This window comes from Xenopus laevis, chromosome 5S (assembly GCF_017654675.1).
Source record: "Xenopus laevis strain J_2021 chromosome 5S, Xenopus_laevis_v10.1, whole genome shotgun sequence".
Classification (NCBI taxonomy): Eukaryota; Metazoa; Chordata; class Amphibia; order Anura; family Pipidae; genus Xenopus; species Xenopus laevis.
The window spans coordinates 40,806,898-41,037,219 of record NC_054380.1 but is presented as its reverse complement, the minus strand read 5'-3'; the positions used below and the strand labels follow the sequence as shown (position 1 = coordinate 41,037,219).

Below are 230,322 nucleotides of genomic sequence, written 5' to 3'. Positions count from 1 at the left end.
CCTCTTTTGGACCTGTGAATCTGGACAGTCCCATCTGTTAGGGCAGTACTGTGTATTTATTTTTTTAAGAAACAATGTTAGTTTAGGGACCTATAGGGTTCACCTACCGGTTTGGTTATTCCCCAAACTAGTTTGGAAATCCCTTATTTGTTAAGGAAGTCCTGGTCCATGTAATCTATGTGCTGGGTGGGATAGTATTGCCTTTTGGCCCCAGGAGTGTAGGGGCTAATTTTCTGTTCATGTTTAATATAGTACTTACTTATTGGAATGGGTACTGTACAATTTGGATGCTGCTGGGTAGCTTAGGACATAAGGCCCCAGTAAAGAAGAGTACCCTATGAATCATCCCTTTAGTAAAAGTCAACGAGCAGGGACTTTGTGGACAAATTATAAAAAGTGTCAGATTTGTTTTAAAAACAATAGGCAAAATGTATGTTCGGCATAAGCCTCATTTGAGCTCATGTTGAGCTGTCTATTTAACCTCACCTGATACACTTTACTACGTGAGCAGTACTCCTTTGATGTGTTAAACAAAATCTGTGTGTATGGTTAAGAATCTCTGACGTAGTCGAGCAACACCACTCCCTTTTTCATGTTAGAAATAAATCCTAAACTTGATATTGTTTAACACAGACTAGTGTATCCGTGAGGTTTATTGCCTTTCATGCTGATGATCAGCATACAGCTGGAGCACATTTCTCCATCTGAACTGTGTGGTTAGCTGCTGAAAATTCCCATTGCTATCAGCATGAATACTGTTTAGTGGTGAAGATGGATCTTTATGCCTTGCAGTGTAGTCTAATCAAATATGCACCCTCCCACTGGGTTACATACATTGTTTTGTTAAAATCCTTAAATGTAATACTGTATGTTTACCACTATATAATTCTGCAAGTCTAGGTATATCCTAGGATTCTGTGTTTCTTCCAAAAATGTCTTGGCATTGCTGCATTATACAGTTCCACATTATGCCAGACCTTTAATTAACCACTGCTTTAGCATACAAGCCGATCAGTGTGTTGATTGATAATAAAAAGGTACAATTCAACCTTTTCTTAAATAAACCTCATGTAAATTCGTACTGACAGCAAAAGTCGAATTAAGGCCCAGGGATTAATATAGTGTGGGGAAAAAGACTGACACTTTTATACTGTAGAATTAAGTGACTATTCCGTTGACATAATGTTAACTGGATTTTCATTATTTATATGAATATTTTCATGTTTGTTGCCATGGAGATGCTTGTGAATTTTAGCAGTCCATTCTCATTTAGCATGTTTAACCCTTTTACGGTTATTATTTTTTCAGTGGCAGTAATGCACTAATTAAACTATTTTGGGCCCTATGAACAGAACAAACCTGCTGTCATTTTCAATACTTCTTAAATTTGGTGGATGTGCATTTTGATATTTACCACTGGATCAAGCTAAGAGCTGGCCCTGTTTTGCAGTTGGGAGAAGCCATTTCCAAAGTTTTTCCCTGGCAGGTCTATAATTTGCCAGGGTGCCAGGTTTCTCTAGTCCTTAAAAAAGTAAGCCACCACATGTGCTTGGTCTCTTTGGACCCCACTTGCTGAAGGAAGTGTTTGGGGCCTTCTGGACCTAAGGTGCAGGTAGGCCTCAGTTGGAGGATCAGTGTCAGGAAATATTTGAAATAGCAGTGAGAGATAGGATCAGGGTCATTAGTAGAGCAGCCATAGGCTCCATTGAAGTAGCCCAAAGGATTAGTACCCCATTGTGGAGGGTCGGACTGGCGGGGCCTGGGTCCCACCGGGGCTGCTGTCCCAGGGCCCCCCTCTGGCCCCCCTGCTGCGCATGCACACTAAGGATCTGGGTGCGGATCTGGGCTGGAGGCAGGGTTGGATTCGCTCCCTACGTCTCTGCCTTTCATCCTGCTGATGAAAGTGAGTGCTCTCACATGCGCACACGAGCGGCGGGTGGGGCGATCGCAGCAAAAAAGCAGAGTGCATACCCTGAGGCAGCAGCCCCAGTTTGACCCTGGCCAGAGGGGCCCACAAGAGCTGGGGACTCACCGGGATTTCTCCGGTGTCCCACTGGCCAAGTCTGACCCGTCCATTGTGTCACCCACCAGTATTCGGAGTCAAGTGATTAGTCTCAGAAACTGGAGATTCTAATAATTCACCACTGTGAGCATTAGCTAGCACTAGTTACTAGTTCACCTAATGAATTAGTACTACCTCTGGGTTGTGTGTCTAGGATTTACCTAGGATTAAAAAACCAATTGGAGGGCACACTTAATTTACCCCAGCTCATATCTATAGACATAGAAGTCAATGGGAAGTACAGAATTCTGCCATTTGAATAATCAAATCTTCAAATGGCTTAAAAGTGCATTAAAATTAATAAATTGTTATGAACCCAATTGTGTTTCTTTCGCAAATATGCTCAAAATCTAGCTGCTTGGAAATTAGTGGCAATTATGTGTGACATATTTACCATGACTACATGATGTTTTGATAAACTTTGCCCTAAATGGGCAAAAGTACAGTATGTGGAGCCTTGCCTGTCCAATATCATCCAAATAAATGCATAACCGTATTACTATGCTGCAGATACATAGTTAATATTATATTCAGTTATATTCATCATCTGGCACTGTAACAATTGGTTTATTATTCAATATATATATATGAATTTATGGGCAGTATTTATGAAAACTCGAATATTTTGCATTATTTTAAAAATAAAAATTCAACCTAACCACATTTGGCTTAATTTGCTAAAAAATTTAATGAAAATTGTAAAAGTCTCAACAAAAATTGTGCGACATTTCGAATCGTACAACTTTTTTTGAATTGTATGTTGAAAACCTCAAATTTTTCAGGTTTACAAACGATAACCAGCATCAAACAGCTCGAAACCCTCAAAGATCATGAAAGCAAAAAAATGTTTCAATTGTAAAGGGGACATCTGCCGTTGACTTTTACATGACTTCAACAGGTTTTAGCTGGAGTATTTTTGGATTCGCTATTTTTAGTAGCTTTGGAGCAATGGAGCATAATAAATCTTGAAAATTGTTCTTTTTGAAATAATTTTTCATGTGTTTTCTAACAGCACAATTCATAGTTTAGTATCCAAAGAAATGTATTTTGAACTATGTTGTATTGGACATACATATCAAGAAAAAAATAGTTTTCCTGAAGTTTATGTAATGTCATTGTTCTTGTTAAATCTGATTATATAATGGTTACCGTTTACTAGGCTTTCCATTACTTGAACATCTGTGAACATTTCTGTCTTATTTTTAACGGAAAATTCTTGAAAGTAAATATTATTGCAGCAAAATAAAATGAAAAAAAAAATCCCTTTGAAGGGATTATTACTTTCTATTCTAGCAAATTAAACTCCCTCATTATTAATATGTACCCTAACTATATTGGGTTTTTTTTCATCTTCCATAGGGGCTGATCCTTTTCATGTATATAAAATGAGGTAGGTTTTAACAAATGAAAAATTCTACTTAAGGTTATTTAGGCTTTATGTTTATTTTTTTAAATAATCTCATCTTTTATATTTAGCTTCAAACCATCTCTAACGCTTCAGGTTTCACCAATAACAACAGACTGGTCATCAAGCACCGTTAACTTAACCTCCCCTTTGTTTACTCTTCTCCCATATGGAATAGTAGTTTCTGAAAATGCTAATACTTTAACCGTATGTTTTAACTTCTATTTAAGTTGTGTTTAAGTTGTTTATTCCATCAACACACCTATACTTTTCTTCTTCTTTATAAGTAAATCCTTTGTCCCCCCCCATCTTGAGTGCCACACTCTTGAAAAAAAATTATATTTTCTCCTTAAAATTATTGAAGGTTTCCTTTTATGCACACTTTTTTTAACCTACTCAATCTTTTGACACTATAGACTATATCACAAAAAAAATAATCTTAATTCAGCTGTTGAAAGAGACTTTTTAAATCAAAATCACCAAATACTTCTGCAGGTAATAGCAGTCCATGAAAAATAACAATCAATCCCTTCAATTATATTTGTTCGTGTGACATTTCTAGGCATTTTAAACAGGCCTTTTAGTTTTATATTACTACAGGTATGTAGTAATATATATTACTTTTATATTACTATAGGTATGTGATCTGTTATCCGGAAATCCGTTATCCAAAAAGTTCAGAATTATGGAAAGGCCGTCTCCCATAGACTCCATTATCAAATAATCCAAATTTTTAAAAATGATTTACTTTTTTTCTGTAATAATAAAACAGTACTTTGTACTTGATCGAAACTAAGATATAATTAATCCTTATTGAAAGCAAAACCATCTTACTGAGTTTATTTAATGTTTATATGATTTTTTTGTAGTTTTAAGGTGTGAAGATCCAAATTATGGAAACAACTGTTATCTGGAAAACCTCAGGTCCTGAGCATTCTGGATAATACACATATCTGTGTATGAATTTTAAAGGAAGCTTTGGGTCTTTTCAGCCCAATATAGTTATGCCATTGGTGATAAGATGGGGATTATGTTTTGTATTATTTTGATTAGGATAAGATTACAATAATTACTTGCTGTGTAGCAGTTATATCACATTATAGGACAGAATGGCCAATGGCGGTTAAAGGAGGAATACTGTGAAAAAATTAAAACATATGTACTGTATATATTCTTTATAAAATAAGCCTTTTTACAATATTACCTTGATTAAAAATGTTGAACTAGATGTATGCAAATGTTCATTTTAGACAGAGTGCACCATCTTTTCCTCAGTTCAAGTCAAATTACCAGCAGCACACCAAGTCCGTTGTAGTGATGCAAAAAAGTGATTTATTTAGCCTAAAAACACATATCAAACGGGCAACGTTTCGGGCCCTCAGGACCCTTTATTAAGCATCTTTTCCGTAGGACTTGAAAAGAATGAGAACACTGCCCCTTTTAACTCTCCAGGAGGACTGAAATTACATGATAGAGGACAGTTCATATTTCTCCTAGTAAACCACCTATTGGAAGGTTTCCTTGAGCATTACATCCCTATGGGTGAAGAAGTCCCACAGACTAGATAAATTAATGACTCTCCGCCTGGACATTCCTAAGACAGCTTGGGTATGCTAGTGTTTTCCTCTATGATTAATCTTTCCTTAACACATTATTTGTAAGAGTTATGGTGTCTGGTTTGTCTGGTTTGACATTGATACCGCTGAAGTCTGAAGGTGTATTATGTTGCATCAGATGTTTTCACTTTGGTGATCTCAGGAATAGCTGTTGATCAAAGCAATATTCTTGCAGACGAATGGGAAATTTGAGTTCCAGAATATTTGGCTTAACAGTTTTCCAAGGGTTTTGGCCGAGAATTAAGGAATTTATTACATGGTCTCAGTGTCACGATCGCCGCCCGGAGCAGGGTAGCTACGTGGGTAGCGGCGCCGGCGCAGAGACGCCTGCGCGCAAGTGCGCAGGCGCGAAGACATCACAACGGCGCGACGGACGCAGGCGCAGCGCGTCGGTCGCAGACGTGCTGACGCCGACGCAAGGGCGCCAAAAATCCCCTTTAAAAGGACGCCTGAGGCGCCAAGATGGCGCCCGAAAATAGGATCTCGTTCCTGTATTGATTCCTGGGTTCCCTGTTGCCTTTTCCTGTTATCCCTGAGGATATTCCTGTTTAATCTCTTGTTGTTGACCCCCTGCCTGGACTTTGGACTTTGATTATATTCTGCCTGCCCTGTGACCTGTTGCCTGAACTCGATTACCCTTTCTGCTTAATCCCTGGATACCACGATCCTGATCCCTCCTGAGGGGCTTCCTCCTAAATCCGGACTACTCCCCAGAGGGAACTCCCGGTTCCCTGACATTATTTTCGGGCCATGGATTCCACTGAGGAAGCTCAGCCAGATTTCGGCAGGGCCTTTCGGGGCCTGCATTCCCGCATGGAGGCGTATGAAGCCCGGCAGAGTTACGTGGGACACACGCTGGAGGCGATTCTGGAAAAGCTCTCCTTGTTGACACCAGCGACCCCCCTGCCGGCACCTCCTCCGCAAGCGGCTGCTGCCATGGCTACCCAGCCCTCCACTTCTGGTCCACATATTCCTGCTCCGCCTCTCTACGATGGCGATCCTCAAGCCTGTCGAGGATTCGTGAATCAGTGCCAGATTCGATTTGCCCTACACCCCACTGAATTTGACTCTGAACGTGCCAAGGTGGGGTTCGTGATTACTCGTCTGGCAGGGAAAGCTCTCGAGTGGGCATCTCCACACTGGGAGAAGCAGTCCCCACTGATGGATGACGCAGAAGCATTTCTCAAAGAATTCCGGATTGTCTTCGATGCTCCCGGCCGGGTGACATCCGCTGCTTCCCGTCTGTTCCAAATCCGCCAAGGGAGTCGCAGTGTAGCGGAGTATGCTATTGAATTCCGTACACTTGCTGCTGAGACTCGTTGGAACAACGACGCATACCATACTGCATTTTATAATGGTCTCTCCCTTCGCATCAAAGATGACCTGGTCTCCCGTGAATTACCCACGCAAGTTGAAGACCTCATCGCCTTGGCTGTCAAGGTGGACACTCTTCTGAGAGAGCATCAAACCCTGAGAGATCGTGTCAGGAAGTTTCAACCCATGTTGGCACCCCGCTTCCAGAGGCCTCTCCTGCAGGCTCCTGTCACCCCGCCTGCCCAAGCATCCATTTCTCTCCAGGAGGAACCCATGCAAGTAGGACGAACTCGCCTCACTGAACAAGAGAGACTCCGCAGATGGATGTCAGGCCTGTGTCTGTTTTGTGGCGGACATTCCCACTTCGCCAATGCCTGTCCTGCAAAGGCTAAGAGTTTTGTACCCCGAGGTATGTCTATGGTAACTCATGTAGGGGGCACTACTCAAAAGTCTCAAGATTGGTCTCAGGGGAAGACCCAAGGAAACTCACACAGGTTTCTCCTTCCCTTCCAGATTCGTCTGACTGAAAAGACCATCTTCGGGAATGCTTTCATCGATTCCGGAGCTGGGGGTAACTTCATGGACGCTCTCTTTGCTAAGTACATGGGAATTCCCTTATTTCCTTTGCCTTCTCCCATGAGGATCGTCGCTATAGATGATAAACCCCTGGAGTCTGTAATCACGATGACCACTGGCGAACTACTTGTGCAGCTTGGGACCCTGCATAAAGAGAGACTTTCGTTTCTTATTATCCCTTGTCCCGCTGTTCCAGTTGTTTTGGGTCTCCCCTGGCTGCGCCTGCACAATCCCACCATAGACTGGTCCACAGGGCAGGTTTCTCGTTGGAGCCCATTCTGCTTACAGCATTGCCTTCCTGCTAAACCCCTCAAGAAGGTAACTATCTCCTCAACCGAGTTAAAGTCTCTTCCCTCCTGTTATAAGGAATTCTCCGATGTGTTCTGTAAGAAGTCTGCGGAATTCCTTCCTCCACATCGCTCCTACGACTGTCCTGTCGAACTCCTGCCAGGAGCCATGCCCCCCAGAGGCCGCACTTACCCTCTCTCTCCTGCTGAGACTACCGCAATGAAGGAATACATCCAAGAAAATCTCCAGCGGGGGTTTATCCGCCCTTCTACCTCTCCTGCAGGGGCTGGGTTCTTCTTCGTGGAGAAGAAGGACGGAGGTCTTCGGCCATGTATAGATTACCGGGGCCTGAATAAAATCACTGTAAAAAACAGGTACCCTCTGCCCTTGATCGTAGAGCTCTTCGACCAGCTGAAGGGGGCGAAGATATTCTCTAAGTTGGATCTCCGGGGGGCGTACAACCTCATTCGCATCCGTGAGGGTGATGAATGGAAGACGGCTTTCAACACTTGTGACGGGCACTATGAATATCTCGTTATGCCCTTCGGCCTTTGCAATGCCCCTGCCGTCTTCCAGGAGTTTGTTAACGATGTGTTCCGGGATCTCCTAGGAAGGTTCGTAGTCGTGTACCTGGACGACATCCTGATCTTTTCTAAAGACCTAGAAAGCCATCGCTCCCAGGTGAAGGAGGTACTCTCTCGTCTGAGGAAGAACTCTCTCTTCGCCAAGTTGGAGAAATGTGTCTTCGAGGTGTCCAAGATCCCCTTCCTAGGATACATTATCTCTCCTGAGGGATTTGATATGGACCCTGTGAAAGTGTCTGCCATCCAGGAGTGGCCTATCCCGCTGAGTACCAAGGCTATCCAGAGATTTATCGGATTTGCTAACTACTATCGGCAGTTCATCCGGGGGTTCTCTTCCCGCATTGCACCTATCCTGGCCCTCATCCGGAAAGGGGGTAAACCCAGCCTGTGGCCTCCATCTGCCATTGAAGCTTTTCAGTCCTTGAAAGAGGCCTTTACGTCCGCTTCTGTCCTCCGACACCCCAATCCTGAACTACCCTTCTGCATCGAAGTAGATGCTTCTGAAGTCGGAGCCGGAGCCATCCTGTCTCAGAGACACCCCGCTGATGGGAAGTTACATCCCTGTGCTTATTTCTCCAAGAAGTTCTCATCCGCAGAGCAGAATTACGATGTCGGGAACCGAGAACTCTTGGCTGTTAAACTTGCCCTTGAAGAGTGGCGTCACCTCCTGGAGGGTTCTCTGATTCCTGTTCAGATTTACACCGATCATAAGAATCTCGAGTTCATCCAGTCCCTCAAGAGGCTAAACCCCAGACAAGCAAGGTGGGCCCTCTTCTTCTCTCGATTTAATTTTATCTTGACTTATCGCCCAGGTTCCAAGAATCAGAAGGCCGATGCCTTGTCTCGTAGCTTCACTCCGGTGGACCGCTCTCCTGAGAGACAAGAGCCAATCATCCCTCCAGTCAAGATTATTGCCTCCCTGTATCCACAGTTTGCCGACCAAATCCTGGCTGGTCAGTCTTCTGCTCCTTCAGACACTCCCATTGGAATGGCATTTGTTCCTCCTGAGCTGCGTCTGCCTATCCTGCAACAGACCCATTGCTCCAGGCAAGCCGGACACCCTGGTCCAGCTAAGACTCTTGAACTCTTACGACGCCTGCTCTGGTGGCCTGATATCCGCAAAGATGTGAAGGACTTTGTTGCTGCTTGTAATGTTTGTGCCACATCTAAGTCAAGCCATTCCCGCCCCAGTGGGTTACTACAGCCTTTGCCGGTTCCTTCCCGTCCCTGGACCCACCTGTCCATGGACTTCATTGTCGAACTGCCTCCCTCCTGTGGGAACACTGTGATCTGGGTTGTCATTGATTGATTCTCCAAAATGGCCCATTTCATTCCTTTGAAGAAGTTGCCCTCTGCGGTGGAGTTGTCCCAGTTATTTATCCAGTACATCTTTCGCCTGCATGGTTTCCCGGTGGAGATCGTCTCCGATAGAGGCACCCAGTTTACTGCCAAATTCTGGCGTTCCCTATGCAAAGACCTGGGAATTGTTCTTCAGTTTTCATCTGCATACCATCCGCAGACGAATGGGGCAGCTGAACGTGTCAACCAAGCCCTGGAACAGTTCCTGAGGAACCACGTTTTCCTTTGCCAGGATGACAGGTCTGATCTCCTCCCATGGGCGGAATTCGCTCATAATAATGCTTGTCATTCCTCTACAGGAAGATCTCCATTCATGTCGGTGTATGGGCAGCATCCTCAAGCTTTTCCCCAAGACTTTGTACTATCTGACGTCCCGGCTGCTGACGATTCCGCAGCCCATATGTCTGCTATTTGGGCTGCTACAAAGTTGAACCTAGAGAAGAGCGCTCTTGTTCATAAGACTTTCGCGGATCGTCGTCGAAGATCCTCTCCTCCCTACAAGGTGGGTGATAGTGTCTGGCTCTCTTCCAGGAATATCCGGTTGAAGATACCATCTCCCAAGTTGGGTCCAAAATTCGTGGGTCCATTTCCCATCTTGGAGATAATCAACCCTGTGGCTGTCAGACTCCAGCTTCCACCAGAGATGAGAATCCCCAACGTGTTCCACGTGTCTCTGGTGAAACCCGCCATCACCAACCGGTTCTCTGGCGGTCAATCTCCTCCTCCTGCCATCTCTGTGGAGGGTCAACTCGAGTACGAGGTGGAGAAAATCTTAGACTCCAGGATCTCCAGAGGGTCCCTTCAGTACCTCATTCAGTGGAGGGGCTTTGGCCCTGAAGAATGCTCCTGGGAAGGACACCGTGATGTTCACGCTCCTCGTCTGGTGAGGGATTTTCACGCCAAGTTTCCTCAGAAGCCTTGTCCCGGTGGTCCTGAGGCCCCCCGTGAGGGGGGGGGTACTGTCACGATCGCCGCCCGGAGCAGGACCAGGAGCTCCGGGCGGCGCAGCTATTCCTTCCGACGCCGCTCCCAAAATGGCGGCGCCCATGGCCGCCACGTGGGTAGCGGCGCCGGCGCAGAGACGCCTGCGCGCAAGTGCGCAGGCGCGAAGACGTCACAACGGCGCGACGGACGCAGGCGCAGCGCGTCGGTTGCAGACGTGCTGACGCCGACGCAAGGGCGCCAAAAATCCCCTTTAAAAGGACGCCTGAGGCGCCAAGATGGCGCCCGAAAATAGGATCTCGTTCCTGTATTGATTCCTGGGTTCCCTGTTGCCTTTTCCTGTTATCCCTGAGGATATTCCTGTTTGATCTCTTGTTGTTGACCCCCTGCCTGGACTTTGGACTTTGATTATATTCTGCCTGCCCTGTGACCTGTTGCCTGAACTCGATTACCCTTTCTGCTTAATCCCTGGATACCACGATCCTGATCCCTCCTGAGGGGCTTCCTCCTAAATCCGGACTACTCCCCAGAGGGAACTCCCGGTTCCCTGACACTCAGATATCAGTAAACACATGTACCAATAATGTAGCCACAATACACTCTATGCTAGCCACTAATAAAGGAAAGGGCTGCAAGGATCCCTGTGGTTCTGGGGGTAGAGTGAAACCAGCAGAGAAAGAGACATTGGTAAAATATTGGAATTATTAATCTGTTTTGCTATTATAACTAAAATAGACTAGCTAGATCTAGATAGGTGCCACATAAAATATTTTCTCTTTTCACTTTGTATTTGGCATCATATTTCTGTAGTTCAGGAAAGGCTTCAATTTGTCAAGTAAAGGATACACACATCATCAGTGGCATAACTACCAGGGGAGCAGGGAGTGCAATTGCACCAGGGTCTGCTGGCCCTCGGGCCCAACTGAGATCGCGCTGCAGCGATGCGGTAAGGAAACCACGTGTCTAGGGGGCGGGGTGCACATCCTGTGCCCTGGCCCAGAAGAGATTAGTTACATTACTGCACATCATATTTCAAATATTTTTCTTTCTCTGATTTCGGGCCAGTGCTCTATAGTTCCCACAGTCAGTGTAGCAATCAAGAGAAAATTTAAGGTACGGCATAGCCCAGAAACATTGTGCATTGCTCCAACTTACACTCTTCATGTCTGTGTAGCTTACTGTTCCTTTCATCTTCTTGAATGATTTAATCCTATAAAGACTACTGAATGGCTTGGTGAAAATTTGCATCTATTCATTCAAACTTATTAGTGATGCACCAAATCCACAATTTTGGATTCAGCCGAACCCCAAATCCTTAGCGAAAGATCCGGCTGAATACTGAACCGAATCCGAATCCTAATTTGCAAATGCAAATTAGGGGAGGGAAGGGGAAAACATTTTTTACTTCCTTGTAAAAAAGTCACACGATTTCCCTCCCCGCCTCTAATTTGCATATGTAAATTAGGATTCAGAATCGGTTGAATCCTGACCTAATTTCAAACTGAATCCTGGATTTGGTGAATCCCTAAAACTTATACTGACATACAGTAAGGGATCATTCACACTTGTACTTTTCTATCTGGACATTTGTTTGGATGAAACCAAGGTAAGAGAGAACAGTTGTTATCCTTGGCAAACTATCTGAACAAACATAGCATGTGGCATTTCTGTGCACTCAGCATTTTAATAGCCCTCTAGGGAGAGGAGAAAGTAGTTCAGTATAAAACAGAACTTAAAAATGTAATTAAAAAATTCAACTGAATGTGTTACAGCCCTTACAGCAGAGATATATGGAACTGGATCAGACTGATTATAGCTCTTGAGCCCTGTTTAAAATGTTTGCCTATTCCATTTTGGGCATTCACTGACAGAAAAAGTTGAGTTAAGGTGTTTTTTTAATTGAAAACATTGTTTCTGTGTGGATCCACACATGGCTTTAGCAAACACACATCTGCATTCTTTACATTAAGGAAAAACATGCTCAGAAGGAATACACAGTTCTGACGTTTTTTCTGCCCAGGAAATACATTACAAATGTAATCTGAGGTTTCTGATCTTGTTTCTGAGCAGAACAACATCAGAATAGTTCTCTGTTTTCCTTATAAACCAATATTGTGCAATCAGACAAATTGATCAGCAGGTGGCACTGTTGTTACAGAATTCATTCATAATTGCAGTTTATAATACAACCTTTCTTTATTCAGCACCGAAAAGTATTTCATGGCAACACATGTTCTATTTTCTATAAGAAAGGCTTTCACTCTATAGTTTAGTAGAGAGCCATGAATAGCATTTGAACCCAGTATATATTCTTGTGTGAGACTTAAACCCAACCAAATGTATCTGTTATGAAAACATGGAATTTTCACTACTTGAATGAAAGCTTAATTTTATAAACTATAGTAGTGATTCCACAGCAAACAAAGATTTTTTTCACAACTGCAGTGTATATTTATTATATCTAAATGCATATAAAACATGTGTATTTATTACTGCTGCCGTAAGGCACATTCCATGGTTTACCAACTCATAGATTCAATCATTCATCTAGTCAAGCCCTTATCTATATGTCTCTGGTCCATATCTTACTGGCAGTCAGATATGCTCTAATGAAAGGGCAAATTGGAATTTGCTCAGGGCCTATCAATTGTTGGGGCTCACTGTGTGGGACTTCTCTATGTGTGATATTTTGTATGGAAGGGTGCAGCATTTATTGAAATTGATGGATGGGGAAGATTGCCGGTGTGAAAGTGTACCCAGATGAAGAGGCATGCTTAGAGGCTTGTTAAAGGTGTGACTTTAGTGGTTTTTAAAACCATGACTAAACTCACAAACTCTGAAAGGGGATTTATACAGACTAAATGAAGTGGTTTGAGAGTGGTAGATGTGCCAGACATATACATGGTAGGAAAATGTAGGATTTACATGTGCTTTAAAGGATAACTAAACTCCCCCAATGATAAAAACCCCTACTGAGTACCATAGTTCCCCATCCCTGCTTCCCCCCCTTATAGGTGTTTGATTACCCCTGAAAGTGCCCCTAATTCATCACTCACTTATAGGTACAGAGTAAGAGTTGCAGAGCTCATGGGCAACTTCTAGCTCTTCAATATTCTTCAAATCCTATTCTTTCCCTTCTGCAATTTCCAGCACTTTTGGCGCATGCGCATTTGCTAAGAACCGGAAGACTGCTCCAACTGCAAATGCACAAATACATCATTTACTTCCAGAAGAATACTGAAGAGCCAGAAAATGGAGCCCATGAGCTCCGCTGAGCTTACTCTATACGTGAGTAATTAATTAGGGGCACTTTCAGGGGTAATCACTTATGCAGGGAGGAAGCAGGGAGGGGGGCTATGTAGGGTAGTGGGTAGGAATTTTTATTATTGGGGGAGGTTAATTCTCCTTTAAAATGGCCCTAGTGGCAGTGCATGGAGTATTTAGTCACTTTTCAAACCTCCACTATAGGCATGAAGGACCATAAATATAAAAGTCTACGTGTGGTTTATCAAAAATATACTGGTTAGAGCTATAGACAAATTGTAGATAATTCTTTTATTTCAGTTTTTCACTGCACCATTTGGAATTTAAACTGATATCTGTTTGCCTGGGGCATTGACCTTATACTCAGTTCAGAACCTTGCCTCAGATGGCAGTGTGCAAAAAAACAGCCCCTGGAAACTTTACAAGCAGAAATTAAATTTTTTTAAACTGGAAATTCAGGCGGCAGAAATCGTGTCTGCCACCTCAATTGGCCTGAGGCTAAACACATGCCTTTGCTATACTAGTTCCAATAGAAAATAGTTTGACAATTAAAATAATCAATTCAAAATCAAACAACCAATAAAAAATACAAAATGATAATATAGTCTCACATTCGCTGCATTTTCTGGCTGCAGTACTGTGCAGGACTTTCAGTTGTAAATATTTGTATATACATAAGACACATTTGCCTTTAAACCATTAATTGCTCCTGCCAGCACTGTCTCTAGGCAAAAGTTGGTAACCTTTTCAAATAAACTAGGTTTTATTGCTTATTTATGTTTTTTTTTTTTTGCATCCTTCGATTACAACACTATTCTGATTCCATTGGATTGTATCTTGCTTCTCAAATACAAATCTGTAGAATAAGAAAGCACAGAATTCACATAGTCTTCTGTGAAAATGCAAAAAAAAAAAAAAAAATCGGTACAGCGAATACCATTGGAGATTTCTGGATCCAGACAAGCTAGTGAAGAAAGAGGGCGCCAGAGTACAGAAAAAACAGCGCAGAGCAAGAGATTCTTCCCACTGTGTCAGTGGAATTGTTTGCTGTAACAGACCAACGGAATTGATCAAGGAAGAAGAAAACTGTCTCCCTCAGTCAGGTATGTCTTAAGTTTAACTCAATAAATAACGTAATGATAGGACAGTCAATCTCTGAAGTACAGATTGAATATTGCATTGTATGCACAGTTTTAGCACACAAGCTGTAGACTTTATAGATCAATGGACAAATGCCATATTTGCATTTGCTCAGATGGGATAGAACTGATTTATGATCTGTAAGAGCTGATACCGACTTATCCTTACTAACTGTCCTTTTTGAGTTGAATATGCGGTGCCCCTGCAGTGGCAGAAGGAATTAGTGCTTAGAATTGCTGGTGTGGGGGTTAAGAAAATGTGTGTGGGTAAGTGGAGGTTGTGGGAGAAAATTATGAGAGATCTGCTTCTGAGCAAAGATTCAGGAATAACCGTGGGCGACCAAGGAGCCAGGAATCGCTAGCGATTTGGGTAGGAAAGTAACTAGAGGGAGTGTGGAGTTCTGCTGGAGCGCTGTCCGTAGTGCTGAAACAGCAGTGTCTCCTTGCACAATGCCTCCCTCCCTAGCTATAGACTGGAACAGTTACTGCTGTACATCAGCTGCCCCTGTGCTGCTTTCATTTCTATATTGTTCTAATTGGAGCCAGAGCACCTCCACCTGCTACATAAGGAAGCTCAGTCAGCTCTGATACCTTACATATTTACAACTATTACAACTGCATTAGTTGCTTAGTCTGGTTGCTTTAGTAACCGATTCTCTGCTTCTGTGCTTCATAATCCCATCCGCACATTTTACTTCTCTCGTTCAGTTGCTACTGCTGAGATTTTTAGCAATTTCTGGGGGTTAGAAAAATATATTTAATGTCTTTTCTTCAAGGTCCTTATCAAATCTGTAGTGGGTTTACAGATATTATTATGGCATGAAAACCACGGAAGGGTAAATCTGATTTAGTGGTCTGGTAGGGAGGGTAGTTGAGAAATGGAGGAGGATTTAGCAGTTAAACTTTCTGCAGAGAGCTGATAGTGATTAAAACCTATTAGACAAGGGGTTAATTATAATGATGTAATATTGCAGTGTAGCTAAACCAGATATTTTGTTTAGCACTGATGTTTTCTAATATTATAGTATAGTAAAATACAGAACAAAATCTCAACAGTGTGGGACATTCTTTAACTCATTTGTGCCACTGTGCCCATATAATAGATATAATAGATATATAATAGATCATCAGCCAAATGCGAATATGTTAGCTTCTAACATAGCAACTAAAAGGCTGCTGTAGTACAGCGTGATACATAGATCTACAAACTGTGATTCTCCTTGAAATGCTGAACTACATTTTACAGAATCCTTACCAGACAAGTGAAGATGTCATTTAGCAGCAGCTTTAGAAAGGGACACACCGGAGGCTCCTGACATAGAAGTTACAACATACATATATCATAAAGTTTCAAACTGTTAAGATAAAAGAATCCAGACACTTTTCATATATTACTTGTACCTAATGCATGTAGTGGGTTTGCAGATATTATTATGGCATGGAAACCATGAGAAGGGTAACTCTGATTTAGTGGTCTGGTGGGGAGGATAGTTGAGAGATGTGGGGGATTTAGCAGTTAAACATTCTACAGAGGGCTGATAGCGATTAAAACCTGTTAAACAAGGGGTTAATTATAATGATAGGACTAGGAGAGTTTTAAAAATCAAGCACTTGAAATAATAGCCACATTTCTAAAACAAAGAGCAAACATTGGGGAACCATAGTGGTATTTTGAAATAAGTGTCTGAATACTTTTTGTTGTAATGCAGCCAATTGCTAGCCCATTACCGTTTACTACCTTCTCCTGCCCTTTTCCTTGTGCTGCTATTGCTTCTGTATACAGTACCTTAGCAGAGAGTAAAGTATGTGACTGTTCATCTATTTGCTACTGTTGGGTTTCAGTAATTTTCCCTGTTCTCTATATTGTTTGGTAAGTATTCAAAACTGCCAATGTGTGTTTAAAATAAATGGGTTGTGGCTGATACTCTTTGTTATTTTGCAAATGTATTGATGTACTCATATACTTCCAAGGTTTAAACTACATATTCACATATGGTTAACATCTTATGTTCTATAACATGTTATCATGTATCATGTTATGATTTCAACAGAACTAAGAACATTTTTACATATACCTGGTTGCTCTTTCTGTGTCTGTACAAAAGGTGTAATTAGACTTAGCATGGTACAGTGCAGGTTCATTATTTATTATTATCTGGCATAGTGGTTACATGTAGTTGTATTACTCCTGCAGGTCTGGGTATTTTTCATATTCACTTTTATATTCACAGTTTATTTTTTGCTAATTTTGGTTGGAGGATGGAATGAATAAATAAAGGCTAAATTAGACATTACAGACATATGGAATAAGTGAGATGAAATGTTGCTGTAATTGGTATGCACTCAAATATTAGTATTAATGAGATTGTTTCTTGGTCTGATTTATTCTTTATATGAAATTAGAACATGTCTATTTGCTTGAATGCCCTATCCATCCTGCAGACTGGAGAGACACAAACTAAATAAGACTAATAAATTAGCTGTATAAAACATTGATTTGTGTGAGGTGTAAGTTCTGAACAGCCATACATTTTGTTCCTGTTAATTGTGTATCAGTTTTGAACATTCAAATATTTTGACTAATTATGACTTTCAGATGAGGATTTTCTTTCAGAGGAAGGAACAGAATTGTTTTGGGAGTGGGGAGTCAATTCTCAAGCCTTGCTATGAGTAGGGCTGAGTCAGGGCTGAACTTATCCAATCTTCTTGGTTGAACATACAGAATACTTTTATCAGATGGGAACCAAACTTGGCATTGCATTTGGCAACACAGTCATAGACTATGCACATCATATGGACACCAGACATATGTGCAAGGATAGATACAGTAGACAGATAGCAGAATAGATATATAGATAGATGATATATAGATGAACAATATACACATAGATAGATAGACAGACAGACAAGTAATACATATGTATACAGACTAACATGTCTATGAGAATAATTTGATTTAACTAAGATTGTCCTCTCTTTCTCAGTTCATGCTCAAGATACATTTGATCTTTCAGTCCAGCATACTTAAGGACACTGGGGTTTCAATTCTGGATGAATGACGTGACTGAAAACTGCTAAACTGGACAACTCTTTCCAAGTCTTGGTCAAACATGTTTGCCTTTCTTTGGGTCTGCGTGATCTCCTTTCTTAAAATGGTTAAGTTGCTGTTGTTTCTAATGATGATGGTGGGATTGGACTTGGACATGTTCTATGGAGGACTTTTTGGTAAAAATATTTTTCTGGTTTGTGCTTCATTGCCACGATCAGTGGCCAGGATGGATGGAGACATTATTATAGGAGCGCTCTTCTCTGTCCACCACCAGCCACCAGCTGATAAAGTGCCTGAGAGGAAGTGTGGGGAGATCAGGGAGCAATATGGCATCCAAAGAGTGGAAGCTATGTTTCATACCCTGGATCAAATCAACATGGACCAAAATTTATTGCCAAACATCACACTGGGAACGGAGATTCGGGATTCCTGTTGGCATTCATCAGTGGCCCTGGAACAAAGTATTGAGTTTATCAGAGATTCTCTGATATCCATGCGGGATCAAAAAGACGGAGCCAGCAAATGTCTTGATGCAACTCCCACTCCACATGGACGAATTAAAAAACCAATTGCTGGTGTCATTGGACCAGGGTCCAGCTCAGTGGCTATTCAGGTTCAAAACTTACTACAGCTTTTTGATATCCCCCAGATTGCTTATTCGGCTACGAGTATCGATCTAAGTGATAAAACCTTATATAAATACTTTTTGAGAGTTGTCCCATCTGATATACTTCAAGCAAGAGCCATGCTGGATATAGTAAAAAGGTATAACTGGACTTATGTGTCAGCTCTTCATACTGAAGGTAGGTTACTGGCCTTTTCTTACATATTGTGTGTAATTTGTGTGTAACAGGATGTTGTGCAGTAATATTGCAGTGTAGCTAAACCAGATATTTTGACATTTGTTTAGCACTGATGTTTTCGATACAATATTAAGTATAGTAAAATACAGAACAAAAGATCAACAGTGTGGGACATTCTTTAACTCATTTGTGCCACTGTGCCCATATTCGTAATAGAAATAATAGATAAATCATAGATTATCAGCAAAATACCAATACGTTAGCTTCTAACATAGCAACCGAAAGGTTGTTTTAGTACAGCATGAAACATAGATTTACAAACTGCGATTCTCCTGGAAATGATGAACTACAGTTTACAGAATCCTTACCAGACAAGTAAAGATGTCATTTAGCAGCAGCTTTAGAAAGGCACACACTGGAGGCTCCTGCCATATAAGTACAGCATATGTATAGCATCAAGTTCCAAATTGTTAAGATGAAATCTTCCAGACACTGTTCATATATTATGTGTGTCTAATGCATGTATATTGGGTTAGCCTATTTTGTTTAAGGATTTTATGTAATAACGAGCATATATCAAATGTTTTTTATGTACATATCATTTTGCATTTAAAAGCAAATTAGCCAATTAGCTGGCAAATGAAACTGCATAACACAGATCTTTCCTATATTTTATTTTCATTTTCATGCAGCAACTAAAATAAAAGCAATTCACCTTAATAGATAAAACCTGTTGACTAAAGTGAATAGTTTCTAATGAAAGAACTTTGATGGGAAAATCACTTGTTATATTATATTTTACTTAAAGTGGACCTGTCACCCAGACACAAAAATCTGTATAATAAAAGTCCTTTACAAATTACACATGAAATCCAATTTCTATTTTTAATTAAAGCATTCATAGCTGTTGTAAGCTCATTTAAACATCTCAGCTGTCAATCAAATATTGTCTGCTCCTCCTCTATGCCTTAGGCATAGAGGCGGGGCAGACAATTACTTTCACTTTCCATTCAGCACTTACTAGATGTTACTGCTCTACACACATTCCCCCGTTCTCTTAACCATATAATTGTGTAGCCAGTGCATGGAGATGGACATCAGGTCCCCATTCTGGTGCACAAACCAGATTTTGAGATGATGTAAGACTTGCCTTAATAACAGTGTCCACAAAATGGCTCCTGCCTGCTTGCTATAATTATGAATTTCCGGGTGAAAAGAAACAAGATTAAAATAATTTATATAGTGTAATTAAAGTTCATTTAGCTTGACTAATGTGATAAAATAGGATTTTGAATATTATTTTGGGCGACGGGTCCCCTTTAAATTAATGCTTTTAAGCAATATTCTTGTAATACAAATTCACTTCTTATCACCACTAGTAAGCGCAATGACTGCACATACACTGACCTCTCTGTATTCTGCAGTTGCTGTTTGTGGCATATTTCTGAAGCATTACAAAAGTGCTAGTCACAGTCTGACTTTGCTGCTTGTTTATGGGGCATTATGCAGGGGCTTGCCTTTGTATCACTTTACACTACAGCATGAATGTGGTACATTATATATGCTAGCCCTTTGTGTCACTTTAAGTCATGTTTCTGGGGCATTATACTTGTTCTAACTAACCTTTGTGTCATTCTGCAGTGTGATTCTAGGCTTCATACTTGAATGGACTTTTTGCCTTACTACAGAATAGTTCTGTGGTATTATACCCATTTTAGATTTGTGTTGCTATATTGCATTTGTGGTGCATTTTACATGCATGGTCCCTGTATCACATTGCTTGTCCTTCTGTTCATGTAATAATTAGTGATGGGCGAATTTGGGGTGTTCCGCTTCGCCAAATAAATTCGCCCATCACTAGTAATAATTCAACCGCACACCTTTAGTTTACTTCCACTGCACTGGTGGTGTTGGCCCTCCGTTGACCCGACCCGGTCCCTTAGCAGCAGCAAATGTATAGAAACAGATCCAAACACACACAATTGTTTGCAGTCGGGGAGCTTACCTCTTTTATTTTGCTACCACAATATCAACTTTTCGGGTGGGGGGAACCCTTCCACCCTCCCTTCATCAAGATACAGAACCAAGTGCACAAACACCTTTAAACCCATCAACAAACGTTCCTATAAGTTTGTCGTTGGTCACACTTGGGACTGATTGTTTTTGGATATTATCATGTATATACATTTGCCGGTAAACCCATCATCTATCATTCACAGTAACATAGTAACATGGTAACATATTAATGCAGTTTGAAAAAAGACACATGCCCATCAAGTTCAACCTTTTTTGTGAAGCTTTAGATATTAAAGAGCACCTATCATAGCCAAAATCAAACACATATTAACAATCTGACCAGTACAACATAAACATGTTTAATCAAACTACATATATAGTTTTTTGAAAAAAACTGCAGGTTTTAAAAAATCCCTTACTTTGTAAAATGGGTTCTTTCACTGAGGGAAGCCATACTGAGACTATAACAGAGACTATAACATGCAAATTTTAGGAGCATGCTCAGATTCTAACACTGCTTTGAGTATTCTACCCAGCATGCCTTGTTTTAGTAAACTCCTCCACTAGAAGTATCAGGAGTTTTCCCTATCTTGTCCCCTGCTGGTGATGTTATTATGCAAATGAAGGGCACACACTAACTTCCAGCAGGTGGCAGCACTACTGAACAGCAGCTAACACACAGGTTTGGCTGATTTCAAAATAGCTTAGAAGGGTTGATAAGCAACAAGGAATTTCAACTGAGCATGTGCGAGATTTCAGAGCTGCAGTTGGCTGGGAAGATATAGGTAGGAGGAGCCTGTGAAATCCAAGATGCCTGCCTCAGCTAGAACTGCAGTGGAGATAGGGGAGATCTTGCAGAAGGTATAGTGAGCTGATGGTTTACATTATACAAACAATTCTAACTGTTTTAAAAATCGGATTTCTTGAACTTTCACATAGGGTATTCACTAGATAGTGAAAGGGGATTAATTAACCCCATTTGAAGTAATTTGTCTCTTGAGGGCAGAGATTGGATTGAATATTGTGGTGTATCTTAATACAGTACATGCCTATATCCCTACCTGTTGCTAGCTAAATACTGAATAGGTGGAAACGACAGTACTTGCAGCTAAATGCTAAATGTGATTTCTAATATATTTAGAATTTCTAGTAATATTTGATCATTTCCAGCAGCAAAATAAATTTCTACAGCATTCATATGCGCTAGCATAGTAGTTATTTGAAAAAAGACAAACTAGGTCAGAGTTTATAAATTGCAATAAGAATGGTTGCATTTTCAGACCTATACATCACCATTATTCTCTGCATACTCAATTTACATCAGTATGTTGTAAAGAGATTGAATCACTTTGTCTCAAATACATATATATTGTTGATTTGTTTTGGACTAACAGGAAGCCTAGCTGCAGATGTTCCCACTCACAGCATGCTTTCTTGTTATCTTGCAATACAATGAACTGAAGACATAGTGATCACATTGCTGTTAAAACTATATTAGAACATTTTTTATTTTACACAGCCTATCTATTTACACAGTTTTTATTTTTATACTGAACTGTTCCTTTAAGATTATAAAGCTACTTGCATTTAAGCCTAGCAGCAACCCTTTACCAAAAAAATGCATAAAGTGATATAAATACATATTATACAATATAATTCATTATATCAATATTATTCTTGTAGCTGCCTGGTGTAGCTCAGCACAGGTCCAGTAATGTGGTATACAGATGTATTATTTAAAATAGAAAATTATGTTAATTGCTGGGGCTAAACTGCTAGCATGCCTGCCAGCTGGAGAGTAATTGTATGGTGTGCCGTAATGATGCAGATAAATACAACTGGTTAGAAGAAGCCTTCAACTTAATGTGTTCAAATTACTAAAGCAATAATAGATCAGCTAGCACTCTGGACATAAAAAAGTGTATATATGTATATATATATATATATATATATATATATATATATATATATATATATATATATTTTTTTTTTTTAACTTATTTTCTATGTGGAATCAGAGAACTCTAATGACTCTTTTCAATACCTGGGTTGTATGTAGGGTTAGGGCATTACTATCTGGCAGGTTAACACTTGACTCCCTTCTAATTCCTTGTTTATGGAAGTTTCATGTAGAACCCACAACTACAAGCACCAAGCAGCAGCACCAACCTGGGGCCTAGAATAAGCAAAACATTATGATAGCTCACACTGACACCCAGTAGGCAGCACATGTCTTACTGACTATAACATATGCTGGTTATGCTGATGGGAAACAGTTGTGTACATTTGAGCCATGCTGTTCCAGTGTCCATTCATACATTTGATTAAAATAATCCTTAAGAGTGAGAATTTAAGGGGCAAATTCACTAACCTCCAAAAATTGGCCCGCAATGGCTTCGTTCACATTGCAACACTTCGGCAGGCGTAGATTCGCCAGGAAAACCCTAATTCACTAAAATCCAAAGTTGCGTCCAGGGCACCAAGCGCTGACGAAGTAGCGCTAGCGTTAATACGGCAAGCAAAGTGAAGTTTCGCTAGCGTTGGCTAATTTGCATACGGTGGGAAGTCAAAGTTGAATGGATGTATATGTTGCAGCAAATGCAAATTACATTACACAAGCCCGGGAAACCTTAATATAACAAAATAGAGTTGTTATATTGCCCTACACATGATCCCAGTATATAGTTTATGTGCCATATGTTAGGAAATGTAGGGGGGAAGCCGGGTACCCCAGAAAAAATGTACGATCTTTTGCAGCCTATCACCCTGAAAATGAAATGTCGCCAGTGGTTTTTGGGACTTAGAAAAATTTTCAACTATTTTTTGAGGAAGTCCTATCTACTCTATTGCACTTCGCCTGGTCTGAAGTGGCGAAGGCAAGTCTGGCGGAACAGGTAACGTTCAGTAAAATGCACATCTTAGTGAATTTGGGAAGTAGCGCTGTAAGGAAAATAACTAACCCTGGTGGTGTAGTGGTGCGGCGGGGACGCCCGCCGCTCCTCTTCTCATGCGCCGGGCTCTTCTTAGTGAGCGTGCGGCGCACACTTCTGGGTTTAGTAGGCGCATGCACGCTGGCGTGATGATGTCAGCGCGCAATGGTGTGAAATTTAAAAGTTTAAAAGGGACCTTCCTGCTGTTTCTCATTGCCCGTGATAGGATTTGTTCCTGTTTTTTCTGAGCTTAAGCTATATCTGTCTGAACCTGTTTTTGATTCCTGTTGTGACCCCTGCCTGGCTTTTGACTATTCTGACTTCTGGATCCTGACCTTTGCCTGAATACCGACTACCTCTTCTGATTAACCCTCTGATTGACTTCCTGGTTTGACCCTTGCCTGCCTGACTATGTTTATTCTCTGCCTGCCTCGACCCGGCCTGATCTGACTACTCTATTGCCTAACGCCTTGTACTACGACCTTCTGTCCAAAGACTTTGCTCTACAGTCGTGCCCCTCTGCCTATCCAGAACTCTCATCTTGCACCTCTCGTTTAAGTACAGTTGGCATCCAAGTAAGCCGAGGGCTCCTCCCGAGGCCCAAAGGCGGTCACACTACTGGTGAAGCACGAGCCGAGACCAGGGTGCCTGGTGTTTGTTCTGGTGTTCGGTGCCGACCGTGACAAGCCCTAGAGTCTATCTCCTTCACTAGTGAAGTTACACCTTCGCCCTTTAGTGAATTTGCCCCATATAGTCTCTAATGAGGGACGCTCTGTATGCATACAATATAAGTTGTAGTTGATTTTCAATACCAGCCTCGGTGAGACCTGCTTGTGTACCTGGTACTGATCTCCCTCACTTTGTGATTTTCTGATCATACTAAATATCTAATCTATTGCCAATACTTTGTGGCAAGTTAGCTCCTGTAGGGGCACACATGGCTGTACAAGATACTGCTAAAGAAGGAGACATAATATGGTGCCTTTAAATGCCACAGAAATGTATTGCTCTGAAAGACAGACTTGGGTAAAAAATATGCTTCTGCTGTGAACTACAGTATTACTGTTGCATGATGTTTTTCTGAGCATATTGACGTTGCAGTCTGTAATTTTGTTCTTGCAGCTGGAGATCACTGTGGGAATCAAGCCCAGGTCAGACAAACAAAGCTCTGACACGGCTGGTACTTTCCTATCAGCTGCAGGGAAATGATTTTTCTTTTCAAAAAATGCAGGCGAAATATGAAAAGGGATTACATTTTAGGAGCTTGAAATTTCTTCTTCTCCATGCATAAGCTTTAGTATATTTTATCAAAAATGGCTACCTCATTACAGCTATATATCGTGTCGATTCTTCTTTTAATAACCTCAACCTGAACAACCTGAATAATCAACTGAATTGCCAATTTCAGGTTCCAATCAAAGCCTTTGCAAATGATTGTAGGAGTGTAGCAGCTACATGATAGCACACTGTGTTGTATTTATTTCAGGACTGTTACATCTACTGGAGAGAAGCAACTCCCTGTGTCTTTCCACAGTTATTTTACAACTATAGGTTTTGCAACAATTGGAGGGTATCCAGGAGGGAATCCCTTCTGGCAATAAGGTTATTTCTTTCCATAATTCAGCAGCTGCAATAATTATAAAGCCTAGGGAGTGATTTATCAAAATCCGAAAATATCTGAGTATTTTCTAAAACTACTCCGACCAAACCGCACAGTTTTTTCCCCTTATTTATCAATACGGTTTCCAGAAATTACCTATGCAGGGGAAAAACTTAAAAATATTGAATCGTACAAAAACCACTAACTCTTTGGATTATTGCACAAAACTCAACGCAGATCAGGATATCTTGGGAACTTCTCCCATTGACTTCTACATGAGCTAGCTAGTTCTGAGTTGGAGTACTTTTTTATTTGGACTTTTATATATGCTCTGGGTTTAAAAATTCTGAAAAATTCAAGATTTTTTTTTGGCATTCGAACTCTACTAAATAACCCTAGAGTTTCACAGTGTGACCTTATCTTCAAATGACCATAGTTGGGATTTTTTTCCCTTAGAGAATTTAAATTTTCTCATCCTGATCCTTTCATCAGACTGATGTAAATGATCAAATATAGCTATTTATTGTGAAATAAAATGTTATATGTCTGTATAAATATTCCTATGTTCCACAAAGAAGAAACTTTGAGGGAATACTGTCATGTTTAATTCAACTATAAATAGGATGTCTGAGAAACCTGTTGGTTAAATGTAATAAAAGGTGGTACTGGTAAAGTCTAAAATTGTATTAATATTCATATTAAAAACAAAAACATGTCTACTTATTTCTCACAAGATCTGAATATAAAAAGCACAAATTAATTAAAAAATGGAACAAATCTGAATAGGAACAAAAACCTTGAAATCCTTATTTTTGTGCTTTACAACTGGAATAACTTTAAATATTCAAAAACCTCAACTACTCAACCTACTAAATATTTTACAGTTTGTTAAGGAAAGCTCCCATTGACTTCTACAGTACATGAACTTGGCACCTTTTAGCTGGTATACTTTGGGAGGCCTATTTATCAAAATTCGGATTTGTGTAATTAAACTGAACTCACATATTAAAAAAAACACAAATGTCTACTTGTTTATTAAAAAATCCGAATCTTAAAACCAAACCAAAAAAACGAATAAAACCGCAGAACAAATCCGAATAAGAAAACCTCAAAATCCTCATTTGCATTTTTCATGTGTTTTTACGTTGTTTCGCTAGGCGAATTTTAGCTCAAGTGAATGACTGTTAATCTGCAAATTTATCAAGGTGTAAACATTCCAGTACGTTACCCTTTTCACCAGCATCGGCCTTGGGGGCCCGGGGCCCACCGGGGCTGCTGCCTTTTAGTGTGGGCTCATGTCTGGGACAATAGAGGATCTCTTTTGTCTTTATTTTGCTTCCTTGGACATTTTTAATAATACCGTATATACTCGAGTATAAGCCGACCCGAGTATAAGCCGAGGTACCTAATTTTACCTACGAAAACTGGGAAAACTTATTGACTCTAATATAAGCCTAGACACAACTACAGCCCTGTCTCCCAGCAGCGCACATTCTGCCAAAGCGACCCCCCCAGCGATCAACCGGACTTCTTTGCAAAGTTGATGGTGACAGAGAATTGCCAAACGGATTACTGTGTGCATTGTCCCACTGTCCCACTACCATGTGCAGAGGGTGCTGTGTGATATTGCCATCACTGTTAATCTTTCGTATAACCAACAGAGGGCGCTGTGTGATATTGCAGTCACTGTTATTCTTTCATATAACCAACAGAGGGCGCTGTGTGATATTGCAGTCACTGTTAATCTTTCATATAACCAACAGAGGGCACTGTGTGATATTGCAGTCACTGTTATTCTTCCATATAACCAACATATGGCGCTGTGTGATATTGCAGTCACTGTTATTCTTTCATATAACCAACAAAGGGTGCTGTGTGATATTGCAGTCACTGTTATTCTTTCATATAACCAACAGAGGGCGCACTGTTATTCTTTCATATAACCAACAGAGGGTGCTGTGTGATATTGCAGTCACTGTTATTCTTTGATATAACCAACAGAGGGCCCACTGTTATTCTTTCATACAACCAACAGATGGCACTGTGTGATATTGCAGTCACTGTTAATCTTTCATATAACCAACAGAGGGCGCACTGTTATTCTTTCATACAACCAACAGATGGCGCTGTGTGATATTGCAGTCACTGTTATTCTTTCATATAACCAACAGATGGCGCTGTGTGATATTGCAGTCACTGTTATTCTTTCATATAACCAACAGAGGGCGCACTGTTATTCTTTCATATAACCAACAGAGGGCATTGTGGGATATTGCAGTCTCTCCCTAACTGTACTGTTGGTATAGGAATGATTAAAAGTGACTGCAATCTTAGCTACTCGGGTCGGGTACCGCTGACCCGAGTATAAGCCGAGGTAGACTTTTTCAGCACATTTTGGATGCTGAAAAACTCTGCTTATACTGGGGTATATACCGTAAGTGGCCACTTCCAGCAATTTCACCATCACTAATACAGACATACTTATGACTAGCGATGGGCAAATCTGTCCGGTTTCACTCCACCGAAAAATTTACTAAACACCGGAAAAAAAATTGTGAAATGGTGAAAAATTCGTGAAACACATTGAAGTCACTGATCAAAATTGTTTTGACATGTGACAACTTTTACACAAGCAAGTTTTTTGTCCATATGTATTAAAGTCAATGGACTTCAAAATTATTTTGATGCATGACAATTTTTACATGCGCAATTTTTTGTTGCATCAAATTTTTTTCAGTGGCGAATTTTTGCAAAAAAATTAGCAGGGGGCGAAATGTGGAAATTCACCGCAGATCCATGCCTGTCAAATTAATTCACCCATCACTACTTATGACCTATATGTACCCTCCATATTTACAATTACGTAACAGTAAGTATGTAAAGGAAGTTTCACTAGGAAGAAAGTATCTGTAGAGAAATTTCGCTAAGAAACTGCATGCTGGTGAATTTTCTCTAGCAAAAATATCCCTGCATTCATTTGCCAAGGTAAATTTTCGCATTTTGATGAATATGCGTAGTTGTAGCAAATTAATGTCTGGGATAGATGCGCGAAGTATGGCAAAGCTCGACTTGATAGATTGCCCCCTTAAACTTATCATAAATATTCACTGATAGGATTACAATACTAGTATAAACCCCTTTGATTGTATGTAATTTAGATGATTAAGGATTATCCCAATGTAAGGCTGGCATCTTAAGTATGTCTGGACCAACAATCCAAACATGATGAAGTGAATGCAGAGCCACTAACAACACTGTTGCACGGCGTTAGCTATCTCTGATGTACTTGAGGGAGATATACACCACTACACTATACACAACTTCAGGAATGCTCTGGGATTCAATCTGTCTTGTAGGGGGTATAGATATAGGTTTATATATTGCTTGGTATCTGTGTTTTCTTTTCAATGTGAATTAGTGCTGCAATTAGGTATGGCACAAGGCGGAAACAATATGTTCAGTTGGAGCTAGAGTACTGGCATTGATAGACAGGCTGCTGAGAGAACATTCCAAATCCAAATTACTTAATTAATTTGTTTTGTTTGCATTGAAACAACATCAGCTTTAAAAATAAAATATGTGATTGCCTGACTGGGGCTTTCTTATAAGGAGCAGGCTTCAGTACTGGTGATAAAATACTATTTAAATACAATGTAAGAAATCAGTGTAAGGAGGTACAGTAGGATAGCATAATATGTACTGTGACATATAATAAAAATGAGTTAGTGTTTTGTGAATCACATGGTGGCGCCAAACTAGAATTCTAATTCTAGTGTAGCTCACCAAATGTTCTTAGCGGGTTATCCTGTGCTGATATCCCAAATGAATCAATCTGTAGAAAATATGTTGTGTAGGACAAATCCAAGGCAGTAAACTTTGACTGCAATTTTCTATATTGGGGAGTGGATACACCTGTGTTTCCACTCCCCAATAAAGAAAATTGCAGTCAAAGTTTACTGCCTTGGATTTGTTCTATAGAGGAAAGGAGCGTGAGGCTCCTGAAACGTTTGGCTCTCTTTTTTCCGCACATTAAAGATTTGGAGGTACTCTAAGTACACCAATTGAATTGGCATTGCGTCTTCATCGTTTGTTCTATAATTCAGGATATCACGCTGAGTCACGTGACTGGGAGACACGCTGAGCCTTTATTTCACAAGTTATTTAAAGTATCGTGAGTGTATTTGAATTTTTTACACATTGGATTTGTTCTACACAACATATTTTCTATAGAGCAATACTAGAATTCCCTTGTGTCTACGAGTGCACTTGAATATTATTCATCAGAGCAATCTGGGCTCGTAAGTGCAAAAAGCGTATATGGACAAAAGTACCTTTTTTTTTTGAATGGCATGCAAAATTTTACACTTGTAATTGTAAATAAGGATTTTGCTGTTTCAGGGGTTCAAAGCCTTTGAAAAAGGTGACCAGATTTTTTTAAAAATATATAGGCAGAGCAGAGTGTTAAAGGGGACCCGTCACCCAAAAAAATTATTCCAAATCCTATTTTATTATGTTAGTCAAGCAAAATTAACCTTAATTACACTGTATATATTATTTGAATCTTCAGTCTGGGAATTCATAATTATAGCAAGCAGGCAGGAGCCATTTTGTGGACATTGTTATTAAGGCAAGTCTTGCATCATCTCAGAATCTTGTTCGTGCACGAGAATGGGGGACCTGATGTCCATCCCCATGCCCTGGCTACACAATTACATGGTGAAGAGCACTGGGGTGAATGAGGGGAGAGCAGTGACATCTAGTAAGTTCTGAATGGAAAGTGAAAGTAATTGCTTGCCCCGCCTCTATGCCTAAGGCATAGAGGAGGGACAGGCAACATTTGATTGACAGCTGAGATTTATAAATGAGTTTACAACAGCTATGAACGCTTTAATAAAATAAAAGAAATTGGATTACATGTTTAATTTGAAAAGGACTTTTATTATACAGCTTTTTATGTCTGGGTCACAGGTCCACTTTAAAAAAAAGTTGTAATACAGAGAATACCCTTCAAGGAATTGGCTGTTGGGTTTCCCTTCTTTGGGCTCAGATAAGAGAGTCTTCCATGGCAACAAAAGAATGCTCTATTGTAAAATGGATTGTAAATACAGTACCAGTAACAGCTCCTGCAATTTCCAATGTAACATGGGTTTCTGTATTTGAGATATGGCCAATTCTAGCCATTTTTCTGAGGGACTAGATTTTGTTCTTATTAACAATAGAGAATAAGTCCCTTTTTGCTACCAGTAAGCTTCTGATTATAACATGGCATTGGGTATGAAAATAAAAATCAGTTTGGAATACTAACATATGAAAACATACATACAAAAAAATAAAGAACATTTGTATAAATTAATACTGACAAAAAAAGTCAATTAACCCTGAGAAAGAGAGTAGCTTGTTATACTGCATATATATATACAGTATATATACCTGTAGACATAAATGAAAGAACTTTGTCACCACTACATGCATTATTTGAGCATGTTCATGGCTTTTTTTCTCTGAAAGGATGTCACATTTAGGCATATGTTGAATAATTCATATATACTGTACATAGTAAATAATAAATGTTGTTCTTATTTTCTTTAATACATTATAAACACTGAATAGTAGTGACTGTGAAAACAACTAAGGTATTTGTGTATTAATCCCTAGGAACTTTAATAACATTCTCCAGTGCATACAGTAATTTTCTGTGGGGTTAATGACAACAAGTAATGACAAAATTACTGTTAAGTTGTGTCAAAACAGTTCAGACAACTGAAAAGGATGGGATCTGTTTTAAAGGCCAGGTTTAAAGTATGGTGACGGTGTTGAGAAATTGGTAGAAGATTATATTATTCGTGCTTTTTGCAATAACTAGTGTTTATAATAAAACTTTTTATCAATTGCCAGTGCATTCTTAGCTTCAAACAGTGTTTGGACTTGTAAATGTCCATAGAAAATGAACAACTAAGTGGTTTCCTATGGAGATGTAGAGGAGTCCTTTGTTGTCTGTTACACTGGGGTACAAAAAAGTTACATAGCATTTTAACATCATTGTTGCCCTGTTTTACAGTGTTCCTTCATAAAATGTTATCTGCTCAATTTAAATCCAATTACTGTTGACTCAAAAGCCTATAAAATTGCACAATCATTTTGTGTATTTTAAAGACCCTTTTCCTTTACAAAGAAAAAAAATACATTTCATAAAAGCACTGAATCATAATCACTGTGATGACCTATAGGGAGAAAATAGGGCTCAATTACTATGAGAACAAGGCAGCTGCTGGAGTGCTTATGGGCACAGTATTGCACATTTTAGAGTATCATGCACTTGCCCTGTACCAAAATGCAGCACAGGCTATTCGCTGTGCTCTGCGCCTTGTGTTCTCTAGGGCTCCTGCCTTGTGTCTCCTGACAAGGACAACCATGTCTCCTGGGGATATGTGCAGGTTCATTATGATCATAAATGATGGTACAGGTATAGAATCTATTATCTGGAATACTTGGAGTTTTCTAGATAAGAGATCTTTCAATAATTACCATAATTGGGATCATCACAACTTAAGTCTGTTAGCATTGAAACATTAAATAAACTCAATAGGATAGTTTTACCAAAATATGGATTTGTGCAGCTTAGTTAGGATCAAGTGTTTTATTATTACAAAGAAACATGGAAAAAATATTTTCTCAAAGGAGAACTCAGCCGTTAGACCACCCCCTCCACTGCCCCCCTCCAAGATCCCTCCCTGCAGCATCTATTCTGTTGAAATGTTCCCCTGTGGGCCGACCTGCCATAAATCTGTAGACTTGTGCACTGGAGTTCAAAGGTGCTATCTTCTCCTGTATTCTGATCATCTCCTGTAAGACTGCTAACACAGATCTTTCAGGATCATGCACAGTTGAATTGATGTCCTCAATCAGCTTCAACTGCGCATGTTCCCACAGATCTGTATTGGAGAAATTACAAATGAGGATCCGAAGACAGGGGAAACCTTTGAACTCAGTTGTGAAGATTTATGTCCGGTTGCCATTACAGGTTCTCCTTTAAAAGGCAGTATATGGCAGATAGGGGAAGCATACCTGTACTTTGTACCTGCTCTTTGCATTTTGTTCCTTGCTCCCCTGTGGTTAATAAGTCCTAATACCTCTTCTAGTCTGTTAACATTTCAAAATATAGTACTGTTTGATTAGATTAGATTATAAATTCCACTGGGAGGGGACTGATGTGAATGATGTATAATCTCTGTAAAGCAATGTGTTGGTAATCTAAATACTAGGAAATAAATAAATATATGAAAACCTTGCATGACTTAAGTGAAAGTCATAGCAATGCACAAAGGACAAGGGGAAATCACACGAAAGCTGACTACTGTCAAAGGAAACCTTCAAAAATCTATACATGAGATTTTGCAAATGGAAACGAAATGTAATTGTGTAAGACAATTGTTTTTCTTTTTGTTACACACTTGATTTTCTTCTTTTTCCGTTCTGTTGTTTGGGACTGTTGAACGTGCAATGGATTAAAAGGCCCTTTTACTATTTTGGGGCAGGGTGCAAAATGCTGATTTTTGTAGTTTGTATGTTGTGCCTTGTCAATTCCATGTTGTACTGGCATACACAACCCTTTGTGCTCACCAAATTGGGCAAAGGAGTGCTTACTGGTACAGTATATATGTATGTGTGCAGGGTCGGACTGGGGGGCACGGGGCCCACCGGGGCTGCTGTCTCAGGGCCCCCCTCCTGCGTCACGCATGTGCCTACACGCACTTCTTTGTGTGGCAGGAAGAAGCTTGGAGATCTGGGTGCAGATATGGCCCAGTGGGGCCCAGTCCGACCCTGTGTGTGAGTAAATATAAGCAAGAGACATGTATCCCTTGTCATGCTCAGTGGGAGCAAGGCACAGGTGTTGCACAGATGCACAGGTGCACGGGACTGCCTTACCCATAACATCACTCCATTCTGCACTTTGCACCAGACTTTGCCCCAGAACCATGTGCATGAGCAATAGTAAACGGACCCTATAATTTTTGCCATTAGACTTAGGATGCCAGTGTGTGGGGTTCTAAATGATAAATTCAAGAGAAAACACAATTTTTTCTCCCTTTACACCCTCAAATTAGTTGTATCAGACTCTACCTCTGTTCTGATTTGCAAAAAAATGTAGCGATACTGATTTACAAGTTATGGTACTTTGGAAGAGAAATGAAAATGTGATTATAATCAACTTTTTTTTTAGATTTATAATCATTTTAGCCACACTCAGTGGTCAATACATAGGGGCACATTTACTAAGGGTCGAATATCGAGGGTTAATTAACCCTCGATATTCGACCATTGAAGTACAATCCTTCAACTTCGAATATCGAAGTTGAAGGATTTACCACATTTACCGCATTTACTTTACTTATTAAATCCTTCGAATCGAACGATTAGAAGGATTTTAATCCATCAATCGAACGATTTTGCTTCATCAGAAATTGCTTAGAAAGCTTATGGGGAAGGTCCCCATAGGCTAACATTGGTGCTCGGTAGGTTTTAAGTGGCGAAGTAGGTAGTCAAAGTTTTTTTTAAAGAGACAGTATTTCGACTATCGAATGGTAGAATAGTCGAACGATTTTTATTTCGAATCGTTCAATTCAAAGTCGTAGTCGAAGGTCGAAGTAGCCTATTCGATGGTCGAAGTGCCCAAGTTTCTTTACTTAGAATCCTTCACTCAAGATAAGTAAATGTGTCCCTCACTGTTACATATTTTTTTAAAAATCAATGAAAAAGGTTAGAAGGGTACTGCAAAACACAGATTCATCACATTTAACATCTGACAACTTGTTAAAAGATAATCTACTGAGAATGAACTTTTAATTTGAATTATTTACAATGTATTGGTGGTTGATTATATTCTTCCTGTTAATACATGATAGCAAGATCTCACTGAGAAATGTTCTCTCTTGTAGAAATGTACACATCTATATTTATACCTGAAGAAGTCTCAACACTTTTTTAATTAAAAAGTAACACATAGTTCGGATTCATGTAAAAAACAGTTAGCAAATATATTTAGTAGCTTTTTCCATGCAAAGTCAAAAAGTGCAAAGAGTATGAGTGCATATAATATCATAGTGTCTTTTAAATATACAATATATCTACAGCATATGCTATATACAATGTGTATTACATGAGTATATTATTGTAAACAACAAAAGGTCAGTGTTGCAAATATGCAAGAACAGCTTGATCTTGATCAAGTTTTTTTCCTTGACTTTATACAATTTCTAGAAGAGAAATATTTAATGTTTTAGTTTTGCATAGAATTGTGTTCATTTAATATGCTTCCCTGATCTTATTAACTATTCTTTGTCCTCCAAGTAGAAATGAAAAAGCAAGATCAGGAATGCAGAGAATATAGCAGGTGTCCACAGGGGGAGGGGTGTGTAATTTTATTAAATACATTGCGAATGTTTGCAGAAGCCCTTCGGTTGCAAACTTTGCGAGGAGGTCGTTAATGTCTTTAATTGGCCAAAAAGGACGCAAACATGGTCGCTAACATTCACAATGATCTTTGCAAACTTTTTTTGCGCTGAAGAAACATATATAATATATAATGTTCCCCCATTAACGAGTATGTGCAATACCACTTATTATTATTACATACATTTATAAAACGCCAACCTACTCAATGGCTCTGTACATAAAAAAATACATAAACACAAACCAATGCAGTAAATAAGAAGGGCCCCAGCCACAAGCCCTTACAATTTAAGAATGCAGTGATAAATGAGACACAGGGGATTAAAGTTATGTAGCTTAATGCGAAGTTTATGCATTAATGAGGAGAGAAAGGATTAAAACAAAGATGTGATATGAGAAGGCTCATGTGTTGTTATGAGAATTTGTGGGAATGGAAGACGTTTGTAGGAGAGCTGATAAAGATGAATTGGTTTCAAGTGTAGACTTAGGGCAAGAGGTATGTTTTAAAGGGCATGTAAAGGCAAAAATAAAATCCAATTTTGACTTCCTTTAGTGAAAAATAAACCTATCCCCAATATACTTCAATTAAAAAATCTGTACAGTTTTTTATGAAAAACTCATTTGTATGCAGTGAAATTCCTCCTTCCCTTGAATTGCTCTGACTACTGTGGATAGGAATCTCTACACAGTCGCCGGCTGCTCTACAGGGAAACAAACAGAACGGCCCAAGATTTGCGCGGCTGTGAAGGAAGGTGCCGGGGTTAATTGGCATAGAATGCCTGATGTTGAAAGAAGAGGTGGGAAGCTGCCTGTAGGTGTGCATGTAAAAGTGCATTAAAATTTAACTTAAAGGTGAATCTCCCATATAAATGGTCAAAATGGTCAGAATTAAATGGTCAATTTAGTACCTGGTGACATATATAAGGCAGGGCATTGTTGCAGAGACAGCAAAACATAGGAAAGTGTCTAGGTTCTGTAGTTCACTCCCCTCTGCCGGTTAAAGGATCCGTTCTCCTTCGGATAGGCAATGGAAAATATGTGTAGATAGACCAGCGCTAAAAGCTCGGGGTAAATAAGAAAAAAATAGCAGTATATAGTGTAGTATTTCCTTATTAGGTATATAACACCCCTGTGTGTATTAAGGGCTAATAGTGTTTCTTCACCTGTGGAGTTAAATTACCCTGCAACCATTTACCAGCATAAAATTACTCCACCGCCTGTGTTGACAAATATTTATACTCACAGACGTTTTAAATTTTTGCTTGCATTAAGGATATTTGCTGTTGCTGTTCCACTCGTTTTGGCATCTAGGAACATATGCTTGACATCGTGTAAAACAATTTATTAAAACATATTTATAAGGTTAAAATTACACTCACAAAAAAATCTTGAAGTTTGCACGTATAAAAGTCATTCCAAAGGTGTTCCCAACTCCACCGAATTTGTTCCACTGTGTAGAGATGTTCAGTTTGCCGGCATAATCAGCGTGCGGTATCTGGGCCCCCTTGGATGACGTCACAGCCGACGCGTTTCGTCTCAGACGGACTTTCTCAAGGCTTCAGAATTGTCTCTGCGCAAATGTGCCTTTTACTCTAACCGTTGCCGTAGCAACGGCTACGGGATACTTCCTGTTTCTGGATTAATATCGGTTGTCTTAGCAACCCGTTTCTACTCATGTAATATATTTAAAAAATTATTTTATAAAAAGCATTATCTACTTGTTGCAAGCATATATATCACATTTAAAACTTCCTTATAATAATAATATACTTTATATCACTTTGCATTTTATTACCCATCCCCACTAATAGCGCACCCACATGGCAGATCTATTATCAATTTTTTAATTGATGAAGTGTTATTGGACCATGATTACTACTTGATTTTTAATTTTATGGGTTTTGGATGTACTTATATATTAATTTTTATTGTACATATGTAGATCACATATATTTATTTTTACAGTAGTCTACTTCTGATTCTAATTATATTTATAAAAAGGCCCTAATATAGACATCAATCTAAGGGCCTTTTTATAAATATAATTAGAATCAGAAGTAGACTACTGTAAAAATAAATATATGTGATCTACATATGTACAATAAAAATTAATATATAAGTACATCCAAAACCCATACATCTACACAGAGAGTGCAATTATGCTCTCTGCGCTACCGTCCTGGCCTTCTCTGCCACCCTCGTGGACCCCCTCCCGGACCAAAAACGTTAGCACACCGGGGAGGGGGGGGGGCGACAGCAACACCACACTGCCTCAGGCAGCGGAGGGGCCAGGATCGCCCCTGAATGGAGCTAAAATACATGAAGGCCGTTTTGTTTGTTTGGTCTAGAGATATTTAGAGTATGCAGTGTTGTGCCAGAGTCTTCACCTAAGTCTGTTTCATCAAAGTATATTCTCCTCTTTTAAATAGAGGTTAAAATCAGAAATGATCTGCTGACTTGTGATAGTTTTTCCCTGTGTATTACATTCTCCTCATTATGTTCAGCTAAATGATCCATCCAAACACAGAGTAACTTAACTCTGTCTAAGTCTACCTTAACTGTCAGAAACACTTGCTGGAAAATTGCTGTTTAAGCTGAATTGTAGGACGGGCCGGAACCAGGGGTAGGCAGAGAAGTTACGTGCTCTCAACAATATTTGTTTTCATATCAGTCTTATAAGGGTTAGGCTCAATAATGTCTGGGATTAGACATAATTATCCTCATAGGAGTTGTAAGTGAGAAATGGTGAACACAAGCTGCAGCTTACACTTGTATCAATACATTTTATATTCTATTTAATTTTGCATACCTTTTATGGCCTAATGTTATGCTTCTAGGAACAGGAGAAGGCTGTACAATATTTTTACAATTTTTGTGCAGTTCTGTAACTCCTTTGCATGGCCAGAATGTACATTGAGTGATGGAGGCTTCTCTACAGGTTTGTAACAGATCGCAGATGTAGATCCATTTGGCATTTAACTGGACATAACCAGAAATTAGTAGAGAAGGCACTCAAATGAACGCAATCTACCCCAGGCAGTAGAATTCAATAAAAATATTTATTATGTCATTATTAGCCTTATGCGTTTTGTGTTATACACACTTAGGGGCAGATTTACTAAGGGTCGAAGTGAATTCGAGGGAATTTTCTAAGTAAAAAAATTCGAAGTCATTTTTTGGATTCTTCGACCATCGAATAGGATACTACAACTTCAAATTTACTTTGACTTTGATTCGAAGTAAAAATCATTTGAATATTCGACCATTCGATAATCGAAGTACTGTCTCTTTAAAAAAACTTAGACTTCAATACTTCTCCACGTTAAACCTGCCGAAGTGCTATGTTAGCCTATGGGGACCTTGTAAGCCTATGGGGACCTTCTACAACCATTTTCTAAGTCTTTACACATTTACACATTGAATAAAAATCGTTCGATCGATCGCTGAAATCCTTCGAATCGTTCGATTTGATTTAATTCGATGGTCGAATTTTTTGTACTTCAAAATTCGACCCTTGATAAATCTGCCCCTTAGTCATAGGCCTAATAATTTCTGGTTGTGACCGCTCCCCTTTGCTGAAGGCTCAGGGTAGTGCACCTGGGCCTCTTCCTTGACTTGGTGTTTACTTTCTTGTTATTGGACTACTTTTTGTTCATTTAACTGGGCATACCCTGTACAGAGCTCAGTTGGCTCAGTTTGTGAGAGAAATAAGTATTGTTAGTGTTTTATTTTAGAGCTTTTTTTCATTCACATCAGTTTGTGCCCCTGTCAGTGCTAGAATGCCCACCGGGATACCAGAAAAACCCTCGTGGGCCCAGGTGTCAGTGCTGCTAAACATTTGGCCTATTTCATGGCCATTCCCTATTTCTATGAGAATAAAGAGGCTAAATAGATGGAATAATAGATTATAGTATGTAAAGAAAAGAGACTAGGAGACTAGAGGATGAGTGAGGAGAGGAATAATAGTACTGAGAGTGGGCCCTAAGGTTTTTTGGTGGGTCCCTGGTGTCCCAGTCTGACAATGGCCCCTGTATATTTATCTATTACATTCACACAGCACAAATGCACTGGGGATATTTCATCAAGTGCTATTTTAACAGAACTGTTTATTGCTGCAGAATGCATTCAGTAAATACAGCCTTGTGGTTTTGGATGGGTAGTTGGTATGAATGATGCTTCTGTGGGAAACACTGCTAATATTTAATTTGTTGCCCACAGTGAGAAAAAACTAATTAAAGGGGTTGTCCACCTTTAAGTTAACGTTTAATATGTTATAGAATAGCAAACTCTAAGCAACTTTTCATTTGGTCTTCATTATTTATTTATTTTTATAGTTTTTTTATTATCTGCCTTCATTGATCTGTCTAAAAACAAATGCTCTGTAAGACTGCAAAGTTCCTGGTATATTTATTTTTCTATTCAGACCTCTCCTATTCGAGTCTCGTATTCAAATCAGTGCATGGTTGCTAGGATAATTTGGACCCTAGCAATCAGATTGCTGAAATTGCAAACTGGAGAGCTGCTTATAAAAAGCTAAATAACTCAAAAACCACTAATAAATAAACATAAAACCCAATGCAAATTGTCTCAGAATATCACTCTTTATATCATACTAAAAGATAATTTAAAGGAACAATTCAATTCAAAAATAAAATCTGGGTAAATAGATAGGCTGTGCAAAATAAAAATGTTTCTAATATAGTTCGTTAGCCAAAAATGTAATGTATAAGGGCTGGAGTGACTGGATGTCTAACATAACAGAACAGAACACTGCTTTCTGCTTTGCAGCTCTCTAACTCTGAGTTAGTCAGCGACTTTAAGAGGGGGGGGGGCACATGGAACATAACTGTTAATTGAGTTTGCAATTGATCCTTAGCATTCAGCTCAGATTCAAAAGCAACAGTTATGACCCATGTGCCCCTCCTCACTGATTGGTTACTGCCTGGTAACCAGTGGAAACCAAGACAGCTGCAAAGCAGGAAGTAGTGTTCTGGCTATTATGTTACACATCCAGTCACTCCAGCCTTTATACATTACATTTTTGGCTAACTATATTAGAAACATTTTCTATTTAGCACGTGTCAACATTATTCGACACCCACTGACTTTAATCCAGATGCCAAAATTGATGCGGGCAGCAAAATTTTGCGCGTTTTTCTCCATTTCTTGCGAAATTCACATATTTTGAAATGGGACAAATTCGCCCATCACTGCAGCTGTCCCTTGAAAGTTTTTAGGAGTATTGGGGTATTTTAGGAGTTTTGGGGTGTTTGACATTGGTTTTCGCTCAAAAACGCAAAAAAAAAAGCTTGTTTGAACCAAACCTTTAAAAAAACTGTAATGCATTGAATTCATATTCTGCTCATACTTTTCAATGGATCTTTAAAAAAATGTGGAAAATTCAATAAACTCACGTTGAAATAAAATTGCTGAAAATTTGCCTAGGACAACTCCTACATGAACTCGGAAGCTTTTATAAGCTCAGAAACTTTCTTTTATTATCTATTTTTATTTGCAATGCTGGGTCCAGTTGGGCGCACCTGCTTGGAGAAGATGGTACAGTAGGCAAGGCGATTGCAGGTGCCTAGATTTGTGCAGATCCAGTGATGTCATTGGCATACATGAACCCAACCCGGCGTAGATTGCTCCAGTGCATGGGTTCCTGGATCTGCACTTTTCCAGTCCCAGCAGTAGCCTAGAAGGGGAGCCTGTGGATGTAGCCTAGGGGCCCCACATGTCATTAATCCACCACTGAGCACTCATGCTTAGATGAGGCACAAGCATGGCCGGATTTACAAAGTGGGCGACCCTAGGCCCACTGCCGTTTGTCACCCCCATGCCCTCCCTTTATTCACACAAATTTTGATCATTGGGACCAGAGCGACTGGGATTGGTGCAGGGTAAATTTTAAAAACTACTGCATCTCCTGCTTATCCCCAGTGTTTCTGAACCAATGTGGGTGTGGCTAGGCAGCATGCCGCCCCCTAAAAATCTGCTGCCCTAGGCCCGGGCCTTGGAGGACTTTCCACAAATCCGGGCCTGGGCACAGTCACTATCAACCTAATGTAATATACAGTAGATATCCACAGTCATGTGATATACATACACTATGTCCATATTTATTAACATTGGAGAAAAACATTGCTTTCAATGTTGCCCATAGCAACCAATCAGCAATTAGCTTTCAACAGTCACCTACAAGTTAGAAAACAAAAGCAAAGATCTGATTGTGGGTATGAGCGACATCATCAGCAATGTTGGTATCCAACATTTTACACAGCCTTATAAATAGGCCTTATGTACGCAACATATATCTAACTGTTAGAAGACAATACAATTATTCCTTTGTGCTTATACCAACAAGTTCTCCCAGGGAACTCTTCAATGCTGATTCTCCATTGCTCATGTCCCCTCTGCTTTATCCCTATAACTGCATTAATTTATATAAATGATTGCAAGCCTCTGGTTGTTTTCATACATTATATTACAACTCCCAATGTTACTGCAGAGATTGAAAATTTAAATTAGCAGCCCGTAATAGTATGTCCACAGTGTGGGCTGCCTGTTTTCTCTTACACATAATTAATCAAAAGATACAAATGAACTGCATGGCATGTAAGAGCTTTCATTGCAGCTGATATGGTTATCAATTGATAAATAAATGTTTCCTGATTGATTTGTTGAGATAGGCAGCTCTAATTATAATGTTCTTTATCATCTACCGGATAATCCCATCACACATTTATTTGTTTATAATTAAAGAGTATTTAGTGACAGCTACATTAAGTGGCAAGCACTCTGGAGATTTGAGTCTTGGCTGTCTTTGTTTGGAAACACACATCATTAAATATTTATCGTAAATTGCTTTACCATTATTTCATGACTGTTATTTTGCGTGTTCATTTTTTTTTTTACACAGCAGCAGTCTCATCTTGGGCTTGCTTCCTGCAATAGTTGGTTGCATCCCTTTAACCAAAGGTGGTGTCGGTGGCAATCTAAGGGCCCAATCAGATTATGAATACATTGTTTCAAAGTACAGTATGCACACAAAAAGACCATCTTCACCATGGTTCTGGGTGAAGGCTAAGGCTAGTTACATTCTTTGGGAGATTCCTTAGGGCCCTTACACATGGGCATTTTGCTGTGTGTTCTCCTGTGGGGAGCACAGGACAAAACGCTGCCTGCTTGCATATGCCTGATATTTCTGATAGGGAAGAACAGGCTGTGTATTGTCCTGTGCTCCCTTGTGGTGGAACACAGGAGAAATCCACATCAGGAGAACACACAGCAAAATGCCCATGTGTAAGGGCCCTAAGGAATCTCCCAATGGATGTAACTAGCAGTTGTCTTAGCCTTCATGCAGAACCTTGGTGAAGATGATTTTTTTGTGTGTATATATTGAAACGATGCATTCATAATCTGAGTGGGCCCTTAGATTGCCACCTACCCAAAATGTTGTTAAAGGAGTGCAACGAACTATTGCAGGAAGCAAGCCTGCTGCATTCAGTTCTGCTCCTTGCATGGCACATAGCTCCCTAAGCCCCTCTGGGAGTTCCTTACACAGACAGGTAGTCTTCTTGCTGTACCTTGCTCATACATTCCTACCTAAGGGCTCTTACTCACGAGCGCTTGACACAATTAATTCTTTGAAAGCAGCCTGTACTCAAGATGACACATGTTAGTGCCAAACCATTTCTTGATGGTAAGAATACTGGTCTCTTGGCCTTCCTTCCAGTAGTGAAAGGTTGCCCATTTTCCTTAAGAGGTGATTATAATTGCCAACAAAATTTTCAGTAGCCATATTCTCTATTGCGTCTCAGTGTGCTCTGAAGACACATTATTCTGATTTGTGCTTTGTGGCCTGGGAGCTCCCAATAGGACAGTACAATTTGATAGTAACTGCATGTTTTACCCTCTGCTGTTTGGATCATATTGCATCGCTTTGCTCTGGGTTGGAAGCTTTGAGGCTAGAACAAAACATGTAGAGGAAATAAAGTAGTGATGGAGCCTCCTTACTGTAAGGCAGTGGTCCCCAACCAGTAGCTCACGAGCAACATGTTGCTCTCCAACCCCTTGGATGTTGCTCCCAGTGGCCTTAAAGCAGGTGATTATTTTTGAATTCCTGGCTTAGAGGCAAGTTTTGGTTGTATAAAAACCACGTGTACTGCCAAACAGACTCTCCTGTAGGCTGTCAGTCCATATAGGGGCTACCAAACAGCCAATCAAAGGCCTTATTTGACATCCCGCTGGACTTTCTCATGCTAGTGTTGCTCTCCAACTCTTTTTACATTTAAATGTGGCTCACGAGTAAAAAAGGTTGGGGACCCCTGCTGTAAGGTATTAGAATCAGCAGATAGAATGTCACCGGTGCTTCTAAGGGGCCTTCAACAAGCTAGGGGGTCTAGCTAGCAACTAATGAATGTAATAAAAATCTTTATCATAACTAATTATATATAAAAAAATATATATATTTATACTTTATTCATAATGTATATATATGTGTGTGTGTGTGTATCAATGTAGTATTCTGCATAAGATGAGTCACTAAATATATTTGGGTTTGTGAAACCTATATTACATTAAGATATGACTATGAAGATTTTCATTCATCCAGGTCATGGTATATCTAGTATAGGTCAATCTAAAAACAACTGGACTTGCTGAGTAATCAATGAAGACGTTTCACTACTCATCGGAGCAGCTTCTTCAGTTCATTATTACATTAATGGAAAGTAGTAATTGTTCATTATTAAAACATACAAAATTGTTATACATCCACATTCAATTACAAAAAAAATGGGAAATAACAGCAACCAAAAAAATACAAAAATAAAAAATTATGAAAATTGTCTTATTACACCGCAATTAATAAACATAATACTAAAAATGCATTTCAAGGTAATTTGGACCATTGAAAAGAGACCAGAAATAATGTAGATATAATACAACTGAAATTCTTTGCAAAAAGTTATTTTCCCTTGCAAACTGAATAGAAAAGGCACTGAAATATTGCTGCATGTAAGCCAAGTCCGTTTTTTTATATTTAATACATATTGGCAGGTTGAATGTATACTGCCTATTCATCAAGAAATGTTTCACGGCTTGTTTGGGCCACAGGTTAAGAGGCATTTGAAAAGAAGTCTCAGATGCAATCACATTATTTTTCCCTGCTTGCCAAATTTCCACAGGGTGACTTATATACATGAATAATAATAGCTTTCAGAAGTCTTTACAAAATACCTGTACATTGCTTTGTAATTTTATTCAGTTTTCAAGTGTATCTACTTTGTACACATAGAACTTAATCTCCAACCACAAGAATATGCACATGTTGTTTTTTTGTTCATTGAAGGCCTTGATTTAAAATGAGTGACCTTACAAGTGAAGAAGCAAAGGTAAACCTTCCATCTTTAAAAGCTGAAGTCTGTGTGGAAAAAGAAAGTGGTCTTTTTACACCCAGGCCAAGGGCAACATAAATAAAATTGTTGGTTAAGCATGGAGCGCAAACATTCACAGGATACCCCTGGCCCCCTACAGAGGAAGCAGATCTGAAACCCCTATGGCCGCAGGGTCTACATCATCTGTGGTTACACCACTGACTGCAGGTATGCCTTTGCTCCTTCTGCCTCCAGCTCTCTTCCCATACTTCAACCACCCCCCAGCAAGGGTCCACCACTCCAGCAAACAATGATTACCGCCCTCGATTATTTCTGCACCATACTGCCTAACAATGTACCTGGCCAGTGGGGCCTAACAGGATCATGGACCTTCGGGTTTTCCCCTGGTGCCAACATCAAGGTATCCAGTCATGCCATGGAAAATACACCAATTAAACTACTTCCTCCTGCAAACCACAGAACAGAATTGACCAAAGTCCAGGATGGATGTGAAAGGCAACAGCTGCAACTGGTTATCTATGAATCATGAGTGAAAAAAGTAAAAGCCTATAAAATATAAGTCACAGAGAACATATATATTGAATAGCATACAAGTAAAACACAAGTGACACCAGAAAGCATTGTACCTTTTGTTTGTTAAAGAACTATCATAAAAATAAAATACAATTTCGCAAATGTGAAAAAAACCTGCCTTTGCCTTTTCTCCTTTTTCAGCTTGAATGGTTGTTCCCATGGCTACACAGCAGCTTGTTTATATAAACTATAATAGTTTATATGAGGCAAATACACCAGTTTAACCAGTGCAGGGCAACTGTACCATATATTATTGTTACTTTAAAATACTTTCAATTTTTGGTGGTACTACTCAGTCTTAGAGTAAAGCTGCACTATAAAAGGGAAAATAAATTACTGTAAATAATTAAAAATCTTTATGTGTCTAAGAGGCCATAAAAGCCATTGATTTTTGGTTCTTTGATGTTTCTAATGCAATAAAAAAACAAAATCCATTAGTGTAGCTTGTCACATACTTCCATTTGCTCTTTTGACATTTTCTACATATCTGCATTTTAAGGTACCTGTAGTAGAAACAATTGAAACACAGGTCCTTTAAAATACTGATCAAAAACCGCCTATCTACATCTTAATTATTCATCCTGCCTTGGCATTCATTATGTTTATGGAACTGAGATTTTACTCTGTAGCAATACCCTTGGGTGCCATTAAATTTAAAAAGTAAAAACCATGTGATGGGCTTTATTGTCTCTTTATTAAAAGCCTTTTGATAATAGAAATTATTTTAACGTCTTATTTTACATACATATCATTGCCTTTAAACAAAATATTTGAGGTTTTATTCTTTTTCAAGAAATAACATCCCTTCCCTTGCTTCCATAACTCCATTATACTAGCACAGATACAAGGGTTCATTTGCAAAAGCAAAAAAAAAAGTGCAATTTTCAAAGTCACACGTTCTGCTTAAAGGTTCCATGTTTTACCCACTATTTTTTTCCCAAAATGTCTATGGCATTTAAGCCATATTAATTTATGTCCACCACAACTTGCAAGTGTTGGATCAATGCAGAGGCAAATTTGCATCATTTTGATAAAGCACATACTTTTTCCACTTGGTGTTAAAGGTACAGGAACTCCAAAAAAAAGTGTTTTAAATTAATGGAAACATAATGAAGTGTTGCACTGTATTGGTATAACTCATGTGTTTGCTGCAGAAAGACTGCTATTGTTTATATAAATAAGCTGCTGTGTAGCCATGGGAGCAGCCATTCAACCTGGAAAAAGGAGAAAAGGCACAGGATACACTGTCAATTACAGATAAGCTCTGTAGTTACATAGTTACATAGTTAAATCGAGTTGAAAAAAGACAAAGTCCATCAAGTTCAACCCCTCCAAATGCAAACCCAGCATCCATACACATACACCCCTCCCTACTTTCACATAAATTCTATATACCCATCTCTATACTAACTATAGAGTTTAGTATCACAATAGCCTTTGATATTATGTCTGTCCAAAAAATCATCCAAGCCATTCTTAAAGACATTACCTGAATCAGCCATCACAACATCACCCGGCAGTGCATTCCACAACCTCACTGTCCTGTCTGTGAAGAACCCCCTACGTTGCTTCAAATGAAAGTTCTTTTCTTCTAGTCTAAAGGGGTGGCCTCTGGTACGGTGATCCACTTTATGGGTAAAAAGGTCCCCTGCTATTTGTCTATAATGTCCTCTAATGTACTTGTAAAGTGTAATCATGTCCCCTCGCAAGCGCCTTTTTTCCAGAGAAAACAACCCCAACCTTGACAGTCTCCCCTCACAATTTAAGTCTTCCATCCCTCTAACCAGTTTAGCTCATTTATATCCCTCTTAAGGACTGGAGTCCAAAACTGCACTGCATAATCCAGATGAGGCCTCACCAGGGACCTATAAAGAGGCATAATTATGTTTTCATCCCTTGAGTTAATGCCCTTTTTATGCAAGACAGAACAACCATCAAATAGGATACTATGACTTCAAATTTACTTCGACTTCGTTTCGAAGTAAAATCGTTCGAATATTCGACCATTCGATAATCGACGTACTGTCTCTTTAAAAAAAACTTTGACTTCAATAGTTCGCCAAATTAAACCTGCCAAAGTGCTATGTTAGCCTATGGGTACCTTCTAATGCATTTTTCTACGTTTTTTGTAGTCGAAGTAAAATCGTAGAATCGATTGCTGAAATCGGTCGAATCGTTTGATTCGAACAATTTAATAGTTCGATCGAACAATTTTATTTTGACCGCAAAACGTTCAAATTTGGTAAAAAAAACTTTGACTTCGATATTCCTTGTTTAAATTAGTTTAATGATGTTAAGAATGTCAGGCTGAATGGTCAGCCCCCACACATTTTCACCTCACCAAATCTGGCCCTCGCTGCAAAAAGTTTAGACACCCTCTAAACCCTTTCATGAATTTTTGGGGGCAGATTCACTCATTATTATCACTCATTATTAAAAATGTCTAAGGAAGCAAAATAAAGACAAAATAGATCTTCTATTGTCCTAAATATAAGCCCACCCTAAAACAAATGAGGCAAGTGAAATGGTTAAAAAGTGTAAATAACATATTTAACAGTTACAACTTCAAACATAAAACCACATTAAATATGAAAAAACGCCAGCGTTTTTTCTTTTTTTGTGACATTTTTTGAATACAGAATATGATGTAACTGACAACATAGTAATGTTCAGGATTTTGAGGAAAGGGTTTATCACATTTTTTGTATCTGATCTAATTCATTTCTAGTTTTTCCACAAATATCAATAGTTTTCATGTGATAGACAGTGAGATTTCTCACTGAATTGCACCAGGGTCTATGGAAAAATCTGGAACTGTATTAGGAGATAAACGTTTCCCATCAAATTGAATCTGGTATGATAAACCATAAAACAACATTTGCTCATTGATTTGAATTTGGCCCATTATACTGTATCTAATCAATGCAAGAAGTTGGAACATGATTTATGAGGTAGGGCATGCAGAGTAATCAGATGGTCCAGTGCAGTTAGTGAGAGGAAGTGTAAAAAAAAAAATACAAGGAATCATGGAAGACATGCAAATTACTCTTTTATGTCACTATAGAATAGTATCGGAGGAATATTTTGGGCTGATAGCCTTATAAAGTATATTATGAATTGTATTCATTTTTTGACAGTGGGGTGGCAAATACACATTTCTGTTTATATGTTATTATAATTTATATTTTTGGTGCCAGAGCACTAGAGAATACAATATCTACTGCAGTATTTAACACCAGTTTATGTGCATATTACCAATAAAGACACTTATCTTAATTTAACCATGCAGGGAGATGTCCATAACATGGCACACACAGTCTATGCTATTGTGTTAACTTGTACTTAGGTCTGTTCACCAGTCCAAGGCAGAATATCTAGAAGATTATAATTGGGCTCCAAGGACAAAACCCGGAGACAGAGGTTAAAGCTGTCACTGACTAGGCATTCTAAGATAACTCTATTAAATGTTTATTAATGATCAAAGTTTTTCCTGTGATGAAAAAAGCAGAAAGGCAAAGAAAGATATTTCTAAAGCACAGTGTGTTTATAAGATTCAGAGAAGCTTTAATAGGCTACCCAGGAGAAACGACCTAGAGTTACTGATCCAGAAAGCACAGACAGAGCTGTGCACACTAATTATGCCAACACAGATGACAGAGAGTTCTTTTCTTGACAGCCAGATGTTGCAAATAACTGGTCATTGTGCTGAACTTCTATTGCACTAGATCATAGGGTTGCCTTTATCTGATAAATGCCCTTAATGGACAGAGGCTCAGTGGCATTGTTAAAACTAGCATCAAGTTCTAAATGTAACATAAGTACTATACAAAATATATTACAGGTAGTGATAATGGATAGTGATGGACGAATTTGCGCCGTTTCGCTTCGCCGAAAAATTCGCGCGAAACGGCGAAAAATTCGTGAAACGGCGCCGGCGTCTCGTTTTTGACGCTGGCGCCCGTTTTTTCGACGCCGGCGCCCGTTTTTGACGCCGGCGCCCGTTTTTTGACGCCGGCGTCCGTTTTTCGTAAACATTTTTTTTGACGCCGGCGAATTTTTTCAGCAAATTTTCGCGGGCGTTTCGCGAATTTATTCGCTGGACGCGAATCGCGCAAATTCGCCGCGAATTCGCGCCTGGCGAATAAATTCGCCCATCACTAATAATGGAAATTTTCTGCCACAAATGTGATGCCCATAGACTCCAATGGTTGAAAAAAATTGTTGCACAACAAAAATGCATTCAACTTCAATGCGTTTTGCGAAGCCCATCACTAATTAAAGGGTTACAACACTGAATAAAATGTTAATGTAAAAAAGAAAATTATTGATTCAGCCTAATGATAATAGTACAGTGAGCTGTATTTATGGCATGGGATGCAGAGAACAAGGACTAATTATTTTGTAGACAACCCAAGAAAGAGATGCCTGTCATGTTCAAGTCTAGATGTTTAATCAGCTTTAAGAAGAATGTATTTGTTACTTAGATTGTGTATGTCACAGGCACTATACATTGGAAATATTAATTCAATTTTAACCCCCATTTTTACTTGGGGAGATCTTCCATTTTTTCATTGTAATACTTTAGAGTAGGCAGACCCAACCTTTTTTTACCTGTGAGCCACATTCAAATGGAAAAAGAGTTGGCGAACCACACAATCATGAAATAAAGTCCACAAGGATTCCAAATTAGGGCTATAGGCTATTTGATAGCTCCTATTTGGGCTGTCAGCCTACTGGAGGCCCAACTAAGTAGTACACTTATTTTTTATGCAATTAAAACTTGTCTCTATGCCTGGAATTCAAAAACAAACACCTGTTTTGAGGCCACTGAGAGCAACATCCAAGGGGTTGTGAGCAAACCAGCCACTGGTTAGTGATTTTGCTGTAGAGGCAAGGAGCAAGGCAAGTGTTTCTTAAATAGAATTCTTAAACAGGTAATTTTGTGTAGTGTCAGGACATTTTGGTAGTCTTTTTGGTAGGATATCTGGGGAGTTGTCGTCCCCATGATCCCTTTATAAGTGGGGGTTTCATGCCATTGACATTTCCTTCCTTTCTATCTCTTGACACTCATTTTTCTCTAGGAGCCTTTTACTACATTTTCCCTTATAATATTATTTGATGGGAGGTGGCAACATAAGGGTTGTAGCTAGTACATCCAAGTGTGTGCACTTGTTTTACAATACTTAGAAAGGCTACCATGACTGATATTTAAAAGTTCATGCATTTCACAACAATTTGTCTTTTAATGGACATTAAAGAACTGAAGAAATCCAATATATATAATGAACTACTCATATGAATAATGTAGTAATATTTATTTAACATTATTATACAAGCACTCATTAATAACACCACTAATGTTAATGACAATTAATACTAATATAATATTTGTGCAGTGGTGCCCTTTATTTGTAATTTGAAGTTTGGTTTTGTGCTTATTACAATGTGAAACGAATACTACAAACACGCTTGTTTCTCTAAATACAATCTACATTGACAGTGAGAGATTAAATGTCCATGATCCCATTTAAGGTTTGAGATAAACGTCACTGCTGTAATTGGATTTTTTTTCTTTCATCTGATTTCTAATCTTAACCTAAACAGTATATTCAATATTTTGGTTTTAGATTTGAAAATATATATATATATATATTTGCAATGTGGATATGTAAATTGATGATAGATATATTTATGTGAGATATATTTGAGAGATAGATAGATATTTGCTGATACCTTCCAGCACACCCAAATCTGTCCCTTTTACCATATAATAACCTGTGATTAAATTGATTACAATCAATTGTGTAAAATTTGCAAAACTTATTTGTAAATGTAATTAGAACTGAAAGCAATACTTTCTATTACAGTATATCTTTCTTAGGGATGCACCAAATCCACTATTATGGATTCAACCGAACTTCCGAATCCTTAGTGAAAAATTTGTCTGAATACCAAACCGAATCCTAATTTGTATATGAAATTTAGCGGAGGTAAAAAGAGAACTGTGTGCATCCTACAAATTCTTTAGCTTCCTTGTTTTGTGACAAAACGTCGCATCATTTTAAGGATTTGGATTCGGTTCAGCCAGGCACAAGGATTCAGCAGAATCTTGGCCGAATACCAGAACTAATCCTGGATTAGGTGCATCCCTAATCTTTCAGGTTATTAAAACAATGTAGCAGAAGTCAGTTCTTCTCCAAACCTGTTAATCAGCTGGTTTCTGTTAAATTGTTTCAGGAGACAGAATCAGAGTAGAGAATAAATTACCCAGACAGATGTTACTCTTAACGCAATTACATTTACAAATAAAGTTAAACCCATTGAAAACTTTGGATAAATGTGTTTTGGAAAGTTTGTTAGAATTAGATTTTACACTAACTACCCTGCTTTATGTGATGGCCATGCTTTTCAATAAGTACAAATGTAAGTCCAAATGAACAATAACTTCTAAATAGCTGCACACTGTATTGTATCTCTCAAGCATATATTTAATTATTTAAAGGAGAAGGAAAGGCAATTTACATTGGGAGTGCCAAAAGTTAGGCATCCCAAGTGATTATATTTACTTACCTGACACCCCAAGCCAGTGCTCCTATCAGCAGAAAACTGCACCGGCTCGGGGGCCTTCCATGGAGCGGTCCTCATCCTTCTTCATCAACTTTTTAACATTAATTATATTGCATTGGGCAGTATTTGTTTTTGCAGGGACATAGAGACCACAATGAGCTTATGATGGCAACTATGGTTACTATTATTCTAGTGCCTATTACTAGATACAGCTTCAATATAAAGTACAAACCTGAGCTTTCCTGAAATGCCTTTTTCCCTAGACGAACTCTGTCCTAGGGACAGGGGTTTTGGTCCACGGGACCTTTTTTCCCCAGCACACTACCTTATATCTGGAGTCTTCTGAGCTTCAGCTTCCAGATCAGGTAAGGCAATGGTGTGGTGTTTGCTACTCCTTGTCTGCCTATATTTCAGTTGCCTTCCTGTATTGCTATCAGAGCATTTGGTGGCTGGTGCTTGTCCCCACATCCATGTGCCCTCCCGACCTGCCCAGATGGCGTCCGGTGGAAATGGTGTATGTGGCCCCTACACCCGATTTTTTATGGATGGGCGAGGGAGGCGGCAGTTAGTTTAGGCATAATTAGTTAGGGGCCTGAACCTTCCTGTCTCCTGTTACTTTTGTTTTCTTTTAAGTTTTAATGGGGGCAGGTTTATGGCCAGCTGCCTCCCTCAACAGTCTTTCCTAAGGTGGAGGTAGTCAAAATAAAAAAGGCTTCAGCCAAAATAGCAAACTTGGGCCCTTGCAGGAGGCACCAACAATAATTATCCAATTTGCCTCTGTATAACCTCAGCAGCTGCTTTTGGTTATCTGCTTATGCAGACAAATCAGATTATTCCTCTGTCTGTGCTGACACCAGCTGAGTATAATCAAGTGATTCCTGTGCAACTGCCAGCTATAGCAAGTGAAGATGGCCCCGCCCACTCTCTAAACTCTGCAGACAAGGACGCTGCTTCAGAAGCCTCAGGTAAGTACGGTACTGCTGTTGTCTGTAAACGTGTCAGGCCTGTCTTCCTTTTAACAATGAACCTCCTAATGGATGTAGAGAGTGTCCTGAAATATGTGGCAGGTAAGGAGCGTGTCCATATGCTGTTCTGCAGTGTACTAAAGTCTTACTAACTGCTTGCATGCAATGTAATCATATGCTTACCTGCACTGTGCTTGGTTCTGGTTGTTTGCCCACCTGAAACCAGTAGCCCTAATACAAATAGATAAATGGGCTAGCATGCTCTTATGCTGACACGCAGGGTGCTGAGTTCAGGCCATTTGCATACATGACATCAGTAGCCCTATTGAATATGGATCTCTTTGGTGGGTGGCTGCTAGACCCTGATATATTCTTGCTGTAAACAGCAGCTAATCTAAAATTTGTATTCCATCTTGCTGTGATTATATCTATGTGCTCCTATCTTGTTCTGCAGCAGTGGCGTGACTACCGGCAGAGCAGGGGGTGCAAGCGGGCCAGGGCACCCCCTAAGGGCCCCCCGGCAGCCCACGCACCACTAAAATGCGGGCTGAAAACTGCGTATGTAGGGGGCGGGGGGCCCGGCTGCGTGTCAAGCACCAGGGCCTGCCCCCCTCTAGTTACGTTACTGTTCTGCAGTATATGTTCTGGCTATAAGCCGAGGTACCTAATTTTACCTACGAAAACTGGGAAAACTTATTGACTCGGGTATAAGCCTAGACACAACTACAGCCCTGTCTCCCAGCAGCGCACATTCCGCCAAAGCTACCCCCCAGCAATCAACCGGACTTCTTTGCAAAGTTGATGGTGACAGAGAATTGCCAAACGGATTACTGTGTGCATTGTCCCACTGTCCCACTACCATGTGCAGAGGGTGCTGTGTGATATTGCCATCACTGTTAATCTTTCGTATAACCAACAGAGGGCGCTGTGTGATATTGCCATCACTGTTAATCTTTCGTATAACTAACAGAGGGCGCTGTGTGATATTGCCATCACTGTTAATCCTTCATATAACCAACAGAGGGTGCTGTGTGATATTGCAGTCACTGTTATTCTTTCGTATAACCAACAGAGGGCGCTGTGTGATATTTCAGTCACTGTTAATCTTTCATATAACCAACAGAGGGCGCACTGTTATTCTTTCATATAACCAACAGATGGCGCTGTGTGATATTGCATTCACTGTTATTCTTTCATATAACCAACAGAGGGCGCACTGTTCTTTCATATAACCAACAGAGGGTGCTGCGTGATATTGCAGTCACTGTTATTCTTTCATATAACCAACAGATGGCGCTGTGTGATATTGCAGTCACGGTTATTCTTTCATATAACCAACAGAGGGCGCATTGTAATTCTTTCATATAACCAACAGTGGGTGCTGTGTGATATTGCAGTCACTGTTATTCTTTCATATAACCAACAGATGGCGCTGTGTGATATTGCAGTCATTGTTATTCTTTCATATAACCAACAGAGGGTGCACTGTTATTCTTCCATATAACCAACAGAGGGCGCTGTGTGATATTGCAGTCTCTCCCCAAGCGAACTGTTGGTATAGGAATAATAAAATCTCAGCTACTGCCCGCTGTCTCGAGTATAAGCCGAGGTAGACTGAAAAACTCGGCTTATACTCGAGTATATACGATCTCTGTGCTCCTATTTTGTTCTAGAAAAAGTGAAAAGAATACATATATATTCCAATTGAAACAATATATATGTTTTCTTGTAGAACAATTCAATTGGAATATATATATTCTTTTCACTTTTTCTGGAACTTTTTTCCCGCAGTTGAGAGACTGAAAGAGAACGGCAGGAGGGGGATACTCTAAAGGGTTAACTTTTTTCTTTATCATTGTATATTGTCCTATTTTGTTCTGCAGTATATGCTCTGGTTATTGCTCACCTGAACAAGTAGCCCTAATGGAGGTAGAGCACGGGTCTGGCTGGCTGCTATGCCCTGATACGTGTTTGCTCTATCTATCTATCTATCTATCTATCTATCATCTATCATCTATCTATCTATCTATCTATCTATCATCTATCTATATACCTGTATATATATATATATATATATATATATATATATATATATATATTAAAGTGCATGTGCTTGACTGTTGTACAGTAAATGTCATTATTAACCACTAACTTCTAATTATTGAAGTAAATGCTTTCTCCTGAAGGGATCATTAGTTTTCAATATATTTAATTGTGCATTGTGTATTGTGCATTTCCAACATATCTACTTCCACAGGTGTACATAAAAGCTATCATATTTATTACATTCTATATTTCTCCACACATACAGCTTTTACTCAAATCTTCGACTCTCCACTGGCTTTGATCTCTTCTTTATTAAAACAGGCCCGCTTTACACATCCTGTCTCTTTGACTACAGTCCTGTGCTATGTATTGTGTTTTTCCTATTACTAACTTTCTAACCACCCCTATCTGTTAGACTCTACTGAGACTGCCGTGTATAGTTACAAATTATTCTCAGGCTGCCAGAACTGTCATTTCTCCATTCTATTCATCCTTGACTTGGATCTCTTTTTGCCTTTTCCAAAAAATGAAAGTCTTTTAAAGTAATGAAAATATAATGAACCTTTGTGCTGCACTGGTAAAACTGGTGTGTTTGCTTCAGAAACTGTACAAAAGTTTATATAAACAAGCTGTTGTGTAGCCATGGGGGCTGCCATTCAAAGCTGAAAAATTAGAAAAGGCACAGGATACACAACAGATAACAGATAAGCTCTGTAGTATACAATGGGATTCTTTAAAACACATCTATTACCTACTGTGTATCCTGTGCTTGAATGGCTGCCCCCATGGCTACACAGCAGCTGGTTTATATAAAGTATAGTTGTGCAAACACACTGGTTTTATCAGTGCAGAGCAACACTACATTATATAGTCATTCCTTTAAAATGTTACTGTTCCTTTAATGTAGATGTACCTCAAGGTTTTGTTCTTGGTCCATTATTCTCTTTTCTATGCACTCTGTTTTGGGAGATCCCATTCACCCATTTGTCTTTAAATATCATTTGCATGTTATTGATATACAAGTATATTTATCAACCCCTTCATTAACAGCTGAACTGAGACTCAAATCTCGAATTGCCACCTAGCAATCTCCATGTGAATAAAATATCCACCTCAATCTGAAACTAGCCAAACCTGAACTTTCCATATTTCTACATAAACCATGTAAAAAAAGTATTTATCAATGGGTGAAAGTTCATCCTTTGATAAATACGCCTTTCAAAATCCCATGGAAATGAATGGAGAGTGGTGGAATTTCACTCTAGAGCACTGAGGCGAGCTCTACCTTCACTCTTTGATAAATATACCTCATAGACTCATAGGGGCAAATTCACTAAGCGCCAAAGTGCCGAACGCTAGCGTTAATTCGCTAGCGTTTGGCATTTTTGTTACTGCGCAAATTCACTAACGAACGCTGGCGTAGTTTCGCTAGTGTTACTTCGCACACTTACGCCTGGCGAATTTTCGCTAGCGACGTAACTACGCAAATTCACTAACTTGCGCAGTGTACTGAACGCTACCTTTTACGCTAGACTTCCTTCGCCACCTCAGACCTGGCGAAGCGCAATAGAGTAGATAGGGATTGTTTCAAAAAAAGTCAAAAATTTTTCTAAGTCCCAAAAAACGCTGGCGTGTTTTCTACATTATGGGTGATAGGCTGAAAAAGATTGAAAAAATTTTTGGGGCTCCCCTCCTTCCCCCCTACATTTCCTGACTCATGGCAACTTACCTAGACAGTGGGCACATGTGTAAGGCAAAATAAAAATTTTATTTGCTGATTTGAAGGTTTTCTAGGCATTTGTAGTGCTGATACGTATTCCTCCATTGAAATTTGAATTTGGCGTCGTATGCAAATTAGCCTTCGCTAGCGTAACTTCGCTTTACATAGCGAATCAACGCTAGCGCAACTTCACAACCTTACGCTACCCCTGAGCGCAACTTCGGATTTTAGTGAATTTGCGGAGCGCAGGCGAAACTACGAATGTTAGTGAATTTGCCCCATAGATCTCTTGGAGCACTTGCCTAACATCTGACCACTTAAGAGACCATTATAACCACAATAAACTGCAACAATTCTTCTTTTGTTTTCTATTAGTCACCACTAGGCTTGGGCGAATTTGACCCGTTTCGCTTCGCCAAAAATTTGCCGCAGGTGAAATGTCGCGGTAGTCCATTAAAGTCACTACATTGTAACTATATTCACCTTTCATTATTGTATTGACCATGTTTGTTCTATTAATGTATTGTTCCACTGTACAGTGGGTGCTGTGCACACAAATAGCAATTTATGAATAAAAATAAATACACATACTCTTGTAGAATGTTTTACTACCATGGTCTCAGTCACGCCTCAGGATAAAGATTTGTTTCTTGACTGATAGCAATATGTCTACAGTTTAATTAACTGGTGAAGAATTCAGAATAATTCAGCAAGTCTAATTTTGTTAGACTTATTACTATTGGATACTTGATTTATAACTCTTCCTCTGCCTCCATGACCCTCCTCCTATTTAGTAAATGTATTCTATCGTCTTTCCTTTTTTCTTAATTACAGGAAGCTATAGACCAACCTGTTTAACCCCTTTGATGCTAGTTTGCAACCAAAGTGGTCATATTGTAAGGTATTTTGGTTTATATTTTGACCAAGGTAAAGCTGTTTAGGTAAAATGTTTAGAAGTTGGAACCTACTTAATTTTCAAAAGGGCAAGTGCAAAGTAAGATCACTACAGTTCACTATCAATGCACCCCATAAATGTGCCAATATGTTAGATAATATATATATACAGTATGTGCATAAATCATGTAGCAAAATTTACATTATGCATTAAACTGCTTGCATTGTACACACAGGTGTTAATTTGGCAATCATGTAAATATTTTCTTAAACATATTCCTTCTAAATACTATTTTGCAGGCACAAAGAACCAATGGAACCCTGGAACAGAGGGACTTAATTACAGGACTTTCTTGAATCAGTTGTCATTATAACTTTGGCATGGTTGATGCCATGTGCTAATTAGCTTAGCCATAAATATGTATGGCAAAATTCAGCTTTTTTTATCACCATGCGCAAAGAGGCAACTTGATAAATGATATCCAGAGTCTCATAAACCACTGGGGCGAAGCTTTATATAATAGATTAAACTAAGGGGCAGATTTATCAAAGGTTGAAGTGAAAATTCAAATTAAGAAAATTCGAATTTCATGCTAATTTTTGTTTACTTCGACTAGGGAATAGTACAAATTCGATTCCAATTTGAAAAAAATTCGAAAATTTTAATATAGAAATTTATCATGTACTGTCTCTTTAAAAATTTGACTTTGACCATTCGCCATCTAAAAGCTGCCTCATTTCTGTTTTAGCGTATGGGGATCTCCTAAAACCAATTTGGAGTCAATTGGTGGACTTTGAAAAATCAAAGTTTTTTTGGAAAAACTTCAAATCGAATTCGAATGTGCAGTTACTTTGATTCGTACGATTCGAATTCAATCTAAAACGGACCTATTCAATCGAAAACGAACCTATTCTGCCAAAAAAAAAAAACCTTAGATTTTTTGATAAATTTTGATTGGTATTTTTTAATTAGGATTTTGAAGTTAAGGGAGTTCAAAAAAACGCTCATTACTTTTTATTAATTCGACCCTTGATAAATCTGCCCCTAAGTTTGCCCAGGAGCAGTAGCCAATCAGCAGGTAGAATTTACTGGTCACTTATTTAGAAGCAAACATCTTATTGGTTACTAAGGGTTACTAATACTGGGCTAACTTAAATTATTTGTATTACATATGGGGGATAACCTCTAATTTAATTCTTCTCAAATCCTCACTGTAATAATCTTTATTTAAATTCCAACTGTTGTAGTGGAAGACAAAAAATCTATAGTAGTGTCCAGTTTGACCCAGAAAGGGAATAAACTAATTTGACTACAGTAAAGCAACTGTATTTGTGTGTGTCCCTGCATAGAGAACCAATACTAAAGGATTGGAGATTATTTAATCAAACAGTAACTTTGTATTTTTAATTTGATATAAAGGAATTATGCTCTTTCTTAAAACAATTTTTCCAGTATACCTTCTTCTTGTAGCCAGCATGCCAGAAGTGACCATTTGAGGCATTTTGTGGTACTCAGCCTTCCCTTAAAACCCTCAAACACATATGTTGGATAGTTGGCTCATTCCATTGAAAACATTTGACAGCATTAATCTAGACACTTTATAAAAAAGGAAATTAAACTGTAATCCTGTAAATCAATACTCCTTATAACACTTGCTGGTGTTACCTTATTTAGCTAGAGAGGCTTACCCCCATATGTCATAAATGGCACTAAGTTTTCCCAGAAGCAGCAACCAATAAGATGTTTGTTTTTAAACAGGTGACCAGTAAATGCGTCCTGCAAAAGTTGCTCCTTTTATTACATTGGCCCAAATGTGTTCTAAAGTAAAATGAAGAAATATTATAGTCAATGTAGAAAAGCAAATGGAAAAGTAGTCAAAATTGTTAAGTGTTACTTTTCCAAGTGACTTGACAATATCATTTTTTTGTTTTCAACAAAATTGTAACATATTGGATGACTTAGATTAATAACTGAAGGGACCTGCTAACTTAGCACTTGATAATGGCTCTGGAGATGTAATAGTAGTGTTGGAATAAAGAAATTTACATTTTAGGGAAAATTTGCACTCTACAGACTGTTATACCTTTTTAAAATAGTCTTTATCATCTACCTATGCAGCTGATATTTATGGATTCACTGCTTTCAGTGCAAGAAAAACTGTGATTTACAAACCTATAGTACACTACTTAATGTGTAACTGTAGTCAAATTCAATTAGGTAGAATTTACTACTCTATGAACTTTATCCCTTGGCCAGATTCAGGGGCGATCCTGGCCCCTCTGGCCCCTCGGCAGTTGCTGCTGCCGCCCCTCCCCCGGAAATTCGCTCTTAAAGTACCAGGAGCAGCATTTTTGCTGCCCCTGGTACCTAGTGGGGCACTGCTGCCTGAGGCGACAGCCTCAACTCGTCTCAGTGGCGAAGCACCCCTGGCCAGATGTGTCTCCATATACAATATTTATGTGTAAAAACATGGAGCTGGATACAGTTTACATACTGTATGATACTCTATTATGCATATAAGGAAAAATTAGTTCTGGTTTTATATAAATATGTAGCTAAGTATAGAAGTGAACTTTATAAATACACCAGCTTTTTGGTGTTATATATTGGTGTTAAATATTTTAAAACATACAGTATTCCATAGAGTTGCTTTAATAAGGACCACAAGAGAAGGGCAGGATTGTCTTCAGCAGACACTGGGAACGTTGCCAAAACTGATAGGAGATGAACTGCAAGAATTTGTCTTAGTCTGCTAAAAAACATGAAGCTAAAATGGAAATGTAACTTTTACCATGACAAGCACAGAGTCAAAGCTCCCTTCTGAATAATTAAAAGGTGAATGTCCTTGAGTGGCCCAGTTAAGGTCTTGAATGAAAACCAGCTTGTGGCAGTACATTTAAATTGTGGTCCATAAATCATTTTCAATATACTTGAGAGACCTTGAAAAAAAAAAGCAGCTAATAATTGCCATAATCAGCTTTTAAATGTTTAAGACTTGTACACATTTACCTAAATATTATTCATTTAAAAGTACGATATTTAATTTTTAGTAAAGATTTTGGACATGAATTATTCTGTAATAAGGCATTTTTTTTATTTGTTTCCCCATCCGTATCAATACCGTTTTGTAGATGAATCTGCAGATAAGTACATTGAGGATGGAAGGTGGTTAGGTCGTTTACACTATTAAATAGTGAGAAACTTACGGACCTAGTTGCTAACTTTCAAATTTCTATTTTTTTTACTAAAAACTCAAGTTTTTTTTTTAAATTGTAAAATTGTAAAAATTACAAAAAAACTAATACAAAACTGCACCAAGAAAAAGTTGTTGAGGTCTTTTAGAAGTCAATGGGAACTGCGCTGATCCTATTGGACCATTTTTTTAAATCAATTCAGTCTTTTAGGGGGAAATGTAATACATTTTGCGAAGAGAAAAAATTTGCATTTCGCAATGTAATAATCTTAACACTTTTATTGCATTGCAAATCTTAATTGTGCATTGCAAATCTTTATAACACCTGCTTGAAGGTGGCATGGTGGCATAACATTTTGGAGCAAACGTTTTAGTACATACACTGCACACTATCGCAAACTATAAAATTTGCAATTGATATAGTACTGTCCATGAGGGGCAAAGTGTTCACAAAGGCAACATTTTCACTTTGCAACATTTGTTCACATTGTGAACAAATTGCGAATGATTTTTGCGTTAACGACCCATATTACATTCCCCTATAAGAGATTTTCTGATTTTTTTTTTGCAAAGAATTGACCAAAAAACTAAAATGTTTACAGGTTTAAGAGATTAAGAGGTTCAGCGCTTTTTAAATTTGTATATTTTCATAATTAAAATTTAATGTTTAGAGAAATAGAGTTTATTTGTGGTTTAAAAAAAACCCTCTAAAATAATAAAATGAGAATGTTGATAAATATGCCCTTTACAGTAGGAAAGAATGGGGCAAACTTCTGTTTTACTTTTACAGATTTGCTCATCACTAGTACTGGCACAAAATAAGTAAGAACCTCACTTGCTTGTGTACTATGTTGACATTTATTGAACAGCTCTATACATGTGGCCAAATACAGTTGCATCTGTCCAATGCAATATATATTCTTAGATATCCCAAAATCATCCAACAGCAATCTACATTATATTGCCACAACCATATTTCTATAGTTTAATTTACTAATATTTTATTTTACATTTCGTTATCAACAAGCAAAGAGAATTTCTGTAATATATAGACCTGTATATCGGCTACAGGAATACATTTGCAGTGTGACCATCCAGTGGATGTAAATGAAATATGAAACTTATTTGTGTGCATAATCTCTGGAGCTGTGACACTTCCTATGATTTAGGGTAGGCTAATACTTGTTTTATTTATATCCACTACCATTTATTTAATCTCTCTGGACATGAACAACAATATAAATATGTCTGTACAGAACTGAAGTACTGTAAAACCTACATTTATTTCACTGCAGAACTGCTGGCTGCCATGCGGTGTTTTATGGCTTTATTTGTTTTGAGGAATAATCATAATAAAGTGTGACATTGACAAAGCAGATTAGAGCAAATTTCAGAGAAGCCTGTTGCAGAACAGAACATAGCTTCCGGACAGGAGGTCATCTATTCTTTAAAGTTAATTTGGTGCCAAAAGATAGAACAACAGAAAGAAGAAAAAATACAAATAAGGAAGAACTTTTTTTTTGGGGGGGGGGAGACATTTGAAACTAGGGTATTCAAAAGAATTTTAAATCATATGAACAGTCTGATTTTCATCTATAACACACATTAAGACATGTGGACTACTTCAGATAGCTACAGTAGGTATAGTGATTCACAGGAATCCTAACAAAATATTTTAACAAAATATTAGATCTTATGCTATGTTTCATTATTAAGGTAGTTGCACCTAGGTTTTAGACTGGTCAATAGAAAAATCTGATGTTTTTCCATCCATATACTTCCATATAATATTGGCTAATACAAATGCAGGTGTTACAGATGTAAGGGGCAGTGTCATGTCTGAACACTGGTGAATGTCCAGCAGGTAGAAGCCTATATGCTGGGTAACCCAGATAACACCCATTAAATGCAGCATTAACAGCAGAAGCCATGGAAGATGGAGGAAGGAAGATTTAATGATCAGAATTAAAGCAAACAAAACCAGAGTCAGGATACAGGCCTGAGTTGAGACAGAAGACTGAGGGGCACATTTACTTAGCTCGAGTGAAGAAATAGAAGAAACAATACTTCGAATTTCAAATGTTTTTTTTTGGCTACTTCGACCTTCGACTTCGAATCGACCAATTCGAACTAAAAATCGTTAGACTATTCCACCATTCGATAGTCGAAGTACTGTCTCTTTAAAAAAAACTTTGACCAAGTACTTTGCCACCTAAAACCTACCAGAAGGTCCCCATAGGCTTCCTAACAATTTTCTGATCTAAGGAAAATCGTTCGATCGATGGATTAAAATCCTTCAAGCGATTTTTCCTTTGATCGTTCGATCAAAGTAATTGCGGTAAATCCTTCGACTTCGATATTCGAAGTCGAAGGATTTTACTTAGACGGTCGAATATCGAGGGTTAATTAACCCTCGATATTCGACCCTAAGTAAATGTGCCCCTGAGTGTAGTTCAGTAATGGGCTGAAAAGGTCAGGGCTGGCGGAGGAATAGCAAAGTCCAAAAGGCAGGCCAAGGTCATTGGCAGTCAGTAAATAGTTACATAGTTAAATCGGGTTGGAAAAATACAAAGTGCATCAACTTCAACCCTTTCAAATAAACCCAGCATCCATACACACACCTATTCTAACCATAGAATTTAGTATCACAACAGCCTTTGATATTATGTCTGTCCAAGAAATCATCCAAGCCACTCTTTAAAGCATCAACAGAATCAGCCATCACAACATCACTTGGCAGTGCATTCCACAACCTCACTGTCCTGACTGTGAAGAACCACCTACGTTGCTTCAAATGAAAGTTCTTTTCTTCTAGTCTAAAGGGGTGGCCTCTGGTACAGTGATCCTTTTTAAAGGTAAAAAGGTCCCCAGCTATTTGTCTATAATGCCCTCTAATGTACTTGTAAAGTGTAATCCTGTCCACTCGCAAGCACCTTTTTTCCAGAGAAAACAACCCCAACCTTGACAGTTTACCCTCATAATTTAAGTCTTCCGTCCCTCTAACCAGTTTAGTTGCACGTCTCTGCACTCTCTCCAGCTCATTTATAGCCATCTTAAGGACTAGAGCCTAAAACTGCACTGCATACTCTAGATGAGGCCTTACCAGGGACCTATAAAGAGGCATAATTATATTTTTATCCCTTGAGTTAATGCCCTTTTTATGCAAGACAGAACTTTACTTGCTTTAGTAGCCACAGAATGACACTGCCCCAGAATTAGGCAACTTGTTATCTACAAAACCCCCTAGATCCTTCTCAGTTAAAGGACCAGTAACACCAAAAAATTAAAGTGTTTTAAAGTAAAGAAAATATCATGTACTGGTGCCCTGCACTGGTAAAACTGATCTGTTTGCTTCAGAAACACTACTATAGTTCATATAAACAAGCTGCTTTGTAGCAACGGCGGAAATTGAAAAAAGGCTAAATGGCACAGGATAAGTAATGGACAACAGATAACATTATGTTCTACAGAGCTTATCTGTTATCTGCTGTATAACTTGAGCGTTTGCTCCTTTGAATGGCTGCCCCCATTACTACACAGCAGCGTATTTATGTAAACAATAATAGTTGTTCTGAAGCAAACACTGCAGTTTTACCAGTGCAGGGCAACACTGCATTATATTTTTATTACTTTAAAACAATTTCATTTTTTGATATTACTGGTCCTTTAAGGAAACTCCCAACACACTTCCATTTAGTATATAACTTGCATTTATATTATTTTTGCCAAAGTGCACAACCTTGCATTTATCAATATTGAACCTCATTTTCCAAATTGTGGCAGCATCCTGCATAGAACCTATAGTTGTGCACAATTTGATATCATCAGTAAGAAAAATTGAATAACAGGCTGAATGTCAAACAGGATGGTTGCTGGTTCCTGAACCAAACAAGCAAACCACAATTGTGGAAGCGGGTAATAATATTCTTACTGGATATGCTTTAACAACCCTGCTCTATTAAGGCCTCGAAAGATATACTCATTAACCACATTCATGTCTATCTATCTATCTATCTATCTATCTATCTATCTATCTAATCTATCTCTATCTCTCGCTATCTCTCTCTCTCTCTCTCTCTCTCTATCTCTCTATCTATCATCTATCGATCCACTTACTCTACTATTTCCTTTCACAGTTTCAATTTCTGGTTATAGGTTGTATTAGGTTCATCATTCAAAATATATCTCCCCCATCATGCCCTTAATTCACCTGAATTCTTGGCTTGGAGGCAACATTTAGTTGCATAAAAAACAGTTGTACTGCCAAACAGAACAGTTGTACTGCCAAACAGTAGTCTGCCAGTCCACATAGGGGCTACCTAATGGCCTTATTTTGCAACACCCAGGACATTTTTTTATGTTTACATTGCTCCCAAACTCTTTTTACATCTGAGTGTTGCTCAGGGGTAAAAAAAAAATGGGGCCACCTGCCCGCCTTAGACAGAAAAATATATTTCCAAATCGAGTCTAATAACATACATATGGCCCATATTTACCCAGGATACCCAGACATGTGTCTTAAATACAATATGGAGCAAGGAACATTTTTCTATATATTCTGGAAATTATCCCAACCCCAATACTTCTGGCCTGGAATTATATGCCACAACAATCATTTAATATGGCTGCCCTGTGTACACTCCTCTGCTCTTTGCCTTTGGGCTTAGCCTAAAGGATAGACCTAAGGGCACATATAAACCTCTTATAGTTACCTCATTTTGTGAAACAGGCAAACAATTCCATTATATAAGAAAGTGAAAAACAATACCCTCCCTAGTAAAAAAAAACTACAGTATAGTGCTAGAGGAAGTCTACGTTCAACAAAATCTGGGAGAAGGGGCTGGTAAAACCAAAAGAGGGTGTACAGGATGATGAACAGGGACTACCCTATAGATTTGAATCACATAGATAGGCCCTACTCTGAATTAAATGCTAACTCCCCTATACATTCCCTCCCCACCCTTTTTTCCTTTGCTCCCCATTTCTTCAGACAATTATCAGAATTATGGTTTGTTTCCAAACTAACATAAAATAATAAAACCAGCCCAGGGAAGATTGCATATGACCCTAACATGATACATGAATCTTATAAAGCCAACTTTTTCCTTCTCTTCCCATCTCTTCAAACCTTTATGGCTCGTTTCCTAACTAACGTTGACCTTAAAACAATATAAAATCATACAGACAGTATTATCTATACAGAGGGCTTCATATGACCCTAACATGATAGATGCCACTTATAAAGCAAAACATTAATTTATAGAAGTAAGAATTTTTAGAATATGTTAATGTGATTATTCGTTGGCTCTCGGATGTAACTGTGTCAGCTGCATTAATATTGATAAATATAGGTCATAGTAATAGCTGATATGGCAAGTCTTGGGAAATGCTTGGAAAATAAGGGACAGGTGCTTTCTAGGGCAGGAACTATTAGCTGACACTGCAACTCCACATTAGAAATACTAAAATGAGATAAGTGTTTGAATAGTGTGTCTAGCTCTTGCTGTGTACAGTGTACTCCAGATACCATTAGGCTTTGGGGAATTCCCTTCAACACCTGCCAGTGTGTAATAGCCCTTTTAGCACCTTACCCTTAGGTGAATCCTGCTTGTCTCCTAGTGCACAGATTAACCAAGTTGCAATGAAGTACAGACATATTGCTTCTTCAACAATGAACTGGTTTATTGAACACGGCAGCATATCTTGATCACAGCATTCAGGCAGTATATATCTTAGGATACATTCAAAATCGACAGTGGAAAACCCTTCACACTATAATTTTGCAAGTAGATCCCTCTTAGGTAGTAACACAGCCTTTAGCCTATGAGTAAGTGCCCCAACAGGCACAAAACGTGTTAGGCCATTGTCCACTATGTCCTAATAAATATTTTTGCATTTTTAACTACCTCCCTTTGTTTTTTGGAGGGACTCACAACTAATGCTGTTATTTCTTGGATATGCACCTGTGGACTGGGGTGAAATGTAAATATATCCCCCCTCATATACAAATTTTTGCATGCTTGCATAATTTATTGCAACCTTTTTGACTGTGGTAGTGCATACACTGGTCTCTAGCACATGTTCTTTTTTGTTTTGTAACACAGCCTGTCTTGGTGATTTTCCGCAGCACTAGGGATCCCACGTGATTTCTTGCTCCTTTGCACTTTCCTTGCTCCTAAGCTCAACCAACTTGTGTCCCCGTCTGGCAGCTTGATCAGGCTAGATAAGGGTGCTAACCCCACCTACTATCCTTGTTGGTGCCAGAAAGGTGCTCGCTAGCTAAACCTTTCGCTGTTGTTCCAAAGGATAGTCACAGCCATATATGTGGTGCTGTGACTTGAATATGAAGCTTCCCCAACTGCAAAATGCTGACAAATATCCCATTGCCCAGTTAATTTTATGGATGATCCCACATGATTGGAAATTCTAAGAAAGGAATACTTTACCAGACTTTGGGTCAGATTAGTTTAGTTGGGAATGTGGCCCTTTGTTTTATTTCTATTATGTTACTGTGTGTGGGCAAAACATCATTAAAACATACATCTCTTTTAACTGTAGCAGGACAATATCAAACTGCATTAAAAATTTAATTAGTGCCTTCTCTTTTCTTCAGGAAACTATGGAGAAAGTGGTATGGAGGCATTTAAGGAGATGGCTGCTCTAGAAGGCCTCTGCATAGCCCACACAGACAAGATCTACAGCAACGCTGGCGAGAAGAACTTTGATCGTCTTCTGAAAAAGTTGCGTGAGAGACTGCCCAAAGCCAGAGTGGTTATTTGCTTTTGTGAAGGGATGACGGTGAGAGGGATTTTAATGGCCATGAGGCGCTTAGGAGTGTCTGGGGAGTTTTTGCTCATAGGAAGGTAAGAGTGTCCCATTTTTTTCCCCTTTAACCACAAACTGTAGTATACAAGTAAAGATCAGAGTGCATTTTACTTTTATCAAAGTGTGTGGCATATGTACTCATGTGTCTGTGAGATTGTATTATATCCTTTTTGTCCGTGAATTGATAAAGATGCCATAGCGCTGCAAAACATTACCATATTTCTAGAGGTTAAAAGGGTTATTCATCTTTTAGTTAACTTTAAGAGGAACATTAAAAAAACTTTGAAATTCGACCATCGAATTTGATACTTCGATAGTCGAAGTATTTTTTGCGATTGAAAACGAGCAATTAAATCGTTCGAACCGAACGATTAGAACGATTTTTACAAAAAATACTTTGACTACTCAAAACTTAGCCAAACAATCAGAAAGGTTATAGGAGGTCCCCCATAGGCTAAACAGCAATTCGGCAGGTTTAAGGTGGCGAAGTGTCGAAGTCGAAGTTTTTTAAAGAGACAGTACTTCGATTTTCGAATGGTCGAATTTGTGAAGTATTTTCAATTCGAATTTTGGCCTATTGACGGTCGAAGTACCCAAAAATTACTTCGAAATTCTACGTTTTTAATTCGAAAATTCACTTCGACCCTAGTAAATGGGCCCCTAAGTATGATGAAGAGAGTGATATTCTGAGACCATTTGCAATTGGTTGTCATTTTTTTATTATTTTTGGTTTTTGAGTTATTTAGCTTTTTATTTGACAGCTCTCCAGTTGCTGGGTCCAATTTACCCTAGTAACCTTGTATTGATTTAAAATAAAAGACTGGAATATGAACAGGAGAGGACCTGAATAGAAAGATGAGTAATAAAAAGTAGCAATAACAATATATTTGTAGCTGTACAGAACATTTGATTTTTTAAATGGGGTCAGTGACCCCCATTTGAAAGCTGGAAAGAAGAAGGCAAATAATTAAACAAATCTGTAGAAAATGAATGATGACGACCAACTGAAAAGTTGCTTAGGGCTGGCCATTCCATAACATACTAAAAGTTAACTATGGGGGGGTTGTGGATGCACACCTGAGGCCAATTTCAAAAAGTTTAAAGCCCTGTCTAAATAATTCAAGTAAATATGCAAGTGCATGTAATTTTGAAACAGGGTTTTTTTGTTACAAAGTTATGATCATAATATTGATAAGCCACCATACCACGTCAAGGTAAAACCCCACATGGTGGTCCCTAACTTATTTATCTTTAGTCATAGTAAAAAGGAATATTACCTCTCTGTGTAGTAACAATTCTTTATTTAAACATCTCCTGTGCTTTGGTTTCAAACTCTGTGCTAAATCCTCCCCCGCCAACTGCTGAGCGGCTTTTAAGAGGGAGAGACTGCCTTAACCAACGCCCATTTTAGAAAAGTAGAAACAAGGTGTTGTAATTAAAAACAAAGTAGAGTGATATGTGCAGTTGCACAATAGTGTGTATACATGTGTAAGTGAAATGTGAAGGTGTGTATGGTAGTGATAAGGGAAAGTGTATGTGTATTTGGGAGTATATATGTAAGTAAGCATAGAATGAAAGAGTGTAAAGGAGAACTAAATGAATGACACAATAAGTGTGTGTGTACATAGAGAAGTGTCTAATGGGACGTTGGTTTTTTCACGGCTAGATCCTCCCATGCCGCTAGCACTTATGGCTTTTAAGAGAGAGCGATTGCACAAACCAAGGCACAACAAGTGAGGGGGACCACCAAAAATATAAAGGGGTGGGTATGAGGGTGCAATAACCACATGAGCATAGCCAAAGCTTCCGGCAAATACATAACTATGGGGGGGTTGTGGATGCACACCTGAGGCCAATTTCAAAAAGTTTAAAGCCCTGTCTAAATAATTCAAGTAAATATGCAAGTGCATGTAATTTTGAAACAGGGTTTTTTTGTTACAAAGTTATGATCATAATATTGATAAGCCACCATACCACTCTACTTTGTTTTTAATTATAACACCTGACTTCTACTTTTCTAAAATGGGCGTTGGTTAAGGCAGTCTCTCCCTCTTAAAAGCCGCTTAGCAGTTGGCGGGGGAGGATTTAGCACAGAGTTTGAAACCAAAGCACAGGAGATGTTTACATGAAGAATTGTTACTACACAGAGAGGTAATATTCCTTTTTTACTATGACTAAAGATAAATAAGTTAGGGACCACCATGTGGGGTTTTACCTTGACGTGGTATGGTGGCTTATCAATATTATGATCATAACTTTGTAACAAAAAAACCCTGTTTCAAAATTACATGCACTTGCATATGTACTTGAATCATTTAGACAGGGCTTTAAACTTTTTGAAATTGGCCTCAGGTGTGCATCCACAATCTCCCATACTAAAAGTTAATTCAAAGGTGAACTACCCCTTAAAGTGAGTTGTTTATGAAATATAAGCATTGCACCTGGCAGCTGTCTCATATATGTTTTAAAGGACCAGTAACATCAAAATTAAATTGTTTTAAAGTAACAAATATATAATGCAGGGTTGCCCTGCACTAGTAAAACTACTGTGTTTACTTCACTACTATTGTTTATATAAATAAGCTGCTGTGTAGCCATGGGGGCAGCCATTCAAAGGAGAAAAGGTTCAGGTTACACAGCAGATAAGCTCAGTAGAACATAATGTTATCTGTTATCCACTAATTATCCTGTGCCGTATAGCCTTTTTTCAATTTCTGCCATTGCTACTCAGAAGCTTGTTTATATGAACTATAGTAGTGTTTCTGAAGCAAACAGATCGGTTTTACCAGTGCAGGGCAACATTACATGATATTTTCATTACTTTAAAAACACTTCCATTTTTGGTGTTACTGTTCCTTTAATTATGTCTTATAAGTCAAAAGTACAGGTACATTACTAAACATTCCATTATATCACTGGTTAATAATCAGCAAGTCATTAGCACAAAATGTATTAAACCGTTTAGAAATAAAAAAGAAAAAATGTCTAAATAATGACACTTTTTACAATGCAGTCGCACTCTGAAAAAACGACATGCTTCTAATATACATTTGAATGGTTTTCTTTATTAATAACCATAGCTCCTAATATTACATAAATGACACCTGCTTTTAAGTGGTGTAATCATGTAATCAAAGGCTTATATGTTTTTTTTATATAAATATGTTAGGTGTAACATTGCTTTCAATTACCAAAAGTGACAATCTAGTATTAAATATTAATACATAATGATTACATGTTGTATATTTGTAAGGGTGCACCCTGAGAATCCCTTGCAAAAGGCACTTTACAGCTTTGTGTTCTAGTGAAAAGTGTTTCTGAAATAAAGCAGTTTCTTATTGGGGCTGCGTCAGATATGTTGCAATGATGGTTGTGTAGCTATAGAAAATGTCACCTGATTTCACCCTCTATAGAAATAAAGTTATATATACAGTACGTTTAGCTGTAAACTTTGGCAAGATGATGTATGATCCTTATGGAGCAGTGTAAAGAAAATGTTGATTATTTTTAAAAATGCGTTGTGCCTTTTGCTTAATATATGACCGTTTTTATATATTGCACATGGAACATGGATATTTTCTTCACCTGCCTCAGGAGTTGGAAAAGTTTATGTGGCAACATTTGATGAAAAGTTGACTAAAAAAACAAGTGAAAAAATATAAAAATTTAAGGCAGCGATCATTACATCAAGGGAATTATTTTTTGGGGACAAAACTCACATTTTTCTAGATTTATTAGAGCCGGATGCAGGACAAAACAGAGTCCTAAAATCTGCCATCTCAGACCTGCCAAGGTTGTATATACAGTTAGGCCCATAAATCTTTGGACAGATACAACTTTTTTCTAATTTTGGTTCTGTACATTACCACAATTGGGGGAATGTAATAAAAGTCACAAAGAGCACAACAATTAGCACAAATAAGAATAAAAAGTCTCATTTCGCAATGTAACATTCTTCCTTAAAATGTTATTACATTCCGAATTTTAATTGCATATTGCCCACTCTTAAGAAGTGCTTGAAGGTGTTGTAATCTTTTGGAGCAAACATAACGACTTTTTGAGAAAGAAGTTTTATTACATTCACTGCACACTGGCGCTAACTATAAAATTCGCAAACCTTCTTTGGAAGTGGTCGCTAAACAGTTACCAGGTTCGCAAAAGCTACATTAAATTTGCACAAAGGCAAATTTGTTTGCACAGAGGCATAACTTTTCGCATTGCGAATATTTTTTCTGTTACCGACTTTTATTACATTCCCCCAAATGAATTTTAAATGAAACAACTCAGATGCAGTTGAACTGAAGACTTTCAGTTTTAATTCAGTTGGTTGAACAAAAAGATTGCATAAAAATGTAAGGAACTAAAGCCTTTTTTTAACACAATCACTTCATTTCAGGGGCTCAATGGACCTGGCACCTCACATTAGTAAAGTATGGGCCCTCCTGCTCTATGATTTGTTGTGTGTGTGTCAGTGTTGATGAACACACGAGACACGGTTAAAGATATATGTGTAGCTGTTTTGCCAGACTTAAGTACAAATGAATGCTTTCTTTTCATTTTAATGCACATATTAACCTGTAACAAACCCATGAATCTATCTGTATAATTCATAAATGGATTAGCAATCTGTGCCCACAATTATTTTTTCCTTGGGATATATACAACATATGTGCAAAAAGTCCCATCAGTGATGTCTGAAACAATCTGTATTACAGTCTGGAAAATATGTGCTGGTACCAAATGTCAGATGGATGTTTGGAATAACTCAATTTTACAAGATTAGTTCACAGAAATATTATATTTATTTTGTGATAAAATATTTCTATTAGTTCTGGCTGCTGTTAATATCCTATTGAATACAGTATTGCGTTTCCAATCTTGCCTCACAACAACTTCAATTCACTATACAGTACTTATCGTATATAAGGAGTAGATCAAATATTTATATTATCTGAGTTTCCCATGTGACACAGATAGTGGGGCTCACAGCAGCTAATCTAATTTATGAGAGATTTTGTGCACACACACAAATTCATTTGCGTTACATTGCCCATAAAATATTATTTTTGTGAAGGTTTTGTTGATGCGCATGTCTCAAATATCGCCAATTATGTTGCAAGTAATGACATCTTTCTTGGGGGGCGTGGCTATGGGCGTGACTACAGTGTGCAAGTATTGCAAGAGTTAGGCAAGTTTAACCTGTGGAACCTTTTCAGTGTTGCACTGCGTTAATAAATGAGCCCCATTGTGTTGGTCTACTCACCTAGGGAGGAAGTTGTTAAAGCATACAAATTCCTTATGTCAAATTATAACCTAGAAGATAATTTCCTCTTCTTAGTGGCATTACTACAGATCAGGACTATCAGGGGGGCACATTTGTACCGGGCCCGGGCTTAAAAGGGGACCCGACTGTACTGCACTTTTTGAATTATATGGGCCCCCCTTGACAGTGCTGAAGTACTGAAGAGCTGAAAATCTGAAGTCCCAAAAACCCAAAGCAGTGAATGGAGCCAAAACCACAAAAAGACCCGAAGCCACAAACAGAGCTGAAGCAGCAAAAAAACCCATGAAATGAAAAAGAAAAGACCGGAAGTTGAAGTTCTGAAGCTGCGAAAAGACTTAAAGCCACAAAAGGAGCCGAAGATGAATCCCCAAAGCCGCACAAAGACCCGAAGCCACAAAAGGAGCCTAAGGTAAGTTCAACTGAACACCAATGTGTTTTTTTAATACTATGTAGGCCCATGGCCACCATTATTTTTAAAAATATTCTATGGGGCCCCTGACCACCAATGTTTCTTTTTAACTTGTTAGGAGGGGCCATGGCCACAATGTTTTTTAAAAAACTGTAATGGGGGGGCCCTGGCACCAATGTTTTTTTAACTTATAGGGGGGGGCCATGACCACCAATGTTTCTTTTGGCCTTTTTACAGTGGTGTCGGGAGGGCAGGATCTGGGGTGGGAGTTGGGGCTGGGATGGGGCTTGGGTCTGAGCTGGGGACCAGGGGGCCCAGAAAATTTTGTTGTACAGGGCCCCTGTGATTGTCTGATGGCGGCCCTGTTACAGATGAATGGGCACACGTGAATGATTTGCATCCTTATTTCCGGACCTGTGCTTGTGGTTATACTATATACTTCAGTACACCTTCTTTCTTCTATCCTTGTGCCACTTGTACACAGGTACAATCACACTCCATGCATCCATGGTAGTTACACCACTCTCTAAACTTGAAGGTATGATAGATAAGATCATTTGTGCATTTTAAAATGATACTTGGGATATGTGTTGGGTCAGCTATCTAGACACCAAATGGCTCATGTGTTTTAGGCTTTGTCCTATACCCAAACATACAGAAATGTGTTCTAACTAAATATAGTTTTCAGAAAAAAGAAATTTCGTATTTAGGGATCAGTGCAAATAACCTGCTGAGTGCCAAGGTGGACCATGGTAAACAAAGAAGAGGACTAGAAAAAAGCCATTGTAGCCCCATAGAAGGCATTTCTCATTATTTTGTAAATAATGAAGTTTTGTTTCAACAGGGCAGTTTACACCTCCACAGAAAGTAATGCATACTGGTGGTTACTGGTAAAATGAAAAAAGGACCCTTATTTGGGGGATCACACTGTATCTAACAATAAGCTATCCGAACAAAATATTAAATGGAAAATAAAACTCCCCTTGAAGTTGCTCTGCTTTCCATAGTGGGTGGGGGAAGAGGTTGCATGACAATAACAGCTTAATAGGGTTGGGAAATGGTCTGGGTATTATTTTTTCCTTGTTTGTATAAAAATAAAAATGTCTTAGTCTCAAAGAACTGAATAGAATCATGTCAAAAAGGGGGATATATGTATCCTTTAAGCAAAAGTATAAATAAATTTGGGTACCATGGGACAAATTTTACATAGCATTAAAATATAATAACTGGGTTAGGGAGCCAAGACCTTGAAGAAATAACATCTGCATGGTCTTTATTATTTGTTTTACATATATTCAGCTGTCAAATATTCTGATAATGCAGTATAGGGTATATTTATTTACATTTTCAATTAAAATCTGTCATTATTTTGCAATATGCTAAATACTTCTGTGATCAAAACTGAGATTAAAAAAGTAAGATACTAATATATTATGGAAATGTCTGCAGGCTGGTGCTTTACAACCATTTATGGAACTCCACGGTGACTTCTTAATAATCTCATTTTTGAAAGCAGGCAATACATTATCTCTCATTATGTCCTATGTGTATTTTAATATACATGTCTTGATGAGTTATATTATTATATAAGAAGTGTCATTGTCTTCCACAGCGCTTTGCAGTGCTCAATTAATCTGTTTAAAGTATTGGACCTTAATACATGCTCATACTTCACTTATCTCTGTAGGGACTACCTGGATAATGATCCAATTGAGTAAACAGTTTATAACTACACAACACGTTCTAACAATTTTGGCACTATCTAATCAATTAGAAAATAAAATAATGGTTAATATTTCATATGCTGTATAACATCAGAATCAACTAATCTAAATCCTGAAGAATTCCCATGTTATAAATGACAATTGTTATTATAGGTGCTCCTATAAAAGAGTTATCGCTTTTATATCTAGCTGTCCACATGGACAGTTATCCAATCTAATTTGTTTCTTTATCTGCAGTATTTTCTTTGATTTCAGCAACAACACGTGTCATTTAACATAGTGTTAATGCTATATCATTATATACCAATGTTACAGACATAAAATAACTGAGCAGCCACTCATGTAATCCCACATGAACCAGTGCAATAAAAGCATGATGGCTTTATGTACCATACTAATCTTTAAATAAACTATTTTTGCTGATACTCTTGGGTATGTTCATCTGGACCCCACAGTACACAGCGAGCATTTTACAGCCAACCTTATATCTTTGAACCCATATATTTACAGAAACTAGTTGGAATAAAACCTTGGAACCAACCCACAGATGTCTGATGTTCTGCAAACTCCAATAAAAGCTATTGCTGTTGAAGTCACAAGATATTGCAAATGCCTTCCTTGGATAGCTAATAGTCTCCCTAGTTTCTCAGTCACTTGAACGCAGAGGATGATATACTGTAAAAGACATTACCTAGAGGCAGATACCACAAGCTGACCCATGTATTCTGGCACTGAGTAAGCAAGTTACCTGCTCAGGGATAAGGGGAGTGATGCATAAAACATTAAGAACAAATAGCTGGCAGGCCCAAGCCTGTTTATCATACTTGGATTGTGATATAGAAATACAAGGAACCTTATGTAAACCTTATTAAACACTGTAAATTTGCCAGTATACACAGCACTGATGTGTAATAAATTGACCCAACAGATCCAGGACATCCATCAGATTTGAGTTACTAAATACCCTAACGCTTGCAAAAATAAAAAGATACACAGAAGAAACGGCTTAAATATTTATATATGCAGCAAATGCTCTCCTATAAATGTGGACTAGAACCTCGGCTTGTTACTGTTATTTTTGCCTGTCTGCTAAAATTACTAAAGCTTTATATATATATATATATATATATATATATATATATATATATATATATATATATATATATATATATATATATATATATATATATATATACAAACGCTTGCACTCTGATCCAGTCTTACTTATATAATTATATATTATTATATAATTACTATATATATAAAATATATATATATATATATATATAAAAAAATATATATATATATATATATATATAAATATATATATATATATATATATATAAATAATATTTATGCCACAAAATTTAATTCACAGTAGTGAACTCCATAGGTTGTTGAAGTTACAAGGGCTATGCTTCACTTATAGTTGGTTTGGTGACATAGCAGAATATTAAGGAAACATGCTGCTTCATTCTGTTAACATTATACAACACAAGAAAAAAAACCATTACAATGAAATGCATAATTTTTCACAACTGCCCCCCTAAAACATAAACTCATTAGGTCGGATTCATTTGACTTGATGCAGTGTGCAAAGTGCAATTTGTAAAGGAATCACCATGTTTTTTTTTCTCTCTCAATGTACGCATTTGCCCCTGAATTCTAGCCACACTATGGGGCAAATTCACTAACCTCCGAAAATTCGCCAGCGGTGGCTTCGCTCACAGCACAACACTTCGCCAGACGTAGATCTGCCAGGACAACGCTAATTCACTAAAATCTGAAGTTGCATCCAGGGCGCCGAATGCTGGCGAAGTTGCGCTAGCGTTACTGCGCCAAGCGAAGCGTAGTTGCGCTAGCGTTGCCTAATTTGCATATGGCGGTAGTTAAAATTCAACGGACGTATATGTTGCAGCAAATACATTACACTACACAAGCCCGGGAAACCTTAATAAAATCAAATAAAGTTGTTATATTGCCCTACATATGAGCCCAGTGTATAGTTTATGTGCCATATGTTAGGAAATGGAGGGGGGAAACTGGTTACCCCCCAAAAAAATTACGCTCTTTTTCAGCCTATCACCCTGAAAGAAGGAAAAGACACTAGCATTTTTTGGGACTTTTTTTGTAGGAAGACCTATCTAACCTATTGCACTTTGCCTGGTCTGAGGTGGCGAAGGCAAGTCTGGCACAAGAGGTTATATTCAGTAAAATCCGCATCTTAGTGAATTTGCGTAGTTACGTCCATTCGCTAGAGCGCATTTTAGCCAGGAGTTAGGGAGCGAAGTACCACTATTGTCTATCTCCTTCGCTAGCGAAGTTACGCCAGCGAACTTAGGAAATTGGCGAAGTACCGAAATGACGTCACACTGGCGAATTTTCATCCACGTAAGTCACTTCGCCCTTTGGTAAATTTGCCCCTATCGCTGCAATAGGGAATCCGATTCGTCATTTGTGTTGCACTTTGTAGCAAATAAATATTTTAAAGACTGTCTGGTGTTTCCAGTATTCACTTTGCAAGTGATGTCTGTACACGACTCTTTAGGCATACAGTATATGCTCTGGGCCTATTGACGCAGGGTGCCTGAACAGGAACTGGCAGTTGCTCCAAGGTTCTCATGCTTCAATAGTAGCAGCAGTGCTTGATATGGAACAGAAGCAAGGACTGAGTGCAACTATAAAGAGATATAGTGCAACTATAAAGAAGTGCAAGACCACATTTTGCCACAAGTACGTAATTGACCCCTTTTATCTACAGTACCTTAACCTTACCTGTACATTACAAAGTACACAGTGTACCAGAAGCAAGTGCATAAAGAAATCGGCTTATGGGGCGGCAATGCTGGAACCCTTTTGGTGTGCCTATTACCTAATTAACATTTGTCCAAAAACAGAAAATAGTTAAGATGTAATAGTAGGTCCAGCCATAAATATAGAAACCTGGAGACCTTATACCCTCTTGAAATCAGCAAGAGGATATAACTCCATCAGTTTGTTAAAGAAACTGTTCAGTATAAAAATAAAAACTGGGTAAATAGATAGGCTGTGCAAAATAAAAAATGTTTTCAATGTAGTTAGTTAGCCAAAAATGTAATGTATAAAGGCTGGAATGACTGGATGTTTAACCTAATAGCACTAATTGGTTACTGCTTGGTAACCAATCAGTGACTTGAGGGGGACCACATGGGCCTTAACTGTTTGCTTTTGAATCTGAGTTGCATGCTAAGGATCAATTACAAACTCACTGAACAGTTATCTCCCATGTGGCCCCCCTTAAAGACGCTGTCAGAGTTAGCGAGCTGAAAAGCAGGAAGTAGTGTTCTGGCTATTATGTTAAAAATCCAGTCACTCCAGCCATTATACATTACATTTTTATCTAACTAACTATATTAGAAACATTTTTTTTTATTTTGCAGAGCCTATCTATTTATCCAGTTTTTATTTTTACACTGAATTGTTCCTTTAAGAGTAGCTGCTATGTCAGATATGTTGTTTGATGAAATTACCTAAATTCTAGTTGAATGACTTATACGTAGAGAACAGATACACAGAGCTGTCCTCTTTTTGTCTTCCACATTATGGGGCAAATTTACTAAAGGGCGAAGTGACTAACGCGGTTGAACATTCGACATTTCAGTACTTCAACGATTTACTAATGGTCGCTGGCGTAACTGCGCTAGCGAAGGAAATACTCTAGCGGTACTCCGCTCCCTAACTTCTGCCTAATTTGCACTCTGGCGAATAGACATAACTACACAATTTCACTAAGATGCGGATTTTACTGAACGTTACCTCTTGTGCCAGACTTGCCTTCGCCACCTCAGACCAGGCAAAGTGCAATAGAGTAGATAGGAGTTCCTAAAAAAATTATTTGAACATTTTTCTAAGTCCCAAAAAACACTGGCAACTTTTCCTTTTTCAGGGTTATAGGCTGAAAAAGAGCATACTTTTTTTTCGAGGTAACCTCTTCTCACCTATATTTCCTAACATATGGCACATAAACTATACACTGGGCTCATGTGTAGGGCAATATAACAACTTTATTTTATTAAGGTTTTCAGGGCTTGTGTAGTGTAATGTATTTGCTGCAACATATACATCCATTAAATCCTTAACTTCCCGCCATATGCAAATTAGGCAATGCTAGCACAATTTTGCTTCGTTTGGCTCAGTAACGCTAGCGCAACTTCGCCATCGTTTGGCACCCTGGACGCAACTTCGGATTTTAGTGAATTAGCGTTGTCCTGGCGAATCTATGCCTGGCGAAGTGTTGCGCTGTGAGCGAAGCCATCGCTGGCGAATTTTCGGAGGTTAGTGAATTTGTCCCTCTATTCCTATCAATCGTAAGTGTTCATTAGTGATCAGTTGAACTGAAGCAAATAAAGAGTAGTGTGACTTTAAAACACTGGATAACGAAATCAGCAAAACGTTTTCAGATGATGGAATTCTTTTGAATAATGCTGGTATTTAAATATGTAAATTAGGTTAATTTAGTACTTCATTGAACCACTGCATAGGATTTGGTATCCAGTCAATTATAAAAAATATGGATTTTGTACATGGCTAAAATGATTAGAGTGCAAACAAAACCTTATGTGAGTAGTTCACACTGAATTTTAGTATGCAGCAGTGACCTGACATGCCGAACTGCTATATATGTGTAAACATATATAGGATCTATTATCCAGAATGCTTGGGACCTGAATGATTATTTGAAAGATTTACAAGTTATTCTGAATTGAGAAAGCCAGTTGGATGACTGGTGAAACTTCTTCAAGGAAAAAAAAAACACAGCAATTCCAGTTGATTTGACTTATTTCTATAGATATACCATGACCTTGATGAATGAGAATCTTCACAAACATATTGGGACCTCGGGTTTTTCAAATCAGGGAGATTTATATAATTTGGGATCACCATACCTTATATATCTGCTAAAATCATTTATATATTAAATAGACTTAATAGGATAGTTTTGAATTCATGCAGCTTCGTGAACTTGTAATGTACAGCATTATGTGTGTTTAATTATCACTAAGAAAAAGCAAATCTTTTTTTTTTTTGGTTTAATCTGTTTTTATTGCAAGAGAAAGGCAATATAAATCAAGCTTGACATTGAAGTACAGAGACAAGGTCATCAATAAAGTTACATAAAAGCTTACATCTGATGCAGGTTATTCTTCACAATATTCATGTTAGCAGATACAAAGTCATGAGAACATCGTCTCAGCAAGTATGTATTCAAATATAAAAGAGTGTTTCTGGCAAGTGAGAAATAGACAATCTAGTTGCAGCATAATAACCAAATCAAGGAGTAGGTAAGGAGTAGGTAACCTTGTGTACTAATACCTTTGTTTAATAATTAAAACTATTTTCTTAAAATGGACTCTACGGGAGATAGCCTTCCTGTATTTTGGAGCATTCTGATACTGGGTTTCTAGATAAGGCATCCCATACCTTTATATTTACTGTATAAAAAAAGAAAAAAAATGTTTTAGGTCTGGTAACTGTTTTAAATACTGATTGCTTTGGGCTATTTTATATTTAATAATGGGGTTATTTTTTTTTGTTTCTAAGCTCCCCTTCCATCCAATAATCTATGCCCCTACTGAACCACTTAAATGAATATCCTTAATATATTACATGGAAAATAGTTCAAGGTGTTCCATTAGGTCCTCTTGCCCTGATTTATTATTGTGGTTGGAATAGAATCCCAAGAGTACTCACTATTTATATAATTCCAAATTAGATTTCAGCTCCCTTTCTGTTGCACAGGCCCATGGGCTGAGAGAAAGCAGCCAGTTGTTCACGGACAAAACAAGGTGAACAAAAGAAAGCAACAAAAATGAGTTTCAGAAGTCTAAACATTTACACTGCAGGAATTATACATTTTGCTCTTATTTATCCAGGACAGTATAGTTTCTTTTAGCTACTGAAAAATACATGTGTTTATCACATAGATAAATGTTGAGTAATAGATCATATTGCAGACGGTAATGTAACTATAACTGGTGGTCCTGCACCATCCCCTGCCCCCATCCAGAATTAATTGCTGCTCTGGATTTGGATGCACACAATGCTCCGGCAGGCCCCAAGGGGGCGCAAGTCCAGGTGCAATTGCTTCCTATGCACCCCTGGTAGTTCCGCTGCTGTTTGCAGACCCACATCTCCTGCAATTTCTAACATACGTTTATTATGAGGGATGATAGGAGTTGTTGTTTTTCAACAAGCAAAATGTTCACATTGCCTATTCCTACTGCTGCATCTTCATTGTTATGAGAAGATTAAATGATCATATTGCTTTTATATTGCAACTAAATAAATAAAGTAGTTACATGAATCCCAGTGCACCTATATGCACATACTTATACAGATCTATTTATGAACTCACAACCATAAATACATACCAATATCTTTACTAACTAAGAAGTCACTGTTAAAGGCATTAACAGAATAAGCCATCACAACATTAGCCAGCAGTACATTCCACAACCTCATTGTCCTCACTGTGAAAAACCACCTACGCTGTTTCAAAAAGTTCTTTTCCTCTAGTTTAAAGGGATGGCCTTTGGTGCTGTAATCCTTTTTATGGGAAAAACAAAATCCCCCACTATCTGTCTTAAATGTCCTCTAATGTACTTGTAAAGAAAAACCATGTCCCTTTATGTCTTTTTCCCAGAGAAAACAGCCCCAACCTTAACAGTCTATCCTCATACTAAATCCCCCTCTGTTTTACCAATTAAGGGGCAAATTCACTAAGATTCGTAGTTGCGCTTGCGTCCGCTTCGCTGCACTTTGCCAGGCGTATTTTCGCCAGCGCTACGCAAATTCACTAAAATCTGAAGTTGCACTCAGGGGAAGCGTAAGGTAGCGTTAATTAGCCAGCAAAGCGAAGTTACGCTAGCGATGCTTAATTTGCATATGGTGCCAAATTGAAGTTGCAATGGAGATATATGTAGCATCACTACACAAGCCTGGGAAACCTTCAAAACATCAAATAAAATTTTTATTTTGCCCTACACATCTGCCCAGTGTATAGTTAAGGTGCCATGAGTTAGGAAATGTAGGGGGGAAGGAGGGTAGCCCCAAAAATTTTTTCGATCTTTTTCAGCCTATCACCCATAAAAAAGAAAAAACGCCAGCGTTTCTTTGTAGCCATCCCTATCTACTCTATTGCACTTCGCCGGGTCTGAGGTGGCGAAGGAAGTCTGGTGTAAAAGGTAGCGTTGAGAAAAATTTGCGCGTCAGTGAATTTGCGTAGTTACGTCCGTTGCGCAAATTCGCCAGGCGTAAGGGTGCGAAGTAACACTAGCGAATTTACGCCAGCGTCCGTTAGGGAATCGGCAAATCAACGAAAACGTGCTACGCTATCGAATTAACGCTAGCATTAGGCACTTCGTCCTTTAGTGAATTTGTTACCCGTCTCTCTGCACTCTCTCCAGCTCATTTACATCGCTCTTAAGGACTGGAGCCCAAAACTGCACTGCATACTCCAGGTGAGGTCTTACCAGGGACCTATAAAGGGGCAAAAGGTAAATCTGTAAATCAATAAAAGTACATTTTAATAGTAACAGTTCATATTCTACCTATTGGTTTGAAAATCAAAATATTATTGGCCTATCTACTTCTTATAAGTTGAGTATGTTATGTGTCTCTACATATTACAATTATTAACAACAAAGGGTGTGTGCATAAAAATTTAAAGTTTACATACAAATATTCACTGATACTGAAGATGTCCCTGTGTATTAGATATTACAATGAAAAAGATGGAGTATGAGACCGAGAAGTAGGTCTAGTGAGGTCTTGAAAATGTGAATATGTAAAGTGCTAATGAGTAGAGCATAATTATAGACTGAAAAAGATCGTAATTTTTTGGGGTACCCTCCTTCCCCCCCTACATTTGCTAACATATGGCACCTATACTACAGATGTGTAGGGCAATATAACAACTTATTAAGGTTCCTTGGCCTTGTGTAGTGTCTTGTATTTGCTGTAGCATATACGGCCATTGTACCTTAACTGCACGCCGTATGCTAATTAGCCAATAGCTAGCGTAACTTCGAACTGCTGAGCGTAATTTAGCCAGCGTTCGGTATCCTGTGCGCAACTTTGGATCTTCCTGAATTAGCGTTGTCCAGGCGAATTTACGCCTGGCGAAGTGTTGCGATGTGCCTCGAAGCCACCGCAGGCGAATTTTCACCGGTTAGTGAATTTGCCCCTTAGATTCCATTCCATTTTATCGAAATAATACATTTTTTAAAATGCTTTTTTTTTCTCTGTATAACAAAATGGTGCCTTATTAGAAGCAGAACCAGCCTATTGGGTTTATTTAGAGTGGTTATTTACTAAAATCCGAAAAATCGCCCGTCCACACTTTTACCTCATTTATAAATAAATTAACTTGAAAAAATCTGGTGTGGGAAAAGACTTGATAAAATCATGAAAAATTCAGAATCATACAATTTTTTTGACACCATTTTTGTATTATCTCCTGAAATCGCAATTTTTTCAGATTCTTGTACAAGAATCGTGGTCCGTGCAGATCATGATATTTTCCAATTGTAAATAATGCTAAATATGCTAAATATCATGTATTGGACTAATTACTCTAGACCACTAAAAATTTGATATTTGTTAATTTTAAGAAAACACAAAAAACTTTGCCATCTAAAACTTAAAAAGGTCATATAGAAGTGAATTGGAAGTTTTGCTTTTCCAATTGTAAAATCATTGCTTCAAGCTTTTAGAGGTTTTTTAATTTTTTAAATTTGTAAGGACAAAAACAAGGATTTTTAAGGGATAGTAGAAAAAAAATTCAATTCAAATTTTGATAAATAGGCCTCTAAGCCTGCTGAGGAATAATAAAATATAAGTAATAAAGGTTTGTTATTAAAGAGAAATCCCTTCTCATATTAAATTATTTTCACTTGAATGCTGGACTGCATTCTACACTGGCTCCAACGCAAATCTTGGGGTCAGCAACCGTTGCTGTATTGTTATATGAACAGTACCTAACTAGATTAGCTATCACAACACATATATGTAACTGGTATATAGTATATGCAGCGGAAAATGTCATGTAGCCTCGCTAAGTGGATGAAGAATAATCAGATTTCATCTTTTGATAATCTGAAGCAGTCCAACACATGTTTAGCTTACAGATATTTGAAAGTCGACCAAGCATGTAACTAGGAGAGATCCAATTAGTCCAAACCTTCTGCTACAATAACTTTATTTTTGCAACGATTATTTTGCATTGTTCAGCATTTTTCTTTTTTGCTGCCGAGTAATTAATATTGCTTTACAGTTGAGGAAGGGTGCTTTCATACAGAAAGGCATACGCTCACTTTTAAAGGTTCCTAAATTCTCAAGTACCTTCTAAAATCCATCAAGCAAACCATTTGCTTCCAAGGGACTTCTTGGTATTCACAGAGAATACTTCTCCAGGATACCCCAATTATATTAACTCATAACATGTAGGGTTAGAGAAGAAAGGAGAATGTTGTAGACATATATAATTCATATTGCATGAAATAATATATTGTTCCAAAGAAGATACTGTATGTACAACCTTACTCTTATTCTTAATCTAAAAGCCTGGAGTCATGACAATGTATTTTAATATTACATGTACAGTATGTAATCTCAAAAAAATGTATACAGAGGTAAATTAATATGAATTGTAAAAATATTGTACCATCATTTCTATACCTGAGATATGTATTATTGTCTGTTCATCAATAAAATAAAGATGAAGAAGAAAGAATAATGCAAGTCAAAGAGAGAAAAATAACAGCAAAACTATAAGGAAACGGGAATAACAGTATTTATGAACTGGCTTTCTCTCTTCATTTATTAAGGCTTGGCTTGTGAGTTTCAACCTTATTGACTGTACATTGCATCACAACTGTCTTGTAGACAAATAAGCATTTTGGTTATGCTGAGTGTCCCCATAAGCCATTTATATCCTAACTACCTTAATGAGAAAATCATCATTTTACACATTTGCTTTTTAATACAAGAATTCTACTTTATTTTGTATATTATTAGAATGTGCTTCTGCCCTTTTATTTATTTATTGTGGATCAGGTTATAAGCAGGAAACAATTTCTTTAGAGCTGTTAATTCAATGAAATTATGCAGGAATGGAAACTATTTCTCAAACTGTCTAGATGAAAAAAAAAGCTGAACAGGATTATTAGGAACACAGCAAGGATCAATCTTTCCCTTACTAAAGAGACCTACTACTCTGTAAAGCATTGCTAGTACTAGTAAATTTACTATATAATGTGCCTTAACATTCTAGAAATGTAAAAACTATAGATATGCTGTATATCTGACTTTTAAAAGCCCATTTCCTGATTTTTAGAGTTGTTATAAATAAATAATAAAAAGCTGTCATTATAATATTCTCCCATCTCCATGAGAAATGTTTGCCTTTCAGAAGTGCTAATGTATGTTGCAGAATTGCTCTCCTTTGAAGTTATTTCATGCAGTGTACAAAAAAACAACATTCATACAGTATGTAAGAGCTGAGGTGCACATAAGAGACAAACATATGGCACATTTGCTTATGTTACACTGCTATGTTTGGTAACTATTCATTTGTGAAGTGAGTTTTAACCTCTCTTAATAGTTTTTTGTGTAAAGCAAAACAAATGTTTCTCGTTAGCTGCTCAGATTTCCATGTGCTATGTTAAATATGTTTAATTTTAATCTAACCGAGAACCTGTAAGGTTTAGAAGCAAAGGGTATCTTTTATGTGTGGTAAATGACAATATGTTGAGCTACTTACTGGAGTTGTGTTTTTTTAAATGTTAGTGCTAGAAAAAAAAGCCATTATTATAACAAAGTACTGTGATACTGATACCCTGCATTTATTGTCATTTTGCTCTCTTCTTTGATGAGAAATTTGATCTATGAATTGGCCATCTTTCAGTCTTGATTTTTTAGGTACCACTGCAAAGCTGAATTCTACTTCCCTGGTTCTAGGTAAAAGCATTGAACTATGTTGGCCAATTAAAATGCTATAGGAAGGAAAAGAGGTGTAAAGATAACTAAGAGGGACAAAGGTGGCCATACATGGGCTGATAAAAGCTGCTGCCATGGTTCTTCCACTCTCCCTGTATGGGGCCCACCGATGGGCTTCTCTGACCAATATCTGGCCAAAAATTGGGAAGATATCAGTCTGGCTTGTTCAGTACAAAATTGACACATTGATGTGGTCCTCTCCTGATGGCCTGCATTGTTGGTCATTATGATCCAATCATTGGACCACGGGTCAAATGATCTAACCAATCAAATATCACTCAAGTCAAGGTGGGCATAATGGGTGGGAGATCTTTAGGTGCATTGCCGGCTTTAATTAGGTAATAAAAGTATCACCTGTACATCACTTTTGTTATGTTTCATATCACAACTTCCATATCACAAGTTTTAACCTATGACTTTCTGATGTACATTTTTAGTTAAGTAGCTCTAATATAATTGAAAAACATGCTACAAAATCTAATAATAAATTATTGGTAAAAAGAGTTCTGACGTGTTCTGAGGGATGCTAAATTAAAAATAATTGAGGTAAAGATGGACATTATGTTGGGTATGACTATATTCCAAAAGGTGTTTTCACATTTAAAAAAAGCAAAGGTAAAATGTAATTGGATTTGGTCTCAAGTAATGTTTTTACATGGATATGATGTACATTATCTTTATAAATAACTACCAACAACTGACCCCTTTTCATGACACTTCTAGGGAGAATGTAATCATACTTTTTAAACAATTATATTATCATACTTGCATTTTAGTACTCAACCTCTTCACTGTATTAGCAAACTGAGTAAGACCTGTTTTGACCACTTTCATGCTATTACAGGCTTTAATGGGTTACAGAAATGAATTAGCACCTCTACAACTAATCCAGCAGGAGGTGTTAAGTTTGCAAATAGCTCAGATCCTGGAAGAGAATTGCATAAACCAATAATTCATCTAAATAATAACCTCTATCTCGCACAGACGTTTCATATAGCAAACAGCTCAGAGAAAGTTTGAAAACAAAGGATCATAGAAGATCCCATAGAGGGAAAGGTCTAACTGCGAGTATATTAATTGATCAGCAACTTAAAGTGTTGGCTTTGGATCAGGAGCAGAAGTTAGAGTGCCCCAACTGGGTGTAGTAATAAAACATGAATAAGATGCTATTTCAGGCTGTCACTGAGTTTCTGTGATAGGGTGCAGCAGTTGCTCATCCACGTGGAAAGGGATTGACACTGCTCAACATATTCAGATTTAAAGGAATTAACAAAACAAAATTAAAAGAATGGCTTCTAGGTGGCCCAGGCCAAACAACAGTTTGTGTGATCAGGTATGCAGCCAAAGTATCTGAGCAACATTAACACTTGCATATCCTGAACTAAAAAATAAACCAGTACAGATAAAATGATAAATAGTGATTGTATACTAAACACTGACTAGGACAGTATTTGCTGGAGGCAGTGCTTAGAAATCATTATTGTCCAGAGAGCTTAAGTGGCCAGGCAAAAAAAAAAAAAAGATAAAGAAAGGAAAGAAATACAAGCTATGGATTGACCCATATTTTCACAAAGTCTCAAAATACCGAGTGTCAAATAGACATTATGACATATATCTTGAAGGTTTGATTTAATGCTCTGGAGGATGTGCAAAGGCTGCTAACGGAGAAATTAATTATTAAGACATGAACTAAAAAGATTTGTGTGAGGGACAGCATAAGTCATTGTACATCTAGCAAAGTGAGGGCTGGCATTTTTCTTTGAAGATTTACAGTATTTATTTTTTCTTTTATGATTAACTCGCTATAGTTGGCTTGTATTTTCTTGAACACCAGTATCTAGAAAGGAAGCTACAGTAAGTTTGCTATACTTGTCAATTTTTATACACCAGTCTAGTGCAGTGTTTTAATTCTGAGAGGTTACAACTGCCCAACACAAATTCATGGTCCCTTACTTATAAACTAGGATAGGGATAGAGTAAAAAATCTGTATCATCCTTAGAGTTATGAACATATCTATAGGAGCACATATGTCCACCCCAAAGCTCAACCTTCATGCTTGTCTTCAAGGAGTAGGTAGTTTCTAAAACAAATCATTCAGGCTTAAATTGTAGGATTAAAGTAGGGTAAATAAATCAGACAACAATCATATGAAAGTTACGTCCAGGAATAGCAGTGACAGTAACATATTATATTGAAAAATATCCAATCCATGCAGGCAATAAATGCAAAAACATTGTTACCTGACAAAAATTTTCTAAGCTGTCTGGTTGGCTAAACAACTGTTGAGCAAGGTATTAAAATTGTCTGGTTCACATATGGTCTAATAATCATTTAGTATGACTATATCTGACCAGCTTAAGTAGTTTTTGAGCTTCTCAACACTCTCATATACTTTTTTTTGACTCACACCTCACCCAGAATGTTAGCTTCAAAGTTTGTTAAATACTGGTCTAGAGTATATAAAGTAAAATAAAGTAAAGTAAAATCAGAAGGAACAGATCTCAACAGAATTCTTCTTGCTGCTACCTGACTCCAATGGAGTCCCTAGTTTCACAATGTCATCTTCAGGAATCCTTGGCTGCTCTTAACTCAATAACTCATAAAACATATTTTAACCAAACAAACACCTTTATCTTCAACTGTGTCTAGATTACTAGACATATATACACCTGGGGACCCACATAGTGCACCTCTCCTGAAATAGTGTCACCAGTACTAGCATGGCCAATATCTGCATGCTTGTTTGCTGGGGCATCAGCATTTAATGTGCAATTTGGAAACACAACACATTGGGTTAGTGTAACATCAGATCACTTCAGAAAAGTGTGATCAAGTCGTGCTTTGGGTGAGGGACTCCATACATTTGCTTACTGGTGACTCCCATTGATTGAAATTCAAACATTCAAAATTGTCTGTAGCATGTGACCAGATGGTTGTGTGTGACGCCCAGTACCTTTTAGTTGTACCATTGATATGTGCCAAGAACCCTGTAGCCAATTCGATGGTCGAAGTAGCCCAAAAAACATTCGAAGTTTTTTTTATTCTATTCCTTCACTCGAGCAAAGTAAATGGGCCACTGAGTGTTCCAACGTTTCGGTCCACATTTGGACCTTTCTCGAGGATAATAAATATTGTGAAAATCAACCTTAAATAGCTTAAATAAACTCACCAAAGTGACTTCATAGTGCATGTGATGTTTATCATTTCATTTAAATCCATTTGCATTGTGCTTAAGTTAATTAAAAAAGGAAATACCTCTAAAGTGCAATTTAATATATAACCACTGAGTGTCCTATTTGTATTAACGTGCATTATATATTGCATTATCGTGTATCCATGTGTCAATAAAATGTTTCAATAAAAATGGTCCACCTTACGCGTTTCGTACCCTCCGGCACATAGTCATAGGTGTCTCTATGAGACACCTATGACTAAGTGCCTGAGGGTACGAAACACGTAAGTGCCGGAGGGTACGAAACGCGTAAGGTGGACCATGTGGGGTCAGTATGTATCGCTTTTTTAATGTAACTTAAATAAATATTTTTGTTTTAACTATTTGAAAGCCTTGGGATCTATATCTTTTGATATAAACTCTTTTGTACACTTGATAATATAGACCACCATCTTTGTCTCACATGTCATCCTGTGCTTGAGCTCATACTTTTTCCCAGTATGGGTGCGTGAAGTGTGCACCTAAAATCAGGCTGCTACACATCATGCAACCCGTACATTTGTTTACCCCTGGTCGTAAACTTAGAAAACTACTTTGGCTTATTTGGTGTATTTGTCTACTGGATCTAAAGGGCTTAACTGCTCTCTCAGATTCCTTTCCCGTGAGTAGCTATATATATATATATATATATATATATATATATATATATATATATATATGTTTTTTTTAAAGCTTAATATTGCATCTGTATGTGAGGCAACAGTGAACTGTTTAGCAAGTAGTTAGTAGCCTTTGACTAATAAAAATCCATTTATTTTGTAGTTCATTATGTTTCAACAATGAGTTGCAAACCTTGCAATTTAGATAGAGAACAGAAAAGTGCATAGCATCCCTTTCTAGGATAAGTCTGCAAAGTCAGCACACTTAAGACTAGCATTAAGAAGGAACAAGGGCCATCCACAGACATCATATAGGCTGCAATATAGTTTAGATAAAACCATTTGATTCTCTGAAGCTTTTTATCTCTAATTTTGCAGGAATGAGGTACAGAGATCCTTTTGCTTATTGCATGGTACTATGAGTTATAACTTTTCAGGATTTCTGCTGTCTCTTTCCCTCAGTAATAGATGAATGGGTGCATCTTGATTAGTTATCTCTCTGTATTTACACAGAATACTGATTTGTCCTTTTGACTGGCTGCCAACACTGCTCATCAGGTGCAGTCAGGCCCGCAGACTCAGCAAGTGCATCAACATTGTAAATAGGGACATGCTGTTACTTCCCAGGAGACATCGTGCCACTAAATCGAGTGCATTAGGCACACAGCAGGATGCAGTGTAGCCATTGTCCATAATCTATACACTATATTATATCTACAAAAAATGTATAATAATAGTATATTATTATTATTATTGTTGTTATTATTATGAATACTACTATTACTGCTACTACTACTACTAATAATAACAATAAAATAATAATAATAATAATAATGCACATACATACGAAGTATGACAAAACAAATTGTAATTTCCTAGTAACTGAAATTACTCAATGCTGACCACCTGGCCTTCATTACACATTACACATCATTAGATGCTTATTTTTGTTGCCTAGTTATACTTGTAATTGTAATATGTTATCAAAAGAATGTTCAGTATTTGGTACTTTTTTTTATTTAATGTAGACATAATTCTGTGCTGTTGCACTGTGTGTTTACTTTTCCTTTCTAGAAGAATAATAAATAGATTAAGATTATTTTGCAAAGTGGGATCATAAAAAAATTATTACCCAGCTTTTGCATCAATCATTAGACATAAGACAGCTCATCTAATAAACAATGCACACATGCAAGCAAAAATATGACTGCTGCAAAACAAATGCAAAATTTGGTGTCTCCCACATTTTGCACACGCACAACTTGCACCCCCAAGGCAAGGGGCATGCTGAACATGACCATATATGTCTATGCAGGGGCGTAACTACAGAGGAAGCAGGGAGGCCCAGGAAGTATCGTGGGCCCCATGAGGCCCTAAGTAATGACAATTTCAACATACTGTGTATTGGTAAAACAGCACAACCACTGCAAATGATGGGGTCCTTAAAATGAATTTGCTCTGGGGTTCATTAACATATAGTTACGCCACTGTGTCTGTGCCCAACATTTGCTCAGGGTTTAGCATGTACAACAGTGAGCATGCATATATGCAACTATACCTGGTCAAGGCACATTTCTCCCATTGCAACACAGTGCGTTGTCTTTTATGCATCAGAGTAGGTTCTATTGGCTTACTTAGGCTAGTATAGCTAAGTGTGAGTAGGCGTCACTTCTTTCTGTATGATATTTTAATGACCGTAATTATGCTCAATTTTTTTGTGCAAATTATACATCTGTTGATCATAAATGAGCCATATAGATTTGACAAATCAAGGAATGGCAGTTATAAAAGTTTCAATAATTTGTAGGGTATGTTATTATTAAAATGGAAAGGTACAGACTACAACATTCCAATTCACCAACAGAAACAATTTGGCTAATTTTTTACACTCACATATAAGAGCAATTGCTTTTAATTGTGCTTTAGGTGTGGCCTTTAAAAAAGAGTTTTTGAAAACTAAACTCTTTCACTCTTTCCACTGTTATATCTTCACGCCAAGACCTCCTTTTTAACCATAAAGGATACGTGAAGCATAAACTACAAGTTGCTTTATGACACCACATTTATTCTCTTGTTTTCTCTGTAGATTTAGGATTTTAGATCTTCCAAAATTAAAGGCAAATTTTCATTGCAATGTATATAACAGTGGTCAGGATGCTAACATTGAATGCTTTGATTCTGCAATAGATACAGGTAACATGTAATTTATATTATGGCTTCAAAAATGAACTAGAAACTGGTCCCCTGGTGGGAGCTTCCATTGTATGCTGGCATACAACACATAACTTATTACTTTGAGCTTTACATCTAATGCTGTACATTCTTCTTTACATTAGTGAATTTAGTAACTAAAGCTGGCCATAGATGTAAAGATTTTTTAAAAGATCCAATCGTTATCGCAAGACCACTATTATCTCAAAATGATCGTTTAAATCTACAATGTGTCCATCAACTAAAAAGACCGTTTCAGGCGATATTGCCAGCAAAACTGAAGAGTAGCTGCCTGCTTGGCCCTGCAAACATAGATAGATTGCACTGGGACCGATAAAGATTTTTAAATCTGGCCGATCAATTTTCTGACAGATGTCGGCCGAAAAATCGTAAGATGTATGGATTTTTAAATCCCACTAACTAACGGATTGGTCGGACTGCACTGAAATCGGTCGATTCACCAAAGAAGAATCATCGTGTCTATGGGGACCTTAATTCAGCTCTGCTGAAAGAAAACATCTTGTTTAATTACAAATGGCACTAGGATTTTGTTGATAGTGTCTTTTCTCATATCACAGTCACAGTTGCAGTCATAACCATTTTCTAATGGAACTTTGTCTCCAAAAATAATTATCATTCCAATAATGGCTTGCGCTTATGCTCATGTAGATTGCTGTTCTAGGAACCTTTTCTTCCCATTTGATTTTTGATTTCTGTTGAGTGGGTGGAGGTTGTGTTGTGTTGACTGCATCATTCTCTTTTCTCTCTCTCTCTCTACGCTTTCTCTTTTGAACACAAGCAGAAAGCTATATGCACTTCACTGCAAAGAATAACAACAGAGCCATTTGTTTTCTTTATGGAAACTATAGTGTGTGTGTGTGTGTGTGTGTATATATATATATATATATATATATATATATATATATATATATATATTCGATAGAGCAGGAGCACCCACATACAAAGTTGTCAGCTGCCTGGGTGCTGATTATATAATGATATAAACCAAAAGCAAATAAACCACACTCACAGGACTTGTATTAGTGCAAAACAGTGGTTTTGTTCCGACGTTTCGGCTCATACACTCGCGCCTTCTTCAGTGAACACAATACATTGTACAACCAGTGATTTAAACCCCATATGGTGCCAAAATTAGAGTGTGATGTCATTGGATCATGTATATATATAAATAGTTACCGTGTATATACATCTGAGTGGTATGCTATATTAGCCATTGTGCATATGCCAAATGTGCTATGCATCTCTCAATCATAATCCAGTGAAAATACATATTAAATATATAGTGCCAAGTGTGCAGCCAAAGCTGCGTGCTGATCAGTGATGGGATCTGAGTATACAGCTAATGCATACTATCAGTGAGTTAAAAAACTTACCCTGAGGTCGGGCATATGCCAAATGTGCTATGTACATATTATATTCCCCCACATAAAGAAATTTCACGCTCAATGTTACAACTGTATAATGGCAGAATTAATAAGACGGTCAGTATTGATGTTGCTCTCAAACTCCTACCCGTTGTTCCAAAGACTGATTTACCTGCAGTCTCTTTAATAAAAGGCTCTTTTAAGAAGATCATGCTTAAATGCACCAGTGAAGCAAGAGTGTATGCCTTATCTGTCACTTTTTCTAAAGAGGCTTGTGCAGAGAAATGAGATTGCACAGATAAATAACTGCTAGTTTTATTACTGATGTCGCTGTGCATTTTGAGTCCGATTTTATTTGGCTTCGTATAAAACGGAAAGCACGAAAATACCCAGTTAACATGTAAAGGAAAACAAATCTATCCATAGCAGTCATAAATTCTGATTGCATGGTCATTCTTTTGTCAGGAACAAGCTGGCAAAGTGCCATTTGCTTCATCAGCATTCACTTTGTATATGCATTTAATCTACAGCTTTGGCATTCTGGGAAAAACAAGAGTATAAATTCATGAAAGAATTGTTTAAGCATCGTTGTCTTGTGATACTTAATATACAGTAACTGCAGGCACAGTTATATTTGGGAATAAAACCTTCTATAACCCTTTGTGCCCTGAATAAAGTTACATACAGTCACCTTGGTACTTAAATACCCAGTAAGATCATGAAGTTGTCTTATAACGAATGCTCTCACTTCAGATAAAATGGCTGAAACATTTGTACTTTGTCTTTCTAGAATGTGTGTAATGTCAACCAAACAGGCGCAGAAACATCTTGGGGCTCCTACTCTATGCCGGGCTTCTTGAAAGATGTAATTATAAAATCACCGATTTTGGTGGTTGTAAAAAAGGACTCTGGCTTATGCTTATCCAATATGGAAACAATATAATAAGCATATTTCTGTATGAATCGGCATGCAGCTGGTGTACAGGGTATTGCAAGCATGGGTTAACAATACTCATTGCTATGTAGCTCATAAGGACTAACTAGATTATCTCATATACAACTAAACATTCCCGTTATATATATATATATATATATATATATATATATATATATATATATATATATATATATATATATATATACATATTATTATTTTTTTATATATATAACAGGGAGACACATAGTTAATTAGACTGCTTAAAATAAGAACAATGTGAACATCCAGAGGCATTGACCTGGATATGGTAATAAGCTGCTTCATGAATGGGTTTATCTTTTTGACTTCCATTGTCTATTCTTTAATTAGCAGGTGAAATGGCTAAAAATACTCTAAATGTGTAAGCAGCATACAGTACATGTTCTCTCTATTATCTTAGCACTACATTCCCCTGATGTCTTAACAAAGCAAAGAGAACACGCTTGTGAAAAGGATATGTTTGGTAGATAATATTCAAAGGATTAAACGATCCATTAATGAAAGAAAAAATAAGGCAAAAATTAGGAAATAATAGCTAAAGAGAGGTCCCTTTCCTCTTTGGAAGTTTCTGTTGTCTGCGCTGGAATTAACCCAAAAATCTGACTATTTCAGGCATTTCAGACAAAAATCTGAAAAATTAGGACTTTTCGAGAAAAAGTCAGAGAAAATCAGGCAATTCGAGAGAAAAATCTGAAAAAATCACACGATTCGAATTTTCACTTTATTTATTCGTGATTGTCCCTAATCCGATAAAATTGTGATTTTGTAATAATAAATAAGGTCTGTTGTGAATTCTAGTTTGGTCATACTTTTTTCATTAAAATTGTCAGATAAATTGAGACTTTGATAAATAAGGCCCCATGTGTCATTTCAGCAACTTGCTTACAACCCAGGCCTATGTACTTCCCCGGTAGAACTGAAATCTTCTACATTGCCTGTTGATCTGGAAATGAGATATTCATATTCAGAAATATATATATATATATATATATATATATATATATATATATATATATATATATATAGTACACTATATGTGATGTAAAGGTGAAAAAAAATATGAATGTCCCCAATAGGTGTTGTGGATCAATCAAAATATTAGGTCACTAGAAAATGCTGAAGGACACTGTAACTGCTCTCAGATAATGTGCAATGCCAAGCACCAAGATGTGCAATAATTTGGAATGTGCTTCTACCTTAGAGGTGTAATAAACTGTCAAATAGATGATGTATGGATCCTAGCTTGAGCCACAAAATTGTCCCTTGCAACAAAGTCATACACAGCCTTTCTTATAACCTTCAATAGTTCTATTATGTTAGCCACAAAGCCAAATGTTTAGATTTGTAAAATGATCAAATTGCTAAAAGCATACAGTACCCAGAAATTACATAATTTTTTCCCAGCAATTTTTTATATTGTGGTATGCATTTAGTAAATAACATTTATAAGCAGAACTAATAATTCTGAACACCTGAATGTGCACTACATTTTCCCCCTTTATTAAACCTTTAAAGTGTGGCTATAAAGTCATTGGGTTAATTCTTTGATGGTAGAAACCTCCAACCCTTGCAACTCCTCCTTTTTTTCCCAAATTATTTTTTATTGAGTTTTAACTTTTCACCCACAAACAAAAAAAAATAAAAATTCAAAGATGTTTCCATCAAATGTATCCATTAAAAAGTGTGTCAATGACAGTCTGGTACTGGTGTCTTGTTGAACCAGACTAGAAGTACTCTATACAAGCATTTTTGTTTTATATGCATGCCTTAAACAGAGGCTGCATGTCTGTCTTGATACATGTATTACAAAGGAGAACTATGTTCGAATAATTGCTATTAACAATAAAGCACCAGATTTTTTCCCAACCAAATAAAATCTACTGTCGTTCTTTGATATTTGGAAGAAGGAATGGGGGGGGGTTAGGGTGAGGGAGGGGAACAATTACTCATTTGTTCCTCAGTTTGGGGTAACAGTTCTGGTAGGTGTTTGAAGATCCATGGTAGCCATACTTTGTCAAACTTTTTGGGGCAACCGGCTACTTAGGTATGTTTATTGGTACAGGGGGACTGAGGTATTTACCATTTCCACCCGCTATTTATTCTTGGGGTTTTTTTAGATTTCCAATTGAGTGCTATAAATCTCTTGTCTTGAATTAGGAGGTAGCAAAGAAGCACCCTTTCCACTGGATTAGGGGCAGTTTATTCTACCTGGTTCAGCAGAAGAATTAGTGGGTCAAGCGGAATTATTAGTGCCAGTAGTTGCAACTCCTCCTTTAACTTAACGTTAAAGGAAAACAATACCCGCCAAACAATGTAGGTCTCTATAAAAAGATATTGCATAAAACAGCTCATATGTAAAATCCTGCTTCATGTAAATAAACCATTTTCATAATAATATACTTTTCTAGTAGTATGTGCCATTGGGTAATCATAAATAGAAAATTGCCATTTTAAAAAATAAGGGCCACCCCCTGGGATCGTAGGATTCACTGTACTCTCAAACATACCAACAAACCATACATGTTAGGTCACATGAGCCAATTAACAGACAGAGTTATGTCTTTTGCTTCCATACTTCTTCCTGTTACAGTTAGATTTGTAGTATTTTTGGTCAGGTGATCTCTGAGACAGCACACAGACCATCACGAAATGGTGGCTCAAGGCAAGAGATGTAAAAGGGCAAGATTTACTTAAATATATATTCCAGTTTGGTAAGATTCTTTAATATGCCACTTAATATGATATGAACTATCTGTTGCTTAAGTGTTCATTTTGGGGGTATAGTTTTCCTTTAAAGCTAAAGTCAGCTTCCCAAATATTATATTTCACAGTAGTCAGCAGACGTTTTCTATCTTCAATGTCCCTGGATTAATTACTGGTCCATGCAACACTCTTATTGTATTGGATATTTTGTAAGTAGTCCGTGAATAGTTAGTTAAGACATTTGTTAGTTATTGTTGATTTTTCTTGGTCTTGTGTGAGTTTTACATTAGGCAAAGAATGCAAAAGTAAAAGGCAGCAGTTGTAAGAATAACCACAGAGAATGTCCCCCCCCCGCGCACCAACACATGAAGGCTTAGATTAAGGTGTGTAGAATGTTCCCATCAGGTGATAATTGCATGCAGCCGCGATGGAGGAGGTATCAAGCTAGTGCTATAAGTTGAAAGATCATTTTCTACTTTATGGTTGTGCTAATTTATTAGGTGATTAAGCACTTTCTGCAGCTCTTCAAAATGAAGAGGAATAAAGAAAATGCGCAGACCAATTAAACGACTACACACATTATATTTGAGCTTGCGGTCTATAAATATCCTTTGTTGCTTGCAGGGGAAATGGAAGGGATTTTTTTTTCTTGGATTTTCAGATCGTCTGATTTCTGTTCCTTTAAGATAAACTGGCAGAGGTAAAGACGACTATGAATAAGAATGCTACAGAATGGCATATTAGTGTCAGGAGAGGAAGGAAGACTGTACAAATGAAAAGGTGAACTCCTAATTACCACACATCTGATGCCTGGCTGCAGGATTTTTTTGTACAAAATATCTTTTTGACCTTGACCAGTTGAGTGCAGTTCTGGTCATTAGTTTAAATTTTATGTATAAATGAATGCATTTTGGAATATATCCTGCTCTTGCAGTTTCTGTCCCTTCAGCTCCCAGTCCCAGCAGAACTTGCATCTCTCACTCTAGGGTATATTTATCAAAAAGTGAAGTTAGAGGTCCTCTAGTCTAGAGTAAAATTCTTCCACTCTCCATTCATTTCTATGAGATTTTAAAAGGCGTATTTATCAAAGGATGAACTTTCACTTTCACCCATTGATAAATACTCCATAGAAGTGAATGGAGAGTGGAGGACTTTCACTCAAGAGGACTGTGGCGATCTCTAACTTCCCTTTTTGATGAATATACCCCTCTGTCTCAAGTAGAACCTCACTGGTGCACAGGAGGAAAGGGTTTGCTACCCAATAATGACACACATTTCAGAGTACATGGAGCTCAACAGTGGTGCTGCTCACTGGGATGTCTCTATCCTTTAGCCAATATGCTTGAGTCTTCAGTCAGTGTGTATATTCAAAATTGTGTATCTAGAACCTATAAACCTCTCCATACTGATCAAAGTACCAGAGTACCCCTATAGGGGGCAAATTCACTGCTGTGACCCTGAAAATAACCTTTTGTACTATTCTGTATGAGGCCTGAAATAGTACAATTGCATAGGGAGTATAAAAATGAAGTGTGTTTCCAATGATGTCCCTTCTATAAGACATGTACACTTTTATAGCATGGAAAAGGGACCGGCAAATTCATATTAGAATATCTATGGGGGAATGTAATAAGAGTCGGTAACGGAAAAAATATTCGCAATGTGAAAAGTTATGCGTCTGTGCGAACAAATTCCCCTTTGTGCAAATTTAATATAGCTTTTGCGACCACTTCCGACAGTGGAAGAAGGTTTGTGAATTTTATAGTTAGCGCCAGTGTGCAGTGAATGTAATGAAACTTCTTACTGAAAAAGTCGTTATGTTTGTTCCAAAAGATTACGACACCTTCAAGCACTTCTCAAATTAAAATTTGCAATGTAATAACAGTTTAAGGAAGAATATTACATTGCAAAATGAGACTTTTTATTCTTATTTGTGCTAATTGTTTTGCTCTTTGCGACTTTTATTACATTCCCCCACTTTGCTATTGAATAAGTGGCAACATAACACTCTGTAAAGAGTCCCTTGGACTTGGCTTATCCTAAGGGGCAGATTTTTCAAAGGTCAAATTTTGAAGTGAAATATACTTCGAAATTCGACCATCGAATGGCTATACTTCGAATTCGCATTTGACCATTTTGCGGTCGAAGTAAAATCGTTAGATCAGTGATCGATCGAACGATTTTACTTCAACTACAAAAAACTTAGAAAATGCATTAGAAGGTCCCCATAGGCTAACTTAGCACTTTGGCAGGTTTAATTTGCCGAACCATTGAAGTTGAAGTTTTTTTTAAAGAGACAGTACTTAGATTATCAAATGGTCGAACAATTTTACTTCGAATCGAAGTTGTAGTAGCCTATTCGATGGTCGAAGTACCCAAAATTTTACTTCAAAATTTGAACTTTTTGAACTTCGAAAATCCACTCTAATCTACTTCGACCCTTGATAAATCTGCCCCTAAAAGTTGAGGGGACAAGCTCAACTTTTAGGATACAAAACTGTTTATTAATTGTATTGAATATTATTGCCTTCACTCAAAACATTCAGAATCTTTGAGGAGCTGAGATAAGTTCTATCCATTGCAGCATACCAGGATACTTTTATTCAATTCAATTCAAGCACTGGACTGATTTGTGAATTCTTAAGGGGTGGTTCAACTTTTAGTATGTTATAGAATGGATAATTCTAAACAACTTTTCAAATGGCCTTCATTTTTTACTTTTTTTTTTATAGTTTTTGAATTATTTGTATTTTCTTCTGACTCTGTCTATCTTACAAATGTGGGGTCACTGACCCCATCTAAAAACAAATGCTCTGTAAGGCTACCCTTGCTTCTTTTAATTACTCATCTTTCTATTTAGAGCCTTCCCTATTCAAATTCCAGTCTCTTATTCAAATCAATGATTGGTTGCTAGGGTAAGTGTGGACCCTAGCAACCAGATTGCTGAAATTGCACACTGGACAAAAATCTAAATAACTAAAATATCAATTGCAAATTGATAGAATAGAACTCTCTACATCATACTAATAGTTAATGAAAAGGTGAACAACCCCTTTAAGTGTGCAAATTCATTCCGTAGAAACCTATGGAAATTTCACACAACTGTGTTTTCAACAAAACTGATGCAAGAAATGATAGAACTTCGCACATGAGATGAAATGGGAAAAACCAAGAACTTTTCATCTTGTTATATAGATCAGCCCTTGAGTGTTGTATTGCCTCTCATCAGATTTCATCAACTGAAAGGTCCAATGAAATCATTCCTTTCTACCCAAGTCAAGCATTTCCTCTGACTGCAAAGAATACTTGGATTTTGCATTTACACCCTACTAACCCTAATGCACTTCTGTCAAGGACTTTGCTGAGAGCAAGAGTCCCATTGATTTTGCAAGACAACAGACGTACATTTTTTCACCGATATTGTACCAAAGCTCATAAATGAGATAATTTACAGTCTTGGATACAATAATGTTCATTTTTGTTCCGGTGGATTCATTTTAAATGAAAATAAATTAAAGCAAGCAATATACCTGTATATTAGTCACTCTTGTTCACTTAAAAATTTATAAAATGGCATAAGGTAACGTAAAAAATTATATTTTTAAGGATATAGTCAAGCAAAAATGAGTAAATGGAATTAATTGCTTCAGGGTTTTTTTTTTTCAGGATATGCTAAATGTTCTTGGAACATTTACATTAATGTTAGGTTTTTCTGTAAATCTATGTTATTATGCAAATCATTCTCAGTTTCTGGCAAGTGAAAGCCATTGATTTTAATCCAAGGTTTAACAATTGTTCATATGAAAGAGGACAGAAAAGCTCTTCTTCCACAGAATCGATTCATGCTGAGCATTCTATTTGCTTTACTCTGTAGCAACATAATAAACAATTGGGTGCAAGGATTAAAAGAAACATGATTAACCTTACTGAAATGGAATTTAATATTTTATCCAATGATTCGGTTGCCAGAAAATATTTTCCCATGCTGTTATACGAGCAGAGTAAAAAGGCCATGTTAGTATTTATGAATACAATGGGTAGGATCGTGTGCCTTTAATTGACCATTGTATTATAAATGTATTGCCATTCAGTGGCCTATTGTTTCAATTATTGTTGTTGGAAAGGATTTTTTTTAAACATTAAATTTATAATTACATAAATATACATTAATGATAGTTGCTTATGCCCTGGCAGCTAGTTTGCATTTCATTCATTATCAAATGTCCAGTTGTACAGTCCTATCAGCTATAAAAGTTATTAAAAAGTTTTCATGAAACCCAGAAACCCAGAATGGAGTCCCACTGATGCAAAGTTTAAGTCTGCCATGGGCCTTTTGTTGGTAGATTAAAGGAATTGTTCAGTGGAAAAATAAAAACTGGGTAAATACAGTTCAGCTCCATTTATTGTATAGATACTTTGGGGCAAATTCACTAAAGCGCAAAGCGCCTAACGTTAGCACAAATTCGCCAGCGTGACGTAATTTCGTTACTTTGCCAATTTACTAACAGGCGCTGGCGTAAATTCTCTAGCGCAGTGGACCTACTCTACTACTTCGCACCCTTACGCCAGGTGAAGTTGCGCTATGGCGAAGGGTCAACATAACTACGCTAATTCACTAACTTGCGCATTTTACTGAACGTTACCCTTTTGCGCCAGACTTGCCTTCACCACCTCAGACCAGGCGAAGTGCAATAGAGTAGATAGGATTGCTTCAAAAAAAGTTGAAATTTTTTCAAGGCCCAAAAAACGCTGGCGTCTTTTCCTTTTTTAAGGGTGATAGGCTGAAAAAGACTGTACATTTTTTTGGGGGCACCCTCCTTCCCCCCTAAATTTCCTAACATATGGCATCTAAACTATACAGTGGGCACATGTATAGGGCAAAATATCAACTCTATTTTATTAATGAAGCTTTCCCAGGCTTGTGTAGTGTAATGTATTTGCTGCTACATATACGTCCATTAAACTTTAACTTGGCGCCATATGCAAATTAGGCATCGCTAGCGTAACTTCGCTTTGCTTGACGAATTAACACTACCGCAAATTCGCTACCGTTCGCACAACTTCGGATTTTAGTGAATTAGTGGTGCCCTGGCGAAAGTTCACCTGGCGAAGTGCGGCAAAGTCGTCGCTATTGCATGTTCGATGCTTAGTGAATTCGCCCCTTTGATCTTAATCAAAAGCGGCATTGAGTACAACATATACAATATTGCCATGAGCCTTTTTTAAAGGAACAGTTCAGTGTGAAAATAAAAACTGTGCAAAATAAAAAATGTTTCTAATATAGTTAGACAGCAAAAATGTAATGTATAAAGGCTGGAGTGACTGGATGTGTTACATAATAGCCAGAACACTGGCCTAGCTAAACTGTCACTTTTAAGCAGGACCAGAACTAGGAGTAGCCAGAAGAGGCACCTGCCTAGGGCACAACAATAAGGGGCCCTTAGAAGGTACCTGTTAAAGTGTCTTCTGCCTACCCCTAGTTTGTGTTCACTCCCCTCTGCCACACTGCCCTCCCCTCTGTCACAGCCCCCACAAAAGATGTCACAGCACATGCACACGCACAAATGGGGGGAGTGAGGTGGCTGGTCGAGTTAATTAGGGCACCAGGTCAACTTGGCCCAGCCCTGCTTTCAAGGCTAGAAATAAGATCTAATATTGTCTGCTGTGGAATCCTCTTCAGCAGACAGATATTATCCCCATCTTTTAGTCTTCACAGTTACACAATTCAGTAATTCAAGCAACTAATTCATATAATCTCCTTCAAGTATATTTTAAAGACTCCTTGTACAACTGAGCTTCTTCAAGATAATAATAATTATGCTGTCTTGTTGGAATCACATAAATAACAAAACATTAAAAGAGAGCATGTCATTTCTCTCAGTTCTCACTAAGGGGCAAATTCAATAACCGGTGAAAATTCGCCAGCGCTGGCTTTGCACACATCGCAACACTTCGGCAGGCGTAAATTCCCCTGGACAACGTTAATTCACGAAGATCTGAAGTTGCGCACAGGGTAACGAACGCTGGAAAAATTACGCCATCTAAATTATGCTCAGCAGTGCGAAGTTACGCTAGCGATGGATAATTCGCATACGGCATGCAGTTAAAGTACAATGGACGTATATGTTGCAGCAAATACATTACACTACACAAGGCCAGGGAAACTTAATAAAATTATATAAAGTTGTTATAATGCCCTACACATGTGTCCACAGTATAGTTTATGTGCCATATGATAGCAAATGTAGGGGGGAAGGAGGGTACCCTGAAAAAAAATGTATGATCTTTTTCAGTCTATCACCCTTTAAATAGGAAAAAACGCCAAAGTTTTTTGGGATTTAGAAACATTTTCAAAAAATTTTTGAGGAAGTCCTACACTTCGCCTGGTCTGAGGTGGCGAAGGCAAGTCTGGCGATAGAGGTTACGTTCAGTAATATCAAAAACGTAGTGAATTTGCGTAGTAATACTACCGAAAATGTGCCTGGCGTTAGAGGGCGAAGTTGCACCAGAGTCTATCTCCTTTGCCAGCTACCGTTAGTAAATCAGCAAAGTGTGAAATGACATCACACTGAAAGTTGTCGCCCCCTGGAAACACAGTACCGTATGTAGTCTAGATATAATCCAGTCATGAAATTCTCAATGGCTTTGAATGTGTTACAAAATAACATATATAAGCCATCATATGTTCCCAGCTGTCAATATGCAAAAATGGCACAGAAATCTGAGACTAATATAAATGAGAGTTGGATTGTGGAGAAGACTGAAAAACGTTGTTGGTAGGAATATCTGAAACTTTATTCACTGGCCTTTTTTGTTTAGTTACGGCTTATATGCAAGGAATTTGTATGTACACCCCATGTTGGCATGGTTTTTTTCCAGGTAGTTCAGTCTACTCCTACAATCCAATATATACAGACATGTTAATTTGCTCCTAGTATGTGTGAAGGTGACTAGGGACCATAGATAGGGACATTCTGGGGGTCCTTGCCACCCCCTTGCACCCAGCACTTACTTTTCTTAGTGCTGGAGCAGGCCAAGGGGGGCCACACCACTAGTGCAGAGAGCACATTTGAGCTTTATGCTCTAGCAGACCCGAAATTTCGATTTGAAAATCAGCATTTTGGCTCTTAAAATGACCAGGAATACCTTTTTGCTTTTTGGTAATTTGTGGGCTGCTGCAGCCTGAGGCAAGTCATGGCAGCAGTTCACTTGATTCCCTTAAACAGATAAATTATACAAATATTTTCAAGCAAGTGTTGTATTAGTACAATCAATACTTCTAGTTATATACCTTTATCTCTGTCTTGGTGATTAATTCTGCCAATTCTGTCATACTTTATGCCACTGAATCTTTACTACTTAACATTGCAATTCTGCTCATTTTAATCCTTAGGACAACCTGCAAATCACACCATCCCCCATAGGAAACTCCTTTTTCCCTTTAGGTGTCCTTTTTAATGGAATACCCTATAGGCTAAAGCTTGCCCACTATGTTTAAAGCCCAGCCACAGTAATTACTTACTAGGTTCCAGTTTCAGACATGTTATGCCCTTATTGGACCTTGGATGTACTTTTATAACCCAGTGGGTGATCTTTAGCCTATAGGGAATTCTATTTTTATGTGGATCCACATCCCTTTAAATACTGTATGCTGAAAGAAAGGAAATAAAAAGTTACATGACACTTGTCCCAATAAGGATTAAACTGGTCTGTACTAGCTTTATCCTATTGGGTATTCCATGGAAATGTTAATGCAAAACTGGGTTTTCTTCCCTGGAATCCTATGAACCTATGTCTGTAAAGACTGCAAATTCTCAGATGTTCTCAATCATTTGAGTTAGAAGTGTGAGGCCAAAAGCAACTATGCTGCAACCATATCCCTGAATCCACATGTATTCATAAATCAGTTGGCTATTTCAACAGCCAACCATCAACACCAAGGGGCCCACTTACTTAGCTCGAATGAAGGAATAGAATAAAAAAACCTTCGAATTTTGAATAATTTTTTTGGCTACTTCGACTATCGAATTGGCTACTTCGACCTTCAACTTCGACTTCGATTCGAACGATTCAAACTAAAAATCGTTCCAATATTCGACCATTCGATAATCGAAGAACTGTCTCTTTAAAAAAAACTTCGACCCCCTAGTTCGCCACCTAAAACCTACCGAGATGCCATGTTAGCCTATGGGGAAGGTCCCCATAGGCTTTGTAACAATTTTTAGGTCGAAGAAAAATTGATTAGAAGGATTTAATCGTTCGATAGAACGATTTTTCGTGCGATCGAACTATATACGGTAAAATCCTTTCGACTTCGATATTCGAAGTCGAAGGATTTACATTAGGCAGTCGAATATCGAGGGTTAATTAACCCTCGATATTCGACCCTTTGTAAATCTGCCCCTTCTGCCCCATCTATAGATGCAGTACATGAAATGCAACTTCAAATTACTGAATATGTGCTAAATATACAATTAAGAAAAATCGGCCAAAGTTGGATACTTTGTCCAATGATTTGCAAATACAGTAATTCTCTTTTTAAAAAGCTTGACATATCTAGGCCATCTCTAGCCGCAGCTGAATGTTTTAGCACATAGCAGGCTTACTAGGCTTACAGATACTCATGAAAAAGCCTAATGACACTACAGAGACTGCAACTTGACAAGACTATGATGGAATAGAACGCAAAGCTTTATAGAGTCTGTATATCAGTGGTAAAAAATTTTTTTCATGCAATGCCTTGAATTTAGAAAGGGAATTATGCTCTATTTGACTATATCCACTCCACATAATATAGACTTTAAAAAAATGCATGTTACAGGAAGGCATATGGTATGTCATTTTTAGTATATTTGGCATGGACAACCTCCATAAAGATGAACAGCTTCTTTCTTTCTTTCTTTCTTTCCTTTCTTTTCTTCCATGCTTTCGAACTATATTATTTTTACTTTTATTAACTATACATAACAATTTACAAAGGCTGGGTGGGCTCTGTGCCATAGATAGTTATTGCGCATATTTGGCTTAGGGATATCACAAACAAGTGTTTTGTTATTATCTGTTTTTAACATTAGGCCAGGGCTGGGACAGATCAGCGGGGCATCCTAGGCAACCTGGCCAGCTACCTCTCCACTCCCCCTCCGCACAGGGGGGAAATCGATGGAGGGGTGGGTGACAGGAGGGAGAGGAGAACAATGGAGGGAAGGGTGACAGGAGGGAGGCGAGAACAACAGAGGGGAGAGTGAAGGAGGGGAGGGTGGCAGGAGGGCAGATGGTATGTCATTTTTATTATATTTGGCATGGACAATCTCCTTAAAGATGAACAGCTTCTCTTCTTTCTTTCTTTCTTTCTTTCTTTCTTTCTTTCTTTCTTCCATGCTAATGAACTACATTATTTTAGTTATATTTATTATATTTATTAACTATACATTACATTTTACAAAGGCTGGGTGGGCTCTGTTCCATAGATAGTTATTCTGAATTGCCCATATTTGGCTTAGCCGTTATTCAGTTCAGGGATATCATAAAAAGGTGTTTTGTAATTAGCTAGTATTAAGTAATATTTTTTTATTCTTTTGTTACAATATGCCATATGGTTGCCCCAATTTCACAATTTTTTTAATTCTATTCAATTTTAATTCAATTTTTTTTTCAATTATATTTACCCAATATTTTCTTTCACCACAATTTCTATCATATTCCATAAATGCAACCCACAGAAGGGAAGCAGACACCAACAAACCTCATATGTCCTAAATATATCCTATGGATGAAAATGTTTTTAGGAATTTTAGATTTACTATAAGCCTGCCTGGTGTGGAATGAAAAAATACTATATGTACAGTATGTTGTGTTGGAATGTGTAAATTGTATTTACAAATTCCTGAAATACCTGTAGATATCCTGAGAGTCAGTAGAATTTATTATACATTTTACTACTTCTTTATATCTTGTTTTCTAGAAAGCAAATCTTTTAATGACTGCTATAGGATGTGTACAACTGTTTGTCAGTCATGTAATAAACCCACTGAGCTCATTTTAGTCATGCCAAATTATCATATAGAAGCTGCGGCTGTGAGTCATGGAAGAAGCACAAGGAAATCTAGAGCATATTGTAGCTGTAACTGGTTATTCATTGTTCACAGAAGAAGCATGAAAATTGAAGCATAGTAGCAACTTGAATACTAGTACATACCATGATGTCCAGTTTCTCAAATTTTCAATAAGTAGATCCAAAGCATTCTGGATTTCCCATGTGGAGAACATTTCTACCTGGGAAGGAATTCCTGCAGTAATGGTTCAATTGTATATTTAATCAGACCCAGCAATCTGCAGTTTATACTAAACTACTTTAGTTTTTATGATAGGGCATCACTTATCATATGTATTGTTCTTACAGATTATGATTCACCATGCTTAAAGATCTCAGTTCTTCAGACCAGTTTCTTTGCACCCCTTTAATATTGGAGCAATTATTTTGTAGCCATACCAAACAACTATATTTATTGGAATGAAAGAAGTGAGCATTGCTATCTATAATGTGCTGTTATTTATAGCAATAGTAATGTGTGTATAGATATACTGTATGATTAAATGTATTTACAGTACATGTTTCTTTCAAGCACTACTATAATATGTAATGCCTTTTTTTGTCCACAGTTATAATATATCATTTTTGGGGGGCTTCTTTGTTGTGGATTGGGATATTGTGGTGGGCACTGAGCCAGTCTGCAGTGCAAAGAAATGACATACTGTAGTGTTTATGAAACATCACCATAAGAACAGGTTGACATCTCTTGGCATAGCATCAAATCTCTTTTTGACAGTACTTTAATACATATTGATTGTACTCTGGTTGAGCTTGCAAAATATGACTCATATCCTGCCAAGTAAAACTGATATAGCAAGGGGTCTTCCTGGTCTAAAATAATTTGAAAATAAATATGTGCATTTTGAACATACTGTTGCCATGGTAAATAAATACATGCCAAGAAGAGAAATGGAGACGTAAAAGTGCTTGGGAACACAAAGGAAACAGAAACTATTGTAACTGGAACTTTTATATCAATCTGTGTCAAACTATTGTGCATTAAATGAAATCCCCTCAAATGAAGATCTAAGTAACAACATTTCAATAAGACACAAACTGTAATTGAATTATTTGCAACATTTCTCTAGGATTAATTGAAAAAAAAACATCAAGTAGATCTGTTCAACTGTTTCAACCTTTCTAACACGCAGTCCTTTCTCTTCTATGTTCAGGATAATAAATCATTTTAGTTGATATTTATCATTTAATATATGAAATTATGTGTACAAAGCAAATAGTATAATAGGAAATAGGATTCATAAGATATAAACACAGATTCTTACTTATATTGTTATGCATTTTATTCATTTGTTCACTTTTTTTATTTGAGACATTTATATGTGGTCACTTTCAAACTCAACTCAAACTTAAATGACACTTTAATTGTAAGATTTATGGTGCTGGGTCTGCCTTCCTCCATTGCCTCTCATTTACAGTCATATGAAAAAGTTTGGGAACCCCACTAAGCCTGCATAATAATTTACTCCACTTTCAACAAAAAAGATAACAGTGGTATGTCTTTAATTTCCCAGGAACGTTTGAGTACTGGGGTGTTTTCTGAACAAAGATTTTTAGTGAAGCAGTATTCAGTTGTATGAAATTAAATCAAATGTGAAGGGTACCCTTGTAATTTTGCTAATTTGAATGTATGTAACTGCTCAATGCTGATTACTGGCAAAACCAAATTGGCTGGATTAGCTTGTTAAGACTTGAACTTCATAGGCAGGTTTGTCCAATCATGAGAAAGGGTATTTAAGGTGGCCAATTGCAAGTTGTGCTTCACTTTGACTCTCCTCTGAAGAGTGACAGCATGGGATCCTCAAAGCAACTCTCAAAAGATCTGAAAACAAAGATTGTTTAGTATCATGGTCTAGGGGAAGGCTACATAAAGCTATCTAAGTGGTTAAACTGTCAGTTTCAACTGTAAGGAATGGAATCAGGAAATGGAAGGCCACAGGCACAGTTGCTGTAAAACCCAGGACTCGTGAAGCAGAGTTATATTTTGCAAGTTGTGCTTCACTTTGACTCTCCTCTGAAGAGTGACAGCATGGGATCCTCAAAGCAACTCTCAAAAGATCTGAAAACAAAGATTGTTTACTATCATGGTCTAGGGGAAGGCTACAAAAAGCTATCTAAGTGGTTTAAACTGTCAGTGTAAGGAATGGAATCAGGAAATGGAAGGCCGCAGGCACAGTTGCTGTAAAACCCAGGTCTGGCAGGCCAAGAAAAATACAGGAGCGGCATATGCAGAGGATTGTGAGAATGGTTACAGACAACCCAAAGATCACCTCCAAAGACCTGCAAGAACATCTTGCTGCAGATGGTGTATCTGTATATTGTTCTACAATTCAGCGCAATTTACACAAAGAACATCTGTATGGCAGGGTGATGAGAAAGAAGCCCTTTCTGCACTTACGCCACAAACAGAGTCACTTGTTGTGTGCAAAAGCTCATTTAGACAAGCCGCAGTAATTTTGAAACAAAGTGCTTTGGACTGATGAGACAAAAATTGAGTTTTTGCAGAAGAAGAACACCGCATTCCAAGAAAAACACCTGCTACCTACTGTCAAATTTGGTGGAGGTTCCATCATGCTGTGGGGCTGTGTGGCTAGTTCAGGGAGTGGGCTCTTGTTAAAGTCGAGGGTCAGATGAACACACTTTGAAATCTACAAAGGCATTTATGCAGAGGGAGAAGTATAATATTCTGGAATGGTCGTCACAGTCCCTAGACTGGAATATCATCAAATATCTATGGGATGATTTGAAGCAGGCTGTCCATGCTCAACAGCCATCAAATTTAACTGAACTGTAGAGATTTTGTATGGTCGAATGGTCAAAAATACCACTGTCCAGAATCCAGACATTCCTCAAAGGCTATAGGAGGTGTCTAGAGGCTGTTACATTGTGAAATCTGAACAATAATCTGGCCAAAAAATATTTAAATACTATGATGCTCATCACCTCAAGATAGCTCAGTTATTATGAAGTGCAGTTAATTTCTTATTATTACAGAAACATAAAAAAAATCAATCAAAAAGAATTATTTTTCTCAATTAGATTTGCTGTATTTCAGAGTTTTCTGAAAACTGATTTCTGTATAATAGATCCCATACCTGTGCAATTTATAACACTGAAAAAACTGGACAGGAATCCAGTCATGGCCATCTAAGTGATGATATAACCTCGCTCTGTATCATTGTGCCTACCTCTGATCATGCAACCCAAACTTCTCGGCAACCAAAACTGTTTTTGGATTTAGCTACGGGCAAAATTGGCAACCCTAGCCGCAGGTCAAGTGCTCCAAATAAAGGTCACAGAATGTTCAGATGACTTCTAATAGCCTTTTGGAATTCAGTAGAGGCTTATTATATTTTATGGTCTCCAGTGCCCCCATGTCATGGTGTGCAAGTGGTGCTATTGCCCTGTCAGCTCCAAATCACATGTTCAAGTTTAGGCAAATGGAAAACATGGTCATTTCTCTAAAGAAAACACCAATACCTCCTGTTATTGCCATGTGCAGCTAACCCCAGTCAATGCACACGTGGCAGATTTTGTCCAAAAAATGCTAATCATGTCACTAGCTTTGGGTGCCTTTAGTCTTACAGTGTAGTTTATATAAACCTGGAAACTCAATCCCCCTTACCTGTGCATATTTATCCCCATTACAGAGTTCTAGGTGTTCTACATAGCATCACCTGAACACCCTTGCTTTTAATGCAGGCCAGACTTTAGGCAGCTATACATGGGCTGATCACCCATGATATACATGTTACTATTAATAAATGTAATGTAGCTTTTCTTGAGTTGTAACTCTCACCTCCAAATTCCAAACTGGCTCTGCAAGCAGTTACATAACATTGTGGTGCAAGACCCCCTACCCCCCCCCCCCCTCCAAAAGCAATTTTTCAGGCTGATTCAAACGATCATGAACTGCCGGCAGGCCCTGTGGGGTGCGGGCCCTGGTGCAATCGCAGCCCCGCAATGTCAGCACAAAAATTGTACATCAAGAGGGTTATTTATCAACGTTCATATATATTTTTTCAGCATTTTAAAAATGCTTTTGAGCTAAACATCATGATTTTGCATAATGGGTTTAAAAACACAATTCTTTTTATATTTTTAAAGTGAAAAAAATTAACCACTCATCATCTGCAAGCTTGCAAGGTCATGTAGAAACCATTGGGAGCTTTCCTAGGCAAAATGTATGTACTGTATGTATGTATTTAAAAAAAGTATTTATTCAATTCAAGCTTATTCAAATTTATTTTTTTAGCCTTTTGACCCATTACAAATGATCAATAAAATACATATTCAAGGTATTTGTATTTTTTTCCTGGTTTCATGCTATCGTTTTTTTATGTTCTACTTTTTTTAATAAAAATTTAATACATTTATGGTTTTTTTTTTAAATTGTACCTTCATTTGAAGAAAAAAACCCTCAAAATTTACTCAAGATCAAATTGTGATAAACAGGCCTCTAAGAGTTGTTTATTTTTTTATGGGTCCGAAACCAGGTCAAATATATCTGTAAACACATATACTGTATAGATGGAGGTATTTTTTCATGTGTTAGTAACCCACAGTTTTGCTAACAAATGTTTTGGATCATGTTTCATGTCAGTCTGTCTCTTTTTTTGTAAAAAAATAATAAATCCATAACACATGCACTTTGATAGCCATAGGGTAGCATTCATGTGCTTTCGGGTAGTTTGGCTGTAAAGCTGTGATTTACACTAAGCAGTATGTTCTTTTTGAAACCATTCCATTATCAGTGTGTTCTCAAGCTGTTTTGCTGCTTTTTTATGGCTGCAGGGCAGCATTTTATTTTTCTTGTTGTGCTCGTGGACAGGTTGGCACAGTAACTGTGACTGTGACGTACAGTAGGCAGTAGGTTCTTTTTGAAAGCATTCCATTATTAGTATGTTCCCAAGCTGTTAGGCTGCCCCTTGCAGAACTTTTCTGTGTGTATGACAACCTGTCTCCCAACCAAAAGAACAAAAGGAGAATTTTTATTAAGCATTATCTGATTGCAGCCTTAAAGTTCTATTGTTCTTCTATTGTAAAGTCAAAGAAATTAAGAAGATATATATATATATATATATATATATATATATATATATATATATATATATATATATATATATATATATATATATATATATATATATAGTGGCAGATTAGGATAATGCTCATTTTAACTCCAGTGGTGTTAACAGTCAGTATAACTGACCATTCCACCATCAGTGACTAAAGGGCTAATTTGTGGCTTGGAGCAAAATACAAAAAACAGACAAAATACACAATTTTTTGTACTTTATACACTGCTTTCCTACATGTGCTCATTAGTGCTCTTGTACTTCTGCATCATAAATTACTCCTCAAGTTTCTCATGTCTTCTTCATGTCTCCAAAATATAACGTATCTCCATATTAATTCCTTCTCCGTGTATCCTTTGAACCATCCTGGGTAGTCGCATGTGCAGTAAAGTTGTTTTTTAGACTTTAGTGTGCTGCCCATGTGTCCAGCAAGGGATACATGGGAGAAGGAATAAAGATTGCAGTGCACTGCTTTACTGGAAATTACCCTGGGGCTGTGGAATTTTAGAGAAAAGGGGCGTTTTTACCCGGGTAAGAAAGTAAGCAATTTATGGTCATGGGAAAACGGCAATTGGATCGTCATCCCACAGTGATTTTGGGTTTCGTTCTTCTTAAAATGTTTCTTTTCTTATAGAACTGGATGAGTGACTTCTATTAAATATTTAATTACTGCAGTGCAAGAATAAAAATAAATCAGATCATACCTCTGAATAAAAGATACTAAATAGTACCAGGCAGACTATGTAAAGTCACAGCACATTTAGAAATCTAGGCTGACAGTGTGCATTAAAAAGCAATATACATTACTGTTTTATTGCACTTGAATATTGATTGTAAAAAGCACTACTTTTGCCTACACACGGCATCTCATTAATGAAAGTAGCTAAATTCACAGGAATACTAACGTAAAGATATGTACCAGGACTATTGTGCAGCCAGAATAATACCGGGCACATATGAATGTGACCAACAAATGCTGAGAATCTGATTCACTCGCACGTTCATAGTGAGAAAACTTGATTCCAGTTACAGATTCATTAGACGACTTCTACAATTTTCTCGCACTAACTGGCTGAAGAAACACTGAATATATTAGAATAAAACAAGTTCTGCTTATTGTTGTGTCTTTTTGTAAAAATAATGTTTTAGCATGGGAAGCAACAGAAATCTGGACAATTATTTTTTTTTCTCTTTCAATCCTGTCTAGTGCATCCAATGAAATATCAATGATATATTGCCAACTACTGTTTAGCATTTTAATGTAGGAGGCTGAAAGAATTCAGTTCAGTTTACTTATACAAATAAATGAATATACTGCAGTTTTTTTTACAGTTTCTAAAACCAAAATCTATACAGTATATACAAGTGTAAAGATTAATTTTAGCAGAAGTGAGTTAAAATGTTTATATTTCTATCCTTCTATTATGTACACATGGGCTTCCTTTGCTCAGTTTAAACCTCCAGGGCATGGAGCATGCTCAGTTTGCTCCCACATGTTTCAGACTGCCAAATTCAAATTCAGGACAGGGAAGAGGATTGGTTCAAAAGAGGGGTCAAAAAAGCCATATATTTTAAAATGGAAAAACCAAGTTAAACATAGGCTGGGAGGGGGGTGACACAAGTGGGGGGGGGCTTATTTATCTCAATCTGAATTTTTCTGACTATTTACATTAAAAAATTCAGACCAAACTAGAATCCACAATTGGACCTTATTTTTTAATAAAAAAAAGCACAATTTAATTGGATTGGGGACAAACACGAAGAAATTGAGCAAAAATCTGAATCATACAGTTTTTTCCTGAATCGCTCCATTTTTCTGGCTTTTTTCCCAAAAAGTCCAAATTTGGACTTTCAAGCTTGATAAAAGGCCACATTGGCCTGAAACGTTGCTGACCAGGTTTGCCATGAAATTGTGAATAAAGGCATTTTTAAACGACAAGGTGCTGTACGAAGAATTTTTGTTTGCAAATCAGGTTTAAAGATTTTTTTTTTAAAGATAAGCAAACATTTGGTAAAGTCCTTGAAATGTTTGATAAAATGCAATTAGACAATCTTTAATTATTTTTTGAAATATGGAAATGGTTGGATATAGCTAAAGAGGCTAAATCATTAGGTTTCAGATTCACATTTTGCATTGATCTTAATAAACTGTGGACAAAAATCAAGACCGTTTTCTTTCTTCTATTTGGATTGAAACTTTCAAACCTAAAACCCATGCATGTTGTATATTACATGGGTGAAAAAAAATCAAGAAAAAAACAAATTGTGATTGAAAAAAAAAAATCTCTGCAAAATTCAATCCCAATAATTAATACATTATCCCCCATAGAATCAAAATATGTACAGTGAACCTAGACTTCTAAAATCATACAATGAGGCAGATTTACTAAAGGACGAAGTGGCCATCACTAGCAAAAAATCGGCAGTTTACTAACAGGCAGGACAATTCAAAAAAGGGACTGTCGCTAGCATAGTTTCGCACCCTATAGCCAGGTGAGTTTTCGCTCAGACGAACGATCGTTAATTCGCAAATTCACTAGTGGGAATTTTACAGACGTTATCTCTTTCCTCAGAGTTTCCTTCACCAACTTAGACCTGGTGAACTGATGAGATGAAGCAACATCCTCCTCAATCTTATGTCAGTGACATCATATCCTACATGATGAAAAGTTCTAAAAAACTTTTCATTAAAGCGGGATTGCTTTTCAAAGTTCTAATTATTAAAAATGTTTGTGTTAACATTTTTGTTTACCAATTTGAGGGGCATGCCACATTTGTTTTAGGGTGGGCTCATGTCTAGGGCATTAGACTAAAATACATTCTGATTACAATTTACATTATGAGAAACAGACACAGCAATCTAAGATAATATATAATTGCTCTTTATTTATCACTTGAAAACTCATGGTTGAGATGCAATTAAATTCAGAAAAATTTTTTCTCATCGCTTATTACGTGAAAACTTGAAAAAAAACTGAAACTGATTTTGGAAAAATGCTTGAATTCTCCTTGAATTGAACCTCATCCATGCTTTTGTGATAAACCATGAGATAACGTTTTATTTCTGAAATGAATCTGGCCGATTGCATCTGAAAACATCTACACTACTGTAACTGAATAATACAGGGAGAAGATAAAACTGAGACTTAAAGAATATTGAAAATAGATTGTTTGCCTTACTTAAAATAATATCAGGTTCTAAAGTGCCACCCTCGTAGCTCCGGGGTGCAAAATTCTCAGTCACAGTATAATCACTAGATCTACTAGTGACAGATAATACAGGACTTGTTATCCAGTATTCTTGGAACCTGGGGCTTTCTGAATAATGGATCTTTCTGTAATTTGGAGCTTCATACCTTAAGTCTACTAGAAAATCATGTAAACATAAATTAAATCCAATAGGCCGGTTCCTGTAAGAATGAATTATATCTTAGTTTGGATCGAGTCCTAGGTATTGTTTTATTATTACAGAGAAAAAGGAAATACTTTTTAAAAAATTGGATTACTTGGATAAAATGGAGTCTGTGAGAAAAGGCATTTTCAGCCTTTTAACTTATGCCATACCTGTACTGGCAGTTGTGCTTAAGCAGCATACCTCCCAACATATTGGAAATAAAAAAAGGGAAAAAAAAGTTGGCGCAATTAGCGTGTTGAAATTGTTTTGACCATGCCCATTTTTGTGGCCACACCCCTAATTACCATGTTCATTTTACAAAATTTGTTAGGTTATGAAACTTTGAACATATTTCTGTGGAGTTTTTTCAGTTATTACAGTTTTGCTAATGAAGGTGAATTGCCCTTTAAGTTGTGAGTCTAACTTTTCCCAAGGGACCTGTTATCTTATATTGTTCCAAATTACTTATTTCCTTATCTCGAAATTGTCACAAAAGTATCTTATCGGCTGCTGTGGCTGTTCTAGGCTCTTCTGGCTGTTTAGAGAAAAATGGGACTTTCCAGACAAACGAGGGACTGCGGGTTGAGCTGTCAAAAGAGGGACTGTCCCTCTAAAAATGGGACAGTTGGGAGGTATGAAGCAGGGCTAACAAAGGTTGACTATACCTGCCAAAATCATACTCTTAACAAATAATGGTTGAGGGACATTATTACTGAGGGTAACCTAACAACACAATTGATTAGAGGGGAATGTTTAAGAGGAGCTCAGAATTTAAAAATACAAATGACATGATAAACTGTCAAGCATAGATATTTCATTTATCAAACTCATCAGGATGCTCATAATGCTTCCCATGAATTCACAGGTCACATAAACGTTAGTTTCCTATGCTTTAAAATAGTGCTTCCCACGCTAAGGGGATGCTTTCAAATGCTTGGTAACTGGATAATTTTACAGTTCAACAATGATTAACACCAAAAGATGCTGCAGATAATAAAAATATCTTGGATAGTCACTTCTGGTCCATGGACCTCCATTCCCAGGGCCCTGCTTTAAAGGGGAAATCCTCAAAAACATAACTTAAGCTCTTTGAAAAGTAAATATAATTTCAAGAAACTTTGAAATATACATCAATTAAAAAATATGTAGACTTTTAATGGTTTCTGACAGTTCCCTAAGCCTCTGCTCTCCTGCTGATCTCTCTGACTACTTTGCTGAGCTGGCTGACTACTGTTAATTTGTAACAGCAGCCATCTGTCCTCAATCTGCATCCCCCAAACCCCACAATTCCCTGCACACTGATTTCAATAAGGAAAGGAACATCACTGTGCAATGCATTGTGGGTTATGTAGTTCCTGCATGCTGTCTGTAAACTGTGGAGAAGTGGTTACAATATGTAACAGCCGTGTTTTAGTCCCTCCTTCCCTGCCAGGATTTTCAAATGATGCAGAAAGAGAAGAATTGATAACAAGCTGGATTTCAGCATAGAAAATCGCATTTATTCATACTTATTGACAGTGTTGGACTGGGATGCCAGGGGCCCATCAGAAAGCCTTAGACCTTGGGCCCACCAGAAAACCTAATACTGTGAGCCCACCAGAAAACCTTAGACAGTGGACCTTTCCAAACTGTTATTCCTCCTCTACTCACTCAACTCTTTATTCTCCTAGTCTTTTATATATACTTACCATATTCTCCCATTATTAAGCATTTTCCCCATAAAGAAATTTGGAATGACCATGAAATAGGCCAAATGTTTAGAAACAAGAGGGCCACTGACACCTGGGCCCACCTGGGAGTTTTCCTGGTATCCTGATGGGCCAGTCCGACACTGCTTATTGAAGAAACAGGTAACTGTGATGGGGATATTAGGGGTTTCTGTGTTATGTGGGCCTCAAAGGTTTGGAGTTCGGAGTTCCCCTTTAAGAACATAAGAAACATATATAAACATGCAGGGGCACATTTACCTAGGGTCGAATATCGAGAAAATAAGAAAATTGTTAGGTAGCCTATGGGGACCTTCCCCATAGGCTAACATTGGCCTCGGTAGGTTTTAGGTGGTGAACTAGGGGGTCGAATTTTTTTTTAAAGAGACAGTACTTCGACTATTCGATACGAACGATTTTTAGTTCGAATCGTTCGATTCGTAGTCGAAGGTCGTAGTCGAAGTAGCCCATTCGATGGTCGAAGTAGCCAAAAAAAACATTTGGAATTCGAACTATTTTTGCTCTATTCCTTCACTCGAACTAAGTAAATGGGCCCTGCAGTGTATACTAACATATATTTGTCACTACTGACCTAGAACTATATTACACACCCATAGGGTAAAAATGTTGGCATATATATGATGTGAAAGCTCAAGACAATATGTGACAGAATGCTAAGAGCAAACTAAGTGGCTTCCTCATTCTGGTGGAACCAGACTGTCAATTTTGCTAATAGTTGACTTCCATATAAAACCTACTGCAGTTTTGAAGGGTATCAACAAACAGGAAATCACTTTCTCCATAATACAGCGCTATACAAACGGATCCTTTTTTGTTTTCTTTGTGTCCAAAAGGGCATACTGTCCAGATGTCCAGATAGATCTGGATGAGTTAAATATATCTCAAGCTGGTGAAGCTCTGATGGTTTTATTGTGCTTCTACATCAAATCCACAAAATTGCACTTGTTTAATGTTCAAAGTGTAAATTTTTCTGCTGGAGCAGTGTAAACCTTTATATAACCACTTGTCTGAAGAGACATGTAGTACCTATTGTAAGTTTGTTTTTGTTTTTTTTTTAAATGGATGAGGTCATAAAGAGAAACAATTTCCTATGATATGCTACACATTAGGGGGCATATTTATTATGCTGTGTAAAAAAACAGCGTACATTTTTTCTGCATTCTTTCTTAGAGTGACTTCCACCGGAAGCTGTCAAATCTGGCGTTCGCATGGCGTAAAAATTGCACACATACCTCAATAAATTTGCCATTTATTTTACACAGGTTTTTATAACATTAATAACATCAGCCCTTTATCTTAAATGTATTCATCATGAGTTATCCATAGGCAAGTAAGCTGTTTTGAGTTCCAGGGGCCACACAATTTAAAGGAGAATTTAACAGTAGCCCCCCTCATTTCCCCCCCTTCCATTGCCTCCCACCAAGCTCCCTCCACGCATCTATTTTGTTGAAGTCCCCCTTTCTGCCGGCCTGCCATAAATCTGCTGACTTGCTCAGAGAAGTTGAAAGGTGCCATCTTCCACGTCTTCTGATCCTCTGCTGTTAGTTCACTGACATGGAACTTGCAGGAGCATGCACAGTTGAATCTACAGTATATGCTGAATCAGCTTCCATTGTGCATGGAGAAGTGAAATATTCCAAAGACGGGAAATGGCACATTTGAATTTCATAGGTCAACACAGAGCAGAAATTTTCAACAGAATATATGCTGTGGGGAAGAAGCTTGGAAGGGGCAGTGGAGAGGGGTTGAAAATTGGCTAGGGTTAGTTATCCTTTAAATTATAACTAAAGCTTAACTAAAGAAGTAGGCTATGGGGGGGGGGTAGCCTGAATGTGTACTGAGATGCTCATGGTGATAAAAATGGCAAACTATCCTGGGATCGCTCCCCCTCTGCCGCTATAGCAATTATTCGAGACATTGGGAATAATCAGGTTTCACATCTCATATTAATGATGTTTTCGCCCAATACTACTCTGAACTGTACCAGTCCTCAATAACATGTTCACCGGAACAGATACATGATTATGTACAGTAGATGCTATTCCTCTTCCTATGGAGGAACGTACATTACTTAATGCTCCAGTCCAGTTAATGAATTGGAGGTAACTGAGGCCATTGCCTCCTTCCCGGCTGGAAAAACTCCCGGCCTGGATGGATTGCAGACTGAATGATATGCAAAACATGTTAAATATGTTGCTCCCTTATTGACTAAAATATATAATGGGGTACTGGAGGGGGACACTCTGCCAGAGTCCATGAGAGAAACCCTAATCATTCTAATTCTAAAGACGGCAAGGACCCTACTAACTGTTCCTCATATAGGCCCATCTCCCTTATAAATGTAGATGCCAAAATTTTGGCAAAAATCTTAGCCAGGAGACTAAATCTGTGCATTCACACTCTTGTGTCCCCTGATCAAACTGGATTCATTTCAGGCCGCTCCACAGATATCAACCTGACTTTTCACTAATATCTCCATAGTTCATGAGAATTCTGGCCTCAGAAATGTGATTACCCTGGACAATGAAAAGGCCTTTGATAATGTGGAGTGGAATTTCTTGAGGGCAGTAATGGATGTGATGGGTCTAGGGGCAAACTTTAAGAAATGGGTAAATGTATTATATAACCGACCCAGGGCTAGGGTTCGAACCAATCACAACACCTCCAAACCCTTTACACTCTCTCGTGGTGCTCGTCAGGGTTGACCCTCTCGCCCTTATTGTTTGCTTTGGCTATGGAGCCTCTGGCGATGTTATTCAAGGAAAACCCTGGGGTGACCGGCCTAAGGCTAAATGGGAACATGGAAAAAGTTGCAATGTATGCAGACGATACATTACTGTTTTTAGAAAATCCATATGAAGCATTTGGGACTGCCCTAGAACTAATTGTGGCAGGCGCAGCACTACACAGTGCCTTGTGCGCTGTGGCATTAGAAGAAATATGAAATCTCTGTCCCTTTAGTCTAATCAGACTTTCTTTTACTCTGTAATTCCTCTAGCGCCGTTCTATGGAAGCAGTAGGTTTAAAGAACACACCAATACCTTTAAATAACTTCTTTAATAACTTCAACTTTCTTCATATAACACTGCTGCTTGTGCAGCAGATATTCCATGTACAAACACGTGGTGAATAAAACCATAAAAGGCAGATCAACAGTTCAGTCTTGTCAGATGACATAAAATGGTGGATGTATTTGACTCTCAGGTATAGAACTTTGGTATGGGACTGTGCATTTGCTTTATATCAGCAGTAAGCAATTCACCTTTGTATTTGCATTTGGATTTGGTCTGTAACTGGTACTCTGTTCTGAAATTGGCACTCGGATAGGTCTGAAATTGGTACTTGGATAGGTCTGAAATTGGTGGAACTATAAGTAAGCACATATACAGGTTCAATATACAGACCTACTCACATTATTAAACAATAGGGTAACATAAATAAGTGTATTAAATACCTATTTGGCCTTCTCTGCTTCCATAAAACTTATCTCTGACTGGAACTCTCTGTTTCCTCCCTTTGTCTGATAAGTAATGGCCTCAGAAAGATCTGGCTAGGGGAACTCCCACACAGATCAATTGTGTAGCTGACTGGGATTGGTTGAGGCTCTTGTGCAGTGTGAGGCTGGCTATGATTGGCTTACCTATATAATGGTTCTTAAAGGTATATTTTCTTTTTCTGCTTCTGCTAACACAATGCATATAAATGTTATAACATTCACATTCAGAAACATTAATTACAGGCAAACTCTGCTTTTTACTTAAACATGTGAACATAAGAACTGTACTGAGGTTATTGGCAGGTTTTGGTGCATACATATATATTACCATAATAGTAACCTAGGACAGGTCTTAGCTGGCCAGCTACACTCCCACCAAAATTACCTACAACTCTATGTTCTCAGTAGTAGGATTTCAACATGGATTTGAGGAATTTTCCATCTGGTTCTCAACTCTCAAGTGTCTTTTGTTACTCTCAAGCAGAACAACTAACTTTTGAATTGGACGTTCCAACTTGAGTGGAATTGTGAGACGTTTTCCTTTTTTGTCAAGTTTTGAGTCTCCTATTTGTAACAATACTCTTCTCACTAGTCCGTCTTCGTCCTTTTGAACTTCTAGGACTTTGGCCAATTTCCATTGACTTCTAGGTAAGTCGTCTTCTTTTACTAACACTATGTCATCAATTTGGACATTTCTTCTGGGTGTTTGCCATTTACTTCTTAGTGTGAGATGAGCTAAGTACTCTTTACTCCATCTGTTCCAAAACTGTTCTGATAGACATTGAACTCTTCGCCATCTTTTTCTGGCGTATAAATCCTCTTTGGTGAATTTGCCAGGCGGTGGCTGTATGTAATCAGGTTTAAGGTGAAGTAGATGGTTCGGAGTTAAAGGTTCCAAACTTGTTGGGTCGTTGATGTTGTCGACTGTAAGTGGACGACTGTTAACAATAGACATTACTTCATAGAATAGTGTCCTAAGTGAAGCATCATCTATTCTTCCGGCGTTCCTTTTCAACAGTGCACTTAGCACATTTCTTACAGTTCTGATTTGCCTCTCCCAAACTCCTCCTGTATGGCTTGCATTTGGAGCATTCATGTGAAAATCACACTGTTTCTCTAACAAGTACTCAGTTACTTTTTCTTTATCCATCTCTTTTAGAGCCTTGTTCAATTCATTCTTTGCTCCAACAAAATTAGATCCTTGGTCAGATCTAAGCTCTCTGACAGTACCTCTAATGGCTATGAAACATCTTAAGGCATTGATGAATGCATCAGTTGACATATCTTCCAACATTTCCAGGTGAATTGCTCTGGAGCTTAGACATGTAAATATTAGTCCATATCTCTTGTACTCCTTGCGGTTCTGTTTTGTGATAAATGGGCCAAAACAATCCATTCCGCTATAAAGAAATGGTGGTGATGGGTTCACACGATCAGCCGGTAGATCAGCCATTCTTTGTTCTTCTGTAGGTCTACGTGTCTTTCTACAGGTTACACATTTACTTATGTACTTTGCTATAACTTTGCTTCCTTTCACTATCCAGTAACCACCTTCTCTCAAACAGTTTTGGGTAAAGTTTCTTCCTTGATGCAAGGATCTGTTGTGGTAGTGATCAATAATCAATCTTGTGAAGGTAGAATTTTTGGGTAGAATTGCTGGATGCTTAACTCTGCCAGGTAAAGATGCATTTTCCAGTCTCCCTCCCACCTTCAGTATACCATCCTGCAGAACAAGATTAAGCTTGTACAATGGGTGGTTGTTTGGAAGCCTTTTAGGTTCTTGACTAAGTCTCTTCAATTCTTCACTGTAGAATCTCTGTTGAATGAGTCTTATGACTGTTTCTTCAGCTTTCATTCTTTCCTCTACATTCAACGATTCCTTCTTTCTTATTCCTTTTGCCAACCGTTGAATTCGAGCTACTACGTTTATGACTGTATTCCACTTTGAACATCTGGCTAGTCTTTCAAGTATGTCATCTTGACACTTGGCTGCAGTGCTCAATGTTTGAACAACCTTTACTTCTGGATCACCCATAGACAGTTCTGTATAACCTTCACTGCATATAATTTCCTTTTCCCAAAGGAACTCTGGACCGGTGAACCAGTTTGAATTCTTCAATTCTGTTACATTCAGGCCTCTTGAAGCATGATCTGCTGGGTTATGCTTTGTGTCAATATAATGCCAATGTTCTGGATTTGTTGTTCCTCGAATTTTCTGGACTCTGTTGGCGACAAAGATGTGGAATCTTCGAGCGTCATTGTTTATGTATCCTAGGACAACTTGTGAGTCTGTCCAAAAATACTCTTCATCTATTTTCAATTCCAATTCTTCTTTCAGAAACTGGCTTACTGATGCTGAAACGACAGCTGCTGTCAGTTCAAGTCTTGGTATTGTCTGAATACTGTTTGGTGCGACTCTGGCCTTTCCCATAACCAGGGCACAGTGTATCTTTTCTTCTCCTATCACTCTGATGTAGGAGCACTGACCATAACCATGACTACTGGCATCTGAAAAGTGATGAAGTTCTATTTTCTTGTACTTTCCAAAATCAGGAGGTACAAAACATCTGGGTATCCGAACTTCTTTCAAATTTTGCAAGTCTCTTATCCAACTCTCCCACCTTGGCCTCAAGCTTTCAGGTATGGGTTCATCCCATCCCAATTTCTGTCTGCATAATTCTTGCAGCATTTCTTTTGCTTTGAGAATTACTGGTGCCAAGAATCCCAATGGATCATATATTGAAGCCACTGTGGAAAGAATGGTACGTCTAGTTGGAACTTTCTCTTCAATGGATACTTCAAAGAAGAAATTGTCATCTTCTACATTCCATCCCAATCCGAGTACATTCTGAACTGGAAGATGATCATAGTTAAGATCTACATTCTTCATTGTTGATGCACGTTCAGAGTCACTGATGGATTCCAGTACCTCTCTGTTGTTTGAGATGAATTTGTGAAGACGCAGGTTTCCCCTTGCGCATAACTCTTGGCTTTCTTTCACCAATTGAATTGCAGATTCTGTGGACTCTAGACTTATAAGACCATCATCTACATAAAAGTTTTTCTTCAGAAAATTTGCTGCTGATGGACAATCCTTTTCATTCTGTTTGGCCAGATACTTCATACCATAATTGGCACAACCTGGAGATGATGCTGCTCCAAACAAGTGTACTTTCATCCTGTATTCCACTGGCTCTGTATCTATATCTCCGTCCTCCCACCATAGAAACCTCAGGAAGTCTCTATCTTCATTCTTCACATGAAACTGGTGGAACATCTTTTCAACGTCACACATGACTGCTACGGGATACTTTCTAAATCTACAGAGTACTCCAGGCAGAGTGTTTGTAAGATCTGGTCCTTTTAGTAGATGATCATTCAATGCAACATCATTGTACTTTGCTGAGCAATCAAAAACTACTCTGATCTTATCTGGTTTCCTTGGGTGATAGACACCTTGATGTGGTATGTACCACACTTCTCCTTCTTTAGGCTGATTATCAACTTTCTCTGCATATCCTTCTTTGAGGATGTCTTTCATGAATTTCAAATAATCATCCTTGAGTTTGGGATTTCTTCCCATCCTTTTCTTTAAGCCTTTCAATCTTGCTAGGGCAAGAACTCTGTTGTTTGGCAGATGAGGTCGTTCTCTAAAGGGTAAGGGCATTTCAAGATGACCTTGTTGATTTTGCTGAATATTATCTTCTAGAGTGTGTACAAACTTTATGTCCTCTTGGGATACACTCTTTTCACTAGAACTTACGTCTGCAAAGTCGGATTCTAGGATCTTGATTACTTTCGCTGGACTTACAGTTGGTAACTCTAGGACGGATATTCGATGACACAATCCTGTCACCTGTCTTGAGTTTGCAATCTGCTGTTTTCCTCCAACAACACCCCATCCTAGATCAGTTTGAACTGCGTAGGGTTCACCCTTTCCTCCTGTGATTACCTTTCGTGGTACAAACGCCTCGGGACAGTCGTAACCTATCAGCAGTCCAACACCAAACTCCTTCAGCGGGGACATTTCATGGGATATGACAGATAGGTGCTCCCATTTGTTGGCTGTTTCACAGGTAGGTATGCGGTCTCGATTTAGAGGTATGTCGTCTTTTGTATAAGCTGGAGGTAGATCTAATATGCAGTTTGAATGAAGTCCTCTAACTCTCAGTCCTTTGACTCTTTGACTGTTCACCAATGTGTCTCTTCCCGTCATTGTGGTGAGTTTGAGTTTCACTGGTTCTGTAGCCACTTGTAATTTCTTGCAGATTTCTTGATCAATGAAGGTGACATCACTCTGAGCATCCAGTAGTGCATAGGCGTATACCTTCTTGTTCTTCCTTTTAGGATTTGAAATGCACACTGGTACAACCATTGATGTGCCATTGATTTCTCCTTCCCTGACTCTGCAAGAGAATACTGATACTTTCTTTTTTTTCTCAGTATCTCTGGGCATTAAGGATTTCTCTTTCTTTGGACGCTCTTCATGTAGTGGTGTAGGATGGCGTCCTCTACAAATGCTGCATGTGGCCTTTTTCTTGCACTCCTTAGTAACATGGCCTTTTCTTAGACATCCAAAACACAGTTGGTTATCAAGTACAAACTTCTTCTTTTCATCTGGAGACTTTTCCTTCAATTGTTGGCACTTATGTATAGAGTGGTTCTCTCCACAGAACATACACTTGAAGGTAGTCTGAAGATTTGTAGGTTCTAACTCTTTACTGATCCCAGTAGTGACTTTGAACTTGCTCTCATAGGTATCTGGACCTTTAGTAGCTGTGTTGGTTGTAAAGCTAGTTGCTCTTGCACGTTTTGTCTCTCTTGCAGGCCTTTCTTCTAAGGGTTTTAAGACGTAAGATGCTGTTACTGGATTACATGCTATCCGTGCTTCCTCATTGACAAACACAGAGAACTCTTTGAAACTTGGGAAGTTTTTGCCTTGATCTAACTGTTTAGTCACATAGCGATTCCATCTAGAAGCCACTTCTTCAGGTAGCTTGGTTAGCATCCAGTGGTTTTCTAGATAGTCGTTCAGTACTTCTAGTCCTTGAACATGTGGGATGGCATTGCTGCATGCTTGCAGGAAGTCACCATACTCTTGGAGTTTGAAGTGTTCTTTAGGACCTATTTTAGGCCAGTTTATTAATTTCTCTCTGAAGGCTCTTTGTACTAAGAAGGGATGACCATATCTTGCATTTAATTTTTCCCAGGCTTGCTTGTAGGCTTCTTCGTCTTTCCTATAGAAGTTACCTTCAAGAGCTTTCTTTACTTCTCCGCCAGTATATCTCTGAAGGTAGAATAACTTGTCGACTGGACGGAAGCAATGATGCTCAATGATCATTTCAAAACTTGCTTTCCACTCTATGAACTTCAGTACGTCTCCAGAGAATACAGTAGGTTCTGGAACAGGAAGTCTAGTGAGGAATCTTCTCTGGGGTCTCGCTGGGACAACAGCTGTAACATCCTCATGTCCGTTGCCATGACATACGGGGATAGAGTTATCTGGTTCTATTTTCTCACTTGGTTCTGAATTAGGTGAGTCTCTCTCTTTGTTTCTCTGAGCAGGGATGGAAGGACTACAGCTTATTTTTTCACAACATGCTGGAGATTTCCTTCCATTCTCCTGGGTGTATCGAAGAAAGTAGGAATCGGCTTCTTCACTTAGTAACGATTTGGACCTATGACTACCGTGATTCATATCCTCTTCGTGTACTCTGAGTCTGGCTTCTATAATCTTAACTTCCTTTTGCCTTTCCAGACTTTTCATTTCAGATTCCATTTTATCGCGTTGTGCATCCATTTCGGCTATCCGTAGACGCTGCATCTCAATGGCAGATTCCATCTCTACTTCTGCTCTCTTGGCAGCTAGTTGTTCAGCTAATTCCTTTCTTTTGGCTGAAGTATTTGAGGACTCTGATATTTGGCTGGTACTTCTGCTAGCAAAGGAAGTCGCACTTGAGATTGTGGTTCCCCCTAAGGACCTGGCATAGTCTCTCTTGAAGAACTCATTCATTCCCTTTCGTGCCTTAACTTCATCGTAGTTTGCTGCAGATGATAGTTCTCTCATGAGCTTTGCTAAATCCCTAGTGACTGCTGTACATGTGTCCATGTTCCTTACAATATCCTGGGAAGGTGTCATAGACGATCGCAGGTTGACATATGCTGCCATAAGCTCTGACTCAGATTCTTCTACTGACTCTATCATTTCACACAGGTTCCCTTTTATGCTTTCTTGTTTTAGCTTTTTACGAATGCCTATAATGTATAATTTCCACCTCTCATACATTCGGGCGAACCTTTTTCTTTTCAGCGCTGCCTCTTGCTCCAAATTTTCTAGCACCTTTTGGGTCGGTTTTCTGTCACGTGATGAACGTCTTAGTTCACCTGTTTGGGCTATATTTGTTTGGGGCGAGACTACTGTTACATTAGATCTTTCTAACTCAGACAGGTTCTCTTGCTCTTCATCTTCTACTATATCTTTCTTTGCATCCTCTAATGGTGGAGTGGTAATACTAGGCTCAGCCATTTTTTTTCTTTAATGCTATAATAATTAATATGAAGATAAGGACCTGTCACTTTAAATGCAATACTGACAAATGCAAAAAATAAATGACTTTCACTTTAAATGTAATGGCAGTAGATGCAGGAATAAATGACATTCACTTTAAATACTTTAGAGTCCATATACTATAAACTGTCCTTTTTGCTTTAAAGTCTGTTTTTCCAGAACACAAAAGATGTCTCTTGGAAAACCTATGTGTAAGGACAAGTTATAAAAAGGAAAGCTCTGACCTTATTTGAAGAGCAGGATACTGTGATCTGAAGGTTGCAGGAACAAATGTCAATCTTAAAGGAGACTTGCGATGCTCTGCAATGACTTGTGATGCTCTGCGATGACTTGCGATGCTCTGCGATGACTTGTGATGCTCTGTGATGACTTGCGATGCTCTGCGATGACTTGTGATGCTCTGTGATGACTTGCGATGCTCTGCGATGACTTGTGATGCTCTGTGATGACTTGCGATGCGCTGCTGCAAGCTTTGGGCCTAGTTGTGGGAAACTAGCTGGATTCAGCACGTAGTCTGTTGGTGGATAGCGGTGCAGACACTCTAGCTCTGGACTCTGGCCTCCCACCATGCGTCTCTTTTTCTCTCTATGAATTGCATGAGGGTTGGCGCTCTTTCTCTGACTATCTTGCCTTTGCCGTTCTGCCACTTTAAGAGTCGGCTGCAGTCTGACTAATGCCCACGTTCTATGGCCTGTATGGTAGCTCCGCTGAGGTATATCTGCGTGCTCACTCAGGGAACAGTTGCTGCTTGTCGGTATATGCTGGCACTCCGCTTCTCTAATGCGCTCTTTACTGTGCAAATTGAGGAGCACTATTGCTTTGCCCTCAGAAGGTTATAGTTCCACTGTGGCAGGCGCAGCACTACACAGTGCCTTGTGCGCTGTGGCATTAGAAGAAATATGAAATCTCTGTCCCTTTAGTCTAATCAGACTTTCTTTTACTCTGTAATTCCTCTAGCGCCGTTCTATGGAAGCAGTAGGTTTAAAGAACACACCAATACCTTTAAATAACTTCTTTAATAACTTCAACTTTCTTCATATAACACTGCTGCTTGTGCAGCAGATATTCCATGTACAAACACGTGGTGAATAAAACCATAAAAGGCAGATCAACAGTTCAGTCTTGTCAGATGACATAAAATGGTGGATGTATTTGACTCTCAGGTATAGAACTTTGGTATGGGACTGTGCATTTGCTTTATATCAGCAGTAAGCAATTCACCTTTGTATTTGCATTTGGATTTGGTCTGTAACTGGTACTCTGTTCTGAAATTGGCACTCGGATAGGTCTGAAATTGGTACTTGGATAGGTCTGAAATTGGTGGAACTATAAGTAAGCACATATACAGGTTCAATATACAGACCTACTCACATTATTAAACAATAGGGTAACATAAATAAGTGTATTAAATACCTATTTGGCCTTCTCTGCTTCCATAAAACTTATCTCTGACTGGAACTCTCTGTTTCCTCCCTTTGTCTGATAAGTAATGGCCTCAGAAAGATCTGGCTAGGGGAACTCCCACACAGATCAATTGTGTAGCTGACTGGGATTGGTTGAGGCTCTTGTGCAGTGTGAGGCTGGCTATGATTGGCTTACCTATATAATGGTTCTTAAAGGTATATTTTCTTTTTCTGCTTCTGCTAACACAATGCATATAAATGTTATAACATTCACATTCAGAAACATTAATTACAGGCAAACTCTGCTTTTTACTTAAACATGTGAACATAAGAACTGTACTGAGGTTATTGGCAGGTTTTGGTGCATACATATATATTACCATAATAGTAACCTAGGACAGGTCTTAGCTGGCCAGCTACACTAATCAACAGACACTCTTTACTATAGAGGACTTTAGCATAGATCAATGGAAACTCCCATTCCCAATACAGCAAGTAACAACGTTTAGATCTTGGGGTATTGGTACACAAAGACTTAGGAAAATTTCAGGAACTAAACTTAAACCCTCTCATCCGAACACTTGAATCCAAAATTTCGATGTGTTCCACCCTCCCACTAACTGTATTAGGTCGTATAAATTTGTTCAAGATGCTCATGCTGCCTAGATTCCTCTATATATTTCGGCAAATTCCCACAACCTTACCTGCTACCTTTTTTCAACGACTTGACACTTTACAAAATTCTCTGTACTGGGCTGGGAAGACTCCTAGAGTTGCTTTGACAACGTTACAACTCCCTTTAGATGTAGGAGGTCTGGCTGCCCCAAATCTAAATTCATACTATCTAGCTGCTAAGGCAGTGTCTGCGGCCTGGTGGACATCCCCGTCTCAAGGCAATGCCGCTGCCTCTCTGGTAGGATCTTATGAGACGCTTAAAAATATATTATATAGATGGGTGAAGCAAAATGTAGGGGTTACAGTTCTAATGAAAGCAACTGTTCTCTCTTTTGGAGACTGGCTTGCCACCGATTCCCTAAGTATCATATGCCCCTGTGGTTTAACCCCAATCTCCCTCAACTGAGAAGTGTCCCGGACCCTAGGGTGTGGGCCTCCTGGGGAAATTAAGTACATAGGCGATGTCATAGTTCAAGGCAAACTTCTATCTTTCACAGCCCTACAGGAGAAATTCCCTCTCCCACATAATGTTTTTCAGGTACCTACAACTGAGACACGCCATTCAAATCCAGTTTGGTGGTGCAGTGATAGACACTGCCCCATATCAATTGGAACGTACGTTACACCGCTCCACCCTAGACAAACACTTATCCACCTTTTACAATATCCTCCTTAGAACAAATAAAGACCCATTGCCTAAATGGAGGGAGAAATGGTTAACAGACATAACGAATATCGATACAGAAGTATGGAAGGAAAGGATAGGATGATACAATTTCGTTTCTTGCACCGGACTTACCTGACCCCTCATAGGTTGCATAAGATACATAACAGCGTGCCAGACCTGTGCCTTAAGTGTGGATTTACTCCTGCCAATTTTATCCATATGTTATGGCCGTGTCCTCATATCCAGAACTACTGGGATGGGGTAGCAGAAGAAATAAGTCACACCATACCAATGGACCCACTAGCCATCCTCCTAAACCAAATTGGGGATATTGCCCCCTCTACAGCAGAAAAGCATCTGTTAACCTTTCTGTTCATACAGGCAAAAAGATTGATAACCATGAAGTGGAAGTCTAGCCTAACGCCGACACCCCACCAATGGCTGGATCTAATTAACCAAAGCCTCCTGTTATACATAATCACATTTTATAAATGTGGATGCCCCAATAAGTTTAAAAAGATTTGGTCAGTATGGGTAGATGAACATCTTCCAGCAGCATAAGTATATTTGGCTATATATGTGAAATAAGTGGTACTTTCCCTTTGCTCTTTTACTTTTCGCTCTCCTTAATTTCTCTAATCCATTGATGAGAATGACAGCAGTTTGAGGTTAAAGCAGTTTATTAAAGGCACACAATTCAAGACTGATATTAAAAGGTACAAGTAAGGATGGAACTAGATATAACATATACTGTTATGTTATAACATATGTTGTAGGAGGTTAAACTTGATTACCTGAATGTAACCTGTAATTCAAATGTGCCTTTTGTGTTTGGGATTTATTTTTTATTTTTTTTGTATGTCAAATATAATAATCAGTCCTGTATCATTATAAGTTCAGACGATCCCTAAGCTTTAGCTTTTCATCAACTGCTCAGAGCCCACTGAGTGTTGCAGACACTTTCCAAAATGGTGACCCCCTGTGACAATTTTGAAGTCCTGGATCATTGCTGCTATTGACAAGCTGAAACTTTAGGCTGGTGAAAAATAAAATCAGTATATAAAATATGGCATTTTTAGCAATATTCATTTTTAGGGTTTAGTTCTCTTTTAAAGGCATTTAAGACAATTATCTCAGCATATTTCTCTATTATTAAACTTTCCAGCCATTTATGTGATACCTGCCAGTAATATAAAGGAAGCATTATCATTTAACTCTGCCCTAGTCAAATCATTTCTGAACAAGCAGCATTTAGTTTTTTAATGAATTTGGATCATTAACTTCAATCCATTTCTTGTACAAACACGTAGTAGCTATGCAGCTGACATTGTTCAACAAATAATACTGAGGACTCAAGAGAACACTTGAAAGTTTAAGACTTTTTAAATGATACATGAGATGATAATATGAATGCAATAGGCTGTCAGAATTAGTTAGGATCAAAGTGGAAACCATAAATAATGAATCACGCAACTCAATAAATTATTCACGTAAAGAGAGACAGCTTGTAGTCTAATTAAATAGTTTTAAGAGACACATTTCAAGTCTATAGAGATTATTTAAATCCACAATTGCAGTGAGCAAAGTGCAATTACTAACAAAATCCCCATGTTTTTCCCACAATTCAATGTTTTTCCCCTGAATTTCAGCATCATTGCAACTGCACTCAAAGTTTGTTGCAAATGGGACATAATTGCTCAGAAGTCCGTTTGGCATAATTTCTGGTGTATGGACTGCAAGTGACATCTGTGTCCAATTTTTTAGGTGCAAGTGTACTCTAGAATTTTTACACAGACTTGATAGAATAGTCAGATGCTTCTGAGGAAACAATTTTAAAAACAGATTAAAAAAAAGTTATTTCTGATGTATTATTTGAAATAAATGAAACAAGTTCTTCACCTTTGCACCGAAGTGGCAAAAGGAGCACTTAACCAAATGTAATTATTTTGCAAAAATTGGTAGCAAAAATACATTCTATGAAGCTGCAGAGTCAGCAAAGTGGAGCTCATGGGCGCCATCTACCTGCTGTTCAGTCTTCTTTGGGTCCTCTTCCTTCCCTTTGGAAATTTCTGGCACTTTCAGCACATGCACAGTTGCCACGTACCGGAAGACTGCTCCAACTGCGAATGCGACAATACACCACTCACTTCCTAAATAAGAGCCGGAAGATAGCACCCGTGAGCTCCACTGCACTGACGCTGCAACGAGAGGTAAGTAATGGATTAGAGGCAATTACAGCTGTTAACACCTATGCAGGGTGGAGCAGGGAGGGGGGACTATGTAGGGTAAGGGTTTTTATAAGTGGGGGGTTGAATTTTCCTTTAATAATCACTCTGTACATTACTGCATCTCTGGTTTTTTTCTTTATCTTTCACAATGCTATATTACATATACTGCTTTTTGGAAAGCCATACCCTGTCTCTGAGATGCATATTAAATGTGCAAAATCTCTATCAATTGCTGTGACATTTGTTTCCAATTGGCACAAAAGCAAATTGTGAAACATTGTGAAAAGCCCCTGAGATGTCTTTTGTAAAGTAATACTTTGTTCAGATTGTTCTCTAATAATGTTTAATTTAAGTATAATGACAAAAAGTATTTTTATCTGTACATTGTAGCTTAATTTAAAAAATGTAGTTATGAGCTCTCCAACTCTTACCAGGTGAAATCAAAAGCATGATTACGATAAAAAAATGCGGGGAGCATTACAAGCAATCAAGAATCTCATCCTTGGTTCCCAGTCCCATAGAAAAAACAACCATACAGTTAAAATATCAATATTTTGATTTTATATTAGTGCATGGGAATACCTGTGCTGCCATAGTTTTGGTGTCTCTCTGTAAAATCTGTAGCAAAGCCCAGAGCAGTGTTCCCCAATATGTTGCTCACCAACCCATAGGATGTTGTTCCCAGTGGCCTCAAAGCAGGTCCTTATTATTCATTATATCTTGCTTGGAGGCAAGATCAGACAGATCACATAGAGGCTACCAAAAAGTTACACAGTTTAGTTAAAAAAAGACCAAAGTCCATTCAACCCCTCCAAATGATTCCTATCATCCATACATACACATACTCACACTGACTCTCCACACACTACACATAAACTGCACATATCAATATCTATTAATACTATCTATTAGTTTCCCTGTATAGGTAGTAAATTTAATATAGCCCCAGTGTTATTGTAGATCTGGTATAGAAGTGTCAAGAAAATAATAATGGATCTACCCAGTTATTGTATTGGCCCTACATACTGTGATCCTGCATATATAATATTATGAAAGGGAAAGACCCAGGAGGACACTAAAGATCAGTTAAAATTTAAATATTTAATAACATATTCTATGAAGAAAGTTACATCAAACAGGGCTGTACCTATATGCGCAAAACAGTAAACATTATAATGATAATCCCCATGAACACACACTAGAATATCTGATGTACAATATTATAAAGCATAATGTGTCAACCCTGTGCTTCATTATCTATAATAGACAACAAATTGGTGTCAAAAGCTCTTTGGTATCTTCTTATATCCTTGTGTTTGAGCAAGAAATGCTTGATTTAAGTTTATATGCTGGCTTTCTAATATTCTATCTTCTGTGCACCTCTGCCTTTTTATGAAGCAAACAGTTGCCAAGCAACCTGCTCTTATAGGTAGGGTGGGATAATATTCCTAATGCACATTAATATCATCAAACCAAAGGAACAAATACAGTCTTTAACAAATATATACACAAACTGTACATATTGCACAAGAAATATTATTTTTGTTAGTGTACAAAAATAGTGTTCCTCTCAAAAGCTTTTATTGATTTATTTCAGTTATTGTGTCTTTTTTTCCTTTCCATTCTTTTTTTTCTGTCTGTTCCAGCTGAAAACAACAGCCATTAGCTATAATCAAGGTATGATTTGTGCATAATTCACTCTTGTAAAAATATGCACTATTTAAGAATGTTGTATTGGACATGAATAGCAATAGTTTGTAAGAAAAGGGGCAAAACATAATGACCTATTTGCTTTTTCAAAAGCAAGAGACACTTCCCTGTACAACATTTTATTCCCAAACTAAGGCCATTAACATGAATATGGTCCTCCCATTGCTGCAATAACAGCCTCTACTCCTTTAGGAAGGGTTTTGATTTGATGTTGGAACAATGCTGGTGGGACTTGCTTCCATTTAAAACCATTAGGGACTTTGGGCATGAATGTTAGTGAACAGCCCTTGCTCATACAATTTATCCTAGAAGTGTTCAGTTGGGTTAAGATCAGGGCTCTGTGCCGACCAATCAAGTTTTTTCACTGTCATCTCAGCAAACCCTTTGACCTTGCATTGTGCAATGGCGATTCATTGTGCTAGAACAGGAAAGACCCTTCCCCAAATTGTTGCCACAAACTAGGAAGTACTGATTTATTAACAATGGCATTGTACACTGTAGCCTTAAGGTTTGTTTTCAATGGATCCAGAGGCCCTACCAATGAAAAACAGGCCACATGCATAATTTCTCCTTCACCAACCTTCAGCATTATGCATTAAGGAAGGAAGGCCTAGTATCTGCCTTGTTAGAATGTCAATTTCACTTATCACTCCAGAAGATGTATTCACTCATCTAAATGGCAGTGACCTTTGCACCACTCCAACTGAAATTGGGATTTTACATGGTCATATACAGTTTGCTTGCCTCTAATCACCCATAAAAACCCCCTCACTCCCTAGGCATAGTTCTTAGGATGTCATTGCTTCCCCAGAGACAGTTTGGAACTCTGTGTTCCATATAGTGTATGTTGTTGTACATCCCTGCTCAATGGAATTTCTCCTTTCACCCGGTTTCCTTTTTTTTCTGGGTTATTATAGATCGGTTATATGGTTAACTAGAAGTAGAAAGCAGAAAAAAAGCAATTGCCATCCAAAATGGGTAACAAAGAGGAATCTGGATTGTGTTACATCTATGTTTATTATTGTTCAAGTCTCTCTGGTTCTGAAACACGAACTGTATTGTTTCTCTCTTGAGAGCAAATTTTATCCCATGTCCTTCATGAATGATCAGTGTGCTGTGGAGTTTTAAAGGGGTAGTTCAACTACTATACTATACTCCTGAACAATGCAGGTCTCTATAAAAATATATTGCATAAAACAGCTCATATTTAAAACCCTGCTTTGTGTAAATAACCCATTTCCATAATAATATACTTTTTTTAGTAGTATGTGCCATCAGGTAATAATAAATCGAAAATTGCAATTTTAGAAAATAAGGGCCGCCCCCTTGGGATCGTATAATTCACACTAGTCTCTTCACAAACAAACCAAACAAACAATATATGTTAGGTCACATGAGCCAATTAACAGACAGAGTTAGGTCCTTTGCTTCCACACTTCTTCCTTTTACAGTTAGAGCTGGCTTTTTTCTGGTCAGTTGATCTCTGAGGCAGCACAGAGACCATCACAAAATGGTGGTTCAAGGCAAGAGATGTAAAAGGGCAATATTTACTTAAATATACATACCAGTTTGGTAAGGTTCCTTAATATACCACTTAATTTGATATATGCTTAAGTATTAATTTTGGTAGTACAGTTTTCCTTTAAGTTAACTTTTAGTATGTTATAGAAAATCCAACTCTAAGCAACTTTTCAATTGGTCTTCATAATTTATTTTTTATAGTGTTTTAATTATTTGCCTCTTCTTCTGACTCTTTTCAGCTTTCAAATGGGGGTCCCCATCTAAAAAACAAATTGTAAAGCTACAAATATATTGTCATTGCTTACTTTTGATTACTAGTCTTTCTATTCAGGCATCTCCTATTCATATCCCTTTCTTATTCAAATCAATGCATGGTTGCTTGGATAATTTGGACCCTAGCAACCACACTGCTAAAACTGTAAGCCAGAAAGTTGCTAAAAACTAAATAACTCAAAACCCACGAATAATAAAAAAAGAAAACCAATTGCAAATTGTGTCAGAATATCACTCTCTACCTCATGATTAAAGTTAAATCAAAGGTGAACATCCCCTATTATATTCAAGAACTTTGCTTAGTTCCAAGTAAAATTCACTTTGTTGCAATGGTTCTCAAAGGGGAGATCATTGATATCTACTGCAGCTTGTGTTTGTGTGTCCATTAAGGGGTAGTTGACTGAATGTGCATCTTCACTTGTCAGGGCATTTGCATTCAAAATACCTTCATGCTGGATATTACAAGACCCTTGGCTTATGCTCCCCTTAGGCATTCTACCCTGGCACTCAATAATCCCTTTAATATACAGTAGGTATCAAAGTGTGTTCCAGTCACAATGACTCTTAATTATTTTAAATTACATGACTGAAAGTTTGAAATATTGTGAAACTGCTATGGTAATGATGTTAAAGTGGCATGTGTGGTGTCACAGGCCCCAGGGCCGCAACTAGGGGTAGGCAGAAGAGGCACCTGCCTAGGGCGCAATGATAGGGGGGCGCTGGGCAGGTACCTCTTAAATTGTCTTCTGCCTACCCGCAAGTCTGTTTTCTCATCCCTCTTGTTTCCCCCCTCCCCTCCGCTGTTCCCCCTCTTCCCCTCCCCTCCATGTTCTACCTCTTCTCCTCCCCTTTGTCGCTCTCCCCCATTCCCCTCCATCTTCCACTCTCAGTCCTCTCCGGAGCTCTCCTACCCTGCATCCCCTCCATTGCTCTCACCTTTTTTTCTCTCTCGCCCCTTCCTGGCAACCTGCGCATGCGCCTGACAGGCCCACGTCAATTTTTAGGAGTGGTTGTTCCAGTTTGGCATAAATGGCTTCCTTAATGTCTTTTTCAAACCATCTAAAAGGTGTTTCTCTTTTCCCTGTCTACAGCTAAAGGAAAAGTCATATGTACATACAGTGTATTCGTGGCCACTTGAGAACCTGCATTGCTGTTTACAAAAAAAAATTTCCATTCTTGTATCTTATTTATTTTCTGGAAAATAATGGCACAGGGATAAGATGTATATTCCAGTTCACTGCAAAATTTTCTAACACAACTTGTCCTTGATAATAAGTAGCATATTAATATTTTTGTAATGTTCCTTATAGCAAAAATACTAACACAGCAAAAATATATGTATGCCTAATTTGATTTTTTTATATAGTAGTATGTGGGCGGGCCACCACCATGAACTGCAATTGGAGGGTACTAATATACGGTATATATAGCACTTCTAATACTTACACAGCTAGAATAAAACCAAGTGGTTTATTTTGCAGGTAATTGTGCCTATGTTATAGCTAAGTATCATGACTCAAATTAGAGACCACTGCGAGAATAATTAGTTCAATGTAAAATTTCAGCAATGAAGCAGTGAGCAAATAAAGTAATGATAGCAGGACAGATCCCAGGGGGCACAAAACTGATTATATCCTGCATTAAGGGCTGATGAAAAGCTATTAAACATGGTTATGTAGATATGGTAAAGCTAGAATAAAGGTTTTACATTGATAACTCTTTAATAGCCAGTTTGTCTACGAACTGTAGCATTCATTTCTATAAATTCCTTATCCTTAGTGTGTTTATTGCCACAAATGTATAGATGTGGTTGGTATTGCCTCTTTTCTTCTAGTAAAAGGCCAATAAACACTTTTGGTTAACATTAAGGAAAGGAGCAGGGCTTTCACTGGAAGATTATTCTGACTTTTGTGATGATGATGATGATGATGATGATGATGATGATGATGATGATAATTTCCCCATTTTCTCTAAGGCTTCCTCCATATTATCCATCCAGCTGAAAAATGGACTTGGTTTAAGCATAATTGGCTCCTATGTCTGCCACATTTCTTTTCATCCTCCTGAAATCTTCCTAGTAGTCTTGCAATCTGTGATATAACACAACAGTGTCATCAGGATGTGTAGGGATCTGTGTAATCATAGCGTGCCATCAGGGTTATTGAGAAATGTTGCAAGAAAAGTCTTTGCAATAGAAATTATCTTTATTGCCTTACAATTAGTTGGACTGACCAATTAAGAATGATAATGTTTTTCTTTGATTTAGAGATACTATCAGTAGAAATAAAAAAAAAACAAGGCATTCTATAGAAGGTTTTTCAAATCCACATTCGACACATATTTACAAAATGTTGAAACATAGCAAATGCTATGCAAAAAAGTTTTTTTTTCAGGAACTAAAGGCAACTTTTTCTTGGCCTTTAGACAAATTTTGAAGTGGTTTGCCAATGACTGGTCCAGAAAACAGCTGCAGGCCCCAGAGTCAAACAGATTAGTAGTAAGGGAGTGGCCCCCAGCAGAACTGACACTTAAAAATCACAGAAGCAAAGAATATGATCTGGTTCCCCATAGTACAAGCACAGTACAAGTAGTCTCCTTCTTAAACTCTTGTCAGGAGTGGAATGAAGGATTCCAATCTGCATAGGTTCAGGCCCTTAAGCTGAAGTCACAGGCACAGAAGAGGAAGGTTTGAAGCCAACAAGAGCCTTAGGGAGCACCATGTTAGGGCAGAAGTCTCAAGACCCCCCTTGGAGTCTTTCCATAAGATGATGGTTGGTCTGGATGACCAGATTCACTATGTCTTCAAAAGGGAGTGAAGGAATGCCCATACCTCCCATGTGAACAACATTTGAAAAATTGAAATAGGGAGAAAAAGATCTCCAGTGTATGGTGAAAACTTTCTGACCATGCCTGTTTTATGGCCACACCCCCAAACTACATATCCATTTTACAAAATTTGGCAGGTTATGAAAGTTTGAACACATTTCTGGGAGTTTTAGGGCCATTTTTTATGTGATACCTGTAACAGTTTGGCTAATAAAGGTGAAATTGCCCTTTAAGCGGCTAGTCTCAGTTCTCCCAAGAGACTTGATAGTCTTATTAGTTACAATTGTATCTTTCCTTATCAGTGTAGGAGATCAAAGAGAAACTCTGGACTTTTTGATAAAAATCGGGGGCTGTGAGCTGAGTTGTCAAAACCACGACTGTCCAGCAGAAAACAGGACTGTTGGGAGGTATGAATGCAAGCGGGAGCTTTAGTGCAAAGGTTTAGTGCAAAGGTTGGGAACAGTGTATTTTATATGCTATGCAAGTGTAGGCCATATAGCCCTAATGAAGTTTGGAAGGCTGCCCACACTGCTACATAGTATCTCATTTATTACTACATTATAGCTTCAGAAACAAACACCTATTGCTTACCAGTGCAGGGTAACAGTACATTATATTTAAATGCATGCAAAACTGTTTATTGTGCAAGCATATTATTTTAGATTAAATGGGAAAAGATAACACATAATTAACACTTCCACCAATTCTTTCAAGGGTGATGATAAAACTAAAAATGTAATAAAAGGCACAGCGTTTACACCATGTCTAGTAACCCATAACAACAGATTAGCTGTTGATACAGACAACCAGGTAATGCTACCTGCTGATTGGTTGCTAAAACTAGTCTAGTTATAAAAGAAGACAAGTTATAAGGTTTGGAAACAAAAGTAAAGAAAGAAATGAAAGAAAAAGAAATTGATGAAAATAGTGCATATAGTTCTTGCTATAATAAAGAGTGCAGAGATCAGCATTGGTAAATGCTCCCATTGTATTTATTCAGTACAGGCAAGATAAACACGTAAATGGTTCTCTTTCCCCCAACTAACAACCCGTAACATCCCAGGAGTATCTGGCATACACAACAATTCCACTATTACCCCATCTCCTCAGGCCTGGTGTCTTGGGGTTCTCCTAAATCCTGCCCTGTCCTTTATTCCTCATATCCAGTCACTTATAAAAAAATTCACTTTTATCTAAGAAACATATTCAAAATACGATCATTTCTAACCCATGATTCTACCTAAATTCTAAATACTTATTCACCCTCTCATCATATCACGTTTGGACTACTGTAACTTCCCCTCCACAGGTTGCTACCTCTCCAGTCCATAATGAACACTGCTGCCAGGTTTATACACCTCAGAAACCGCTCCTCCTCTGCCATGCCACTCTGCCAATCCCTGCACTGGCTTCCTCTACCTTTCAGAATAAAATTCAAACTAATGACCCTGACATTCAAAGCAGTTATAACTCTGCCACACCCTACATGTCTGAAATTATCTCTAGATGTCCACCTGGCTGCTTACTGCCCTCCTCTACTGACCTGCTCCTCAACGCTTCTTTCATCACCTCCTCACTTGCTCTCATTTGAAACTTTGAAAGGGCTGCACCCCTTCTCTGGAATTTTCTCCCATGGCGCAACTTTCTCTGAGCCATTCTACTTTCAAAATATCTCTTAAAACACGTTTGTTTAGAGAAGCTGCTACAATGCAGTGCCATATTCAATATCTCTTATCTTGCTTATTTCTGATCTTGTCTATTCCCACAACTTGTGTCTCAATCCCTTACCATTTTAGATTGTAAGCTCTATTGCACAGGATCTTCTTCACCTTTTCTATTGGTTACTGGTCACTATGTATGTAATTCTGTATGTTCTTTGTATAAACACATTTGTGTTACAGAGCTGTGAAATATGTTCGCTCTCTAAAAACACGTTAATAATAATAATGATAATAATGTGAGAAATTGAAACTCCCAGTGATCATCGCTGACTCCCTGACTGACTGTGAAATGTGAAACTCAGTATATATATTTATACGTTAGTGTATTGTAGAAAAGTTTAAAATACTTATTTTTTTACTTATTTTTTATTATTTATTGTTCAATTTATTATTACAAAAATGGATTGTGTCTTTAATACTATAATTTCAAATACAGATAAATCCGATGGATTTCACATTTTGTCAAACCTTGTCTAGACACCATTTTTTTAGTGCTAAATGCAGTCTCTAGATGGTGCTAGAGTGCAATTTTGTTAATACATTAATTCTAATGGACTAAGGCTATTGCAGTCTAGCACCATCTAGAGGCAGGATTTATCACAAAAAAATTACAGCAAATGACAAGGTGGGACAAAATGTGAAATCTCTGGTTTTATCAGTACATAATAACAATGGAGAAAACACTTGTAGAAGGGTGATATGTGTATAACGTAACCATACTATAGACTTGAAGCAGGTTGATACCAGAATTTAGCAGATTTTCTTCTGATTTATTCTCATGTTAATATTCAGTAGATTATAGAATTTTCTTTCATTTTTATATTATCTCAGCCCCATGGGCTTCAAACATCCTGTGCAACAAAACCACTCCTGGCCAATTATAATTAAGTACTGTAAAACTGCAAGTGTTTTTCAACAGAGTAGGTGACATAAAAAAGGCTTAGGGATACCCGTTCATTACCATAAAGTACTATGTATTTGCTATTAAATTTGTATCTTGTTTGAGACTACACTGATGATGTTATGGCTGAATCTGTAGATCCTTGCAAGTTGCCCCCAAGTAAAAATGACTGATTTAGATGGTTAATTGTAACTGACAGCTCTGTTTTCCCTCAGTGAGAGTTCCTGGTAAAGCATGCATTAAAAACGGAGAACTGCCAATAGTATTGCATTGTGACCATTCAAAGTGTAAGCAAGGATTATACAGAAAATAAAGGTATTTCTTTGGGGTTTCTTATGTTATTGTTAAACTAGTCTGACAGTATATTAATGTCATTGTCTCTTTTCTTAGGTTATAGTTTGAGATGTTAAAATACCATTCTTTTGTTTTTATAACAAAATATTAAAAGTCATCAAGTGTCGATTATTATTACATCATTAGTTAATATATTTAATGAAATGTTTGGTAATAAAAATGCATTTGTAGCATGTAGCATCTGTGTGTGCTTATTTCACGCATGTAAATCTTCAGTATGGGCTTGGTTCCTGCATAATAGTTTCCAAAGACAAGACAATAGTTTCCAAAGATGAATCACAAACAGATTGCAGATTGTATTCAGCAGAACAAATACACCCTGTAAATGCCAGTAATCCTGCAGGGTAGATGGCTTCTTACACCTCCCATATAGGCAAACATGTAGGTTAAAAGGGTGATTCACCTTTAAGTTAAAAGAATGTCCTATTCCTAGCAACTTTCTAGTTGCTCTGCATTATTTATTCTTTATAGTTTTTTTAGTTATTTGCCTTTCTCTTCTGTTTCTTTACAATAGGGGTCACTGACCCCAGCAGCCAAAAAATATTGCACTATGAGGCTGCAATGTTATTGTTACTTTTTGTTACCTATCTCCCTCTTCAGGCCTCCCCTCTTATACTAATTCACATCTGTTATTCATACTACTGTCTGGTTGCTAGAGAAGATAGAAACCTAGCAACCAGATAGCTTTTGAAATACTGGAAAGCTGCAGAACCCAAGGCTAAATAACTGGAAAAAAACCATAAAAAATGAAAACCAATTTCAAACTATCTCAGAATATAACTGTCTACATTATACTAAAAGTTCATTTAAAGTTGAAGTTAATTTAAAGTTGAACTACCCCTTCAACAGCTGGTTAAGTGCTCCAGCTGCTTAAAAAGTAAATTCCAAGAAGAATAAGCTAAATTGGCAGGCAGAGACCTGATGGGTAGAGTTATAGCCAGGTAGCAAAGGTTCAGAAAAGAAGCTCAATCCAAGGTTATGATCCCATGAAAATGCAAACGTCTAGTCAACCAACATATAAAACATGGTTTGCAGAAATTCTGTGTCACACCAGAAGCAGAAATCCATTTGCAATCCATTGTTGTCCTTGGCATTTCTTTAGGACAATGTACAACACAGGGCCGGATTTACATAGCAGGCACCCATAGGCCCACTGCCGTTTGTCGCCCCCCATCCCCTCCCTTTTATTCGCTCAAATTTTCATCATCGTGAACGGAGCAAAGGGGACCATCTATTTAGAACCCAATCAGTTTTCAACTATTTTTCATTGCGAACATTATGGTTATATTGTTAACCTAAATTGGTTAAGTAAAAATCAATGTGAGCCCCATCATCATTTATAAATAAATATGTATTTTATTTCAACATAAATATTTAATTCTAATGATTTCATTTTAAAGGGAAGGAAACCTACCAAGGCAGTTTATTGCCAATAGATTAGCCACAATAGTGCAAGCTAGAATGCTATATTTATACTGTAGAATGCTTTACCATACCTGAGTAAAAAGGTCTAGAATCTCTCTGTTTGTTTAGGATAGCAGCTGCCATATTAGCTTGGTGTGACATCACTTCCCACCTGGGTCTCTCCCTGTTCTTTAATACCGGTAGTTCTGGGCTCAGATTACAGCAGGGAGGAAGGAAGGAGAAGGAGAAGGAGAAAGGAGCAAACTGAGCATGCTCAATTCCATGCCCTGGAGGTTTAAGCTGAAAGAAGGAAGTCTGATACAGAAGCCCATGTATACACAATAGAAGGAAAGAAATGTGATGTTTCTTTTGACAGAGAACTCAGAGCAGCATTACTTTTAGGGTTTACTGGTGTATTTACATGGACCTTTCTGATAAAGTTAACTTAGTCTTAACCTTTCCTTCTCCTAGTAACAGAGAACTTTGGATAAGGATTAAAGTAGGTTTTACAGCTGCAAGGCAACCTCATTATTCTAGATGTAAGAAGATCAGTTCTAGCAATTATATAAGGATATGTTTTATATTTAAAACATAAGAAAGTGTGAGGACTCAGCACGCTCAAGACGGACGCTGGCGCAAACACATGTGCGTCTTCACGCGTCACGCGCCGAAACGGACGCGGGCGCAAAAACGCCCGCTAACGTGAACGTGTGCGGCGTGATGACGCAGGACGCAGGCGTCATTACGTTTGGTGCCAAAATACCCCTTTAAAAGGATGCTCAGGGAAAGGCTCTGTGCTTGTTGATAATTTAACCTGCTCCTGAACGTTTGGAAACTTTGACTTCTTGATTCTGGTTTTGACTCGGCTTTGGATATCGACTTTCGACTGAACTCCGCCTGCATTTCACCCCAGCCTGTTTATCCGTTACGACTGAACTCTGCCTGCATTCGACCTCGGCCTGCTTCCCGATTACGACTGAACTCCGCCTGCACCGACCCCGGCCTGCCTCTCCACTATTCTTCTGCCTACTCCATCTGATTATATCTATATGTCTGCTATATCTTGTGACACTCCTGCTGGACCTCGTCTCCTCACATCTGGACTCTGGACAGGTGAGGCCTGACAGAAAGCAACATCAACATAACTAACCCTAAGAAGTTCTATATTGTGTGTGAAACTACATATTTAGCAATTAGCAGATAAAATAGTGAATATATTCTATGTCTAAACATGGCACTGGTTTACTGTTGACAGAATGAGGGTGTGTAATTAATATTTTATTTCCCCATTTCCCAACTGTCAGAAGGTTGTGTAGGTTTTGTTTGAAATAAAGTCAGCAGCTGAATGACAAAAAGGAGACCTGATTTAATATTGATATCAGTAAGCTTGTGAAGGTGCATGTGTTTACAAGATTCTCATTTAGTTTGGAAGCTGTGTAGAAGGACATTTCATGTTATGTTCTATTAATACTTTTATAATATTTCAATGCGGGATTTCACAGTGGGCTAATTGTTTGAATTGGTTAACAGCTGTTAGGGATCAGGAAGTAGATTGTGGCTATAGTTTTATTTTCAAATTGTGCCCTGTTTAGAGCAAGAAATAACAAAACCACAGATATTTCTTACTTTAAAAAATAGGAAAAAACATGTTCAGCACAATATAAAATGTGCAATCGTTTTTCTAGTGGTGCATGGGTCACTTGGTATTTTCCAGGGTTCCCAAACACTTTCATTTGTGCAAAAAGGTAAAAAAAAAACACATTCATATTGTGCATGTTTTTTTTTCTTTGACAACTTAATTAATTTCCCCATAAATGTATATGTACATGTACACTTGATAATAATTTAATTTCCAAACTTGAGAAATGCAGAGCAAAAATGTTAAATGCTCACGAATTATATAAATCTTTCACAAAAGCTGTTTGTGTAAATCTCCACAATAAATAAATAAATACGTGCATTGTACCTTAAAGGAAAAAAATCCTTTTGTTAAAAATCAATAACCTTTATAGTGCTTTGTGTGCCTTTGGGACAAGTATGACCTAACTATTCCTTCATGCAGCATATATTCCTTGTTTTGGAACAATTTACTATCCACATATGTCCAAGGTAGTTATGTGAAGTGCCTAGTTAGACAAATATTACCTTTGCACCCTCCCTCTTTTAGAAGTAAGAGGTGTACTGTACATACAGAGCAAGCCAGGCACACAAATGGGCTTAACTGATATTATTTCAAGGGGTATTATTATCTCAAGGGGTATTACACCACTGATTTGGATACAATCTGCATAAGGAAACCTTCTGTAATTTGGATTTGCTAAAAGTAATTCAACATTAAATAATCCCAGTATTACTATTTTGCCACCAATAAGGATTCATGCAGCCTAGTTGGAATCAAGTACAAGGTACTGTTTTATTATTACGGAGAAAAAAGGAAATCATTTTTAAAGCTTAGAATTCTTAGGGGCACCTGTTGCCCTAAAATATTTTTCCCCCACCAAATGTGCAGGCTAATAGAACCCACACTCTAATTGGCCCAGCCAGTGCTAGGACACGCACACCTGGGAGAGCGGCCATGTTGTACAGAGCACATGCACATACTGAGCTTCTGACGCCATGCATATAATGAGCAAGTTGCGGCATTCAGTTATTATGCACATGCGTGTGTCCCAACATGGCCACTCGAAGTGGGAGGTTCCTCCCGGTAAAGGGGGGCCTAGCAATTGCGGGGGGGGGGGGAATTTTTTTCGAAAATAACTACTTTTACCCTCCAACTGGAGTGTGGGCTCTATTAGTCCGCACCTTTAATGGGGGAAAATATTTTAGGGCAACAGGTGCTCTTTAAAATGGCGTTTCAGTAATTCTGGGCTTTCTGGATATCAAGTTTCCAGAAAGGGGATCCCATACCTGTGCTTTAACATGAAGATGCCGAAGGAGTTATAACATTTAGCTTCTCCTATTATGTAGGTTTATGGGCTAAAAACGTTCTACAATATTCATTTTGTCACCATTAACAGAGAACTAAAGCTTAACTAAAGAAGTAGCTAGAAGTGTTGTACATTATGTTTTGGGCTTCTGTACAAGCTCAAGGCAACCACAGCCCTTTAGCAGTAAAGATCGGTGTCTCTGAAGATGCCCCAGTAGCTCCCCATCTTCTTTTCTGCTGATTCACTGCACATGCTCTTTGCTACTGTCATTTACTGAGCTTAGGGACCCACTCACAATATACAGTACGCATAGAATATAAATGTCATAATATAAGGCTGATTAGTAATTAATACAGATAATTACTACATGGCAGCACAGAAACCAGGGCAATTAGTATCAGAATTGAATAATTGGCCCCATCAGCTAATATTACAGTCCAACCTCATTTTCTTCTTGATAATTAGTGACGACCCCTCAGTTTAGCTTCTCAACAGCTGCTCAGAGCCCACTGACAGACACTTTCCAAAGGTGACCCCCTGTGACAAGTTTGAAGTCCTGGATCATTGCTGCTATTGACAAGCTGAAATTTAGGCTGGAACAGTAAGTTCAGTATATAAAATATAAAAATAATAAACATTTTTAGGGTTTAGTTCTCCTTTAACCATTATTATACCGCTGACTATGTGCTGGCTCATCTGCAACCTCAGAACTCAAGCAAATAACTGGTTTGTTGTGATAAGACATTGGCTGACGGTTGTTGCTGTTCCTTCTTTTGCTGCTGATTGATATCTATACATTTATTTGCATAATGTGCATGAACTCTGAATAAATTAAGACGCTAATTTATTCCAATATTGTGATTTGACTGTCATCATTTCTGGATGAAAGCAATCACAGTTACAAGCAGCTGATGATTGCAAAATACAAACTGACTGATTGAAACTTTAGATTTCGTAACAATAGGTAATTTCAATTTTGTATTTTGGTAATTAGACTCTTTCCATTTGAAAAGGTACACAAATTGTTTTATACATGTATTTCCAAGTTCTACTGTATAAAATATAATTGCAAAATAGCTCAACTAGGACAGAAATAGTTATAAAGCAAATGATTTATCTTACAATTTCCTATCTTTTGCTTGCAACCATATATAGTTGTACTAGGTTGTTTTACACTATAGTCTGCACCCACCAAATGAGCTTGCTTGCTACTGTATTTAGTAGTTTTGGACTAGTAGTTTTGTCTTAGCAATGCTCTGCTGACCAGTTGGAATAACAATCCTGTAACCGTATCTTGATCAAGACAGAAAATCTGGTGATTAGATATTGATTGTAGGCATATGCGGCTAGATAATCATCTTAAAAGAAAGGGCTGGAGCTACTTCCCATATGATCAGATAAGATGGCCTGTAAGGATTCTAACTGTATTGTGACATTGCACAAGATAGCAGCACACAGGAAACAGCCCAGGTTTGTGTAGTCCAGGTTTGGATAAGGCTATTTGGGCCAAACAAACTATTTTGAAAAAAATGATATTTGTATACTTAGAACTTTACAATTTTAATCTTACATTAGATTGACAGTAATCTTTCAGGGTTCATGATGTGGAGTCTGAATTAATGAGGTTTAGCCTCGTCTACACCTTCCACATGAGAAAAAGCACTTGGGGTTGGCTACAGAGTCAATTTCATTGGAGGTGTAACAGAAGTGCAAATAAACGGACACAACTCCTGTGAACCATAACAACAATGGATCAGGAATCCATATGAGTAAGCAGAAAGATCAGTCCAAAACTTACAAACAGGTGCAAGCAAGTGCAGACCTCAGCTTCCTTTTAAACGCATGCATCTTTGCATGCATGCATCAAAACAAACTTGAATCCATGGTTGCCTGTAAGCGCATACATGGCACATAATAATTTGCATGCACTTGAGCGTCAGTGCCCAAGCTGAGGGATCCCCATTAGGAATGTCTGGATCAGCCTGATTAGCGGGCAACATCTGCCATTTGCAGGACATGTGGTCTAATTAGATTTTACCAAGGTTTTTTACACAGTGCTACATAGAATATGTGTATTGACACCTGGTTGCCCTTGGATAGAATACTGGCAAGAGGATCACGTAAAAGACTAGCATATTCTTTATATCTTCTTTGGGGCGACTAATCTTCCCGAACTGCTTCCCGCCGGCTAGAATGTAAATCACCAGCGGGATGTCACTCAAGGCTCTTCGTTTTCTGAAGTTGCCCGAAGTGAAACCCCGAAGTAGAGGAGATTTGTTGCCGGGTGACTAATCTCCCCAAATCTGAGAGTGTGCCCTGACCCTAAATGGTAGTATGATAGGTGGATCCTTCTTTTAGATGGATCTGTGAGTACTTGTGGATAATAACATTATCAAGAAATGCCAGTCAGCATCAGTAACAAATACCTCTGTAGCATAATTGTGTTTACTTTTTTGATTGTCCCAAATTTTCCGAAAAACATGCCCAAACAACAATTAGTTATAAAATATAAATATAGCAACATGCACTAGTGACTTCCAGGCATGAAATATTTCAAAATCATACTATCTCTAACTTTTACAATGACCCAGACACCATTGAATAATGCAAATGTGATGAAAGTTCTGCTATGTATTAAATACTTTGTAAGACTTTAACTGAATTCACAGCTGAACGGTATCAGGGAAAATTGCTCCCTCAAATGGCCCTCTTTACAGGGAAAGGTGGCTGAGGTAATGTGCTGCTTCGGTAACTCATGATGGAGGTGTTGAAAGAAAGTAGCACATTTAACACCAGTGCAGCAAAAATCCCATAGTATTCAGCGGGAAAATGGTTGTCACCTCACCCCTTTAAAACGAGGCATTTACAGTATTATATTCATACGCTTCATAGTTAAAATTAACAGCTAATTAACCATGCCCATTAAAAACTAATGTATGCTTTTAACCATGCCCATTAAAAGCTAATGTATACTTTTAACTTCTGATGTATGTGGACTATAACTGTTCACATTGTCCACATTGGTTACATTCAAACAAACTAACCAACTATTGGCACATTCATGGGATTTCCGCATTAAGGCTTTTGGCTTGGAAGACTGCTGCCTGGCCGGACCTCATCAGTTTTTTTCTGTTCACCTTTAAAGTAATTTAGTATGCCACTAAAGGGGAATGTCATTAAAAATCTTAAGCAATGTTTAAAATGGCATTGCGTGTGAATGTTCAACGTTGCGGGGAATGTTAAATGTGGGGAATATTACATCGCTAAGGTTAGCGTTGTCATCTGATCTGGAGTTTTTGATAAATATTTTGCATCAAAATACTCTTTGTAACGCTTTGTAACTTTTATATCTGTGTAGATCTTTGTTAATGATGTACCTGTACAGTATATACAGTTTAGTGTCTTAACTATACGACTGTGAGATTTTGAAAGCAAAAAAAAACAAATGCTATGTTTATCATGTATAAAATCACTAAAATTGTTTAGAAAAATTAAAAAATTAAGGCTAATTAAAAAGTTTATTAAAAGTATTCATTCTATTGCATACTGAACTTATAGGTGAACCAACCCTTTAAGCTTACACAATGGGACTGGAAAAATTTGCTCCTGGGCAGTAACTCATAGCAACCAATCAGTGATTAGCTTTTTTAAGATGAAAGCAATCACCTGATTGGTTGCCATGGTTTACAACCAGAAGCAAATTTGCTCACTGGTTATAAATGACCCCCAGGGGGGCTGATGACTACTGTTAGTTTATTAATGCAACTTGAATCTTGCAAAAACTGGACTATACCCCAGACCAACACATAGACCAATGCACCAGGAAAGAACCCTGTGGCAAGTGGCACAGTAATAATGATACATTTGTGGAAGGTAAAGCTATTAACATTTACAATGTCACAAGCATTGCTTCTTATTTGGCCTAGCTATAGCACCCCCGATTATTTTGTTGCAAATATTGACTTAATAAAAAAAAATGTCTATACTTGTGTACTAATATGAATTTTTTTCTTCAATATTGAATACAGCTGTCCTCTATCCCACCCTATCAAGTTGCAGTTCTGCACACAGTGCCCCTTGTCAAATGAGGTCATTATACATTGGTGTGTGTTTTTCCATTAAAAGTGCTGCTGGGTAGAATAAAATGAGGCAATACATCATCTCATGAAGATGCAGCATCCTTTGCTGAGAGATTTTTTTTTAAAATATGTCTTTGCATTTACAGTGGGAGCTAAATGTAATGTTACAAGTCAGTGCATAATACAAGAAATAAAAACAGCCATACATATTTATCTGTTTGAGTGATGCAGTTCAGTATTTATTCAGCTGTCTGTAGCATCCATTGCTAAGAGAACAGGGCTCAGGAGATATGGAGAGTTCACTCTAAATACTGAATATAAGATGATCTTTATAAAATTGCAGTGGTACTCCTTACAGTATAAATGATTCAAGAGCACAATAAAACAGCTTTCATCTTTAGTAAAATATAAATGTACAGACTGTACATAAATAATTTTTTGCTGGAGGCAAGGCAAGTACAGTAGATGTTATATACGTCTTGGACCCCCTGCTCATTGCCAAGATCAAATAAAGCTTTTTATCTCCGAATTCTGCAGGTATCTGTGATGCAACGTACTGGTTACCTGTATGATAGATAGACCATCCTCGGATTATATTGAATGTGCTCCAACAAAAGATGCTGTAACAGACATTGTGGGTGTTACTTATCAAAATCCAAATTTTTCTGATTTTTTAAATAAAAAAGTCAGACCAAACTAGAGTTTTTTCCTGAATTGTATTTTCCCAAAAAACCCAAATCTTTCAGATTTTTGCTGAAAAAGTCCAAAATTGTTGGATTTTCTGGCTGATTCCAGCGCAGACCAAAGAAACTTCCATATAGGATAGGGACCGCTCCCATTGACTTATACAACCTTGGCAGGTCTGAGATGCCAGATTTTCGAATTCTGACTTTTTGTAGTGTCGGGGTTTTAATAAATCCTGAAAAATGCAAGGTTTTTTTTCCACTAAGAATTTGGATAAATAGTAAAAAAAACTCGAATAAATCACCCCCAAAAAGTTTAAACTGCACTGTGAATTTTTCATATTAGTCTTATTTGCATCTTTGCTTCATACCAAAGTATCTAAAGTGAAAAGACAAATAAAGCATGTTTTTTTCTGATGATTATGACTCTTGATGATTTATGATGATTATGACTCTCTTACTGTGAGATTTGGGAAGATGTATTTGCATAAGTGATTTCCTCTTTTTTATGTGAGGCAGTAATAAATGAACATCTTCCTCTGCATAAAAAGTTAATAACCATTGTATCAATTTATTTAATGCTTTAGTGCAGAGCTGAGGCATATTTGTTCCTTTCCAGTGGGGGTGCAAATATACAAGGTGCCTGGTGTTAGCTCTGCTGCTGGTTTAGCTTATTCTCACTTGTGCATTGTTATCCAAAATTTAAGATATTTAATGGCTCTGCTCTTAGTAAAAAAACTAGATCTTATCTGTTACAAAATAAAGACAATAATAGTTGCACTATATGAAACTCTTGTGGTTTACAAATACAGATGTTAATTTTATTTGCCCATCCAAATAATTTCAGTAGCTTTAGTTCTTTATTAGCATTGCAGCTTTAGAAAATACTAATTGATGTTATCTTTCTGCTGGAGATGAGCCCAATAGATTTTCTAACCCATAGATTAGATTTTTTTTTTATTCTGAAAAGAGCTGATGAAAACAAGGACGCCCAGCGCCAGAATACAAACCAGCAGCATAAGGAAAGTCTTGAGGATGCAGCAAATCAGAAGAGAATGAAATTTCTATTAAAAAATGAAAAGGCATAAAATGCAAGCTTGGTTTTAACCAGAAGTCTAGAATATCACACAGAGTATTCATGCTAAAATCTGATTTGCCTCTACAGGCATGATAGTTTTATAGTGTATAACATGGTACAGATACACATGCTTACATACATTTCTGGGAAGGAAAACAATACTAACACTTCTATTTGTTTTTGTTTTCTCTAATGCTTTGCATTTTGCATTATTGAGCAATTACTGCAGTACAGGTATGGGATCCGCAGTCCCGTATTTGTGGAAAGGCCACCGACGCCCGGGCCTAGGGTGGTAGGATTTTAGGGGGTGATAACTACATCCATATTTTTTCAGAAGCTGCTGAGGAGATACAATCGTTTTTAAAATTTCCCGTTTATCAATCCCCAGTGCTACCGATATGTTGATGATAATTTGTGCATGTGCACAAATGAAGGGAAGGGGACAACGGTGAGGAACGTTAGTGAGCCTAGGGGCACCAGCTATGTAAAATTTCCCCGGGGGGTCCATTATCCAGAAACCCATTATCCAGAAAGCTCAAAATTATGAAAAGGCAATCTCCCATTGACCATTACCTTGTACTTGATCCAAACTAAGATATAATTAATCCTTATTGGAAGCAAAACCAGCCTGTTGGGTTTATTTAATGCTTATATGATTTTCTAGTAGACTTAAGGTATGGAGATCCAAATTATGGATAGATCCATTATCCAGAAAACCCCAGACCCTGAGTATTCTAGCATTAAGGACTCATTAAGGGCTCTTACACACAGCCGTTCCGACCTGCGCTCCCCTGCGTTCCGTTTTTTGGCGTTCAGCCGCAGGGGAGCGCAGGAATAGACGCAAGTCATTATTTGAAATGGGGCTGTACTCACTCAGGCGCGTGTAGGCGCCGAACGCAGGTTCAGACGCAACATGCTGCATTTTTCCTGCGTTCGGCGCCTACACGCGCCTTAGTGAGTACAGGCCCATTTCAACTAATGACTTGCGTCTATTCCTGCGCTCCCCTGCGGCTGAACGCCAAAAAACGGAACGCAGGGGAGCGCAGGTCGGAACGGCCGTGTGTAAGAGCCCTAACAATTATGTCTGTAGCTTTGTCTGATTTGTAAAATGTGCAACTGCAATTGAGCACACTTTGATGCATCTGCTGCAATTGTAGTGGACACAAATCAACACGCCCCCGCAATTAAGCTGGAGAAAAAAAAAATGCATCATTGTTGGTAAGAAATTTCATCTGAAATTTGCTCTCTGCATTTTTGGGACTGGAAGCACAAGCAAACTATAACATATTTGATAAAGTACAAAACGATCAAATGGTCTTCTTTGTCCAATCTCAACTTATTTTCTTCAGACAGATTTGCTATAGAGTATTTATGCTTTTTGTAACAATTGATAATTACAGTTATGATTTGTAAAAAAAAAAATTACTGGAACTGATTATTATTATTATTATGTTTACCAAACTATGAAGCCACCCTATACATGCAATATGCCCTTTTTAACACAATGCGTGTTGGGGCAAAACTCACCACAGTACAGGATGACGTTCAGTTGCTCAAAGCAGTCAAATACATTCTGACAGACTGGCATATTGATCAGAGAAGCTTTGATCAATGCTTCAGTTCATTAAAACACTTTCCTGACAGTCAGGAAAACATTATTAACTAAGGGAAAATATTAAAGATGCACTGAATCCATAATTTTTGGATTAGGTGAAATATCATACTGAATCCAAACCCTCATTTGCACATTTGAGGGGAAAAAAAACTGCACCAATTTTGAATAATAAATTGGTATCTCCCTGATCTTTAAAGTTACATGACTTTCAGGATTTGGATTCAGTTGGGTGGAATACTTACCGTATATACTCGAGTATAAGCCGAGTTTTTCAGCTCTCAAAATGTGCTGAAAAAGTCTACCTCGGCTTCTACTCGAGCCAGTACCTGCAGACAAGTCCTCTACCGCTGCGTTCTCTCTGCGCATGCCCCTGGAAGTCGATGAAAAGGAAGACGTGGGTGGCACAGAGGCAGGACTTAAGAAGGTATAGTAGGGAGAGATGACAATGACAATTCTGAAGGGATGGGTTGAAGGGCAGAAGCAGGAAGACCAAATGAATGAAGCAGCTGAGCTGTTTGCTTTTCAGAGACCAGAGTAAGAGGTATGTAAAGAATGTTTTTCTCTACTTCTGCAACAAAGGATGTGCCTGTTCCATAAAAGCTTTCCTTTCTCTAGAGATAATAAAAAGGGAAATATACAAAAATGTAATTTCTTTTGAATTTACTTAAGTATTTACATTGGGACATTATAGAATGCTCATTTAGATAAGGGCATTAATGTTCCTTTAACATGAAATAACATTTTCTTTTGGATGTACAGTATTTCTGGAATATAGGAATGACAGTAACTAAATAAAGCACATGGCTCAGACCTATTTTCATTCACTGATTAATTTGGCAACATGTGTATGTATTCTAAGAACTGGCCTCCCATTAATCATGTGGATTCAGTTTCTGTTATGGGGCTACTAGAAAGAGGATGAGATATAAATATCACTTGTGCTAAACTAACAGCCTCCTTTTGTTGTTGCCATTAAAATGGTGAAGAAAAGTAAGCATTTAAAGTGGATGGCAACTCGTGTGTTTGTTTCATTCCTTCACTGGATGTTTGAATACGCATGTGTTTTTTCGAAAACATGTTGGTTCTTTATAAAGAACAGTTCACTAGATCCAAAAAATGGTTGCATCCACAGACCCAGTGCAGTTTGCATATTCTGATTATTAATCAGTCTTGCTGTATTGACATGTGCTGTTGTTTTGATCATTTATGACAATCCCTAAGCTTAACCCTCCATCTGAAGCCCAGACCACACTGAGCATGTGCATAGTCTTGGTCTTACAAAGATGTTTAACAAAGTTACAAGATGACAGCCCCCTGCGGCCAACTTTGAAAGCATAAATCATTTGTTTAATTAGGCTTCTGGTGCAGTAAGTTCATGTTTATGTTTAGTATACAAAATACAGCATTTCTAGCATTATTCTATTTTAGTCTTTAGTTCCCCTTTAATGCAATTTTTCATGTTTTAATTGTTTTCTTTTTAGTAGAATAGATATTTCAGTTTAAGTAAAATAAATACAAAATCATCATATCAAGGATTTTAAGAATACATTTAAAAAAAAAAGGCCAGAGAAAAAGAGAAATTTGTTTGGCAACAATGTATGTGTTTCTATGGTGCAAATACGTGGCAAACATGACTTGTCTGATGCTAATTTTATATCTGTGTGCTAGTTGCACAGAATATCTGGGCAAAGGTTACCCAGCTTTTGTACATGTAAAATATTTGCTCTGTTTTCAGCTTTCTTTTTTTTTTATCATAATAAAAGGCAATGTCTGGAAGGCGACTAGAAGCTGCTATTTTTTCTCATTGATTTGATAAGTCCTCACATTCTAATGAGAATATCAAGATATGTAACATTGTAAGGGGCATTAACTAAGGACAGATGGTGTACTAGCTTCCTGATTTCAAGCACTACAGAGTAATTATGGCGCCCCACAATGTAAATTCTTGACCAAGTGCTACAGGTTTGAGCTGAAGTCCAGTAAGCAGCAGTAACCATTTTTTTGTTTTTGGTTCAACAACAGAATTTACCAAAGATGATCTTTTGTTCATGCGTAAGCTTAGATGGTGTGTTTATGTGGCACTGTATGGAGGGGGGCAGAACTCCTGTGCTTACTTCCCCTTTAAATGCCTATCATCTCCCCCCTCCCCTCTCCCTCCCACTACTGTGCATTAGTCAAAAAGGTGCCCCTGAAAAAAAACATGATCCCAAAATGCAGAGCAGCACAGCAGAATTCTTGGGCACCATCTTCTGCCCCTTCATTTTCAACCTTATGGGGGGGGAAAATTCCTTCCTGATGGCAATCAAACTAGTCCCTGGATCAACTTGTACTATGAGCTATCTTCCATAATCCTGTATTCCCTCACTTGCTAAATAGTTTAGCCATCCAACCCTTTCTTAAAGCTATCTAATGTATCAGCCTGTACCACTGATTCAGGGAGAGAATTCCACATCTTCACAGCTCTCACTGTAAAAAACCCCTTCCGAATATTTAGATAGAACCTCCTTTCTTCTAATCGGAATGAGTGACCTCGCTTCAGCTGGAAAGACCTACTGGTATATAAAGCATTACAGAGATTATTATATGATCCCCTTATATATTTATACATAGTTATCATATCACCCCTCATAAGCGCCTCTTCTCCAGCGTGAACATCCCCAATTTGGCTAGTCTTTCCTCATAGCTAAGATTTTCCATACCTTTTATCAGTTTAGTTGCCCTTCTCTGTACCCTCTCTATAATACAATAATGTCCTGTTTGAGTGATGGAGACCAAAGCTGTACGGCATATTCTAGATGGGGCCTTACCAGTGCTCTATACAGTGGAAGAATAAGCCACTCCAACATGTTGCTCACAAGCCTTCGAGTGCCTGTATGGTAAATACGCCTCTGGCAGGTTCCCTGTGAATCAGAATGTAGTTGTTTTCTCTCTGTGGAATCATGTATGTCTGTTTATGTATATTTTGGCAGACCAGAGAGTATCTATGCATCTCTTTAAATTTAAGTACAACTTAATAAGTTTGTCCCAAAGTTGGGTATTTTTTCCTCTTAAGCAACAGAAAATGCCACAGAAACGCTGCAGAAAGAAATGCATGGGTGTTCTGTGCAAATGTTAGTTTATTCATTTTCATTTATAGGTTGGAAGTAAATGTTCATGTGTAGGTTAGAACCAAATGCCTCTGCATCTTTGAATAAAACAACATGTTATGTGAAAAGCTATGACTGGCCTGTATGTCATTATTTATTATTTGTAGTAATAACTTATTCTGCTAATAATGCTAATAATACTGCAATACATCCACTCAAACTTTAGATAATATAATGTTGATTTCTTATGCAGGAGGGAACATAAAAGATATGAATGTGAGACATACCCCATTAAATAATGTGTTGCTTTGTTTTGTAGTTCCCAGTACCTAGATACACTAACTACTTAAATGAAGATTAATTATGAAAAATTCTTGTGATTTAATGGCATACCATAAGGCTACTGTAATTAACAGTAACCTAACGACAATAGCAGCATTTATATGAGTCAGTAGAAAGGTAAATGAATGTCGTTGTGCTGTTCACTGAGAGAGTAAAGTAAACAGCAGAAAACCCTACCATAGCTTAGTGTTTTAGGGAAAATGCTACTAAGATGAATGCTGATCCCACATACGAAATATATAGAATTCTTCACAGGTACAAAATACAGGTATGGCATTATCCGGAAAACTGTTATCCAGAAAGCTCCGCATTATGGAAAGGCTGTATTCCATAGACTCAATAATAAACAAACACTCTAAAGTTTTTTCTTTTTGGTTGTCTTTTTCTCTGTAATAGTAAAACAAACCCTTGTATTTCGTGCAAACCAAGATATGATTAATCCTTGTTAGAAGCAGAACCAGCTTGTTTGGATTATATAATGTTTACATGATTTTCTAGTAGACTTAAGGTATGAAGATCCATATTATAAAAAGACCCGTTATCCAGAAAGCCCCAGGTCCCGAGCATTCTGGATAATAGGTCCAATACCTGTACTTAAAAGAGAAGGAAACAGTTATTCTCTTATCTGGAAACCCAATAACCCGAAAGCTCTGAATTAAAGTCCATTTTAAGCAAATAATTTAAATGATTTAAGTGATTTCCTCTTCCTCTGCAATAATAAAATAGCACCTCGTAATTGATGGTAGCTAAGCTTCATAATGTACGTCCATATTGGTGGCAAAACAATTCTTTTAGGTTTGTAATGTTTAAATGTATATTAGCAGACTGGTGATTACAGAAGAACACTTTATTTGGAAAACCCCAGTATTAGTATGTCTGATAATGCTGTGTAGATGTAATCACTGTACTGTATATGTATCACATGTTCAGTATATGTTCTACTCTCCTAAAACAGCAGGTTCATTTTGTGCAAAACTTAAAATGACCCACTTAATTCCACCATGCGCAGCCCAAGCAAGGTTTTTTCACCTTTATGACCCCAAACGAATCATCATTGGGCAGACACAGGAGTTGACACATTCTCTTGCCTCGGCAGGGTGGTTGGGTCAAGGAAGACCCCAGCAATGTTGATTCATGGAGCAGAAATAGACACATTTGTAAATATGAATGGAACAACATGTCATATAATTCTCTTCTGCAATGGAGCGCTATGAGGGTTTTTTTTTTTTCATTTGTTTTGTCAAACTAGTGACTGAGAAAAAAAATTGACAGTGGAAAAAGACACAAGCGAGTTTAATTGTGATTATTTTTTCAACTCTCAAAACAACTTCAGATAATAAATTGATAACTTGGCCTCCCTCTATTGCATCCTGTGATATTTTGAGACAATTTGCCTTCATCTTTTTTCTATTGACAATATTTGACTCTCTGTACCACCTCTGTTTTGACTGAAGGTAAAATGCAGTTGCCAAGGTAACAGACCATGAACACTGACATGAAGATTTAATAGTATTTTTTTATCAGTTATCTGTCTGTTATTCTTTTTCATCCTCTTTCCTTACATTTGATAAAGGGGAACACCCTAGAAATCGTTTGTATCCTGTTTAACACAAGAAACCACAGGGGTCTTTCAAAGTTTGAGTTGCATCCGTATGCCGGGACCTGGCGTTTTCTGGATACGGGGGGTTTACCGTAATACAGACCTTAAATCTACTAAAAAATAATTTCAATTAAACCCAATATGATTGTTTTGTCTCCAATAAGGTTTACTTATATCTAAGGATCAAGTACAATGTAATGTTTTACTATAAGGGCCTTATTTATCAATTCCAATTTTTTCTGATTATTTTAAACCAAACTAGAATCCACAATTGTACTTTATTTTTTATTTTATTATTCAAAAAGCATGATTTAATTGGATCGGGGACAAACACGGAAAAAATCGAGCGAAAATCCTTATAGTGCTTTTTTTTCAAATATTTTTCCAGAATCGCTCTATTTTTTCCAGGCTTCTTCTCAAAAAGCCCAAGTTTTTAGGATTTTTGCCCAAAAAATCTGAATTAGTCGTATTTTCAGGCTAATTCCAGCAAGAAACTTCCAAATAGGATAGGGACCTCTTCCATTAACTTACATACAACCTTGGTAGGTCTGACTTTTTCTATCCTCAGGGTATTAAAAATATTGAAAAATCTGAATTTTTTTCCAATAAAAATTCGGATTTTACCAAATTTTTTCGAGTTATTGGCATTCAAACCTTAATATATAAGCGTTAAAAAAGGAAATAATTTTTTAAAATGTGAATTATTTGATTAAAATGGAGTCTCTGGGAGATGACCTTCCTGTAATTCAGAGCTTTCTCGATAATGGGTTTCCAGATAATGGATCCCATATCTGGTAAACACATACAAAGCCTGGAGATTGCCAGCTGTAAGGAATGCCCGTTGGGGCTCCTTTCCCCTTCGGTGCCGCAGGCAAGATGCAGCGCCCAGAGGCCAAGCGTGTCACACCGTGTCGCATGCGAGTTAAAATGTGTGCGGTGTCATGACGGGCGTGCGTCAAATCGTGTGGCGTCAGCGTGCAACGTCAGCATGTGACACGTGACATCAGTGCACTCATTTTGGCATGAAAAGCCCATTTAAATAGATGCCAAAGACCTTGCCCGAATATAGGTTCAACTTAGTGTGTTCCTGGGTGTGTTATTACTGATTCTGACCTGGATTTCTGATCTTGACCTCCGCCTGTTATATTGACTAAGAACCTTGCTGCCTGAACTGACATTTGTCTGGATTTGACTTCACTAACTTCTTAACCCCTTGGATAACGTGAACTGTGTTTGGTGCCTGCTGCTTCCTCCTTGGTCCTCAAATTCCTAATTGGAGCCCTGACACCGGCCCATTAAGGACAACCTTGCAATTAAGTTACCTCTAGTCAAATGTACTGTATGTGTATGTATAACTTTCTGAACAATTTCTACATAGTTCTGCACAGTGTATGCTGTATGTGTATCAACAATGTCTCTTTAACTAATTTACAGATGGTGCATTGAGTATTAAAATAAATGTTATTAAGAGTATGATGTCAAATGTAACCCACTTTAATAACATTATGGCCTGCAGCTGTAAAAGTGTTATAAAAGCATAAACTAATCCATTAAAGGAGAACTAAAGCTTAACTAAAGAAGTAAACCAGTGCACTTAGCATCAGAATTTAATAATCAGTCCTGTAGCATCATCTTATATTACAGGTCAACCTCATTTTGTTCTTTATAATTTGCGACGACCCCTAAGCTTAGCTTCCCAAAGCTGCTCAGAGCCCACTGATCATGTGAGTGTCGCAGACACTTTCCAAGATGGTGACCCCGTGTGACAAGTTCTGGATCATTGCTGTTATTGAGAAGCTGATAATTCAGGGTGATTCAATAAGTCAATTTTAGGGTTTAGTTCTCCTTTAAGAACTGCATATACACAGGCGCATTCCAGCTATTACTGCTGCCTGAGGCGACTATCGGACTTACCTAGAGATCACAGACGGGGGCCGCATCGCTAGCGTAGAGAGCAAAATTGAACTATCTGTGCGGTTTAATAACCGGAAATTCGCCTCTTAAAGTTACCAGGAGCAGCTTTTTGCCGTCCCTGGTAACTTCTGGGGAGCTGTTGTCTGAGGCCCCTGACACCCCTGCATATACAGAGCTTATTGTATGGATGCTGAGAAATCAATATTCTGCTAAAAACAGTCAATTCCAGGAAATCTGGGGACACAGAATCAGGGTTCTGCATTTTCTGTAGATCATGGATAAAACTATTCAGCTCTGAAAATGTTTTTCAACATATAAATATACAAGGGAGCTGCGCCAGTGAGGTGAATCAGCAGTCGGCAGAGCTCCACAAGCAGCCACTCCTGGTAATTTCTGTTGATTTTCTGCTGCATTTCCCGCAGTATGAGAGTCACAGAGGAGTAAGAATCACCCCTGTAAATATAAATATTTTACACTTTATTGAATATACAAGCAGAGCAAAGAGTTTAAAAAATCCAAGGTCCCAAGGATTCCATCCCTATGCTATTTCTCTCTTAAAAAAAAAGAAAAAAAAGAGCAAAAGAAAAGGGCGGGCGGAAGCAGGCAAAAGCATTGAAATTTGAAAAGATATATATCATTGCAGACTTGTTCTCATTTACAAATTACAAGCATTAGCAATCAGCACTGTAAATTGCCGTCCCATGTTGTGTAGCGACTGTTGCTTGTGAGAGACAAGGAATGCTGTGTGTAAGGCACAAACTGCTGTCTGTAAAAGAGACTGCTGTCATTAAGAGATTGGGAGACTTCTGTGTTTAACAGCATGCTGCGGAACCTGCTTTACAGACTACTAATAATTACTCAACCAAATACTAATATAACCATAGCAAGCTTTCAGAACATTTTAGTTCCTTTTTCAGCTTGAAAAAGGGACTAAAATGTTCTCTGAAAGCTTGCAAGAATTATATTAGTTAGCCAATAAAGTTATCACCTTTATGCCACTTTGTTATTTTTTTATTTCAAAAGGGTTACCCTGTAACAATCATAGATAAGCAAGCATTCTAAGACATTACAGTTCAAACTGTATCTCGCTATTATCATAGAACTCCTCATAAGTATACTTTTATCCATCCAGTGGGTTTATAAAGCAAAGCTAACGTAGCTACAAAGGAGATTTATACCAAAGATAGCTCACTGACAAACTCCGATGTAAAGGGAACTGCATTTTTATAATGAGAAGCACAAGCATCGACCAAACCTGTACCTCAGAACTTTTGAACCTCATCAACCTACAAATCACTTTTATGAAACCATTTGAGAGGGGATGATGCACACTCTACTTGGCATGGAGAGATGTACAGGAATATCTCACAAAGAAAAAAACCCCAATATGTTACTTTAAAGAAAACTTTGGGGATTATTTATCAAAATCCAATTTTTTCTGATTTTTTAAATAAAAAAAGTCAGACCAAACCCAGAATCCGAGATTTGGCCTTATTTATCAATTTAAAAGAAACGTGAAAAACCGAATCGGGAAAACTGCAACTTTTTCATATTTTCCCACACACAAAACCCGAATTTCTTGTGTTTGCCGCCCGAATTAACCACAAAAAATTTGAGTTTTCGTGGAAAAACCAGCATCAAACCCTGAAAACTCTGAACATTTGGGGGCCGATTCATGAAGCTCGAGTGAAGGATTCGAAGTAAAAAAACTTCGAATTTCGAAGTGTTTTTTGGGCTACTTCGACCATCGAATGGGCTACTTCGACCTTCGACTACGACTACGAATCGAACGATTCGAACTACAAATCGTTCGACTATTCGACCATTCGATAGTCGAAGTACTGCCTCTTTAAAAAAAACTTCGACCCCCTACTTCGGCAGCTAAAAGCTACCGAAGTCAATGTTAGCCTATGGGGAAGGTCCCCATAGGCTTGCCTAAATTTTTTTGGTCGAAGGATATTACTTCGATCGTTGGATTAAAATCCTTCGAATCGTTCGATACGAAGGATTTAATAGTTCGATCGAAGGAATAATCCTTCGATCGTTCGATCGCAGCATTTGCGCTAAATCCTTCGACTTCGATATTCGAAGTCGAAGGATTTTAGTTCCTAGTCGAATATCGAGGGTTAATTAACCCTCGATATTCGACCCTTCATACATCTGCCCCTAAGTAGGATTAAAACATCTTTAAATGGTTAAGGGGACATCTGCCATTGACTTTTACATGAATTCAGCAGGTTTTAGATGGCATATTTTCAGATTCAGACTTGGAACCGCTTTGGGGCATATTAAATCGCAAAAAAACACATATTTTTTACTGCCGCTTTTGGACGCCTTAATAAACAACCCCCTTAATCTTGTATGTAATTGCATTTATTTATATTCTATTATTGCACTAATCCCCTTCTGTTCTATGCAATTATTTTTACTGTACTGTTCTGTAAAGTGACAAAGTATAAATATATACATACATACAGGGGCAGATTTATCAAGGGTCGAAGTAAATTTGAAATTCAAAGTAATTTTTTTGAATACTTCGAACATCGCATAGGATACTATGACCAACTTCGATTCGAAGTAAAATCGTTTGAATATTCGACCATTCGATAATCGAAGTACTGTCTCTTTAAAAAAAACTTCGACTTCAATACTTCGCCAAATTAAACCTGCCAAAGTGCTACGAGCCTATAGGGACCTTCTACAGTATTTTTCTACATTTTTGGAAGTCGAAGTAAAATCTAAGGACTTAATCGTTCGATCGAACGATTTTCCTTCGACCGCAGGATACCCAAATTCGATGAAAAAAACTTCGATATTCAAAGTATTTCAATTCAATGGTCGAATTTCGAAGTATTTTTAACACAATGTTATACGGACAGATTTATCATAGGACATATATGTTAGTAACTTTCCCCCCATTCGTATTATTATCACACATTCATAAATAATCAACAAATTCACTTTTTTTCTAATTTTGTTGCCGCTGATAACAAATATTTTACAATCAACCTTTTTGCAACCTTTTGCTTCTGGCAGAATAATGCAGGTTAATTAATTTTTTCCACACTGTTTTGCATGAGCTTAATGTGTGAAACTCATACTCGTGTGATTTCATGTTCTTTGGTATTTAAACTGACATGGACTTGTGATTGGAAGTCTACTAAGGGGCAATAAGGTTAAAGATAAAAAAAAAAAATCAATCAATCCTAATTTGTTTGTTTTCATTTTATATCCCATAGTGATGGCTGGGCAGACAGAGATGAAGTAATAGAAGGATATGAAGCAGAAGCCAATGGAGGAATTACTATGAAGCTGAAATCCGCTGAAGTAATGTCATTTGATGACTATTATCTAGCCCTGCGTTTGGATACAAACTCCCGCAACCCATGGTTTGCTGAATTTTGGCAGCATCGGTTCCAATGCCGTATTCCGGGGCATCCACAAGAGAATCACAGTTTTAAGAAGATATGCAAAGGTAAGGATGTTATTGAAAAAAATTATATTGATAGTTTTTTATAATATTATCAATTGGCCTAGGGAGAATTTGAACCTGCTGTGTGTGTATGGGATGCATTGAATGCATGTTATCTGCACCCCACATCTAGACTGTCTGCTGGATTATATAAGGTTTTTCAATCAAAGGTCTAAAGTTTGCTACAGGTCTGCTTAACCACAGAAACCAATTAATAAATAACATTTAGGGAGTTATTTACTAAAGTCAGATTTTTTTCTGGTCAGAGTTTTAAAGTGGGAAAACACCATTTTATTGTAGGAAAATGATTTATTAAACCCCGATGCTGTTAAAAGTCCAAAAAAAAAAGTACTCCATCTCAAACCTGCCGCAGTCATGGTTGCTATGGGTTACTGCACCTGGGCAAATTTAGTGCCTGTTATTACATATGGTAGATAATCTTATTAGCATCATTATGTCTCCTTCCACCAAACATGCAGAATTTTTTCCGCAATCGTATGCTTTTCTTTACTTATTTCTATAAAATATTAAATGATATGCTCCAGGGTTACCTTCACATCCAGAAGAAACAGGTACAGCACACTTGCACAGAAGTCGCTTGCACATCAAACACTTGAATTGATGCCAGATGAACATACAATTGTGTACACTTTGCAATGAAATGCGCACACAATTGAAGTAATTTTGGCAAACCAGATGCAGTTGCGTCAGATGCAGTATGACACTGGATATCTGGGGGGGAAACACTGCATTATGGGAAAAAGATTGCACTGTAGAAAAAACATGGGCGATTGTACTTGAAATTGCACTTTCCTCACTGCACTAAGGTGTTTTGGTTTAGTGAATGATGTGCAACTCAGATTAAGATCAAGAGATCTGCAGATTTAACTTTAGATCAGAAAGGTCTGGTTTGTAAATTTTATCTGGTAATGAAAGTATGGGTGACTGGCCCCAGCTGCACTAAGATAGCATAAGGTATATCTTTGACAACATGTTAAAGTGACAATATCTTTTTAGCACATGCCTTTTTTGCACCTCTCTGTTCCCACCATATGGGGCAAATTTACTAAAAGGCGAAGTGACTAACGCTGGCAAAAATTTGGCACCTTGACGTCATTAGTCACTTTAATGATTTACTAACTGGTGCAGGTGTAACTTCGCAAGTGAAAGAGACTGACGTTGGCGCTCATTCACACTCAATCGCCAGGCGAAGTTACGCTCTGGAAGAGGGACGTAACAGCGCAAATTCACTAAGATGCGGATTTTACTGAACTTTACCTCTTGCACCAGACTTGCCTTCACCACCTCAGACCAGGCGAAGTGCAATAGAGTAGATAGGAGTTCCTCAAAAAATAGTTGAAAATTTAAAAAACGCTGGTGTCTTTTCCTTTTTCAGGGTGATAGGCTGCAAAAGAGTGCTTCCCCCCTACGTTTCCTAACATATGGCACATAAACTATACTTCTGGTCTCATGTGTTGGGCATTATAACAACTCTATTTTCTTTTATTAAGCTTCCCTGGGATTGTGTAGTGTAATGTATTTGCTGCAACTTCCATTCAACTTTAATTTCCCGTAATATGCAAATTAGCCAACGTTAGTGCAACTTCGCTCTGCTTGCCGAATTGACGCTAGCGCAACTTCGCCAGCGTTTGGCATCCTGGACAACGTTGAATGTTAGTGAATTCGTTGTTTAGTAAATTTGCCCCTATGTGTCAACATTGGCTGACTTGCTCAGGAAAGAAATGGCTGCTAATGCAGATTTATGAGCTATAAACTAATGGGTTAGAGTTCAGTTTTATGTCCATCACTATCGTCATAGCAGTATTTTAAAAAGCTAGAAATCAACATGGGTCACTGACAACTGATTCCATGCACTAACAGTCATGTGAAAGTTTTACAAAATGTACTTGGCCTATTATTGTAGCTTGAAAATATTTCATTGCACTAAAAACAAAGGACATTTATGCTTTACAGAGATTATATTAAAGGGCATTAACTCAAGGGATGAAAACATAATTATGCCTCTTTATAGGTCCCTGGTAAATCCTCATCTGGAGTATGCAGTGTAGTTTTGGACTCCAGTCCTTAAGAGGGATATAAATGAGCTGGAGAGAGTGCAGAGACTAAGTGCAACTAAATTGGTTAGAGGGATGGAAGACTTAAATTATGAGGGTAGACTATCAAGGTTGGGGTTGTTTTCTCTGGAAAAAAGGCGCTTGCGAGGGGACATGATTGCACTTTACAAGTACATTAGAGGACATTATAGACAAATGGCAGGGGACCTTTTTACCCATAAAGAGGATCACCGTACCAGAGGCCACCCCTTTAGACTAGAAGAAAAGAACTTTCATTTGAAGCAACGTAGGGGGTTCTTCACAGTCAGGACAGTGAGGTTGTGGAATGCACTGGCGGGTGATGTTGTGATGCTGATTCAGTTAATGCCTTTAAGAATGGCTTGGATGATTTTTTGGACAGACATAATATCAAAGGCTATTGTGATACTAAACTCTATAGTTAGTATAGGTATGGGTATATAGAATTTTAATTAAAAGTAGGGAGGGGTGTGTGTATGGATGCTGGGTTTTCATTTGGAGGGGTTGAACTTGATGGACTTTGTCTTTTTTCAACCCAATTTAACTATGTAACTATGTAACTATGTAACTATACATCAGTCCTTGCCACAGTCTAAAGTCCCTATCACATTAAACAAATTAGGAGTACCTGGAGGAAACCCACACAGACACAAGGAAAACATACAAACTAGCTAGAATGGAACTCAGGACCCTGTGCTGCACAATATAAATACTACCCACTGAGTCATCCTATTGTCACATTTTGCAACATACCCTTCCCACCCTTTCCCTCCTAAATCTAATTCAGTTTGAGAAAATGCCTCTCCTTTTAAAGTTTCTCTCCTTTTAAGGCATTGAGACCATAGGAGTTGGATGGCTCTCTGCTATCTACTGCACCCTTCCTGCCTCTGTTAATATTCTTTTATGATACCATTGTTACTCAACAAAAATCAGCAATTCTGAGTTGGTCTTTTTTTTAATAGAAATAAAGAGAGAACCCCCTATCCATCCACTACTTCATCTTCATGGAAAAAAATGCTTCACCTATCCAGGTGGACAATGTGCTTTTCTTTCCTTTTTCTGGATATATTGTGCAGATCAAGAGCCACACAGGAGTAACGTCGTTCTCTTGACTGGGGTCTATACAGGCTTATCATAAAGAGTGATATTTGGTTACGGTTGCTGGGAAACTACAGTACATGTTCATGGTTAGATATACTACACAGTTTTTAACTCCATATAAATAAAATGCCACATGGCTGAATGCAACTTGATCTAACTCTAAACTTGGATGACAAAATTCACAAATTCAAAATCTCAGGCAGACCCCAATGGAATGTCCTAATTGTGTGGTTTTGGTAGCCACTATAGAGTGCGGCATTGGGACTATTAATTCCTAATTATAATGTGTCATCAGCAATGAATGTAGATGCTGCATTTATTTTATGTCTAAATCCACTCTTCCTCTCAAATGTGCATGAAATTATTCATGCATATTTTATGAAGCAATTTTCATCTGTTTTCTGTTTACTGTTTAAATTATAGCTGCAGCATCAATGATGGAATTAAACTAAACATCCAATCTGAAGCTGAAGATATTACCTAGTTGCCAAGATTTGTATTTCAGTCACTATGTTACTATGGAAATGCAAAAAATGGGAAATCCCAAAACAGATTTTAAAGATTTGTTGAATTTATTCAAGTGTACAATATGGAGTAATTGCACATTTTTTTTTCCTAGTAAAGGATATTATTTTAAAAAGAATCTGCAATTAATACAGCAAAATATGTGTTTTACTGTACTTTGAGTTTCATAAACTATTCATTGGGTGACCAAGATTATTTCTAGGCGTCAAACACAGTACCCTCATATCCATGGCAGCATGAAGATTTTAGTCTATGCATATCTTCAAGCATATAGCAATCATATCTTTGCAAAAAAAAAAAAAAAAGCCTTCAGACAGCCTTCGGATGTCTCCATATCACAAATAACTGTACAAAAACTCCCACACCAGCCAGCAAGGGCACCAAACATACAGTAGATGAAACTGGAAAATGTCTGGTTAGTGATACAAAATGAGTCCAATTTTGATTAGGCCACAACAGAACAAAATAGAACCATGCAAAACAGCTGAATAGCATGATTCAGTGCAGTCAAGGTCAGAGATATAAATAGAGGTATATTATGCATCATAATAAAATGAGACAGGTGCATACATTTGGGCACCCCAACAGAGATATTACATCAATACTTAGTTGAGCCTCCTTTTGCAAATGTAACAGCCTCTAGACACCTCCAAAATCTCTCCAGTTCAGTTAAATTTGATGGCTGGTGAGCATGGACAGCCTGCTTCAAATCATCTTATAGATTTTTGCTGATATTCAAGTCGGGGGACTATGGTGGCCATTCCAGAATATTGTACTTCTCCCTCTGCATAAATGCCTTTGTAGATTTTGAAGTGTGTTTAGGGTCATTGTCTTGTTGGAATATCCAACCCTTCAACTTTGTGACTGATACTTGAACATTATCCTGAAGAATTTGTCTGCTATTAATACAGCAAAATATGTGTTTTACTGTACCACACCAGCCAACAAGGGCACCATACATTAGATGAAACTCGAAAAAGTCTGGTTAGTGATATAAAATGAGTCCAGTTTTGATTAGGCCACAACAGAACAAAATTGAACCATGCAAAAGAACTGAATAGCATGTCAAGGTCAGAGATATAAGATCAAGAAACAGTCAATACAGTGGAGCCAAATAGAGGATGAGCCAAAAGCAGGAAAGGGACATGGAAGAGGGTGACCTACCAAGGGCAAAGAAAGGGCCCCTGCAGAGGATGGTATGAATTCAAATTTAACCTGTGAAATGAATGGTGCTTTTTTGGGGAATTCAAATATTTTATCAAATTTTGCCCAAAGTATATTGCATTCTCCATGAGTTTATATTATAAGGAGATATATGCCTACTCCTTGAGACTCCCTTAAGAAGAAAACTCTTATTGATGATAATTCACCTTTACTGCATCCAAAAAAAAGTTTTTCGTTATTGCTTTTAATTGCAATTTCAAATAACTTTAAAACCAATGAAAAGTTATATTTATGTACAGGTATCGGATCTGTTATCCAAAAAGCTCCAAATTACGGAAAGGTTGTCTCCCATATACTCCATTATAATCAAATACTCCAAATTTTAGTTACGTTTTTATAAAAATATAATTAATCCTTATTGTATAGATAGCCCATGCAAAATAGAAAGTGTTTCTAAGTTAACCAAAAGTGTTATGTATAAAGGATGGAGTGACTGGGTGTCTAACACAATAGTCAGAATACTACTTCCTGCTTTGCAGCTCTCTTGGTTTCCACTGATTGGTTACCAGGCAGTAACCAATCAGAGACTTGAGGAGGGGACACATGGGTCATAACTGTTTGCTTTTGGATCTGAGCTGCATGCTAAGGATCAATTGCAAACTCACTTAACATGTCACATGTTAAGTGAGTTTGCAGAGTTAGAGAGCTGAAAAGCAGGAAGTTGTGTTCTGTTCTGTTAGACATCTAGTCACTCCAGCCGTAAAAGATAACATTTTTGGCTAGCTAACTACAGTATATTAGAAACATTTTTATTTTGCACAGCCTGTCCATTTAGCCAGTTTTTTATTTTTACACTAAACTGTCCCTTTTAAGAGATAGTAATAGCAAAAAATGAACTTGTATCAAATTGATTCAAATAAAATGTACTGTTGCCCTATTTGTACACTCATTCAAAAGATAGAGTCTTGTGTACCAAGAGATAGATAGATAGATAGATAGATAGATAGATAGATAGATAGATAGATAGATAGATAGATAGAAAAATGGTAAACTAGTACAAGTAAACTTTTATCTGGAATGATTGGGACCTTGGGTTCTCTGTATAAGGGATCTGTCAGGCTTACCGGATAGTTTAGTCGATGGATCTCTTCTGGATGATAAAGACCCACAAGCGGCTCACACAACACAGAACCCACCTGGGGATGATACAGGGGGAAGCCGTGAGTGGAGAGAAGCCAGTGAGGCGAAGCCGAGGCGAGGTACCAGGGAGTAGAGAGAGTAGTCAAGTCGGATCCGTAGTCAATAGCAGGCAGCAATTCAGCAGAAACAATAGGCAAGCAAAGGTCTGGACTGGCAACGAAGATTTAGAAGTCGGAACAAGCAAGGGTCATACACAAGAATCAACCAAAAGTGGATACAGTCTATATAGCTAGGTTTCAGGACAAACCACGATAACCAGGCACAGATTAAATACAAAAATCAGTTTAAATACCTTTAAATCTTGGCGCCAATTCTCCAGTGTCAGAATGCCTCCGACGAGACACCAGCGTCATGACGCTCCGTGCTGTAATGTGCCTGTGCCTGGACGCACACCAGCATCAGTAAGAAGGTGATGTCAGAGCTGCAGGACGGAGGCGCGCCGAGGGACCCGCTGTGTAAGTTTTCTTACAGGATCTTTCCCCAATTTTAAATACAAAATATTAAATAACACTAATAGGATTGTTTTCAATATGAAGTTCTAAGATGCTATGTCATTCAATATAACTAAGGGCAGTCTCAATGACATAAACAATCATGCAATGCACATTGTAATATTTCACATTGCTATCTAGTATTGATACAGTAAATATGAAGCACATTGCAGATTATTCTGAAAATGTTTTATCACTTATCTGAGCATCATCTTCTGTTTCATTGGGTAGTAGGGTATTTCCCAGCATTTTAAACCCTCAAATGACAAATAAAACTTAACAAAAAAAAAAAAGCAGAGTAGAAATGCTTAGGTTTTGGTGCTTTGTACCAGCCCAAGGCAACCACAGTCCTTTGGAAGTTATGATCTGTGCCTTTGAAGATGCCCCCAGTAGCTCCCCATCTCCTTGTTTTCTGATTCAAAGCAAATGCTTTGAAAGCAACTGAGACTTTTTCGGACTTGACATCTGAAACCTGAGACTTTTTCAGATTTCATGCCCAAAACCACAAAATCTTTTGATTATTGAACAAAAACCTAGTGCAGATCAGGATATCTCCCAGTTGTAAATGGGACATCTGCCATTGACTTCTACATGAACTCGGCAGATTTAATATGGAGTACTTTTTTTATTCAGACTTCTAACACCATCTGGGTTTAATAAATCACCAAAAATCGAGGGTTTTTTTCTACAAAGATATTATGTTTTCCCCTTTAAAAGTCAGAGCAGAAAAAAATCAGACTTTAATAAATAACTCCCTAAAAATCTACTCGATTTCTTAAACCATTGATTGCTCCACTCAATGTCCTCACACTATACTCTACAGACATGTTAAGATACCATGGTCAGATACCCTTCAACTCTTGACTGAATTTTTTGATTTGCATTGCCATATATTTGTTTTATTTATATACTGTATTATTCTGTAAAAACTTGCTACACTAGGAATATGATTTAGTGGGAAAGACACAGAGCAGAAGAGAGAGACATCAGCACATGTTACACTGATTAATGATCTTACAATCTGAAACAACAACATTTTAATTGTGTTAAATTGTACAAATGAGTGTCAAAAAGTAAACGCAAATGAGTACCATTAACTTGTGATGCTTGGACTTTAAATTATTGCCATCTGATCTTTACACAACATACTCCAGTGATTACTGCGCTATAGCTATCAAATCAGATGTCATTTGGGCCATGACTTTTTGTTATGGTGAGAATAAATAGCACAGAGGATGTTTAATGCATTGGTTGTTTTTCTGTTCTTAAATAAACATGACACAAGTTAATTAACTTTCACTGATACACAACAATTATAAATGAAAGTCATTTTAGTCGTTCACAAGATGTCTTACTGAAAACAAACCCTGAGAGAACAGTGGCCACAACTCCTGATGTTATAAGACCAAAAGAACATTCCAGATTCCAAAGTGATGGAAAAAATAGAAACCAATCACTGTATTGCTCTGTGCAAAGCTATTGTTCTGCCCTATTGCCCTTACGCTATTGTACTATTGTACTACCCTATTCCCCTAACATTTCTGAGTATTAATTACAGGTGTATATAGATATAGATAGATAGATAGATAGATAGATAGATAGATAGATAGATAGAGTTTATATAGTTTTAACAATTATCCAAAAAAAATAGCTTAAAACCATTTGTAGCTGTTGCAAGGCTAAATAATAGAAATAACAGTGGTAATATAAACTTAAAGGAGAACTAAACCCTATGACTTAATGTGGTTAAAAATGCTATATTTTAGCACCAGCCTAAAGTTTCAGCAATGATCCAGGACTTCAAACTTGTCACAGGGGGTCACCATCTTGGAAAGTGTCTGTGACACTCACATGCTCAGTGGGCTCTGAGCAGCTGTTGAGAAGCCAAATTTAGGGGTTGTCGCAAATTATCAAGCAGAAAATTAGGTTTGCGTGTCATATAAGCTGATGCTACAAGGCTGATTATTAAATTGTGATGCTAGTTTCAGTGGTTTCTGTGCTGCCATGTAGTAATTATCTGTATTAATTACTAATCAGCCTTTAATTGTGACTTTATATTCTATGAGTACTTTATTTTTTTGAGTCGGCCCTTAAGCTCAGTAACTGACAGCCCAAAACATAATGTACAACATTTCTACCTATTTCTTTAGTTATGCTTTAGTTCTCTTTTAAGGCAGCAGTGTCCAACATGCAGATTATTAAGCATTTCTACTGTATACCACATGGTTGAATAGGAGACAATGTATTCTTTACTGTACAATAAATCATCAAATAATATATAATTAGTGTGCCTGTTTATTATATATAACATGTCCTTAATGTAACTTGTATATGGATTAAATAGTATCATGTTGTTTGTTTACATTTAAGGCAATGAAAGTTTAGAAGAAAATTATGTCCAGGACAGTAAAATGGGTTTTGTCATTAATGCAATCTATGCGATGGCACATGGTCTACATGACATGCATACAGCTCTCTGTCCAGGCCATGTTGGTCTATGTGATGCAATGAAGCCCATTGATGGAAGCAAACTGCTGGAATTCCTTATCAAGGCTTCATTTCTTGGTATTTCTGGTGAGGATGTGTGGTTTAATGAGAAAGGAGATGCCCCTGGAAGGTAAGGTTTACAAAACATTGTTATATGTTGTTCAGATTCTTAATTAAGTGAATGCAGCTAATGTTTCCTTTGTATCTATAGACACACAATCACGTGCACACCCGAGCCCTATGAAGTGGTAGACCCGGTGCTCGGACCCTAGGAAGTCGGCACTTCCACAATACGACAGGAACGAAGAAAACAGGTACCGGTACTTAACCCTTACGTGTTTATTAAGTCGACACAACGTTTCGGGGGCAACTCCCCCTTCGTCAGGTGACGAAACGTTGTGTCGACTTAATAAACACGTAAGGGTTAAGTCCCCTACTTGAATTGCACCTGTGTGCCGGTACCTGTTTTCTTCGTTCCTTTGTATCTATTACATCTACTGTTTCCTTTGTATATATTTCTCTACCTTAACCAAGGTACTTAGCAAATTTATTCTGCAGTTTCAGCCCTGAATTGGTCTCTGTTGTTCTCTATTTTGATAATATCCACACTTGTGTCCTCTGAAAGGCTGCCATACACATGGAGCACCAACACCCTTTAATAACTAAAGAGGAATCATTTCATTTCACCTCTACATGATACTTTCTTTACCTTTTGTAACAGACTAGCAGGTAGTTGGCCATAATCAGTCTCTACTGATACCTTTTCAAATTAAATGAGTTTAAATAAAGTCCAAATTATGTTTAATCACAGTAACTAGGCCTAAGGCACTGAGCACTCAATCCGTGAGCCCTGGGTCTTAAAGGGGTCATCCTCACAAAAAATATTTTTTCCCATATTAAAGGGGTGGTGACTTCTAATATGTTATTTAATGTCTAAATCCTAGCAATTTTGCATTTAGTCTTCATTATTTATATTTTATAGTTTTTGAGTTGTTTGCATTGCCTTTTTACCTCTTTCCAGCTTTCAAATGGGGGGGGGCTCACTGACCCCTTTAAGAAACACATGCTCTGTCAGGCTAAAAATTAATTGTTATTGCTACTTTTAATTACTCATCTTTTTATTCAGGCTTCTCCTATTCATATTCCCTTATTCAAATCAATGCATGATTGCTAGGCTATTTGGACCCTAGCAACCAGATAGCTGAAATTGCAAACTGAAGAGATGCTGAATAACAAACTCAATAACTTAAATAAATAAATAAATAAATAAATAAATAAATAAATAAATAAATAATAAAAAATGAAAACCAATTGCAAATAGTCCAAGGGGGTTATTGTAATGGAATCTGAGCTGGATATCCAAGATGGCGTCCAAGATGGTGGCTCCCTGGTTCCTCATGGACGCAGACGGATGATGTCGACCTCTTCCCACGCTCGGATTGGTCGCCGGCGACGGAATGGGCGTCGGCGTCAATAATGGGCGTCGGTCGCGCACGTCGGCGCGTCGGTCGCCGACGTCAGCGCGTCCGCGCATACGTCATGACGCCGATGCGTCCAAAATTGGCGCCAAACCTGGGCCTTTATAAGGGAACTCCGGACAGTCATCAGTGCCCAATTATAGGTTTAGTTTACTACTCCTGGGTGTGATTCATTGCAAACTTCTTGTCTATTGTGTACCGACCCTTGCCTGGAATTCTCGACCTTGAACCTCTTCTGCCTGGACTGATCTTGTTGCCTGTTTGACCATTCTTCTGCCTCATCCTCTACTGTACTGCGAACTTGGACATTGTTATTTTCCTCCCTTGGTCCTCACTACTCCCGAGGCCTTTTGGCCTTACAGTTATATACTAAACTCTGAATTCAAAAATCACGAAAAATTCACAAATTTACGGAAATTATTAAACCCAGAGGATGGAAAAGTCAGAATCAGAATCAGAAAATCCGGTATCTCAGACCTGTCGAGGTTGCATATAAGTCAATGGGAGAAGTCCCAATGCTTTTGAAAATCAGATTAAAAATCAAAAAAAAAAAAAAACGTTAAAATCTGATTTTTTCAGGAAAATGTAATAATAAATAAGCGCAAATACAACCCAAGCGGATTTTTAGTTCGTAGCAGAAAAAATTTAGATAAATTCAGACTTTGATAAATAACCCCCTAAGAATATCAATTTTATATCATACTAAACGTTGACTTAAGGATGAACAACCCCTTTAACGAAAGATGGAATATGATGCAACTTTCCAGTATACGTACATGCATATACAAATGTCACTGATTTTAACATTGTTTCTAAACTCTATCGCTATTAAAAGCAGTATCAGTCTGTGTACATTCTCTGCGGTCTTGGCTTTGACTACTGAAACAAAGTTGCAAGACAGCTAATTAAATGACCTGGAGGAGAACTGACTCCTGTTTTTAGAGTGAGGACTAAAGTACAGAAAGGTATAAACAAACACTGCTTTTAATTGCAACTACATTTACAAATAACATTGACATCAGTTTTTAAGTGATACGAGGGGGCACATTTACTATGGGTCGAAGTAAAATCCTTCGACTTTGAATATCGAAGGATTTACCACAAATACTTCGATTGAATGATCTAAGGAAAAACGATTAAATCCTTCGAATCGAACAATTCGAAGGATTCTAATCCATCAATCGAACGATTTTCCTTCGATCAGAAATTGCCTAGAAAGCTTATGGGGAAGGTCCCCATAGGCTATCATTGGTGCAGTAGGTTTTAGGTGGCGAAGTAGGTGGTCGAAGCATTTTTTAAAGAGACAGTACTTCGACTAACAAATGGTCGAATAGTCGAACGATTTTTAGTTTGAATCGTTCGATTCAAAGTCGTAGTCGAAGGTTAAAGTAGCCAATTCGATGTTTGAAGTAGCCAATTCGATGGTTGAAGTAGCCAAAAAAATACTTTGAAATTCAAAGTAATTTTGCTTAGAATTACATATTCTTTCACTATGAAAAAAATATATTTTGAGTAGAGGACCGCTTATATTTATTTTTTGTAGTTTTCTTAATGTAAATACTTTTGGGGAATTCAAACAGGATATAAAAGTTGGACTGCTATTAGCTCTTCTATATTCTTCTACACAATGGGAACTCTCATGCTGGTATGAGTTCTTCATCCACTTTACTCTCTAGGTAGGACTAATCTAGGGGGTGCATTGTGGCCAAATAACATGTATCCTGTATCCCTATCTGTTTATTATTATTAATTATTATGTTTTAATTAGTTTTGCATTGTGAGACTTTTCTGTCTTCTTGCAGTCTTCCATTGTCAGAGTCTTGCACATTTCTGTTTTGTTATGAAAGTTCTTGTTATGTTGTTGTTTCATTCTGCAATGGTAATTTTAATTGCTCACATAGAGAGTGTGAATTTTGATTTCTCAGTTACACTGACTCATGTTTTATTTGCCAGATTCAGCTGTCCGTTTCTGTGCTGTCTCTTCTCATGTGTTGAGCTCTGAGTTCATCCACTCCCTCTCTCGTTAAAATTCATTTTAATAACTTTTTAATAACCTTTTGACTTTAAGACATGACCACCACATTTGACTAAAAAGCCTATTTTCTTTACAGTACCTAAACCGTTTAACCATTATAATGTAAACTGCAGTGAACAATAGTATTACAATTCTGCTTATTTCTTTGATTTTAGGAAATATTTTTAGACATCTGATCTTAAAGGTGTAGTTCAGCTTTAAATTAACTTTTAGTATGATATAGACATTAATATTCAGAGACAATTTCCAACTGGAATTTTTTTGTGATTTTTCAGGCGTTTGTTCAGAAGCTCTTCTGTTTGTGCTTTCCACAGCTATCTTGTTGCTAGGGTCTTTTAGATTTACCCTAGCAACTATTCAGCGGTTTGAATGAGAGAATGGAATATGAATATGTGTGGCTGAATAGAAAAATAAGGAATAAAAAGTAATAGTAACAATAAAAACTGAACCTCATACAGCAGAAGCTTAACTAAAGAAGTAGCTAGAAATGTTGTACATTATGTTTTTGACTTCTGTACCAACCCAAGGCAACCATAGCCCTTTAGCAGGGAAGATCTGTGCCTTCAAAGATGCCCCAGTAGCTCCCCATCTTCTTTTCTGCTAATTCACTGCACATACTCTGTGCTGTTGTCAGTTACTGAGCTTAGGGATCGACTCACAATATACAGTACACATAGAATATAAATGTCACAATATAAGTCTGATTAGTAATTAATACAGATAATTACTACATGGCAGCATAGAAACCAGTGCAACTAGCATCAGGATTTAATAATCAGCCCTGTTGCACCAGCTTATATTACAGACAAACCTAATTTTCTGCTTGATAATTTGCGATGACCCCTAAGCTTAGCTTCTCAGCAGAGCCCACTAAGCATGTGAGTGTCAGTGGCAAGTTTGAAGTCCTGGATCATTGCAGCAATTGAGAAGCTAATAATTTAGTTTATAAAATATGGCATTTTTAGCCATATTCATTTTTAGGGTTAAGTTCCCCTTTAAATCTGCCTCATTGAAACTGAAAAGGAAGCAGATTAGGGTGGCAAATAATTTTAAAACTATCAAAAAATAACTAATAAAAAAATTTCGAATACTTCGAAATTCGACCCTCGAATTGAAAAAAAAAAAAAACATTAAAATCTGATTTTTTCAGGAAAATGTAATAATAAATAAGCGCAAATACAACCCAAGCGGATTTTTAGTTCGTAGCAGAAAAAATTTAGATAAATTCAGACTTTGATAAATAACCCCCTAAGAATATCAATTTTATATCATACTAAACGTTGACTTAAGGATGAACAACCCCTTTAACGAAAGATGGAATATGATGCAACTTTCCAGTATACGTACATGCATATACAAATGTCACTGATTTTAACATTGTTTCTAAACTCTATCGCTATTAAAAGCAGTATCAGTCTGTGTACATTCTCTGCGGTCTTGGCTTTGACTACTGAAACAAAGTTGCAAGACAGCTAATTAAATGACCTGGAGGAGAACTGACTCCTGTTTTTAGAGTGAGGACTAAAGTACAGAAAGGTATAAACAAACACTGCTTTTAATTGCAACTACATTTACAAATAACATTGACATCAGTTTTTAAGTGATACGAGGGGGCACATTTACTATGGGTCGAAGTAAAATCCTTCGACTTTGAATATCGAAGGATTTACCACAAATACTTCGATTGAATGATCTAAGGAAAAACGATTAAATCCTTCGAATCGAACAATTCGAAGGATTCTAATCCATCAATCGAACGATTTTCCTTCGATCAGAAATTGCCTAGAAAGCTTATGGGGAAGGTCCCCATAGGCTATCATTGGTGCAGTAGGTTTTAGGTGGCGAAGTAGGTGGTCGAAGCATTTTTTAAAGAGACAGTACTTCGACTAACAAATGGTCGAATAGTCGAACGATTTTTAGTTTGAATCGTTCGATTCAAAGTCGTAGTCGAAGGTTAAAGTAGCCAATTCGATGTTTGAAGTAGCCAATTCGATGGTTGAAGTAGCCAAAAAAATACTTTGAAATTCAAAGTAATTTTGCTTAGAATTACATATTCTTTCACTATGAAAAAAATATATTTTGAGTAGAGGACCGCTTATATTTATTTTTTGTAGTTTTCTTAATGTAAATACTTTTGGGGAATTCAAACAGGATATAAAAGTTGGACTGCTATTAGCTCTTCTATATTCTTCTACACAATGGGAACTCTCATGCTGGTATGAGTTCTTCATCCACTTTACTCTCTAGGTAGGACTAATCTAGGGGGTGCATTGTGGCCAAATAACATGTATCCTGTATCCCTATCTGTTTATTATTATTAATTATTATGTTTTAATTAGTTTTGCATTGTGAGACTTTTCTGTCTTCTTGCAGTCTTCCATTGTCAGAGTCTTGCACATTTCTGTTTTGTTATGAAAGTTCTTGTTATGTTGTTGTTTCATTCTGCAATGGTAATTTTAATTGCTCACATAGAGAGTGTGAATTTTGATTTCTCAGTTACACTGACTCATGTTTTATTTGCCAGATTCAGCTGTCCGTTTCTGTGCTGTCTCTTCTCATGTGTTGAGCTCTGAGTTCATCCACTCCCTCTCTCGTTAAAATTCATTTTAATAACTTTTTAATAACCTTTTGACTTTAAGACATGACCACCACATTTGACTAAAAAGCCTATTTTCTTTACAGTACCTAAACCGTTTAACCATTATAATGTAAACTGCAGTGAACAATAGTATTACAATTCTGCTTATTTCTTTGATTTTAGGAAATATTTTTAGACATCTGATCTTAAAGGTGTAGTTCAGCTTTAAATTAACTTTTAGTATGATATAGACATTAATATTCAGAGACAATTTCCAACTGGAATTTTTTTGTGATTTTTCAGGCGTTTGTTCAGAAGCTCTTCTGTTTGTGCTTTCCACAGCTATCTTGTTGCTAGGGTCTTTTAGATTTACCCTAGCAACTATTCAGCGGTTTGAATGAGAGAATGGAATATGAATATGTGTGGCTGAATAGAAAAATAAGGAATAAAAAGTAATAGTAACAATAAAAACTGAACCTCATACAGCAGAAGCTTAACTAAAGAAGTAGCTAGAAATGTTGTACATTATGTTTTTGACTTCTGTACCAACCCAAGGCAACCATAGCCCTTTAGCAGGGAAGATCTGTGCCTTCAAAGATGCCCCAGTAGCTCCCCATCTTCTTTTCTGCTAATTCACTGCACATACTCTGTGCTGTTGTCAGTTACTGAGCTTAGGGATCGACTCACAATATACAGTACACATAGAATATAAATGTCACAATATAAGTCTGATTAGTAATTAATACAGATAATTACTACATGGCAGCATAGAAACCAGTGCAACTAGCATCAGGATTTAATAATCAGCCCTGTTGCACCAGCTTATATTACAGACAAACCTAATTTTCTGCTTGATAATTTGCGATGACCCCTAAGCTTAGCTTCTCAGCAGAGCCCACTAAGCATGTGAGTGTCAGTGGCAAGTTTGAAGTCCTGGATCATTGCAGCAATTGAGAAGCTAATAATTTAGTTTATAAAATATGGCATTTTTAGCCATATTCATTTTTAGGGTTAAGTTCCCCTTTAAATCTGCCTCATTGAAACTGAAAAGGAAGCAGATTAGGGTGGCAAATAATTTTAAAACTATCAAAAAATAACTAATAAAAAAATTTCGAATACTTCGAAATTCGACCCTCGAATTGAAATCCTTCGACTTCGAATATCGAAGTCGAAGGATTTAGCGCTAATCCTGCGATCGATCGATCGAAGGATTTTTCGTTCGATCGAACGATTAAATCCTTCGAATCGAACGATTCGAACGATTTTAATCCAACGATCGAAGGAAAATCCTTAGATCAAAAAAAGGTTAGCAAACCTATGGGGACCTTCCCCATAGGCTAACATTGACTTCGGTAGGTTTTATCTGCCGAAGTAAGGGGTCGAAGTTTTTTTTAAAGGGAAAGTACTTTGACTATCGAATGGTCGAATAGTCGAGCGATTTTTACTTCGAATCGTTCGATTTCGTTCGAATTCGAACGAATTTAACCAATTCGATGGTCGAAGTACCCAAAAAATACTTCGAAATTCGAATTTTTTTCATTCGAATCCTTCACTCGAAGTTAGTGAATCTGCCCCTAAAAGTTAACTTAAAAGTGAACTACCCTTTTGATTTTTGTTCCAAGTTAACATCTCTTTCTGTATTGGAATTCTGCTTTCCTAGACAATTCTACCAAATCTAGCCATTGTTTAGATCTTGTCTACTCATGCACAGTGGTTGTAAAATTCTCTTGGTTTCCAAAACATTGTACAAAGGCCACACATATTGTTATCATGCTCTTTGTTATTGAGCTCTGGGGTTAACTTCTAATTCCAGCTTTAATGTCTTACTTTAGAATCATTCTCTACTACCTTCTGTAGAGTTCACCGGACTTAAGGTGGCCATATGCGAGCGGATCTCTCTCCAATATGCCCACCTTGAGGTGGGCAATATGGGGGCACTAGGGCCCAACGGGCAGCTTTTATCGCCCCGTGTATGGCCACCTTTAGGCTGACAGATTCATATTTTAGCCATAATACAACAAAGATTTTGATGTTTGATGTTGAATGTTTTAATGCAACAAAGTAAAACTAACATTCAGATGAAAATAGTAGGATTACAGTCCTAAAAATATTGATTCTGACCATTTCATACTTGTCGGACAACAATTGTGCGAGTTATGTCCCCATGTGCGAGTAGGTCAACCATGGATATCATCTCATAGGCAATACATGCACAGATATTATCGTTATCCAACAGAAATTTTCTAGCCTGTTCGATTGACTAAACAACCGATTGCCGTGGTATGAAAATTGTCAGTATGATAATGCAGAGCCCAAACACAATCCAATATCTGTGTGTCTATAACCAGCTTTAATGTAGCCATGCACTGGGGAAATTAGGCTTTATCTGGCTAATTGGTCCATGGGACAAATGGGTATTGTGCAATTTAAATAGCATGGATTAATTTGAGCTGATGGCCCAGATAAGCAGATCTAAAGGGGAATAATTAGCTGAGGCATTCACACTCTTCCCATCTATCTGCTAAGAAATGGGATTGGAAGATTACATTTTTGGTTTGTACGCACTGTCAAAAATCTGAATATTTTGCAGCTGTATGCATGTACTGCCCAGCAGTGGTGCCATACATACCAGAATGTCACAAACACAGAGGCAGGGAAAAAATGGAAAAATTGATATTTTTCTGCTAGGAGAAGATCGAAGACAGAAGTCAGTAATGTAAGAAATCTTATTAAAAGTAGGTTCATCTAAGATTTTTTGGATCCCTTTACAAAGAGGAAGTTTATCCATAGCCACACTAGTTTTATGTGTGAGAAGGTCTAAACCACACAAAAATCTCATATGAATTAGTCTGTCACACTCATTCAGATCAAACTTAGATTTCAAATCATCCCACAATATTGGTAAACCAGTAACATTATCAACTAAGTGTGTAATTTGAGAAATACCTTTTCCCCTCCAGTATGGAATTAAAGATTTTCTTTCTGTTTTAGTGAACATACATAAATCAAAGGGGGACAGAAAAGGAGAAATTTGATAATTGCTACCATGTAATTTATGAATTATCTTCCATGTTACAAAAGTATCTCTCCAAAGAATGTTCCTTCTACAGGAAGGCCCTCCCATTTTCTATGAAGATAAGCAGAGATATGATCACCTCCTTCCAAATGAGATTCAAAAGAAGGATTAGTGTAAACTTCCCTACCTGAAATCCATTCAATAATGTATCTAAATAAGGATGCAATATTAAAAAAACGAAAGTTAGGAATATTAAGACCCCCTAAAATTTTAGATTGTCGTAGCTTAGCCAAAGAGATTTTAGGCTTCTTCCCCTGCCACAAAAATTTGGAAAGTGCTTGGTCCAGTTTCCTTACATCAGAATGTTTCAAAAGAAGAGGAAGATTAAGTAACGGATATGATAACTTCGGGAAAATAAACATTTTAAAAAAAGCAACTCTACCTATAACATTTAGAGGCGAATTAAGCCATTTATCACATAAGGTCTCAGTAAGTTTAATTAGGGGAGAAAGATTTAAAAAATACAGTCTAGAAATATCAGAAGGAATATGAATACCCAAATATTTAATTGAGCCCCCTGGAGGCTTTAATTTTAAATCAAAAAGGATTTTGTTTGGTATACTACTATTAATATTGAGTATTCCAGTTTTATTAGAATTAATTGTATAGCCTGAAAAGGAACTATAGGAGTGGAAAAACTTAAAAACTTTCCTAAGTGAATTTTGAGCTTCTTGAACTACCAAAAGTATATCATCTGCAAAAGCTAAAATCTTAATGTGTCTACCATTAACTCGTATACCCTGAAATAAGTCAGATCTATATAAAAATCTAATCAAAGGGTCAATCGTCAAATTAAAGAGTAGGGGGGGACAAAGGGCAACCTTGTCAAGTTCCTCTACACAAGAAAGGAGTGACTTGCATGTCTTTGCCCATAATGCATCATGTGAGAGTTAAAATCTAATTTTTGGTATGAAGCCAGTGCTATATGTGTAGCATAAGGAATGTTAAAGCGATAACAACACGTTCCTATAAAAATCATAGGAACGTGTCAGTATCAAGTAGTTGCTGCACCCGGAATATTTTCCCTCAAAGCTGCCCCCCAGCCCTGCGAATCTTTGTGCAGCCGACCTGCTCACACTACTAACGGATCTTCTGCCTTGCTTCCGTGACGCTGGGCTGGGGGCTGAGCGATTCTTCCATAGGCTGAAGTCCTGTTTTCATTCGTAATTAGTGTGACATTTATTAAGCTGCGAAAATATTACCGTACATAAATACGAATTCGCACGCCTCATTCCGATGAAAATTCGATTATGGCAATGAAATTATTTATTCGCTTATTTATTAAGGTATGTTTATGAGACTTATGAATGCGTATCGTATTTTTTCTATGATTAGTTAGCGCACCGAATCGTACTTTGATGCGCATATTATTAAGCGAATAATGTATGACGTGTCATGTTCCTGCGTATGAGCATTAGGTACATTTCCGTAGCACTATCTGGTGCTAATGCGCATGCACTGGGATCTACGTAACGTTTTGTTATCAGGCATGGCTGAAATTGTGCGTATTTTCGCCAAAACACACATTTTTCATTGTGAAGGAAGTGTAATGGTTTTCATTGTAAAGGAAGTGTAATGGCGGCTGATAATAATTCTGGAAGGGGTGGTCATACAACAAAGGCCGGAAGAAATATCAAATTCACCTTTGACGAAAACTGCGCTTTCAGATGTATCTGGTTAGCTACCCAGTGTTCTTTTTATAGGTTGAGATGGGCTGCTGGGGAGGGAAAGAAGGAAGGTAATATCACTCCAATTTGCAGTGTAGCAGTAAAGAGCGACTGAAGTTTATCAGAGCACAAGTCATATCACCTAAAGGTACCTGGGAAACTGACAATATGTCTTGCCCCATGCCAAAAATATTTTAAATCCCCTAAATTATAATAAAAGGAAATAAGTAGTTTAACTGAATGTGCTTCAATTTTATGTTCCTGTTTTAACTAGGCTTCGGCTATTATGAATATGTCATGGACGTTAGGATATTGTGAAGTAAAACTTTTTAATCTCTTTTTTTAAATCTCAGGTATGATATCATGAATCTTCAACAGATCGAGCCAAACCGCTATGATTATATGCTCATAGGAACTTGGCATGAGGGAATTCTAAGTATAGATGACGAGAAGATACAAACAAATAAGAGTGGAATTGTCAGATCTGTGTGCAGTGATCCTTGCTCAAAGGGGGAAATCAAGGTGAGATCTTAATTGTTCTTTACTTACTGATAATTATGGGCGAAAGACTGTTTTCAGTCAGGTTGCAGGTTAAAAACCAGCCTTCCTAAAATATCAAATTTATAGTGGGTCAGGCTCCTTGAGGAGCCTACTTTATATGTAACCGCGCTACACAATATGTTGGCGCTATATAAATACATGTTAATAATAATAATAAAAATAATAATATGTAATATGATCTGCTTGCTTGGTGAGGTTGCCAAACAAGTGGATATTTCACAGATAAGCCCACATGAGGTGGACAATATTTGGTTGATCCAATAGTTTGGCCCTCGGCGCATTGATGCTGTCCTCATTCTGACTGCCTGTTGATATGCATGCAGTCAGGATGAGGACAGCATCAATGTGCACATGTCACATACCAGGGAGCCCCAAAGGCTGACACTATACATTGGGCAATGAGCTGCCCAAAGGTGTCCCCACTCTCTAAAGGCCTTGACACCAGTTAGTTTTGTTCACAAACCGAACCCTAAAAATAAGAGCTTCTAACTTTAACCATTTAAAAGTCACCTAGGTATAGAGATTTACTACAGACACCCTAGTCTAGCAGTGCCCTTTCCAGTAAAACAAAACTGGGATACAACAGCCTTACAGAATGTAAGCACATTTTATGAAGAGATTTGGCTCCTCGTGTTTGGCCATTTCGATCCATACATGTTGCCTGGTGGTGCATACTTGAGCAATATGATGTCCAGACAAAGTTTTTTCCATCGTACAGCTAAATGTCAGCATTTGACTTTAATTTATTCAGCTGTCTATTTTCATGAGAGCCTTAACCCACATGCTGAAGATTGGCTCCCACACATTATTATTTGAAAGTGTAATAAATGGGGGTGACTTGTTATTTAGCCACATTATTCCATAGTTATAGGAGTAAATCATAGCTTGCAAAACAGGAAAATATTACTAGTGTTAATTAAAAAGTGAATCCAGGGTACCTAGTATCAACTTGCAGCTGATTATCAAACACTTAATTACCTTGATGTATTCAATTACAGAGGGTATAAGAGAACAGAGTGGGAGGATTTGTTGGCATGTTTTCCAGAGAAAGTTATACAATGAAAAGACGCCTGCTTTTCATGTCAAATATTCAACTTAGTGATGCTGGGAGAAAACAAGTAAAACTGGCAGGATGTTTAGCAAACATTAGATCTGTGTTTGTATCTCAAGATTTGTTCCCTGCTATGTCCAGGTGTTTGAAGAGGATAACGCTGCAGATATTATCCTTTTTGTTGTTATTACAAACAATAATCGTATCGGTTTGTGTAGCATTCCAGATTAACAAGAAAAAAGTCAGCCTGTTGGTTAAACTAATGTTCTCAAACTGAAAACAGCAGTTGCCTAAGCTCCTTTCTATTGGTCACTGCTTCCCATAATAATATATAGGAAACAATGTGCCTATACGGCTATGTCAGATATGCTCATCCTTTGATGATCTTGTATCTGTCATGCCAACTACGTAACAGACTCCCCGAAAAAGGTTATTACATGAAAAATCTAATAACAGTATACAAAACGACAAAAAACATTTTCTAACTGCATCAATCTTTAAGTGACGTCCGGTTTGTGCCATTAAAAGATTAATGTGGTAATGTTTTATGTTTCGTTAGTGCAAACAAGTGTGCAAAAACAACTTTGCAAATGTTGGCGACTATGTTTGCACCATTTTTGACTAATAAAAGACCTAAAATGACTTCCACGCAAAGTTTGCAACCAAATTGCTTTTGGAAATGTTCACAGTGTATGTAATAAAATTTCGCAATCGCAAACCATTTTCTGCGACAAACTATTTAACAAAACTCCAGAGCAGGTGTTAAAGGTTTGTAAAGTCCAATTAAGATTCAGAATGCAATAAAAGCCTAGTGAAAAATATTACTTGCGACAGACAAATTTTATTACATTGCTCCCTAAGTGTGACCCAATCATATACCAAGCGATGCTCAGTCTCTATGTGATCCCACTATAGAGATTCTCCATAACCTGGATTTGATATAAATACCCCTCTGATTGTTACAAATTATCGAAAAATAGTCAAACATTCAGACCAATACACTTCCACATCCACTGTATGAAGATGAAACTGCCTCATTATTCTGGGTATGGGCAGCTTAAATCATTTAGTTAGTCCATTCTCTGGTAGAATTTTTTATTTTAACCAATATTGTATAGGATTTAAAACAAAACCAGTTTTCGGCAAAAGCAAAATGGGTCAGATTTGCCCATCGCTAAACACTGGAACTTAATATCTACACTGGTAGCACTTTGTAAAAAATTTGCCAGAAATGTATATCTTTATGTTACTGGCAATTTAATTTAATTCTTACAGACAAAAGGTTCAGTTTTACATTTCCTTTCCTTATATCTTGACCAATACATGGCATCACCCTCTCCCAATTATGCCAGTATCAAGATATTGATGGGATATTTTTACGCTTTACAGAATAAAACAGGAGGTATTCATGAGAGCACCCATTTTGCCTTTTCTATTAAAAGACGCACAAATATCCCTTATATCTGTGTCTATGTTTCAGACTTTTTGGGGATTATTTACTAAAATCCGAAAAGTTCTTATTATTTTATTAAAACCACTTAGACCGAATTCTCATCCACATTGTTACCTTATTTATCAATGAACTAACTTGAAAAATTCTGGTGCGGAAAAAGATTTGATAATGACCTCGGCAGGTTTTAGATGGAGTACTATTTGGACTTTTAGCAGCCTCTGGGTTTAATATATCATGAAAAATACTAGGTTTTTTTCCATTAAAAATTGTGTTTTCCCCTTCTTTCAGGGTTGGTGCAACCTTGGTATAATAGCATCCAGTAAAGTCTTACATGTTTATATACCTATTTCAGATTCCTAAAATGAGTTGTGCTGAGAAAATATATGACCAATTTATGTAGGAATTATTCAACACCTGTGTATTTATCTATTACCTTTGATGAATGTGGGTGAGATTAGAATTAAACAAAATGTGTCATTTGTTTCGTCCTCATTTGTTTAGTCCTTTGATTCTTGCTGTTGTTGCAGGTTATAAGGAAAGGTGAAGTGAGCTGCTGTTGGATTTGCACCCCTTGCAAAGAAAATGAATTTGTACAAGATGAGTTTACATGCAAGGCCTGTGACCTAGGCGCATGGCCTAATCCTGGATTGACAGGTATTAAAATATACAGTAGGCTTGACTGGTTCATGAGCAAAGTAAAGGCTCCAAAAATGAAAGTAGAAAGCTTGCACTCAGCAGTATTGCATTTTGCTTTAATTTTTTTAATGAGCTAGATAGTGTTTCTCTGCAAGCATCTTTAGAGATTCATAGGAGGTAGGAACCCCTGGGTGTTAATTATGGTTTTAGAGGTGGCACAACACAGTGGTAGCAAGGTAATAGTGTGTTCCCTACAGTAGTGAATACAGGCATTAATTGGCGGATATCACAGGCACTTGAGGTGACTAACTATAGCACTTATTAAAAGCTGTTATGAGACGCAAGGGCAGAGAGCAACAACATTTTGTGCAATAAATACAAATAACTAACTAACTATACTGGATGCCAAACACAACCAAGTCCTATCCCAACTTTGTTCCCATTTTCTTTTCATTCTATGACATCATTCCACAAAGAGTAATGGAGGACAGGCCAATAAGCTTTAGTGAGTCTAAGTGGCCCATACATTTGCAATGATGTCAATAATATTTACAGTATATATTATGTCTTGTATACAGTATATTACAATTATTTATATTGTTCCAAAACTTATACTATTTAACAAATAAATATATATTTAATGAAAATAAAATACCAATACATTACATGAAGTAACGTTAAACTTTTAAAACACATTTGTTGATTAAATAAAGGAAAAGTAAACCATATTTCATTGCCGTGTTTACAATCTAAAGAGCCTTTTGAGGGTTGTTTGGAACCAGAGATGGCTTTGCAGGTGTTTAGATATGAGAGCCTTTTTATGGAGCACACGACCGGAATAGATGATGCACTTATTATCGCTCTCATTAAAAAACACTTTAAAAGTGAAATATAACTAATGAAATGGAACATATGATCATTTCAAAATATTGTTTTTAATGATATCTTAATTAGTTATGGAATCCCATTAGAGGTCGTAAACAGGTGCCAGTTTAATTTATCTGTAAACTGTGGCTGTATCTGCCTTTGTATAGAAACATAGGGTGAGCCTTGCCAATTGCTGTGAGTATGGCCCAGAGATGAAATGGGAAACCTGAATTTTTGTTACAGTATCATAGATACAATGACCTTGTCAATGTATATGATTACTGGAAATTGGATTAAACGACAGAAATATTTGCTCTAATTCTTAGCATTCTGAAATAAGGCACATTTGTTTTAAAATAGCTTACCAAAAGGTATTCAGCACATCACCTGGCCAATTTCTTTAAGGTAATACCTGTTTTTTAATGGGACACATCACTTAAAGCAAACTCTAATTGCACCACAGTCTTTATCCAATAATTAGATAAAGACGGTGGTGCTGTTTTAGTTTGATTAAAGTATGAGTAAGCACCAATACTCAATGGGCTGTGTGCACTGTTTTAATTGGTGGCCCAGCATATTCAGTATTTGCCGCACCACAAGCCTGATGTCACAGCTTTAGTCTCAATAGAAGACACATTGGGGCACACAAGTAAGTGACAGGGAGTTGAATGGGGGGTAGGAGTTTCTTTCTAGATATAAAACAGTGTCTAAAAGATTTAATGTGATATTGACATATTCCTGTAAAATGCTAAAATTGATCAGTATCTTTTGAATATATACAAGCACATGAAAACAGGTCTGGACTGGGATTCAGAATAGGCCCTGGCATTTCAAGTACACAGAGGCCAAATCAGACCCCCACTAGTACACTAAACAGTTATGGCATCTTACAGATGCACATCTGCCATTTGTCAGAACTCACAGACTGCCAGTTTGGGCCAGCATGGAAATATTATCTCTAATACACAATCATTAAAATATAAATACAGTAGCCACTGTATTAGAGCTTCAGTGTCTGAGCAGGCTAATGCCACCACTTTCTAAATAATGAAATGCCACCTAACTGTCACAGACAAAGCAATTCTATAACCCCGGGGGAACCAGTCAGACTGGTACAAAAAAATTGTTGCAAATTTACTCTTGTACCTGTATTTTAACAAGCATAAAAAGCAGTGCCCTATAGTGTGAAATGTGTCAGGAGGGAGTAGCTGGCATGAGGTATGACAGACAGGGGGAAGACACTGCCTTATGGTATGATACAAGTGAATATGTTGAAGTTTAATTTGGCACTATGTTGTATTTAATGCTGTGGTGATTTTGCACTAATACACATTTAAAGTGAGTTATTGTGCACTCTGTTTGGAATTGATAATTATGCACAATTAACACAGAAATTAGTATTTTAAAACTTTCTCAGCATTCTGAACAACTGTATAACTTGCTTTTCTTTTTATTCCTGTATAGGTTGTGAACCTATTCCTGTCAAGTATCTACAATGGAGTGATATTGAATCTATTATTGCAGTGGCATTCTCCTGTCTTGGCATCCTCATAACAATGTTTGTCACTTTGATCTTCATACTTTACAAAGACACACCTGTGGTGAAATCGTCAAGCCGAGAGCTCTGCTACATTATCCTTGCTGGCATATTTCTTGGTTACATATGTCCTTTCACATTAATAGCTAAACCCAACACCACTTCTTGCTATCTACAGCGTCTTTTGGTCGGCCTTTCTTCAGCCATGTGCTACTCTGCTCTTGTGACAAAAACCAATCGAATTGCTCGCATTCTAGCAGGAAGTAAGAAGAAGATTTGCACTCGCAAGCCTCGCTTTATGAGTGCTTGTGCCCAAGTGGTTATTGCCTCCATGTTGATAAGCCTGCAACTTGCACTGTTGATTTCTTTAATTATCATGGAACCCCCTATGCCTATTCTCTCCTATCCAAGCATCAAGGATGTTTACTTGATTTGTAACACAAGCAATTTAGGATTGGTTGCTCCCTTAGGCTACAATGGACTACTTATCATGAGCTGCACCTATTATGCTTTCAAGACACGTAATGTTCCAGCAAATTTTAATGAAGCTAAATACATTGCTTTTACCATGTACACTACATGCATCATCTGGCTTGCTTTTGTACCAATCTATTTTGGGAGCAATTATAAGATCATCACCACATCTTTTGCAGTCAGTCTTAGTGTGACAGTTGCCTTGGGATGTATGTTCACTCCTAAGATGTATATTATCATAGCCAAACCTGAAAGGAACGTTCGCAGTGCTTTCACTACCTCTGATGTTGTGCGCATGCATGTTGGGGATGGAAAACCCTGCAGATCAAATACTTTCCTAAGTATCTTCAGAAGGAAGAAACCTAGTTCTGGAAACACCAAGTGAGTACTTGTGATTGATTTATTGCTGTCTTCTACACTGCAGAATGATGTCAGCTGTTTTGAACAAAATATCAATGTACCCTTTTATGTCTCATAGGGCTCCTTTATATTAATTAGTATAAAAAAACTACAGATTTTTTTTTAATTTTTCTTCACAAAAGTTCAAAAGCTTCCCAAAAACACATACTGAAAGCTCTCTGCTTTAGTATGACAACCCATGCAATTTGCATAGTTAAAGACCTTTGGTTTTGGCATTCATAACTATGCGTAAGCCTGTTGAAACCCACATTTTGTGGATCATAGGGCTAAAAATATAACAAGATTGTTTAATAATTCAGCTTTATGGGTGTAGCAGTTATTGCTAAAGTCATTCAGCTACAGATTGGTACATTTATTGATGGTTTATGTGTAATCATATAGTCATTCAATTTTACATGGACCATTTGCTATTCAATTGAGCAAATGTATAGCTTTTAGCTTTGGCAAAAATTTTTTCCAAATTGTGAGATTTCATTTTACGCACAGGACACTCTTCAAACTATACACTGTCTTCTGTCTTTCTCTGGCTGGGTAAAAGGAATTCCCCCAGACTTGCCTTGTACAGTACATTTAACAGGTTGGCCACTTAGTAATCATCCTGGTCTTTAATGTTATTTATTCGGGGATCACTATTCAGGGAGCTCTGCATATGGGCTGCCATGAAAAAGAGCTCCACCCAATGGGTGGTAAAGAAATTATACTGCCCCTTCCCTTAGCTGCTGGTCCATGTGCCAATAGCATGATAAAGCTTCAGGGGCACATTCTTCTGGTAGAGAGCAAAGAAGGCTGTTCTGGCAAAGTAGTGGTAGATTTGCCTTTTAGGGGCAGCTCAAACCACCAGCTGGCAGAAAGGGGCTGCTTCAACCAGCTGAACTTTCTTGCTAGTGGTCAAGGAACTGGGAGTAGTAAATCTGACAGGACATGGCCTATTGAAGAGTATAGCCTAGCGAAGAGAAGGAGGCTGCAGAAAAGGCTGAGTTGTACACGACTAGATACAGTATGAGCCTTTAAAACCTCTGCCCTTGTTCTGAGGGATGGGTTGCTGGAACCACTTCCATGAGGAATGGGAGAAGAAGAAGGACAGAAGGCATAACTTTCCTGCCACATTGTGCTGTTGCGACTTCAATCTTTAATGGCACTTCCTAAGAGCACTTAAGGCTTTTTAGACCCTGACTGCCCCCTCTGACTGGCAAGGTTGCACTCTGTAACCAAGTAGTCATTTAGCTGGCACAGTAAACATGCCCACCATCTTGCCCGCCTTGGTGTGCTCAAGACCCAAACACTGGGCCTGTTGGTCCCCAGAGTGCTGATACCATAGTGTAGTACCCCTCTGTCTATCCTCCATATCAGTGGTAGTGGATGTCCTGTCTCTGCAGGTCTGGCTCATCACATCACACAATACCCCTTCTGAACTGTAGCTGTTGTCATCCTCCTGCTGTGGCACCCAAGGTTTGTCCTAGTCATTATCAGCTTCATCCTCCCCTAGATCAGATCTTACACCACAAATGCCATGTTGTCCTGTTGCATAGACTGTACAGACAGAATAGTCCCAATACCTCTTCTCAAAAGGATCCTGTGTGTCAAGACCCAGGTCCACCACATTTTACTCGTCTTTCTATTCAGATTCCAGTCTCTTATTCAAATCAATCCATGGTTGTTGTGTAATTTGGACCCTAGCAACCAGATTGCTGAAATTTGTAAACTGCAGTGCTGCTGAATAAAAATCTAAATAATGAAAATGAAAGCCTATTGCAAATTGTCTCCGAATATCGTCCTCTACATCATACTAAAAGTTAACTCAAATGAGAACAAACCCTTTAAAGGAACAGTTCAGTGTAAAAATAAAAACCGGGTAAATAGATAGGCTGTGTAAAATAAAAAATGTTTCTAATATAGTTAGTAAATGTAATGTATAAAGGCTGGAGTGACTGGATGTTTAATATAACATAACAGAACAGAATACAACTTCCTGTTTTTCAGCTCTCTAACTCTGAGTTAGTCAGCGACTTGAAGGGAGGTCAAATGGGACATATTTGTTCAGTGAGTTTGCAATTGATCCTCAGCATGCAGCTCAGAGTTATGACCCATGTGCCCCCCCTCATGTCACTGATTGGTTACTGCCTGGTAACCAATCAGTGGAAACCAAGAAAGTTAAAAAAGCAGGAAGTAGTGTTCTGGCTATTATATGAGACATCCAGTCACTCCAGCCTTTATACATTACATTTTTGCTTAACTAACTATATAAGAAACATGTTTTATTTTGCATAGCCTATCTATTTACCCAGTTTTTATTTTTATACTAAACAATTCCTTTAAGGTCTAGCAAACAGGTTTTTAAAAAATCATCATGAAAAAAACAGCAGTCAACCAATGAAAAAAAAATTGTGAATGAGATTTTCTTACTTTGGATTGCCTGAATCCAAACTACTAATTGTAATAACTTTGTCCTTTAGAGATAAGAATGCACCGTCTACAAATTTCCTTGAAAATAACATATTGGGAAACTTTTCCTTTTTTTTTGCATTCTTAATAGCTGAGTTTTAAAAAAAAACCTGGGCATTTCACTCTCTAATAAAACATGTTACTTTCATTACACGTAATGCAAAAATGTATATAGTTTTCCTATATAAATATTTTAAAAGTTGATGTTGCTGACAAATATCAATACAAACTAATTGTATAATGCTTTGCACAGATTCTATAAGTCAGGCAGTGGGATTGTGAGTTTTCATACAGTAGCAATCCAAGATCAACAGATAGGGGCTGATTTATATGATTTCCGATTTGACTTTTTTTGCCATAATTTGAGTATTTTTGTGGGAAAAATATTTGATTTACTGAAATGCAAATTTTTGAGATTTATTAAGTGTAAAAACCAAGATTATATAAAAATTCAGCATCTAGAAGCTGGCGTGTTCATGTACAATCCAGTGGAAGTTTGCAAGCAAAATTCAGCTATTCCTTCAATGCAAGTTTTCAAGATTAATTTGAAATGTGTCACTCGTTAAAAATGATGGGTAAAATATGAAGAAATTGAAGGGTTTTTTATGTTTTATGCAATCTAGTTTTTGAATCTAATTTGTAATAACAACACATTCAAGCTTTTGAGTTTTTTCCAATTAAAAAAACTAAAAGTAAAAGATTTGATTTTTGATATATTCAGATACTGGGTTTTAGTGATTTTAGAGGTTTTTTAACCATGACTGAAAGTCACAAACTCTAAAACCACAAATATCACTGGATTTATTAAAAGTTCTAACTAAAAAAGAAAACCTCGAAAAATTTCAGTTTTTCGTATAATTTCTAGCGGAGAAAAAATCTGAAAAGCTCTAAAAGTCTGAACTGATTTAAAGCAGTTCAATATGATCAATGTAGCTCCCATTGACCTCTATAGCACCTCAACAACTTTTACTTGGTGAAGTTTTGCCTTAGAGGTTTTCATGGTTTTTACACAAATGTTTTGAGAGTTTTAGAAATATAGGAAAAACACACATTTTTTGAGATTCATGAAAAAAAAATGAAATTGGATTGTTAGTATATGGGCCCCATAATGTCCATAAGAAAATCAAATAAAAAATCTTAATATGGACCAAACTTGTCAAAGTGTGAAATTAGAGCTCACCACTTTCTTTGTATAAAGTAGGAACTCCACAGACGATTTTTGCGCGATCCGACCATCTGTGCAAAAATGCAGACGCCAAGTTGGATGCGACGGAAATAAGGAAAGTAATAGCATTGTCGGATGGTGTCGTAGCGTTGATCCGACACGAATGTTGGATGCAAATGCAGCGTCGGATGCAGATGCTATTACTTACCTTATTTCCGTTGCATTCAACTTGACGTCTGAGTTTTTGTGCAGCGCGCGGATCGCGCCAAAATCGCCCATGGAGTTCCTCCCTTATTAAGTGAAATGAGTCAAAAACATCTTCAAGAGAAAAAAAAATACAGCAAGACCAGTTAATCTGACTTATTACTCTAGATATACCATGGATGAATAAGAACTTTCATGGTTACTCACTTTCTATTCATTCCTATTTTTAGAATCGTGTTTATCAGTGAGACATCACTATTTTAATGAATACAATTTTAAAAATCCCCTAGAAATGAATAGAAGGAATTAATTTTTATGGCAAACTCTAATCTCATATTTTGATAAATCTGCCCCTACAGCCAGATTCAATTCAGTGAGAAAAAGTTTTGTTACAGTTTCTCGTGAAACGTCACAAACAAAATTAAATTTGAGAACAAACTTTTCATCAAATTCAGCATTTTGCAATTGGGGTGCCAAAAGTTAGGCACCCCCAAGTGACTATTTTTACTTAGCTGACACCCCAGGCCGGTGCTCCGATCAGCAGAAAACCGTGCCGGCCTGGGGTTTTTCTAGTGAGCACCACGGCCAGATCCTGTTTCTGCTTAATTGATTTCCCAGGGCAGACCCATGCGCAGCAGAGTGAAATAGCCGCCTTTTTCGTTAAAGTCCGGCTTTCCCCTCTACTGCACATGAGCAACTGTGAGAAAATTTTAAAAAAGAAATATAATATATACACTTACACTTGTGCATGAATTACAGGAGATTTGTTTATACAAAATAAAGACTTTCTAATAGTTTTGATGAGTTTCTCCTTGCTGAAATGTACATCTAGTATAAGCCCTAGTATAAGCCTGATGCTTTAAAAATGCAAAATGATTATAAAAATTGGGATCTTTCCATGTGATCTTTATTAAAACATTGCACACTTTTCAGTGTTTCTTTTCCAATTTCCAAATAATAGGAGGAGCTTATGCACCAGATAACTTGCTTCTATTATTCTCAGCAAACACCCACTTAATGCCTTTGCCTCTCTAAGGATATTGAATGGTGTAGTACAACATCAGCTTGGGGCTGCAGGATGAACCCTGGAACTAGCTGTAGTTTAGGGTTTAAAAATAACTGCATATAGGCAGTTTGAAATTGATACCCAAGGGTTTGAAATTGACACCCCAAGCACATCTATAGTGAGAGGCACCACAAGCATATAATAAACAGGGAATGGCTGAGGGTACTTACACTCCAGGCACATTATTCACAATAAGAGACAGTGTTAAATGAAAAGGGGTGGTAGGTTTTACACTTGGCACTCCATATTTTTCAGGATGTACCCCTATTCTGCTCTCCCATGTATTTTTACCCTTTTGCTCTCTTGCTACTGTATCTACTGTATTCCTCTTTTAATTTTCAATTTGCACTTTAGTAGTAACCTTGCATTTTGGTGCAACGAAAAACTGAGGTCCTAGTCAGAGGAGAGCTTGTTTCTGTTACATTGCTTTAAGCTTCAGAACCAGCATCCCAAAAGGAACAAATACTGCTTTCCAATGCCACTAAGTCAGTTATAGACCAGCTTTTAGTGTGGATGCTCCTGACTGGCAATTGCTGGAAGGGAGCCAAAGATTGTGACCAAAAATGGGGCAGCTCTGCATATACTTATTATATATTAACAAGAGTGTGAGATTTCAAGACACAGTCTATAACTGCCTGAACAGATGTCTTTTTTATAGTAATGAAAAATGATGGTGATAGAGTCGGAAACATTTTCTGAATAGTACTTCAGATGAATTGCCTCTTTTTATTCAGAAAAGCACCCAATCAGCTGGAAAAACTAAATTGCTGTTTGGACCATGGGTTGAAATTGAAAAGTATTCTTCAAAAGGTTTTCAATGCTTTTTTTTTTTATTCTGCTGCAACATTAGTATGCGTGCATTTGAGTTTTTATTTATTTCTTTACAGATAATAATAACAGAATAGAATGCAGCATAACAAGGAAAGCATTTTCAAAAATACAAGAATAAGGCCAGTTGCAAATACAGTAGTATCACAATATCTATGTCATGTCAATAACATGTTGTTTAGCTAACTGCATATATATTTCCAGTAATAAATCAAAAGAGATAGAGAGACAGAGAACACTTTTCTTTTAATAGCAGTCTCTCTTAAGGGTTGATGTAAATTCTGTTGATACCATTTTTAGTACCCAAGGACATGAATGTCATGTCAGATAAACTGTTTGTCACAGCTTTCAAAGATTAATATGTATTCCCTGCTAAAAGCAGGAAAGGAAGTACAGAAGTAACCAACCAGCCCTAACCTTGTGTTAAATTTCCATCAAAGTACTGCAGAATGCCAAGTCCAAAATACTGTAAGCAACATAAATCTTCTCTGATCCATCAGCACCTCTTCTTGCTATTGGGTATGATCAGAAGAACAGATGTGGGGGACTTAAATAGCCTTTGGTATAATATCACCAAACTTGAACTTAAAATAGCTTATTTAGCTTTAAACACTTCTATCAAGTTCAGAGAAACATGGAATTTCACAGGAGGCAAACACCAGCTGACTCTCCTTCATACAATGAAGCTGGTTTGAAGAATCTGTTAATCATGAGAAGGTCTTATATCAAACTGTGCATCTCCATACCTCTATGCCACTTAATTTTATAACAAGCTAATGTATTCCAGAGGTGCTTGCAAAGTATCAGTAACAAACTCCTTTGTAGTGTAAACCTCATTAGTGTTGAGAGAAACTCAAATCTGATTTCTACTTTTTATATAAAGCATTGCATGGATTTTTTTTTTTAATAAACTGAACATGTTAGTTCAATCAATAGGGCAAGACTGTAATTGTAATTGCTTAATATTGTCTAGGGTGTCTTAAAGGAGAATTCAAATCTAAATGATAAAAACCCTACCCCCCTACTCTACATAGACCCCCCTCCCTCCTTCCCCCAGCCTTAAGTGTTGCCCCGGACAAATGCCCCTAACGTTTTACTTACCCCTCAGTGCAGATTCCGGCATCGGAGTTCACGGGCAGCATCTTCTCTTCTGCAATGTCTGTAATGAGACCGGCATGGCGGCACATGCGCAGTTTTACAACAACTGCGTGTGTGCCGAAACTCACGCAAATTAATGCATTTGTCTTTAGATCTATCAGGAGTGCAACTGAAACTGCAAGCACTGAAAACCTCATAGTTCATCTTTTATGAAACATTTCTACAAAAAATTATGCTTTTACTTTACTTTTTTTTCACCGCAGGTTGCACTGTAGCTCTTGTGGTTTCCACATCTACTTTCTCGTTATTATCAGCATTAAAAGAACATTAGATAAAATAGAGGAGGGACTTATCTCTCTATCTCATATAACCCCAAAGTTACTTATCTGCACAAAGTGCATATTAAAAAACTCTTTACCTAATAAATACTGAAAGAAGTAGTTAATGCATCTTGAGCTTGAAAAAATTATGCTAAGGTAAAAGAGCTAGATAAATAATTTGTAAGAATAATACCACTTGGATGTGTTAACTTGCAGATACCAATTACAAATCATACATGGCAGAAAAGTTCATTAATACTGTACAAAATCACACCTACAGTTTGTACCACAATATATCATTAGTGGATAAGGAGGCATACATTTATGCAGTTAGGTCCATAAATATTTACTATTGAGTTCTTCCCATTTTTATGCAATCTTTTTGTTCAACCCACTGAATTAAAGCTGAAAGTCTGCAGCTCAACTGCATCTGAGTTGTTTCATTTAAAATTCATTGTGGTAATGTACAGAACCAAAATTAAAAAAAAAAAGTTGTCTCTGTCCAAACCTAACTGTATATACCTTTTAGCCAGTCAGTAAATACAAGTTTACGGAGGGCAGATTTATCAACATATTGTTTTTGCATTTTAAAGTCTTTTAATAAATTAGAACAAATGTAAGTTTTGTTAGTTTTTTTTTAGTTTACAAAAACCCAAGATTCACAAACTGGATTTTTGCTAAATAAGTTGATATAGATGCAGGATCCAGGAAATATTTATTCCCTCTGAGGGAAAATGGCTTTGACTTCCTCTGAATCACCTAGAAATAATACAGGTTTTACTTAAACAAAAACTTGAATTTGAAATATGTGTTTTTTTTCAACATCATCTACTATGTACTATATATACTATCCATTCCATATTTTGGACCTTTTCTTTTCACTTTTTAATGTAGATTATGTGCATGCTATTTATTCAAATGCATCCATCTTTATTTTATTCATAGTTCTAATGGAAAGTCTGTGTCATGGTCTGAACCAGGTGGAAGACAAGTACAGAAGGGGCAACACATGTGGCACAGACTATCAGTGCATGTGAAAGGCAAGGAGACAGGATCAAATCAGACAGCTGTGATCAAGCCCCTAACCAAAGGATACCAGGCCCAGAACAAGAGTCTCACATTTTCAGATACTAGTACAAACACACTGTACAATGTGGAAGAGGAGGATGAAAATGAGACAGGGAGATTCAATGCAATGATGAGCAGTCCTACAAGTATGCGATTAAATGCAACTCCTCCTCCGTCTCAAGAATTTGATGAGGGGTCAATGTACTTATCAGAGCAAGTCTCCAAAAGTCTGCCTTTACAAAAATCTATCATGGACCAGCTTCATGGTGTGATAGATAGATTCTCAACTGGCATTCCAGACCTCAATTCTGTTGTGCCCATGCCAGGTACAGAAAATGGAGTTGGGTCAACATTTTCATCAAGGCATCCACAGCAGCAAGTGCTTCCATTTCAAACAGCAACTTTTGATGAAGGTATGGATTCACCTGCAGTGGAGTGTGAAAAGCTAAACCTAATTCACAATTACATATATGATAGCACAGATATGCCTGATGAGGAACTTGCTTCAAATAAATTGATTTTGGAGGATTCACCTGCTTTAACACCACCCTCACCTTTTCGGGATTCAGTAGCTTCGGGGAGCTCTCTGCAGAGCTCACCTGTCTCGGAATCTGTCCTTTGCACACCACCTAGTGTTACATATGCTTCAGTTATTTTGAGGGACTACAAGCAAGTCTCATCGACTTTGTAAATAAACATATTCTTCTGAAACTACACTATGAAGCACCACAGGGCTTACCTCCAGGCAATACTAAGATCAAAAATCATCAGTAATATACATAATTTGAAAAGCAAATAACAACTGCCATGCACTAAGGTGATATTCTGTATATGAGGGCTTCACATTTGTTTTCACATCAGTTTTTACATGCTGTGTAACACATTGAAGTTACATGCAGTATTTTAACACGTGCACTGTAACATCTGCAATATCTGAATATTACTCTGTTGTAAATAATCACACAACTTCATGGAAAACAATGGTCTCTAGATCCCCTGCCCATTGAATGCTAACAAGATCTGAGGACCACATGTAATGTAAATAGTATATTTGGGGCTATATATTTGGTTAGAAAGTCAGTCAGTATTAGGGTTAACTTAAAAAAAAGATTTTACCACATTTTTAAACATTTTTATCTATTTATTTTTTAAATAATTGTTCTGTGTTTTACAAAAGGTGTTGTGTTGTTTGTTGCCAGTAGCTGAAATGTAATTAAATGCAGCATATGTCATATTGGTAATAGAAGAGGAGTCGATGGCGGAGCTCTCCCTACTCCTTCCTCTCACCCTCGTCCGCCGCAGCTATCGCGGGATCTCGGTAACTTACAGCCGAGTAATTGGATTCATTTAGAAAAAATACCCGCTGGCAGCGCAGGCGGACATATCCAAGGGAGGTGGTAGGATTAATATCAATATGTGGCTTTATTTAAACATACACAGTGGTAGATAGAGAGTGGGTGTGCGAAGAACTAACGCGTTTCGTGCCCCACAAGCTGGGCACTTCCTCTATATGTCATATCCCTGAAGAATTTTCAATGTGGCTGGACTAAATTTCACAACTTGTCCTAACATTTGATTATAGTTTCGAGCCTCACTCAGTGGGACCTAGGAATCACTGTAGTTTATTCCAGTGATTAAATCATGTTTAATCCAACATTTCAGTTATTTAAATGCAACCTATCTCAAGGGCATTTGTTTGTCCACTGGAATGTCCCTGAAGAATGTCACATATAAGTGACCAAAACCTCAGATAACTCATATTGTATCTATGCTGCAATTTTTTCACAATATACACACTCAAACACATATATATATAAATTCCAAGATGTGTACTCCCATAACACAATAGTTCTGCCTGGGTGTAAATTGAGGAAATTAGATATCAAAATATGAAAAGTAAAAAACATGTAATCTGCTTTAAAAGTGATTCTGATTTCCGTGCTTGATTTTAAAAACTCCATTTTGACTTAAAATGTATGAACTTCACCATGTCAATATGCCTTCTAATTCTCAAGTGGTTGATGTGGGCAGGTTAGTACAATACTAAGTCCAGTGTTTACATCTGATGTAGCATTTAACATTTCTCTTTACTGGCTATAGCATAGGGAACCATATTAGAATATCCACACACTGTCTGTATGTGATTTAACTGAAGTCCTTATCATTCAGTATATCTAGTTAAATATGAAAGCATATAAAAAAAATAAAAGGCGCATAAACAGGTGAGTGTAATTACAGTTTTGTTGTACCTTTAACTGCTGTATGTGGCTGTATGTTGAGTTGTATACACAAGTCACAGCAGCAGCGTTTCCCACACACATAAAAGAATATTTGCTTTTCTCCCCTGCTTAGTGAGGCCAAGTTGCATGTGCAAAGAACTCCTTGCTTATACCCACTAGACATATTTACTTTGCTTAGAAGAAATTTACATATGCACTGTAACCATTAATGTGGGATGGTGCTCAGTTTTTATCTCCATAGGGCAAGCAGAATGTTTGTACATGTGACTTGACACTGCCAAACAGGTGGAAAGATACAAGCCAAGGAAAAAAGAATTGCAAAGTGACAGGGAAACACTGGTGAAGAGGGTCTTTAATTGCACTGGATTGTTGCACATAATGTCATGGACTGTATTGCAGCCCCATAGAGCAAGTAAAAGCCATGCCATAGTAGAAAATGAATGATATTTAGCCATTTGACTGCAGTAAATATACATTGCTGCCTGTTAGAGACCGGACTTTCAGTGCTGTAAATATTACATTTCTTGCTTTCTCTTTCCTCTTCTGGAGTTCTAGTTCGTTAATAGCGATGCTGATACATTGATAATGTTTGTTACACTCCATGTAAACATAAACTTGACTAAGGGGAAAAAGTATTCATGTTAAACACTTCCATAAGCTGTGAGAACATTTTATGTTATTTATTTGAGAAGAAAACACATGCTTCTTCTGGTCTAAAAGATTTCTCAGCACTGGATGTTCCACTTAGATGGACCTGTTGATATCAGTGTGACTTAATGAAATCTACTTAGATGTCGAATAACCTCAAAATGTTAATCTTTGGACAGACACTGAAAACACTGACATGCTTATGTTTTTTAATATTGTATTTAACCATACCTTTTCTTAGCTTTTACTTTAAAGAAAAGCATTTGTTCAAGTCATAACAACCTAAGACAGAGGAAATCAACATTTGGAAGTCAACAATGGAACTATATGTGGATTTATCTGTAAATTCTGTAATATTTGCCTCTGGCAGAAATCTGAGGGCAGCATAAAAACTAAAGTCAAACAAACTACAGTATGTCCCAACAGATTAATTTTAGGCTGTGAGAAGTTGACTGACCCACTGAATAATTTTACTAGAATACATGTGGTTTAAAGAAAATATCTTAAAGGAGAACTAAACCCCCTTTCTAATAAAAATATTAATTTTAGGTTGTGAGAAGTTGACTGACCCACTGAATAATTTTACTGGAATACATGTGTTTTAAAGAACATATCTTAAAGGAGAACTAAACCCCCTTTCTAATAAAAACTCCTACCACATACCCTCCATAGCCCCCCCTCCTTGCTCCCCCCTGCACAGGAGTTAACACAAGTAAATACTCCTAGGCCGGAAATTACCCCTTGTTGCAGAGTTAAAGCAGTGGAGGTCACAGGGGACATCTTTAGAGGCTTTGGTAATCTCAGTAAGGAAGCTCTGTATCGGCTCATGCGCAGTTGGAGCATTTTCCTGGTTCGCTACAACTGCATGTGACGAAAATTACTGAATCGCCAGTAGAAGACCTGAAGTTTATCGAAGCGGCTAAAGATGGCCCCCGTGAGCTCCGCGGCTCTGACTCTGCAACAAGGGCTAATTACCGGCTTAGGGATATTTACTTGTGTTAACCCAGGGGAAGGGGGGACTATGGAGGTTAGGGGGTAGGGTTTTTATTAGAAAGGGGGTTCTCCTTTAATAGCATCTGTAAAAATATGTATTAGAGAATCTATTAATATACAAGTATTTGACCTGACAAGGTAGCTCATTTTTGCATACTGAAGGATAGAAATGACTGGTTTTGTTGAGGCTTAGTATTACAAAGCCTTTATTTATCACATAATAATTCCTATTTCAAGGGTTCCAGATTGTACCAGACTAGTCCAAATCTTGATGGCAGCTGCTGTTATAATTACTCTACATATATAAGATTACTGGCTATTGTTTGGGGTTCCAGTGGCAGGCAGGCCCGGTCTGGCAATCTGTAGGTTCTGGCAAATGCCAAAGGGGCTGCTATAAGGTCTCATTGAAAGTCAGTATTTAGTGGGCTGGTGGGACTTTTGGGCCTCTATTTGGGCTGAGTGGGCCTCTATGTACCTGAAATGCCAGGGCCTAATTTAATTCTCAGTCCGGACCTACTGGCAGAAGTGGTCAGTGTAAGATTGCCATGCAAGTAATCGAAATAAATCTCTAAAACATTCCACAAAAAAATAATTTTTAAAGGCACAAGGCCACAGATCTATTTTTACATGCTGAAAAAATGTATTATAAAATTGTCTATTTAAAGAAAAAAACAAATAGTATAGTATTTAGTATTAGAATAGTATTTAACATGTCACTTGAAGAGACATATTTTTTTTACAAGGTTGAACCAGTAATTACAAATACTAATCCAGCACAAGCTAAGCAAATTGTTTAAAGATTTAACATCACTGTGGAAGCAAAGACTTATATCAGTATTATTTTTGTATATAGAATTAATGCCAATAAAGGGAATGAAACAGGTTATTTACTTTATTATCAAGTGGTTTATAATATATCTATGCAGGGCTGGTTTTGGTTTGAGAAACATTGAGGGTATAACTTCAATTGATATTTTGTCTAGAATGTTGTCAGCTGCTGAATACCAATAGTTGAAGGATTCGCGGGCTTTAAGATTATTGTCTGCATTACTGTTGCCCTGATTATATCCAACAGGTTTCTTAATTAATATGTATTCATGTGCAGCTATTACATCTTTTGATGTACAACAAAGTTTTGTATGCTTTATGATATCAACCGTCTACTAATAAAGATTCTTTGTTATATTAAAAGGGTGTTTGCAATAATTGTGCATAATATTTAAACAAAAAATACTTTAGAGATGTATTGCACATACCAGTATTTATTCTTAACCTTATGCTGTAATAACAAACAAAACAATGTATAACTGTTTAATCGGTTTTGATAATATTTGTTGTGTAAGGTTATATTCTTTCCCTACAGTTAAATGTGAATCAAATTAGAGAAAAACCAGACCCTTTACCTCAGTGTTCAGATTTTAGACTTATTGTTTTATATCCCAATGTTGCATGTTTTGTCTTCCCCTTTTTGTATTTAAGAAATGGCCCAGTAGTATATTATCTGTGCTCTGCCAAGGAAACTACTGTACAGTGTTGCTGGTGGCATTCATTGTTGTGAATCTCTCTATTGCATAGCTATGCTACTAAAGTATTGGAAACATAATGTCAACTATGATGTTTGAGCAATGGAGAATAAAATCATGGCTGAAAACATTTACAGCATCACTGAAATGTAACATATCAATGTTGCCATTTATTATGTCAATAAATGTAAAATACTTGTATAATTAACAGAATAAAATTTGAAAATACTGTATATTGGATTTCGATTCCGATGGTGCGTGTCTGCATTAATTTAAAATCCATTGTTTGTTTCTGCACTCCATCAAATCAACCAGATTTAAAAAAGAAAAAGAAGAAAAACAGCAGAAAAAGATGGGAACTGCCTAGTTTTTAAAACCATAGTACAGGTATGGGACCTGTTATCCAGAATTCTTGGGATTGGGGTTTTCTGGATTGCGGATCTTTCCATAATTTGGATCTTCATACCAAAAGTCTACTAGAAAATCATGTAAATATGAATTAAACCCAATCAGTGTCGGACTGAGATGCTAGGGGCCCACCAAAAAATCTTAGGTTGAGGGCCCACTTTCCAACCTATTACACCTCCTTTTCTCACTCAACCTCTTTATTCTCCTAGACTCTTTTCTCTAAATACTATTCTCTAATCTTCCATTATTAAGCCTCTTTGTTGCCATAAAGAAATAGGGAATGATCATGAAATTGGCGAAATGGTTAGAAGCAAAAGGCCCACTGACCACTCGGCCCACCGGGAGTTTTCCTGGTATCCTGGTGGGCCAGTCCGACACTGAACCCAATAGGCAGGTTTTGCTTCCAGTAAGGTTTAATTATATCATAGTTTGGATCAAGTACAAGTCATTGTTTTATTATTACAGAGAAAAAGGAAATAATTTTTACAAATCTGAATTATTTGATTATAATGGAGTTTATGGGAGACAGACTTTCTGTAATTCCGAACCTTTTTGATAATGGGTTTCAGGGTAACGGATAAGAGATAATAAAACTGACTGGTGTAATTTATCATGCTTAACTGTGATGCAACAGAAAAAAGTGGTGGTGCTAATTAGTGTACATAAAAATGCTATGTGTAAGCATTTGCACTATTTCACTATTGTGTTTTGCACTGACAAAGAAGAAGTGCTGTTCTTTACACCTGTCTTTGAGCAGTCCTTAGTTCCAGGGGTTCCATGTCTCTCTACATACTGCATCTAACTCTTTTGTGCAAACTGATGGTTGTGTATGAGAATGACAACGACAAAGTGCAAAATACCCATAGCACTTTGCTCACAGTTTACAAACAAGGGCAGACTGGTATTGACAGTTGCAGTGATATTCTGTGGCACAATAATAACATTTTTGAAAGTTTGCTGCATTGTTGATAACCAAACTTGCACCAGACATTAATATGGAGTTCAGCAAGCAATAAAAATTTGGGTAGGCCCCACCAGCTTATTATTTCGGTTTTGGTCATTATGACAGAAGAAGAGATCTTTTTGAGTATATGCGGCAGAAGCTACAAAAGCAAAGACTATGCAACTTGGAAAGAATGAAGATGTAGGTAAAACAAACAGGGGAAAGTTGTGCTCACCACTAGTTTTTAAAATCATTAGGCGGGGGTGCAATGAGGGTGTGACCACAAAAAACATATAGACAAATACAAGATTCCTCTGCACTCAACCCATTATCAATATATTTAAGACAGCGACATTTTGTGCATACTGCTACTGAAAAATGCCTTACCCTTTAAACAAAACAGGGATTGTTTGTCTATATATTGCAATATATTTAAGCTGGCCAACTACGTCAAAGTCATCCCATATCTGGCCAGTCCTATGCTCAATTTTCATCTGATTCATTAAGAATTCTATGGTTTAATTATACATTTTATAAAAGGGACGACTACGTTTTACCTGCAACTTACTAGCTGCTTTCAAAGTAAAACTCCCAAACTTGGCTGCCCTTTTATTAGACACCAGTGGGATCACCTGACTATAGTTGGAGGGGGTGGGAGCTACAACATGGAGCTGGTCACTGCTCCTGTATAACTATAACTATAACAAACAGGGGAAAGTTGTGCTCACCACTAGTTTTTAAAATCATTAGGCGGGGGTGAGTGCAGAGGAATCTTGTATTTGAAGATGTAGGTAAAAATGCACAAGTAGTGCATGCACGCATATTTTCAACATATTCTTCAACAGACACCGCAATACAGAAATGCAGCCCTGACTGCTGACTGCAAACATTAAGTAAGTATGTAGGCAGTTTCAGTAAATGCAGTTCATACAGAACAGTGTTTGTTGATTAATTTTGACAGTTACAGGACACATCAAGCAGTCCAAGTAGCTTCATTTATTATTAGACATAACTATATAACCATAAAAATACATTTGACAACAGATAGGATCCTACTCACCCCTTTTTCGCATTTGGCTATCTATCCAATATCCATCCAATGTTACCTCCCCTGTAATATGTGCTTTTTGAGAGTTTTTTTTTTAAATTTGCACATAGGATAATGTACACTTTTTTGTTTTTTTTATTATAGTGAAAAATTATATAGCAGGTTTAATTTTTTTTTCTCATTATATCTTTTTAAAATATATAAATGGCATGTCAGTGCTCTTCCTCAACCGAACATTGTTCTCCTGCTGCAAACAACTCACCCATGTTTTTTATTAACAGTGCACTGCTGGAATTTGCCAAAATGGGTGAAATCTGTCAATGACTTAAATCATCAGAGTGTTGGTTAGTCAGGAAATAAATATAATGAAAATGAACAGGTTGAATAAACATCCACTATTGTTTAGTGGAAATGTATTAGCAACAGTTCTCCTTTAAGATGTAAAAACGAGAGGTGTAAGGCGAAGGGTTCTGGACAAACAAAGGAGCACAACTGTAAAGCAAAAGTCTTTGGGCAGAAGGTCGCGGTACAAGGCGTTAGACAGAATCGTAGTCAGATCAGGCCGGGTTGAGGCAGGCAGAATACAAACGAAGTCAGGCAGGCAAGGGTCAAAATAGGTTGATCAATCAGAAGGGATTTAGCAGGATTGGAGTCAGATAACAGGCAAGGGTCAAGTTTCAGAATACAGATAGCTCAAAGCTCAAACACCACAGGATTAAACCTATAACGGGCAATGACTAGAAGCGCTTGATTTTCATGCCGTTTTGATTTCACGTCATCATGCCAGCACGTCCGCGTCCATAACTAGAATGAGACGAGGGTGCGTGCTGAAGAGAAGCGGCATGACGGGCGTCCCCACCACACCACTGGACCACCAGGGCAAGTAGATTTTATTACAAATAGTGTGTGTAACATAATAGGGATCTCAGAAGTCCACTGAGGCAGAAACTGATGTAAAATCACTGTGGAATATATCAGTGCTTGAAAGGATATGAATAATAACAGATCCTGATTATTGTCCACAGCTTCTTTCCTTAACAGATTAGCAATGAAAAAGAATGGTGGGCTACATGCACATTCTCCTATTGTCCCACCTTACAAAAAAAATAAAAACTTTAAAGGGGTCCCATCACCCAAAAACATTATTCAAAATCCTATTTTTATCACATTAGTCAAGCAAAATGAACATAAATTACACTATATAAATTATTTGAATCTTGTTTCCTTCAGTCTGGGAATTCATAATTATAGCAAGCAGGCAGGAGCCATTTTGTGGACACTGTTATTAAGACAATCCTTGTATCATCTCAGAATCTTGTTTGTGCACAGAACGGGGGACCTGATGTCCATCCCCATGCCCTGGCTACACAATTAAATAGTGAAGAGAAGGGGGGGAATGTGTGGAGAGCACTGCTGAATGTAAAGTGAAAGTAATTGTCTGCCCCGCCTCTATAAGGCATAGAGGGGGGCAGACAATATTTGATTGACAGCTGAGATTTTGAAATGAGGTAACAACAGCTATGAATGCTTAAATAAAAAATAGATTGTACAGATTTTTGTGTCTGGGTGACTCAAATTTGTGAGTTTACAAGCTAAAACAGAACCTGAAAAAACTCAAATTGCATAATTTACATTTTGTCTAGGTCAACTCCCATTGACTACCATATGACACTGCAATCTTATAGATCTTTAACAAGTTTTACATTAGCTTAATAAATACTTGATTCTAAATTAGGTAGTATAAACAAGCTTGAATTGAGTTAAATAACAAAATTGATAAATCACCCTCACAGTTATGACATTTCAAATAGTATAGTATTGTTGTGTGTTTCTTTCAGAATTGTATTTTTCAGGAACAAAATACTTTGGTTCTGGACTACAAAAAAAGGTTTTCGTACAGGTGAGAGAAAGACCTTTTTTTTAAGAACCTGCTGGTTATGTTTTCGTACATGTTCATGACATTATTGCCTTCATTTTTTGTTTCTACAGTAAGCAACCGACCCAGTTTCTATATGTGTGAAATACATACAAACAGTATGTGAACAAAACAATACAAACAGTATGTGAATAAGCTTGTTAGGGTCTTTTTTTATTGTTCCTTAGCATGTTGATTATGCTTGTTTAAGCAAGAGCCAGATTTATCAAGGTTCGAATTTCGAAGTACAAAAAACGTCGAAATTCGACCATCGAATTAAAAAACATCGAATTCAAAGTTTTTTTCTGCAAATTTGGCAATCCTGCGGTCGAATAAAAACACTTTGAACGATTCGAAGGATTTCCACGATCGATCAAAAATTTTTTATTCGATGTGTAAAGACTTAGAAAATGGTTGTAGAAGGTCCCCATAGCACTTCGGCAGGTTTAACTTGGCGAAGTATTGAAGTCGAAGTTTTTTTAAAGAGACAGTACTTTGATTATCGAGTGGTCGAATATTCGAACGATTTTTACTTCGAATCGAAGTTGAAGTAAATTCAAAGTAGTAGTATCCTATTTGATGGTCGAAGTATCCAAAAAATGACTTCAAATTTCGAATTTTTTTACTTCGTAAATTCTCTCGAATTCACTTCGACCCTTCGTAAATCTGCCCGTAAGTGTAAAGGAGCTGTACATCTTGTTAGATACTAACAATGGGCCAATAAAAGGATGATCAATAAAATATGCAGTTATTGATTTTTCTCCCTGAATCTTGTGCGTGAGAAATCTTGCCAGAGCCATTTTCTGACTTTTAATACTGTCCTTGGTTCTTTTGTCGTTTGAATAAGAAAATGTCCAAGAACATTTTTCTGCAAGCCAGGATGGATGATATCATCATGTCATGCAAAGATAATTTAAGTTTATTTAAAAGATTTCCGTGGGTACCAACCTTAAAGGAACAGTAACACCAAAAAAATGTAAGTGCATTATATGAAAATATCATGTAGTGTTGCCCTGCACTGGTAAAACTGTTGTGTTTGCTTCAGAAACACTACTATAGTTCACATAAACAAGCTGTTGTGAAGCAATAGCGGAAATTGAAAAAAGGCTATATTGTACAGGTTAAATAGTGGATAACAGATAACATAACACCATTATGTTCTGCAGAGCTGATCTGCTATCTGTTCTGTAACTTGAGCATTTTTTTTGGCTGCCCCCATTGCTACACAGCAGCTTATTTATATAAACAATAGTAGTCTTTCTGAAACAAACACAACAGTTTTACCAGTATAGAGCAACACTGCATTATATTTGTCTTACTTTAAAGACATCCTGCACTTGGGGGTGCCAAATGTTAGGCACCCCCAAGTGATTGTATTGACTTACCTGAAACCCCAGGCTCCTATCAGCAAAAAACTGCACCGGCCCGGGGTTATACCATTGAGCACCATGGAGCGCTTCTCTTCCATCTTCTGCTTTATTCCCGTGACTGCGCATGCACAGTAGAATGAAAAGCCGAACTTTAACTAAAAAGTTGGTTATTTCATTCAAGTGACCATAGGTTTGCACCGGGAAATTTGAAGCACTGGCCCGGGGTTTCAGGTAAGTCAATACAATCACTTGGGGTGCCTAACATTTGGCACCCCCAAGTGCAGGATGCCTTTCTTTCTCCTTTAAAACACTTTAATTTTTTAATGTTACTGTTCCTAACATTATTTCTCTCACCACTGCACCCTTATGAATATTATATTCCATAAATCTTCTCACATAAATGGTCACACTTGCCAATTAATGATCAAAAAATAGCTTATGAACCAGCCCTCTATCAGTGAATTACTGGTCTTAAGGTAAAATCCCTTGCAAGTCACTATAAAACAATTATCTGTGATCCATTATGAATATTTAAAACCCTTAGTGAAGAGCTTTTGTGCCTAAAGCAAATAACTTTTATAATGAACACAGACATCAACTGACTAATTTATGAGAAGGTGTTTACAAACTCCAGAGATACAGTTAGGTAACCAAATGTGGTAAATACGAGTTTTTGCTGTATATGGTATATTAAATACTCAAATTTACCAATATCAAAATTGAACTGAGTCTTAATTAAAAAGATTAACTAGTGTATGTTCACTTGAGCATAACTGTGCATTATTCAGTTAGAATTATAGATAACATTTACAACATTGAAATACCTGAGTTTGTCACACTGTTCTACCCCATTTTTTTATACCTCCTCCTCTTTACTTTCTTTTTCTTGTCAAATCTCTCCCACATATTGTTTTTTAAATGATCCCACCTACTCCAATTTCCTAACCATCTGCACTCTTTTCAACTCTCTAGTTAACGCTCAGAAACGGCATCATTTTATCCTATTGCAAGATTTTTTTTTAATTGCCAATCAATAAAAGGCCACAATGAATTATTTAACATTGCCAGATACAATATCTATAGATACTATATATATATAAAATGAGTATTTTTATATATATATAGTTGTTCATCATTTTGTTTCACTTCATTATTCCATCCCCTTATAGTTGTCCATGCTTTCTTAAATGTGTTTATTTTATGCATGACCATATCTGCATTCAAACTATATACTTTTCTTTTTCTACTCATCCTTCTGCTCTGTAGATAAACTTACTTACTTAAACTCTAAGAATGTTTCTGTTGACTTAAATCTCATCTATTTTCAGCATTGTAAATTCTGTCTTTCTGCTCTCTGGTGTTCCCCGCAGTTTTCCTCTATGCATTGCTGCAAAATATTATGCATATCTGTGAAGTGGACTGTAGATCCTCTGAGACCTTTACCTTCGTCAGAAAGTCAAGAGAAAAAGTCAAGGTAACAAAGGCCATAAAGGGGATGGTAGCAATGACATTAAGAAAAAAGTTGGGAATTCAGTAGGACAAAGAAGTTAATCTGGTATGGAGATCAAAGAATTGAACATAGTAGGAAAGCGGACATAAGGAATAGAGTGATCAAAAGATTTTGCACCCCCTTAGACCAGTTTTACTAGTGCAGCAGAGACTTGACATGGGCAAAATAGTGGAATTTCCTAGATATCTTTATAAAGGAACTCATATCATGATATAATGTATCCAGTAGATATAAGCCTAAAGCAAATGGACTTGCTGGGTAAGTCTAAAACATACAAATGTCTTCTGAATACCAAAAATGTTCTGCTACTCATCTAAATAACATCTTCAGTTGAAATTCAAGATGCCGTTTAAACAAGTAGTAAAATGTTACTCTAATATTTCATGTCCTGTATGAATAATGTATATCCTAGATAAATCTGTTCTTTCTGGTGTAATGTAGCTGGTTCTTTATACATACCCTTAATTATATCTAAAATATTTTGGATGATTTTATTATTTCTTTATGTGTGTGTGTGTCCTACATCATCCTTGTTCCAGTGCTCACCACCCATAACTTAATTTAGCAACTGAAACTGGAATCAGTGGTAATGGGTATTGCACCCTGCATGGGCCACTGTGCCACTGTCAAGTTACAGTGCAATCTAACAAATACTGTGGGGAGTATTGCAATGAGGGTGATATGGACCTTCTTAGGTTAAAGTTTTTATGAATGCAGAGACACATGATTGCACCTCTGAATAAGTACATTCATAAGATCTATTTTCCCCAATATTTTTGACACATGCATGCAATATTGACTGAGTAGAGGAACCTGTGCAAGGAACAGTAAAAATAGTAAAATTGTTATTTATAGAGAAATACTATAGAGCATACTTGTAGATAAAACAGTTCAATAAAAATGTTTTCTTATTCTTGACTGTATAGGCAAATATTTTAACTGCCAGTTACCCTGTCCTCGTTTTATATTTTTTTGTAGGTTTTAAATCTCTGCATTTAGTTGTTTTTTTTTTTGACCAGGCATATAAGCTACCAATTTACCAATAAGGCAGTAACAATCCAAAAAATACACTAAGGGGCAAATTCATCAAGGGTCGAATTTCGAGGGGTTAAATCCCTCGAAATTCAACTGGGGAATAGAATCGAATAGAATCGAATAGACAATTCGGGCGAATTTACACACTGGCGAATAGTCGAATTGGCGAATATTCGCCAGGCGAATAGGCGCTCGATCGAATATTCGCTCTAAGGATTTTCATTCGATCGAATGCCTTTTTATTCGATCAAAAACTTGGAAAACAAGCCTATGGGACTTTCCCATAGGCTTTTAAAGCAATTCGGTAGGTTTTAGGTGGCGAAGTAGGCAGTCGAAGTATTTTTAAAAGAGACAGTACTTCGACTATCGAATGGGCGAATAGTCGCAGCGTTTTTGCGCTCGATCCAGTACTTCGATTGAATGGCGAATAGTCGCAACGTTTTTGCGCTTGATCTATTCGAATCATTCTACTCAGGCGAATTTACGCCAATTCGATAGTCGAGGAGCACAAAAATTCGAAGTTTTTTTACTTCGAATCCTTCACTCGAAGTTAGTGAATCGGCCCCTAAGTAAACGACTTGGAAGAGTGGAAGAAAGCAAGAATGTAAATTATGAGCACCACATTTACTGGGAAATGGTTTTTGTTATTCTAGGACCTACATAATACCAATCTATAAGGCTTTATGCGGATCAATTTGTAGAAGTGGGCTCACAAGCAGCTTCCACCAGCGACAGACTAACCTGAATGTGAAACAGGAAGAATGCGCTGTGAAAAGAGGCCGGAGAGTCCAGACGAAGTAACAAGGGTGTGAAGGACGAGGTCAAACAGGTCCGGGTCAGAGGCAGGCAGCTCAGATTCGTAAACGGAGTCAGGCCGAGGTCAGATGCAGGCAGATTAGGTTCGTAGTCAATATCAGGCCGAGGTCGGGTGCAGGCAGAGTTCAAGCGAGTCGGGAATAGCCGGGTCAACAACAGGAGATCGAATATATAATGCTTGGGTCTCTTGGAAATAAACTAAGATAACCTAGCAATTTGTTTGTATGTCAACTGAGTTGATATAGGCCTAGCGTGAACTTGCATGCGCAGAAACGCAGGGCGACGCAACGCACGCATTAACATACGCACACGCGCCACTATATATATATAATGTATATATATATATATATATCTATATATATATATATATATATATATATATACATACAGTCATATGAAAATTTGGGGTTTTGTTTATCATTGGATGAGCTTTCAAACTTCTTGTTAAAGGAAAACTATACCCCCCAAACAATGTAGGTCTCTATTAAAAGATACCGAGTAAAACAGCTCATGTGTAAAACCCTGCTTCATGTAAATAAACCATTTTCATAATAATATACTTTTTTAGTAGTATGTGCCATTGGGTAATCATAAATAGAAAATTGCCATTTTAAAAAATAAGGGCCATCCCCTGAGATCGTAAGATTCACTGTGCACACATACAAACCACATGTAAGGTCACATGAGCCAATTAACAGACAGAGTTCTGCCTTTTGCTTCCTCACTTCTTCCTGTTACAGTTAGTGTTGTAGTATTTCTGGTCAGGTGATCTCTGAGGCAGCACAGATAGAGTCACAAAATGGTGGTTCAAGGCAAGAGATGTAAAAGGGCAATATTTATGTAAATATATATTCCAGTTTGGTAAGATTCTTTAATATGTCATTCAATTTGATATAAACTATCTGTTGCTTAAGTATTTATTTTGGGGGTATAGTTTTCCTTTAATATATAACATGCCTTATGGAAACAGTAGTATTTCACCGGTGACATAAAGTTTATTGGATTAGCAGAAAATATTCAATATGCATCATAACAAAATGAGACAGGTGCATAGATTTGGGCACCCCAACAGAGATATTACATCAATACTTAGTTGAGCCTCCTTTTGCAAATGTAACAGCCTCTAGACGCCTCCTATAGCCTTTGATGAGTGTCTGGAAGGCGGTATTTTTCACCATTCGTCCATACAAAATCTCTCCAGTTCAGTTTAATTTGATGGCTGCCGAGCATGGACAGTCTGCTTCAAATCATCCCATAGATTTTCCATGATATTCAAGTCGGTGAACTGTGACAGCCATTCCAGAATATTGTACTTCTCCCTCTGCATAAATGCCTTTGTAGGTTTCGAAGTGTGTTTAGGGTCATTGTCTTGTTGTACAACCCCTGCGTAACTTCAACTTTGTGACTGTAGCTTGAACATTATCCTGAAGAATTTATTGATATTGGGTTGAATTTATCCGACCCTCGACTTTAAGGAGAACTAAACCCTAAAGTTAAAAAAATACTACTACATGCATTCAAATTAGCCACATTTTTGCACAGACAGTTTTTCACATTTGATTTAATTTCAAACAACTGAATACTGCTTCAGTAAAAATATTTGTTCAGAAAACACCCCAGTACTCAGATGGTCCTGGAAAATGAAAGACATACCACTGTTAGTTGTAGAAAAGAAATGGTGTATAAATGGTGTTTAATGGTGTATAAATACGAGCTTCTGGATATGCTTTGATGGGAGGGTGCAAATATATGGGTCAGTTCTTTCTCTTTCTTGTTCTTTTATGCATACCACTGTTAGGACTCCAGGACTTGATAATGCAGTTAAAAAGGAAAATTTATTGTCCAAGTTTCGGGCCTGTTCTGGAACTTTCTCAAGTCTTTTCAAACAGATAGTGCCTCCCCTATGTTTAAAAGCAGGAGATGGCGCCAAAAATCCCAGTGTGACGTCACTATATATATATATATAGATATATATATATCTATATATATATATATATATATATTTCCCCCAAAATCCCAGCACTCACGATAAATGCACTCACGTTGCCTGGGTGCACGCTTCACAAAAGCTGCATACAAAAGAAGCCCACTGCTCAGGACTTATTGCAAATTTGTTCGTTTATTAGAAAAACTAACGTTTCGGCTGCAACATCAGCCTTTGTCAAAGTTACATAGATACAAACAAACTACCCCTAAATACTCAGGTTCTGGCGCGAAAACCCAAGAGCCCTCCCTCAGTGACGTGTTCACATGTAGTGAATCTAATCAAATACATCCCCAAATAATATATAACATTTATCATATCTGTAATTGCTAAGCGTCCGCAGCCATAATCCATAATACAGTTATAATGCCTATCAGTCCAATCGTTACATAAACCCCACAGTGGCAACAATTATATCCATTCCCAGGTTAGATGCAAACAGACCTTCCGATACTGAGTTGCTATATTTAGACAGCACCAACCGGATGCTGCACGCCGTGTCAGTCATTGTAAACCTGTGGAAAAATGTTTTTTCATTGACCACATCATTTAATGCAGCGCCGTAGACGGGCTTACCATCTCCGTGTAGCCCCCTCCACCGAGCACCACCATGCAGGCACCCACACCTCCGTGTAACTGCCACCAATGAGGGTCCATGTCGCCCCATGTGTATGACTCGGTCCTCTTGAATCTAGCGTGATTGGGCCAATCCTCACAATGCAAACCTCCAAGTGCCATACGATCGCAATCTTTTGTGTCACCCGATCTCCAATCACACCGTGTCTCCTGTCAATTCTTTCAGTGCAGCGCCGTTCAGCGCGCACCCTTAGTGCGTCAAACTAATCCTGGCATGTGATAGGTCTGCACTGGCCCTCCAGTTCATTCATCCGTGGTGCACATACTTTATCCCCTTCATGCGTGAAATCTATAATATAAAGTAAAAAATTTAAACAATAAAAGATAAAATATAGAACAAAACCTGTTCCATTATCAAAGTCTATTCCTTCTCATATTTAAAGTGCATAAGTGTCACCAATTGATCCAAGAGATCCTAGAGTACTCATTACTGAATTAATTTAAAAGATCATTATTAATTCACCCTCAAAATTTACAATATAAAATTATAAAATTAAAATACAGCTATCACTGGGGGTGCCTACAGGGGGTGCCAAGGGAAAAGACTGCAAGTCCTATAAATATAGTCTATAAAATTCCACGTGCTGGACTATTTCAAATGTAAACCTATGTTTTATTCCACCACACTTATGTTACCCCTCTATAAAGTATACTCCAACCCCCTTATACATGACCTCAGTTGTCAGATACTCTAACCTATTGGACAATATTGTACCACCTTACTAGATATCTACATGGAACAGCGTAACTACCCAAAATACGTTAAAAACAATAACTCCATTTCCCATATTACTGTTGTTGTCTAGCGTTACTTATAAGTTATAATTATACATGATAGTGAATGGATGAGTTAATAAAGACAAATAGCATATAGTCACCCGATATTCCCTATTCACTGAATCCTTGATTATCAAACACCACATTCAAGAATAAATATCAAGCCCTTAACCCTCCAAACTCCATGTATTAATCCCAAATTAGTAAAAAGGCTTATAGGACACCATCTCATTCAGTCCTCCCGGGCTGATCGTGTTGAGCCTGTGTATCCATCTCAGTTCAGCTTGCAACAGTAACTTCTCACGGTCACCACCTCTAATAGGTGTCGGGATGTGATCAATGATCATCGCCAAGGTGTGTTTGTACTTCAAAAAATGGGATGCCACAGGAGTATCTGCCTTGCCAGTCTCCAATGCCTGTCGTATTGAACTTCTATGATTGGCCACCCGGTCTCTCAGATTGGTAATTGTTTTCCCCACGTAAAATAACCCACATGGGCACTTGATGAAATAGATCACAAAATTTCGATGTGCAGGTAAGTCTAAATTTGATCTCAATCTTCTTCCCAGTATGTGGATGGTTGAAAGAGGGCCCCACTATCAAGTGGCTGCAGGTTATGCACGAAGGACATCTGTAGCATCCATTTTTCGCCGCAGACAGCCACGTCCCTGTTTCCACACTCTGATAGCAGTGTACCGGGTCTGTTTTTACAAGAAGTTTCGTCCCCTCTTATACGAAATATGCAGTTTACATCTGAAAATAGGAGGTAGGACTGACCAGTGTGTATGTATGGCTTCAATCAAAGTTTTATTATCAGGAGTAAAAGTTGTCACAAAAGTTAATCTCCTATCTAAGTCCTCATTGGTTACAGAAGATTTCCTCTCAATAGTTGTTCCTGAGTTCGCTCCAATGCTTTATCTTTATACTCAAGTAAGTCCTGTCGGTTATAGCCCCATTTGCACAAATCGCTCGATCAAATCATCGAGTTGTTCAATTAACGTTGTGTATTCCGTATTATTTCTCACCATCCGGATCATTTGAGAATACGGAATGCTCCTCAATGTATGTGGTGGATGGCACGAATTATACAGTAATATTGTGTTACGATCAGTCGGTTTCCTGTAGGTTGTCATTTGGAAATATATATACATATATAATACACGAGTGATGTAACAATAAACTATTCAAGTCAAGAGTGAGTTTATTGTCATTTCATCCATATACATTTTTACAGTACACGTAGAGAAACAACGTTCCTCAAGGACCATGGTGCTACACACAACATAGATGTCCTGGACAACAGACAAAAAATGCAAGTGCAAAAATATGCAACTCCTGCAAGACAGGACAGCATAGTGCAGGGACATGACAAGACAGTGCAGATGTAATATGTTAAGTAAATAATGCTAAACGTCAGACATGATGGGTGTATCATTGTGTGTGACATGACAGAAGCAAGAACATGATAAAGAACATGATAAAGTGCAGATGTGCTCATAGAGAACAATTGTATTAAATGGCTATTTATTTATACAATAAGGTCAGATGAAGTGAGAGAGATCTGTCCGGTCCCTGAGTATTCAGGAGCCTTATGGCTTGGGAAAAAAGAAACTGTTACACAGTCTGGTAGTGAGGGCCCTAATGCTTCGGTACCTTTTTCCAGATGGCAGGAGTATGAACAGTGAGTGTGAGGGGCGTGTTGGATCAGCCACAATGCTGGTGGCTTTACGGACGCAGCGAAAATTATACTTGTGAAAAAAATCAAGATTTATTGAAAATTTATTTTTTCAATAAATCTTGATTTTTTTTCACAAGTATTCCGGTTGAGTGCGGTACTATGTTACTTAATATATATATATAATATATAAAGAGAAAGGCCTTGGATGGGGCCGAAATGTCTGTAAAAAGTTCTGTAAATAAAGACCAATTTTATTCACTTATAACTGAGAGTGCGGATCCTTCTTGAGGTATTGTGAAAAGTTGATGTTTATCCCAGGCATACATACTAACTTTGCAAGAGTACTGGTAGCTTTGTCTTTGTGGAGTGTGTGTATATATATATATATATATATATATATATATATATATATATATATATATATATATATATATATATATATATATATATATATATATATATATATATATATATATATATATATATATAGAGATAGATAGAGATAGATAGATAGATAGATAGCTATCCACCTGGAGCACTCCAAAAATATGTCAAACGCCTGGGTGCAGGTTATATAATATACATGCAAATAGCAAAGAAACCGCACTCCAGGTCTTTTAAGGTGAAAAAATCAAATCATATTTATTTCGATGTTTCGCCTCCTAACTCAAGCCTCAGGAAGTGATAACAACAAACATATTTAAACCATAAAGGCACCCAAATCAAATCATGACGTCATCATCAGGAAGTGCTTTTCATTGGTGATCATATTACAAGGTGAACGACCCAGCAGTGAATGGGTGTATACCCTTAGTGACTAATCAAACCCCGTGACAGACTTAAAAGTAAAGACAGCATCAACAGGACATACCTGTTTTATGGTAAGTGCCCCTGTGTCATAGATATCCTCTTCGTGACTGCGTGTACATAACAACATTGCATAGCGCGTTTCGCATAAACATAGCTCCTTACCCCTCTGGACCTCATCAAATGCATCTTTGTGATGTATCACCTTATGTGTGGAACACGTACCTATGATCTGTGCCGGAGTAACCCTATTTCATTCCGCTTCAATGTGTCAGCTCCTACCCGCAACAAGCCTGCACTGATCTCATCGTCACGTCATGTTTCCCCATGCGTCTCGTGCCATTGGTGTAAGTTCATCCATCACGCAACCTTAACGGGTTACCGTGACTCTCTAAGCCATTGCTTGTGCCGCTGTAACAAGACCTCCAGCCTCCTTCCTATTCTCTGAGCTGAACGGTGCGCAGCACAGGATACCAACAGGCACCTATACTCTGCACCTCTCAGTCCATACATAGGGTACATATTTCACAAGTATAGAGTATGGTCTATTAGTTTGGTTGTGACAGGCATTATAAGGTTAGCATTTCCATGCTCAAGGCCATGTTCGGGTATTGTATTCGGCCCTCTGACAAGTGTATAACCACATGTCCATCCAGGGTTTTATTACTCCTGCTCGGAGGCACGTATCACAGATCAAGGCCGACCTTCAATCGCTACCCAAATCATCCATTGAGGGGAAAAATAGAACCTAAGAGTTAGTACACAAACTGTTAAATCACCAATCATTATAATGAATGCTAAGTATCAAATTCTAGCCAATAAGTCTCAATAGTGTATCCATATGTATACATGTAACTAAAAGGTGACACAATGGTAGTAGGCTCAATCAGTGATCAAAACTCTCTCAATTAAGTAACAATAAAGTATCCAGACTGTACTTTCTGGTATCGTATTATTTTCTTGCACTAATGGATAAAATCTTTAGTTCATAGACCAACATTAAGTTAATAGGCTAGTAGCCTCTTGCGCTGTTCAATTGAAAAGTCAATCAAAGACTATCAATTGGAGTAGTCATTAGTAGAAGGGAGACATTGGAAGAGTTTCATTTAGTCCATGGGGAAACCATGTGTTCAATTTATAAATCCACATCTACTCTCTCTGCAAAAGTAAGAAGTCTCTATTCCCACCTCTCTTGTGGGCAGGTATGTGATCAATGATCATGTGGCAAACTGTGGTAACGTATGCTTGTGAAGCAACCAATGTTTGGAAATAGGTTGACAGCCTTCCCTGAAGACAAAGCCAGTCTAATAGCACTCCTGTCGTTGTTCATTCGCTCACGATATGTAGTAGAGGCTTTTCCTACATAGTGGAGTCCACATGGACACCATGCCATGTAAACCACATTGTCTGTGGAGCATGTCACCCTGTGTGCTATATTGAACTTATGTCCAGTCCTAGGATGAGTGAATTGGGAGGCCTGTAACATCCCACTACACGTCAGACAGCTAGCACACTTGAAGCAGCCATTTCTGTCTAACCATGTCCCTCCTGCCTTAGGGGTATCTGTTAAATCTTTTTTCACAAGTAGATCACTCAGGCTATGGCCCCTCCTGTATGCCACTAGTGGAATCTTCTTCTCATAGAAAGGTAGACTGGCATCGCATTTGAGAATCTCCCATCTGTTCTTAAGGGATTCCTTCATCAGAGCACTCCTGTCGGTCCAATCCTTGACAAAGATTAAGTCAGGATTATTTCTATGACAATGTTCCTGTTTATGTAGCAGTTCTTCCTATGTTTGTAGTTTAGCCCGTTGTAGCTGTTCATTGATCAGCTTGGTCGAATAACCCCTGGAGGCAAATTGTGACGCTGGAGCAGAGAGTTGTAGTTCAGCCGTCATTCTATCTATTTTTCCCCTCAATGGACATTTGGGTAGCGATTGAAGGTCGGCCTTGAGCAGTGATACGTGCCCCCGAGCAGGAGTAATAGAACCCTAGATGGACATGTGGTTATACACTTGGCCTTGAGCGTGGATATGCTAACCTTATGATGCCTGTCACAACCAAACTAATATACCATACTCTATACTTGTGAAATATGTACCCTATGGATGGACTGAGAGGTGCAGAGTATAGGTGCCTGTTGGTATCCTGTGCTGCGCGCCGTTCAGCTCAGAGAATAGAAAGGAGGCTGGAGGTCTTGTTACAGTGGCACAAGCAATGGCTAAGAGAGCCACGGTAAGCCGTTAAGGTTGCGTGACGGATGAACTTACACCAATGGCACAAGATGTATGGGGAAACATGACGTGACGATGAGATCAGTGCAGGCTTGTTGCGGGTAGGAGCTGACATATTGAAGCGGAATGAAATAGGGTTACTCCGGCACAGATCATAGGTACGTGTTCCACACATAAGGCGATACATTACAAAGATGCATTTGATGAGGTCCAGAGGGCAAGGAGCTATGTTTCTGAGAAACGCGCTATGCAATGTTTTTATGTACACGCAGTCACGAAGAGGATATTTATGACACAGGGGCAGGTATGATATAGCTTCTTTAGACACTTTCCATAAAACAGGTATGTACTGTTGATGCTGTCATTACTTTTAAGTCTGTCACGGGGTTTGATTAGTCACTAAGGTTATACACCCATTCACTGCTGGGTCGTTCACCTTGTAATATGATCACCAATGAAAAGCACTGATGCCACCTTATGGTTTAAATATGTGTGTTGTTTGTGTTGTTATCACTTCCGGAGGACAGCTTGAGTTGGGAGCTGAAATGTTGAAATAAATATGATTTGATTTTTTCACCTTAAAAGACCTGGAGTGCAGTTTCTTTTAAGCTGGCCAACTACGTCAAAGGCATCCCATATCTGGCCAGTCCTATGCTCAATTTTATCTGATTCATTAAGAATTCTATTGCTTCATTATACATTTTACAAAGGGACTAAGTTTTACCTGCAACTTTCTAGCTGCTTTCAAAGTAAAACTCCCAAACTTGGCTGCCTTTTTATTAGACACCAGTGGGATCACCTGACTATAGTTGGGAAGGGTGGGAGCTACAACATGGAGCTGGTCACTGCTCCTGTATAAACTATAACAAACAAGGGAAAGTTGTGCTCACCATTATTTTTTAAAACCATTAGGCGGGGGTGCAATGAGGGTGTGACCACAAAATACATATAGTCAAATACAAGAGTCCTCTGCACTCAACCCATTATCAATATATTTAAGACAGCGACATTTTGTGCATACTGCTACTAAAAAATGCCTTACCCTTTAAACAAAACAGGGATTGTTTGTCCATATATTGCAATATATTTAAGCTGGCCAACTACGTCAAAGGCATCCCATATCTGGCCAGTCCTATGCTCAATTTTATCTGATTCATTAAGAATTCTATTGCTTCATTATACATTTTACAAAGGGACTTGGTTTTACCTGCAACTTAACTTGCTGCTTTCAAAGTAAACCTCCATACTTGGCTGCCCTTTTATTAGACACCAGTGGGATCACCTGACTATAGTTGGGAAGGGTGGGAGCTACAACATGGAGCTGGTCACTGCTCCTGTATAAACTATAACAAACAAGGGAAAGTTGTGCTCACCATTATTTTTTAAAACCATTAGGCGGGGGTGCAATATATATATATATATATATATATATATATATACATACTTACATACATACATACATACATACATACATACATACATACATACACACACACACACACACACATACATACATACACACACACAACCACAAAAACACTAAATTGAAATAAGATCACTTTAGGACTGGGGCCTTTAATAATGCACGGAACACATCAAGTGTAATTGCCGTGCTGTATGATTACACTGTTACGTTTTGGCTCTTGACTTCATTAGCCAGTGCAAAATACACACACTGCAGAGGATGTCAGTAATGCAATAATTAAATCTGGCTTTTCCTTTTGTTTCAGCTCACTTTTTCAGTTTCTTTTGTTCTTTGTAGCCAGATGGGGGTCTACAGAATATTTTAGGAAAGCTGTGAATATAAATTAAAATAAAAAGTCAGAAAGCAAAGAAAAATATTTGGATGTATTTAGCAACACTATTGGTATTTATTGGCAATAGAAGAGGAAGCTCAGTAGATGTAAATAAGTGGTGATATATGTAACGTTCTGTTATCTGGGATCCCGTAGGAAGATGGCTGGTCCACGGAGGACTGGTGACAACGGGAACTCCTCTACGGCTCCGGTCTTCACCGACGCAAAGGAGCCATGCGTGTTACCAAAGCGTAGTACAAGGGATCAGGCAAGAACGTAGTCAAGTTCAGGCAAGGTCAGTTCCAGAAGTCAGAGAAGCGAGGTACCAAAGGATAATACAAAAGCGTAGTCAGGTTTCAGGCAAAGGTTGGTTTCAGGCAGCGAAGGTTCGAAGGTCCAGGAAAACAGGCAGAGGGTCAAACAGGAACACGGACAACCAGGAACAGTAGAAACTGAAGCCAGCTTGGGCAAGGAGAGGAGGAAGAGGAAGGTATTTAAGGGAGCAGGAACCAATCAGGAGTAAGCTGAGGAAGGACAGGCACATCAACAGCCAATAGGGGACTGGGCGCACCATTATGAGGTAATACACCTAAATGTTTTGGCGGGAGCGTTCATTTTGACACGCGCCAACGTTTTGACGCCGGCGCCTAAATTGACGCACGCCAGCGTTTATGCGCCGGCGCCTAAGTTGATGCGCACCAGCGTTTATGCGTTGGCACATGGCAGATGTAACAATATACTTGTCACACATGACATAATATACAGTATTTATTGGGGTAAACATGGCCTCTCTACCCTCTAAGATGATATTCTTACCTACCCTGGAGTAGTTTAAAAAATGAGCCAGTCATATGAGTTTTCACAGTGTGCAGACTATAGGATACCTGAAGTTGGTATTGCATTGCATGTTCTCTTCTCACTTCTTCTTCCTAGTCCCTGCCTCAGTGGAGCTCACAAGACAAGGTCTCTGCTACATTCACTCACAATAGGGTCAATTTTATCAGGCACCAATTAACCTGCCTGTATGTTGGCGGAAACTGGAGTACCCTTGTTCCTAGACAGGGAAACTTTGAGAGTAGAAGAGGAGTGTACAGCCCCAGTCTGACCTGCATCCAACCCTAACTTGCAACGGTTGCCTAAATTTCAACTAAAACTTGCCCAACTGGCAGGTAAACCCATGGGTCAACCCACATATTACTACATTGAGCCACCATGCTGCCCATTTAATTTAAACTTTTCCTAGTCACTTAATATGGATCTAGATCAAAGGGCAATTACCACCATAGAATTTGCTGTATTGGTGAGATGGTACTTTTACACCATATAGTTAAAGTTACAACAGTAACATCACATTTACCCTTCCCATTCAACAATAAGCTGTATGAAAACAATTTATAGCATCTCTCATTAATGCGTACAGATGACGGTCCTTGTAAAAGTGCCTTTTCTTACACTAGCTTAGCTGCCCAGTTCAGTGAATTGATTGGCAAATTTGTGAGTTGTAACTGAAAGCCACATTTAAATTTACAAACTTTAAACCATACATGCAACAATTATGTCATTTACATGTAATCATGATATATATGTTAGTTTAGTAAAGCTCCATGTCTGACAATCACTATTTATTAGCTGGATAAAAAAATGTTATTCAATATGTAGCATATACTGCAGTATAATAAATGAGAGCCAATATGCAAAATTCTTATCCCTATAGGCCAGCTGAGGATTTTCTGGAGTGCATGGTACTAGCATAACACCAGCATTGTACTAGCATGGGACTAGTCAGCAGTGCAGTGATTTATCTGACAAGCACGTGCTTAAGTAGGGAAAAAACAAACAATGGTCTTTTAGCAGAACTTATTCAATGATGTGAAAATCCTTCATAGATATGAAGAGTGTATGTTAAAGAACAGCAGAAAGAAAGTTATAGCCTCCCTGAAATTGTAGCAAATATCATCCTTATGAATGGATTCTTGTGGGCATTTTCTACATTACAGAAATACAAAATAACTGTTAATTCAGACACAGAAGCTGCTTTGTTGAAATTATTTGGGAGGGGAAGCCGCCTTACAGCTTCAGACCCAGCAGCATTGCTTTGTCTTAACTCTGTAAATTAGTGGTGAAACCACAATCCCCCATATCACTCTCAGGGTAACACACAGAAAGCTAAGCATTATTGGAAAGCTTTGATTCCCTCACTTGAAAAAGGGCCCTTGCTGCATGTTGTGTGGACGCACAATAAAGCACTGATTAGCAGGTATTCTGCTGTTTGCCTTTGATTTTCATATCCTATGATTGAAACAATCTCTCATATGTAATATAAGGCACTAACTATGTCCAGGTGCAGGAACCCATGACAACCAATAAGATCCTTGCATTTAAACAGGTGACTAGTAAATGCTACCTGCTGCTTGGTTGCTATGGGTTTCTGCCCCATGGCAAACTAAGTGCCTTTTATTACATAATCACAAATATGTTTTGCGTATATTTTTATTTAGCCCCAACATTTTGCTGCACAGAACCTGGCATAATTCACAATTTCCATTTGATTGTAGCAAAAAGCTTTAAATCAGCCAGTGTGCCATTATGTTTCATTTTTGATTAAATGTTTACTTTGTACTTCTGTTACTGTTTTTTACATTTTGAGCATCTGATTATTTCATTTAGTTTTATACTGATAAACACAGTTCTGTTTATTCCATCTTATTACAGTAAGCAATGAGTCCTTTACCACTAGTATAAACCCACACTCCTCTAAGTGTAATGTTTTACATACCCATACAGCAGATAACAGTCACAAGGTAGGCAAAAACAAATAAATTGTCCGTTTGAGTGAACAATATAAATGCATCATTGTCCAACTAATTTTGACTGCAACAATAAGTACTTGTGAGGAAAAGATACCATGAAAACTTGTGTTAGATTTAGCATTATACCTGTGCTAAGACGGAGGTATTTACAGAGGAATGTCAAAATGCACATCAAGGAGACCTGATTTAGCAATGAAAGGTCACATTGTGTTCCTTGGAGTACATGTAAGTCTGCTGATAGATAGACTGAGGCACTTGAGCACTAATGCAGGGCCTTGGGAAACAAAGGTACTCTAGGAGTGCTAAAATCCAATGATTTAATAACTATGCTCACTTGACCTAAGGCAGACTGTGTCAATAAAGATTGAAATGTACTAACTCGTGTTTCATCACCAAACTTATTCAGCCGCATTCTCTTATCTAGAGCTGTACTTTTTAATATATTACCTTTTAAGGGCTCTTACACACGGGCGGTTTTTCCTGTGCTCCCCTGCATTGTGGTTTCTTCTGTTCAGCCGCAGGGGAGCACAGGAGTAGACGCACTCAATTATTGTGAAGGGGGCTGTACTCACACAGATGCATGTAAGCGCCAAACACAGGTGGGACGCAGCATGTTGCATTTCACCTGCGTTCGGGCGCATACATGCGTCTGTGTGAGCCCTAAGAGGCATCAGTACTTAACAGAACAGATGTGTTTAATGAAGCGATCCCCATAAATTGAAGTCCTCTTGATGGCTTAATTAGCCAGATGATTCCTGCTACAACATGCTATTTTTACCCTTGGAAGTGTTTCCTAACTTAGCACTTTAGCAACCCTTCTCTGTATGGTTTGTGCATTTAATGCTAACACCGGGTCTCCAGAACCTAATAATTAATATGTTTTTGTAATTGCATATGACAGTACAATGGCTACTACACTCAGGGTGTTTTGTTTGCCAGCATATTTCAGATGACACAAAGCAATTTTTAAACATTTATAAACTAAGATACTCACCTCAACATGGCTTAGTTACTATCAAGAGCAGTTAAAGGGCACCTGTTGGGTAAAAATGTTATCCAAAGGTGCGGGCTAAAAGAGCGATGGTGCGATGTGAGCAGCCATGTCCAGTCACTCGCATGCACATAATTAAAAGCTGCCCCGAATTGCTCATTATGCACATGCGCATGCCGTCACATGCGTGTTATGCGCATGCGAGTGACTGGACATGGCTGCTTGCACCCAGGTATCGTAATGCTGGCAGGGGGCATTTTTTAAAAAAAAAAACTTACTGCTTTCCCCAACCGGAATGCGAGCTCTATTAGCCCACACCTTTGGTTGGGGATAACATTTTTACCCAACAGGTGCCCTTTAAAGAAAAACTATACACTCAAAATGAATACTTAAAGGACCAGTAACATCAAAAAAATTTTTTCAAAAATTCGTTAGTATACAACGAAAAAATAACACCAAGACAAATTAAAGTTTGAAATAGCAAAGCCTTTATTAAGAAATAACTTACATAAACTCCACTTCCTGTCCTCTTCAGAAAAGGCGACCATTCATTCTGCGGCACTTGACTTCTCCTCCCTGGCTATTCACTGACAGCGTGTCCTCTGCAGCCATCTCATTCTCCAGCTCTTCTTCATCCTCCCAGGAGCAGCAGTAGGAATGCAATGTCGGCGGGCTCCCCATTGGATTCACGAGGGGTGCAGGAAAGTAGAGGAGGGCAGTGCGTCCATTCCGGCCCGCAGCAGCAGAGAGATGTATCCGGACAGTTTGCAGTGGCCGTTCAAGGGGTCGCCGTTGGTGAGAGCGTATTGGCCTGGAAATGTGCAGCCAGGGCTGGGAAATATCGCAAACACATACAATATAGATACCGATATAGATACTGTTCAGCATTGTGGGCCAGGAACATCCCTTTCTTCCCGGATCTGCACATAACCGACCAGGTGGCTCTGTTGTGACGAACCCGGAGGTAGCTGCTCAGTGCTCCATGCCCCTTCATGTGGCCCCTCTCCTGGCTGCTTCTGGACTCCATGCTAATATACCACGCTGAACACACACCCTGCGGCAGCAGCAGCGCAGGAGAAGGAATAGGTATCGGCACCGGTTCTTCAAGGCAGGAATGGACGCACTGCCCTCCTCTACTTTCCTGCACCCCTCGTGAATCCAATGGGGAGCCCGCCGACATTGCATTCCTACTGCTGCTCCTGGGAGGATGAAGAAGAGCTGGAGAATGAGATGGCTGCAGAGGACACGCTGTCAGTGAATTGCCAGGGAGGAGAAGTCAAGCACCGCAGAATGGATGGTCGCCTTTTCTGAAGAGGACAGGAAGTGGAGTTTATGTAAGTTATTTCTTAATAAAGGCTTTGCTATTTTAAACTTTAATTTATCTTGGTGTTATTTTTTCGTTGTATACTAATGAATTTTTGAAAAAATTTTTTTGATGTTACTGGTCCTTTAAGCAAGATAGTTTTTTATCAAATAAAGTGGCATCTTAAAGAATCTTACCAAACGGGTATATACTTATGTAAATATTGTCCTTTTACATCTCTTGCCTTGAACCACCATTTTGTGATGGTCTGTGTGCTTCCTCAGAGATCACCTGACCAAAAATACTACAACTCTAAAGGTGGCCATACACGTAGAGATCCGCTCGTTTGGCGATGTCGCCAAACGAGCAGATCTCTCTCCGATATGCCCACCTTGAGGTGGGCAATATCAGGCTGATCCGATCGTGGGCCCTAGGGCCCAACGATCGGATCCTAACGAAGAGTAAAGGGCGGTCGGATCACAGGACCGCATCAACGAATAGATGCGGCTGCGATCCGACGGGATTTTTCGTCCCATCCGATCGAGATCTGGCTGACTTTCGGCCAGATCTCGATCAGTGAAGCCCGTCGGGGGGCCCCATACACGGGCCAATAAGCTGCCGACACGGTCTGTCGGCAGCTTTTATCGGCCCGTGTATGGCCACCTTAACTGTAACAGGAAGAAGTGTGGAAGCAAAAGACAGAACTCTGTCTGTTAATTGGCTCATGTAACCTAACATGTATGGTTTGTTTGGTATGTTTGTGTGCACAGTGAATCGTACAATCCCAGGGGCGGCCCTTATTTTTTAAAATGGCAATTTTCTATTTTTGATTACCCAATGGCACATAAAACTAAAAAAGTACATTATCATGAAAATGGTTTATTTACATGAAGCACGGTTATACAGCATTTGAGCTGTTTTATGCAATAAATTTTTTAGAGAACTACATTGTTCGGGGGAATAGTTTTCCTTTAATTTCTTATTATTACAGCTACACAAAAAAACAGCAAACCAATCAAAAATAAGATTTTTTTTTTCTAAATTAGCATTGCTGTATTTGCGTAATTAAAGGATTGGGTTTACTCTTGAAAGCAGGCTTGAGAAAGGGTCCTGCGAGGCCCGAAACGTTGCCACATGTCTGCTCGTATTTGAGCCAAATAAAGTACACCTTTATATTTACACAAATTATAGTGTGCTGCAGTATATTGGATTTCTACAATCAGTTTGGATCCGTGGCAGGCGTGATCAAATACTGCTAGAAGCACCTGATCCGAAAGGAAAAGTGTCTGAGGTGAGCACTCCAATTTTGTGTGGATTTACTCTTGAAAGCAGAACATATCTAGAGATAGGGTTGCCACCTGTGTGGTTTTAAGCTGGGCATCAACGCTAAACCATTGCGAAAACTGGATAGATATCCAGCCAGTTGCATCAAAGAAATGCAATAGACCATAATTTATGTGTTTTTTTTCTCTTTTCTTTTTTGGTGTTTCTTTTTCGTTCTGATTATTATTTATGTTTTGATTAATGCTGTAAAATGACACAATACAGTTTATGCTGTTGAATCTTGATTTCTTTATTAAATAAAGAATATATATATAAAAAATAAAAATAGCCTTGCCCAGGCGTCATAACACCACCAACATTATTGTGCCCACCTCTGATGCAGGGCCGGAACTAGGGGTAGGCAGAAGAGGCACGTGCCTAGGGCACAAAGGTAGAGGAGCGCCAGGCACTTACTTCTTCCGACGCCTTCCCCTAGTTCCAGAAGCAGTGGTAGCAGTTTTCCGCTCCCCTGCGCATGCGCACTTGTGCACCCCCGACGCATGCGCACGCGCTTCATTGGCGCATATGCACTTGCGCCTCCTCAGTGCATGCGCAAACGGTGGGGGGGGGGGCGGAGTAGGCGCTGGGTTGCCTAGGGCAGCCGGCCTTCTTGGCCCGGCACTGCTCTGATGTCATGATGCCTGTTGCTACATCATTGCCCCACCCCCAATGCTGTCCTGCCCACGTGTTCGGGTTTAGCCATCAGCAAAGGTGGCAACCCTACCACCGACACACATGTGCATGCGCCACTGCAGGGAGCAGCAAGGCTTTGGAAGAAGCAAAAATAATGAAAAAATAAAAACCAACTCCAAATTGTCTCATACTATCATCAGACATGTCATACAAAGGGGCAAATTCCCTAAGCGGTAAAATTCGCCATCGACGGCTTTGCAGCCATCGCAACACTTCGCCAGGCATAAATTCGTCAGGACAACGCCAATTCCCTAAAGTGCGAAGATGCATCCAGGGCACCGAACGCTGGCAAATTTTCACTAGCATTACTTTGGCAATTAAAGCGAAGATGCGCTAGTGTTGCCTAATTTGCATACGCTGGGAAAAGATAAAGTTACATGGACGTATATGTTGCAACAAATACATTACATTACACAAGTCCAATGAACCTTTGTAAATAAAATAGAGTTGTTATATTGTCCTAAACATGAGCCCACTGTATAGTTCTTGTTCCATATGTTAGAAAAATGGAGAGGGGAACCCGGTTACCCAAAAAAAATTTTATGGACCTTTGCAGGCCATCACTCAGAAGAAAGGAAAAGACGCCATCGTTTTTTGGGACTTGGAAAAATTTTGCACCAAGAATTGAGGAAGTCCCCACTCCATTGCACTTTGCCTGGTCTTAGCTGGCAAAGGCAAGCCTGGCAAATGAGGTAACATTCAGTAAAATCTGCATCTTAGTGAATTTGCGAAGTTATGTCCATTCACCAGAGCGAAAATTTGCCTGG

At 37.9% G+C, this 230,322-nt stretch overlaps 1 protein-coding gene across 2 annotated transcripts; it reads left to right on the top strand.

Moving 5' to 3' along the window:
• Nucleotides 1–14,441: 14,441 nt before the first annotated feature.
• LOC108717837 (metabotropic glutamate receptor 1) lies at nt 14,442–199,811 on the top strand. 2 transcript variants are annotated; one of them, XM_018265223.2, is made up of 9 exons: nt 14,442–14,513; nt 17,534–18,401; nt 66,368–66,617; nt 162,758–162,993; nt 171,935–172,181; nt 183,239–183,407; nt 186,478–186,604; nt 188,918–189,845; nt 197,953–199,811. In XM_018265223.2, exons 2-9 carry the CDS (start codon nt 17,660–17,662, stop codon nt 198,764–198,766), a joined length of 3,513 nt encoding a protein of 1,170 aa, XP_018120712.2. In that variant the 5' UTR covers nt 14,442–14,513; nt 17,534–17,659; the 3' UTR covers nt 198,767–199,811. The 2 variants fall into 2 exon arrangements, with proteins under 2 accessions (XP_018120712.2, XP_041420369.1); XM_041564435.1 differs by having other exon boundaries at nt 197,988–198,268.
• The last annotated feature ends 30,511 nt before the right edge of the window (nt 199,812–230,322 follow it).

Coding starts and splice junctions, on each gene's coding strand:
- LOC108717837 (XM_018265223.2), top strand. CDS start 17,660: ATGTTTGCCTTTCTTTGGGTCTGCGTGATCTCCTTTCTTAAAATGGTT. Junction 183,408..186,477: donor GCTCAAAGGGGGAAATCAAG/GTGAGATCTTAA, acceptor CTGTTGTTGCAG/GTTATAAGGAAAGGTGAAGT. Junction 189,846..197,952: donor CCTAGTTCTGGAAACACCAA/GTGAGTACTTGT, acceptor TTTTATTCATAG/TTCTAATGGAAAGTCTGTGT.